The 288,358-nt window shown below is 37.1% G+C and overlaps 1 protein-coding gene, 1 long non-coding RNA gene and 1 pseudogene across 13 annotated transcripts; 1 reads left to right on the top strand and 2 right to left on the bottom strand.

The window, feature by feature from the left end:
- Positions 1 to 72,500: 72,500 nt before the first annotated feature.
- On the bottom strand, positions 72,501 to 270,820 carry KCNK2 (potassium two pore domain channel subfamily K member 2). Of its 11 annotated transcripts, none has more exons than XM_025429928.3 (7): positions 270,456 to 270,820; positions 198,362 to 198,672; positions 163,891 to 164,008; positions 130,664 to 130,824; positions 127,635 to 127,821; positions 115,331 to 115,470; positions 72,501 to 74,751 (listed from the first exon to the last, which is right to left on the bottom strand). In XM_025429928.3, the coding sequence occupies exons 1-7, from the start codon at positions 270,487 to 270,489 to the stop codon at positions 74,434 to 74,436; spliced, it is 1,269 nt and encodes a 422-aa protein (XP_025285713.1). In that variant the 5' UTR covers positions 270,490 to 270,820; the 3' UTR covers positions 72,501 to 74,433. The 11 variants fall into 11 exon arrangements, with proteins under 11 accessions (XP_025285713.1, XP_025285715.1, XP_025285716.1 ...); XM_025429930.3 differs by lacking the exon at positions 270,456 to 270,820 and adding an exon at positions 202,970 to 203,093; XM_025429931.3 differs by lacking the exon at positions 270,456 to 270,820 and adding an exon at positions 202,591 to 202,724.
- On the top strand, positions 201,279 to 233,137 carry LOC118355279 (uncharacterized). Of its 2 annotated transcripts, XR_007411846.1 has the most exons (4): positions 201,279 to 201,606; positions 201,841 to 201,950; positions 212,422 to 212,529; positions 230,854 to 233,137. It is a non-coding gene; the product is annotated as an uncharacterized LOC118355279 (long non-coding RNA). The 2 variants fall into 2 exon arrangements; XR_004817403.2 differs by lacking the exons at positions 201,279 to 201,606; positions 201,841 to 201,950 and adding an exon at positions 203,298 to 203,568.
- An 8,443-nt stretch (positions 270,821 to 279,263) lies between the features above and the next one.
- LOC112648425 (60S ribosomal protein L32-like) overlaps positions 279,264 to 288,358 on the bottom strand; it is a 20,942-nt pseudogene continuing 11,847 nt past the window's right edge.

Genomic DNA, 288,358 nt, shown 5'->3' with positions numbered 1-288,358 from the left:
GATTGTTTACAATTTTGGAAATAATTATTTCCAATATGTATATATACATATATAATGGAATATTTCTCAGTCATCAAAAAATGAAATATTGCCATTTGCAGTGACATGGATGGAACTAGAGGGTATTATGCTAAGCAAAATAAGTCATACAATTATAAGATTTCATTCATGTAGAATTTAAGAAACAAAACAGAGGATCATAGGGGAAGGGAGGGAAAAATAAAACATGACAAAATCAGAGTGGGAGACAAACCATAAGAGACTCTTTTTTTTTTTTTTTGAGATTCTTAATCAGGAAACAAACTGAGGGTCACTGGAGGGGAGGTGGGTGGGGGGATGGGATAACTGGGTGATGGACTTTAAGGAGGGCACATAATGTAAGGAGCACTGGCTGTTATATGACTGATGAATCACTGAACTCAACCTCTGAAATTAATAATACACTGTATGTTAAATGAATTTAAATAAAAAAAACCTTTTAACCAAAGAAAATTGGAAACAATCCAGATATCCATCAGCAGGTGTGTAAAAGCAAGTTGCATAGCCCTACAGGTGGAATATTACTCAGCAATCAAAAGGAATAAACTTGGGCCACAGAGGATATTTAGGACAATGAAATGACTCTGCTGTATACTATAGTGGTAGATATATGTCATTATATATTTGAACTCTTAGAATGTACAACACCAACAGTGAACCCTAATGTAAATGGATTCTAGGTAATAAAGATGTGTCAATATTGTTTTATCAGTTGTAACAAATGTACCACTCTGGTGCTGAGTGTTGATTGTAGGGGAGGTTGTGCATTTTTTGCTGTGAACCTAAAACTCTAAAAAATAATTTTTTTTAGAGTTTTGCTGTGAACCTAAAACTCTAAAAAATAATTTTTTAAAGGAAAAAATTGCATGTATTCTAGATAGATATTTAAAAAAAAACGTAATTGCACTAATCTCTTTTAGTTGATGTGTTTAATTCATTGGCAATTATTTAAATTACTGCTAAGGTAGGATTCACATTTGCCATTTTGCTGTTTAATATTCATCTTTTGTCTTTTTAATTCCTTTACTATTTCTCTTACTACATTTTTTTTTTTCAGTTATTTTCTTAGTGGTGACCCTGGAATTCAAAATTGACAATTTGTAACAATCTGTGTAGGATTAACACCAGTTTAATTTTAATTTCAATAGTATACAAAATCTCTACTCTTATATACATCCATTTTCCCCTCCTCCTTTGGATAGTTATTGTCATATTGATTACATCTTTATACATGGTGTACTTACCAACACAGATTTATAATTATTGCCTTATGAAGTGGTCTTTTAAATCATACTGGAAAACAAGAGTAACAAAAAAATACTTTTATACTCTATTTTACATTTTCCTACATTGCTACCTTTCCTATGGTCTTTATTTCTTCTTTTTTAATTTGAGTTAGTGTCTCATGTCCTTTTTCATCTGACTAAAGGACTAGTATTTCTTGAAGGGAAGGTCTACTAGTGACAAACTCCCTCAGTTTTTGTTTATCTGGGAATGCCTTAATTTCTCCATTTTTTGAGGAGAGTTTTTCTGAATATAGAGCTCATAATTGGCAGAGTTACCTCTTTTCTTTCAGCATTGTAATTATACTATCTCACTGTCTTTTGTTATGTGTTATTTCTGATGAGATATTGTCTATTAATCTTTTTGAAGCACTTTCTGTGATGAGTCATTTCTTTTTTGATGCTTTTAAGATTCTCTTTCTCTCTCTCTTTTAACAGATAATTGTGATACATCTTAGTGAGAATCTCTTTCAGTCTATCCTACTTAGAGTTTACTGAGCTGCTTAAATGTGCAGATTAATTATTTTCATCAAGTTTGTGATGAGTGAATAATTTGGCTATTATTCATTCAAATATTCTTTCTTTCCCTTTTTCTCTCTCCTCTCCTGAGAGTCACATTATTTGTATGTTGGTATGCTTTACATTGTCCCATAGGACTCTGTCTCTGTTTCTTTTTCTTCCTGTTTGCTTAGACTGAATAATATCAATTAATCTATGTCACTTTCTCTGATTCTTTCTTCCCCCGCTCAAATAAACTATTGAGCCTCTTGCAAATTTTTTCCATTTTAGTTTTTGTATATTTCAATTCTAGAATTTCTATTTGATTTCTTTTTATAATTTCTATTTTTTAATTGATATTTCATTTGGTGAGACATAGTTCTCTCACTTCCATTTAGTTCTCTGGACTAAAGTTCTCTGAAATGTTTAAGGCAGCTGATTTAAAGTCTTTGCCTATTAAATCCAAAGTCTTGGCTTCCTTAAGGACAGTTTCTATTTTCTACTCTTCCACCTTGTATGCATAATACTTCTTATTTCTTTAATTCTTTTTGTTGCTGTTGTTATTGAAAACTGAACATTTTAAATAATATAAGGTGACAACCCTGAGAATCAGTTTTTCCTTCTTCATCAAGTTTTAAATTTTTGTTATATTGTTTCTTTAGTGAATTTTCTGAATTCTGTAAAATCTGTATTTTGTCAGGTGTGGCCAATGAGGCCTCTGCTTTGTTAGCTTATTAGTTAGCTAATGACTGGACAGAGGTATTCTTAGATACTTGGAATCAACAAGTCTCCCAGATTTATTTTATTTTATTTTATTTTATTTTCAAGTCTCCCAGATTTAGTAAGAATCTCTGTGTACATGTTTGTGAGTGTTTCAGTCACTCAGGTAGTTGAGAATTCTGTATTAGCCTTTACATCCTGCTTGTGCAGAGCCTCAAGTTCAGCCAGAGTGAGAATTAAGGCTTCTAGATTCCCAGAAATATGTCAAGAGTTTTTAAAATCCCATGTGCACAGCTCATTGTGTTTTTCCTTTGAGGCTCTTTGGTTATTAGCCTTTTAAAAATTTCTCTGTTTATCTACCACCTCAGGCAGCAGTGATGTTAAACAGTTGCCACTGATTATTTTCAGCAAATGCCCCAGAGAATAGGCTGTTTGCATTAGGAAAGTTCCAAGTCTGGTCCAATAAAGACAAACCTTGTGAAACAAGAGGGTAGAGGGCTCTTTCAGCAAATGACCAGATAGATCAATTAATGACAATTCTCTGGAAATGAGGCTTTAAAGGGGATCTAACCCCATTATTCCTCATACAGTCACTGTGAGGCTGCTGATTTTCACTGTGATCTTCAGGTGTTGGTTTTCAAGTATGCCTCTGAGCTGTGGAAGTTTTCTTGGTAATAGGAAAAGCTAAAATGTAATAAAGCTCACTGGTTTGCCAATAGTTAGCCTTTTTGAAAAATAAGTACTCCCCAGGTACCTTCAACCTTTTGGTTAAGTTCTAGAGTTCTGAAAATGTTGATTTTGACAATGTTTGCCAATGATCTCATGGCTTTTATGAAAGATAAGGTTTTTGAAGAATTTTACTCTAGCAGTACCAGTGGCATCACCCCAAAGAGTTCATTTCATAAAATATCTTAACACTTGGTTTGGCCATACAATATTTTACAACTGAGTATCAGCCTGATTCATTAAAAAAATATATATCTATTTATTTTAGAGAGAGCGTGTGTATGCATAAGCAGAGGGAGGGGCAGAGGGAGAAGGGGAGAAGCAAACTGTCTGCTGAGCATGGAGCCCAAGGCAGGGCTCAATCCAGTGACCCTGAGACCTGAGCAGAAACCAAAAGTCGGGTGCTTAACTTACTGAACCATGCATACACCCCGAGTTATCAGCCTGATTCCTAAGCACAGTTGGCATAGTTTACCAGCTGTGAATTAGTCTAAGCATAAGTTTTCTCTATGTCCAGAGAAGAGATTGATAACTTTCTTTTAACTCTAGTGTTGTCTGGAGATCTTTAGCAAATGTCTGGCCCTAAGCCATGCAGATGGAAGGTGTTAATTATTTCCTTAACATTTTCCAGTTAATGTGTAAAATCCCACTGCTTTTATTTTCTCTCTACTGAGATTACTCTTGACCCACTAGTCATAGCATCCAACAGAATTTCTGTTGCTATCTCTCTAGCACACACTACTCTGGCTTCATAATATAGAGGCCCTATTCCTGGTTGAGTACTAAATCACTTGTTCAAACCTGTTTTCAAAATCTCTTCATATTAAAAAAATGAATCTTCAAAGAGGGCAGTCTGTTTGTATCACAATTTTAAAAAGTTCTCAAACCAAGAACCATATCAAACACGGCTGCACATATTTAGCTGTTGTAATTTCAGTTGGTTTTATACAAGAAAGTGAGAAACTAAGACAGAAAACAGGGAAGGTGCAAATTACTTAAAGCAGTGCATTTCAGCCCTGGTAATGCCTTAGAATATCCTGGTGGGTTTAAAAAATAGCCATATCTGGTCTATCCAGAGCAATTATATCAGAATCTCTGGGAATAGAAGCATTTGTATTTATTGAAAGCTTCCCAGGTGATTCAGAAATTCTGTCAGGAACAATAACCACTAACATAAAACATGTGCTGAAGCACACTGCTATCCCCTGTTTCCTTACAAAAATAGGGGGAAAGCCCAGCACAGGAAGATCTGACCTTGGAGACACTTGGAATATGAGGACGAAAGGGTACACTGCAGCAAATGGCCTGAAAAACAACAAGTTTGCAGGCAGAACTAGAAGCAAAAGCATACTCTGAATATCTCTGCATAATATGTATGGAAATTAGGTAGCAAGTTAGAAGATAGAGTCCTGGGTTCTATTCAACAACTAACAGTCACTGAATATCTACCTCTGCCAGTCTCTATCCTGTATTAATTAGCTTGGGTAAGTTATTTATAATTTCTGGATATGGAGTTCTTCTGTTAGCCCATGGCAAAGTTTATAACATAAGTTTTTTTTGCCAAGTTCTTCTGTGATTATGTTCTTTCTAGTTTGGAGGGGTTGAATATAATTTCCTTGATAAAAAGGCAGTGCTAGAAAAATAGTAAGGTTTATTTTTAAAACCCTTAGTTAAAAAAGTAAAGTCTAGATGCATTTTTTTCTGGTGTTCCCAGTTGGAAAAAAAGGTTAGCTGTCTATAAAATTTGGAAGTCTGGGAACCACTCACTTGGAAAATAATATCTGTATTTGATGACTAGCTTAAGGAATACTAATCCAGATTACTCCAAGACCAGTGTTTGTAAAATCTTGTTTTGAAATGTGAAATGTCAATCTTTCTTTTTCCTATTATGGCTTATAGAAGAGGTCCATTTAGGATGTCACTTGAATTTTTAAACTACAATTTTATTTTATTTTTTATCAAAGTTTGGTAGAGCTTACCGAGAGAATAATAGTCTTATCTAGCACTGCTAATAGCAAATTTAATTTGTTTCCTAAAGATTTCTGCCTCTTGGGATCAAACTAAATGAAAAAAAATTAAACATTGTCTTTGGAAAGCACTAGATTTTCAGCTGGAAATCTTATACTGTTGAGTTGTTAATCTTTATCCTGTATCATTAACAATCATTGAAAACATTATAATCATTTTGGTAATTGAGGCAGAATATTCCAGCCATGTCACTAGAGTCCCTGTATGAAGAAATCATCAAGTCTTTAAAGAATAGGTCCCCAGAGGTATGTGGGAGTGATTGAATCTGTTTTTTTTTTTTTATTCATTATCCATACTTTGTTCTCTAAGTGGACCTATGTTAGTTTCCAAGATGCAGACTCCAAAGGCCAAAGAAAGTAGGAAAGGGTAATACTGATGTCTTCCTCCACACCCCAACTCCTTTCTGTTCTGTGTGCCAGTCTTGTCTATCTAAGCAAAGAATCAAAACACTGTCCTGTCATTTTGATATATATAGGACAAAACTGGGTGAATCAGATCTCAAACTTCAATGTTTAGTCATGAAATCATTAGAATAAATGTAAGAGTTAAAAAAAAATTCTCCATAACCAGAACAGTAGCTGGTACAGAGTAAGTGCTCAAAGAATATGACTGAAAGAAAGCATGAGTAGTTGTCAGATAATTGGATAGGTACCCAATGCCTTTGTACTCTTAATTGTTGCATAACAGCTTAAAGAACATGTCTCCAGTCCAGTATTTCTCCTGCACATCTCGATAATGGTCCAATTCTATGCCAGATAAACCACTTATCAAAACATTTCTATTGAGTTTTTCATATTTATTCAGAGGAAATAATTGTATAGATTAAGATATGAAAAGGAACCACTAATTCTTACCAAAAAATAGAAGTGCTAGCCAAGTCCAGAAAAATGCCCAAATAGTCTAGTTTACCAGAGATGACAGTGTTAAAAGAAATAGTCAATATCATATCCCAGGTCTCCTGATTTCCAATACAGAGCAAATATTTGGGTCTTAAAGCCTGTCCCTCAACTTGTATATTATTATTTTGTCATTTGGGTAGCTGGATGAGCAGATCAAATCAGTTGTTTGGAGGATCAACCTGTTCAAAGTAAGAGTAATCTGTAAGCGCATGTGTATTTGGTCATGTTATTCACTGAATCTGAAATTGCAGTTTACTCATTTGGAAATAAGAATATCTCTGTTCTGTTCAGTGCTGCTAAAAGATTGATTGAGTTACTGATATAAGATATCTCTCATAGAAAACACACTCAGTTATTTTCCATTTTTTTCATCATTGATGAAAAAACTCATTGTAATAAAGTCATGACTTACTGAATGAGACAAATAACTCTGGGAGGGGATGGAACACTTGCTGTACTTAACAGTAAAATGTGAAATAACCGCTATTTTGAAAGTTGGCAGCAAATGTTTTATTTTTAAGATTTTTAAAATTTATTTGAGAGAGAGAGTGAGCATGAGAGAGAGAACACAAGCAGCAGGGAGGGGTAGAAGGAGAAGCAGATTCCCTACTTAGCAGGAAGCTTGATGTGGGACTCGATCCCAGGACCCTGGGATCATGACCTGAGCCAAAGGCAGACGCTTACCTGACTGAGCCACTTAGGCGTCCCAGCAGCAAATATTTTATAGAAATGAATTCCATATCTAATTCATTAATATGTTCTATATATTCAACTCACAAAGCCTATCTCAAATCTCTCCACTTCCCTCTGTATACTCTACTAGAGCCCTATACCAAATAACCATCACCTCTGACTTGGGACATTCTAATTGTTGCATCTACTTTGTTTCCTTGCTTCTAGTCTTGCCTATTCCTCTGAAATCTATTCTTTAATACTGTATCCTCAGTGCTTTTTGTAAGCCATAAATCAGTTATCCAACACTGAGAATTTTCATTAGAATAAAATTCCCACTCTTTGCCATGGCAATGAGTCTGCTTCATTTTCTGTCTTCATGTTTGTATTAGTTTTCTGGGGATGTCAAAGCAAATGACGATGAACTTCGTGGTTTAAAACAACAGAAATATATTCCGTCACAATTCTGGAGACTAGATGTCCAAATCAGAGTGTCTGCAAGGCCACTCTCCATCTGAAGAATGGAAGAATCCTTTCTTGCCTCTTCCAGCTTCTTGTGACCCTAGGAATTCCTTGGTTTGTGGCAGCATAACTCCAATTTCTGCCTATTTTATCTTTACAAGGCCTTTTTTGTGTGTGTATGTCTTTCTCTTTCTCTTATAAGTTCATGCTCATGGATTTAGGGACCATTCTGTTTTAGTATGTTCCCTTCTCGACCTTTACCTTAATTATATCTACAGGGACCCTATTTCTAAATAAGATACCATTATGAGACTCCAAGCAGACACGAATTGGGTGAGGGGGCACTATTCAACCCACTATAATCTTGTGGCATGTTCTCTTCCATCCTCACATCCTAGCTACCTTGAACTTACTGACCTCACTCATTCCCCAGGGCTTCTATATTTCCCCTTCCTCCTCCGGGAGCATCTGTTACCCTGAAGTTTGCATGGTTAGCTCTTTACCAGTCAGTTTAAATGTCACCCCTCCAGAGAGACTTTTCTTGCCCTTGGCTAATGAAATAACACAACTTGCTTGTTATTCCATTACTTTCTTTTATTTTCTTTGTTACAATTATGACTTTCTGAAGCTATCTTTTAAATTTTTTATTAATTTGTTCTACTTGCTTATTTTAAACCTTATACCGTTAGATTCCAATAGAATATAAAATCCATGAGAACAGAAACTATACTTATATTTTTCATTATTGTATCTCCTGTATACATCTGAGTAGTAGGAACATAGTAGTAGTACTCAATAAATGTTTGTTGAAGAAATAAATGGCCAAGTAGAAGAAAGGGTATAAACTGGGGGTTAATAGACCAAGATCCTGGCCCTTAGTTTGTCACTAACAAGCTATGTGACCTTGGATGCCAAAAATAACCTCTATATTTATCAATTTCTCCCATTTGTTAAGTGAGAAAATTTATTGGTGAGTGGTTTTCTGGTTAGAAGACTTTAATAGGTGCTCAACCAAATTTTCATCAAAAAGACAAAATTTGCAAATAGAGCTGTCCATATACTTTGAGTAAAGCTTGTACTGTGGCTAAATTAGCAAATTAATTGGAGAGCTCTAAGTTTTTTATATGATTTTTGGGAAGCAATCTTTTTCCCTTAACAGTTGTTTCTTTCTGAATGTGGTCATTGATTCTATTTTCTATTTTGTCAATTGGCTCTTGAGCATATTTCAGATCGTTTTGATCTCATTTAATAGCCTGGGTCAGAGACTATTGGTCTGGAAGTCAGGTTTTGATTTGCTTAACCACACCATGCTAAGGAGAAAATTTCTGATGGTTGCAAAGTGGTGATGACAATAAGATTACTAACACTCAAGTTCAAAAGAAGATAAAATTTGAATTTTCTTTTAATTCATTTACTATGAATAATTCAGATGAATAACTTCTTTTATACATATGACTTCTAGAAGTTTTTTGTTTTTTTGTTTGTTTGATAATACACAATTAATCCTGCCTGAGGACAGGTTCTGAAATTTCTAGAGAAGAATAGAAAAGAAGATATTTTCACCTCTAAGTTGACCTCCTCCTGGAACAAAACATCAAAAACAATAATACCTCAAAGACAAAGAAACGTCAGCTTTCTCTGGCCATTTCAGTGTCTACCATTGTGCTTATTATCTGACTAACAGAACTAATTTTGTTTCAGCTTCTGAGAGGAGATAATGTATAACCCCAAACACATAAGAACTGACCCTAAATCCAAATGTGTTCCAAATCCAGGGCAGCTGCTACCCTCTTGACTATCTCTGAGACATACATATTTGGAAAGTTTTTCTTTGAAATTTTCATCGTAACGATAGCAATTTATAAATATGATGCTTCAGATCCCTGTTATAAGATTTCACAATTACTCAAGTTACATTATAATAGTTTGACTTGCAATAAACCATTCACAGTCCTTAACCCAGTTCCTATTTGACCAATAGTAGTCAGCTGGATATTAGCCAAGATGTGATCTTGTTCTGTGATCAAGCAACCAAACCTCTCTCTTTAAGAAGTTGACTCATACTGTTTTCAGTTGTTCTCAGCAATCAAATAGCTGTTGTTACCTTTTAACATAATAGCTAGAAATGAAGGACAAAGTTGTGTACAGATCTAGTTATTTCCAAAAGGCCTATTCTATAGCAGTGAGTATGGTGAATTTATTCTGAAAAGAAACATTCATTTCCTATGTCATTCATTTAATGATAAAAAGTATTCTTCATGAAGATAGAATTACGAGAGAAAGAACATACAATTCCATATATTGAGTAAGTTAGTTGAAACAAAACATGGTAGTGTGGAAGTGGGAAAAAAATCCAGGGCATCTAAATCATAAAACTGCAAATCTGTCTGCATTGGGGTCCCTTACCTTTCAGCTCCTTTCTTCCTGTTTTCTACTTCTTGCCTTTCTTCCTTCCCTTTTTCCCTTTTTCTTCTTCTACATAGCTAAATACTTTTGCCTACCCTTTACTATTTACTTGGAATATTTTTCTAGAAGTAAAATAACTGGGTCAAAGGAAAAACATCAACTTTTAAAAATTTCTAGTAATCAATTTTTACCAGTTTGGTTCAGCATCTGTGTTTATCAGCAATTGAATTCACACAGGAATTCTTCCTATATGAAGACTATATTAATAAAAAAGCAATTATTGGGAATTGTTAGGGATCTAACATAGTCAAGATATTGTAATACAAGCAGTCTGAGATGAATTTTGATTCTGGAAAGTTCTGAATAAAAAGATGAGAGTAATACAGAAAAAATTAGGAAAGTGCAATGTTGACTTACCTAATCAGTCTTATAACTCTGAAGATATAGAGATGCTCCTATGCTTGATGGAGGTGAAGTTCTGGTTAGCCTTTCAATTATTATTATATTAAACTATAAAATTGAGCATAGCTTAGTGGGAAATCTGTGAGTATTTTCCCAGTAGTCAAAGTCATTAATGCCGATATTGACTCTATATCCTGTTTAATAGAACATCCTAGACTGGATTTATCATCTCTGCCCCACTTTTCCCCTGGAGCTTCTCTGACAGGAAGGAATACAGTTCTCAAATCTTCAATCTTAGCTTTTGTCTTAGTTTTTTCCCCCTTTCTTCCCAGTCTTCTTTGCAAGAGCATCAAATATTTCTCTTTTATAATATTGTCTCCTTTCTACCTTTCCAGCCTCTACTTCCCTATTTTTCCAATTATTGTCAACATGAAGACATTATATAATCTGGTGCCACAAATATCACATTTGCTGTAGATATGAAACTAAAAACAGGACAAATCTGCGAATGTTGGAATAATCTTCGAAAGGTTAAGGAAAATCGTGAGTCTGTCTATGTTAGGGTCTGATACAAAGACAACTCTTGAGAGCAATTAAGCAATTAAAAACAATGAGAGTGATAGTGAATTGAAGGATGGTTATTGAAGAAGTGCTGCAAACTTAGCAACTTGAGTGTACTACCTATGTTCTTCTGAAGACTGAAGAGCTGTAATTAAATGGCATGTATACTGTATCTATAGTGAAACAGTAGATATAATATATCTACAATAAAGATAAAGATATATAGGTAGGGTTGATTCATTCAAATTCATATTAAGTCCGTGCAAAATTTGATTGATTAATATATATGCAAAATGTATTAAGTAATGTAGTCAAATGTTGAAAAAGGCCTTATAGACACAATCTTAATTTCTCAAGGGTCAGAGTTCTCATTTTTTCATATAGTACATAAAATGCTTAGCATGCTTTTGAGATTCTCCTAGTACAGTAATTTCAAATAAGTATACAGAGTATATGGTTATTTTCAGCTTGGCCACTGATAGTTCAAACAGATTTTTAAATTATTTTGCTTTTATTATAATGCATTTTTTAACTACCAGCTTTAGAGAATATTTGTTTTAGAAACAACTTGCAGTTGGAATTTTTGTTTTCTTTTAACAATTTTGGTCAGTTTCTTGGGAATTTAATTTACATACAATAAAATTTGCCAATTGCAAGCCTGTAAGTTGATGATTTTTAACAACTATATACAGTTGTATAACTACCACCATAATTATGATATAAAACTTACCTATCATCTCAAAAACTTTTCTTAGGCTTTTTTTTTCGTCGATCTCCTTGAGCCTCTTAACACTTCCCAATGACCACTAATTTACTTTCTATCATTATAATAGTTTTGTGTTTTCTAGAATTCTATATAAATGGAATCATACAGTATGGGATCTTTTATGATTGAATTCCTTCACTGAGCATTATGATTTTGATATGTATTTATATTGTGTTGTGTATCAGTAGTGGTACTCCTTCTGTTGCATGAAAATGTGAAAAGTAAGACTACAGAAGAATGCAAAAAACATTTCTGATGACAATAAATATTTTATAAATATTTTACAACAACTATACTAAGGAGTCCCAAAGAGTTAACTTATAGTCCTACTCATAGCTAACTTATCGACAGAGAAATGAGCTCATTGGTATGGCAAGGAAATAACCAGAAAATTAATTGAGCCTAAACAAATTCATCTTAACTTCTATTACTCCTCCAGCATAGACATGTTTATTTTTTGGCACTGAATTAATTTGAAAAAGTCTCTAGTGCTTCCGGTATGTGTATGTTTTACTTCTAAAGTAGTTAAACAGCTTTTAAGAAATTCTTTCCTTGAACTGAATGAAAATGTTCTTCCTGGGAATAATAGCATAAGCTTCATTCACCTTTTTCATTGTTTATCCTGCTGTGCTTGTTAATTAGTGGAGACATCTGTGCTTACCTACATTGTATTTTTCCTTATAGCATAGTCTTTTTTGCTGCTAATGGCTTAACCTGCAGGGAAGATATATGCCTGGACTGTATAGAGAATGAAATTGTTAGTAAAGGTGTACAAACACTATTAAAATGAAAACAAAAAATAAGAAGTTATTACCATAGGAAAAATATATACAAGCTTCAAGTGTTTAGTATCCTTTTAGTCTCCTTTCTTAAGCTTAGCAACCAAGGCTGCTATATTTTAATTCTTACTTCATGTTATAGAGTATAAGAAGTAAATGTTTAGATTTTGTTTGTTTGTTTTTTGGATGTGTGGCATGGTTTTTATTGAGAAATATATTATACAAAGAAAGGTGCATAGATAATGTAAGTGTATTGATTAAAGGATAAGTAGTAGAACAAATACCTGTATTCTCACCACCCAGTTTCAGAAATAGAACATTATAATTCCTCTGCATCTCTCAATCCTATGACATTGCCTTGTTCTCATTAGAGATTGGAGATGCATGTATATTCCTAAAGAATACATTGACTTTTCCTCTTTTGTCTCTTTATAAAGTGTAAGTATTAACATGGATGAATCTCACAGACCAATATTGAGCACAGAATAAAAATTATATCACAAAAAGATAATCATTATGTGATTCTACCAAAAAGATTTAGTTTTGTTTCATATTACTTAGGCTATTATAAAATCCAGTTCCTCTCATTAAGAAAAAAACATGTGCTTCTAAAAAGTCAATGAATAAATTTAAAATGGAATTATATATTCAAAATCTCAAAAGAAGGCAGTAAATGGGGGAACAGAGAAAGGAGAAAAGAGGGACAAACAGATATAATTCCAAACAAATAATAAAATGGCAGACATAATTCCAAGCATATAAATTTATTACATTAAATATTAATGGACTAAACACTCAAAAGGCAGATGTAATCAGAATAGTTAAAACTGAAAAATCCCACATAGTGAAAGTAAATTTTTAGAAAAACAATGTACCATGCAAATATTAATCATAAGAAGGCTAGAATGGCTATATTAACATCTGAAAAAACTAGGTTTTAAGACAGAGTATTACCAAAGACAAATAGGAACAATTTCTAATGATAAAATTGTCAGTTCTTCAGGAAGACATAATAGTCATAAACAGTATGCACCAAATAAGAGAACTTCAAAATACATGAAGCAGAAATTGACAAAATTAAATGGAGAAGCAGATAATTTTACAGCTACAGTTGAAGAGTTTAATGTCATTGGCTTGTAACAAAGGAAACAACTAGACCAAAATGTAGTAAAGGCATAGATTTTAACACTAGTATTAAACACTTTGATCCAATTGGTATTTATAGTTCTGTAACAATAGAATACATGCTTTTTAAGGTACATATAGCGTCTTTATTAAGATAGACCATATACTGGGATTGAAATGAAATGGTAAATTCTCTATCCAAAGCATAATTTTTAAAAAAATATTTTATTTATTTATTCATGAGAGAGAGAGAGAGAGAGAGAGAGAGAGAGGCAGAGACACAGGCAGAGGGAGAAGCAGGCTCTGTGCAGGGAGCCCAATGCGGAACTCGATCCCGGGACTCCAGGATTATGCCCCGGCTGAAGGCAGGCGCAAACTGCTGAGCCACCCAGGGATGCCCCCAAAGCAGAATTAAAGTAGGATTCTATCTGCCTATCTATCCACAACACTCCCAAAATTCGACATAAACTCATTAGTGATAAAAATTCCCAGCAACTAAAGACTGAAGGAGAACTTTCTCAATCTGATGATGTGCACTTACAAAAAACCTATAGGTATAATCTTAATTAATGACAAAATATGGAATATTTCTCCCCTATGATAGAGAACACAGCAAGAATTCTCACTCTCACCAGTTCTATTCAACATTACATTAAAGGTTGACATTAATTTACCACGAGTGATTTCAATCTATCCTAGTATATCAACACTACTCACAAGTTTCTGAGCCCTAAATGTTGTCCTCCTTGATTGCTCTCTTTATTTTATCACCACCACAATATTAATTTACCTGTAAGTGATTTGAGTCTATCTGCAAAACATTACCATTCTCCTCCATCTGCAGTGCTATGTCCTAGATTAAGCCGCTGTCATCTCTTGCCTTGACTCTTACAATAGTCTTCTCACTATTCTCCTAGTTCCTACTCTTGTATCTCCTGTAATTCTCAACAAAGCACCCAGGGAGGTCCTTTAAAAACTTTGATCAGATCTCTCTTTTGGACTTATAATCCTCCAGTTTCTTACTTAGTAAACATTTCCTATGAAGGAATAGTTCATTTGCAGTGTAGAAAGGGACCATAGATCCTAGAAGATATTCAATTATACAAAATAAACCATTTAATTGAACTCAAGACATTGAAGCAACCCTCTAGAATGACCTGTTTTATGTGTATGAATAGCAGTGTGGGGTTATGTGAGGTAACCAGTAGAATAGCTTTTTCTGCTGTCTCTTTTGGGATTTTGGATTGGATGGGGGGTGGTGGGGGTGGGTGTTGTATTACTACCATTGAAAGCAGCTCCAAACTCTAAAACAATACATTTGAAAAGCCCATTTTTTTCTTGGCAGCTCCCAAGTTAGAGAGTGTGGGTGGCAGTTGATTTCCCATTTTCACTTGGTGCCAAATTCCTCTGGGTTCGATTTGATCAAAATAGCAGGTAACTAACTTCAGTTGAGTGATAAGAAGCTTAGCCGAGGAGGAAGTAGAGAAGCGAAGGATAGAGGTACCATTGACTGGGTGTGTGTTTGTTTTGTGGCAAATGTAGATGTCAAAATATTTATTTTGACTAAACATTGACTAGGCATTTTATTTTTGGTGCTCTTAGTATTGTTGGTGGTTTTATTAGATTCATTTATACCTCTGGGATCTTGTGAGAAGCCGTTGACTCCAATTTACTTCTTTTCCGCATAAGTTCAAGGGTGATGGGTAATTATTCTGCATCATAGAGCAGAAGACATTTGGTTGAATCACTTACTTTTTATATTGTTACATTGAGAAAAGTGCCATGCAGGGACATTCACTGTCCAGGAGATGCTATTATAGGAGACAGAAATAATAATTAAGGGATGCCTGGGTGGCTCAGCAGTTGAACATCTGCCTTCAGCTCAGGGCATGATCCTGAAATAATAATTAAAATTAAAAAAAAGAAATAATAATTTTAAAAAACCTATTGCTGAATTATTATGCCTTCAGCATTATTGCTGAATTGATGGCAATAATGATCTTCCTTTTTCACTACTTCTTATAAACTTGCCCTTGCTGAATTATTATGCCTTCAGCATTATTGCTGAATTGATGGCAATAATGATCTTCCTTTTTCACTACTTCTTGTAAACTTGCCCTTTGGTAGTTCCTTCCCATAATGACTCACATGACTTATTTTGATCAATGGGATAGACTCTTAACCAGAAGCTGACAGCTGACTACAAACACGTAAATGACTAATATTGGCAGAATTGCAGAGCTGACCCCAATCTAAATTGTTGATCTGTAGAATTTTGCATGATGGTAAATAGATGGTTCAGCCTCTAGTTTTGGGGGTCATTTGTTATATAGAAAACACTAGCTATTACACTAAGGTTATAATAAAAGACCCATTCTAAGTACAAGAAAATAAGATCCATAGAATATTTTATCTGCTATTGTAAGCCATCGAATTAGTAACCATTTTGTACGTTGGAAACCAAAATTAACTCTAGGAACATTGCAAGTGCTTGAGTATTATTGTACACACTTTTGTAGAAGAGTTCAGTAAACACTTCTTTACCGACTGTTTGATCCAGAGGATTCAAGGTTGTTTTGCTAAAGTGCTTTTGTTCTTTTAAAGTTTAGTGAAAGCTATTTACTATGAGGCTCTTCCTGTGATCTCATTCTTGTATGTCTTATTTTCCACAAAAGTATTAAAAAGACTCCCTAGGAGGGGCACCTGAGTGGCTCAGTTGGTTAAGCCTCTGCCTTGGGCTCAGGTTATGATCTTGGAGTTCTGGGACTGAGCCCTGCATTAAGCTCCCTGCTCAGCAGGGAGTCTGCTTCTCTCTACCTCTGCCCCTCTGCTCATGCTCCCTCTCTCTCTCAAATAAATAAAATTTTTTTTAAAAGATTTTATTTGTTTATTCATGAAAGACAGAAAGAGAGAGAGGCAGAGACACAAGCAGAGGGAGAAGCAGGCTTCACGCAAGGAGCCTGATGTGGAATGTGATCTGGGATCACAACCTGAGCTGAAGGCAGACGCTCAACTGCTGAGCCACCCAGGCATCCCTAAATGAATAAAATACTTAAAAGAAGACCCCCTAGGAAACCTCACTACAGACTACAGAGATGGCCTCTACTGAGAGGAAGAAATGTTGAATTATGGTTTACTGTAATATTTATGAAGGACCATCATATTTTTAAAATAAATTTAAGAAGCCAGTTATGAGGTTATGGAAGTGACTGGAGGCCAAAAAGAAGACTTGGAACATGCCTTCTAGCAAACGAGCAGAGCAAGAGCTGCTGAAAGAAAACCATGGCTGACAGACCAGCCTGGCACCCAATTTAAAGGAATCCCTACCAAGTGGCAATAATATTTCTGAGGACTAATTTCCATGAGCCACAAGAAGTTATTTTGTTTTTTTTTTCTGGTGGAATAAAATACAAAAAAAAAAGCTTTAAAAGTGTTTTAAAATTCATCTAATGGAGTCATACCCAAGAGAGCTGTTGTAGGTATGAGATACTGTACACAGCACATTTTATACAGTGCACAGAAGATAATCCAAAAATAACAGGTATTCTTCATTAACCCAAAACACAGAATCTAGAATATCAAAATAGCAGAAGGCACTGCCATGTAAAACACAGAACTGAATGTATGTGCGCTCATGAGACTTTTCATCCACATCTGCATACACTGACTGGATAAAAGTAAAATGTGTGAAGAAATGCATTGATTATGCAATCAGGCAACTGTCTGGATGATGACTAATATGACATGGGAAATAGTGCAACTATCTTATAGTCAACCTTTCTGTGAAAGATTCTTCACATCCAAACTTTTATGTTCAAAAGTTTCAGTTTTCAGAGATGACCCAAAATGACCCAAACCATGTCTATTCTCACATGCCACAAAAAAAATTGCTAGGACTCATTGGGTTCATACTAATTACTTAGATGCTTTTCTAAGCTTCATGTCGGAAGGAAATGATCGATGATCAGGAGCAATGCCTCTTACACTGTCCTTTAACCACTGAGCATTTCATTTTAATATCCATTACTCTCTAGATGAGTTTTGCTTTGCCAAACAATTTATCAGTTTTTTGTTTTGTTTCTTTGCTTTTTTTTTTTTTGCTCTTATTTTGTTTTAGTAATGCAGAGTAGAGAGAATGGACAAACGAGAATGGGTCACAACAGAGCTTATCCTTGCTCGCCTGCTGGATCACATCTAAAGCTTATTTAGTTTTGTATGTATGGAAAGGTTGGGAAGAAGGACAAAAGACAGAAAAGTTGTAGGTAGTCTAAAGAACTGGAGGGAATTTGGGAGCATTTTTGCCCATGTTGAAAGGATGCAGAGAACCTATTATGAGAAACTTGCTTGGCAGAGGGCTCAGAAATTGAGGGGAGAGCAAAATATTTTTTGAAAAGTGTCACTATGTTTTATAAGTTGGATATCTTTTCTTTTCTTTGGGGAATGCAAAGACATTTGGGATTCCTCTGCATTTACATTGAATTGTGCCTCCTTGAATATTATATTACACAATGACTGAGATACCCAGTGTAATAAGGGTAATTTTGACAGGTAACAAATAGGAAATGGTTTTAATTCTTCCTCCAGAATAACTATTTTTATCTCATTTCTGCTGACTTTTGTGCCAACTTCCACCTCCCATTCTATGTTCCTCTCATCTTCTACCAACCCCTCAGCTAGTGGTGCTTCATTCATTGTTAAGTGTTTGGTTGTCTTGTTTTTATTGAATTTCTGAATTTTTTTCATTGAACAGACTATTGGGTAAGGGACTAATAAGGGGAAGCCAGTTTAATTCTTTGAGGTCTAAACAGAGCCTTCCTTGCTTTCATCACACAGCAGCAAGCTGATTTCTCTCAGTTAATAAGATCAAACTCTAAATCTTAACTGTTGGTTCACCTTCATAAGGAGCCCCAAATGGCCAGGCATTCTCAGTTGCAAATATTTTGAGACTGTTTCCTGGTAACAGTCCTTTGGCTACTAGCAACTCCAAGTCTACCAAACCTCAGTGGGTTAAAATACTTCAGTTATAGCTTTCTTATAGTTCACTACAGTGATTTCACGTACTTTACCTTGACAAGTACCTTCACCAATCTGACACGTCATTATTCCCATTTAGATCAGTGAACCTAATGAATAGTAGCATCTTTCTCTGCCATTTCTAGTCTTCAGAGGACAGCTACCACAGTGTGCTTCAAAGATATGGACACTTATCTCACAAATACATTTCTTAATGCCTTATCTCTTCTCCAGGCTCACTAGGTGTTATGATTGGGAATGGCTGAACAAGTTGCACATAAAGGTTTCATTCAATGTACTCCTACTTCTTGAAGACTCTGGATATTTTCTTTCTATAGTATGCAAGGAAAATTCTGGAAATTTCACCTCAAGAACTGTAGGCCCTGAGTCCATATTTTTATTATTTAACCTAGAAAACTATTAACCTACTCCCTGGAGTTCAACATAGCAAATCAATTCTGAAACTCCGGTAGAAGGGACATATGACAGTGAATCTGCAACAGTTAAGTCTTTTGTTTGGTTTCCATTTGCTTAACACCATTGGAATCCCCCTTCACATGTTCCTCAGGTACTTGCTGACATAGATCGATAATATCTTATAGTCATATTGATGTAAAGATTGTCTCCTTCCAGCATAGGTCTGTCACTCAGTTCAAGCTATGTCCTAATAGGTTAGAGGCAATGAAAGGGAGCAGGATGTGTCCAGACAAGAATGGGCATCAACTTGAGAATCAATCATTAAATATAGTAATATTTTAATGTAGCATATGAAATATTACTTTTTGCAGAAGACAGTTGGGAGAAGATTTTTCCACTGGCTAAGGATGCTAAGAGGAATTTTGATGTTTAAATTTCCCAGTCTCAACTTCTGGTCAAGATGGGGTAACAGGGTATTAGATTTACCCTCAAGCTAGAAAACTGTACAAAATTATAAAACAATGGTTTTCAGATATTGTACTTCAAGAAGCAATTGGATTGTTGCTAGGAACACTGGGAGTGATTCCTGAGAGATAAGAAGCAAATAAAGTGACTCCTATGATTGCCAAGCTTACTGCCTAGAGAAGGTTTCCAGGCCATAGTTTATGGAGGAAGAGTATAGTGGCCTCCCAGAGATGAGAAGAAGGAGCTCAAAGCAGAGGAGAACAAGTCAGCTGAACTATTCAGAGCATAGTACCAGAGTGCTGCATGGAAAATAACTTCAGAAATCTTCATAAGTATCCTTGAATTAAATTAAAATTGATTTTGTAGTGATCAGTATATACAGATAAGGAAACTACCCAAGGTTAAGGAAGACATGCTAATAATAAAATTTTCCATCTTTTGCATGTCTCAATCTTTATTTCACCTTTTTAAAAAAGATTTTATTTATTTATTTATGATAGACATAGAGAGAGAGAGAGGCAGAGACATAGGCAGAAGGAGAAGCAATCTCCTTGTGGGGAGCCTGATGTGGGACTCGATCCCAGGACTCTGGGATCACACCCTGAGCCTAAGGTAGATGCTCAACCACTGAGCCACCCAAGTGTCCCTCACCTTTGTTTTTGAAAGATATTTTTGCTGAGTAAGGAATTCTGTATTAACAGTTTTTTTTCTTTTTGTGTCTTCTTTTAAAACATTTTTTTTCAAATGATTTTATTTATTTGAGGGACAGAGAGTGAGTGAATGAGCACCAGTGGGGAGAGGGGCCAAGGGAGATGGAGAAGCAGACTCCCCACTGAGCAGGGGACTGCTGTGGGGCTTGATCCCAGGACTCTGGGATCATGACCTGAGTCAAAGGCAGACACTTACCCGACTGAGCCACCCAGGCATCCCCCTCTTTTTGTGTCTTCTAATTTGCATTGTTTCTAATGAGGGTTCTGCTGTCATCCTTATCTCTGTTCTTGTTCACATGATGCTTCGCCTTTCTATTTGCTTTAAATTTTTTTTTCTTTTCTCTTTCTTATAGAGTACACTCATGAACAGGGAGGGGGATGGGGCAGAGGGAGAAGGAGAGAAGTAGACTTAAGTAGACTCCATGCTCAGTTCAGAGCCTGACATGGCACTTGATCTCATGACTTGAGCTGAAATCAAGAGTTAGACACTTAAGTGACTGAGCCACCAGGAGTCCCTAAAATTTTTTTCTTAATCTCCAATTTTAAGCAATTTAATTATAAAATCTTATAATAATCTTTTATTATTTATTATGTGTAATCTTTTACATCGTGTTGGTGTAATCTTTTTCTTCTTCTAATTCTTCTTGTTGTGCTTAGGGTTTGCTTGGCTTCTTGGGTCTGTGGATTTATAGTTTGCATCAAGTATAGAGATTTTTTAGTCATTATTTCTTCAAATATTGTTTCCTTTCCACCTATTCCATTGAGGACAGCTCAAACAAGTATATTTAGCTACTTGAAATTGTGCTCTTTTATGCTCTGTTCATTTTTGTCTTATTTTCTCTCTTTTAACTTTGGATAATTGCTATTACTACATCCCTTACAAGGCTTGTTCTGCAGTTGATCCCATTTTTTTCCTTTTTTTTTTTCTAGTTGATCCCATTTGGTATACTTTCATATCAGACATTTTTGTTTTCATCCTTAGAAGTTTGTTTGGACCTTTTATATCTTCCACGTTTCTGCTTAATTTGTTGAGTCTTTTTTGAACATATAGAATATAGGTATTGTTACTGTTTTTAATACCCATGTATCTCAGTTCTATTATTTGTGTTGTTCCAGGATAAATTTCATTTGATTGACTTTTCTTTTTATTGATTTTTTTTCAAGAGTTATAACTACATATTTATTAAAATGGCAAGAATTTCGGGGTCCTGATGGCGCAGTCTGTTAAGCATCTGACTCTTGGTTTCTGCTCAGGTTGTGACCTCAGGGTTGTGTGATCGAGCCCCATGTCTGGCTTCACATGGAGTCTGCTTGTGACTCTCTCTTTCTTTCTCCCTCTGCCCCTTTTCCTTGCTCTCTCCCTCAAACAAATAAATACATTTTTAAAGAATGGCAAAAAAATTTAAAATATTGATCATCCAAGTTTTGGTGAGGATATGGAGCAACTAGGACTGTTACATAATACTTGTGGTAATATATTAAACGTGTATCCACATGTAAAATGGTTTTGTGGTTTCTTAAAAAAAGTTAAACATATATCTACTGCATAACCCTGATATCCAACCCTAGTTATTTATCCCAAAGAGATAAAAGCTTACATCTACACATTGACTTGTACACAAATGCTCAGAACGGCTATATTTGTGTATGAGGCAAAAACTGGAAATAATTCTATTACCAAGTTAAAGGATAAAAAAATATGTTATATTCACATAATGGCATGCTACTACAATGGAATACTATAATGATATTACAATGGTTTACTAGAAATAAAAATGAATGTTACATGCAACAACATAATACGTCTCAAACTAGTGTAAGAAGTCCAACAAAAGTATAAGCTGAGTACATAATGAGTCTATATATGATTCTAGAAAATAAAAATTGATGTAAAATGTAACAAAAAGTTCAGGAGTCTGCAAGAGGATGGGACAGGGAAGGAAGTTGCCAGTCAGGGAGGATTATAAACTTTTGCAGATGGTGGCTATGCTAATTATCTTGATTGTGATGATAGTTTCATGTGTGCCTTTGTGTGTGTGTATATATATGTTAAATATATATAGTTGTATAACTTAAATATATAGAGTTTATTAAATCATATATCAATAAAGCTCCCTAAAATTTTAAAAAAACAGAAACAACAAAAAATTACAACAAATTTCTCTACCTCACTATTTCTACCTCCATCCAATGATGATCATTCTCAATCCTTCCTCACCAGTGGTCTTAACAGTGATATGAGAGACTTGACAAGGTTGAACATTTAATCGATGCTATAACTTTATACATTACAAAGGACCTGACTTTGTTCTCAGTCATATATGCCCTGTGACTGTCAGGGATGATGAACTCTTTTAAAGCCATCCCAAAGGCCTTCTGGTTCTACTCATATATTCTTGATTGTGTGTTAATAGTTTTTAATTTCTCCTTTTTCTTGGTAAACACACTCAGTGGGGCCTTAAGTGGAAGGTAGGTGACCCCACAATCTGCCATAGAAAGTACGTGTCACAGCCATTAGTTTTATTTACACTATTTCATTTATTTGCATTTAATTTCAGGTCACACTAGTAATAATTTGAGCAATTGGGAAGCTTATCAGGCAATCAAGACTCTTGGTTAAGTTACTGTAATAACTAATAACAGATATATCCTTAGGTGTTCACTTGAGATCAGTGACATTTTCACATATCTGGGGTGGGGGGGTTAAATTGCTAAAATCATAGTTCTATTTTTAAAGAATTTAATAAAAAACTATAAGTGAAAAGTTGACCTAATTGCAAGATCTTTTTACTTATTTACCCTTTTGCTGCAAAGGGATCAAATACTTTTAAAATTATAACATTTATCAACTACCTGGAAATTTTGAAAAGCTTGGTCCTATGAAAATAAACTAAAGTCTAATACAGAAGATAATATAATTACATCTTAAGAGCCATTCCCAGCTCACTTCCAAGGCACAATAATGCTAGACAATATGGATCACAAGATGATTCAGGCAATGTCTTAGATACTACTTCCACAGACAAATCTGGGGCTCCTTTTAAGGATTGTTACAATAAGGTCACCTGGAGGTGAACGTCAGGAGGAAGCTTACTGCTTTCCAGAGTAATGAAAACAGAAACTCAAATTCCAGATGTTTCTGGAAAGCCAGATAATGATCACAGATTTTGTGCTTCCAAAAGTGTTGCTCAGCCTCTGGTTTTGTGCTTTTCTTGTAAAAAAGACATCCATGTGTTCAAACATACAACTTTAGCAATTGGCCCCAAATCAAAAGGAAATGTTTTCATTAGCATGTGTTCTCATTGAAGGCAAAGATTTGGCCATCACCTTCATGCTATAAGAATCCTCAAGGTGCCTAGGATTTCATCAGTAATAAAATGAATTTCAATAAATAATGATAGTTGATAAAGATGACAGGCTGAGAAGAAAGATAGTTCTTGAATTTGCATTCAAGGACTCCTGGATAATCTAAGCAGCTATGTTGATTTCCTTGTGTCTTCTGTATTATGTACTCCTTTTTTTAAAAATTTTTATTTATTTATGATAGTCACACACACAGAGAGAGAGGCAGAGACATAGGCAGAGGAAGAAGCAGGCTCCATGCACCAGGAGCCCGATGTGGGTCTCCAGGATCGCTCACTGGGCCAAAGGCAGGCGCTAAACCACTGCGCCACCCAGGGATCCCTTGTATTATGTTCTCCTGATGCTAGTTTGTTGTGAGGATCACTCATCTCTGTGCTGCAAATGAACTTCAGTCACTTCTAAGTCTTTCACACCAGTTTAGTTCATAATTATGTTTAATCCCATGAAAGATGCTCACTCAATCCTCTATCTGCTTCTTTCCTATTAAATATTATTTACTTCATATACGTCTACAGTTTCTATTGCCTATTGCTAATCCTCATAGTCAAGCATTTCCATTTTCTTGCCCACTTAGCATTTCCAGTTTGATCTTATACTTCCCATTATAAATCTTCTAACCCACTAAATGGGCCATAGTGTAGGCAGTTACATTACAGTGTTGGCCTTTACAACCTGCTATCGCTCTTATTATCCATCTGATTTCATTTCAGTTTGCGTTTTCTAATTGTGCTCATTGAATTCCTTGGTCATTTCTTGACTTACCTTAGTTTTGGGTTTGTGACTCTTCACTCCTCTTCCGTATACTTTCTTTATCTTGACATTTCTCAGACTACCATTTACTAGCCATATATCTTGGGACAGCCACTGCAGACTGTATAGCCTTATCAGTAAAATGGGGACAATAAAACTATCTTATAGGGGGTTTTTTGAGGATTAAATGAGTCAATATATGTAAGAATCATAGGAAGTTGTTTGTTAGAGTGCTATATAAATATTAATTATATGCAAAATATTTTAAACTTATAAATTAACATATGCATATGTATACCATATGTACTAGTACACAAATGTATATATGTGTGTGTGTATCTGTTCTCTATTTCTTATTTAGCTCCTTGAAAATGCAATTTCTTTCCATTCTTTTTCTTCTTTGGATTTTATTTCATTTTTTAAAAAAGATTTTATTTGTTTATTTGAGAGAGAGAGTGCAGGGGTGAGGGGCAGAGAGAGAAGAAGACTCCCTGCTGAGCAGGGAGCCAGATAATGGTGCTGGACCCCATGACCTGAGCCAAAGGCAGGTGCTTAGCTGACTGAGCGACCCAGGTGCCCCTTCTCTTTGCATTTTAATTTGGGAAGTTTCTCCTAACATATCTTCAAGCTCACTGATTCTTTTCTTGTACGTAAATAGTCTAGAGATGAGCGCATTAAAGGCATTCTTCATTTTAGTTACAGTTTTTTCAATTTCCAGTATTTTCTTTTGATTCTTGTATTTTCCATCTCTCTACTTCCGTAACCTATCTGGTCTTGCATGTTGTTTACTTTTTCCATTAAAGCCTTTGACATATTATAGTCATCTTAAATTCCCTTTCTGTTTGATAACTTCAAAATTTTTGTCATATCTGAGTCTGGATCTGATGCTTCCTTTGTTTCTTCAAGCTGTGTTTTTATTTGCCTTTTAGCATGTTTTGCAAATATTTCCTGAAAGTGGGACATGATTTATCAGATAATAGAAACTGAGGTCAACAGCTCTTTAATGTGAGCTATGATGTTAATCTAGTTAGGAGTTGGGCTGTTTAATTTTGCTGCAGCTATAGATGTCCAAGACTTCAAATTGTTCTGGTGTCCTAGTTATTTACTTCCCCTTTTGTCTTTGGTCTTCTCTAATAACTCCTCCTTAAAAGGAGGTGATGTCTTGCTGCTCTTACAGCTGTAAGTCCATTGTTATCACACTGAAGCCCCAACCATGTGGTGTAAAGCATGGAGAGAGGGGAATTATTCTGGTTTTTAATTTTTTTTTAATTTTTTTAAATTTTATTTATTTATGATAGGCACACAGTGAGAGAGAGAGAGAGAGGCAGAGACACAGGCAGAGGGAGAAGCAGGCTCCATGCACCGGGAGCCCTACGTGGGACTTGATCCCGGGTCTCCAGGATCGCACCCCTGGCCAAAGGCAGGCGCTAAACCGCTGCGCCACCCAGGGATCCCCTGGTTTTTAATTTTTTGATTCAATCTTAGTCTTTCAGTGGGTCTGTGTCCCATGCTGTGACCTACAGAAGCTTTTCTTGTCTCTCCCTCTACCAAGAGACAGGAAGGCTAGTGGGGGCTAGAATTGAGTGATTGCACTTCCCTTGGGTGCTATAAGGCTCTGGTAGAGTCTTTTCCCCAGCATTGTAGGCCTTGGTTATGGAGAATGTGCTGGAGCTTTTTCAAATATGAGGTTACTTTTCCCCTCCTCCTGCCAGAAACATAGGGAGGTTTTTTTTTTTATCTTCACTATGAGACACTGGTGGGATTCTTGGATATAAAACCCTTGAAAATGTGGGATCATCCTAAGACTGTGGCCCTCAGGAGTCTCATTCTCACACTAGCTTCTCCTTCTCAGTCTCTAGTAATTTGGCAAAATTACCATTAAGATCTTTCTACCAGCTTATGGCTCCTGCAGCTTTTGCTCCAGGTAAGCAGATCTTAGTGATGATACTCTTGTATCCTCTTGTCTCTCCATATTTCAGGATGGCAGTTTGCCCTGTGACCTCAACTCCCTGATGGGTCCATTGATTTTTCAGCTTGCTAACTATTTTCTAATTGTAAGGACAGGAGTGACAACTTCCTAGCTTTTTGTGTCAGAGGTTGATAAATGAGAATACCATGTCAACAGAGTTTTGAGGGCTCATTTAATTTTCTCTTTAGCCAGAATTAATTCCTACATAATTATGTTCTTACTGACTCCTAAAGGTTAAGATCATGCCACAGAGCCAGGAAAATATATCATTTGTTCCTACCATCTCCTTCCACCATAGGATTTCCTTTCTCGTATTCTTCACATCTTATCCAGCCTTTATGGCTCAATTCAAAACCTACATTCTCCAAAGAGATATAACTTTTCTATTTATAGTGACCTTATCCTCCTTTGAATTCATACCACTTTGTGTTTATTTATACCATATCAGTGAAGGTAAGAAACAGGGATGTCTATTGAGGACTTAATAATATAAAACTTTGCTTTGGGAGTTGCCCTTTAAAAAAAAATATATATATATATATTCACATAATTTTTATTTTTTTAAAAAATTATTTATTTATTTGAGAGAGAGAAAGAGTGTGAATAGGGAGAGGGGCAGAGGGAGAGAGAGAGAGGGAATCCTAAGCAGACACCCCACTCAGTGTGGAGCCTGACTTGGGGCTCCATCCCACACCCCTGAGATCAAGGCCTGAGCTGAAACCAAGAGTCAAACCCTTAACAGATGGAGGAAACCAGGCATCCCTGGTTTTCATATAGTTTTTAAACAAGTAGGATGCAAGAACCTGGTTGTCTTGTTCATTTATCAGTTGAAGTCTTTCACATGCAGAGGTTACAATGGAGTGCCACCGAAGAATTCAGGAGTGACACATCTATTACTACAACCTGTAAAGACCAAAGGCAAAAGCAAAGACTTGATCTAATAGGTCCTATTCTGCATGCTGATGGCCATAAACAGGGTATGACCAATTTCTTAGGCATGCTTGATTTCTTCGCAAGCATGAGCCTTTCAGTTTTCTTTGAGAGCATGTATTTTTTTCAGAGATTGAAATCTATACTTATTAAATCTTTTCATACAATTCCCAGACCTTTGGCATATATAATAAGCACTTAATGGTGAAGCTATCAGATGATATCTGAGATCATGGATTGTGTTACAATCAATCATTTCATTTGTAAGACAATTTATGCATCTGCACTAAACAACTCTCTCTTGTTAAAAATAACTGCATGTTTCACAGGCATTTCTATAAATACATCCGATTTTATAATGCTTCCTGTAAATAACCAATGTGGTTTCTGCACTATCGACCATGGAGACACATATGTGTCCTGTACCATTGGCTTGAATTTGCCAAGAAATGTTCTTGATGAATGTGTGGAATGCCCTTTTTCCAGAGTCAAACATCTGGTTTTGGCACCAGTTGTCAGGCCAGCCTCATGCTCAGCACAAAAATGTAATGTACTGGATTTGCTTGGGTAGAAATTGCTCACGCAACCCACATTTCCAAATGCCAAGGCTATTGCAAAATTCATTTAAGTTGATTTTAGGTGTGACATGGAATCAAGAACAATACTTCTTGCTTGCCCTAGGTTTTTACTAGTGTCACCATCCCCTATTCATTGTATTATAAGTTTCTATGTTATAAGGGATGACCTAATTTACCAGCAGTATCAAATAAGGGGTAACCAGGAATTTCTACATCAACAATCAGGAGAATAGGGATCCCTGGGTGGCGCAGCGGTTTGGCACCTGCCTTTGGCCCAGGGCGTGATCCTGGAGACTCGGGATCGAATCCCACATCGGGCTCCCGGTGCTTGGAGCCTGCTTCTCCCTCTGCCTGTGTCTCTGCGCCTCTCTCTCTCTCCGTGTGACTATCATGAATAAATAAATTTAAAAAAAAGAAAAAAATTAAAAAAAAAACAATCAGGAGAACACCTGCAGATTTTAAAAATTACAGCAGCAATAAAGTTTTTGTTTTTATTAACCTATATTCAGATATGAAAAATGGAAAAGGCAACCATTTGGGGTATAAGCTTCACTGTACTATATGATAGACAACTGTTCAGTTAAATCCTAACATTATAAAACCTTTGGCTTTTACTGTATTACAGTGCTAAACTGTGAGTCTCTGGAGGAGACGCTTACATTTTCTAAAGCTCCTGTCATATCCATTAGTGTCATCTTTACTTTCTTCAACAAATATTTATTGAAGACTATGTGTCAGTCACTATGTAAGTGCTGAGGATAGAGCCATGGGCAGAATAAAGCCCTATGAGAATTGAGCAGGAGCAGGTACAGGTAATAAAAAATAAATGAACAGATAAATATGTAATAAATAAGTAATGTGAATTGAAATACAGTGAGAGGATAGTGACAGATGGGGTGACATCTGAGCACACACCTGCATCAAGTGAGGGAGTGAGCCAGTTGTGTAAATGATCTGGGCAACATGTGGTCTGGTTGGATAAAGGGAGAGTACAGAGCAAATGCTCCAAGGCTTGTCCAGCCTGTTCCACCAACCTGTTCCACCAGGAGAGCAGTGAGGCTGCAGCAGAGTGGGCAGGGGCAAAGGTGGTAGTAAGTGGTGGTGAGATCCTTGTAGATCAAAGTGAGGATTTGGATTGTCCCTTTGTCTGATGAGAAGATACCGGGGGCTACATCCCCAGAGCCTAGCAGCGTCAGTCTCATGGTAAATGTTAGTTGAATGATAAAAATCAGAAAAACATGGAAACACAATTACACATTGTATTTGATTCAGCAACCAATAAAGAGTTTGACAGGGCAAAGTGAATAGGATCATAATATCTCATTTTTGCCCTACATCCTCTGCATCTATTTTTGAATGTTTTTGATTTTCCCCACTTTTAGTAATATTCACTGTCTGAATAGCCACATTAAATTCTTTCATCAGCTACAACAGTGGAACAAGATTTCATCTGCATCACTCTGGCTGACTTGCTACGGAAAGGCTTGGGCTGTATTGCCATGTGTGCCTTGACAACTGGCTTGTGGTTTAAGCTCATTATTCCTTGTCATTCTCTAGGACACAGCAGAGGCTTTCTGGAATCAAAGAGGAAACAGGTTGTGTGATTTCCCCTTGCCCAAACCAGAGTGTTTGCCTGTATCATTCATGTAATTAAAAAATTTTTTTAACTTTTTAATTCCATTCTGGGTCAACACAGCAGGCAGCCAAAATATATCCTGACTTTCTACCTAACCTGGAGGGAAAAATATTGGGTTAGAATTTAGACAGATATGTCTGTAATTCTGAGTCTTGGCTGTAGCTTATGGGGTGGCAATAAGTGTGGGGCTCTGTAGTTACATATTGCCACTTACCACTTATGTGATTTTGGGAAATTTGCTTATACGTTCTGTGCTTCAGTGTCTCCATTGGTAAAACACAGACGATAAAAGTATTTTCTTTAGAGAGCTGATGTAATGATTAATGAGTTAATGGTATTCATATAATATGCTTATAGTAAGCACAAAATAATAGTTATTGCTATAATTATATTCACTGTGCCTATGGTAATTGCTTAATGTCTATGGCCCTCATCTGAAAATTAGGGATTATTGATACCTGCCTTACAGTATTGATAGCAGAAACAATTGAGATATGTGAAACACCTATTTTAAACTCATAAAAATAGAGGATCTTTTCATGAGCTCAGTTTAGAGGATAGTACATGTAGTTTTACAAGGTTTGTTGATCATTTATAGCAGACAACTATAGCAGACAACCATGTCCACCCTGCATCCTATTCTCTTTTTTTCCTTGAGAGCAGAGCCCTGATTTTGTTCTGGGGTCCACCACTTCCCTTTTTGGACTAAGTTAAAAATGACCCTATCCCAACTCCAGAGGTAAATTCTGGTTGGTATAAGTTAGTCATGGTGGGCCCTTTATTCTTGCAATTTATGAGTTTATAAGAGGGTTATGACCCTGCTCCAGCCAAAGAGTTGTAAAATGAAGCCTGTGGAGACTTCTGAGACATATTTTGAGCAACCTTTTTGCCTCTGGCCAGTGTTGGGTCTTAGACGTGGCAGGCACCTCTTCCAACCATGGGATAGCCGATTTGAGGGCAAGTCTAGCAAATACCCAGGTGGAAGGCAAAAAGATGCTGCATCCCTTACAACTTCCTTGAGTTAGAGAATCCAATAATGCTGAACCCCTCCATCCCTATGGATGACCAATTCTTGGAGGTAATACCTTTTGTTCTTATTTATTGAATCTGATATGTTTAAGTTGCAAACAAATACATTGTAACTATTTTGGGGTCTGCCATTTCAACATGTTAATGGGGGGACAATTGAGTATGGGGTGGGTTGTAGAATTTAGTATTTAATCATATTCAAAAGCATAAATCAGAAAAGCTTTACTGTTGCATATGAAGGAGCCACAACAACCTTGTCCTGAATATTAGTCTCTTAAGAATCACGTCAGAGGCAAAAAGGTTGCTTGAAATATGTCTCAGAAGTCTCCACAGGTTTCGTTTTTCGTTTTATATCTCTTTGGCTGGAGCAGGGTCATAACCCTCTTATAAACTCATAAATTGCAAGAATAAAGGGCCCACCATGACTAACTTATACCAACCAGAATTTACCTCTGGAGTTGGGATAGGGTCATTTTTAACTTAGTCCAAAAAGAGAAGTGGTGGACACCAGAACAAAATCAGGGCTCTGCTCTCAAGGAAGAAAAGAGAATAGGATGCAGGGTTGACATGGTTGTCTGCTATAGTTGTCTGCTATAAATGATCAACAAACCTTGTAAAACTACATGTACTATCCTCTAAACTGAGCTCATGAAAAGATCCTCTATTTTTATGAGTTTAAAACACTGACTGGCTGCCTGGTCAGTAGTTATACTCACATATCTCACCCCAGACTATTGAATAAGAGATGGTTTCAAAGCTTTGAAAATTTTCAAAGCAACTCTGTCTTTTTATGTACCCAAAGACAACCAGAAGTTGCAAAGGATCTCCTATAAACATTTCAAGAGTTCAAGGTTGGAGAGTTTCTTATTGCCAGTTGAGTTGGATTTTGCCTTCAAACCAAGTTTCCACATTCCAGAATGCCAATGGAATGTGGGATGGCCAATGTAGAAGGAAAAATTTGTTCTCAAGCCTGTCCTTTTTGCGTTTGTAGTAATATTATTAGTACTTTAAGAAGACAGGAAAATGCTAGCTTTGTTCCTTGTTTATTGAATACAGCCTGCCATAAACTCATTTTATTTTCCTCATAGTGTATTTGATTTTCATCTGCATTGGTGCTTCAAAGAAATGTCTGGTAGGACCAGCTGGGGAGGATTTGATAACAATAGGAATCACTTTCTAAACAAGTAGTTGAATATGAGGAACAATGAAAAAAGTTAAAAACTAAATAGCAGTGAATTCTTTTTGCTGAGTACAAGTTGTACCATCAGCATTGACCATGCACTAGCTATAAGAACGTATTTGACACGGGAGTGGCCAGGAAAAAGAGCAAGCGAGGTAGAGCACCTCTAGTTGAGATTTACATTATAGAATTTTATATAAAAATTGTTAAAATACTGAAGAAAACCTTAAATAAATGGGTTTTAATACTTAGATTCAAGTAGAGGTTATTAGTACCTAACAGTTGCTTACATGGACTTAATTTCTCTAAATGGAGAAACTCACTTTTCCTTATCTAATATAGTCTTCCTTCTGCTATCAACATTTTAGTGTCTTTAAATATCCATTATTCACTGCCAGGTACAATTATCCTTTCTCCTTTATCCCTCTCAACATTTTTATAGTATTGGATTTATTCATTCCCTTCTCCAACTTTTCTCCACCCCCTCTCCTTCAGATCTGTACTAAATATATTCAAACTTAAAATGTCAATTCTGCATTCTAAATGAGGTGATGGAACCAGTGGCCACTGGAAGTCAGTGGATGGTCAGATATAAAGGGTAAGTTCTGATTTGTATATGTGCATAGGTAATGTGAGACTACTATTATGTCTATGGTCCTAAGGTACCAGACTCTCCTAGGATCTAGGCAGCTAGACTGGAGTTTTGTTGCGCTCAGTTCAGAGAGAAACAACTGGAACAATAATGATGGATCAAGTCACCAAGGTGAAGACACAAGAAGGATGAAGAAGAAAGTAGATGAGCCAGAGGAGCTAGATAGTAATTGGTATAGTAGAGAATTCTCCCTATACAACACAAATCACAGCTAGAAAAATAGATGGGAGAGCTATGGACATAGTCCAGTTGTCAAAATAATTACTTTTAAGAATCAAAGCCAGTCTGGTATTTGGGACAAAGAAAGTATTTCATCATAGTCCAAAGGTCTTCTTTCCCTTTATAAAACTGGTAGCTCAGATGAGTAGGATGGTTGTGAAGGTTCCCATGCCTAGGAAACATAAATGGTAAAGGGAACCAGGCACAGAGAATGTGCCACGTGGCTCACATGATATTGGACCCTCTTATTTTACTGTTTCTTGAGGACTGTTCTTTTTCTATCCCCTGATTTGTCTCATATTCTCTCTTTTGTGATAGTAGTAGGACTTCCACTGTCCTTTCTCTGTGATAATTTCATTCACTTTTCTGATTTCAAATCTATATATCTGGTCTCAACCCACACATCTAAGTTTCTGTTTGGCATTCTAAAACCACTAGTCAAATATCTTCACTGAGCTGTATCTAGATGTCACCAACATCTAAAGGTGAACTCTCCTTTTCCACCAAAGCCAAACTTAGATTCTTTATTTGTTGTTGTTGTTGTTGTTGTTGTTGTTATTGTTGTTGGTATCATCTTCTTAGTCATGTCTTGGAACTTTACTAATCTTAGAATATACCTTTCTCCTCACTCTTCATGCAAGATCCTGCTGAATCTAACACATTTTAGCTTTTCCACCTCTCTCCTATGTATTTCCTATTCCATTCCCCAAGCCATTACCCTTGTTCAGACCCTTAACTTCTCACATAGTCTATTCCAGCTTCCAGTTGATTTCCTTTCCGCTTGGACCTATATAGCACTGTCATATTAAATCTCCTAAAGTATTTCTGATCCTTTCCACCATTGTGCAGAAATCTTTACTGTTTCTCCAACACTATTGTCAATTCTCTAGCCCAAGCCATCATCAGTTCCTCGCTTGAATTACTGCAAGAGAATTTTATAGGTTATTCTATCTCCAGTTACTTGGACTCTAGTCAAGCTGGTAACCTGTGACCAGAGTGATTGTTTCTAAAATCAAGTGTGAACTCATTATTCCCTGCTTATGGTTATCTATTTCCTTAACATAGTTTTAACATAGTCTTTCAAGATTTAGCCCCTTTTAAAAATCTCTGATCTCACCTCTTGCTATCAGTTGCCAACCCCTCCACCCCTCCAATCCTCTTAGGTTACAGAACAAAGCCATAACTAATAACAGATGTTTCCTCTTATCAGACAGGGCAGCTCATGTGGGTAGGCACCAGTTTACTCTTTAGCAATTGGCTTGGAGCCACTGTGTCAACAAAGCCTTATGCTTTGTTTCCATGATGCCAGAAACCGTGTTGGTTGAAAATAAAAAATTCAGTCAATCATCTGGAGGTATCCTAAATATCCAGATGTTTGGCATCATGTAGACAAAAGAGCCAGATGATTTGAAAAGAAATTTTCACTTTTCCAGTTAAAATATGTTTTGGTCTCTAGTAGTTATCTAAGGGGAAAAGCATGCCCAAGTGACTTTCTTGAGAAAATGAGTTCCAGGTGGAATTGAAAACACCAAAAAGCTAAGGAGGAGTGAGGACTGTGGTTATTGCACTTGTAAGACTCTAAGGACAGTAAAATCATCTGAAATGTTATAAACTGTTGTTAACAATAATCTGCCTTGTTATTGGTTGATGCTCCCAGCTTTAGCTGTGGTGATGGCTTCCGTGTCAAGAGCTTCCAGAGATATTCTGGCATGCATTAGGCATGAGTCCATATAATATTGTTCTAAAATGCCCCAAGTGTCTTTTGTGTACAAACCAATTTAGCTACCTGTAAGGATGAACATTACATTAAGGGCTATTGTGACTGAAGCTGACATTTCTGGATCTGTACCTCATAGTCAAGACAACCCGAAGACTTGAAGAAAGACTGAGCCAATGGCAAAATCACTGATCCTGCTTTTGAGTCATCTGAAGAAGAAAAATAAACAATGATTCAATTAACCTATCAAATTAATAGTAAAGCAGGAAGATGTGCTTCAACTACCCTGAGTACTATAGGAAAGAGGCTTAAGAATTGTAGCAAGAGCATTTATCCAGCCCCAGAAACACTACCCCAATATAAACCAATGAAAATAGTTTAGAATTTGTGTCTGAGTGTATTAGAGATGAAGTTTATTTAAAATTTAAATGTTCAGTCTATTACTGAAGCCTTTTCACATGCCACAGATACTTGTTAAGGATTTAATATTATATAGGCAAATATATAGGTTTTTAAAAAATATTTTATCTATTTGAAAGAGAGAGAGAGAGAGAACGCACAAGCAGGGGGAGGGAAAGGGACAAGCAGACTCCTCGCTGAGCGTAGAGCCCCACGGCAGACTCAGTCTCATGACTCTGAGATCGTGACTCTGAGATCATGACCTGAGCTGAAATCAAGAGTCAAATGCTTAACCTTAACTGTATGAGCCACCTGGGTGCCCTAAGTATACACTGTTAAGAGAACTTGTTGTAATCCTTTGTGGCCTGGAAATCCCTTGGTTAAAAAATGGCTACTGTCTAATATCCATGCTCTCCAGGCCATGTGTGCATAATCACTCAATGTTTATGAAAAAGATCCCATTGCAAAATTTATCACCAGTTGGTTGAAGTTCATGGAGAGAATATTGTCATCATGCAGCAAATTGATGGGACAATTTTCGAGGAAGGAGACTGGTGATATATGTAATGTAAAGGATCAGCAAACACAGAGAAGCCTCTATTATGGTCGAGCAGCAGTGAAAACAGTAACGACAATGACAAAAATTCATTGCAAAGTAGAATTTGAGCAGAAAAGTGGCAACTCATTACATTTTTTTCCCTACTGTTTAACTGCTTTATCCTGTTAGGTTGTATAGGAAGTCACATCGCTGTGTTGTTTAAATGAATGTAATGTTTATTTCCCTCATAGGAAAACTGGTTGAGTGAAAATATCTCGTGTGTTCCTTGAACCAAATTGCATTTGTAGTAACATAAGTTATATATATATTCCGGCATTCACCTGGCTAGTAACAGGGGGCCTGAATCCAAGGATCTTCTGATATCCCTTCAGCTCTGCAATGCCCGATTATGGGGAGAATTGGCAGATCTATGCTCTAAGCGTAAGAAAGAGCTAGGCCTCATGGAAACAGAACCCTTATTTTTTAAATCTTTACAGACCCTAGGTCTTGAAGGATTTTATAAATTCTAAGAAACAATATGTGGCTCTGCTTCTATGAGGCAGATGAGGGTATATTTTTATTATTTTAGAAGGAAGGCAAAAGTTGATGACTTCCTGTGGGTATAAATTATTCCTTGGGACTCAGGATGTAACTCAGAGCTGTGTTAATTTCCATAGATATATACATCCTGTCCACTCACGCACATGCATAGGAGTAATTAAGATTTTGAGTGGAAAACTCTTTACCACATGGGATGCAAATATGTTGAGACCAACTATATGGAATACACACTCCACATTTGGTTGTGATTAGCCCCCGCTGGTATACAATAAAAATATATTCAAAAGAACTAGGACGCGTGCTGAGCAGAAGGCTGATAGTTCTTTAAAGTTCTGTTCTATTATTAAATTTCTTCTGCTTTCATATTAAACTTCAATTAAATAGTCTCATTGGTTTACTGGAGTAGGTTTCCATTCAAAACGAACATTTGTCAACAGATGCATTTATAAACAGCTGTGGTTTTCTTTGGGTATATACAGTGTTATTATCCAGACCATCTGGCCATTCTCCTGATGGTGTTTCTTATTTGAGCTTTCACTCTGACATAATTTATTATCTTTAATCTGCTTGATTTCTTCAGAGGGAACTTTTCCTTCTCTCACCCCTCAAATGGGACAACAACAAAAAAGGAAAACTAACAAATTAAAAAGGTTACAGGAGGTGAATAGACCTTTCTAAAGGTCACTTTATGACCTAGTTCTTTTTTTCCCTCTTTTTGCTATAAAGCAGCCTGATTAGAAAGTTCAATTTAAAAACAGAGCAATGCTACATTAATATTTTTAAGAGAAACTGTTTCCAAATATAAATATTTTCTGGGATTTGTTTGCTTGATTTATTTTTTCTTTAACTTTAGAAATTCTGGCACTTCTCAAATGATTAAGAAACAACAGCTTTATTTTTTCCAGGGCTTATTATGCTAGCCCTTTTCTTTTCTTTCTTTATTTTTTTAATTTTTAAATTTGAGTACAGTTGAAATATAATCTTACATTAGTTTCAGGTGTACAACACAGTGATTTGACATGTTTACACATTATGCTATGCTCACCACAAGTGTAGCTGCCATCTGTCAGCATACAAAGCTATTACAATATCATTGACTATATTTATTATGCTGTGTCTTTTATTCGCATGACATATTCATTCCATAACTGGAAGCCTGTCTCTCCCTCTCCCCTTCACCCATTTTGCCCAGGCCCTGACCCACTTCCACTCAGGCAACCATCAGTTTGTTGTCTGTATTTATAGGTCTGATTCTGCATTTTATTTTTTTAACCAACATGTTTGGTCAGACTGGTATAATGATGGAAAAAAGAGAGGAGAATATATGTGTTTGCTTTAAAAGCTCCATCCATGAACAGCATAGAAACCTAAATGTATGTACCCTTTTCTTATTCAAATATAAAAAGTAAATTTTTAAAAATACAGGAAGGCATAAGGAAGAGGTATTTTACATTAATGTGAGCCAAATATATAATAGTCATATTTTTAGTCAAAGAAAAATGTGAAAAATTATAACTCACATCCTTAATAATTCTCTTATTATAGATATTTACATATTAAACTTACATATATTACTATTAAACTTTGATATTAAAGTCATATAAAATTTTAAGCAAAATTATATTGCAGAACAAAATCTTGAATAGGAAATAAAAATTCATCATTTTCAAGGTGAGGACTGTGTCTATCAATGGCCTAGAAAATACAACAAGATGGCTTGACTATTGTAGAAAAAATGCAAATAAGAACCTTTATCCTTTATAATGTCAGTGAAAAAGGTTTTGAATTAAAAAAATGGCAAAAATTTATTAAAAGGATAAATTCTTTTTTAAACTGATGGTATGGAAGAAATAGAGAAAACATTATTTAAAGGTAAATAAACTTTGTGTTTATGGTCTGTGCATTCAAATGACCATATGGGCTTTTTTCGTTACCCCTAGGTTATTCAAATATATGTATTTTTAAATTACTTGTTAAATGAATATTTTAGGAGGCAAAGATGATGTCTTAAGAAGTAAGTCAGTCGGAGAAGGACAAACATTATATGTTCTCATTCATTTGGGGAATATAAATAATAGTGAAAGGGAAAAGAAGGGAAGGGGGAAGAAATGTGTGGGAAATATCAGAAAGGGAGACAGAACGTAAAGACTGCTAACTCTGGGAAACGAACTAGGGGTGGTAGAAGGGGAGGAGGGCGGGGGGTGGGAGTGAATGGGTGACGGGCACTGGGTGTTATTCTGTATGTTAGTAAATTGAACACCAATAAAAAAATAAAAAATAAAAAAAAATAAAAATAAATAAATAAATAAATAAACTAAATTGCAAACTGAAAAAAAAAAAGAAATAAATAGGGGAGTGTTTAATTTATTGGTAGCTCTTTCAGAGCTTCCTGATAATAATTTAAATGCTAGAAAATCTGAGCACTTTCTTGTGAATAATATGTTGTATAACTTATGATGATGATCACCAATGGCTGCTAAAATCATGAAAAGAGAGACAACCAGATATTATACATGTCATAATGGAGTGTGATACCACCTATGAAGTAGACTTGCCTAGAAGGAAATTACACCTGACACTGATGAAACCACTCCATCTCTTTAACATTTTACCAGATATAGAGGAGACACATGTAAAATGACACCCATGATGATGCAATCAGCAAAATGTAGACCATAGGAAACTATAGGACAAAAATATAGTCTCTTCAATGAAAAGTCGAAAGGGTTAAATAGAGATTGAAGAGGTACCCATAGATTAAATATAATTTAGGAAGTATCTCAATCAATTGTGATGTTTGAACTTTATTTGGATTTAAAAGCAAAAAGAAACTATAATAAAATGATAAGATAACATGGGTATATGAAACTATTGGGGAATTTTAATTTTATTAAGTGCAATAATGGCATTGTGATTATATTTTTTAAAAAGAGGCCATGAATTTTAGAGATGTATACTGAACTATTTAGAGATAAAATACTATGGTGTCTACAATATTCTTTAAAATTATTTGAGGTGGGGGCTAAATGAGTAGGGAAGAGATAAAACAAGATTGGTCAGGAGTTGATAATTCTTAAAGGCAGAAAATGGGTTCAGTATATACCATTCTCTCTGTTTCTACATATGGAAGACATTTTTATTTACAATAAAATATTTTATACAAAAGAACAACTTCTCATATAAATGAAACACTGTTACATGCTTTTTGATAGCATAAAATGATGCAATAATATACAATTATCCAAATAATATTACAGTGTAATTTTAAAGACCTTTTAGGGACAAATTTGTTCCTTTCCTTAGAACACCAGTGCATACTCGCTGAATCATACTACTTTGAAATAATGACAAATTTGAAAAATGTAAGAAATAAAATTGCCTTGTTGTAATTGATATAAAAGAATCAACAATAAGCTAACAAAAGATAAAGTGATATGGAGCCAATGGTAATTTAATTATCTTCTAATCAAACAAAAGATGTTAAATGGAAAAAAAGCCTGTCACTCACTAAGGATAAAACTCCGTCTATCATTGAAGTATTTCCTTCAGGTAAGGCTCTCTCTTGATATAAAAGGAATTCATGAGCTAAAGAAAGGACCTGCAATCTTTTCCTGTCTTGGGGATGTTTCCATCTAGATTGCGATATTGTGATTTATAATAAATAGATATGTGGTCTTGCCCCTGTTGCTGGCAGAGGAGCTACTGAAAGCCTTGACATTTCCTGCATGATCAGAGTAATCAAGGTGTCTTTTGCTATGTTAAGAAGGTGGGCTTTGGAAAGATCCTCAGGATGGAGGTGAGTTGACAGGGGAAACAACCAAAGTAAGTAGACAGTTGGAAACCTCAGTCCTTCCTCAACCTGGAGGGTTGGAGGGGAGGCTGGAGGTAGAGTTCAGTCACCAACGGCAGATGATTGAATCAGGCTTACCTAGGTCATGATGCCTCCATAGAGAGCTTCTGGTTGATGAACCTGTGGAGATTGGGGGAGAGTTGGAGCATCTGGAGAGGACATGGAAGCTCCTCATCCTTTCTCTATCCTTTGACCTACTCCTCTCTTTCATCTGGCTGTTCCTGAGTTGTAGCCTCTTATAATCAATGAGCAATCTAGCGAGTCAACTGGTTTCCTGAGTTCTGCCAGTCATTGTAGCAAATAAATGACCTCAAAGAGGAACCTCTGATTTATAGCCAGTCAGTTATAGGTGCCAGTAAGAACCTCGACTCGGATTGGCATCTGAAGTGGAGGGCAGTCCTGTGGGACTATCTCCAGGCAGGTAGTGTCCGAATTGAGTTGAATTGTAGGACACCCAGCTGGTGTTGGAGAATTTCTTGGTGGTTTGGGAGATCTTTCCCCTTCTTTAGTTGGAGTTAGAATCATTACTCCTTAAATTTCTTTTCCAGCTCCTCCTCTGTTCTATCCATGGCATCACAAGTCTCTGCATACCTCACACTGGAAACAGTGCTATAATTTTGGATCCTTTCTTTCTTTCAGTTGCAATTATTTAACGAGTCCTGATGAATCTTGTGTATCAGTGTGTCATGTGTTGCCCTCTTCCAACCTTACTTTCAGAACCTCACACCTGAGTTCTGCTTAATAGCTGAATCCTCACGCTATTGACAATATAGTCTTCCTAAAATGCTAATTTCATCACATCATCCTATATTTCAGAACTTCTGCCATTCTTTGATGTCGACCTTTATTTCTTTGCCTGGAAGTCCACATTCTCCTAAATTTGAACCCCCAATAATGCATAGATATTGCTTCTTTCACCCTACAGTAAAGTTTGCCTTGTACTCCAGCTCTACCCTTGAACCCTCTTCATATAAGCCTCATTTACATAACCACTTGTCCACTAAATCTTGGTTATGGACACTAGGGGGCATTGTCAAGGGATTTATGGGTTCAATAAAACTTAAGGAACTTTAAAAGAAATTTGCCTTTAAGATAAAGTGGAAAAAATTCCAAACAAAATTGTTTTCCCTATGTACTAATCAAAATCTCAGTAAATTATATGGAACCTCAGAGTCAAAAGAGAACATGAACTGTTCCAACCCCCTTCCAAAGCCAAAGTGTTCTTTAAAGGAAGGAGTCTCCTGACTTATATTCTCTATTTTCCAAAAAATTTCTTTCAGCCTTTTGCAGCTTTTTTTTTTCTAGGAAATTTTTTCTTATATCAAATTTTCTATCTCCTTAGAGTTACATCCATTGATTCTATTTACAGCTCTGGACCTTTAAAGATAAAAAACCCAGTGTCCCTCTTTACAATAGCACTTCAAATATTGTAGGATAGTATTACTTTGTCTACTTTTTTCTGAGCTGTACATTTCCAATTTAAATAACCGTGTCTGAAAGAACATGTTTAGCCCCACAGAGGCCATTGATTAAGTCTTCCTTCTGTTGCTCACTACCTATGAGAGCTCTCATTTGGCAAGTGCCTGTGCTACTGTTAAGATGCCTACCTTTCCTGTTATATGTGAGTTCCTTAGCATCTGTGTCTGTATTATTTGCATCCTTGTATGCTCCATGCCCTGCCCCAGGAATTAGGATTATCATTTTAATTTATTTTTAAATTTATTCCTTATGTTAATGAGGGAGAAGCCTATATGGTGAAATTAGTCCCCTTATGAGAGGAGACACCAGAGAGTTTGCTCTCTCTCTTATGATCACGTGAGGATTCAGCAAGAAGGTGGCTTCCACCAGCCAAGAAGAGTACCCTCACTAGAAATCAACTATGCTGGCACCTTGATCTTGGGTTTCTAGGCTAGAACTGTGAGGAAATAAATTTCTGTTGTTTAAGCCACCCAAAGTCTATGGTATTTTTGTTATGGCAGCCTGAGATGACCAAGACACAAAGTGTTTTAAATGACATTTTTTGACGAATTAAACCATTTCTACTAATAACACTCTCAGAATTTTTCTGCAAATGAAGCAGACTCAATTTGACTTTTTAAAGACTAATTATACTGGAACTTTGGACATTATGAAAGTATAACCCGATTCTTAGGTTTTATTGTGTATCATTGCAGATATAGCTTATTAGAACATAATAGGATGCCTCTAAATGACTTTTGATGCATTGTACAAACTCATCAAAAGAGAGGAAATAGTGGAAAAAATATATCCTTTCTCCTTTGCTCTGTAAGAAAATCATTGATATTCAGAACAGTGCCAAGAATCATAACTAATTAAGTTGGACATGCCATTCTTAGAGTATATAATTTGCAATGCCACATATGCTTCCCTGAACTATGGCTGTACCTTAATAGGACATGATAGGAAGCTAAGTCTTGCAAAAGGTTCTGAGGTCTTAGGAGGTTACTGATTGGCAGAGAACCAAACAAAGCCATCCTCTGAGTCAGTCACATGTTCAGATTTCCAGTAAAGGTCCCACAAACAACTAACTCAAGTGCATTGACAATCAACTGCCAAAACAACAGCTTCTCTATTTTCCAAAGCAGTACTGTCTATAAACAAACTGTCAAAGACTTTGTACATCTGGATGACACAGTTGCAAAGTTAATTTTGGTCAGAGAAAACTACGCCCCTGGTTTTAATTTGGGTGGAATTTTGATCAGAGAAAGAATCCTGTTGTGAGCATTTCAAATGTTTCTATGGAGATGTGCAACAATGCTATGAGCTGCCAAACAGACAATTTTGATAGGTAAAATTAACATTTCAAGTGAAGTCTAGGAGAGTGTGAAGGCTTTATCTTATGGGATGTTTAGCTCTGTGGACTAGCAGCCTGGGACATTCACTATCACATCACAAGCTTGGGATTTCAAGATTCACATTATAGAAATAACTATCTTCTTTTTATGTGTTTTCCTAAAATTTAGGTAGACTGGTACCAAGTGGATGATGCTTGAATCTATGAAAACCATGGAGCAGCTTGTCCTGCCTTATAGGATTGTGCTGTTTTTCACTCTTTGAAAAGAGCAACCACCAGTGTCAAAGTAGTTGAGGGCCTCTAGTGCCTTTACTTAGAGTATTTAGAGCATTAAACCAGTCTTCTTAGTCCTTCCCTTATTTCTGATATTATTGAGGTACATTTTAACCCAGTGTCTCTAGGCAGTGATATCAAGAACTAAACATCTCTTTCCATCCCAGTCCTTTTTAAAATGAAAAAAAAAAAAAACCCACATATTTTAATGACAGGACTCACTGGAGAATGTTTGTAAATGTGGAGAAAGAAGAAAGTGAATAAATTTCATGATGTTGCATAAGTGAACCAGTACAAAGGTCAGATTCTTTCTACCATGCTCATAATCTTTTCTACTTTTCCCCTGAGTAGACTATGGTCGACTGCATAATACAGCTGCCTTCTGTTCTGTTGTTGCAGTGGACCCTTGATAATTTCCATCTGCAGTTAGGACCACCTCTGAAGCCTATTCAGTTGAGATTACCACCCACAGAAGAGTCCGAGGAGCCTTCAACACTCAACTGTCAGAGGTTCCCCTGAACACCTATCTTAGCAGCCTTCATCACCATTCTGGTAGAGGTAGCCTTCCACTTACATGTGGATATGCTAAAATGTTTTCATAATTTGGCCTCAAGATGTTAGCTTTTTAAATTTGAGTAAAGCCAACATAGAAAATTCAAAGTTATAAATAGATGCACTTGAGAAACTATTCATTTTTATAAGAGTTGAAAATTTGGCCAAAGAATTAACCACAATTGTCATATGTAATGGTAGATCTGGTATTAAATGTATGTAGAACTTATTCTTTTTTTTTTTTTTTTTTGTAGAACTTATTCAATGAAATTTTACCCACAGCTGTATGGGAACACAATAATCACCTTTTATGTCAATATTTCTTACTCAAGTGTATTAATTAATATTATCTCAATAACAATTTTATAAACAATAAGGAACAAGAATGGTGCCAATTTTGTAGTTATAGAATCTGAGAGAAAAAAAAATCTGAGAGAAATTGAATGACTAGTATGAGGTCTCATTGGAAATTAAAATTAAAGCTCAGTTTTCAATTTCAAGACCCATGTGCTTTCTTCTATACAGTGTCTACCTCTCAACCTTAACACCTGATGAAAACATTCTCGTGAGTTAATACATGGTATCCATTGCTATTTAAAGATTAAGGATCAGGAATCCTAAATATTAAGGATTATAAATATTAACTCATAAAAATAATGGCACATCTATGACACCTATTTTTTCAATGTCATCATTACTGGGTTTTGACCGCTATGTGTCTTAACTATACTATAAGCAGAAGGACTGGCTCCATATGGAGGCCTATAGATTTTAGAGTGAGTCAGAAGGCAAAATCTGCTGTTAATCTGCTGTGACTCTTTTGTAATAGCTGGATTGCTGAATAAGCTATGCTACTAAACCCATGTTTCGAATATCTTTCCTCTTTCTGCTCTTCAGTATCAGGCACTTTAGGTCCTTCTGTTTGCAGAACTTTTCTTGTCCTGATTATCCCTGTATCTTTAAACAGGATTCATCACCCATGTCCAGGCAGTTCTGTTCTTGGGGTAAGACTTCCTTGATGCCTACATTCGTCTGCCTATTGGGATCAGGAGGGCTGCCTGGTGGAGATATCATGGATTTTGGAGTTTGATCATGATGAGTTTGAATCACTTTACTTTTAACCATTAGCTTCAATCTCTTCAACTCCAGGAGGTATGTATTCAATTCCCATTTTATAAATTATAAAACCAAGGGAAGTCACTTCATTTCCCAAAGTGTCAGTTTTATAGTTTATAAATTGCAACTGTTACTATTGTTACTTAACTAGGCCCTCTCCAATGTTGACCAGAGATTGAACTGCTCTCCATCATTGCTTTTCAGGCTTTGTGGATTCTCTACAGATTCTAGAGCATGTGTCAAAGCTCCAGGCCCCTTTTTAAGGTGGCCAGTTCTGTTTTATGACAATCTGGGCTTCCAGATAACTCAGGGACAAATATAAAGTGACAAAACAAAGTATAGCTGTTTAGATGAGCATTTTCTTGGCATAAGGATAAAACAGTAAGCACATGTTATATGCTGTAAAATCTGAAACAATGATCTACTGTAGTTCAAATTTCCATATTATACCATCCCTCTTTGCACCAGGTACAGTTGCATGTGTGCTTTGTCTTTCCTTATTTTCCTTCCTAGTATTTATCAATCATTGCTGCTGGCATTATAATGTAGATCTATTTGCTTATTGTCAGGCTACTCCTCAGGAACAATGGTTCCTTCTCATGAAAGGAGAGTTACCTCTTTATCTGTGGCACACAGAGGAGTACTTGGCACTCAACAGTTCCTCAATAATATTTGTTAATGAAGAAGGAAGGAAGGAAAGAAGGAAGGAGTTTGCTTGGGGTAAGTTCAGAAAAATAAGAATTTTAACAATTTTAATAATAGTGATACCTAAACTTATCGAGTGCTTACTCTGTGTCATATTCTTCTTTTAAGAAATTGATAGGTGTTAATCTCATGATACAAATACTTATTAAGAGATAGGTAAGACTGGGAAACTGAGACACAAAGAGGTTTGGTAATCTTTCCACGGTCACACAGCTCATAATAAATCTTCAGACTGAGGCAATTTACCACCAGATTTCATGCTTTTGATCTGGATGTAGTGCCTCTTTTTAGTAGTATCTAACTGATTCATGGAATAATAAAATAAGACCTAACATTTATTGTGTTAAAGCGATGACTTAAAGAAGAGACTTAAAAAAGGCTCTCAGTAATTGTTATTGAATTCTATAAACTCAAAAAATCCTTCTTATTTGGACAAATTTATAATGAACACTTAAGATAAGAGGGCTTCAAGAGAGAGAAGGATCAGGCTGGATCACACATTTCTTGTTCTGACCCACTGTAGATTAATAAATTACAAACAATTCAGAGGACATCCTCATGCAACTCAGGGTATTTCAAGGAACCTTCCCATCTGGAATCTGTGCTGATTCTTTTCATAGTGTATTTCCCTAAGGATGACTCACAGGAAATTGAGGTTTCAGAAGTATGTTGTGTTTTTTTAATGGCATTTTTCTACCTTCACTGCAGACATTTTAAAGATAAGTGATTTTATGGTTGTGCTTTTTCCCATTAAGTTGAAGGAAAGAAACCTACTTTTTCAATTATTTTCTGCAACTTCCCTAATATTTTTTTCCCAACTTCCCTAATCTTAATAACATTTACATTATGATAATGGTGATAGTCCTGTTGACTGTGGTACAAATATTCCAGGAACTGAGGGTAAAAAGAGAGTGAAAAAAAAAAACCCTGGAAAATAGACAAAATTGCACTCAAACAAGTTGTTGAATAATCATTTTGTGCATTGAGCTATGCTACATATTGTGAGGGGCATGAAGACACATGTCATCACTCCATCCTCAAAGAGGACATGGTCTGTTGGATAAGTCAGAGGTGGACCAGATGTTTCTAGCACAGGTCTGGGGTGGGGAGAGGGGGAAGTGGTAGGTGTGAAACAGATAGAAAGTGCAATGGTCACACATCCACTGGGAAATGATTAATTCCTACTGGAGGATCACTAGTGCCTTATGGAAAGGTGATATTTGAAATAGGTCTTGAAAGATTGTATAGATTTTTAAAACTTTTAAAAACACTATGAAGCATAAAGAAGAAATTTGTAAAGATAGAGATGTGGGGGGAGGCTTAGGGGAATACAGCTACCTCAGAGGGCTAGTCCTTTTTTTCTCCCTCTTACCCTGTTTCCCTCTCTCTGTTTCTTCTCTTCCTTTCTTTTTTCCTTCCTTCCTTCCTTCCTTCCTTCCTTCCTTCCTTCCTTCCTTCCTTCCTTCCTTCCACACCTTGTATACCACTAAATGTGTAGCGGGTCAGAGTAGAAATTCACAAACCTCTTCCCAGTACCTAGGGCAATTCCCTGATGCATGTGCTTCTCAATACATGTTACTGGAAAAATAAAATTGGGTATACTCTATACAAATGGGAGCACAGATAGGCAAACAATTCTAATTTGCAGATTAAGGAAAAACTTTTGTGCTAGATCACCTCATGGAAGTCAGTTAAAAAACTCATGGGTACCTACATGAGCCATAAAAGGATGAACAAAAATTCACAGAGTAGGGTTGGTTTTCAGAGTCTCTCCCTCCTAATAGAACCTGAGAAGTCTAAAACAGGAGCCATGTCTTTATCATTCAATAGGCACTTTATTTAGTACCTATGTGTCAACCACTGTGTTAAGTGTCATGGTAGAAAAATGAAAGATAATGGCTCTTGCCAATGCTTTGCTTACAACTGATGGGGAAGAAAGATAGATAATGTAAGTGTACGCTACTGCTGATCATTAGAGAGTATCTGATGCCAGACATGAGAGCTAGGCAGTGCAAATACATTATTTATTTGGTGTACTCACCCTCTGGGGTGAGTGTTATTTCTATTTTAGAGATGAGGATTCAAAGCTTAGATACTAAGGCTGAAGCAACTTGCTCAAGGCCACATAGCTGTACTAAGTGGTAGAGTTGAGATTAAAACTTTCAGACTCAAAAGCCTCTGCTCTTAGCTGTTCATTATACAACTTTAGGGGTTGAGAATAGTCATTTCCTGTGTTGAGTCTTAAATGATGGATTAGGAATTTATAAGGAAGAGAAGGAATAGAGGAGACTATTGAGGCAGTAGAGCAAGTGGTTTATTAAGGCTCAGTGTATTGAGGCAAAGGGATGGAAGATGTGGTTATCGAGATAGAAATGCACCTTGAAGCAGCATTTCACACTTTGGCTCAAGCAGTGTTTCACCCTCCTGGCTGAACATTAGAGTCACCTATGGAATGTTTAAAGACTATAAAAGGCTGGGCACCTATCTAGACTAGTTCAAATGAAGTCCCCAGTGGTAGGGGTCAGGCATCTGTATTTTTAACTGTTCCTCTGGTGATCCTTGCCCAGGGTTAGCGGCTACTCACTGGGCTGAAGTGATAGAAACCACTGAGGGAGTTTAAGCAGGATGGTGTGGTGACAGGTTAGAGGCTGGAGTAGAGGCAGGAAGATCATTTAAAAGCAGGCTAATGAGTAATGAAGAAGGCCAAATAAAGTCAAGGGCAAAATGGAAGGAAGCAAGGAAAGATACAAGAGAGACGCTCAGGGAGCAAATAGAATGCAGGTTTTGGCCTCCATCTGGTGGGCTGGATGAGAGTGGGGAGTGACTCTTCAATATCTAGCTGGAGTGACTGTGTGAAAGTTAATGCTACTTTTTGAAATGGCAAATACAGAAGGAAGGGCAGGAATGGGGGAAAGATGGTGAAGCCCAGAGCTTGTGAATGAGACTGCGACGGCACAGTTAGAGAAGTTGTAGAAAAGCTAAGGGAAGAAGAGCCAGTTGTGAGTAGAGCCAGATGCCCCTGGAATAAGGAACAACGTGATTTATTGAATTAGTTGAAAACAGAATGTGAGATTGGTGTAGGTTTTTCTCCTTTTGTATACCTTCTAAACAGTTTCCTGCCTTGGATTTATAAAGTGAACAGGGATGAGAGCAGAATTCGAAGAAGCCTCTGCCAGTTATTAAGTCATTGTCCTGAGCCCCAGACTCACTCCTCTACCCTACCCTCTGCTTTGTGATCCAGGGCTGCCCATTGCTCCCTCTTAGGCTCTGCCAGTGCGGGTCACTAGAGGGAGCCCACGAGGCTGCAGGAGGAGCAAGCAACACTGCCTTTATTCTTCCCCAGGGCAGTCACTGTGAACATCACTGTAGAATTGTTTCTTCACTCTGCAGGTACAACTTCTTTGTCTCCCATAGCAGCAGCTGAAACCAGTTTGTAGTTCTCCCTACACTTGTAGAACCCGCTTCCTCATGACTCCCATTCTTCAGAGACCGCAACAAAACCGTCTGATGTCCCTTCTCCAAACACCTGGGTCCCAAGTCCACAGGGTCCTTTCTCTGAGCTTGGATACACCAGTACTAGCCAATTGGCATCTTTTCCTCAAATATCTATGTTTCAACTCTGCAGAGCCCCATCTCAGTTCCATTTTAATTATTCTAACCTCTTCCCTTTGTTATCTCAACCTGAGGGGTAGTAGCTATTTTCTGCAGTTAATAACTTTGATACATTCAGGTTCTTTTGTTATGCTTTCCATTACCCATTTAAGGACTTTATAATTAGTTAACAATTTATTATATTAAATGTTCATTGTTCCAATAGGTACTGTTGTTTCTGTCTCCTGAATGAGGCCTTACAGAGAAATTGGTTCCAAGGGTCATTTTAGGACACAGATCTTCTAAATTATTTGGGGGATTAGTTTAGTCATGGTCTTGAGCTTAGATGCAATATTGATCTCTTTTCCAATGGGAAATGGGATTCTAAAACCCTTAGCATGTAGCCTTATTACAATCAATCAAGTTACTGCTTGTGATTGATTTTGATGAAGTATTTACCAAAGTAAATGCCTTGGGGACTCAAGTGGCTACTGCACTTAATTGTTGGGAATAAGGATGCCTATAAGGATGGTGGGATGGCATAGATTCTGATGAGTGCATTGGAGTGCTTACAGATCAGAAATGATGAACAAGTTTTTATAATTTTAGATCAGGTCACAAAGCTTCCATGGTAACCTAAATAAATCTATTTTTTTGTAGCCACAGGACCAATATTTCAAAAATCAAAATATAATGTGTGTAGAATTACAGTATGTGTTGAATTCATAGCTTTATGAATTCATGCCAAATCTCTCATGAGAAAGTTGGGGCCTTGATTAGGAAGGAGTAAAGACTCAAATTTGAAATGGACAAATCAAGTTACAATCAGCTGAAACTAAGAATCTTAGGTCACTCTGAGACTCCCTTGTCAGTAGAAGCTGATTGCCTCTGTGTCTGAAAAGACAAGCCTTCCCTTGCTTGAAAACCTTGCAAATATTAAGTAGGGGCTGTTGCCTTGCAAGTGGATCTCATTTTACTCAAGATTAACCGCCACCATCTCTTGTTGCCACTAGACTTTGCCAATAGAGGGCGGCAGAGGTAGATTATAAAATTGGTTAAAGTGGTGGAAGAGATTTGGTCTTTCCCGTTTCCTATGGGCTGTCTGCTCATCATTCTTGAGAGTCACTCCAGCAAGACTTCATCCCAGGATGGGAATTCCTTCTTAGAGCAATAACTGAAACTCAGTTTACAGTTCTTTCAAGACTTTGCAGTTTTTTCAAGATCATACCTTCCCTCAGAAATCCTAGAACCTGCCAAGCAGCACCTCCTTGGAGGTGAGGGTTCCAGCTATGTGGGCTCCTTCTTTAAGTCTCTAAGCTTTAATAATCCCACCATCATCCATTTTCTGTGCCAGTTCTGGGAGTAGTAGTGTGACTTCTTGTGGTTACTGTCTCTATGATATTATAAAATTCTTTTTTATCTTTTCATTTTCTTAGTTATCAACTTTATTCCTAGTTAACAATTTATGTTAGATTCTCTTTCTTATTTTTCTCTCTTGATTGGACCTCTATTAATATAAAGCTGTAGAAAGTCTACATTGAATTCTATTAGGAAGGGCAGGGAACCATTGAAAGGAAAAGAAAGAAAAAAATAATAAGAGAATCAGAGAAAGGGAAAGAAATTGGGACAGTTGGAAGAGAAAGAATTGAGAGAGGGGGAGGAGTGGATGTCATATTGCAAAAAAAGGTACTTGAGGAAGTAGGTGGGTATATAGCTTTGCTGCATGGCATGATCTGAAATCCCTCCCTTTGTCCTTTCACACAAGGCTGCAGTAAAGATTTAAACTGGTTTACAATTTATTCTGGACATTTGGATATGTACTTCTGAATGCAACACCTAGCTAAGACTGAACACAGATAATACAGCTCTATAATGGTTTTATACTTGGAGCTATGAGGTGGCTGTTGGAGCCCACATCCAGTATTTGCAACATCCCAAACACAATAATGACCCAAGAACTGAGTCAGGAGGGAATTTTCACCATTACTCTTTGGCTCCTGGACTTGGGGTACAAAGGAGCAAGAACTGACTCAACATGAGATGGGATGGTGCCCTGAATGCTAGTGGCAAATTGCAAAGGCTGAATTATTGCAAGTCAGGGGTTACATGACCTGGTAATGGTGAACGGAGAATTCAACTTGTCTAGTGTAAGTTAAGTAAATTGAACATATCTCAAAAGTCTGATGTAAATTTTCTGGTTAGTTTTTCACCCAGGAGTAACAGATTTATCAGTTTCTTGAGAAATTAATCCTCTCTGGAGAGGAAGAAAAGATTTGTGGCAAGCATGTTTTGATTAGGTATTTCAAGATTTTTCCCTGTCCTACCGTCTGAAAACACATTTCCTTGATCTGTACAGGTAGCCTAGACCATGCAATGGATCAAACTTTGGATTCATGGGCAGAGGATGCTTGTTAGCAAAATCTGACAAATGTGGGAGAAATATAGCACAGGAAGTAAATAAAAGATTGACATGTTACAATGGTCATAACATGAGGTTAGAAAAATACCATGTCTTCAGTAGCACATTCTGGTGTCCAACATTAGGAATTATTTGCATCTTCAAAGCCTTAAAAAAAGCCTCTATTTCAGTGGTGGGTGTCCTGACCATCTTTGGAAGAACCTATGACTGAATGGAGAGTCCATAATTACAAATCAAATAAGACAGAAATGGTCTGCAAGTTTTTTTCTGGCATAAAGGAATTGTGGAAAGAGACATGTGACAGGAAGCTGGTCACTGTGGCCAGCACTGTGTAACATGCCACATATGTATGTACCCAGAAGGAGGATATATTTTGACTGGAGGTACCAACAGAATTACATGGAATGGGGGAGGAGTATTTATCTAAAGAAAGCTGATTACCTCTGTGTCTGAAAAGACAAGCATTCTCTTGCTTGAAAACCTTGCAAATATTAAGTAGGGGCTGTTGCCTTGCAAGTGGATCTCATTTTACTCAAGATTAACCACCACCATCATGCTGACATCAGTGGAAGAGTGGAGAATGCTCAGGACATGCAAAAGTAATGTGTAACTACTGCAAAATGGCATTAAAATAATTATGAAAATCTCCCTGTTTTCTTGCAGCTGGCTTTTACACAACCAACAAAGAGAAGTATTATATCATAAGGTTTGTAAGCTTTTTAAATTTATTTGTTTAATAATTATATTAAAGAAGAGAAATTTCAAGAATATTTAATTTAGTATTATATAGTAAGAAAATACATTTATTGTCCTATATTCTTAGTTCTGACATTTACTGAATAAATAGTATATTCCTGAAGTAATTTTAGATCAAACAGAATCTAGCCTGGAGTTAACTGTAAATAGAGTTTCAAGTGTTACCTCTGGAATAAACTAGAAATAATATAATTATTAGAACTTTATTTATACTTTGAATTAAAGTAATACTTCTGCTATCCAAAGCAATCTACAGAATCAGTGTAATCCCTATCAAAATACCAAAGCATTTTTTTCACAGAAATAGAACAAATAATACTAAAATTTGTATGGGACCACAAAAGAACCCAAAGAGCCAAAGAAACCTTGAGAAAGAAGAATAAAGCTGGAGATACCAATTTCAGATTTCAAGATATGCTACAAAGCTTTAGTAATCAGAACAGTACAGTACTGGCACAAAAATAGACACATAGATCAGTGGAACAGAAGAGAGAGCTCAGAAATAACCCATGCCATATGGTCAGTTAATCTAGGACAGAGGAGGCACGAATATGCAATGGAGGGAAAGACAGTCTCTTCAATAAATGATGCTGGGAAACCTGGAGAACTACATGCAAAATAATGAAACCAGACTAGTTTCTTATACCATACACAAAAGTAAACTCAAAATGGATCAAAGACATAAATATGAGACCTGGAACCATAAAAATCCTAGAAGATAGCAAGGCAGTAATTTCTTTGAAATTGCTTATAATAAAATTTTTCTAGATATGTCTCCTAAGGTAAGGGAAACAAAACCAAAAAAGGCCTTTGGGACTACATCAAAATAAAAAAGCTTCTGCACAGCAAAGAAGACCATTAACAACAGGGCGATGACTGGGAGAAGATATTTGCAAATGATATACCCAATAAGGGGTTAATATCCAGAATCTGTAAAGAACTTATACAACTTCAACACCAAAAAATAAACCCCAAGCAATCCAATTAAAAAATGGGCAGAAGACCTGAACAGACATTTTTCCAAAGAACACATACAGATGGCCAATAGACACATGAAAAGATGTTCAATGTCACTCATCATTAGGGAAATGCAAATCAAAACCAATGAGATATGACTTCACACTTGTCAGCAGCAATGGCTAAAATCAATGGCTCAAAAGCAATGAGATATCACTTCACACTTGTCAGAATGGCTAAAATAAAAAAGACAAGAAATGGCAAGTGTTGGCGAGGATGTGGAGAAAAAGGAACCCTTATACACTGTTGGCGGAAATGTAAACTGGTGCAGCCACTGTGGAAACCGGTATGGCGTTTCTTTGAAAAATTAAAAATAGAAATACCATATGATTCAGTAATTCCACTACTGGGTATTTACCCAAAGAAAATAGTAGTGCTAATTCAAAAAGATACATGCACCTCTATGTTTATTACAGCATTATTTATAATAGCCAAGATACAGAAGCAGCCTAAGTGTCCACTGATAGATGAATGGATAAGGAAGATGTAGTGTGTGTGTGTGTATGTGTGTGTGTATTACACAGCCATAAAAAGGGTGAAATTTTGCCATTTATGACAACACAGATGGACCCAGAGGGTATTATGGTAAGTGAAATAAGTCAGAGAGGGACAAATACTTATGATTTCATTCATATGTGGAACCTAAAAACAAAACAAATGAATACATGAACAAAAAGTAGAATCACACCTATAAATACAGAGAACAATCTTATGGTTATCAGCAAGAAAGTGACCTAGAAGTTGGGCAAAATGGGTGAAGGGGAGTAGGAGACACAGACTTCCAGTTATGGAATGAATAAGTCATAGTAATACAAGGAAAAGAATAAAAGGCACAGACGAGAAAATGTAGTTAATGGTGTTGCAATAGCGTTGTATGGTGACAAGTGGTAGCTATACTTGTGGAAAGCACAGCCTAATGTATAGAAGAAGTTGAATCACTATGTCATACACCTGAAACTAATGTAACATTGTTGCATCAACTATACTCAAATAAAAAATTTAAAAAAAAGTAAAGTAGGAAAAGTAATATTTTAAAAAATTCACACGCCTCCAGACCTTCCAAGAAAAACTCATAAACAAAGTTGTTCAAAATCCCTTAAAATCAGGCAATTTCTATGATGAGGCACTCCAATTAGATTGCGTGACACCTGGCAGGGCAGAAAATGCCCAGCAGCCAGTGACAACCCTGAAGGATTTGGACACCTTTGGAAAGAGTAAATGTGAAACAAATTAGAGAGGAAACCAAGGGAACAGTAGTTTGCTCACTTTCCAGACTCAGACCTCAAGCTAAATATAATTTGGAAAAGAGAATTTGTCTGGAAATCTGGGCTGAGAACATGCAAGCAAAGCCTGCTGAGGTCCTCCAAAATGCTGAAAATGAATGGTTATTTATAAATACAATAAGTTGACAGAAGAATGTTATACTAATATCAGAGTTTGACAGTTCACTTTTGAGTCTCTAATGTGTAATCTTGAATCATCTTAGATTAAGTTATAATCATACATTCGAATAGTTGATGCAGATATAATCAATTCACTTTCTTTTTGAAATGTTATATTACAAAAATTATAGCCAAAATTCTACTAAATTTCTAACATTGTCTACTGAGAACTTGGGTCTCTACAACATGAGGAGATCCTCCTTTGGTTCCTCAAAAACTACTTTTCTATGGAGGGATTCAGGATGAACGCCATTTATTCTTCATTCTGCTCTCTGATAAAGAGTTTGCAGTATATTCTTTTCTAACTGGATGCCTTCTGTGTAATGAGCAAAGAGAATTGTGAGAAATGGAGCTCCTATCTGCTGCCTATGTTCCTCTACCCCAAACGCACTATATATAACTTTTCTTAAAACTAGCACTTCACTGCCATCAACAGTGGTCACTAAGTATAATCCCCAGGAACAAAATGATGGTGACCCCTCATTTACATTCTCAGAAGTGGACATGCATCCCCCCAAGGAATCACATGCACTTGCCAAGGGTGGTACACAGCAACCCAAGCATGGAGCACTTGGGACTGTCTCAAGCTCTGTCTCCCAAAAATCACATTTAGGTTGGTTCACATAATATGCTTGGCCTCTGGGTTAGTCACAGTGTTTGGTTATGCAAGAATACATTATTGGCTCCAGGGTGATCAGAAGGTGGGTTTGAAGTCACAGAAATCATTGTAATAGGAGCGATTATAGAAAACTGGAAACCCTGGCATCTTAATAGAACCAGGGAAGGACCAGACCTTTAAAAAAATTCATCTCATTAATACTTCCTCTTCCATCTCTTCTTTGAGATTGTAATACTTAAAGGTCTAAATTTTAGATAAATCTAATATATATATATATACATATATATACAATTGATGAGGAATGAAAACTGAGAAATATAATTCTTATTTTTTAAAAAGATTGTATTTATTTATTCATGAGACACACACACACACAGAGGCAGAGACACAGGCAGAGGGAGAAGCAGGCTCCATGCTGGAAGCCCGACTTGAAACTCGATCCCAGGACTCCAGGATCAGGCCGGGGCCGAAGGTGGCGCCAAACCACTGAGCCACCCAGGCTGCCCGAGAAATACAATTCTTATTAGCCTATGAGGAGTTGTCCTGTATAAAATTAATTTTTATCTCAACTCTCAACCTCTATATTTTGGTTGGAAAGCAGGCAGTGGTGAAAGGAGCACATTCTATAGTTCAAGGACCCTTGGCATAGAATTTCAGTTTTCTCAGTTATTACATGTATCATCTTAAATGAACTATTTGGTGTAAGTAAGAGACGCAGTTTTCCTTGCATGTAAAAAATCCACTTTCTTGGATTCTTGGGATGGTTCAATGCCAGTATTTATAAAGCCCCTGATGATGTGTGTAGGTTTTTTTTTTTCTTAAAGGATTTTATTTTTAAGTAAACTCTACACTCAACGTGGGGCTCAAGCTCACAACCCTGAGATCAAGAGTCACAAGCTCCCCCCACTGAGCCAGCTGCACACTCCTTGCCCCCAACCCCAATGATGTCTTATACATAATAAGTGCCCAATAAAACTTACTGCTTTTCTCTGGGGACAGAAGGAAACAAATAAAAACAGCCCAATGTCTCCAGGCAGCTGATTTACAAAGCCTTACAACTGGTCAAAGGGGTAAAATTTTATATGTCTGCAATTTCATATGAAAACTCTTTTTGTGCGATTTTGAGTGTTGGTTATAATCTCATTTTTTATTTTATGTGTCTTTTGCTGCGAGCTTGCTCAGTATTTTTGGAATATAAAACAAGGAAAATGACAATCAAAATGCATTTTCTATAATGTTGTTAACCCACCTCAGTATAATTGCTAACACTGGTCTCTGCTGGAAATACAAATTTTTAAAATTCAAGCAACTTTCGTGTTACAGTCACTGTACACAAAGCAAATGCCTCACTGTAGAAATTAAATAACATGTAGCTGTACTATCTATACCGTGGGAAAAATTATATTTTATTAATGAAGGGCTAATTGGCCATTCCATCCCCTTTCAGCAATTGTTAAGATTTCTCCTCTGTTTTTGTTCTTGCTCATATATGCCCTGACAGCCAGCTGATTCCTTGGGTCTAGTAGTGACAGTAGTCTTTCTTGACTCTAAATTTGTAATCTACTTCTGAGATCTTGCATTTAGAATTGCTCTGGAGACAGATAAATAACTACTGTATGGGAAATTAGAGGAACAAGCATTCCACTTGGCAGTGTTCCGCCATGCTTTCTGGGGCTCTTCTATAGGAAAGTAACAAGTAAGACGAGCCAAACATGTTTACAGTCTCCACTGAATGAAATGACACTCAGAATAAAAAAATGTCATGACACCTTTTGTCCTAAATATTAATGACCAGAGTGGTCTGGATTTTTCTCTCATAGCCTTGAATGGAAAGACCTTGTTGGCCTGAAATGAAGTTGAGAATGAAAATAATTGAGTCCTTCTCTTTTGATACTCTTATTCCTTCCACTGGTGATCTGCGTCCCTGCAAATGTTCATGTCTAGATGGCTGAATTGGTCTCCCCTTGGTCCTTTTACATTTCCATTCCTACTTCTTGTCATGATACATAGATTTTAATGACTCAGGAGTTTACCAAAGAGGGCATTAAGAGCACCAGAACTGTTTTCTTATAGAGATTATTCAGATGCAGCCCTGTATTTGTAAGATAAGAAAAATGAGGTTCCTCTCGCTTGCTTACATAGTCAGGCAGGAGCAGGATTAGGGCTAGAACCCAGATTAGGACACCATTTCCATTCCACCATGACGAATTCTCAAATTCAATCTAAGTACCCATTTTTTGGTGTCAATATCCAATGGGACAATGTTCAGCCAAGATTACCATTTGACAAATTTCCTAGATTAAAAGAAATAGTAATTTTTTCAAAGGGCCCCTAATTTAATGCAATTTAATAAACACTATGAACACTGTTTAAAGACGGGTATTTCAGTCACAATATATGTATTCTGGTTCAGCAAATGAATATCTTGATTACTTTTTCACTAGATCCACAAAAGAGTTCATCTTTAGCCAGTTACAAGGTCTGGAAGTTGGTTTATTGTGTGCAGAGAGCCCGAACATGTTCTTACTTCCACTCTGTGTCCAAAAGTCGTGATGATGCACTCTTACATTTGAACCCCTCAAACAGTCAAAATACTTCCTAGGTAAGAAGCCTTTTCCAACCCTTTGGTGTTCAGAAATACTCATCAATCAAAAGCTGTATAAGATGTCAGCTTGCTGAGCCACTTATAAATATGCCTTTACTTGCATGAAATAGAAATCTTGGACCACACAATTGCAAAGAAGAAACTGCTGCATAATTTAGATGTTACTTCAATAGCCTTTTAATTTGCAGAAAATGCCCAGTCATTTTTTTCCCCAGAAATTCAAGGATCTATCTACTCTGGCCTCCAATATATTTGGAGTCTAGAAGAGGTTATGTCTCTTCCCCATGGACCATTGCCAGAGTGCATTTCTATGGGGTGGTGGGGGGGAGAGGAATTGGGTTGAAGGTGACAGTGAGTTTGCAGGAGGATGGAGATCACACTTAGCTGGTCCCCAAATGCATACCCTGCCTACTACTATATGTGGCTACTCTGATAGCATCATACTGATGACAGGTGATAGACATAGGGAAAAAGGAAAGGATGGTCCTAGAATTAAAGGCTGAGGTTGAAAATTGGGCTCCTTCTTGATCTAGGGAAAGATTAAGGCAGTGGCAGTTAAGCTTCTCTATGATCTGTGTTGAATATGTCTAGAAGGGATATCCTCCAACATCAGGTCTACAGTCTGGTAGAAAAATAGGAATCCTGGCTCAGGAAGGAGCTTATATTTCCCCATGGATGGTTCCTCTGAGGCATTTTTGTAGGAAAAAAGTATTGCTAACACCCAGTGTGACTGTAGTTTACTATGGGAACCCTGTGACTCTAGGCAGTAGGGCTTTCTGGGATGTAGCTTCGCATAGGGGAAACATATCTGCTGTGGAGTCTGACAGATTTAACTTTGGTATATGGTTCTCCTAGTGCATTAGGGGGGCATTAAAGAGTCATTACTTTCATAATAGTAGCTGTTAGAATGACAAGAACATAATCCTGGGTAAAGAGTGGCAAGATTCTGCACATACCCAGGCTGTGGTTTACCAAGGCTAAGCTATGGAATCTGATGCTCATTTGTATGGACCGTTGAAGAAAATATTGAACCCAAAAGGCATTTGAGGACAACCTGCCTTGGTGCAGACTCCTTCCAAAGCCTCTAAAGTATAACAAAAATTAAAAAAAAAAACTTGTGTCATAACCTTCCCTTCCACATCATTTTTAAAGTCCGCTAGATCAATTTCTCTTTCCTTGCTCTGATTCCCTCACTTGCCTGCCTCCTGCTCCTCCCCCCTGCCCAAACATACGTTCCATATGTAAACAGCTTAGGTCACTGTGCATTTTGGATAGACAAAGCAATACAAAAATAAAGTACCTGTCTTCAGAGAACTATGATTCAACCAACATCATGAGAAAAATTACATATGAATTCCCAAGTAGGGAAAAATATGTTCTGTCTGAGGAAATAAGAAGGTATTCCTATCTCAGGCCATCACAGGCCATATATCAGTAGACCAATATTGTCTAAGATCTTTTTCCTCTCATCTTTGTATACCTCAGATATAAACATCTCAGTCCCAATGATCAATGGCTTACACACAGAAAATCCAGTCAATTTTGACTCTGTTCTGTAGACAAGGTTTGAGGGGCATGAGTACATATACTCTGCTCCTAAGGGCATTCCAGAATATACCAATAGGCATAACTCCTTTCACTGTAAGATAGAGACACTAACATTTCATGACTATGCTTATTGTTAGCTTGCCAAATTTTCCATTCGGTAGCCTTGGATCAGCTTTAGGTTTCTCCCTAAGATTTCAGAAAGATTTAAGAAAGCCTTATAACCCTAGAGCTCAATGAGCAAAGATGAGTTGTTCCAGTTAACCAGGTGTACTGTTAGATTTACCGGTTGCTCTTATCTCAACATTTATTAGGGAGTGTGACCTAAGCCAGACTTTTATAGTTGCTCTAATGTTATTTATTAAATATAATTACATAATTGCAATATGCTGTACAGCTGTAACGAACATACAGATATTGAAAGGGAGAAGAATTACAGCACTGAGAAGCTCTGAGAGTTTAAATGAGTTCAGGGCAAGGACAAAAATCGATATAATTTTACGTTTGTTTTAGCTTCTGAATCAGGCCCCTGGCCATTTAGTTATGACACTCTAGGAGGAAACCAATATTAAAGTCTGGGTTAGCCCAAAGCAAAATCAAAAAGGGACTGATGAACCCTTGGCATTCTTCTTCTATGATCAAATTATTGATTTCCTGTTGTTTTCCCCCATAAGCCAAGATTCCTGCTGCCCTAGGGCCATCCCTCTGTGTGGTAGGTCTCCCACCTTGGCCAGCCCTGATTCTCTGGACCTGAATTATTTTCCAGGCTTTGACAAAATTTCTTCCTGCTTTCCTTTTCTCTTGGGATCTTAAGTGGACTCTTAAATGAACTTTTAAGGTGTTAGTAGGTTACTATATATATTTCTTTCTGCTCCACCTAATAATTTTTAGAAGTATGTAATTTATATATATATATATATGTATATTAAAAACATACAACGTATGTTTTTACATGGCTTGCTTTTTCATATATGCTTGTTACCATAATCTCTGGGTATATGAAATATTGCTAAATGATTTTTAGATGTAACATTAGAGTTCATACACCTCTATGCATTTCCAATATATTTGCAGTGTTTTAATATTTAGCATAATCACATCATACTGGACTATCTTCTGTTGTAATCTCTGAGAACTCACTATGTTTCTAGTTTTTTAAAATAGAAATGTAGCAAACATTCAACTTTCAGCCTTACCTGAAATTTAAGATAGATCCAGGTAGATAGATGTAGTCCTGCTGATGTTCTGTGTCCAACAGAAGCCTGTCTGGATGAGGGCCTAGAAAGGACGTACAGTCTGATGATTTTAGCCTAGCAATAAAATGTCAGGATCAGAAAAGAATACTGATATTGAGATCAGCATGGTGGCTGCCGCTCACAATCTATACATGGTCCGACCATGGATTCATTTCTATATATAGGAAGCAAAGGGCTGTAAGTAAAAACTAACAGAATTATTTAAAACTTCAATTTCTTGGTAAGCTATTGAAATCATGAGGCAAAATTGCTTTGGGATATACTTCTTTTTGTCACCAGTAATGGTATGGCTCCAGCAACGGAAAAACTGTGGATGAAGGATTTCATAAGAGCAGTAGTGGTGATACTGATGGGAGATGGCAGTCCCTGGTGAGAAGCACAAAGAAAGAGTGATGCCCACTGGGAGACTGGTTTGTGGCTACATGGAGACACCCCTGGACACTCCTGGAAATACCTGGAGAGAGGCCATTTTCCAGGAGGTATTGAAATTACCCCAAGAATTCAAGTTTTTAATAATGATGTGACCCCAGTAGTTGCTAGGGTCTAATGATGACTGGGGAATTTGGTTACATAATCAACAAGTCTAAAACATCTTTGTATTTACAGAATTTTTTTACTCCTCTCTGAAATTATTTCCTTGGGACAATATCCCAGAAGTAAGAAGAATTTAAAAGCACTGGGGTAATATTTACATTTCTTTTGAAAATATCTTTTATTTATAATGGGGTTTCAAGAGACAGTTCCTTTAGGAGAACATTTGGGGGGCAAATGAGACTCCTGAAACCACTAATATTCCAGGCTGTATCAATCTTCATATTTTCCATTCTCAGAGGGCTGACACTAATTAAAGTCTCCCCTCATTAGTTTTAATTGATGAAAGAAAGAAATATGGCTTCTGAATAGATGGATATGCTATAGTTATACCAACTTATTTGAGATGATTACATCTAATCTAGTTTCAGAGTCAGACATGTATGTATATAGATTCATTTAAAAGGTAAAGGAAGATTCCTTTATATATTGCATTTATGGTCAGCATCACCCATTGGGCTATTCCAGAAACTTCCCTGCCTCTGGATCAGTCCTGTCATGTTCAGTTTTTTTTTTTGTCTTATCTGATAATCCAGTCTCTTGGGATATGAATGGTAAATAATTCCTTTTTTGCAATTGGGCAATAAGATTGAGTAGAATATGTTTACCTACAGAAATGATCCTAGCAGCAGAAGCAAAACTATAACAATTCACACAGATATTTTTACTCAGATGCCTTTTAAAAACAGTAATGAAAAGACGCATATTTTCTTTTATATGTAATATTCCTTAAAAATAGGACATTATTTCTACTCTTATATCTACAGTGAGGTGCAGGTATGATTTCTTGCCTTTGCCACAGTGATTTTGTTTCACTAAAACCATAATTAATATTACATGAAAATTTGTAAATAGAATGAAATTTACTTGTGAAGAACCAATGTAACCCATACATCTAATAACCAATTTTCTTTTTTTCTGAGATTTACATTTTTTATTTTTTATTTTATTTTTTTTTATTTTATTTTATTTTTTTTTATTGGTGTTCAATTTACTAACATACAGAATAACACCCAGTGCCCGTCACCCATTCACTCCCACCCCCCGCCCTCCTCCCCTTCTACCACCCCTAGTTCGTTTCCCAGAGTTAGCAGTCTTTACGTTCTGTCTCCCTTTCTGATATTTCCCACACATTTCTTCTCCCTTCCCTTATATTCCCTTTCACTATTATTTATATTCCCCAAATGAATGAGAACATATAATGTTTGTCCTTCTCCGACTGACTTACTTCACTCAGCATAATACCCTCCAGTTCCATCCACGTTGAAGCAAATGGTGGGTATTTGTCATTTCTAATAGCTGAGTAATATTCCATTGTATACATAAACCACATCTTCTTTATCCATTCATCTTTCGTTGGACACCGAGGCTCCTTCCACAGTTTGGCTATCGTGGCCATTGCTGCTAGAAACATCGGGGTGCAGGTGTCCCGGCGTTTCATTGCATCTGTATCTTTGGGGTAAATCCCCAACAGTGCAATTGCTGGGTCGTAGGGCAGGTATATTTTTAACTGTTTGAGGAACCTCCACACAGTTTTCCAGAGTGGCTGCACCAGTTCACATTCCCACCAACAGTGTAAGAGGGTTCCCTTTTCTCCGCATCCTCTCCAACATTTGTTGTTTCCTGCCTAGATTTACATTTTTTAAAACACAGAATGGATTATAAATTATCTGAAAAGTAATGATTCATTCCCAAATTATTTTATTAGCTCACATTTTTAAAAAGCTTAAACTCCTGTCTGAAACCCCAAATGATTTAAAATTGCATTAAAAATGTGTAAAGTTCGTTTTGTTTAATTGACAGTATCACTGTCTAACTGATCTGTGCATAAATATACCTTCCCCTTCCATCTTGAAAGTTCCTATACATATAAATTCCTAACAAGTGTCCAAGGAAATGCTCCCAGAGGCCATAATCATCCTTAATCCTTCCTGCAATGGTTATCATTTTATATTGAAGCTGGGGAAATCCTTTTGTCTAGAATAAAAGTGCCTCCAATCATAACAGACTGTACATAGAATGAGCATTGTAAGGGTTATGCAATGAGTCGCATTTTTAAAAAACACTTGTATAACTTTTTTCAGGACTATTAGTTAACTCTTGTCCAAAAACGTCCAAGATACATTTGCCAACTTAGAAAAAAAGAAAGCAGAGATGATACTTTGTCAACTTAACAATTTATATACATAACCTATGTATGTTTTCATTGTCTCTATTTCCTTGAGTGAAAATCAAGACCATACCCCAGCATTTCCCCAATTATCTTCCACTCTGTAGGATTGTTACCATAGCAATAAGTATTATGATCAGAGACACTTCTGTGGTAAAATAAAGAAAATGATGGATTAGACTATACATGGTGATTCAAAGTATGTCCACATGTTGTTTGATGCTCCCTTTCAAAGTGCAGAGCCTCGTTGTCCTCTCTTTGTTAGCCTGACTTAGTGATTCACTTCTAGCAAATAGAATAAATGTGGAAGTGACTGTGTGTGACTTTGCAAGCTAGATTATAAAAAGCACTGTGGCTTCCTGCTTGCTTTCTCTTTTTCAGATCACTCATTTTGCAGGAAGCCAGCTCCCATGTTATGAGGACACTCGGGAGTGCTGTGAAGGGGTGTCTATGGTAAGGAACTGAGGTCTCCCACCAACAAGCATTTAAGTGAGCCATCTTTGACATAGATTCCCCCCTGCCCCAGTCAAGCCTTCATATGATTGCAGCTCTGGCCAGCAGCTTGAGTGTAACCTCATGAAAGACCCTGAGCCAGACCACCCAGCTAATCATTCCCAGATTCCCAATCTTTATAAACTCTGTGATAAAAACATGTGTCTGTTTCAAGTTGCTAAATTTGGGGGTAATTAACTAATACAGATTCTTTACTGTGAGACTTCCCAAAGCTTTTAGCTTGCTGGTGTTAGCTGTGGATCTGCAAATTTTTTGACCACAAAACATTCTTTTTTCCCCAAAGAATACCAATGGGTAGTGCTTAACTAAATATCTTTGAGAAAAGCTGACATAGAGCTTTGCTTATTTGCAGTCACATTAACAAGAGATCAGATCCACCTAGTTAAGTAACAATTTCAGAGCAGTCAATTTAAAGAAATTTTGAAAAAGCCCTGATATACTTGGTTAAGGTAGGGTGCAGAAGTCAAAAGCATTCCAAGCCTTTGATCTTTGGTGCATTTCCTGCAGTGTGCAGAGGGCATTGCTATGCTTATGTGGCAGAAAATGATCAAGTTCTGATTAAATATTTTTCTGCTAAGAGCTATTGCCAAAATAATTCATGAAAATTGGAATACCTCATTGTAATGTTGGTCATGTTCCATAGCTGATTGTATGAAATTACCAAACTGCAAATGTTAAACTGCCTTTAAAATTCAGCCTTGCCATGGGAACAGCATTCACAAATTAATAGGAAATGTATTTTTTAATTTCTACACTGAAACGCCAAGAGCCTTATTTTGCTGAAAGAAATTGCTACTTGGATTCAGATGAGATAAGACCTTTTCAAGGGAGACTATACCACTGCAGCAGGCTTCCTTAGAGAACTCATGTGGGGGAAAGACTCAAAGAGGATTTACATGACTCTCAGGGTAAAGGGGTTTTGAGAAAGTCTTATTCCCTAGGCCACTAGCCTCCAAAATGCAGATCTACGCAGGCATAGCAGATGGAACTTACTATCTGACCACTTACCTTGGTTGTAATGGCTGCCCACAGATGAGCAATGTAAGAATTTTAGACCACAATGTCAAAAATGGATTTATTTATTATTTTTTAAAGATTTTATTTGAGAGAGACAGTGAAAGACAAGAGAACGAGCAGAGGGGGAGGAGTAGAGGGAGAAGTAGACTCCCCACTGAGCAGGGAGTCTGACACAGGGCTAGATTCCAGGACTCCAGGACCATGACCTGTGGTGAAGGCAGATGCCCAACTGACTGAGCCACTCAGGTGCCCCTCAGAAATGGTTTTAATTGTACTTAATCTATATCTAATCACAAAAAGTCTCTGTTTAGCACTGAATCAGGTCAAGTCAACTCAGGAGAAATTGCAGGCAACTTAGCTCTTCTCATTCATTGGTTTCATTCCTTTGGTTTGAACAAGTGTTCCATCTGTACCAATTCTCTTACAGCATCCCTAGTTTATTAGAATTTCTCAACTGCATATATTTAATTAAGGTTCACCTGTTTCTTTTCTTAGAGTATGTGATTTCTTCTTGGTTGACATTACTGAACTCCTTACTATAACATATACAATGTGGATAGAGGTCACTAATGCTGCCAAACATGCCACAATGTGTAGAACAGCCCCACAACAAAGAGTTATCTGGTCCAAAATATCAGTAGCACAAAGGTTGAGAAATTGATCTAGTTAGAAGCCATATTGTTATATTTTCCCAAGTGGTATGTTGAATTTAACTGTTAATCACTCTCCGTCAAACACAGTATATGTTTGAACCTCCCTAATTCAGCTATTTTGTGACTGGATTACCCAGCTCGCTTCACTTTGCAACCTCTGTTGAAGCCAAGAAAATATTTTAAGTCTCTCTAGGGGGGACAACAGATGTATCATTTCAATGCATACAATATTTTTGGTGTGTCTTGTGTTGCCTTTTCAAATCTTGGCCTTTTCAGAATTCTACCTGAAAAAAAATATCTCCAATGGAATGCAGAAGGGTGGAACTCAAAAATGAAGGTGGAACTGTCTCTGAGGAAAAGTTTGTTTTTAATTATAAATTAACAATCAGGAAGATTCCTTAAATTCCTACATGAATTGTGAATGGACTCATTTCTCGTTCTACAGAGGATCTACCAACCTCTACAGAGGATCATCTCATGGCCAACCTCCTATGAGCCATGTCAAACTTGGCCGACCTCAGGGGTCACCCAAAATTCCATATCTATCATCTACATAGTCAATCTATAAAGTTGACCAATCCATACCCAATTTACAATACACATGCCAGTAGTTTGGTCAAATATCAGAGAATAACGCCATGAAATTTCTGCTATCCAATTCTTATTGAAAATAGTGTGGATTCAAATGAAAATTTGAGAAACCATTTCTACCTAATGTTCTGTATTAGTTTCTCAAAATGTAAATCTTGAAGAACTGGCAGATGGGGTATGCATGAAAGTGCAGTTTTCTGGGCTTTCCTCTGTACCAACTATACAGGATTCTCTAGTGATGGGATTCAGAAATTAGCCTTTTAAAATCCATTTTTTTCTGATCATTCTTAGAGATAACTGAAGTTTGTAAAACATTGCTGCTATGGAAATTTAAAACATTACCAAGGCAGATACTCAAAAGATGTGTGTATGAGTCATATTATTTTGACCTATGCACAAAAATGCTTTCACTAGACTAAAACTGGTGCTATCCCATTATCTTATATCTAGAACTAATATAAAGAATAGTCATGGAGTCCACTATAACATTTTTGTAGGGATATTGTGTTCTGTTTCTCCTGCATTTCTTTGTGTTACCTATATGGAGCCCCAAACAAAACTTATGCTTTTAGAACTCAGCCCTAGAAAGGCTTTGTTTTCATAAGACACGGATATAATATCTCATCATGGACAATGAGACCCAAGTCATTAATAAGTGTTTCACTTTTCACCTTGGCTGCCTAGACATTGGGAACCATATAAGTGGCCCAGAATCATCACATCTGTATTAAAATTTTTGTGTTTTATTTCTCCTTACCCTGGACCTGGCTTTCTATTCTAATAGATAACTTATACAGTTGTCATCAAAATAGAGTCTGAGACAGGGATGCAGGTGCATGTGATATTTAGGAATGTGCACTCAAGATAAAGGGAGTGAGGGAAGCAGGAGAGGCAGGGGAAGGTGCTAAGCAAGAATGTGGTCTCAGCTGAAGTCTAGCCTCAACGAGGTCCCACAGAGAAGGAGCTCTGGGGTATAAGCAGCATAGACTTATCCCATCTAAGGAAGGATGTCTGCATGTCAAGTATTGGCTGTGTGTTGTACACATTGTGGTGGGGTTGGTGCTGGGTAACCTCCCAGTGGTGGTTTCTGATCTGCACAAGGTTGCTCTCCAGAAAAGGTGGCAACTGTGAGCTCTCAGCATCTAACACTCAGAGCACTGGGATATGAGGCAACCAGCCCAGTAAACTGGGGATCTGGCTCAGGCACCAAAAGGGTCAGCTATAGTGGTCATGTCTATTTTCATTTGTATTTTTTCTCTTTTAATCCATGTATTAGTTTTACTTCTTTTCAAGAAAAGACGATATCCTGAGAACATATGTTAAAATTAGAACCAAATAAAGTTGTGTAGGCATGGTTAAAATAAAGTACAAACATATATATGCTTTGTTGATGAAAACTATTTACCACGAAGAAAAGGTAGAGTGATTACTGTAGTAACAACCCATGTAATGCTTGATTAATGTTTAGATTGGAAACACTCTAAGGTTGGAAATGTTCTAAATGACCTTCTTATCTAATTCATATGAGAGGGTTTTCTGACTTGCAATGAAATATACCTAACTGACATATATCATTCAAAACTGGGTTAACATTTAGAAGGGGCCTTTTACTTAACGATATTGACTATGGTACTGTAGCTTCTCACTATTAATATGCAGCACTCCTCATGTTAGTGATCCCCACAATTCATTTCTCTACCTGGGATGCCTGACCCAAGAGCATTTGAGTATTCTAATTGCCCACTGAGGGTTTTTACTTTGGTGACCCCACAGATACTCTAAATTCAAAACATCAGTTTCCCAGTCAAATCTTCTGCTTTCCCATAGGCCCATGTTCCTCATCCTAGGTAAAGGTGGTGGATGCACCAGCATCTCCCAGTGTTCCTCATATGGCTTAGATCTGAATCCCTTCCTCAGGGATCACCCCAGATTGCTTTGACTTCTTGCTATGCATCCCAGCTCTTTCTACTCAGCATCTACCCCATACCATCGCCAGAGTGATCATTCTAGAAATACAGATGGATTCACATCACTCCCTATTTTAAGGCTTGAAATGTCTTTCCAGTGCCAAATCCAAAATTCTCAGATTGGCAACACAGTTCCTTCTGAAGAGTCTGACTCCAGGCTAAAATCCTGTGTGTGACCTTTCAGGCCCAACCATGAGTAGTTTCAAGCCTTTGCTTGGCAGGCAGCATGGGGGAAGCTTCCCTAACCACAACCAGCCCACTGTCATTTTCCAGAGGGAGTAGCAGGCAAGGACTCAGAAGCAGGTACCTCTATTTGGAGGCCTCCTTACTGGGGCCTCATTGGAGAACTTTCTCCACCCTGTAGCTCTCCTCTGTTAGCCCTTCTCTCTTCTCTAGCTTCAGCCTCCCAAGTCCATAAAAAGGCAAGAGCATTTTGATCAGGGCTCCTCAGCACTGAGAGGCTTCCCTCTATCTGTACTGTACATCACTCTCTGACCCATGGACTGCTATCTCCCAGAGAGCAGACATTTACTTGGCTTAGTATTTCCAGTAATTGGCACAATAAAAGCTCTTGAAAAATGTTGACTTGGTAAACCATGAGCAGGGTAATATTTTGTTTGTACATACAATATAATCATTGAAGAGAGTCATACACTTGGCTAATCTACTTGCATATATCTAGGCATTGGTGACATTAAACTTTCTCAATGCATGTGTAAACTCTGAATTTGTGTACCTGACTGAGAAACAAGATGGGTTAATTAGGTTAATGCCAGTATCTTGATGCTTTATCTTTCCAATTCTGACATACTTGGGCAAAGATAAAACTTGAATCTGGACCAGACATTGTCACTGATGCTCATTTAATTTTTTTTTTAAAGATTTTACTTATTTATTCATGAGAGGCAGAGACTTAGGCAGAGAGAGAAACAGGCTCCCTGCCAGGGAGCCTGATGTGGGAATCCGGAACTCCGGGATCACGCCCTGAGCTGAAGGCAGACACTCAACCACTGAGCCATCCAGGCATCCTGTTCATTTAAAAGTTTTTAATAAAAATCAGGAAACATACAGTCTAATGTCAAAAATATTTAACATATAAGATATTTTAAAATAAAGTAGATAATATGATAAAAATCATCTATGAGCTACTTACTATTAATTGTATAGTTTAAGAAAAAATGCCATCTGCAAAAAAGTCAGGCATCAACTACATGAAAACCAATGTTTATTCTGTTAGTTAATTTTACAATTATACCATGTAAGTGACTAATATTCTCTATTGGATATGGTTCAAAATGTGCCCAATAATGGATTTCTTCCCAGACTGCTTATAAATTTAAGCATGAAAAAGCTAAATTTCATTTGGCAAGGAGAAATAAATGTGGATTTAGCTTTCTACTAATAAGAGGCATCCATTTACTAGTATTGGCAAACATGTTTTACAATTAATTTCTAAACAAATTTTCAAGATTAAAATTATAATTGAAAAGTTTCAATGGTATCTATTGTGAGCCAAAATTGGAAATGAAAATAATGAAACTTTTGCTTATAAGGAGTAAATGTATGACAAACTGAAAGTCTTGCTGGTTGAAGAATTGGCTTTGATTTTTTTTCTACACAATGAGTAACTACTACCAGCTTGTAAGTTAATAGTATAAATAACTACTATCTATGTCTTATTTACTACTAACCCAGTAGAAGAGGACAAATGTTTGTGGAGCTGGGAAAACTTGGGATACTTATACACAAGTGTATATCAGACTCTTACAATTAAATCCTTGTTTTTATGCTTTTGTTCGCCATGAATTTTTGGAGCACCTACTATATATGTACTTGGCTAGGATCTGGAAATAAGATAGCAATAAATTAATTCTAGTGGGAAAGACAGATAAATAAGAATAATGATGAATATCTAATCATAAATTGAGGGGAAGGAATAGGATTTTATACAGTATATTACAAAGGTATCTGAATTGGTGGCAGGGAAGACTTATCAGAGGAAATGATACTTGAACTGGGTTCTGAAAGAGGAGTAAAAGTTTATTAGGTGAAAAAGGTTGACGTGTAAAAGGAGAACAAGCATTCCATGCAAAGGGAACAACAACGGCATGATGTGATCAAAGAAATCCAGTGGCTGGGATACAGAGAAGTAGGGAGTGATACAAGATGAATCTGAAGATGATGGCATAAAGTAGACCAAAAGAAAGCCTTGTAGGCCATGTGAGGGGTTCAGGTTTTCCATAAAAGTGAAAGACAATTAGTGGATTTACATTGGAGAGTAACACAATCAGATTTGTGTTAAAAAGATCACTCTATCATCAATGTCAGGAGCAGAGAATAATGCAAAAGCAGTTAGTACAAGAGGAGATATATGGTGATGGCTTGGATAAAGGTAGTGGCTGTGTACAAATTCAAATTCATATTCAGGATTCAAGTCAGTAGGGCTTTGGTGAAAAGTGGGTATGGACCATTTGCTTCGACGTGGATGGAACTGGAGGGTATTATGCTGAGTGAAATAAGTCAATCAGAGAAGGACAAACATTATATGGTCTCATCCATTTGGGGGATATAAACAATAGTGAAAGGGAATAAAGGGGGAAGGAGAAAAAATGATTGGGAAATATCAGAAAGGGAGACAGAACATGAGAGACTCCTAACTCTGGGAAACAAACTAGGGGTGGTGGAAGGGGAGGTGGGGGTGACTGGGTGATGGGCACTGAGGGGGGCACTTGATGGGATGAGCACTGGGTGTTATTCTATATGTTGGCAAATTGAACACCAATAAAAAGAAATTAAAAAAAAAAGTGGGTGTGGAGTTGAAGGGGAAAGGACATCAAGACTAACGGCCAGGTAGATGGATGGTGGTGCCATTTGTTGAAAAAGGTGACACCAAGAAGGCCAGGTCTGAGGAAAAATCAGAGGAGGCTTAGATATGTTGAAATTCATTTGAGAAGTGGAGATAGCCAATGGGAACTGGCTAGATGGTTTGGGGCTTAGAGAGAAACCCAAGCCTAAGAGTGCAAAAGAGAAAGAATAAAGATGAGGCAGTGAGGACTACTTTGGAAAGGAATTACAGATAAAAAGAAAAAATAGTTGAAAATTGAGACAAACATGACATAGTGAAAATGTTTTATAATGCTAATACTAGGAAAATCAATGGTTTTATGAATATTAGAAACTGTAAAAACTGAAGTTTAGTGAACAAATGGTGTTGAGTCAAATAAAAGAGCAGAATCAAAACTCCTGCTCCTTGGAACTAATCCCTGTCTTTTGAGAAGGCATAGTTGAGATCTGGGTGGGGAAGTGTCATGTATGAAAAAAATGCTGGATAAACCTTTGTGGTAGGGTGGGATGAAGGAAGCACAGGGAGCTTAGGAACCTTTCCCCTTATTAAGAAAACCACAATAAGTGAGTTACCCTCAGAAGGCCCTACTAAAAGAAACCAGGTTCCATCTTGAAACTGACATATGAGCATGTGCAAGGCCAGTAAGTTTCACTATAAAAGGACATTTAAGTAAACTCATGCTGGAGTAAAATCATATATTAATTTTAATGGTATTATGAGTATTCAAATAGAGACATCCTTTACTTTATACAAAAGCAAATTTATACTTGCACTTTAGTAATAAGGAATGCAAATCACAAATAAGTTATGATTTTACTAGAACAGCAAACATTTTTTTTAAAAAAGGAAAACAAAAATGTAAGTTGATCTAAGTCTGTAGTTCCTAGGCATAAATAGCTACCTCAAGTCTTCAGAATGGCTAATTTTTTTTTTGTATTCCATCTAAAATTTCCCTTAGTCTGCTTAAAACTCTAGCCTTAAGAATCAAAGAATTCTACAGATTTTTTTATACAACGTGAGGTGGTATTTAGTCTTTGTTTTATGTCATGCGTTCCTTAGAATTTGAAAAACAAAGTCCTACACACACACTGCTCCCACTTTTTTGACGGGTAAGACACAAGTGATTCAACTCCATCTTGGCTTTAGCAGTTTCACTTCTTCCTCTATTATGAATGTGAAATATTATTGAAAAAAGGATAGGTGACATTAACTAGAGAGCAAAATATATGGATTTGTATAAGAAGTGGAAAGAACTCCAAAACAATCCTTTTACATTCAATAGCTGTAAGATAGAGGAATTCTTATCTAGAATCCATGTCTAAGATTTCATATCAAAGGGCTCCTTGTTGGTTCTAGTACTTATTATTTTTTCTTTCAGATATTCCTAAGGGTAAAACTACTTACTCTTAAACTGGTCCAGTGAAAAAAGAAATTCTCTAGAAAATTCTAGACTATGTCAAAATCTGTCTCCATGTTCTCTCCACAGTAGGTAAATACATTAAAGCTTGAGGAAATAAAACTGCTAGAATACAGTTTTTCTTAGATCTTCCCCAATTTTGAGGATAATGTCGGGAACCAGTTTTAGGATATTTACTGAGAATGAAGGTGTTTGGGGATCAATCAATAAATTTATGCAAGATACAGATAAGGTATGTTGTTCAAATATTTGGGGATATGAGGTCCAGAAGACTAGATTCAGCAACTACCAGGATGTTTGATTGTTTTTTTCCCTTGCAAAAAATATTCAGGTGCCTGTGCTTGGCATTTAGAGTACTTCAGTGTCGAGACAAGGTCTAACAATGATAAAATAAGATATTAACATGTCATAATTTAATAGAAACAATCTTGAATTTACATGCCATTTAAAATATCCTATTTCAAAAGGCAGTTTTCTGGATATTTACTCTTGGTTAACAGTCACGAGGAAGAACATTCTGCACATATTTAACAAGGGTAGTAAGACTGCATCAAAAATATTTCTTGAATATTGTGAACGAAGGAGCCACAGAAAACTCAGCATGAAAAGCAACATCCTGGAGTTCCACTCCGCTAGAATCCCATCTACATTCTCAGCAGCAAGCAGGAGACTCAGAAAAATGCTGACTTTAATTACAAACTTTATTTGTCAATACAATTCACAGTTTATACATGGTGCATTCCACCATATGGACTTTCAGAACAGTTATTGAGGAAATGGGTGTAGCTTTCTCTCTAAAAGAGCCTGACTTTCTAAAATTTTGGTTAGAATTTTTTAAGTTTATAAAAGTACCTTCAACAAGTTAAATGAATATTTACACATCTAGGTTAAATGTAAATTTCGGAAAATAAGCATCTATTTAGATGTTTGTTTTAAGATCCTCGGTTATTTTTTAAGATCCTAATTGGAATGCCTCTTATTCAGATATTTCCACCACCCTTGTTCCCAGAATAAAAGAAATGCTTTGCAATTGTATTTGGGGAAGTCATCTTTCTGCATTTGAAAAATTATATATACAATGTACAGCAGATCTAAGTATGAAAATAAAAGAGTAGCAATCTACTAGGTGCCTTTAATGAATTTCTTCTGAATCTTGGAAACATCCAAAGAGTTACAGGATATAAAATTCAACTAAAAAGGGTTATCAGCCTTTTCTATCTAAAAAAAAAAAAAAAAAAAAAAACTCTCAAGATTTAAATTGTGCTAGAACAGCTTTTTCTCTAATGTCAAAAGACGAATTATGCCTGCAATCTGTATTTTTTCCATGTGCAATATCACAATGATCCCACTTTCAACTGCTCTCATGCTCAGTCACAGCTCCAGAGGGACACCCACACAAGGCAAGGCTGTACCCAACTCTGACTACAGCATCACCTTCCTGTCTGGCAAAAGTCACCTGGGGAGAGAAAATCAGATAAGCCTTCCCATCAAAAAAAGCAAATAGGTGCTGGCAGTATAACGTTTATTAGCAAATGGTCATTAACACAGTATCATGCTATCTTCTATTCCTCAGAAGGGCAATTCACAGCAATTGTCTTAAATCGCCTCCAAAAGATCCATGTTTAACAGCTTTCTTTTGTCAGATTATATATATAATATATATAATATTATATATAAAAATAACATATGCACATATGTTATTTTTTCTTCTGCTTCCACCTTTCAAAATGTGTAGTTCTTAAAAAATGATAAATTCCAAATACTGCCAGGAAAGAAGGGACTGTTTGGAGCAGCCAATTTTACCAGGCTGGAAACCATTACGCTGTGTGTATGTACCACTGGTACCTGAGTCAAATAAATACTCAGAGGGACCATCTGCACACCTCATTTCTTTGCAGTGCCTTTAATGCTAGAATTTCTGAGTGTTGCTTCAATGTCCATCTAATTTGGCATCTATTCCTTCTTCGGGCATCATCACTTCAGTCAGTTTACACGCTGTTTCCAGCAAGGGATGGTATTCAAACGGGAGTGGTGGGATAAAGGGCTGCAGAGGTGAGCCTAGGGGTGGGGCAGGGGAGGAGAAACCACACATTAGCTAGAGAGGTTCCGTTTCTTCGTAAGATAAGGCACTGACAGAAAATTTCTTAGGTAAAAGGCTGCATAAGAATCTCTTGCCATTTACAAAAAGAAACGTTGTCATCCATAAATGGTCCGTATCTAGGCTCAGTTAGGTAGACCCTGAAAAGTTAAGGACTGATCCCTCGAAGCTACATTACTACCAGAGACACTTATAATTCATTCTGAGGCCTTATGGCACATTATGAAAAGAGGGAGGAAAACAGTCTGGGCACAAAAAGGCATCAGACATTGCTTGTGTTGTTCCACTTGTCAAAGAGAGTGGACCGCTCCACAAGCATCATCAGAAAGATGTGCTGGCTCAGAATTCCAAATTCGCCAGATGGCACATGGCCATGACGGGTGTTATCTATATTCTGTTCCCCCTTTGGAGCTCATGCACAATTTTTTTTTTTTTTTAAAAACGCTACCAGCAACAGTCATAAAGAGCATACAGAGGTCCTCACCTACGGCTAGGCCTAAGGTTCTTCAAAGAGAGGGTTATTTAATGTTCTCGATAACAGCAATCTCCTCGCCCGCACAGTGTGGCGTCAATCCGTTCAAATAGATGCTGTCCGTTTTCAGCAAGGGAGGCAGCACGTCCCTCTCGGTGGCGAGGTGGTTCACCGACAGGGTCCTCCGGCAGGGGGTCAGCTCTTGGTTGTGGCTGCCTGCGAGCTCGGCGGACAGCTTCCGCTTGATGGAGGTGGCCCGCTGGAACTTGTCGTAGATCTCCACGCTCAGGCGCCTCCGGGTCTCCTTGAACTCGGCCGTGACGTTGGCCGTCCACTCCGCCGCGTGGGCTCGGAACTCCCCCACCTGGAGCGCCACGCGGAGGAAACACAAAGGGACACCAACAGACAGTCAGCATTTGTGTGCTTGGTCTTCGAACCACCTCACTGGCCCGACCCAACGAGGCAAGACCGGAGCCTTTGAGATACGGGAGGCCCGGGAGCTGCTGTGCTCAGGCACGTGGTGCTGGGGCCGCACCCCCTCCCCCACCCCATTTCTGCAGCTAAGACTCCCGAAATGAATCTGTGAACTTCAATCTCTCTAACCCAGACTGCAGCAGAGATACCACATGTGCTTGGGTGTTGGTTTTATTTGTTTTTATCTATCTATCTATCTATCTATCTATCTATCTATCTATCTATCATCTATTTATTTTTGTGCACGATCCTGCCATCGAAACTTCTGTAGCTGTAAAATGGCAATATCTATCATCTATCTATCTATTATCTATCTATCATCTATCTATCTATCTATCTATCTATCTATCTATCTATCTATCATCTATTTATTTTTGTACATGATCCTGCCATCGAAACTTCTGTAGCTGTAAAATGGCAATATCTATCTATCTATCTATCTATCTATCTATCTATCTATCTATCATCTATCATTTATTTTTGTGCACTGATCCTGCCATCGAAACTTCTGCAGCTGTAAAATGACAACATCTATCATCTATCTATCTATCTATCTATCTATCTATCTATCTATCTATCATCTATCTACCTATCTATCATCTATCTATCATCTATCTATCTATCTATCTATCTATCTATCTATCTATCTTCTATCTATCATCTATCTATTTATTTTTGTACAAGGATCCTACCATCGAAACTTCTGCAGCTGTGAAATGGCAATATCTAACTCGTTCAAATGTCTGGAGTTATTTTTTTTTCCTCTGTAATTTTGAGAGGTATTGGAATGCAGTGAAGGCAGTGAGACCAGCAGGAGCAGCAAGCCTACAGTCCAGGAGCCTGGACTGTGAACCCAGGTGACCTACTTGGTTCTGGTAGCCAGGCCGTTCGCTCGGAGTGCAAACACAGGTCTGAGAGAGTGGAAGTGGTGTGTGCAAGAACTTTGTATCCAGCCCCACACTGGTTAGTTGGGAACTCTCTGTTTACCAAATAAGCAGGAGAGTATTCTGTTTCTGCTTTCAGGGAAAGCAAAGGAATGGGAACTGGCAAGCCCACTTGGAGGCCCATTCAGAGGGTAAGTCCAACAAATAGTTTCTGAATGAATGTCTGTGGAATCAGTGAAGTTACTCAGCCTGTCCTGGCCACCACTTCCCCGGGGGTAGAAGAGGCACCCTTACAGGACACACCTTTTCCACATACTAACCATACTTTCTTCCTCCTCCACTTTGATTATCATTAATATTTTTACAAAAACAGCCTTATATTAAACATTGCTTTGCAAAGGGCTTTCCTCCCCCTTAACCAATTTTAGTCATTTTTTCCTGATTAGTGTCCATTATCCTACCTCATAATTTTATATCAGCTGATAAAAACAGGGGAAGGGGGATGACAGCCTCCAGTTCCAGCTCTATCACTCCCGTTCTGTGTGTCCACTGGCAAGCAATATTACTTTTTTTAAAGATTTATTTATTTATTCATGAGAGACAGAGAGGGAGGCAGAGATAGAGGCAGAGACATAGGCAGAGGGAGAAGCAGGCTCCCTGCGGGGAACCTGATGCAGGACTCGATCCCGGGTCTCCATGATCAGGCCCTGGGCTGAAGCAGATGCTCAACCTCTGAGCCACCCAGGCATCCTGCAATATTACCTTTTTTGAGCTTCAGATTCCTTTTCTATAAAACAAGAATAATAATCCATTTCACAAGAGAACAAGTGGTGTGTGTGTGTGTGTGTGTGTGTGTGTGTATTCTTAAAATATAAAGGATCACACCATGACTAATTATGACAATGACACTGGTGATAATAGAGCTTGCCAAGGGTACTTTGAGAGCTTAAAGGAGAATACCAGATATAGACTAAGTGATACAGAACTGAAAAAAATGGGACATTTCCCTCTGGAATATAACTCACAGGTTCTAAGCATCCAGTGGCACCATGGTCTAAGGTCTCTTTGCAGGAATGCAGTGGATTACTTAGCTCTTGAGTTACATGGATCTTTAAAGTCATGAAGTGCTTTGGGCATGTTGAAGGCATACATAAAAGATAGAGCTGAACAGGGGCACCTGGGTGGCTCAGTTGGTTAAGTGTCTGCTTTTGGCTTGGGTTATGATCTCAGGGTCCTGGGATCAATCCCTGCCTCAGGCTCCTGGCTCAGCAGGGAGCCTGCTTATCCCTCTGCCCCTTCACCACATTCGTGGGCATGGGTGCTCTTTCTCTCAAATAAATAAAATCTTAAAAAGAAAAAAAAAGATACAGTTGAACAGTCTTCCTGGTCAGATACACTGGGTGATTTATTTCATCAAAGGAAGGCCAAAGCAAGAGAGTGTTTATGTTTACCTTCTACTCATTATTAGAACTGGAATAATATTTTTAAATATAATGATGCATTCAATGTAGAGCTCAATAAACATTTACTCATAATAAAAAGCACTCTCATTATTAACATAGGTCTGTCATGGGACTGTGTAAAATTCTGCATGTAACATATATTGTGTCTACTATGCTAGGTGTTGCTCTTTTTAAAAATGTTTTAACTTATTTAACCAACTCGAAGAGGATGACTCTATTATTTCCCCCATTTCACTGAGGCTAGAGAGGTTAAAAAACTTAAGACACACAGTAAATATGTGTTGAAACCAGAATTCAAATTTGGAGGTCAAACTCTACCCTATTATTTTGCCTTGCCAGTAAAATCTTATTGATTCTAAGGACTAAACATCTTTTGGAGATGCACAAGGCAAATTCACATTGTATGGAAATCCATCCTATAGCAGGTTATATTAGGATGCAGACTGCCATAATTTCCTAAAAGTACTGGGAGAATCAAAGTTTTTCCAATATCTGCACTAGGGCTGCTTATCTAAACCAACAGTGGTATCTGTTCCCTGTCTATTGTGCCCTGATCTTTCTACTATTCTTCATGATACTGGATTTAAGGAATGTCGCCACTCAAAACTCAAAGCTTGAAAATAAGGGAGGAAAAACAAGAGAAAAACAAAAGAGAGTCCCTCAAAAACCAAAGCAAGGCTATCAAAATAAAGAATGACTTATTCCTGGTCCTTTAAAAAAAATCTTGACCATTGTCCATAACAATATATTCATTATTGATCAAATAACAGTGTCCTAAAGTGGAGATCCCCTTCTGTTAATGAGGATAAAATTGTATATTCAAACTCTGAAGGTGCTTTTTTGTTTTCAATGAAATTAGAATGTCACATTTATATAAGCAAAACTTTCCTTGATTGAAATGTTAATGCTTGTGGAGTTCTGGAGAATTATAGCTAATCCTTATGCACTAAAACATTTTTGCTTCATTGGACTTTTATTTTAAAAAGAGAAATATTTCAATAACTTAATCAAATATCTTATCTCCCTAAGACTAAGCAATCTATACCACTTAGTAACAAAGTGGAGGGTTGAAAATGAGCAAAAATAGCTCCTAAAGGATCACAATCACTGTTCCTGCAGCTCATACACTTGACTCAGAGAAGAGGTCTTCCCCCCAGTTCCATGAATTCTTGACTTTTACACAGTGCCCATAGGCCATGTGATCTGATTGCTAAGGAAAGGAAGAAAATGGGAGTGCTAAAGTCACTCACCCCCTAAACTCGCAGGGAAACACCCTCATCCTTGTCACTAAATTCAGTGGACCATTCTCTGTCCCTGGGATGCTTGACCTTCACAAGCTGCAAAGAGTTTTGTTGGCTTCTCCCTCCCTCCCAATCAATCCTTGGTACTATCCAACTCAGCACCCTCTCAAGGTGTTGCTTTGCCACTCAGACTAATTCTTCTCAGTCATCTTGGGGGCTCACTTTCTCTTAACCCTTTCCTTGTCTAGCTCTTTTCCACAGGGTTCTATTATTCTCATTTTCTCTGGATGACCAAATCCTTCCAATGGTTTCAATTACCACCTACTTGCTGAATACCTCCAAATCCATATTTCTAGGTCTAATCTCCCTACTGAATTCTGTATCTGTATAAACTGGCTGCTTGGTGAACACCTTCATTTTAGATGACTTCCAGGCATCTCAAACCTAGCTTATCTCCAAATGAAATCATTTAACTCCTCAAACCTGTTATTACCTAATTTCTTATCACAGTGAACAGCACCATTAACCACTACGGTTCCTGAGCTGAACTTCAATATCATCCTCTGTTCTTCCTCTCATTCAATCTTTGATCAAATCAGCCCTGAGCCTTGCTAATTTACATCTTCTTTTCTCTCAATTCCTTTCACTCCTCTCCATTCCCATTGTCAAAACTGTGGTCTTGTCCTGAATTATTATTTCAGCAGCCTCCTAACTAGTCTTGACTTAAGTCCACCTCCATCCCAATGCATTATCCACCCAGTAGCCAGAGTGCCCTTTAATAAACACATATCGATCGGGCACTTTCCCTTGCATAAAACCATTCAATTGATTCCTGTTTCATTTTGGATAAAGTCCAAACTCTTTAAAGTGGCTCATATGTTCGGGGGTCTACCTATTTCAGCCTCAGTTCTAACCATGATTCTTCCAAAGTCTAAAAAAACAATAATAAAAAAATGAAAACAAAAACCACATTTATTTTCCTGAACATCCCACTCATTTTTTTTTTTTTTGCCTTTATTCACTCATTGTTCATTATTTGCTCTGTTTGGAATACTGTTCTCCACTCCTTCTCTAGTGCCTACTGCATGTCCTACTCATCCTAAACTAGACCTCTTCATGAAGCCATTCCCTGGCCCCCAGACTACATCAGGGTCATTACAGCAGTCCGTGCTTTCTTAGCATTATTGTCATCACAATGCATTACAACTACTAGTTTAATTACTCTCCTGGCTTCATGGCAAGATAGACAGGATAAGTCTGCTATATCCTATTCAGCTTTCCCAGAACTTAGAAGAGTGTCCATAGTTGGGATTCAGTATTTGCTGGACAAATGAATGAATGGCAGACAAATCAATCATGTTTTGGAAACATTTTCCAATAAGAAGAGTGTGCCTCTTGGTTAACTCTGAGGGGAGGATCCTGTCCCTTTCAGGAGAGAGAGGCAACTGGGTCTATTTATAGTAGAAATTCAAAGTATGTTTCCTCAAATTTTAAGTTTAGTCTTTGTAAAATCTCCTGATCATTCTAAAAAGTCTGTGATGCTACTAATGTCTCATCCTCAATGTGAAGAAAATCATGTCCATTGTAAGGATCATTTAAAGCAGATTGCCTTCTCCCTGCCAGCCCCCCAACCTTTATCATCATTCTCACCATTTTGCATGAAAAAAACCTGACTAGGCCACCCCAGAATCTAGGCTTCACCATCCTTATGGAATGTAACCTTTAAAGTTAAAGAAGGGTTAATGCTTTTGCTTTAAAATAATCACCAATACCTTTGTTAGCAACTATGAACACTTACTAAACATCTAATAGCTTTCCAAGGTAGCAAAGTTTCATGATTACAGAGGTCCAGTATTTGTCTCCTTGGTAGTGGTTCCAAGCTCTATAGTTCAGGTTCTCCAAAGCATCTCAAACAATACCAAGAAGGCCTCCTTGGAATAGTAGCAACACAATTTAAAACCAATTACTTGCCATATTTCAACTCTTTTAGGGCAATTTTCCTAAATCACACAAGGTTGATAGGATGGCCTAAGAAAGATAGAAGTTCACTAATATAGAAACTTGCAATTTATGAAGTTTGTAGGAAGCTCATTTGTAACTGTAAGGAGTATTTATCACCCCACTGACTCTAATCAACCAACAACATGGCAGATTTGAGGGTAAAGGTTACTGGCCAACTTCTTATCAAGCTCACTCTTTCCTTCCACTAACTCCATACTGCAGCATCGGGGACAATGCTTTGAATAGAGTGACTGAATAAAGTTTAGTTTCCCCAGCCAAGGTGGTAAATTTAATGACAGAGACTATCCATCCTATTTATTTCTTCTCATAAAAGTACCCCAACATGGTAATTTGAACCAACTAGATGCCTGCATACTTTCTAACTGATGACTGGTGAGAAATCTGTGACTGTTGACTGACACAGCTCTCTGCCTGTATACAAACAGTCTCAGATACTCTCATATAAAGCTATTTGCATAAGTTCAGTATCAGTGTGTATTGGTACACCCTGAAGAGAAAGCAATTTTATAACTCAATTTTACTAATCACTGAAATGTTCAGAGCCTTTGACAAAAGCCAATTAATTCATAGAAATTTATTCTGGGCAAGAATTTTCACCAAAGGAAAAAATATGCATGAAGATATTCTCTGAACCATATTTTTAAAGTTTTAAAATTAAGTAATCTTGACACCCAGCATGGGGCTCCAACTCATGACCTTAAGATCAAGAGTTACATGCTCTTCCGACTGAGCCTTCCCAGTGTCCCTGAACCATATATTTAATAGCATAATATTGAGATTAATAAAGGTCATTTAAAAAGTCAGTGTTTATGAGAATCCTCAGGTATAGAAACTATTTTCTCCTACTATGATGTGTTAAAGTGATAAAGAAAATAAAATTATATCTTTATTTTGATTACAACTGTGTAAAATAATGAATGTATATAGGCAAGGGTAATAAAATAATAGTATGTAAAAATGGAAACTGTATTGAATATCTATTATAGATCAGGTTCTTGAATTGCAGAAATTTTTCCTTTTAAATCCCCCCCTTACTGATGTTATAGTACTACCTGTACAGATTCAGTGTCCAGCACACTCAGCCCTGATTAAAGCTTGTGAGGGCAGAGTTCTCTCTGGAAAGCTTTCTATTTGCTTGACACATGCATCAAAATTGGACTGCAATTGCCATTGGGAGTTTTTCTTATCCATATAGCAAAGTGAAAAAAAACCAACAACACCTTGAAGGAATCTTTAATGTAACAAAGAAATAAAAAATGACAGAATAAGATGAAAAGCCAGCCTACAGAATGGGAGAAAATATTTGCCAATCCTATTATCTGATAAGAGATTGATATCCAAAATACATAAAGAACTCATGCAACTCAGTAGCAAAAAAACAAATAATCTGATTAAAATAATAGGCAGAGTATCTGAATAGACATTTTTCTTTTTTTAAAAAAGGATTTATTTATTTATTTTAGAGAGGGAGAGAGAGAGCACGTGGGGGAGGAAGGGGCAGAGAGAAAGCAGGAGAGAGAATCTCAAGCAGATTTCCCACGAGCAAGGGAGCTAATGTGGGGTTCAATCTCACAACCTTGAGATCATGACCTGAGCTAAAATCAAGAGTCAAATGCTTAACTGACTGAGCCACCTAGGTGCCCCTGAATAGACACTTTTCCAAAGAAGACATACAGAAGGCCAACATGTAAATGAGGTGTTCAACATCATTCCTTACAGGGAAAATGCAATTCAAAACCAAAATTACATACCACATCACAACTGTTAGAACCACTAGTATCCAGAAGATAAGAAATAACAGGTGTTGGCAAGGATGTGAAGAAAAGGGAATCTTTTTGCACTTTTGGTGGGAATGTAAATTGCTGCAACCACCATGGAAAACAGTATGGGGGTTCCACAAAAAGTGAAAAATAGAACTAGCATATGATGTAGCAATTCCACTTCTCAGTATTTATCCAAAGAAAATGAAACCACTTACTCAAAAAGATATATGTACTCCCATGTTCACTGCAGCATTATTTATGACAACCAGAACATGGAAATAACCTAAGTATCTTGTCAATGGATGAATGGATAGAGAAACTGTGATACACACATACACTGAAGTATTATTATTCAGCCATAAAAAATGAAATCTTGCCATTTGCAACAACATGGGCGGAACTTAAGGGCATTACACTAAATGAAATAAGTCAGAGAGAGAAAGGCAAATATCATATGATCATATGATCTCACATGTGGAATCTTAAAATACACACACAAAACGCAAGTTCACAGGTACAGAGAAGAGACTGGTGGTTGCTGGAGGCAAGGAGTGTGGGGGGAGTGGGCAAAATGGGTGAAAGGAGTTAAAAGGTACAAACTTTCAGTTATACATAAGTCGTGGGGATGTAATGTACACCATGACAACTATGATTAGTAACACTGTAATGCATATTTGAAAGTTGCTAAGAGAGTAATCTTAAAAGTTCTCCTAAGATAAAATTCTGTGACTAGGTATGGTAACGGATATCAACTAGACCTGTATATTTTGCAATATATATAAATATTGAATCATTATTTAGTACACATAACAGCAATGTTATATTGTATGCCAATTATACCTCAATAAAGAAATTTCAAAAAAATTCTAAAAAAAAGAATGAGACTGTTTGAGTCATTATTTCTGAATCTTTACCTTGTTTACTGAAGTATAATTCATTATACTTTACTATATACATTTGGGTGTGATGACTTTCATATTTGTTAATGATTTCACTTCGGAAAGCTTCCTGTCTCTACTCCAGGCCAATCTTCACCAGAGTAGTCATTTCCTAGTAGTAGAAAGTATAAGGGCCTAAAGAGAATTTTCAGTGTTCTCAGTTTGAAAAACAATTTTTTTTGTAATTGCAGGTCTTTTATTTTTCAAAGATTTTATTTATGTATTTGAGAGGGAGAGAGAGCACAAGCAGGGGGAAAGGTAGAGGGAGAAGCAGACTCCTGGCTGAACAGGATGCCCAACGCCGGGCTGGATCCCAGGACCCTGTGACCATGACCTAAGCCAAAGGCAGACACTTAACTGACTGAGCCAGCCAGGTGCCCCTAATTGCAGGTCTTTAAAAGGTTTGGTCTTTATCAACTGCACTGGTAAGGTTATTTTCCTTCAAGCAACTCTGCAAAATTCCAGCCACATATTTTTTTCCGGAAGAGCAAAGCTGATTTATGGGGAGAAGTAATTCCTTATACTTTCATTTCCCTTCTGATCTCTTTCTGAGCTATGCTTCTGTAACAGGAATCATGATTTTTGATAGAGAAAAGATTCCAGGGTGCATACATCTATATGTCCTCTGAATATGGCAAAAGTCACTGTCTCCCCACCAGCTAGAGTTACCTAAAAAATTGTTGTTGATTATTAACTAAAATGCAAGGGCTGTTGCATAAATTGTTTTTTATAAAATTCAACAATCACCAAGAGGTTAAATACTTTTTCATTTTAATATGCTGCTTAATTTATCAAATTAACTTGTGACATTCCTCAAATTTAGAATAAGTCTAACCTGAATTATTTATTTACTTTACCTCTGTATATCACTTTGACCAAACAAGTCCTTAGCCCTTCTATACATTTCCATTAAATCGGAAAACCTAGCATACTCTGCTTCAGCTTTTCGCCTAGAATCAAAACTTCCCTACTTCCCTACCTACCCCACTTCCCTACCTACCCACGAGCTTTAAAATTCTACAACTCTCTTTATAGAGATTTGGTTTTCAGATCATTAATAGATGAGTAGTAATAAAAATTCACTAATATTCAAAATTGTCCAGTTCCAAAGACCAAATAGCTCGGTAACATTTTTTCTAATTATTTGTAGGTAGATACTTTAGAGTGGAAATTTGTGGTATAATTTAGAAATCTGGCAACAGTGACTCCATTAGTCCTTTGTGGTAAAGTAGCCATTCAAATTTTCTTTCCCTCAAATCTCTCCACCAGTCATCTCCCTTGAATAACTCCCTTCAGATCATGTACACTGCCATGTTTTGCAATCCTACAATTTCTGCCAGTTAGTCTCCCTATAGACCTTACCCTACCTTATCTCTATTTTTCTATACTAATTGGCTTTTTCTTCTCATGTATACTCACTTAACTATGAATAATAATCACTCACTATTGGTAAGCCAGTCCCTTTCATAGAGTCATAACTAGACAGGAATTTCTATCTGAAACTTTAAGATTTTTTTCTAAGTTTTTTTCCAATTAACAAAAGCCAACTCAAGTACTGGATAATACTTGGAAGAGTTTCAACTTTTCTTTTCTTTTTTATTTTTTTTCCACTTTTCTTTTAAAAAACATTTTTTATGTGCAGATCTAACTGTTGTTTTATTTTAAAGTTCTTACTTAAACTCCAGTTAGCATACAGTGAGTGTAGTATTAGTTTCAGGTGTACAATATAGTGATTCATCACTTACATTTAACACCTGGTGCTCATCACAGCAAGTGCCCTCCTTAATCCCCATCACCTGTTTCACCAATCTGTTCACCCACCTCCCCTCTGGTAACCATGACTTTGTTCTCTATGGTTGAAAGTCCGTTTCTTGGTTTGCCCCTCTCTTTTTCCCCCCTTGCTTATCTGTTTTGTTTCTTAAATTCCACATATGAGTGAAATCATATGGTATTTGTCTTTCTTTGACTTATTTCATTTAGCATTATACTCTCTAGATCCATCCATGTTGTTGCAAATGGCAAGATTTCATTCTTTTTTATGGCTGAGTAATATTCCATTGTATTGTTTTTGACATAGGCAAAATAACATGGATAGAGAATCTTCTCTGTAAGGGCCTATTTTTTTAAAGATATTTTTTTGAAAAGGAGAGAGAGAGAGAGGAGAGCACGATGAGGGGAGGAGCAGAGAGACAATCCCAAGCAGACTCTACACTGAGCCTAGAGCCCTTGGGGCTCAATTTCACAACCCTGAACTGAAATCAACAGTTGGACGCTTAACCGACTGAGCCACCCAGGCACCGCTCTAAGGAATGTCTTCAAAAGGATCTAAAATAAAGCTGACCATTTAGGATTTAATGGCCATTATGTAATTTTCTTTACCAGGAATAAAACTAAAGAGGTTTTTCTTGTCTTTGTCCAATGCATTTTTCTGTCCCTTTGATAGTGGGATGTTAATTTTTCTCAGTGCTCAAATGCTTATATACCTTAGTGACTTGAGGCAAATTAAATACTAAAAGCTGAGTTGAGGTAGCTGGGTTGAAAGCATTCCTCTGGTGAAATGTATAAAAATAATGTGAAGCCTACTTTGCATTCCAATTTCAGAGGTTGCCTAGACTATAATTCCTGACAATTATTATTAATTCATTTTCCGAAGTATTGACATTGTGTTGCATTGTTGAACTGCACTGTTAAAAAGAACAATTCAAATATTCTCTTCACTCACTGGTTAAAAAAAAAAAACACACACAGCTAAAAGGATTACTAAATGTCACATTATCTTGACAGAATAGTACATGATGTTTTTCTCTGGTTTTCAGGAAAGCATATGTAATATTTATAAGGCCTCTTTAATCTAAACTACTTTTTTTAGTTAGCTATGTCTCCACTCCTTAATACCACACATATTAACATAATTGTGCAAATACTGAGTACAATAGTTTTAATAAAACAATGTCAAGGAAAATAACAAAACTAATATTAATACCATGATTTTAAAATACCTTTCTTGTAAAAATGTGAAAGTATTATATATAATGTTAACTACTTTAACGATAAGGTGGGGCTGCAAAATCAGACATTCACTTGTACAGTAGACCCAATTTCTTAGTTTTTCTTATAGGTGTTACATATTGTCAGCATATCACTGAACATTCTTGAAATTCTCCCCAGTGGTCTGATATTGGAGTTACTTTAACAATCTCTATTATGGAGCTCTCCAACTTACATAACATTTTATTGTAGTGTGAAGATAGAGATATTAAAATTCATAAAACAATATAAAATTATTCAGTTATTACTTTTGACTGGTATTTGTCACACAGCTAGATACTTTTAAGAAAAACAACAAACACACATGACCCCACCATCAGCCCCACCCCATCATAGAGTTTCCTCATTGTACTGACAAATGTAACCGATTGGGTTACAGTAGGTAGATATTTGTCAGTACAATGAGGAAACTCTATGATGGGGTGGGGCTGATGGTGGGGTCATGTGTGTTTGTTGTTTTTCTTAAAAGTATCTAGCTGTGTGACAAATACCAGTCAAAAGTAATAACTGAATAAAGGGATGATGAAACTTTATAAGCATTTTCCACAAAATATATTCATTATATATTTAATAAAATCAAAGCAGCGGTGCCTGGGCAGCTCAGCCGTTTAAGCCTCTGACTCTTGGTTTTGGCTCAGGCCATGATCTCACAGTCATGGGATCCAGCCCTGAGTCAGGAGCAGTATGGAGTTTGCTTTTCCTTCTCTCTTTCCCTCTCCCTCTGCCCCTCTCCTCTGCTTGATCTGTCTCTCTCTCTCAAATAAATTTTAAAAATCTTTAAAAAAATTAAAATCAAAACATCTGATGACGTTTCAAAACTCTTTCAAGAAACCTGGATTTAATAGTAGCTTACTTATAACAAAAGGGCATTTTATGTTCATTTATGACCATAAGACCTGTTCTCTAAAAAAAGGCTTTTGCTTCCTTTCCTCTTCTGTTTTCCTTCCTTAAGAACTCAGCCCTTAAGCAGTTAGGTGAAGCAAAACTAGGGAGACATCAAAGTGACACGTGGCATGGTTTTTTCCTCCCACCCACTCCATTCACCTCCTTCGGAGACACAAGTTGTAGCTCACTTCCTTATTCTCCACTTCACCTATTCCTCTTTATTCCACAGTTTTGCAAAGAGTAAGTAAATATTTTGGTATTCTTTAACATGATTGATTTAGGATGTGTTACCCAACCATGAGCTTCACAGATTATGTGTAACTCTTGCAACTGTATTATACACTAGGAGAATTTGTGCATTTTTTTAGTGGGGAAGGGGATCAGAGCTCTTCACAAACTCTCAAAGGGTATGTGACCCAGAAAAGGTTGTGAACTCCTGCTGTATGAAATAAATTCAACATTGATGCTAATACAAGTGAAAGACCACTCCTATGTTTTGGACTGTTCCAAACAGTATTTTGTGTATTGTTTTATCTCAACCACCTAGTCCAGTACAGGTACCTTGTAGGCACTTAATAGAGCTTGTCAAATAAGTGTCCCAGAAGCCAGAGGAATTTGGGGGTGTCACAAGGAGGCTGGCAGATAAAAGACAAGAGGATGGTAGAGAGTATTATGGGAGAATGCTGTAAATTTCAGACATTGAGCGTCATGATGCAAAGACCTGCTAGAATGTGTTAGGAGAAAAGTTATTGCCCTTTTAGTGCTTCCTGGATGAGACAGATAATTTCATAAGTAAATACATAATTACAAATCATGATTATGTGCAGTTAAGCCAAAGTAAAGAATGTCATACAGCATATAGGAGGAGGAATATTAGATTGGTGGGGTCAGATGGATGTCTGGAGAGATGTGACATTTGATCCGAAATCAGAATGATCTCTGTAGTCACCAAGGTGATGAGCCTGGAGAAGACTGCTCAAGGCCAGGGCAGAGCACATGGGGAGGGGAGGGCAGGGAGAGAAGGGGGCAGGAGGCAAGGGATACATGTGAAAAAGAGCTTGGTGTAATCAGAGAACTGAAAGAAGGCCCATGTGGCTTGATTCTAATGAATCCACAAGATGAGGCTTGAGAGGCAGGCAGGGCTCAAATTGTGCATGACCACGGAAGTCAAGTTAATTCAAAGATCTTGAATTTATTCTCAGAGCAATGCGAGACAATTGAGAAGTTTGAAGCAGAGAATAACAGTGTCAGGTTTGAGTTTTGGTTTCTGTACATGCACCACATATGTTGACAGAAAAGTCCTGAAAGTTCAGAGACAAGGATAGGACTTCAATTTTTATTTATTTTTTTAGGCTATTACTAATATTTAACATATGGAACACTAGTGCCCTTGCTTGGTGCCTGTGGACCGTGGAGGAATGAGGAGGAAAGAGTAGGATTTGCACCATGGGCAGGCTGGCAGGGGCTCCCTCACCTCTCTGATGTCCATGTATTCAGATGTCTTAGAATTTACAGGCCACAGGCTATCAGCAGTGTGGTTACTTTTAGAAAATCATCTTTATATAGTAGTATTTCTGTTATACTAAGTAAAAAGGAGGGAGGTAGCCATGAAAATCTTAGGCACTAACAGTTGCCTCCTGGTATAACACTTAAAGATCACCTATGCAATTTTTTTCTTAAAATTTGGTGAGACTCACTGTGATGACAAATGTTTTCTATAGGATGCACAGGGCAGATATTCTGAAACAAATCCATCTACTCTATCCCTTTAAGGGATAGAAGATATATATACAATATAAAAATTTAAAAATTTTTAAATATATACAATGGAAGAAGAATTAGTCTTAAAGATTTTTAAAAAATTTATTTTAGAGAGGGTGAAAGAGAGGGCACATGAGCAGGGAGAGGGGAAGAATGGGAGGAACAGGGAAGGGGAGAGAATCCCAAGCAGAGTCCACACTGAGTGTGAGCCCCACATGAGACTTCAGGCTTGGTCCCACTGCCCTGAGATCATGACCTGAACAGAAACCCAAAGTGGGATGCTTAACTGAACGAACTACCTCGATGGCCCCAGAAGAGGAATTTTTTAAAATAGGTGTTTAGAAATAAGTTTCCAGATGGACATTTCAATGTGGCTGGTTGTGATCAGAGCTGCTTTCTCCCAAACAACATCTCTGAATTCTGCAGCTAGTAGGCCTGTTTCCTACACCAGAACAAGGCCCCTCTCTCCTCCACCTGGAAGGCTATAATCTCAGAAGGGCTGGACCTGTAGTAGTAACAAGCAGATATCCTAGGGGCAGTATATCCGGCAAGTGGTGCCATGTGGTGGTCCCTGGGCTAAGGCAGGGGTCTGGCTAGACGAGTTGCATCTCTCTCCCTCTGCTTCTCCCCCTGCTTGTGTGTGCCCTCTCTCTCTCTCTCTCTCTCTCTCTCTCTCTCTGTGTCAAACAAATAAATAAAATCTTTAAAAAGATTTACTCATTTGACATGAGTAAAAATGGCTATTTCCTAGCGCAAGAAAGCCATTTGCACAATTTGTGAAATGATACTAAAAAGTGAGTACAATGTTCAACAGGCAAAATTTTAAAAAAGCATCCTTCTTACATTTGGATCTATGTGAGTTACCTTTCCCAGACATGACAGCCATTAAATCAAGAATCGAAATAAACTGCACTGTGAGGTAGAATTAGGGATGGCCATAACATGGAGCATTAAATCCAAGACCATGGGACATTCAAATCATACTGTTTTCATTATTAATAATTTTGGGGGAAAAGCAAAAAAGTTTTTTATTATCAGTGAACACAATTTAAACATTTTTCAATGACTTCATTTTCATTTTTTAACATTTCTCCCTTTGCATGTGTTTTAAGTCTATATCTAATATGTTGGTGCAGGAACATGGTAGCACATATATGTAACTTACATATATGTAACTAAACATGCATATGGTAGAGACATAGGCTCAAATATATATATATATTTTGCAAATAATTATTTATGATAAAACTTCTGGAGACCACTGCAGAAAGGAAATGGATCACTGGGAGATTGAGAGGGAAGGCAAACATCTAGGTAGGATGCTGCGGAGGGGGGTCAGGCAGGCTGTTCTGCAGCTCCTTCCACCATATTGGGGGACTTTCAACCTCTGCGTGACTGACTCATGTTGCACAATAGCTTCACCCATGTCTACCTCCATCATTCTTGGCTCTTTAACTTTTGCTGTAGATGGGCACCCATTCACAGGTCCCTATCCTGGACCTAATCTCTGACCATAATTCCAATCTCTCTAGCTGTTTGCTCTCTAGCCATCACTATTCTAAACTGCGACCCCACTGAACCTCATAGACACTTGGTCCCTTAGTGTCTTAGCCCATTAGTCCCTTCCACTCCTCCCTGTACTCTCCCACCACCCCAAAGATGCCCTCAAAGCCTGTTAGTGTACATGTTTTGATAGCCATGTATTGTACTGTGGCTACTGGTTTTTGTCTATCCTGTTTCCTATTGGACACTGGTCACTGAGCCCAAAAGTATGTCTAAATGTGTCATCTTTTTATTGCCGGATCCAATCTCTGCCTGAAGTACAGTGGCTATCCCAGAGAGCTTAAAAAAGTAAGCTGTGCAGAGAATATTAATTGCTTTTTCTTTAAGCCATTTATTCTAAATTTATGAAAATGTTTAAATTGCACATATCAATCTGGTTCAATAGGTAAACTGAGGGGGTGATTGTTTTAAAAATTAAAGCCATTAAATAACTTTTGAATGTAAGAATATTGGAAATTTTATTCCAAGCAGTGCCAGATAGGTATTTTTTCCTATGATAGTCAAAGGAAAAAGTTATTTAGGTTTCTAGGGCTAAACCCGTCTCAGGTATATTATCAGAATCACTCTCAGTGCAAGGTATAGGTGAGTGGCTGGAGAGTTGTAGGGTGTGTAAAAGAAGATGAGACCTCAGTACCATGAAAGCCATATATGAAAGATCCACAGCTAATATCATCCTCAATGGGGAAAAACTGAGAACTTACTCTCGGTCAGGAACAAGATAGGAATGTCCACTCTCACCACTGCTATTCAACATAGTACTGGAAATCCCAGCCTCAGCAATCAGACAACAAAAAGAAATAAAAGGCATCCAAACCAGCAAGGAAGAAGTCAAACTTCCATTATTTACAGATGAAATGATACTCTACATAGAAAACCTGAAAGACTCCACCAAAAAACTGCTAGAACTGATACATGAACTCAGTAAAGTTGCAGGATGGAAGATCAACATACAGAAATCTGTTGCATTTCTATAACCAATAATGAAGCAGCAGAAAGAGAAATCAAGGAATCGATCCCATTTACCATTGCACTCAAAACCATAAGATACCTAGGATTAAACCTAACCAAAGAGTAAAGGATCTGTACTGTGAAACCTATAGAATATTTATGAAAGAAACTGAAGATGACAAAAAGAAATGGAAAAACATTCCAGGCTTATAAATTGGAAGAACAAAAACTGGGCTTAGTCAGCTAAGCACCTGCCTTTGGCTCAGGTCAGGAGCTCAGGGTCCTGAGATGGAACCCTGCCTTGGGTGCCCTGCCCAGTGGGGGAGTCCACTTTTCCCTCTGCCCCTCCCCCTGCTCGTGCTCTCTCTCTCAAATAAATGAAATCTTTAAAAAAGAAGAAAGAACAAAAGCTATTAAAATGTCTATAGTACCCAAAGCAATCTACAGATTTAATGCAATCCCTATCAAAATACCAACAGCATTTTTCACAGAGCTAAAACAAACAATCCTAAAATTTGTATGGAACCCCAAAGACCCTGAATAGCCAAAGCTATCTATCTATCTATCTATCTATCTATCTATCTATCTATCTATCATCTATCTATCTATCTATCTATCTATATATATATATATATCATAGGGTAGTAGATTTTATATATATATAAAATCTAATCTTCTCTTTGACCTCATTGAGAAAATGTTGGCGTATGATCCAGCTAAAAGGATTACTCTCAAAGAAGCCTTAAAGCATCCTTTCTTTTATCCCCTAAAAAAAGCTACATAGATTTCTAAGTGTATAATTCTCTTGAAGAGATTTTACAGACTGCATCAGTCTAATTTTTAAATAATTTATTTTGTATAGCTTTTGTAAATTTCTTACGTTTCTGTATTGCCATGTTTATTTTGTTTGGATAATTTGATTTATTAAGTAAATAGCTAAAGTAATGAACAATTTTTCAAGTAATTACTGTATAAAATGATATATTCAAAATAAATTTTTTGTGCTTATGAAAAAAAAAAGTCCGTCTGTGGCTGCCCAGTGGATCTGGTGTCATGGCTGTGGGACGGATGTGGAACCAGCCTATTGGGTACTGTCAGATAAGCACAAGACCATTTGTAAGTTTTCAGATGAAATGTCCATCCTGCGAGAAGAAGGATGTCTGTTTAGAAAACTTCTACAATAAACTGAAGTGAGTATTCAGCATATTGTAGAAAGAATGTTGCACTTCATCTTTAGGCTGAGATTAGGCAGCTGTTTGTAATAAGGACTGCGGAGGAAGCTATAGAACTGTACACTGGTGCTCACTTATAAAAGAACTTTGTGTCAAATGGTGTAGTGCTTTATATCATAATATCATGTTGCTCTAATAAAACTATTTTTTGTAAAAAAATACATATATCTATATCTGAGAGAGATGCATGAGCATGAGGGAGAGGGGGAAGAAGGCTCCCCACTGAGTTGAGAACCTGACTGGGGCTTAATCCCAGCTGCTGGGATCATGACCTGAGCTGAAGGCAGACACTTAACTGACTGAGCCACCCACGCACCCCAAGCCAAAGCAATCTTGAAAATGAAAAGCAACACTGGAGACATCACAATTCTGGACTTCAAAACAATATGGTACTGGCACAAAAACAGACACATAGGTCAATGGAAGAGAATAGAAAGCCCAGAAATGGACCCACAACTATACAGTCAATTAATTTTCAACAAAGCAGGAAAGAATATCCAATGGAAACTAGATAGTCTCTTCAATAAATGGTGTTGGGAAAACCGGACAGCAACATGCAGAAGAATGAAACTGGACCACTTTCTTACACCATACACAAAAATAAATTCAAAATGGTTTAAAAACTTAAATGTGAGACAGGAAACCATCAAAAACCTAGAGGAAAACACAGGGATCAACCTCTTTGACATGAGCTGTAGCAACTTATTAGACACGTCTCTGGAAGCAAGGGAAGCAAAAGCAAAAATGAACTATTGAGACTTCAAGATAAAAAGCTTATTCACAGCAAAGGAAACAATCAACAAAACCAAAAGACAACCTACAGAATGGGAGAAGATTTTTGGAATTGTTTTATCAGATAAAGACTTAGTATCCAAAATATATAAAGAACTTATCAAACTCAACATTCAAAAAACAATCCATTTAAGAAATGGGCAGAAGACATGAACAGACATTTTCCCAAAGGAGACAGACAGATGGCCAACAGATACATGAAAAGATGCTCAACATCACTCATCATCAGGTAAATACAAATCAAAACTATGATGACATAGCACCTCATACCTGTCAGAATGGCTAAAATTAACAAGACAGGAAATAACAGATGTTGGCAAAGATGCAGAGAAAGGGGAACCCTCTTATACTGTTGGTGGGAATGTAAATTGGTACAGCTACTCTGGAAAACAGTATGAGGGTTCTGCAAAAAGTTAAAAATAGAACTACACTATGACCCAACAATTGCACTAGTAGGTATTTACCAAAAGGCTACAAAAATACTGTATAAAAGGGACACATGCATCTTGATGGTTATAGCAGCCAAATTATGGAAAGAGCCTAAATGTCCATCAACTGATGAATGAATAAAGAAAATGTAGTATACACACACACACACACAATGGACTATTACTCAGCCATCAAAAAGAATGAAATCTTGCCCTTGAGATGGATGGAGCAAGAATGTATTATGCTAAGCAAAATAAGTCAGTCAGAGAAAGACAAATACCATATATTTTCACTCATATGCAGAACTTTTAAAAAAGATTTTATTTCTTTGACAGAAAGAGAGAGAACAAGCAGGGGGAAAGGCCGAGGGAGAGGGAGAAGCAGACTCCCCACTGAGCGGGAAGCCTGATATAGAGCTCGATCCCAGGACCCTGAGATCATGACCTGAGCCGAAGGCAGACACCTAACTGACCATGCCACTCAGCTGCTCTCATATGCAGGATTTAAGAAACAAAACAGATAAACATAGAGGAAGGGAAATACAAACAGAGAGGGAGGTAAACCATAAGAGACTATTAACTATAGAGAACAAACTGAGGGTTACTGGAGGGGAGGGGATGGGCTAGAAAGGTGATGGGTATTAAGGAGGATGTTTGTTGTGATGAGCACTGAGTGTTGTATGTAAGTGATGAATCACTACATTTTACTTCTGAAACCAATATTACACTATATGGTAACTAAGTAGAATTTCAATAAAAACTTGACGCACATACACATACAAAAGAAAGATGAGACATGAGTAACAAAGAATTGAGAAAAGAACAAGTCTTCATGTTGTTGTTCTTTGCTGGTATTATTTTTAGAGGTTAACACATTTTTCTTTGAGTATATCCTCTATCAGTTAAAAAACATCTTTATTATATTTAAGCAAATGGAATGTAAGAGAAAATATTCATTATTGTCCAAGTGGAATCAGGAAAATTATATTTCCAACTTGTTTTTCAAAGGGGATATTGCTTCCAGAATTTTCTCTCATAGAGTAAACTCTCCTATGTACAACTGCATGAGTGTGGGTCATTGGCATTTATAGAAATCCTCTGATATGATTGTAGAGCTCTTCACTTTGACACATCAGACAAAAGGCCGGGGTATCAACAGAAATATAAAAAAGATATTCTCCAAGAATTCCTTCAGATAAGGGAAAGCGTAAGTAATTTACACATTTGGGTAATGTGCAATAAACATTGTGAATTTACATATTTATTTCATTGGCTTTGCAATTTGCCCTTTACTCTTCTCCATTCTAATTCCTTGAAACGATATTGTTTAGGGACACTATACGTTTAGAAGGAAAAACACAATCTATATCATTGGCACAGAAGAAGCAGCTTTGTTTTAAAACAGGTCACTGCCAGAGAATCTTAGTCTATATTCTGTAATATTGTCTATAATCCATATTCGGATCTTAGTCTGGCAGGGCTGTCCATTCCACTGACTGCTACCATTCTGACTACTGGACACTTCAAACATGGCCAATCTGATTTGAGATGTGCTGTAAGTATTAAATACATACTAGATATTGAAATTTTGTTGCAAAAAATGTAAAATATCTCATTTATAGATCAAAATGATCCAAGTTTGGATATATTGGGTCAAATAAAATATATTATTAAAAATAATTCCATCTTTTCCTTTTTACTTTTTTAGCGAGCCTATAAGAAAATTTCAAGTTACATATGTGGCTTGCATTTGTGCTTTGCATTATATTTCTATTGGACAGCCCAGTCTATAGGATGCCCTTATATTGCCATCTTTAAATTGGATTACAAAGAATCATGCTTTTGTTCTTAAATGAATGTATAAACCAAACATTTAGGAAAAAAATAAAAGTGGTCATGTAGTTTTAGAAAATAATGCAAAATTAGAATTCTTCTTCACTCTCTATTTCAACAAAAGGAGCAGAGAGGGTCTAATAATGCAGTGTTCACTACCCATGAAGCAAGTGTTCACAGCTGCCTTTCTCCAAACCCAATCTCGCATTGCCAAATTAGTTCTACAGAAATGTTGTTCACTGTGTAGGACATGATCTGTCTTACAAGCATGACACTGTATTTCAGTTAATGTGACCAAACTGTAATGAGGCTACATAAGAAACAGGAGGAAAAGATAAAAAGCAAAAGACGGGGCGATGGAAATATTGGGGGCATGACAAAGACACAGGTTAGCCTCTTGCCCCAGAAGAGTGCAGGGGCTCACCCTGAGTATTGTACATACAGATCAGAAATCTGTGAACCTGTCTCTGCAGGTGTATCTACTGATGGCTTATAAATTTAGAATTTAGGGGAAAACACCACCACTACTGAATAGAAGAATAAAATGTAGGAAGCACTCATTGTGAAAGTAAAGTCAAAGAGCTATACTTTAATATCCTTTCAACAAATGCTTTTTTTTTTTTTTTAAAGATTTTTAAAATTTATTTGACAGAGAGAAAGAGAGCACAGGGGGCAGAGCAGCAGTCAGGGAGAGGGAGAAGCAGGCTTCCTGCTCAGCAGGGAGAAGCTGGATCCCAGGATTCTGGGATCATGACCTGAGCCAAAGGCAGATGCTTAACCGACCCAGGCACCCTCAACAAATGCTTCTAAAGAGTATATGGAAAGGTAGCATGTTGGGCACAAACACCACTTGCCTGTGGCAGTCAGAAGCTGTCCAAAGCATCTACTCATACTCCATAAAAAGTAAGGAATTCTATACCAAAAAAGAGTGAAGTAGAACCCATTCTCTTCACTGCTAAATTCTCAGACAGGCTGACTTTCATGTACAGCATTCATGATCTCACCTCATGCTTTTGAGAACACAATTTGACCCATTTTTTTGTATCCATTTAACAGAGAGCTGTGTTATAATGGGTCTCTATTATACCTTGGTCTGGTTCTTTTATGAAGCCTAAATTATATCAGTCACTAAAGGGGCAAGGAATATTCAAGAAGGTTGAGAAAAGGCAGAGGAAAAGCAATGACAAATCCAAATGCTTCTCCAGGCACCTTGCCAGCATTACGTATTGCTTTTGATTTGATATTGACTAAGGAAGCCTTGCTCCATTACCACTCACATTAAACCAATGCTTAGAGAAGAGAGGAGATGGAACTTTTTACTTGGGTCTGATTTTAACATCTTGTGGATTCATAAAAGGGCTGTTAAAGGCTTCAATTATTCCCAAGTCCCCCTCTTACTAGCTTCTCTCTCTTCCTTTCCCTCAGATGTAAAGTTGGTTGCTTGTGCATTTTAAATAATGGAGGTGGAAACTTCCAGGAAAACTTTCAATTTCTTTAGTTTAAAAATCTCTTCGAATTGTCGGATTGTCCAATGGGGACAGGCCATACATATGATTCCTCTGTGAGACAAATCATCTAGCTACCTGAGACCTCAGTAAATGCAAGAATATAATGCTACTCATGGATGCCAAATGTGGACAAATGGAATGTATCTGTAATAGTAAGCAGGGCCAAACAAGCAATGATGTAGATATATACATCTCACGCTATTTCTGGGTCAGTTGGCAGTGGAATTAGAATGCATGCAAGGACCCACAAATGGACAACAGGACAAACAGGTTAAACAGAGAATGCTCATCAAATTTTCAATTCTAGAACTAACATTTCCCAAGAACCTCTGAAATGTTTTTGAGTTCTGTGCTTTCAACCTACAGAACCCACACTTTTCATCATAAGAACCTAGGGTTTATTTGTCAAGGTAGGGGCACTCGAAGCAACTTCAAATTTATATTTCTAAACTTCCTCTATTTTAAAGAAGTATTATTTTACAATACCCAGCTTTAGCATATGACTATTTAACAATAACATTTATAATAATTCCATAGCTTACACTTGTAAAATCAAGGGGACTTTTTGTAAGGTTGAATCTGCTTATTTAGATAAGATGGATGCTCTAACTTGCCATTTTTCACTAAGCTTCCTACGATAAAGAAGATGTGGTTTATGTATACAATGGAATATTACTCAGCTATTAGAAATGACAAATACCCACCATTTGCTTCAACGTGGATGGAACTGGAGGGTATTATGCTGAGTGAAGTAAGTCAGTCGGAGAAGGACAAACATTATATGTTCTCATTCATTTGGGGAATATAAATAATAGTGAAAGGGAATATAAGGGAAGGGAGAAGAAATGTGTGGGAAATATCAGAAAGGGAGACAGAACGTAAAGACTGCTAACTCTGGGAAACGAACTAGGGGTGGTAGAAGGGGAGAAGGGTGGGGGGTGGGAGTGAATGGGTGACGGGCACTGGGGGTTATTCTGTATGTTAGTAAATTGAACACCAATAAAAAATAAATTTAAAAAATCTATTAATAATGGTATCGCCCTCCCACTGCATGAAAAGACTGTGCAAAGCATGTGAGCTTTCCCACTGGTCAAACGCAGGATAACAGGACCTTTGTCTGCCTTGGATATAAAACTATGTGAAGCATTTTTGAAGGCAGCATCAATCTTGTCACATTAGTAGAAAGAATGAACATTAGAGGTCATATCACCCCTAAGCACGGCTGGACTGGCCAAGGAACAAGTCAGAATGCAACACCACTAGCTCACAAGTAGTTAACTAACACGTCCCTAAAGATATAATCACCAAATGTATGAATGAATGAAATCGCTAACATAAAGAATTAATATATCTTTTAGATTCCAAGTCTCTTGGGATGGAAAAGACCTCTGGGAGACTAGGTGAAGCGGCACCAGAACACCTGCTAACATGAGCTCATGGGCCTCCATCAATGGCATTCAGCTTCTCGGGAGACCCATGCCCAAAATTTTGCCTTTAAAAACCATCACTTGGAAGCCATCAGGGAGCTCAGGACTTTTGAGCATTACCTCCCTGTTCTCCTGGGTGGCACCACACCAATTAACAACCTAGTTTTCTTCACTGCAAAAGCTCAGTGTCAGTTTCTATGGCTTTCTGTGTATCAGGTGGACAAAGTGGTTTGGTTTGGTCACATTTTCATTTTTTTTAAAGATTTTATTTATTTCTTCATGAGAGACACAGAGAGAGAGGCAGAGACATAGGCAGAGAGAGAAGCAGGCTCCCTGTGGGGGAGCCTGATGTGGGACTTGATCCCAGGATGCCGGGATCACAACCCAAGCTCAATGCAGACGTTTAACCATTGAGCCACCCAGGCAACCCACGTTTTCATTTTTTGATTGGCTTTATACTGCATAATATTTCAAAGCCAGGAACATGTTTCTTCCAGTCAAGTAGGCATTCCCAAGTGTTTCCTTCTCAAATTATAAAAACTATAAATATTTTATTTTACATGTAGTTATTAATGAGGCACAATATATCTAATTTAGCATGCAAATGCCAGAAATGGTATCAGTGTTCTAAGGGTTTTTTGTTTTGTTTTGTTTTGTTTTGTTTTTAGAGAGGGAGAGAAAGAAAGTATAAGTGGGGATAAAGGGGTAGGGGCAGAGGGAGAAAGAGAATCTTAAGCAGGCTCCACACTGAGCATGGAGCCTGACTTGGGACTCAGTCTCACCACCCTGAGATCATGACCCAAGTACAAATGAAGAGTTGGATGCTTAACCAACTGAGCCACCCAGGCACCTCTGTTCTGAGGATCTCTTAGTGTGTAAGACTTTTGAGAGGAGGGGAAGTGGTACTACTTCTTTCCCAAAGCTCATTCATTACTATCCAGGTGAATTAAATCGAATCTCAGATATACCATTTCCAATAAAGAATATTCCTGCTAGTTCTAATGGGAGAAGAAAACCTGCGCTATTTGAAATTAAAAACTATTTTGAGGCCAGCATTTTTTGAGCCCAAATTTTTCTAATTAAAAAAACAGATTTAGCATGATGCATTAGAGGTAACTATATTTTCCAATTATAGATCTTGGAAAACATACCAATTCCTCTTTTAGAACACCGTATTAAATTAATTCCATGTTAAGAAAATAATTTCTCCAAGCACTCTCTTCATTTTATCCAGTACTATCATTATGTGTAGTGTTTTCTAGAAACAGGTCAGTTAAGTACGAATTCCCCTTCCTGTCTGCATTTTTCTTCACTCATGCATACATTTCACTTTTCAAATAAAATAAATGACCTTCAAATCAGCAAGTCTCCAATTTTACATAGCACAGAAAGTTTAAAAATATTAAAGCCTTCTGGAATAAGTTCCCGGTGCTTAAAATAAAATCAACTGCCTATAAGCAATATTTCAGATGGGTCCAGGCTGGGAGTGGAGGGTACTCTTTAAGGTAGCTGCAAAGGAATAATAAGGACCAATTATTTTAAAGTAAAGCAAAATAAACAATAAAAGTATGCAAATTGACAAGAAGCATCCTGTCATAAAACTGTTGCATCAGGAATAAAAATGAAATTTTCCTGACATTTGATCACAGCTAGAGACTAACTTTTGAACTAGCTTCCAGCTTGATGGTATCAAACTTTGTACTATATCTTAGAGTAGCTGCTCAAGTTTTTAAAATTGAAATACAAATAGTTTTAGCCCATTGAAACTTCTAAGTAGTTTATAAGTCAAGCTATTTAATCACGAAATCATCCCTTACATATTAATTATAATTTATTTATATCTGCAAACAATAATAGAATGAATAAAAGCAACCAAAATAGGTATACTTTGATTACACTGAAAATGTAAAAAATGAACTAAATTAAATTAGCATTTCTGACTTGACAGAGAGGAAAATCTAGCCCATTCCTCTTTTATCACTAAAGTAGTCCAAGATACACTAATCCTGATGGTAAGTATGAAAAAACAAAAAACTAAAAACAAAAAAAAACCAACCCTGGGTTATTTTAGATTTCTCCAAATTTTTCTGGATTTTGAATTCTACTTCCTCTGAATTCTGAACCATTTTATTTCTATCCTTTATCATTCATTCAACTAGACAGACATTCATTGAAAGTCTATTATATGCCAAGGACTGTTTTACCTGATTCTGATGTAGTAAAATTACAAAAACTCTTTCTCTTATGAACAAGACCTTCTAGGATGAGAATTAAGCAAATAAATAATGGTATCTAATAAATGAGTGCATCACATAGGATATTAGAACCTGGTAAATATGATGAAAGAAATACAGCAAGTGAAGGAGAATCAAGAGTGCTGGGGATAGAGGAGTTTCCACTTTGAATGGGATGACCAAGATGGAGGCCTCAAAATGGTATGTGGTAAAAAGGTGAATGTTCCCTCCCAGATACTGGTTACCGCAGCAGCAGTTTTAATGTGTGAAAGAGGAAAGGCCACTAAAGCCAAAGATGAAAAAAATCATTGAACAAATACTTATGTCAAATGAAATTATCAAGTATTACTGTGATACTGATTTCTCTTCGAAATGTGATGCTGTACATACAGGAACGATCCTGAATGGAGGGGCAGTATTGCAACGAACTATTTTTTGAAGAAGTAAAAAGTTCTAGTATTTGCAATTTTGATTAGCTTAATGGGGAAGATTTTTTTCTTCCCTAAAGGCAGAAAAATGAAACTAGACCACTCTCTTGCACCATATACAAAGATAAACTCAAAATGGATGAAAAATCTAAATGTGAGACAAGATTCCATCAAAATCCTAGAGAAGAACACAGGCAACACCCTTTTTGAATTTGGCCACAGTAACTTCTTGCAAGATACATCCACGAAGGCAAGAAAAACAAAAGCAAAAATGAACTATTGGGACTTCATCAAGATAAGAAGCTTTTGCACAGCAAAAGATACCGTCAACAAAACTAAAAGACAACCTACAGAATGGGAGAAGATATTTGCAAATGACATATCAGATAAAGGGCTAGTTTCCAAGATCTATAAAGAACTTATTAAACTCAACAGCAAAGAAACAAACAATCCAATCATGAAATGGGCAAAAGACATGAAGAGAAATCTCACAGAGGAAGACATAGACATGGCCAACATGCATATGAGAAAATGCTCTGCATCACTTGCCATCAGGGAAATACAAATCAAAACTACAATGAGATACCACCTCACACCAGTGAGAATGGGGAAAATTAACAAGGCAGGAAACAACAAATGTTGGAGAGGATGCGGAGAAAAGGGAACCCTCTTACACTGTTGGTGGGAATGTGAACTGGTGCAGCCACTCTGGAAAACTGTGTGGAGGTTCCTCAAACAGTTAAAAATATACCTGCCCTACGACCCAGCAATTGCACTGTTGGGGATTTACCCCAAAGATACAAATGCAATGAAACGCCGGGACACCTGCACCCCAATGTTTATAGCAGCAATGTCCACAATAGCCAAACTGTGGAAAGAGCCTTTGTGTCCATCGAAAGATGAGTGGATAAAGAGGATGTGGTCTATGTATACAATGGAATATTAGCCATTAGAAACGACAAATACCCACCATTTGCTTCGACGTGGATGGAACTGGAGGGTATTTTTTTTTAATTTTTATTTATTTATGATAGTCACAGAGAGAGAGAGAGGCAGAGACACAGGCAGAGGGAGAAGCAGGCTCCATGCACCGGGAGCCTGATGTGGGATTCGATCCCGGGTCTCCAGGATCGCGCCCTGGGCCAAAGGCAGGCGCCAAACCGCTGTGCCACCCAGGGATCCCAGGAACTGGAGGGTATTATGCTGAGTGAAATAAGTCAATCGGAGAAGGATAAACATTATATGGTCTCATTCATTTGGGGAATATAAAAAATAGTGAAAGGGAATAAAGGGGAAAGGAGAAAAAATGAGTGGGAAATATCAGAAAGGGAGACAGAACATGAGAGACTCCTAACTCTGGGAAACAAACTAGGGGTGGTAGAAGGGGAGGTGGGCGGCGGGTGGGGGTGACTGGGTGACAGGCACTGAGGGGAGCACTTGATGGGATGAGCCCTGGGTGTTATTCTATATATTGGCAAATTGAACACCAATAAAAAATAAATTTATATAAAAAAAGGTGTTTTCGGAATGGCAAACTGTTTTCATGATTAAACACTGAAGTTGTTTAACAACAACAAAAAAAGACTTGGGGCATCTTGGTGGCTCAATCGGTTAAAGCCTCCAACTTCAGCTCAGGTCATGATCTCAGGGTCCTGGGATCGAGCCCCACTTCAGGCTTCATGTTCAGGGGGAGTCTGCTTGAGGATTCTCTCTCCCTTTCTTCCTCCGTCCTTCCCCCTACTTGTGCTCACACGCTCTTTCCCAAATAAATAAAATCTTAAAAACCAAACAAAAGACTTGAAAATATTGGTAAGTGAGCCTGATAGATAATCCTGGAGAAAAGCAAAGGGCATTCCCAATAGAATGAATGGCCAGCACAAAACTTTTATGTATATGTCACCTGATAGCATAAAAGTATCCTCACTAAAATAAATGTTATAGCTTCTCACAAATAGGCACCGGGAAACCGAAAGGACCACCAACACATTATAAACCTTGGCATTTATGAGAAATTCTGTGAAGAGTACCATCATATTTATATATAAAGCTTCTAGTTTGGGGAATAAATTGCTTTGTATGGTAAGATTTCCCAATATTATTGATTTTTATTAAGTTTTCTACCAAATATTTCATACAAACATTTTCATCAAAAGATAACTAAGTGCTTGTTGGTAGAGAGAAGTTATGAAAGTAGTAAAACCAGAGTAGTAATGAACAACTATGTGTAGCAGAGATACTTAGCTACAAGATGTAAGAAGCTTTTTCTTTTCTCTCTTTTTAACTTTAAAGATGAAAAAAAACAGACACTTTAGGGAGCACAATCAGGCTGATATTCTGGAGCTAGAGTTTATCCTTGTAGCTGGATCCACCTCATTATGAAAGTGACTACTTTGGAGAGCATGTGTGAGTGTTTTGTTTAATCACAGACAATTAAGTCAAGTACCTATTCCTAGTTCTTAGACACTCTTACCTGAGGAAGCAGTCCAAATGGTGTTGCTTTAGACCAAACCTATATGATGTTTAATAATTTAAATGTGTATATTCATTCAGGAGAAATATGTTTGCATATATTGTATATTCTTTATATATTGGGTATATTATATTATCATGTCAATTGGTTTTTTGCTGGTTTGGTCCCTGCACTCAGGAGAGGGAATACCCAACAGAATAAACTTGTCTAGAGCAATAAAGAGACCCATACAATATGCCACCATGCCAGAAATTGAGAAGAAAAATGACTGAGGCAGGGCACTTTGAGAAGATGACCAAAGGACTCTAGGAGCAGTACACTTTGACCACCTAGCATTACATTGTTCACTTCTGCTCTATAATTCCTTAGGTTATCCTCAAGCCTTCCACAAACTTATAGATTGTCTCAGGCTCATATTAGCTGCATACAGTGATCTATATCCATGATTGGAGTGAAGTGGCTCCAGAGAGAGCTTCAGCAATTATGACATAGCCAGGGAAGAAAAGAAAAGAGAAATCCAGAACTACAATATGGAGTGACAATTGACAAGTGTAAGGAGGACAGATTTGTGGAACATACAAGTACAACCAATTGGGTTGTCTTCAAGTTGAGATAACCAGTCTACAGTTTATACATAATTGAATAGCATTTTGGCAAGTTTTAGCCAAGTACTAAATAAACAATGTCTAGCCAAATATGATTTTTGCCTAATGTGTGGATCATAATCCAACAGTATAATCCAATAGATTATAATACAGATTATATAGTATAGATTATAATATAAATTATAATATAATATAATGTAATATATATAAAAATTATTATATTTGTAGAAACTGGTTTGTAAATACAGTTCCTTAGAATAATAGGTTGAACCCCTGGAATTGTGATTCTTAAAGTCAAAAATGGTTGAATGTCAACAATTTGATACAGGTCAACCTAATAAATTTCAAAAATAATATAAGGATATTTGCCACTTTATATCATGATTATTCTGGTGTTATATGCATTGGTTTTATGAAATTCAACATCAGTTCAATAGTCTTTCTTCTGGAAAGTTTACATATAGAACAGACTCAATATCATTGGACCCAATCCTGATTGAATATATAATCCTAAATGAGAGCAGAGATTTCTTTGTTACAGAAACAGGAATATCTGGTCTCTGTACAATTTAAAGTCCATCTATAGTTTCCTTAAAAAGCAGGTTGCTTCAAATGTTACCTTGATGTCTCTGTTTTAACAAAACCATTAGTGAATCTCAAATAATATAAAAACAGATAACATAATATCTTAAATATTATAAATTCAGACAATATATCTAAGTCCATCAGAGAGTTAGAAACTAATACAAAATTCACCAAATATGAGCATGGGACATAAAATTTTAATCCTCCAAATTATTATTATTGTGACTCTTTTCTTGAATTAGACCAATGTTTCTGTTTTACCAGACCAGTCAAAATAGAGAAGGTTATAATCTCTACCAAACAGCCCCTTAATTTTAGTGTCTTTAAGCAACAAAGGTTAATCTCTCACTCAGGCTAATTAGCAGCGGACTCTGCTTCCTGTGGTTATTCAGGGACCCAGACTGACATTGCACCACAATCTCCTGTAGTCATTGTGCCAGAGGCAAGTAAGCTCTTGAGGGGCTCAGAGGTGCAGTTAAATCTTATTCTGCTCATATCAGTTCTGGGCACAAGTCATTGGCCAGAACTATGCATGTCTCACCAACCACAAGGAGAAGAGGAAGTGCAATCCTCATGTGTCTGGAAGGAGACACATATTTCATGAATTGCACTGGTGGACTAGGTAATCTTCCTTGTTTGGAAACAGATTTTATATCTGTATGTGCGCGCGCACACACACAGTATCTTTAATTGGAAACCATACTTTTGGTTCAAATCAAGTTTAGGCAGGAAGAACTAAATTCCTTTACCACAATTAGGGTGCCATCCAGTGAACACTAAACAAATCACCACACTTTGTTGCAAAAGATGACAAAATAATCCATGATTAAACTTTAGAGTGGGCCCCCTACTCAGCTCCAACCAACCACAAACAAATATTCTTTTACGAAGAGCCATTTATGGAGAGGAACTAGAAACAAATTTATTTTGTTGATCCATCTTTGAAAACACACTTGCTTGTGTTCTCAGCAAACACAAGTTTGATGTTTTGTAAAATGTGATTGACTTTAGCTCTGAATACATGCAAGCACAATACGTTGGTTTGGTGAAGAAAGTCCAAAAACAATTTTGAAAGCAAAGTTCATGGTGACCACTTTTCCTAACACAAATTCTCAGAACGGATGACGGTATCAAAACAGTCAAAGGAGATAACATTATATCTTGATGCATTAAATCCCCATAATATGCTCTCTAGCTAAAGAAAATAAAATTACTTATAAAGTGCTTTGAGGCAAAAACTATTAAGTTATTTTCCTATTATGTACAAATGAATAGAAAAAATTACTATGAATTTCCATTACGAGATGACATTCTGTGAAATACCTGGAGCCAAAAGAAGTTACAATTTAGAAATAGTGAGGGTTTAATCTAAAAGAGAGAGAGGGAAAAAAAAGGAATCTTCTTGCATGTGTGTTTTTTTAAAGTAACAATTGATCTACTCTTTCCTGGGTTAATAAAAGGAAAAATACAAATAGATTGTGCCTCAGTTAGTCCATGCAACAAGACATCAGAAAATCTGTAGCTCTAATTTAAGAAAAAAAATGAAGATAATAGTAATGTGGGTAGATTTAAGGAACTTTTAATGCAGAACCTAGTTTTCAAGTCCATAGAACATCCAACATACCTGAAATTCTTGCATCCATTTTTCCTAGACTTTTCAAATGGACTCTGGATTTGTGATTAAATTCTAGCAATATACATAATTGTAATGTTTTCTTGTTTACTTTTTCTTTTATGTTTACTTTTTATTTCAACCAGATGAGATATTTGGACATATAAGATTTATAGCATTTCAGAATAATATATGATGATATCTAGGTGACAGGTTTAGAGCTTTACAGGATTATTTGCTTTGGGACAGTAATTTGATACTAATTTCTTCAGAAATCCAGGAGGAAAAGAGCAAGCATCTAGTAAGCATTTAGCCACATCCCACACTCTACCCACTGAATCTTTATAACTCATAAAGAAGGTTAAATATCACTTTATAAAAACATGGAGACTCAGGCCTAAATTAGGTATTTTGGTGAAGTTTGCAAAGCTAGTAAATAGTTACGACAGTATTAAATCTCAGTTCTAAGGCCCCAAAGCCCATGCACTTTTTAGAAATCATACAAATCATTTCCATTCATTTTAAAGAATGTATAAATTTTAGGGCTTCAAGAGGTCACTGACGTGTACCATAGTACAATCAGTGACCAAAGGAAATTCACAAAGCCCTTGTCTATAGCTGCATAGTAATGGGTCAGATTTGGGTACTTACTTGTAATGGGTGAATATTGCCTACCTATAAAATAATAGTAAGAAAAAAGAACAATAACAACAACACATAACTAACTTTTTTAGGCACCGGGGAGGCAATACAGCATCTAGGCTGATGACTGATTCTACCACTTACCAGCTTTATAACCTCAAGCAAGTCACTGCTTGAGCACCTCTCTGTGCTTCAGTTTTCTTATTAGCAATTATTATTTGACAGCCGAGCACTCTGCATCATTATCTCATTTAATATTAAAAAATAAAGTATACTGTTGAAGAAAAGTATTTCCATTTTTACCACTCTCAAATCCTATTTTGTTTTTAGCATATATTTTGACTTGTAAGAACTTCTAACGTTGGATCTGCAAAGGTTCATGGTATGCAATATAATCCTGGGATGATCTAGAGACATAATTTGGGGTCTTGGTTCTATAGAAATGGCTGTCCATAAAATTCATTTGAAAATTAGACACATACTGGCTGGTGTGTAAGAGTTACTGTTGCCTCAAAGCATAATTTAAGTTTTACATTGTTATTTGTTCTTTTATTATTTTGATTCTCCTTCCCAAATTCCTATTTCCTAAAAATATCTGATTTACTAACTAGATCTCCTGTTTACTAAATGGGCTGGACCTGGAATGAGAAGGATCTTTCTCACTGGCACAACCAAGTAGAGTCAAATATAGACCAGCAGATGAACCTCAAAGTCTGACTGTTCTGAGCTTTTCCCCATAGCACAGTGACAGACACCTCCTTCCCCACAGGACAGAAAAGAGCCATTTATTTCTGCCTTGTTTTAAGTAACACATTGTGATACTGCCTGCCTCTTATTTTTTAATTTTATTTTATTTTATTTTATTTTATTTATTTTATTTTATTTTATTTTATTTTATCCCTTTAGCCAAAGAGTTATATGCACTGGAATATAAACCTGTGAAGACTTATGATCACTGTATATTGTGCCCATAGCCCAACTTAAATCATTTATAACTACTTTAGCATCTCAACAGAGAACACCACAAATATACCAAGAAAGAATCTGAACTAAATAATAATGCTCCTCCCCCCTACCATGTTGGAAATCAAAGCAACAACTACAAAGTTTGATATGCTTTTTGAAAGTTAAAGAAAGAAAGGGAAGGGAAGTAGGGTGTGGGGTGGAAAGAAAAGAAAAAAGAAAAAAGTAAAGCAGGATATTTTAGAAACTAATCCAAGACTACGCCTTTTTAGTCAAAATTCCTTTTTCCATCTCTAGAAGGAAAATAAAAGCAAACATTATAAAGATCAGTTAGGGAATGCACCACCTATGGAATCTTCCCAAGAAAGACATCAGCCTCAAACTAGCACCAATGAAGTTACTGCCAGAACCTAATGCAGCACTCATCATAGAGTACTTAGTATTTTTTAAATGAATGATTTAGGAATGAATTCGAGGTTAAATAATCTCCCAGCTGGTTTCCATGCTTCCAGTCTTTTTCCTGTCCTGCCAACCTGACACCACCGTTCCACAGCTCACCTGCCACCCCATCACCACCCATACTCACCATGTATGCATGCCTAGCAGTGCCCAGGATCAGGGCTGCCAATGCTGCTCGACCTCAGGCAGCACCATGCACACAGTTTTCTATTACTTGTGCTCCAAGGCTCCTATTTCCATAAAAAGTTTTTTATTTCCATTAAAAAATATATTGGTTTTGGGAATTGTGCTGGATGTGCCCAAAGAACCGTCTTAGAATACCCATTCCATGGCACAATTCCAGGAAGTGATGCTTACACTTTTTTCCCTACAGGGGTGGCACCCCTGGAGCATAACCTCATAGGGAATTCTAGTTACTTTACTTATCTGCCTTATGCTAGATTCCTTTTCTTCGAATCCCATTGTCTTTAGCTGATTTGATCCATCACTTCAATTACTCTCTCTTCAAAATCTCAACTCCTTTGTCCTTCCAACAGACCCTACTGTGAAGAAATGTATTTGGGTTTTTTTGTTTGTTTTTTGTTTTTTAAAGTTTTTATTTATTTATTCATGAGAAACACACGGAGAGAGGCAGAGACAGCTGAGGGAGAAGCAGGCTCCCTGCAGGGAGGCCGATGCGGGACTTGATCCTGGGACCCTGGGACCTCAACCTGAGCTGATGGCAGATGCTCAGCCACTGAGCCACCCAGGCACACATGAAGTAATGTATTTGAATATATGATTTACTAAATTGTCCTTTACAGTCTCTGTATTCCACCCCCTCCTCCTTAAATGAAGCTATTACTCCAGGTTTCATTTTTAGCTCTATTTGTTGACTTACCTTACAAATCTTAATTGGGTGAATTTATCTATACTCACAACTTACACTGTCATTTATGTAGCGATGGCCACCCCCACATCACCACCAAACTATTTCTCCGGCTCCCATCCTTCTAACTTTGTTTACACTTGCATTAGCCACCTAATATCCAACACATCCTTCCATCACAGCATCTCCAAAATGGCATCTTCATTCCTCCCTCAGAATTTCTCATTCTCCTGTGTTTTGTAATTCCATCCAAAGCCAGAACCATGGATGTCACCCCTTTTCTTTTTACTGACCAAAGCTAATGGGTTACCAAATCCTATTCCTTCTATCCTCCAAATAATTTTGAAACCCATACCTTCATCTCCATCCCACTGCCACAATAGAGCCTTCATTCAGTACCTGGATTCCTGCACTAAGCTCTCTTGAACGATTTCCTGCACCCAGCTTTGTTTCTAATCCATCTTCCTCACTGTTGACAAGCTCATTCATTCCACTTACTTAAAATCCTTCAGTGGCTCCCTGAGGTCTTCAAAATAAAGTCTAACCTATTTCAAATGGCATACAAGCCTTTCATATTAAAAGCACTTCTCCCATAAGAAATAACTGAAGGTGGTCTGCTGCTACCTTTCCAGGACTCAGGCTGCAAATGATCTTTAACTGCGGATCCTGGACAGGAAAAAAAGGGCTGCCAAGTCCCAGCTCTTTCACAGGAGGGAGACTTCACTGTCCCGAGTGAGGTTCGGAAAAGACGAAATGCTGCCACCAGCTCAGCTGCAGCAGAAAACCATCTTCCTCCATATTCTCAGGTCCCTGGGGGTAAACTAAGTTCCAGGCACAGTCTTGCAAGGCTGCTGGCACTACAGCTTCCCAACCAAAGGCAGCTGACTATGATGTAAGGTCAACCCACTAATGTGAGCTTCTCCATTACAATGAACACCTCCAGAGAGTACAAAACATGATATTGATAAAGAAGTCATGTTTGGTTGTCCACTCACTGGGGCCAGCTGCAGCGCCATGTGGTCTGACAACACTGGCATGCTGTGGTGGTGTTTGTCTCACATGTGGACGGAACACTCCAGACGCTGGAATATATACATTAATCACTACAAGAACTATATAGAAATCACAGGCTTTTCAAAGCAAGGGATGTAAACAGTAGGAAACTATGCATAATAAGGATGCACTATTCTGTGCTTGCTTAAAATTTTCCCTTCTGACTTTTGTGGTCACATCTTATTTTTATTGCACCTGCCTCAGCTAGTTGTTTTATTGTATTACCCAGAATACCTAAGTAACCTTTCTTTTCTAAATGCAAACACCATTTTCTCAGAAGAGGGTACATGGCTTAACAGGAAAAGCTAATTAGTCATACCAATTCTTGTTGACCATGTGCTTACTCTCCATTAAACTTTTTAAAAATAATGAAACAAATACTTTTACAGAAACTCATGTGTCTCCATGGAAAAATGATTGAGGTCATTATTATTTCCCTTAAGGAATGCCGATCAACTATAATTATGTGTGACATTTTGAAACAATGCACTGTTGCTTCAACTAACCATTTCTTCTGCAAACATTTCAGAATGGATTAGCTATACCAACATATTTTATATCAACATGTTCACTAAAAACAATTTCTCCTTATTTCAAACCATATTTTCAATAAAATTTGTCATCTTTGGAAACGAAATATACTTTAGGATAAAAAAAGACAGAAATAAAGCCACATATGATTAGATGTATGTATCTATACTCAACTGAGATGGTTTAAGAATATTTGTTTCTTAAAAAAATACATAACTGAGATTATCAGTCTTCTTCTGTTCTGATCATTTGAAGTGACTTTTCCTCTTTGGCCTTCCACACTCTGTTCTTTTCAGATCAGTAAGAAAAATATTGCTGTCAAGAATTACTTGAGTTTTCAAAGAGATAAATGCTTTGCTTTATAAACATTATGTCTAATTAAAGTGTGAATATCCCAATTTCAGAAAAGACATGAACTGGATATAGAAAGTTCCAAAAAGGAATAGTTATTTACATTATAAAAAAAAGTGTTTACTTTACAAAGGCTTGTGTCTCTTTAGGTGTGTGTTTTGTATATGTATTATGAACTCTTTGACTCAGTGACAGGGTGGGATGGAATGGCAGGAATACTTATATTAAATTCATGAGCTGCTGTAATTTGAAGGTTAATTAGAAATAAAGTGTATCTGAACTCATATTAAAATGATAAATGGAAAAAAAATAAAATAAAATGATAAATGGTTCAGTGATTCAAAAAAAAGCATGTGTTTTAATATTATCACTTGCAAATTTAATGCTATATGATATTTTGTATATTCTGTATTAGTTACATTTTTAATAGAGAGAATTTCAAGTTACCAAAAATACATAGCATTTTTTGTTATCAAAACTGAAAACTAGACATAGTTGTTGCTTCTGAACATGCAGGAAGTTTGTAAAGGTTACAGAATCTGGAATAGTTTAGGTACAGAAGGTAAGAATACACGGTGATCAGTCACCCAGTATGCATGGTCCATCTACGTAAAGATGACAACTAGACTGTATTTAGTTGTATTTTATTTCATTATACCCTTTCATGAGTTATTTCAAAATAAAATAACTGAATAACCCTTCTTCCATCACCATAGACATTTTTGTACTAGTTCCGTTTATAAAAACTTTGGCTCTGATCATCTATAGATAAATTATAAATTGTCTATCCCTTCTTTCTTCACATTCCTCTGTTGAATCTGTAACTCAATTTTGTCATTTCCCTAAATTGCATTATAAATAAATTAGAAAACACACATCTGCTCAAACTGAGGCTCTATTGCAATTGGCTCAATCATGCAGAGCAGGTGCAGCTGCAGCTCCAGGAGGGCTCACAGTAACTTTTGTTCATAGCCTTTACTCACATGAGCTTTCTACATGCAGTCACCAGAAACTGCAGGTAACTCAAAAGGTTAGGTGAAAGCTCAAAGACTTATAGTAAGAAAAAAAAAAAGTTTACTACTTTTCAGTGTTTAATAGCATGAAAACACTGATCCGACTCACACTTCTGTTTGAGAATCATGAAGATCACATTGAACTTGTCTTCCATGTTAAATAAACCAGATAATGTAGAAATTTAACTTTATTTCAAAAGACTGTGTTATGACCCCAAATGTGTCCTGTAAAGCCCTAAACCCCCAATGTGACTGTCTTTGGAGATAGGGCCTCTAAAGAGGTAATATGAGTTAAATGAAGTCATGAGGGTGCATCCTTGAATGGATAGGGCTGATGCCCACCAGGGCTCTCTCTCCACGCAGCTGCCCAGAGAAAAGGACATGCAAAGACACAGCAAGAAGGCAGCATCTGCAAGCTGAGGACAGAGATATGACCAGGAACTGACCCTGCTGGCACCTTGATTATGAACTTCCAGCCTCCAGAACCATGAGAAAATAAATGTCTGTAGTTTAAGTCTTGTAGTCAATGATATTCTGTTATGGCGGCCTGAGCAGACTAAGGCAGATTGTTATCTCATTCCTCTGGAGAAGTGTGTTAGTGCTTTGTACCAGCTAGTCCTATCACAAAAAAACACTGGTTTTTAGTAACACAGGTTTTAAACTTTGATCAAATAGTCTATACCAGTGTCATAAAAACAAAATTTCCCGCTGTTCTCTACATGCCTTAGTGGCTTTCAAACTTTTTGACTGTGCTCCACAATATTTTTAGTATTTACAGATGCCTGTATGTATATAGTATATAATATACATATATACTATACATGTATAGTACACTTATAATATGTGTGCATGTGTCTTTCACAGAACTTGTCCGATCTAATTGTAGAAGATATGTTCTGTTGAATTCTCTTTTACTTACAAAATAAATGCTTGGAAGAATCAGACCAATAAATACAGAGAACAAAGTGGTGGTTGACAGAGGGAAAGGGAGTTGGGGGGATGGGCAAAATGGGTGAAGGGGAGTGTGAATCTCCATACAGGCTTCCACTTATGGAATGAATAAGTCCACAGGGATAAAAGGCACAGCGTAGGAATATAGTCAATAATTTTATAATAGCAGTGTATGGTGCAAATAGTAGCCACGTTTGTATAGAGATGTTGAAACACTATGTTGTACACCTGAAACTAATGAAACATTGTGTGTCAAATTTTAAAAATTAATTAAAAAAATAAACACTTGTGGATACTTCTAAAAAATCCATTTAATAGCCAATTTATAGCTAGATGTTTGAGAAGTCTTTTTTAGTTATGTTACCCAAAACATTTCCTAGTTATAATTTCCCTTTTTCCCTTAGCATCTCAAGATCCTTAAAAGTACAGTGAAGTTAAAACTATTATAATATTCTCTCTGTCTTTCTTTCACATTCATTCTCTCTTTCTCTGTCTCTCTCACAAACACACACACACACACATACACACACACACACAAAATGAATCTAAGAAGGAGGTGAATCAATTGGGGTCTTGCTCAAAGCAAAATTTTTCTCATGATTTAAACCAGAATGTCACGCACACTGCCTTGCTTATATATTTATAGTAAAAGATTTTGGTTTTATGGTACAACTAAGACATAGATTAATGCATACAGACTATGTGAATTTCTAACTGAGGAATATGATATCCATGAAGGGAAGTGCTGGATAACGACATCTTTCTACATATTATAGGCACCTTGGGTACTGTTAAGAAATTATATGACTTGATGAATTTCAAAGAAACAATTTATTTGTAAGGAAAAACTTAATTTTATCGTTTCCTATCTTATTCTATTTCTTTTGTGTTTATGTTTAAGGAATAATGTTTGCTGTATCAAAGATTTTGACATTGGTGTCTCCTGGCATATGATCACCACCAGATAATGAAATGGAGGGATAAGTAAAGGAAGACAATAGGCACTACAGTTACAGGTGTTACAGATTTGTTCTTTAAAAAAATTGGTAAAGTTGGCTAACACCTAGAAACCAAAAATACAAAATTCATAATAAGACACAACTCTGTCACACTCAAACTGATAATACTTCTGGGCCTGTAACTATGAAATCAAAATGTAATTCCCAAAGTATAAAATTTCAAGAACAAGATTGAAATGTTAAACTTTCCAAATCTTTATGGGTCAAAATGTTAATGCTCATTTCTATAGGTATAGTTGCTATAAAATAGGTTAAAGAATGTATTTTTGAACATATGAATTCTGTATCCAGGGAACTTGGCCATAATGCATACAGCTTTGGGCACCTGTGTACCTGCACACATTTATAGAGATATTTATAAGAAAGAAGTAAATAATTCAATATAGTCAAACAATTCAATATAATGTGATACATTCACTTTTTAATGCTATTGGGATCTTGACATAAGCATTTTCTATTGTATTTCTTTTTATGGAATAACATTTAGTTTGTGCTCTTCAGGAAAAATATAAAAAGAAAATGGAAAAAATATTGAGGGAAATATTTTAAATTACATCTTTTTTCATTATAAATTAGCCTCGGCACCTCTATAGCATCTGGTACATAGAGGTGTTCAGCCAGTATTTGCTAAGTGAGTTACACTTAACATACATCAAATTCACACCAAACATATAAATATTAAAACTCTTAAATAACATTTATTTTTGAATGTCAAAAATGATGAAAAATAACTTTTACTGAATTAACTAAATAAGAGGGGTTTTGTTTTGTTTTAAAGATTTTATGTATTTGAGAGAGAGCACAAACTCTGCTGAGCAGAGAGCCCAAAGTGGGGCTCAATCCCAGAACCCTGAGATCATGACCCGAGCCTAAGGCAAACGTTTAACCGACTGAGCCACCCAGGTGCCCCTTAATTGGGAGTGTTTTTCGCACATTCCTTAACTCTTACCTCTTCCTTTGTCTTTTTTGATATCACTCGGAGCCAGTCTCCAATCATGCTTAGGACAGCAGCAAAGTAAGCAAGCCCAACGAGGATCCAAAACCACACGACGGGCTTATAGAAGTCTAGATATTCAATATCTGATCCACCTGTGTGAGAAAAATTAAGCAGAACAAAATAACTTCATATTCATGAAAGAAAACAACATGGATACTTGCTAAAGGCATCAACTGAATTTTGGCTTACACAACAGAAATCCTTATTAATTGATCCACATTATTTTCTTCATATGGGATTCTTTCCTATCCTTATCTGTTTTTCAAGAACCAGTCACTAGGTTTCTTTTTTTTCCTTTAAGTTTTTATTTTAATCCCAGTTAGTTAACATCCAAGTGTTATATTCAGTCACTAGGTTCTTCTTAATGAGATCTTTCATTTACATCTCTAGATCATAATCTTTCTTTGTTCTATGTTTCTTTTTTGTTTATTATAATCTGCCTCAACTAGTCTAGCACTTAAGTATTCCATGAGTATCTCTTTCCACCTCTACTGTAACAAGTAGAAGACAGAAATAACACTTCCCTGGGTATGCATTTAACTTAGCATATTTATGTTACTGCCAATCAATTCATGCTACCCAGTCAATACATGTTAACCGATCAATTAAAAGTCGACCTGGACAGAAACTGGTTCTTAGTCTAAAATCACCAATACAATGGATTGATAACAAATGCCTGAGACAATGCCTCGGTGGGTCTAATTGGAACAAAGAGTAATTTGGAGAGGATATACTGCCATTCATTATTTTCTGACTTTTCAGAGGAATTCCCACATACTTCACATATTTAAATCCTTGGCTTTCTAGAAAAATTTATCAAAGAATCTCTTCAGTTTTACTCTAATCTTGTTACTTCTCCATCCATTTGATACAGAAACTGCAGCTCTGAGAATCTGAATATATTTCAACACATCCCTACTTCAGCACATATTAATGGGGGACTTAGTAATTCCCAAACAGTTCCTTCTCTTCATGAGAGACAGGAACCAGTCTCTCTCTTGAGAAATTCACAATTTAACCTGAGAAAGCCTCATATAGACAATTACTCATAATGGGGTAGATCAAGTGAAGCAAAAACATGTCCCCTGCTTATAAGATGACATGGAAGAAATGATTTTTTTTTTACTTCTGGAAGGAGAAGGGGAAGAAAAAAGAAGGGGAGTCTCAGTAATGAAGATCAAAACATGAAAAATTCAGTGTAAAAATATGCAGCATATTCAAAGGACTCCTTGTAGCTAAGACTACACATGGATGGCAGCCAGGGAGTAGAAGAGAGGAATCTAGAAAAAATGAGTTGTATCAGATTGTAAAAACTTGTTCCTAATGAGATGGGGCATAGGTAAAGTTGATAGATGATAACCCTATCATTCATGTTTGACCATATGCACAGAAAGATCCAGCTGCAGAGAAGGAAGGTTGGTAGAGAAGTCCTGTAAGAAACTTTTGTTCTGAACTAGCCAAGAGTTTATTTTGCCTGAGTTAGGGCTGGAATGGAAAGAAAAGGCAGTAGAGGCATCAAAGAAGGGCTTTAGGATGATCAGAATCCCTCTGTTGGGAGATGGTACCAGCAACTGAACAGGAAACACAAAGGAAGAAACAGTGACTTAAAAAAGGTGGGCTCAGTCAGAAGAATACCAACTCTTGATCCGGGAGTTGTGAGTTTGAGCCCCAAGTTGGGTGTAGAGATTCATAAGTAAAACAAATAAATTCAAAAAATATTAATTTCAACTGGTACATGATAGGTTTGAAATGTTTGAGGTGCCAACAAGTGGAGGTACAAAGTAGGATCCTTAAATTACAGATCTAATGTTCAACAGAGCAGAGCAGGAGACAAAGACTGTAGTAAGAACAACACAGAGGTGGGATGCTCAGAGGGGTCATGGTTGTACTCAATTCACAAAAATTCAATCTATACATTGAGAAGAACAGCTAATAAATAGCAAGTATACATTAAAGTCAAATATAAAATATCAAATGTAGCGTCACTACACATAAATTAGACTTTGAGTTGCCCACGATGACATTTTCAAATATCAAAGGGTCAGAGTAAAAAGAGAACATTTTTCTATCAGGCAAGTAATATGAATAGACACAAGTTCAGTTTTCTTTTGGGACAAATAATAATTTGAAAAACACAGTTTCAAGAATAAACAATGTTATTTTCAAAATATTGTAGAAATTTTACCTTGTGTAAAATTTTTTAAATATCATTTCTGGGAAGGACTGTGGAGGCCCAAACACATCTCATGATGGTTAAGACTTGGCCCAAGGGAGAAGCAGCTCTACAAATTCACAGAAGTGACTTGAGAAGTGTGTGTGGAAACTTGTTATATGATAGGCTCACTAGCAAATTCCATTTTTCAAATGTTTCCATTTCAATGAAACCAAAATGACATTTTTTTCCAAGTACTTTCTCTTTCAAAACCAGAAAATCTTCATCCAAATAGTTGTGACTCACTTATTAACACATAAGTTCACCAACATGTTGATTTTAAAAGTTAGTTCATATTCAAGATGACTTTTATAAGCCCTCTTTCTTATAAACAGGATGTCACAGTTTGAAAAGAGTAAATTAGCTTAATCACCAAAAGGTCTATATTTGGGTAAAATGTTCATCCCACAAGTTTCAGCGTATTCTAAGCCTGAGCACAGGGATGGGGAATGTTCCCCATCCTGTACTGCCACTTTTAGGATAAAGTATCAGCCATCAAAGGATCTAGGTAAAACTAATGTACACAAGAGTGTTGTCAAATAACCCACAAGTCCTACTTACTTTCTGATAGCCAAGATTTATGAATGAATTTCTAAATTATTTCGACCACTTGATCCATAAATCCAAATTAAAATAGCTGAAATATTAAGATAACTCACTTAAAAGGAGCTGTTAGTCTTATTTTTAAATCAGAAAATGTCAACAAATAATTTTTTGGCTGTTGTAAGTGTCAATTTTAGTCTAGCATAACCCGTACCTGGGTCTCTTGCTGATTAAGAACCTACGGTAATTTCTCTGTCCTAGATTCACTGCCTATGCCCTCCACCCCCATCTCCACTCAGCCACTCTCTCATTTTTTCCTCCCTCCACAGACTCCTGAGATGCAGCCTGCAGGATGCTATGACCTGCTCTCCCCTCCTGGGTTCCTCACCTACTTGGCAGGATCAGCAGCTTGTGGCTACTGAAAATGTGGATGCACGTCTTTTCCATTTTCAGACCTTTCTAGCTAATTACTGTAGGTGAGCAGACAATGATTATAAAAATAGCAAAGAGGGGTGGAGGTACAAAGTTTTTAGGAATCTTACAAACTGTTCCAAGTAGTTAAAAATAAGTCTCTTCCTGACTCTCATCATGGTGATGGTGCCATTTTTCTCTGGATTTCTCTTAAGTTCTTAAATAAGGAAATTAGCCAGAATCTAATCTGATCTAGCAGATTAAACTTCTAAAAATATAGCTCAAGAAAGGTTTATTATTATTATTATTATCATTATTTATTATTATTACTTATGGCATTATTGCTGGAACTCATTTTAGCAATAGTGGGTTTCCTAAACATTCCGTTGGAACTATTCTCCATCTTGCATTAAGAAAGCCATTTTCTACCTGGCCCCAAAGAATCACTCATTAGGGGGCAGAAAAGCCCATCAGGCTGCAGCAGGCACATCCAGGTTTGTTTGTCTGTCTATTTGTTTGTTTGTTTGTTTGTTTAAATAAAGGCCTAGTAGTCCTATATAGCCCAGTCTCTGCTCATTTCAGCCGATTTCCAAAATATTCAAAATCTGTTTGAGAGAGAAGAGTGAAAATTAAGACTTCCTGATTGCCCACCTAAATGAAATCATTCCATCCTAAAGCCTTGGGAGGCAGGTGTTGAGGAGGTTTGTATTCCCACTCTTCACATTTCCATTGACACAGGACAGGGCTATTAGTAAGACCATTTGCCATAGATGGAAGCCACATCTCCAGCTGCCTTTATCAGTAATGACACTGATAATTCAATTGCCATCACTCTCACAGTCTGTTCAGAACTCAGGAGTAGAGGACCACTTTCATATTGGCTCCTAGAAATTCCAACAGTAAGTAGTCCCACTTACAATAGGGAAGTCACAGTCTCAGTAGGTAAAAGAACATGTGTCAGGCCACACAGGAAAGGAGGCAGGAGAGCTAAAATTCAAAGCCAGGGCTCCCTGGCTCCAAAACACAGGTTTTTATTCATTGGCCAGGTTGTCCATGTCACCTATGATCTCAGCAGCTGTTCTTCCTATCATTTATCCACCAGCCTTTTGTGTCCATACTGCATGACAGACACTTAGCTAGGGCTAGAAACACTAAGTCAGATGAGGTGTGCCTCTACCCCTTCTTCCCCTCAACAGTCTTACCTAGAAACCAGGTGGGTCTGAAGAGAAGTACTATTTTATCAGGACCCTCACTACCTTACTTCTGTCCTCATTTCAACAGTTTCTAGCAGTTGGCCCTGTTCTCCAAAGAACTTGAGCATGTGATGCCCTCTCCTACTTATATTGAATTTTCTTTCCCTGAGATACTTCTGAACCACAGAACATTTATAAAGAAAAAAAGAAGATAAATTCTGGATTTAAAGAATCATCTAGCTATTTTGAACTGAAATCATCAACTCCATGACCCCATCTTCTGGTTTATTTTATTTTATTTTTTAAAGATTTATTTATTTATTCATGAAAGACACAGACAGAGAGAGAGGCACAGACATAGGCAGAGGGAGAAGCAGGTTCCTTGCAGGGAGCCTGATGTGTGACTTGATCCCGGATTCCGGGATCACGACCTGAGCTAAAGGCAGGCACCCAACCGTTGAGCCACCCAGGTGTCCCCCATCCTCTGGTTTAAAGTAATATTTGTATTACAGAATATAGATACAAACATAGAACTTTGCTCTAAAGAAAATGGGCATCATTTCTTTGTACTGGTCTTTAAGTATTTTAATTTAGATATCAAATACTGATCTTAATTTTTTGTTTGGCTTTACTTTTTTATTAAATAAAACTATCCTGCCATATAAAGGGGGGAACTTATTTTCTGCTTTAGTACGCTTTTCTTTTTTATGTTATGCAATTAAACTGAATGAAGAATTTTCTCAGGGCTTCAAGAACTAAGAGGCTCTTTCAATAATGTAAATTCTGCTTTCTTTTTAACAAATGGAAGAATGACTTCAGTATTAAACCATAACTCACCTAACTAAGTCAACTTCTCATATGCTAATAAGTCAGAAAAACAAAAGGCAAAAACTGGTAACTAAACCTCTCCAATACCTGAACCTATATTTGGGGGTTTTTAATTTCAGCATTCAAGATGCTGTCCATTTCCTGCTAGGTACATGGTTTAAATTTAGGAAAATAGCCTTTAGAAGAGCAGTAAATTTCATGATCACAAAGAAAGATCAACACACTGTCACTCACTCATCCTTTACAAGGAAGGAAACCGATAGTATTTAAGATGTGCACAGTTGTTGTTCCTAGAAATTACCATCAGGTCTCAATATAGGGCAATTTGAAATCTTTTTCATTACACTTAGTACAATTTACCGCCTGTCTCACTAAGCCATAACTATCCATCACTGAATGTTTTCCTTTTCATTTTTTTTCTGCACATATTTTCATAATGCTTCTATATATCCATTCTGAATCTGTAAAGTTAAATAACTTCCTAGTTTGTCAGATCCTAGGACTTCTGGACCATTTGGATCAAATCCCATTTAATTAATCATGCAGATGTTAGCCATTCTCTTGTGAATTCTCTGAGAGTTGCTGGCTGAATCAGGAGGTGGCCAGACTTAGCAGTATTTTCCTATATTATAAAACAGAATGACTACCAGGAAGAAAAGTTCCCTATTGAATTTAGTTTTTGCTTTTGAATTTCAACCATTCTTTCCCAAAAGAAAAGGAACTAGAGCAGTCATTATCACTAAGTGCTAAGCATAGTATCTAATACACAATATGTGCTCACTAAATATCTGAAGAAACAGAAGAAAGATGAATACATTTCTCTGGCAGTTACATAAATCCTTTCTGGTAAAAGTGATTTTTCTGAGACATTGGGGTGGTGGTGGTGATGACAGTTCTTCAGTAGATCTCAGTCCTCATCAGCTACTTTCCCTCTTATCTACTGAATTCTTGGCAAATTTTTACTGTTATTGACCAGTTCAATAACAGGAAGTTTAAGAACTGGCCACTGACACAGTTGCAAAACCTTTAGGCAACATCAGGAACTGTTTTTTAGTGGGTCTCTCCAAAAAATCTGCTACGATTTTCGAGCAGAGATTTATTTACATGTTTTCATGATAAAATCCCCCTGCTCTAAGCACTCTACCGAATGAGTCATCTTTTCAGGCATAAGGAAAAGCAATAGTTTGGTTACTAAAAACTTCATTTCCAATAATGACTTTGAAAATATAATTCCAAGGAAACATTATTCTTAATATGAGATATACAAATATGTTCTTTCCAAGTAAAAAAAAAAAGTGATGTCAAATGACTATACGACTGTGAAAATTTGTAAAAATTTAGTAAAGGTAAAAGTACCAGAAGAATTTTAACTTGGGAGGTCCTAAATTGTTTTTTCTGTATAGAGGAGCATAAAGCCTGATTAACTCAGCAAGCTCTAGTCCAGAGGAAGACCTTCCTCTGCCCAATGGTCCTTCTAGCTGGACTTAGAATCAAATTGACAGGAGACAGATTCAACAGGGGAAAATCAAGTTTAATAGGTGTGCAAGCAGGGAATCCATGCAAATATGAAATTCCGAAGACAATAAGGCAACATGAAGCATTTGTGAGGAAGGAGAGGGTAGGGATATATCAGAAAGGTGAGAATAGATGTTTGGAGAAACAAAGGATTGTCCTATTATGCAGGTACATTTCTTAGGTAAAGGGGAGTCTCTGTTAATAGCTCTCTTTCTGATATAGGCTCTCCTTTTCAGCGTCTTTAGGCAATTTTGGGGGAGGCAGAAAGCTTTTTCTACATGTGTTGGGTTTTGATTACTTTTAAATTGAAATAATCTTTGTGCCACAGTGGTCCATCTCAGGGTAGCCTGCCCTGGGCCCCTACACTTTCAATAACTACCCGTGAGATATGGAAAATTTCACTATTCAACTAAATATACTAAATTTCATTGATCCAAATTCCAAGAAGATATATTTGGATGGCCAAATAAATTTATACTCTGATGGAAAATGTGTTTTCTTAAGATCAACTATGAAGATTTCTTAGAAGATCTAAATTTTTGGCTAAAACTTTTGGTTTTTATTAGAAGAGTAGGTAATGTGAGGTCATTGCTTTGTGAAACTATAAATTTTTATCTGGCTTTCACTCATTCAAATTATGTCTTATGAACAAATCTGGTTTATGAAAGGGATGTTTTTGAGCACTTCTTTACACAGCTTCAAAACAAGATGTGGAAATGTTTTCCTTGGCTTGCATGACACTCTTACCCTAATAGCATATATAAAGATACTGGCTTTGGAAAAGAATTTTTAAATTTGGTTAATTATTTGACTTCTCACCAAACTTGAAGAATCACCACTTAAAAACAAATCGCCGACCTTGAAGACCAGTAGAGGCAAGCCTGAATAAATAGAACTTAATCTGTCCCACATTTCCACATAATTAATATTACTGCTTAGGCTGTTTTAGCTCTCAGTCCACAAGGTAAGCATGATTTAACAACTTAGCACTTCAGACTTTTCATCAAATGAAAAATAAAATGGCAAAAGTCAAGAAATAGAACACAGGATATTAACTTAATTCTCAAACATAATTTTTGCCATTAACTTTAACTTGCCTGTGTAATTTAACTATAAATTACAGGCACTGCTAAAATCAAGTAAATGACACTTTGCTAAGTTATTGCCTTTATCTTTTTTTACTTTTTAGGTAGGGTTACTGTGTGCAAGCACTAGTCTTAGTAATAGGGGTCTGTTTATTCATGTGTAAAGTAAATGTGGGAGTACTCTGTGGCCTCCTGGGTTCTTTTGAGTTCTAGGACATTGAGAGCTAATAAAGAACACAAAAAAACCTATTGGGAAGGAGCACACACCAACCACTAATGTAACCAACCAGCAACTAAAACACCTCCCTTGCATAAATATAAGGATAAAATTAAAATTTTCCATGTCTCTTCTTGCAGAAAAATTACTAAATGATGAATTCCTATGTTCAGTCACTTACACAATGAGACCTGAACATTATGTCAATCTGTCTTTACTAGTTAGTGATCTGCAAATGCTTTTGATTCAACATTACCAACAGTGAAAAGGTTATGCACATGCAAATTTAAATGCATGTTTATTTGTCAACCAGAAATCTATCATGTTCGGGGTGCTTAGTGGGTTGGTTAAGTGTCTGACTCTCAATTTCTGTTCAGGTCATAGTCTCAGGGTCATGAGATCGAGCCCCATGTGGGGCTCTGTGCTGAGCATGGAGCTTGCTTGAGATTCTCTCTCTCCCTCTCCCTCTGTCCCTCCTCCTCACTCATGCTCTCTCTGTTTCTCAATAAAAAAAAAGAAATCTATTATGCTTTTATATATTATATCATGAACACTATGACATATTAAAAAAAAAGTAAGGAATGAGGCTTAACAATACATGAAAACAGAAGTCATCCTGTTTGCCTCCCATTGCAGAAAGTATACCTGGCATGGATTTTCTTGCTTATACCCTGAAAATGAGCACTCTGTTTCAGAGTTCTGGTCTAAAACATCACATCTTTACTTGTTGCTCTTGAAATGCTTCTAATAATTACACCAAGATTACAACTTGTATCCTAAACATTTATATATCACTTTCCAAAATTTACTTAGTTTCCCTTAATAGCATCAGTTTGAGGAATATGTTGATTGGTCTTCAAAGGAATTCAATAAAACAATGTGAATGAGCCTTCATCCTACTCAAAGCAGGGCTGGCAGGTGTAAGAAGGGCATCAGATGATGAGTGTGCATTACAGGAGGTATATCTTTGTGTTCTTTTGAGATTTATAGCCTAATCGGCGAGATGTTCAAGTTGGAGAAATACTTCCTTTTTTTCCTTGGCAAAAATACCAAAATTATGTGAGAATACTATCTGTAGTGACATGGAGCTTCAAAAGGGAAGGTTCTACAAAGTAAACACTGGTATTTCCCAGATAGGATACTTGCCTTTGCTCAATAGCTGACTTTTGCTTCACGGCCACAAAGTACCCAGAAGCAAAAGCTATTTATGTGTACTCACTCTACTGAATTAAGTGAGGCAATTCTTTTCCCAGTTCCTTAAAAAAGAACTCAAGATCTTTGTTTTTTCCAAAGAACCTTGCAAAGAGTACACATTTCCTACCAGCCTTTGCCATATCTGCCTCATCCACATGCTCCTTCCAAAACCACTCTCTCTCTGGTCACAAGGACCTGGCATGTAAGAACACTCCTCTAATGTATCTTTCTCAACATTTGTCACTTTAATCCAATCTCATTCCTTTGCTAATTTTTTGCAGGGCATATTTCTGGTGCTTTTGATTATTACCTCCTCTGCAAAATAAAAATAAAATCACAGTAATGGATTTAGCGAGGGGGTCAATACAATACAAACCTAGTACTAATAAAGATGTTTGTTAGATGATACTTAATGTCACACACATATCATTTTGTGACCATGTTCCCCAACAGTGCTGTGCCATGACTCTGAATTTGGGGTCCCCACTCATACAAACAAGATATTCTCACATGATCTAGCCAGTTTCAAAATGCTGATCTCTTAAGGTTAGTTTTTTTTTTTTTTTAAAAAAAAAGGTGGAATGCCTGAGTGGCTCAATCGGTTGAGCCTCCAACCCTTGATTTTGGCTCAGGTCATGATCTGAGGGTTATGAGGGGTTGTGAGGTCGAGCTGCTTATTGGTCTCCCTGTCCAGCCAGGAGTCTGCTTGAGATTTTCTCTCTCTCCCTCTGCTCCTCCCCCTGCTTGTGTGTGCACTCACACTCTCTAAATAAATAAAATCTTTAAAAAAAGGTATTTTTTCCCATCTTCTACAAAACCACAAAGTAAAAATATTTGTTCTTTTTTTCTAAGCCATTTTATACTGTGGTCACAAATACAACACTATTTTAAGATTCCACCCATTTTTTTTTTAATCTATAACTTTTTTTTTTTAACCAGCCCAGGACACATACTGGACTGACAGGGTCTGTAAATTTCTTAAAATAACACATGCACCGTATTATAGTACTGAAAACTATTAGGAGTAGAACTTAAATTCTCTTATTACTCCCTCAAGAGATAAATATGTTCAGGGATGCACATGTTAATGTGTTAATTAACTAGATGGTGAGAATCCCTTTATAATGTATACATATATCAAATCACCATGGTGTGCACTTTTAATATCTTATAATTTTATTTTCAATTATATCTCAAGAAAGCTGAAAAATAAATGAATAAAATGTCACATTACTGTAAAAAATTAAAATAACACATGCAGTGCAAGGCTGTTGGCCTTAGACTACTCATTAAATACCTCTATATTCCACAGCTGTTGTAAGACTTTATTCATGATATTTATAAAGTGGTGCAAGAGGCCAAGGTTAACGTATCCCAGGTCTGAATCTTGTTATCATCTCATTGTGTCTTACTTTCTTTTACATTAATGCACTTGCCACTTCTACTTAAGTCAATCATACACCTTCAATGAGAGGTAGAAAAATAGATGTTTTAGGGCAGAAGTTATAAAGAGCTAGAAATATATGATATTCTTCTTGCTACATTTTGCTAATTAGAAAACTAAAGGATTTCCAGCAAAGTGATGCATTCTCCCCTTCTGGGGCCTCCATCAGTACAGAGATGTGTGCACAGTATTTTTGACCAAAAGCAAAGCTTCCTTCATGGAAATATTTCCACCTTCAATGGGAATTTGGGCTTTGCCAGATTAAACAATAATTAACAAATCAATAGAAACAGATAAACTCTCAGCCTTCTCTGAGATTCTATAGAACTGTGCAAAATATTTTTTCTCTGTAAACATTTAAGAAGTTTGAGACAAGAAAGATCAGTGAACAGCCAGAAAGTATAAAACTCTCCTAAAATTAAATTAGGCTGGTGAGTTTATCCTGCAAAATTTAAAAGCACATTCTTACTGTAGTGTTTAGCATGTTTTTCTAATACTTGAAATTGGATTTTCTAAAAAAGAATGAATGGGCAAAACAATCCATGACAGAACACCACTGTGCTTAGTTTTACAACCATTATTATAATTCATTTAAAATTGGAATTAGAACAATAATGATAATTGGATAATATAAATGGTAAGGAGAGAGTTAAAGTAATAGGAAGTTAAGACCTAAGCGATACAACAATAAAGCAAACTGCAATTGCAATGACACGCAGAAAAGGAAATAACAAAAAACACAAATAAAAAGTGTGGACATTGGTTAACAAAAACAATACTGTCCTGAGAATTGAAAATTAAATGAGGTAAATATCTTAGAGAAAAGGTTTTAAGCAGGTTAGAACATCTTCTGAAGTTGGCAGGTGTTTTTTAAAACTGAGACATGAAAAGGCCTAAGTAAAAAGAGCAAAGATAAATTAAACTCGAATTTGTCTAACACTAAAAGAAAAAAAAAAGAGGCAGATTGTCTGGTTTCTGAAATTAGGGTGGGAATATAAGATTCTGAACAAATAGCAGCTTACATTTCTTTCCTAGAATGAAAATAAATGTTCAACTGCACGCTTCTGCTTATCTCCACTGTAACAGAACGACTTTTGTCTCTCTGTCACTGTGGCAGATCAAATGGTCTTCCCAAATCCTAATCCTGAGTACCTCAGAACATCTGAAGATGTAATCAGTTAATCTGAACTCATCCTGGAGTAGAGTGGGCTTTTCATCCAGTATGACCAGTGTCCATATGAGAAGAGGGATATCTGGACACAGCAACAGAGACACGGAGAGAATGAATGCCATGTGACATCGCAAAAGCAGAGACAGGAGTAACGGAGGAGGATGGCCAAGGTCAGATGGCCTCCTCTAGAAGAAGCCTGAAGAGACAAGGAGGGATTCCTCCTAGGGTCCCAGAGAGACCATTGTTCCTACTGTCACTTTGATGTTGAAATTCTGTGAGGCGATGAATTTCTTTTGTTTAAAGCCACCCAGTTTCAGCACTTTGTTGGCTACAGCAGGCCTGGGAAATGAAGACAGACACTATGTTGTGCTGCAAACCCAAGTGAAAAGTCTAATTGAAGGACCTGGGTTAGGTGAGTAGTGTCGGTGCCAGGAAAAACTTACCTGCAACGTAGTCACCAAATCCAATGGTTGTTAAAGTGATGACCACAAAATAAATGGCATCCAGGGCACTCCAGCCTTCTATGTGCTTGAATATGATCGCGGGCAGAGCAACAAAAAGTACACAGCCAAACAGTATAAATATGATTGTTGAGATGATGCGAATCTTGGTCTGACTAACATTCCACTTCTAAGGATGAGAATGAAGAAAGCAAGAGAGAGAAACTGATTGAGATTTATTGATTACTGGCATACCTGCAAAGCTAACCTAATACACTCTTTTCAGCAAATTAGCAAAATGAGCATGTTATTTTATTTCTTTTTATAATTCATTTTCAAATGGCTTATAAAAACTGGGTATAACACAAATAACTCAAAACAATCAAATGCTAATGATGATGCTACTTTACCCTTACATACCTTTACAACAGGTAAAATACTTTCAAAATAAATTACATTTGCTCTGAGAATACAGTTTCATATGTACATCATTCTTCATTTACTTGAATTACTTCTGAAATATTTCTATTCTATAGGTATCCTACTGATTGTGGGCCAAACATAATCTAGAAATATATGAAAATAAACAAAACTGAATGATGGGCTAAATATTTAGTATTGAGAATTGATAAAATTATTTTTATGAAAAATTTCTCCCACTCCTGATTTCCTATCATTCATTATTCAACCGATTAAACTGAAACACCTACAGACTTAAAGTCCACAGTTGATTCCCCAGATGAATTGTGTCTGTGTTCCATGACCTTAAATTGTACAACTAGATAAATCAAACATGACATAGGGCAAGGAAAAATCTTCAACACCCCTATGCTACAACTGTCTTTTCACCTTCTTCTCTTATCAAGAATCTCCACTGTCTCACATACTAGGTTTGTACATACAGTAGTTTATCTCCAGATCTTCGTTTGAAGCTAATCACTCTATATTTTTCATCTGTAACTGGATCTGTCCTATCTGCTATTAAAATTATAGGTCACATTCCCACCATGTAAAAATCACTGAGTTTTAGAACTTGAAAATTTCCTAGAGATAAAGATCTATGAAATCATAGGGTGGAAAGTGAAAAAAAAAAGTTTCTCTAGTCCACCATCCTTAAAGCACAAGTGAAGGTTAAGTGAATTCATGTTTGTAAAGTTCTCACAGCGGTGTTTATAGTACTAAGCCTGGAATCATGACCACTGGAATGTATTCACCACCAGGGCACAGGATGCATTTTATGCACTGATGTAATTACAGCATCAAAAACATTATCAGGCATCCAGTAGGCACCCCAAAATTTGTTGTCAAAATAAAATGAGTAAACAAAAACAAAAAGCAGAATCAGAACTGTAAATACATAGAACAAACTGATGGTTGCCTGAGGGGTAGGGGAAGGGCAACTGGGCAAAATGGGTGAAGGGGAGAAGGAGATACAGGCTTCCACTTACGGAATGAGTAAATCAAGGGAATGAAAGGCACAATGTAAGAAATATAGTGATTTTGTAATAGCAATGCAATGGGGCAAATGATAGCATTATGCATAAACTTGTTAAATCACTAAGTCGTACACCTGAAACTAACATAACATTATGTGTCAATGATACTCAAATAAAAAAAAAATTTTAAGCAAAAAAAGTTAATATTGATACCACTAATCTTCCCTGTCAATTAATATAAATAGGAGATAACTTTTATATCACTATAAGAAAAGTATAATACCCAAAACAGGATTAAACTCCTATTTTAGAATAATCATACCTACTCCATTCCAACTGTAGAAATACCAACTGTATTTCTCCAACTGTAGAGTGTGAACTTGGAACTTAAAAATAAAACATAACTAAAAAATCAATCAATCAATCAATCATGACTAATGCCAAAAACTGGAACTATGAATTGAAAAACCAATACTCAGTGGTCTTATTTCATCAATAGAATTAAATGTAAAATACTTTGTTGAAATGTTTGTGAAAAGATGAAAAGATCTTTGAAGAGTCAATAAAATGTATTTGTAATGCTGAGGTGGTAGTAACATGTCCTTTATAATCCCACCCTCTCATGCAACTTTTTTCTTCAAGACTGGAAACTTGTAATCATAGTGGTATTATTACTATTTTTCATTTACCATTCTAATAAAAGCATTTTCATTTCACTTATTTTTTTTCTATTGAGTATAATATAGCCATGAAAATCTTGTAGATTACTTTTGGTTGTACTGAATTACATCCCTTAGATAAGTTTCTGTTAATGATATCACTGAATTAAATTATATGATCACCTTTATTATGTTTGCTGAATAGGGTGTCCTTCACAAAGGGGCTATATAAGTTTAGAATGCCACTAGCAATGAACAAAGGTACCAAAGCAAATTTTAAAACATTGTCATTTACTAGCTGTTAAGCTTTAATTAATTTATTTTATATTTATTTATTTATTTGAGAGAGAAAGAGGGAGACAGAGAGCATGTACATAAATGGGGATAAGTTGGGGTGGGGAGGCAGAAGGGGAGGGAGAGGAAGAGGGAATCTTAAGCAGATACTGTCCTAAGCTTGGGGGAGCCCGTCTCAGGGTTCCATCTCACAACACTGAGATCATGACCTGAGGTGAAACCAAGAGTCTGACAGTCAACTGACTCAGCCATTCAAGCGCCCCAAGCTTTTATTCATTATCTCTAACTCTCAAAGTGATGCCTCCATTGCCAGTACCATTATTCACATTACACAAATAACAAAATGGAGATTTCAGGGTAAAATAACTAGGTTAAGAGAATACAGCAAGACAAGACTTCTGGAATTGGAACCAAGGATTGTCAGATTTCTATTTCATTTCTGCATATTTGGGGATTTTTCCCATGCACTAATTTACTCATTCAAATTAAGTATAAAAATAAAGTGAGTTTCATGCTAAGAGAGGTACACATAAAAGGTTACGGAAAACCCAATAACTTGATTGCCTAACATATCTGAGGTGACAGAAAAGTTTAATTGAAAAAAATTAAACAACATATGTAGTTAAAAGGCTATTATACTTACAATAAACGTATCTTCCACTTTTGCAATTCCTTTTCCAAATATGGTCCCTAGTTGATCACCAACTCCAGCCAACAAAAAACCAAAGAGAGGAATTCCCAGTAAGGCATAGATGATACAGAATATTTTTCCCCCTTCTGTGCGCGGTGAAATATTTCCAAATCCTAAATACAAAAAAAAAATTGTTTTCAGTTGTTTATAAATGAGTAATAGTTTAAAACATATGATCTTGTTAAAAAGAAAACAAGACAACTGAAAAAGGACTTGGGCTATATCCATTTTGACCTCAAACTTTCTGGTTGGTTTCTTCTTTCCAGTTTGGGGCTTGGCACAAGTGGAAGACAGAAACTACCCCCTCAAGCCATAAAGTCTGCCCTGAGCCAGCAAGACTCTGCCCATAACTGACTCCAAAACAAGGATGGATTTAACCTTCACTACCTTCCTGCATACACCCACCTACCTTTGTCCCACATTTCCCACATAAACCTGTAAGTATTAGTGGTGTTTTGGAGACAGTCTTTGAGAAGGCTAGTCCTCTGTCTTCCTGGTGTTGACCTCACTGAAATAAATTCCTTTCTGGTTTCACCACCACTCGTCTCCCTGCCTTTGGATTTTGTCAGCAGTGAGCACCTGATCCTGGTCTGTTTGGGACCCCTGGAGCCAGATGCTCTTGCACTCCCGTGCCCCAGCTACAAAATCATAGACCGAAAATGGCACCACTTAGGCTAAATCCCCAAACTGGGGATTAATAGCTCATCTAGCTGCAGTTTCAACTTCACCCATAAATGCAGTCTTAGTCTTAACCTTAACCAGTCGGTTAGGAATGATCCTATCAGAGCCACATTGGCCTTCTCCATCACCCTCTCCCCCAAAGGAAGATGAGATGGATCTGCTTCGTAAGACCCCCTGTTCTTCCCTCTCAGGGAAAGCTACCTTGCCTGGAAGACCCTTTTCTTAGATTAATAACTTTCTTGCCCCACCCTTATTTTTAAAAATGTTGCTTGCTGTATGATTCCTCGGAGCTCCCCTCTGCTCACTAGAGGGCATACTGCCTAATTGATGAATCATTTAATAAAGCCAACTAGATCTTCAAATTTACTCAGTTAACTTTTGTTTTTTAACAACCTCAAGAGTAATTCAGAAATTCCCCAATATCAAAAGATATTACTCATAGGTTTCAACTAGTTAAGAATCCCTTTTAAATATATTTTAATGTAAAATAAGCAATAAGCAAATAAGAAAATATTTCAACAATCTACAAAGTATAGCTAATGTTCCAATTAAAATAGATGATGAAAACCAGGGGGTAACACATGCAGTAAAGCCAATATTTTCATTAAATTTCTTTCTGTATCTCTATACTGAGAGATACTGTTAACTATAGAGCTTTCATTGTCATTTATTGAGAAGGAGCATTGACAAAATAGCATGGATAGAGGAAGGCAACTTTTCATATATGGCGTCTACACATTTAACTCATTTACCTCCCATCTGTTCTTATCTACTAATGCCTTGGAGTGCTGAACACCAGAGCAATATGTGCAAAGGATCCATCCAGGGCAAGTGTGAAAAGGGCCCAGAAATCCTGTATCAAGGTAATTTTAAAGGAAAAATTTTAAGCTGAACTATCTGGGACAGTGTATCATTTCTGAATGCTATCCAGGAATGGAACTCAAGAATCTAAACCCTGTCCTCTATTCTAACATCAATTAGTAGAGTAGTAAAAACAAGAAAGGTTTGCTAAATCAGCAGGGTAGGCTGTTTTGACATGAGTTCTTTGACCATTCCAGAGAGTCTTGCTAAGATCCAACCCTGTTCTTTGTTGCTTCTCCAGATGAATAACTACATGGTCTGAAGTAGGGCCAACATCTGAGTTATCCTATTCCATCCCATTTTCTCTTTTCGATTAAGAGGACAAATGTCTTCAGAGTCATATCCATAAGAAGTAACCTACCTCTAGGAAGGGTCAGAAATGAAAAATAAAGGATACTGTCAGTGAGCCCTCTTGCTCAACTGTAGACTCCAATAGTTAAAACCAGAAATAGACAAGATTGCTTAAATCATGATTTAACTAAAATACATTGTGCTTATTTCTTACTACCATTTTTAAACATTCCAACCACCAGACCAGAAAAGCACTGATAGCAATGGAATGCCTAAAGACTTCACCCCACGGGTCTCCTTTCCCTGCCCATGACCATAGGTTGAACACCTACTGACCCTCACCCATGATCATTCATCTCTGCCTGGTCTCCTGAATGTAATCCCCTACCCTTAATCATTCCTTATAAAACTCTAGGTGTCCATCTTACTGGTGGAGAAGTCAGTTGTTAAGACTTAAACCTGCCATTCCTCTGGTTGACGGCACCTGAAATAAATTTCTGCCTTTCTTTTTTCCAACCCCCCAATAACTCTTGAGTTATTGGCTTCTCTTGTGGTGAGTTTGTCTGAGTGTTTTGAGCAACAGTGTTAATAAAACAAGCCAGGAGCTATGCTTCTGATTTGTCCAGGCCCCTTGGTTCTATGGGACAGAGCAGTTGGCCGGGGCAGCATGCCAGAGCTCACCCATTTGTTTCCTGATTTAGCAGCTGTGATAGATTGATCGGTAATAATACAACTTAAAAAAAAATTCTGATTGTGGCATTGCTTTAAATAGGCTCTACTGTTTCAAAAATAAAATTCTAGCCGTCAGAGAGCTCAATTTGATCTGCTCCACTTAAGTTAAAGGGGCGTAAGAAACAAAGGCTCCAAGTTTTCATCCATCATTGACTCAGAATCAGCCTGGAGGCCACTGGAACATCTTTCAGAAAAGCTGACAGAGGATTTCTCAGAAAGCCTGTTTACATCACCAGTGCAATGACCCAAAATTCAAGGAGACTTCAGGATATAAGGAAAGCCAATCTACCTTTCATTGATCAAAAAAATGGAGACCGGTTCCTTGTGGCATCTCTGTACTTCATTTTTACTACCTCCACGTCAAAGTTAGCATACGAGAGACTGAGGGAGTAGGAATGAAGCATCATGATATGAATCTTCTCTGCATGTCTTCTGTTTTGCCTTCCAAGTATGTCTTTCATTACCATCATACTGAGCTTTATGATGAATCTGTGCCTCCTAGGTGACATCCTTTACACACTGACCACTTCGCATGGACATACAGATACAGAGACCCAGCAGTTTTCTGACATAAAGGGAATGCCTATAACTCCCCAAACATTTCCCTGGGTGAAAGAATGAAATGGCTCTTCAGAGGATGGTTCCTTGTGCTTTCTTCCCTCTCTTCTCTATGTAAAATAAGACCAGACTTCCCTCCACAGATTTACTACACATTCTAACCAATCAAAGGGCACTGGTTAAATGACTTGATACTATCAATGGATTTATCAAAGGTATCCATTGATTCTAAGCAGTATGCTAAGCTTTTAGAATATTAATCCTTGTGATTGTCTGGATTTCCTGACTCTCCCTGATGCATTAGCAGCATCTTCATTGCCTCAAGGTGAAATGGATTGTTACAGCAAGAAGAAAAGGTTAAAGAAGCAGTATTAAGTTTTGTTTTCTTTTAACTCCTAAATTAAGGTATACGCAAGAAAATGTATCCCCTGAGAAGAGCAGAGTTCAGTTTATAGCATAAAATATGCAAAATTAGAGAGGAAAAGGAGCGGCTTCCAAAGAGCTTGGGGGAATAGACAAGACTGACCAGGGATGAGACATGACTTTGGAGGAGGTGGCATTAGGCAGAAACCAGAGGATAGGACGTTAGGGGTTGAGGAGGCAGGTTCCAATAGTATATACTAGGGCTCAACCTTGAGAGATAAACTATTAAATCTTCAGGGGTTTTACAAGTCAGCTGACTTCACATTAGTAGCTTGGAATCAGCTCTAGTAGGAATATTTATACCACAGAAATTGGCAAGCACTATAATTTATGGTTCCCCTCCCATTACCTAATGTTTACCAATATACTACAGAATAAAATACAGTGAAATTTAAGAGACTATATGTTGTCTATGCCAGAGACCTGGAGGGAAGCCAAGCCAAAGCCTATAGGTCCACTCTTAATATTTAGGTGAGTATATCACTAGAACAGCTATCATTGCTGCTTCACATCATTCTAAGGGAAGGGCCTTTCCTGAAAAGCTACTTTAAGTCCATTTTAAGTGGATCATCTAGCAGGAGACCCAAACGTACCACTCTGACTTGAATAATCTCAAGTGAACAGGCCATTTTCTGGGATCATTTACTAATATTACAAATAAATAATACACTTGTTCATGCACTGTGCACATTTAGCAATCACTTAATTATTTGTAAGAGTTCATTTAATGTCTGTATTCTGTACTTGACTTTGAGTTCCATGAGTGTAGAAGTTGATTTGTTATTTTTTATATATTTTTACAACTATGATTCCAAAATCTTCCTGACTTATTAATTAGTCCAAAATTGGCAATCAATTAGTATTTCTTCACTGGTTGACTGGCACATAGACCTAAAAAACTCACAATACTTTATAAGGAGGGTAAAGAAAAAATACAGAGAAATAGAATATCTCTGTGTGGGCACTAATAAAAAAATTAAACTTCTCTCCCACTAATTAATAAATTTACTATTTTTGCAATCAAAATTCCATAGTTTTAAACATTTTACAACTTAAGAGATGACTCTAAAATTCATCTGGAATAAAATTAACAATAATAGTCAATAAATATTTTAAAAGACTAATGTGAGGCAAAGTTTACCTCCAAATTAAAAAAGATGTTAGCTATAGTTTTAACAATTAAAACTTGTGGCAAATTAAGAGTGTAAAACAATAGAAAGCATAGAAAAGGACCCCAGCATGTAAATGAATAGTTGATAAATATATTTCAAATCAATATAGAAGGAGTTGATCATCCAGTAACTAGGAACGGGATAAACTGTAGGCTTCTTGTAAATAAATGATGTCCTTACCTTACATTATACACTAAATAATTTTGAATAGATTATATCATAAAATATAAAGAGAATATGACCATAAAATACTATAAAAATATAGCAGGAGAATGACTCTTTAAGCACAACTTCTAGGACAGAATTATTAAAAAGTTAAAGATAAATATGGCTATGCAAAAAATATAATGATGCTGTATGTCAAAAGAAGAGCATAAATTCTATGTAATAAAGGCTAAATGCTTTTGCCAAGAGGCAGTGAAGAGAGACCCAAACACCTCTGTTATGAGTCTTCCTAGGGCTCCTCTTGGTCAAAGAGCCAAGCTTTCATTTTATTTTCAGGCCTTAAGTTGGACTGAATCTATCATATTTGCATTTGTGATTTGAGATATTCTAATTTAGCCTTCCATCACTATTATGTAAAACTTGGACTATTAAAGATACATCTTTTGTGGAGAAATATCAAATATTCATAATGATAAATTGATAAACCCCAAGTACATTACTGGCTTTGTGTATTTGAGATTTACTAAAAGCCGGTCAACTGGCCAACTTCAAAAAACAATTGTGTTTCCATTGGAAAATGTCAGGCTAAATGAGTAATAAGCAATATTTTGGGATAACAGTAGTCTTTCTACCCTCTCTGAGTGAGACTTACTGGTAGTAAGTAACACAGTTAAACTATTTGGACTCATCAGTTGTAGTGTATATACTCCAGATTTAAGAGTTTTACTTGACTAATACATAGTTCATGAAAATCTTTACTCTCTTAGCCAGCATTTAATGTGGAGACTGTAAAAAAAATAATAATGTGAAGACTGTAGTTTGTGATTACATTATTGAAGTAATTGTAAAAGCAATAATTTGAAATTGAATTTATGTGGATCCTTCTAGAATTAAACACATTAAAAATATCTAAGTAATTCTGATAAAAAAATTAGGATGTAGGACTCTATTACTCCAACCCCATGGAGAGAAAATTTAGGTAAGAAAAATACTGCATTCTACTATTTTACTCTGACCAATTCTATATCATTAAGCACTAAGTTACATGCAAGAAAGTAGAAATCAAATATCATCACAGCAAACAGTATGATTTAATTCTGTTCAATGACAAACTATTTAATAATAATTACATGCCATTTACTGTGCTAGATACCTAGGACAGAAAGATGAAGAAAACACTAGAATTAAAAAAACTCCAAATTCTTAATAAAATCAAATAAATATGTTATCTACCAACTTTTTAAAAAAGATTTTATCTTTAAGTAATCTTTACACCCAAGTCAGTGCTCAAACTCACAACCCTGAGATCCACCCACTGAACCAGCCAGTCACCCCTACCAACTTTTCTTTAAATATTAGTGAAGGTACATAAATGGATAAAGACTTACTACACAGAAAACTAAGAATGACAGTGTGTGTATGAGAAATATCCCATTAAAACATTGCACTTAAAAAGCAGAAGTTTAATTCCATGTTTACTTTGATCTGAAATGAAGGTAGGTCTATTCACATGCTGAATCTAGAAAGAGGCCATAACTGTTCGCTATATGCAGCATTTAAGTACTAAAACCAGAATAGACGCAAGGAAAGCCTGAAATAATTTCCTACTGGGACAATAAATGTTAATGTACTGTATCAGGAAATTCAGCAAAGACCCAAGGACAAATGAAGAGTGAGGAGATAAAGAAAAAGAGAAAGAAATACAAACCATCCTACTCAACATGAGCCTCTGAATAAGAAGTCCATAAATAAATCAAATGCTAAGAAACACAAACACAATCAACACCTGCAGCAGGAATTTACTCCAAATGAAAATAACTTCAAGGGACACTCTGAGCTAAATTTTGAAAGAGGTAGATTAAAAAAAATAATAAAATTTTTATTAATATTATGCGATAAATCGGCACAAAAATATAAATAGGTAGATAAGAAAAGGAATAAATGAGAAATCTTGGGAATGAATCATATTAACTTCTTTTAGGGAAATAAAATGGATGAAATGGACTGATATGGGTGAAGGAAGGACTGATGAATTTGAAGGTGATACTGAATAATTCACATAGAACTTAACACAAAGGAAAAGGGATTTAAAATAAAACCGTAAAGAAATATTAAGAGACCAGAGACAAGGAGGACAAAGAGACCTCAACAATTATATATGAGTTCTAGGAGGAGAAAATGGAAAGACTAGCAAGGAAACAATATTTAATATACTGTTAGCTGAGAACTCAAGAATTGAAGACCTGTGGACTCATATTGAAAGTGTACTCTTAGTGTTAAATATGCTAAATAAATATATACCCATGCCTAGACACATCACAGAAAATCAAAGAACATACAAATAAAGATAACATCTAAAAAGCTATCAGGGAAAAGATTTATAAAGGAACAATACATGAGCAAGAACAGTCACTGGAAAATAATGGAGTCTGATATCTTCAAAGTGCTAATAAAACATAACCATTATTCTGAAACTTTATATTTAGCTAAACTATCAAAGAAGAATGAAAGGTCCTATTTTAGCATTTTCCAGATATACAAAGTCCAAAGAAACCACCCCCAGAGAACTCTTTCTAAAATCACTATCTAGGTGTGCTTGGGAAATTATATACATCAGAAAGAAGAAACAGAACCCAGAAGGAAATCATAGCATAAGAGAAACAGAAGTGGGCATGAAAGTGGAAAAAAATATCAGAAAATATAGTCAACTATTAACTGCGAAATACGTGCACATACATGAAAATGCACACAAACACTGTAAGTTAACAGTACTCAATAGTAACAAGATGGATGGGAGAATGGGGAAGTTCAACAAATAAGCAGTTTAGCTAAAATGTTAGCGATATAAAGCAATAGCCAAAAATGTGTTCAAGAATAATGGTAATGGAACGCCTGGGTGGCTCAGCGGTTGAGCATCTGCCTTGGGCTCAGGGCGTGATCCTGGAGTTCTGGGATCGAGTCTCACATCGGGCTCCCTTGCAGGGAGCCTGCTTCTCCCTCTGCCTATGTGTCTGCCTATCTCTGTGTGTCTCTCATGAATAAATAAATAAAGTCGTTAAAACTTTTTTTTAGATTTTATTTATTTATTCATGAGAGACACGTAGAGAGAGAGAAAGAAAGAGGCAAAGACATAGGCAGAGGGAGAAGCAGACTCCCTGAAGGGAGTCTGATGTGGGTGGGACTCGATCCCAGGACTCCAGGATCACTCCCTGAGCCCAAGGCAGATGCTTAACTACTGAGACACCCAGGCTTCCCTTTAAAAAAAAGAAAAAAAAAAAAAAAAGAAGAAGAATGGTAACTACTAGCATTCCAACAAAAGAGTAGGAGAGTAACGAAAAAAGGACAAAGAAAGAGGGTGACATAAACAAGAAAAAATCCAAATATATAAACAATCACTATTTATATATTTAAATCCAAATATATAAACAATCACTATTTATGTAAATACATTAAACTCAGAGATTAGAATTTCTATAAATATCACAGATCAGATGAAAATAAAGGGATGAAAAAAGATTTGTCAGCAAATCCTTATCCAAAGAAAGTCAACATAACAATATTAATATCAATCACAAAATGTAAGTCTGAATGTACTCTTAAGGCTAATGAGATTAAAAAATTATAGACCTGAGGGAGCCTGAGTGTAATCTGGAAAGCTTTATAGATGTAAGGATGCAGAAAAAGCATTTGATAAAATTGAATACCCATTGATGATAGAACTTTTAGCAAATAAGAATTGGAAGGAAATTATATTAACATGATTTTAAGTTAAAAAAATAATAGCTGCCTTATACTTAAGATGAAGCTTGAAAGCACTGATTTTAAGGTAAGGATTATGACAAATACATCATCCTCATGGCTTCTCCGTTATAGTCTATTGTAGGTCAATGCTATAGGCTTAAAAGAAGATGTAAAATGAGAAAATAAAAGTTGAAGCTATTACTGTTTTTTAGATGATATACTTTTCTATATAATAAAGCCAAGAAAAAAATAAGGCCAAGAAGTTTTCTAGATTCAAAGAGAAACAACAATAATAACAATAATTTGTATGTGATTATTATGTGCTAGGCACTCTTACAAGTAATAAAGATTTTAATCCCCTTAATACTCATAATAACCACTGTGGGGTAGGTATTAATATTCTCATTTTGCTAATGAGGAAACTGAAGCATAGAGAGGTTAAGTCATTTTCCCAAAGATACACAGCTAATGAAGTGGGAGACCTGGAATTCAAACCCAGGTATTTTAGGTCCAATGTCTGGGCTCTAATCACATATACCACAATACTCCTATGCTCCCAGAAACAACCAAAAGAGCTTAGAATAAATATCATAAATAACACATAATTATTTTATGGATAAAATTACCAAAAAAGTTGCAAAATAAATGACATAAAAAGAAACCTGAAGAGATGAAGAAATATTGTATGTTAATGTTACTAAATTTATGCTAAATATAATATAATTGCAATAGATATTTTGAAAGAGTTTTCAGTGGAATTTTATGAACTTTTATAAAAATCTGTAAGAAGGTAAAGGGCCAGCAATAGCTAAGAAATATTTGAATATTTGGGGAGAGAAATGATCTGGGAAGGTTTGTCATACATGATATCGAAACCTACTGTAGGTATTAAAAAACAGTATGATTAGGACAATGGGGTACTGGACAGGGAGAGGCAGACCAAGCAAAACAGAACTGAAAGCTCAGAAATAGATTCAAACATATCTGGAAGCATGGGTATCTGCCAAAGGGGTAGAAAAGATCAAGGGGTCAATGAATGCTAATGAATGGGTGTGTGGAGTTGGCTACCTGGTGAGACTGGGAAGGGTAATAAAGGGCCTTCAACTTCCTATATTGTTTCATTCAAAAACAGTAAAAACAGGGGATCCCTGGGTGGCGCAGCGGTTTGGCGCCTGCCTTTGGCCCAGGGCGCGATCCTGGAGACCCGGGATCGAGTCCCACATTGGGCTCCTGGTGCATGGAGCCTACTTCTTCCTCTGCCTGTGTCTCTGCCTCTCTCTCTCTCTCCTCTCTCTCTCTCTGTGACTATCATAAATAAATAAAAATTAAAAAAAAAACAACAGTAAAAACAGAAACAGCATGAAACAATGTTAGATTTGATGAAAGTAGATGAATAGATGGTTGTGTACAATATAATTCTTTGTAGACATTTCTACTATTTGAAATACTGCACAATAATAAAAAAGAATTTCTATATATACATTACATTTATAAATCAAAAAGACATTGGACAATATTCTACACCATTTCTTATAGTTCTCTGAAAGCTAGAAATAGAAAATTGTCTTATCATGACACAGAAGTCTATCTCAAAACAGTTAATATCATAATATTAAAGCACAAGAGGAATTCCCTTAAAATCTAGGGGGGACAAGGACATCCATTTTACAACTATTAAGTAGTATTATTCGGAAAGTTCTAGCACGTGTAATGGCAGTAAACATATAAGAGGAATAATTATTATAAAAAGAAAGACAAATATATTAGTTGTGGGTGCAATTAAATATCCAGTAAATACAGGGGAATACTGAAAATTGTATAGAGAAAAGCTCAGCAAAATAGAGGAAGGCATGATAAATATGCAGAAATCAAGAGCATTATAGTATTTGAGCACTACCTCAAATATGCTAAATGAAATGGAAAATGATTTATTTAAAATATTAAGGGAAATATGAGAGACCTGTAAGTTATCTGATCAAGACATATACAAGAACTTTAGAGAACAGCTTGAGCTACTGTAGGAAGACTTCCTGAAGAAATTAATATCTAACCTAAGTAATGATAGATTCTCAAGGGTGAGCCAGGTAAAGAGTGGGTGAGGGGAGGGTGTGCATTCAAGGCAAAGGAAGAAACATCAGGAGGGCTCAGTAAGAAAGTGGTTCAGTTCAGTTAACCTCTTTGTGTCTTTCATCTGCATGGTATGGATTTTCATACAGGGTGAAATATTTGTCCCTCCAGAAGAGTGATCAATTTACTTAACACTTCAATTGAATAATTACTCCATTTCCAACCTACACGTGATCTTTTAAAGAAAACAGTATGTTATTCTGCTCTTTTCTGTTTTGTTCCATCCCATTCTACAGTAGCTCAGGCTGTTCTACAAAGTTTTTGTATATATATGTCTTATCCTAGGCCTTCCCCAGCCCCCACTCTCCCACATCAAATGTGTGAGAGGACCCCTGAAATCTGTCATCTGGACTACACTCCTCCCCCTGCGACATTCACAACCTCACACAACCTGTTAGGGCTTAAATCAATCACCGCACAGTCGGAGTTCTCAAATCTCCCTCGTGCCCAAATCCTAAAGCCACAGAACTTTGTAGGCAGTGAGGTGGAGCCCTTCAGCACCACTCTTGGGTTCCCTTCCCTGCTTAACAGTTCTACTGCCACTGCATCAAGGCCTCCAAACAGCCAGAAAGTGGCCTTTTCTCACCCAAATCCATCTCAAAATAGTTCGTTCTCCCCAAAGCACAGCAGCTTCAGTCTTGGTGTTCCTATTAAACGTGTATATCCCATACAAATCACCACTCCTTATTTCTCAGGATTCCTTGTTATACAATTGTCCTACCTTCCAGTAACACCAGAGTCATAATTGTTGAAGAAAATGAACAGACGTTTCTGTTCTTTATATGTTTTATGCTGTTTATTCCAATGGTGGTACCAATTTGGCCCTTCAATTATCATGTTGAAATCCTGTCTGTCCTTTCTGTTCCCTCTACTAATACCGGCCATTCCTTTACCCCTCCAACCAGGTGGGACCCTGATTTCTCTCAGCAAACATAGTTCCTTCTATTGCCTTTGGAGGAATTCTGTATCACTCTAACATGAATTCTCGCCATTTAATGACATGCTTTTACCCCTCTTCTTGCTGATAAACTCCTTTGGACTTTGTGTTAATTTTTTTTTCTTTTTTTACATGCCTCATGTTGTGCTTTGCTTAGAGCAGATTTCAAGAAAATTGGTTGGATGAAAAATAATTATCTATGGGCTTTCATTAATGCCTCATATTTTAATGAAATAGATGTACTCAGATCTAAATAATTCTACAGTACTATTTTTTTATATTGCTTTTAATTTTATTCAGGATTGACAAGGAAAAGAGAAGTTCTTGATCTGTGCAAACGGTATTTTAAAAATTACCTCTAACAATAATAATTAAAATATTATTCTAATACAAAACAATTTAAACTATCTTAGATGCAGAAAAAGCATTAATATCATAGGGCATAAGAATAAGATGTCAGAAGTAGGCGAGAAAAAGAATATAAGTTCAGGGTGCGCTCACTTAGCAACTTAAAAAAGAGCAAGTCTTTCAGAAATCGAAGTGAAATGATAATCACATCTGGTCTTTTTTAAGAAACTAGTCAAAGTCATAGCTCTGCTATACAGCAAAGAATTGAACCAAACACTAAAGAAAAAACATGGCTCCAGAAAACTATGATCCTAATTAAAAGATAATTAAATAGTGTCTTGATAAAAAGATGTATCCATTTCAGAACTTTCACAGAGTTGTGCATTGTTCTTCTAGATCATTGGGTTTAAAATAAGGGTGCACATCAGAATCACATATAAAACTTAAAAAAAAAACTACCCCAGAACAACAAAATTATTGTCTTCCACTGAGAGGGGAAGGGAATGTACACATGTATTTTTAAATATCTGCAGAAGTGATTCTGATTTATACCCCTGTGACAGGGACAGGGTTTATGGGTCTAAAGCTATATAATGTGGGGGAAGGGACTCTTTAGGAAAAAGAATAAAAAATTAGGGAGTAAACCCATGTAAGTGGGGGAAAGAAAGAAATCTTTATTAGCCTCAAAGAAATCTGCCTCTGGCCCTCTGTACTTAGGACGACCTAAATCACAGCACCTCGTCTAGACTGGCTATGGTATTACTCTTTGTTTTTATTGCCTATAATAAAAAATAATAAAATAATTTTCATTACCCACCAAAAATAATAGCCAAAACTATTATTTACTGAACATCACTCTCTCACTATGTGCTGGACATAGTGCTCATCCCTGCATATGCATATTTAATTAAACTTTCACCACCCGGTTAGATAAAACACAACTAATTGTCCCCGCTCTCTGAATGTGGAAACTATGGTTTATTGAAGTGAAACACTATGTTCAGTTTTAAAGAGATGGCTAACTGTTAAGGCTGAGATTTAAACTCTTAATTGCTTGGAGCTAATTATCTGGGATCAAGACTATAGATATTGTTTCTCAAACTTAGAGTTCTTCTCAGTTATATAACCACCAGGTATGAATTCATACCTGAACATGCCATTCTGCCAACAGTTGCTATGCTAGTTAGACTGGAAAAGAAAGTATAGATGCATCGAAATAAATGTGTCAATTAAAGTCACTAAATCAAAGGACTGTGTGACATTTTGTTTTAATTTCAACATCATCACACTTCCTCTTGGCTCAGATGCCATGGGCCTGCAGTTCAAACAGTATTTCACAAGATGGCTCCCTTGCTATCCTCAGTTGCAACTTATATAATACAATCCTACATCACATTGTAAAGTTGCAGATCTATAGGAAGTTATATACATTTCTTAAGTTGGTTTTTGAACTTTTAAAAATCATGAACATCTGATGAAGTTGCTACCAAACACTTTGTGCTAACAAGATTCTCTTATATAACCTACATCGAAAGCTCAAAGTTGAGAGGAAATTCCCTTTGCAAAGGAATTTTGCCAGAAACCAATAATAATCTACCTGCACATTGTTTCCTAACTTCCCCAGCTTTTTCTTTAGTGCTTTGGAAGTACATCCCATCCGCTTTTCACCCATGCAAAGATGTGCTTGGTGAGGGGGCAGGAGGAGGAAGAGAGAGAGCCTGCCAGGGGAGAAGTAAGAATACTTTTAGTTCTGGAGCACTGCCTGCCATCCCCTGGTGAGAAGAGCCCCAAGTGAGGATGACCAGGAGAAGGGAAACAGCTCATCTCAAGTCCTTGTCAGTTCCCACATGCCACTTAGCACACTGAACTGTTTTAGATTTGATTTTGAGTGTTTTTAAAGATTTATCTATTTTAGAGAGAGAGAGAGAATGTCACTGTGTGTGAGTGGGGGGAGGGGCAGAGGGAGAGAGAGACAGAGAGAGAATCTCAAACAGACTCCCCCTTGAGTATGAAGCCCACATCAGGGCTCAATCTCATGACTTTGAGATCTTGACCTGAGTCAAAACAAAGAGTCTGACACTCAACTGACTGAACCACCCAGGGGCCCCATAAAGACATGCATTTTTGATAAAACATGACCACTAAATGTTGGCCAACTATTTTATCTGGAGCTGAAGCCAATAAACAAGATCTATTCAAGGCGTAATGAAATATTTCTATAAATGGCTGCAAATTCGTGTGCTATTTAACTGCCTATTATCTGATTTTCCCTTTATCCCAAGAAAGGAGAAAAGTGATCCAACAACATTAAAGAAATGGGAAATTACTTTTTAGCAAAAAAAAAAAAAAGAAAGAAAATGTGAGTGACAAGTTCTCCCCCCCCTTTTTTTTTTAAGAGAAAGAGCAAGACCACAAGCATGTGAGCACACATGGGAGGGAGAGGAGGCAGGCTTGGGCAGAAGCGGGGAGAGAGAGAGAAGGAGTCTTACCCAGAGCAGAGCCCCACCATAAGATCATGATCTGAACCAAGAGCAAGAATTGGACGCTTAACCCACTGAGCCATAGATGCCCCTGGTTTTCCCATGTTTTGAGACAGATTATAAAACGATGATTTGAACTTCTATGATAATAATGCATTTCCTGGAAATCATACTTTTAATGGTTATTGTTAAAAGAATTTTTCTGTAGAAATTTCATTATAATTTGATGTCATATTCTTGATCATACATAGTGTCAAATAAGAAACTATAAAAGCAATAAATAGGGGGCCTGGTTGGCTCAGTCAGTAAAGCATGCAATTCTTGATCTTGGGGTCATGAGTTTAAGCACCATGCTAGGCATAGAGTTTACTTAAAAGGCAAAACACAAACCAAACCAAACAATAAATAAAAGTGTATCATTGACCAGGTCAGGCTCTTTGGAGCTCTTGTTTTTGACTAAATCTTGGGATTCTGTGTCCTTCTTTGTAAAGTCCATTTCTAGCACGAATCCTGCTAAGTCAGTTTAGACAGAATTCCCCATCCTAAATATCTGATCATTCTCCATATCTGATTGGGTTCTTCATTCTCCACCATTGCCAAGGTGACATCTGATCATCCAACAGGCCTTTAGCAAGAATTTCAATAGTTGTTTTAGCTCAAATTCTCCCTTACTCTTAATATTTTCTTTTAGTAATTGTCTATCCACTGACTCCTTCCCTGATCCTTGGCTGTAAATTCCCACTTTGTCCTGTATTCAGAGTTGAACCCAATCTCTCTCCTCTATACCACAAAAGTCCATGGCAGCAGTCCTTATGCCTATCATCCATGGTCCTAAGGAAAATTCGCCTTATCTTCTTTAACAAATATCATTAAACAATTTTTTAACACTATAAGCAGTAAAATGATAAAGAAAAAACTATATAATTCATCTCTCGTCAAACCACCCTAAAAGTAATATGACAAAATAAATGCAAAAATTAAATTTTTCTGCATTTTAGAAAGTTGGAATTTGGTGGACTTTAATAATCTGATTTGCCAAAAAAGCTATACTATCTTTGATTTCTAATCATTTTCCTAAAATAAGTCAAACACATGCATTCAAATTTATTTTCAAGTATATCAAGGTCAGTTATAGCACAGTGGTTAAGACTATGGGCTCTAGAGCTCAAATATCTAGGATTGAATGCTAGCTTCAACACTCTATTACTGAGAAAGCTACTAAAAAAAAACAAAAAACCCCAAACAACTCTGTGCCTTCGTTTCCCCAGATGAAAAATTGTGATGAGGATTATGTGATAAAATACTCCTAAAGGTCTTAGTATGGTGATTAGTCCATAGGGGTGAGTAGTCCATGAGTATCAACCAGCTAAAGTCACTTTCCTGATAAAAAGTCACTTTGATGGCTCAGGTACCACTCAGAATAAGTGTCAGCTATTGACTGATAAAAATAATGTGACATTGAGGATGATTTTACTTCCTCACTCAAAACATGTTTAAAGTTGGAAGGAGTTGAGTCAAGATTTTCTTTTTATGTTCCTCACTTTGCAGATTATGCAGTAGAACAAAAACAGCTACTTGAACCAATAAAGTGATCCATGAAATGAAGTGCTCTAAGTTCTTGCAGTTCACCATTCACTAACACAGCCAAGAGGCATTGGCAGCCATCAGAATATTTCCTCCCTTTTCCGAGTGGTAAACTTAATAAGTCTCACAACAAGGCTCTTGTTTTGGAGGAACTACTTTCACATCTCTCAGAGGATTACTAGGCAGGATCTTGTCTGAGATGGCCTATTACTTTTCTATATTCACAATATAAAGTGCCATAAATTGAAGGAGAAAAGGCATCTGAAAATTTTTAAGGCATCTGCATGTTTTTAAACAATGGGAAATTTAAGAGTTGCAACGGTCAACAGAATTCCAACTGCATCATTACACAAACATGGAAAACTGAGACCAGGAAAAGTCAAGTATTGGGTATTGGGTGGTCACAAGGTAGCATAGGTTGAAGACATAAAATGCAAAGTTTTCAAGTGCTGAATGTCTATACTTAATACAATTTAGTGGAAATTGGGGTGTAAGGAACTACGCTTGCTTTAGCTATTGCCTTGGGCAGTAATGCAAAACTCATCAACTGCTTGTGTCAGACAGAAGAGAGTGTGACAGTCAACCTATCTGAAAGATATATAATTATCCAGAAAGTGACCCTGAGTGATGACAGCTGAAGTCGGGTCATTTAGATGAAAGAATATATCATGAAAACCATTAAGGGGCACTTTAAATTCAACAGCCATTGCTATCTTTAAGATTCATCACTACTATGAGATTAGATTCCCATGCATTCTTTGATTTTGACAAATTATATTTCCCCATTTATTTGTGCATCTCATTTTTTAAAGATATACAATAGAAGAAACCAAGGATGTGCATTTACATGTTTAAAAACAATATTCTCAACATCAAAATAGTAAGGCCATTTACCCTAAATGTCATGCAAGGTTTTCTCACACACATGGTAAAGGTAGCTAGAGATACCTTGCTTAACTCAGAACTTATAAGTAAAAGAGTGCTGGAGGGCACATCAGAGCCCAGTGCTTTTTTAAGCCAATTTTCTGCCAATTGTAAATTTTTCAAAGGTAACAATAGCATAGTCCCTTCACCTAGAAAGGTGTAGCCTATAACTAAATCCTTAACCATTAGGAAGGAGAGATAAACAGATATCAATTCACTCAAAACCTATGGTAAAACATATATATTCTACTTTTTTTCAACATAGGATACAATATATAGGTCAGAGGTTAAAAGTACCAGGCTCTGTGGGTTTAAAACCCACTAATGCCATGTACTTGCTGCATGATTTAACCATGTTATTTAATCTCTCAATGCCTTAGTTTGCTAATCCAAAAATGGGTATCTTCTTTTCAGTTGACTCCAAAGTAACATTCTGGAAAAGGTGTTTTAAGACTTATTTATGCCAAGGCTCAGAAATGTTAAATAAAACAAATAAGGGCTAATCAAAAGTGGCACAGCCAGTGCTTACATATAGATACGTCTGATCTCAAAGTCCTGCCCTGCTGTGGAAACAAGCTGCCTGCCCTTGGATACAACCCACCACCCCCTGCCCCATCACAGACAGACAGACAGACACACACACACACACACACACACACACACAGATCTACTTATCCATTTTATATCTGTTTGAAATTCATAAGGTTTACTTTAAAGAAGATTCAGGGGGTGTGAGGTGTGGAGGGAGTATGAAAACCACTGTTCGACACCACGCAGCATTCTTATGTCTTAATTTCTTGCACACCCTCATTTGACCTTGAAGTGAAACAGGAAGACATGCAAAAAGAAGTAATTATAAGAAGGCCTGACCTTGCCCTAAACGTGGACTCTTAATACATTTTCCCCCTTTCTGTGATCTTCTCACAGCTACAAAGATGACCTGGGGTTAAGTTCCTTACCCTGAATCCAGTCTATTAGAAAAGCAGAACCCTGGAAGGCAATAGGACTGTCTCAAAGATAGCTCAGAACAATAGCTAGGAAAAGACTATCTCTTTGTTTCTATAGCAATTCAGAGCCTATAGATGGAGAATATGGGAGGATTTTCTACTCAGGAGAGGGAAGTGGACTGGAATGCTCTAATTGGTAGCAACTCTACTTCTGTTATCCTGCTACCCACATGGAATTAAGGAGAACGAACTTCTGGGCACCTCTATGTTCACTGGTTAGAAACACAGATCCAAAGTGAAAGCAAGTCATATGGAAAACTGGAGAAGAGATATCATCTTTTAGACTCCTTTAAAATTATACCTCCCACTCCTAGTCTATTTTCCTAGTCTATTTTTTCCCCACAGCTATATAATTAACATGTAACATGCCATGTAATTTAGTTCCTTGTTAAATCTCTCACTAGTTTTTTGTCTGTTTGTTTGATGTATTCCAACCATCTAGACACTACTTAATAGTTGCTCAATAAATATTTGCCAAGTGAATGAACGAATACTAGGAAGAGTGCATCTCTGAAAGTGGTATACTGCAGAACCCAGTATACGTTTGGAAATCACAATAGGAGAGAATAAAACCTTAGATCTATAAATCTGTAGCCTAAAACCAACAAAAAATGAATTCACCGGGATCTAAAGACTAAATTAAGTAAAGAAAAAGAGATGGGTAGGACAATATAATATTGAAAAGAAACTGTATAATTGTAAAATTAAAATCTGTATTTAAGATAATTAAGGAGAACTGAAATAGATATCCTAACCATTGCTGCAGTTTACAGAACACAAAGAATGTCCAGAATTACAGAAAAAATAAAGGTGGAAAGAATTTCAAAAGGCAAATTATAGACAGAGAAAAGTGAGAACAAAGAACAACGCAAAATTATCAGTGTCTCCGGAGGCGGAAAAACATAATCATTAGAATAGAATAGTCAAAAATATAATTAAACAAAGGTTAAAAAACTAACAAAATAAATGAAACCGGTGTAAGATTAAATGAAAATCTTTAATTAAAAAAGAGGCAGTTATGGAAAAGAGGTTACCAATAAAGGAAGGAAAATCAGGCCAGTATCAAACTTCTCCTAACAGCAAATGCCAAAAGACAATACCGAAATATCTTCAAGGTTGTGATGGGAAAAAGTTGTGACTCTATATCTGACAAAATTATCTTTTATGCAAGAAAGCCATTTGCAAACATGGAAATATTTATTCTACTCATGTAGCTTCCCTGAAAAAATTGTCTCTTTGGCGATTTACATAAGCTAATAATTGTGAGATAAATCCTCATAATAACAAGGTATTTATATAGCATGCTGAATTCTTTCTCTCATAGTTTGAGTGACACATGTTGGATCTTATATTGAATTATACAAGTTAGATGACTGAATCAAGTTGCTTAGAGAATAATGAACGAAATTGTTTTTTACCTTCTCCAACGGTAAAGCGGCACAATATAACAAGTAGCCATTACAAATGACACGTAGATTAAGGAATGACTTTCTGGATCTTTGAAATTCATCTTAAAAGATCTGAGACACTGTTTTAGTTTTTAATTTGAAAGATTAATAACCTATTCAATGACAGAATCTTATGCCAACCAGCTCAAGTTTATAATATCCATAAGGATCATGTTAAATATTTGTAAAAATCAGTGATTAGGGGAAGCTTGGGTGGCTCAATCAGTTAAGCATCTGCCTTTGGCTCAGGTCATGATCCCAGGGACCTGGAATCTCCTTGCATCAGGCTTCCAGCTCTGAGGGGAGTCTGCTTCTCCCTCTGCCTCTCCCTCAGCTTGTGCTCTCTCTCGTGAGCGCTCTCTCTCAAATAAATAAATTTTAAAAATCTTTAAAAAAACAAAAATCAGTGATTATGATATGATATCAACTACATCAACTATATCAAGAAAGCACACACAGGAAAATAAGGAAATGTAACCATAGCTACTTACTTTCTTTAAAAAAAAAAGATTTTATTTATTTATTCATGAAGGACACAGAGAGACAGGCAGAGACATAGGCAGAGGGAGAAGCAGGCTCCCTGTGGGAAGCCTGATATGAGACTCGATCCTGGGACCACGGGATCACAGGATCACACCCTGAGCCAAAGGCAGATGCTCAGCCACTAAGCCACCCAGGCATCCCTAGTTACTTTCCTTTTTCATACATTTCTGCATTTTTCTATTAATCATATGTTAGGATTAATCCTATAGGAGAAATGACCAATCTATAGCTGCAATTTGATCAATAAAATAGTCACGATCATGATTTTTAAAAAAATAAGCATAGCAAAAGGACTGTTAAAAGTGGTTTTGGATCAAGGAAATGTGAAATCATATATATATACACACACACATATATATATGTATATGTACACACACATATACAGATAGCAGGTATATTTTCCATATATCTATATACATAAATAGATACATCATATAACATTTAAACATTCAGGGATCCCTGGGTGGCGCAGCGGTTTGGTGCCTGCCTTTGGCCCAGGGCGCGATCCTGGAGACCTGGGATCGAATCCCACATCGGGGTCCCAGTGCATGGAGCCTGCTTCTCCCTCTGCCTATGTCTCTGCCTCTCTCTCTCTCTCTCTCTCTCTGTGACTATCATAAAATTAAAAAAAAAAAAACATTTAATGTTGCACTGTTCATAGTGACAAAAAATAATGATCACCAGAGGGGTAGAGATATGATATACTATTAAAATGGAAAACTATGCAGTTGCTAAAACAATAATGCTTTATTGTTAGGAAGTGATAAAAAATTTTCAAGACCATTATTACACAGAGATAGCAAAGTAGAGAACTGTTTTCACTTGTAAAATAAGGGATAATGTAAATGTTAATTACATACACACATACATCCACATGATGTCTAGAATAATGAGCAATAGTGGCTGATTCTGTAGAGGGTGAGATTGAGGGGTCAGCTGCAGGTGGGAATTGTCACTCTATAATTTTTATACTGTCAATCTATAATTTTTATACCGCTTATTTGTTTCTCATTTGTTTGTTTAATCATGCACATGTACTCCTTATTAAACTTTTAAATAAAGGTATGTAGCATTTAATTTTAAGCAAGCATACCATTAATTCCTCATTATTTTCATGCCCAATGTTGCCACATAAAAGAATATTCTTTTTCATACTGACATAAACAAAAGCCCTATCTTGAGTTACTTTGATTTATATCTTTCCTAGAGTTTCTATGAGTTTTGTAAGGCAATTAGCATGGTACATATTCAGACTTTCAGCATTTATAAAAGTCAATCAGGAAACAGCACAGAAAGATAAAGTTTATGAAGAGTAATTTATAATCAGGTCTGTGCGATTTTTTCCTTTTGAATATTATCCATACCAAGAATATCTTTATTATAATAACCTCCTTTCTATTATCACAGATCTACAACTTATACCCCCTAATTTGGGGGATGTATCCCCCCAAAAATGTATTGGCTCCTTTTCCTGGCACTTATATTTCATTTTCTTGAAGTTCGTTCCCAAAGTCTGAATTTTTGAAATGCAGAATGTTATAGACTGGAATTGGTGGCCCTCTAGTCTTCTAAAATGTAACATTTTTTATCATGTTTACAGAAAACAACTCAGAATATGCCAGAGTTGAGAAAAACTGAAAATATCTGACATTCTAATATCACTCAGAGCTCAGCAACAGAATGATTTTCTTATTTTGAGAAACGTAGTTTCACATGGTTTCCTTCCAAGCACGAGCCTCAGCTCTCCCAGCAATTATTTAGTGTGCTAGTGTGCTATCTACATGAGCATATTGCTGCTATGTCTCTAATATGGTGTTTCCCCTCAATTGTTGAAGTGCCACAGAAATTACATTTTATGTCCTGAGCATTAAAGTAGAATTTATCTCAGCCAATGGTTTTAAATCCTTTTGAGGATTGTGGATCCCTCTAAGAATCTGATACAATCTGTGTACCCTCTCTCCAGAAAGCATGATTATAAACCCTTGAAGCTTATCTTTCTCCCTTCCAGAGGTTCACAGAACTTGAGTCACAAGACTTATGTCATTTTTCACTGGACAATGAGGGGAAAAACCAGCATATTCTTGAAAAATGATCAATATTTTGTACATGGTTGTGAAACATTATTAAATATACTATTCTTTGAGTCTTCACCAAATCCTGTGATATGGCAAGCACATTTATTATTAATCACCTATTAGGAAGCCTTTTAGAATATTCACATGAGGAAACAACTCATAAAATTTCAATGATGTAGTCAAAATCACACAATGAATAAATATAAGAATCAAGTCTCAAATCTAGGGCTTCTCTTTACAAACTCTATCCTTTCACCTTGCTTTCCACTCCTTCCTTCAGTCAACCATTGGCAAACTTTTTCTGTAAAGGGCCAGATAGTAAATACTTTCAGTTTTGTGGGCCATATGGTTTCTGTTACAGCATAAAGCCAGCCAAAGACAATACTAAAATGAATGGGTGTGGTTGTGCTCTAATAATTGCATAGCAGGTGGCAGGCTGGATTTTGCCCACAGGCCATAGTTTGCTGACCCCTGCATTATTTTTCCTCTACATCAAAAATAACTCAGCCTTTTAATTTATTTTCCTGGTTTTAATGTTTTTATCATTATGATTTTGACCTTGTTAAATGATCATTACTAAAAAACTCTACATGCTAATGGAATCCCTAAATAATATCACCAATAACAGCAACATTTCTGCCTAAAAGCTAACACATTAGTTTTTATTTTTGTTTTGAGATAGTTTCGCTAATAAAACCATTGCACAGGGAGGTGGTTTGGGAACAAGTCTCCTTCAATAACACAACAGGAGCCAATGTTATATGCGAAAAATAAAAAATCCTGTTCTAGTAATGATGTTAAAGGAGACAAGGTTTGGGAAAGCAAATTAAAATATAAAATATATTTCTTATAATGTTTAGTTTGCTTGGATATCAAGAAACCTTTATGAAGGGGTATTCAATGAGTATATTTGTTTATGGTGTCAATTAGAGCTATTACCAAATATCTAGGTTCTTCTGAGTACTTGGTAGGACTGCATTTCCCCACTTAAGCTTTTGAAGTCAGTTTGGCCAATGTTATGTGAGTGAAAACAATGTGCACACTTACATGAAACCTGATTACTCAGTGTGTTCTGCTCCCTGGGCCATCAGGAAAGGACACTGAAAAAGGCAGAGCTCTCATCCTAAGTCTCTGAGCAAGAACAATGGGCAGGGCACTCCTGTCAATCCACATTGCTATACAGTATGAATTAAAAAAATAAACTTTTATTTTGTAAAACCACAAAACTGTCGGGATTGTTTGTTACAGAAAATAACTTAGCACATCCTAATGAATATATAGGCACACATTTTTTAAAAAATCATATAGAAAACAGATTTATTTAAATATTAATTTTTATTATACTCAGTTAATAATAACACCTCAAGGTTACATTTTATATTATTTCAATGATCACACTTTGGATTATCTATAAATCGCTTAAATAACCAGTCAACTCATTTCATTAAATCAAAATACAAGTTAACTACATGAAGAAATTAGTCAAATCTAATAACTGGCTTGAGCCAACCTTAAAAAGTTATGTGAAGGCAAATACTACATTATTATAAGAATGAAAATGTGTGCATTCAAGGTTTAAGAAAAATGTGTTTCTCTGTTAACATTAGTAATATAAATAAAGGTGCAAAAATAATATTGGCTTATTGTAATAGTAAAGTAATAAAAATTGCTCTAATAAAATCAGTTTACTCTAAATTAATATACTGTCATTCAGGATGCAAACTATTTTCACATACATAATCTCATTTAACCTTTCCAGCAACTCTGTGAGATATACTAGCCCCACTGACAAAAGAGAAAATTAAGGATAACAGAATGGTGAGTGGCTCAAGAATACAACCCTAGCTCGTGGCAAAAACAAAAACCTGTACTTAGATTTTCTGCAATGATATCTGATATTCCTTCTACTCTATCATTCCTTTAAAAAAAGAAAAATATTTTTATGCTAAGCTGTACTATGTAAGTAAAGCTAAGTGAAGTGTCTACAAAAGTATGTCTAGCACATTACTTAGTTATAGTACAATGTATATTAGGAGGCTATGCCCATATCTAATTTTTTATTTAAAGCATAGCTTCCATTAGCTATAGATGCCGCTGAAATTAACTATGAAAACACACATTCTTTGAACAAGCTACTTGAGCAGATTATGATTTATTTCATACCCCCTTCTTTCCTATTTTCGTCTCTTGCCACTTGCCCTTGGAAATTTCACCTTATTACCGTTAAAGAGAGGAACCTAAGCTTAGAAGGAAGAGGTATAACACGTCAGCTAAATTTACCTGTGCATTTGTTGTTTCTGTTTTATTTCTTTTTAATTTTTTATTGGAGTTCAATTTGCCAACATATAGCAGAACACCCAGTGCTCAACCTGTCAAGTGCCCCCCTCATTGCCCATCACCCAGTCACCCCAACCCCCTGCCCACCTCCCTTTCCACCACCCCTTGTTCATTCCCCAGAGTTAGGAGGTGTCTCTCATGTTTTGTCACCCTCACTGATATTTTCACTCATTTTCTCTCCTTTCCCTTTATTCCCTTTCACTAATTTTTATATTTCCCAAATGAATGAGACCCTATAATGTTTGTCCTTTTCCAATTGGCTAATTTCACTCAGCATAATACCCTCCAGGTCCCTCCATGTCAAAGCAAATAGTGGGTATTTGTTGTTTCTAATGGCTGAGTAATATTCTGTTTTAATAACCAAGTTGAAAGGGAAAGAAGTTTAAGATTAGTAATTAGTGTACATTTTTGGATGAACTGTGACAGTTCAATTGTTCCTATTATCAACGTTTTACCCAATGTTATGTTAGAACCAAGAGTTGGCTGCATGAAATTCCAAGTTGAAATTGAAATACATATCTGTATTGTGTATTTGTACCTCACATGCACCCAGACCACCATCCTTATGCATGAACTTCATCTGGCACAAGTACTTCTTTTGTAAATATCATGCTACATTTATAGTACCACATAAGTAATAAAGCCAATTGTCATTGACCAAGAGTAAGTTTGCACAAGTCTAAAAATTTTCAAACACACTCAAAAAGGATAGGGAAGAAAACAAATATGTAGCATAATTACTAGCTAAAAGTAGACAGGCCCAGACAAATGTTATCATGTTCCTTCTTTATCAAATGAAATATCTGAAACAGTTACAAAAAGTATTTTTCTGATAATCACCTCACTTAGTTTTAATCTCATTCAGAGCAATACTTGCATATTTGGTGGTCAGTCAGATGCTCTATAAAATCTATAATCCATGATAAACAGTGCTGCATGTCAATGGTTGAGAAGGGGGAGAAGATGAGAAAAAAAATAGATTCTGTATTCAGGGCATGAATGCCGTGACAATTGCTTGCTTCCAATTTTGGGGTAATTTCTTGATCACATTTGATAGTGACGGCTTTCCAGAAGATTAAAAATATGTTATTGCAAATTTTTCAAAAGTATGCAGAAATATATAAAACTTTTTTTTTTTCAGAATACAAGCAATTCCTGATTTGAACATAGCCAAAAAACGAATGACCACTATGCTGATACTGTAGGCAGCCCCCCTCTCACTATGCCCTGTGGTTTCTGTTAGATCTGGACTACCTTGCTGTGTTTTTCCTACTACACAGAACAAACAAAAATGCTGCCTTACTCCTGGGAAGATTGTATCCCTAATGCTGCCCAATTCCCTTCGATCAGCACAGGATTCTGAGAACTGGGGGCTCTGAATTGAACTTACTTGTGACTGATGTAGCATACATATGCAGAAAGGATGGCTATTTCATTACTGCTGTGGAGTCTTTAATATATTTATGCAATAATCCTGCTTTATTGCCTATCAAATGTAATTTTGCACTCTGCAAACTACCATTCATAAGACATATTCTCTGAGAAATGCATGTTAACTTAGAAAATAAATAAACTCATGTGAAGATTTCAAATGGCAGGAACATATGTTAATACCCTGAGATAGGCTTCATTTTCATTAATTTAGGTGGATGGGAAGAGAAATGGAATCAGATACCCAAAACAATTTCTTAATTTCAATGTCTGTATTTCAACCACACCAGAATTCAACTGTACCACTATTACTTGGAAAAAATAATCATCCACTTTAACAAACTGGCGTAAAGAAAACACAAGTAGATCGTAGGGTCAGTGCTGGAAGTCACTTTCCAAGATTCTCTGCATTTTAAGCTGCCTGAAATCAGTTCAACTTTCCTTTAAAATGGGTTTCTAGGGGCACCCGGGTGGCTCAGTCGATTAAGCAGTTGAGCGTCTGACTCTTAATTTCCTGCACAGGTTATGATCTCAGAATTGTGAAATCAAGGATTGGGAGACTGAGCCCCACATGGGGCTTTGCACTCAGCGGGGAATTTGCTTAAGATTCTTTCTCCCTTTCTCTCCGTTTGTAATCCCTCCCCCCACCCTCATTCTCTTAAAAAAAAATGGGGGTCCAAAATCCAGTCTGCAATTCTCTGAGAATAGCCAACAGACTAGTGAAATGCCACAGAATCATGAGCGTACTAAATTAATAAGATAACACCCAACATCCAAAGCTGCAATAGCATCATCCCCTTGGAGAATGCTCTCTGTCAAATTCTACACCACTGTTTCAAGTCTATTCATTTCCAAGTTCTGATAGTAGCTTCATGAAATCACAACATTGGACAGAAAATAGTCTTACAACTTTTTCCCTCACTCTTTAAATTATAGTTTCCTGCCATATCCAACAGAAATGGTAGATTCCCTGCTCAAGACATGCATAAGGTTGGGGCTCCTGGGTGGCTCAGTGGTTGAGCGTCTGCCTTGGGCTCAGGGATCTTTGAAGCAAGTCCTGCATCAAGCTCACGCGCAGGGAGCCTGCTTCTCCCTCTGCCTATCTCTCTGCCTCTTTCTCTGTGTCCCTTATGAGTAAACAAATAAAATCTTAAAAAAAAATAGACATGCATAAGGCTTCACAGTTTTCAATATATCCTCTGCCTTTCCAATATTAACTTTTCTGTTATTTGGAACTGCTTTTGACAGTTACTCTAAACTTTTCATTTTTTTTTCCTTTTCTGGTGGTGGTTGTTTAGTGTTGTTCTTTTTCTAATCAATTAAGCATTTATGTTAAACAGGCAAAATGTGGGTTTGCAGTAAATCGGTGAGCATTGCCATAACAGTTTTAGCAATTCAGTGTAGGTAAAAGCAAATCGAAGGTTCTGGTGGCTGGTTCGAAATACAGGAAAAATAAACATGGATGCTACATCATTGATTTCAATACCTACACTCAAGTGGTAGAAAACAAGAGTCCTTTGTAAATAGGAGAACCGCTACTCCAAGGAAATGTCTTCCATAATTCCCAGCATGATGCTTTGGGATCTCATGGTTGCTAGAGACTATAATGGTGCCCTTGTTATCTGCATTCTGATGCTCAGAGATCATGACTGAGTGATAAGCTTGGGCAAATCCTGGTCCTGGCATTCTACTTTACTTTCCACTGGGGAAAATTTCATTATATTTTAATGCCTTCAGGTAATAAAATCATCTGACATTTTATTCTGATCTTTAAACTGAACTCAAAATAGAATACACTTGCCCATTACATCATTTTTGCCAACAGCTTGTTCTAGAGTATAAGTGATTTCTTATTGGCTTTAAAATAATTTAAAATACAAGACACAAATAGTCCCCCTTTGGCACTATGCTCAGGGATAAGTATAGGTCTACCAGTAAAATTTCTTTTTTAAATCCTGTATCTGTCAAAGTGGCAGTGAGGAGGGTAAAAGGTGGACATGATTTACCCTCCTCATTGCCACCTCCTTAATTCAAGGCTTCGTCTTCGCTCATAGGGATTAATGGGATGACCTTCTTTGTTGTTTTTTTTTCTGAAGATTTATTTATTTTAGAGAGAGGGGGAGAAGAGGGAGGGGCAGAGGGAGAGGGAGAGAAAGAATTTTAAGCAGGCTCCCCGCTGAGCATGAAGCCAATGCAGGGCTTGATCTCAAGACCCTGAGATCATGACCTGGGCTGAAATCAAGAGTCAGATGCTCAATGGACTGAGCCACCCAGATGCCTCAACAGGATAACCTTCTCACTGGTCTTCTTGCTTTCTCTCATGCCCTACAAATGGCAGTTGAGTCACATTATCCCTCTCTTGTGCTTAAATCTTTCAGGGGCTTCCCAATAATTCAGAATGTTGCCATGACTTATCCAGTCCCACATGCCCTGCCTCCTCTTAATCTTGCTAACCTTGCTTCTTCCTCCAGGTCCTGCCACAAGGACTCATCTGTATTCTTCAAATATGCTCACATCTGTCCCACTCGGGATCTCTGCCATTGCTGTCCTCTGCCTGAATGCATCTTTACACTCTTCTCTATCTAGCTGATCTCTCCTCATGCTTCACATTTCAGCTTCGATGTCACCTGCTCAGAGAGCTCTTAAATCAGTCTTCAAACATCTCCTTCCTGCTCTGGCTCCCCTAACTACTCTCTATCACCACACATGAAATTCTTGGGTAGCATTTATTGTCATCTGTAATGGTGCTGTTTTTTTAAATGTCCTGATTGATCGCTGGTCTCTCCAGCCCTAATGAGAGCTTCAGGAGGGAGCCCATCCACCTTGCATTCCTAATCTGTCTGATTTAAAGAATAAATAAGCAAAAGTTGGGGAACGGGGCTACTAAAAGGAAGCTTCCAAAAAGGACACAAAGTAGGAAATCTTGGCCATTTGTTAATTCTTTTCTCTTCAGGAGAAAAGAGCACTGTCAATGAGTTGCAAGCCTGCTGCTTAAATATTCATTTCAATATTCAACTTGTACTAGTCACTACGGTGCTGAGTTTCACATGGAATTACTTTAGCATTTTGTCTTCCTCTCTTCTTGAAGCATCAACTTCAACCATCCCAGTCAACCTTCCTATTCCCCTTCCATGGGTGCCTGGGATGGGCTCCTAATTGCTATCTCCACCATCCATCTCCTCCTATCCTCTTCTTGACAGATGCATCTTCTAATGTCACTTTTAACCTGTCACTTCACTTTCCAACAACAGCTAGACCCCAAACCAACCCATATTCTATCTTATTACAGCAAGTCTCAAACATCACATTCTATTCAACTGTACCCTTCCCATCTGAATCACTCAATATTTCCCACTACTCTTTAAACAACCCCTGTAGTCTACTCAAATACTCACTTTTCTATCCTCAAATTAAACCAAGCTCATACCTTTGTATTGCTTAGCCATGTCACAGACTTAGAGGCCCTTTCCCCCTCCAACAATCTAAACCAAAACATTTTCTTCGAAGCATAGATCAAATCCAACTTCTCTAATTAAGCTTCCCCTCCCAGTTCCAGCCCACACGTACTTACCTTCCCTTTTCTTAATTCTTAAACCATTGTTTAAACCACGGTTCCACATAACATTTACTTACACAGACTTATTTCTTTTATTCTTCAGTTATTTCATAAGTGTACATTTAATCTCCCAAATTGGACTGTAAGCAGCGACTGTGTCCTTTATATCCTGGCAGTGGCAGAAATAGCACTGATCCAACAGGAGCCACTTATAGTGACTTACCGATTTACATGGTCCTGAGGATGAATCCCTTCAACTAAAAACAACTATTCTAGATACCTTGCAATTCCCAAACAGAACATAATGTTCCTTAGCCCTAATCTCTCCCACACAAACTCCCAATGCCTAGAATGTTCCCTTTCCGCCTTCATTCACCTGGAAACCTCTTAATTCTCTTTCAGGTCGCAACTAGGACAACATTTACCAAGAAAAGGAAAATACTGTTGCTTCCTTACCCATCCACTTATCTACCTAAATCCCATTATCTACCTAAAGTGTAGTTCATATATATATTAAATACTCTTAATGTATGTGGCACCATACATTATAAATGACTATTTGTCCATTGCCCTCTCTGACTGGTCTGTGGGCAACTTAGGCTCAAGTAATGGATCTTTCATCTTTATAGTAACAGAGTGACAGTGCTGTATTATTTGTTGAATAGATAAAGGAGCGAACTAGCAAACAAGCTGACACTAAAATCTGTTGAAAGCGCTAAGAACATAGTGTAATAGCTATCAATTTAGTGTTATGTAATTTACAACAAGCCATAGTTTATACCATTTAGAATGTGTATTTGTTATTAATTCCAATTGTTAAGCACCCACTATAGGTCAACCACCAGAGATACAGAAAAGACTCAAACCCTAACCTCATAGAATGTGCATCTTACTAGGTGAGACAGGGAGAAGTACAGTGTTTGCTCTGAGTTTGAAAGCACAGAAATGCTCTTAGCAGAAGGCTTCTTTCTGCAAGGATGCTGACACTGAGACAATGCTGCCTTGGACTAAAATGGGGATGGTTTGGATGGTGAGTAGTAGTTACATTATGGATGTACTTTAAAGTCAGAGCCAACAGAACTGATTGATGGACTGGAAGTGAGGCCTGAGGGAATGAGTACAGTCAAGATTGGATTTTAGTCTGCAGCTGTGGAATGGAATTTGTGCAGGGTTTGGAAGTATATGATTTTTGGGAAAAGTATGTAGGTATATATGAAGAGATTCTCTACAATTAGGCCTTAGGGTTTTTTTTTTAAGATTTTATTTATTTATTCATGAGAAACAGAGAGAGAGAGAGAAAGGCAGAGGCACAGGCAGAGGGAGAAGCGGGCTCCATGCAGGGAGCCCGACGTGGGACTCGATCCTGGGTCTCCAGGATCACACCCTGGGCCAAGGCAGCGCTAAACCGCTAAGCCACCCGGGCTGCCCCAGGCCTTAGGTTTTAATAATCTGTTTTGTTTGATTGAACTTCCCTCAGGCATATTTCCAATGCATAGTAAGAGTCCCTGTGGCTTCTTAGAGAAATTGAGAACACTGAATAGACGAATCTTGAACAGCTGCAGCTAACGCAGCTCTGTGAAGCACTGCCTGTACCAGGCACCCCATAAAAGCCACTACAATTTATCCTCCCAAACTGTCTCAAACCTTTTTTTAAAATGACTAATGCAATAGGGCTAGTGCTAGAGGTTACAATTTCTGTGATTGCTAAAAACCACTTCAAAGCTCACATTATTATCACTATGAAGATTAATAATTATACTTTGAGTTTTGCTGAGTGATGGTTTACTTGTCAAATGGACACGGATGAAATAGGCCAACATTTTTATCCTACCCTAGACCATAGTCTCGTCTAAGGTCAGAGGAGATAATTTTGACCTAGGAGTAAAAGACCGTGGAGGAGATGTGGGTGACCTAGAATGACTTAATCCACCTAAGACTGAAGTCTGAGAGAACAGCAGGGGATTTGGGCTGTTGGGCAGCTACCTAAACAACCGGAATAATCAGCTCCTGTGCTTAATGGCTATAATTTGGGGTAAGGCTGGTAATAATGGTTTATTTTTTTCATGTGTTGAAGTATATGTCTGCAAAACTTACTGAATTTGGGATTCAAAAAATGAGACTGTTTACAAACATATGATGCAACTGTAAGTCAGTATAATGACTAAGTCTCTTGCAGAATGATTTACTGGTGGTCATAATGAGTTAGAACTTGGACTTTTGAGTTTTCATGGGGCAGAAACAAACCATTCTCACTCAGTCTGTGAGGTTGTTTTTTTTCTCCCTCTTCTAGACTCTAAGTAGTTTACACAATAAACAGTTATTTCCATAGTAGAAATGGTCCAAGACGTCTAAGCTCCAAAGTTAACCTGTCATTATGGTTAGAAATCAAGGTTGCCATTCTTCCAGGTTTTCACAGCCACACAACTTTTGACCTAGCTGGTGGAAATGGAAGAGTAAATATAGCTCCTTGACCTCTTAACAAAGGCAAAAATCAACATGCTCAGGTATTTATTTCACTGGCAAGTGATCGGGTACAAAGAGGCATTACAGTAGTTTCGGATAATGACAGGACTCTACAAACTCAATTTTCAAAGGAAAATTTTAAGCAGGAGTTCATCTATACACTGTCCATGTCCTCTTACTTAGGAGTTCAATATAAAGTACTGAGTTGAAACCTTATCTACTCCATAATTTATCAATGGTATCACATAAGAAAATGAAAACATTTAGAATCATAATTCACAACCCGAAATCAGGCCCATGATGGGAAATCTCATCACAAGCTTATGTAGAAGGGAAGAATTCTTCTTCCACTGAAAATTCCTTCATAACTGAGATGAGTCATTTCCTTCCCTTTCTTGAAAATTATGCTTTAAACCCACCTCCTTTCATGAAATAAGACAGCTGTAACCCTTCCCAATCCCCAAAGCATGGCAAGTGTGGTTTTCACTATGGGTCTGTATTTATAGCTTCTGGATATTTCTTGGGCACTGAATGCCTAAATACCAGAAGAAAAGTCATCCATATATACCCATTCTGCTTCCTAGAAGGTGCTGAGCATATGCACAGTCAACCCAAAAAGAGACCATGTTCCATTATGTGGTCCTTTTTAACATTATAACAGACAATATAAATAGGAGGCAAACAGCAAGGGTTTTAACTTTAATTCTTTTTGTAATTTTCCTATTTCATTGTTAATTTTTATACGTTTGTGCTATTGCAAAAACAATATATATTTTAAAAGCCCTAAAGTAATCATAACAGACTAGCATATAAGAACAGAAACAGTCTGCTGAAATGTAGAGTTAAAATTTAAAAATTTTAACTGAAATTAAACTGAAAAAGGTGATATCAAATAAGAGCTTCATGAAAAGAATGTCAAAACTGTACTCAAATCTTTTTTTTTCTACACTAAAAAAATCAAAGATGCAGGGAAATTTGAAACTACTTGCCCTCCCCAAAACCATTATTTCAAGCCATTTCTTGACATTACTATCCATTAGTCAAATGACTCAAATGTGCTGCTCCCTGGGTTCATATACATCTTAAACTTAACGTAGTATTCCAGTACAATAACTAATTCATTTCCATCATTCCTTTGTTCAAACCTTTAAACCCTCTTTTCCAAATCAATTTACTAAAATCTACTTTTCTACCTTCCATAGACCAATTTGACCAACTGTAAAAGCAAAATGCAAACATGAAGTTTAGCTCACAAGCTGTACCAAAATTAAAAAACAAAATAAGTTGTCTCCTACCTATAGTTGTTATAACAGTCCCAGCAAAGAAGAAGGAACTTCCCAAATCCCAGTGACTGATTTGATTGGAGGTGTTTCCTAAAGGTATAATCCCTGCATTTATTGCTGCCACTATTTGCTGCAAGTTTAAAAAGAAATTTATCAGTACACATGAATCACATGGAGGCATCAAACAGTGTATATTTCACCCAGTTGATGAATTAGACAAAGAGAATCAATTCTAAAGCTTGCTTTCCCATTTGAAGTATACAATATAGATTAAGACTTTATTCTAAAGAATGTAATAAATTAAATGATAAGAAAATTGTATTTGATATCAAGTGAATAGATCTGTATGGAGCACATCATACTGTACCAATATGCACCCGTATCTCATCCATTAATATATTCAGTGACTTACTTGAATTAACTACTACATACAGCCATGTTTTTTAGTAAGTACCACAGAGTTAAAATATCAGATTGCAAACTTAAGATTTAAATAATACATAACAGCTTCATCAAAAAGCAACTATTTTCAAAGTGCTCATCATTTTGAATGTTAAGCATATGCAGGCAAGCCTGGGTTGTATATGACTGTACAGCGTATTTATCAATAAGGTCCAACAAAACAGGTTAAGATGAGAAGGAAAGGCAACAGCAATTCGCTATCACACTTCACTTAGTCTATGTTTATCTAGATTCTTAGAATCTCTGCAGACTTTTTATAAATTCTATTAAAATATAGCATCACCAAAATATCACCAAAGGTCCATAGATGACAATCACTCAACAACATTCATATAGGGACTGTAGGATCTGGATGCCACTTTGAGTAGTTTAGAGAGACAGACAGAAAGATAACATTATAATCCCTTTAATCATAGATCCTGAGCAAGGGATGGGGAAATGCAGAAGCACAAAACATAGAAGAGAATATAGGAGAAAATTGTGTAGTAAAAGAGAAACACACAGATTGTAGGAAAAGATGTTTCTGCGTATAGTTTTAGAAAACTTTATCATTTAATTTCCAGATTTTAAAATTGGAAGGAGCTTCTTTTGATAAGCAAGATGAGGAGAAAGGTAAAGTGACTTGTTTAAGGTTTACTGGCAGACAAACAAAAACTACACTGTGAAAATGGAAGGCACTACCCCAGGAAGTTATGGAAAAGAGCATGTAATCCAGAACTGAAATGCAATATAAAATTTCAGTTGTCTGATTTCTTTCACCCTAGAAATTAAAACTTCAATAGTTCTGTGTAAAGTTAATTGAACGGTAATGCTTTTTTTAAAAAAAAAATTAACAATAACGTATATTTATTGTAAAAAAAATTTAGGAAAATACAGAAAGGCATTAACAAAGATAATAAAAATTATTTATAATTCCAGAATCCAGAGAAAACCACTGTGAACATGTTAGGGTACCTACCCCTGGTTTTTTGCTATAATTTTTACATGGTTGGATCTATGAAATATATGATATGTATTCTCTATTTTTACTCAGTGTTTTTTTACGTATAGTTTTTCTTTGTCATTACCATTTTACTTAATCATTGCCAGATATGTAGACATATATGCTATTCTAAAATTTCTTATGTAAAGTGCTGCTGTGAACATATTTATGTATAAATGTTTTTCATTTCTGAATATTTCATTGAGATATTGCTAGAAATAAATTTGTCACAGTAAAGATTATGAATATTTTAATGAACTTGATTTACAGTATCAGGTAGTTATCCAGGAAGGTTGTTACAATTTACAGTTGCCCCCTAACAATTTACAAATGCTTAGCAATGCTATTACCTCCCTCTAATATTAATATTTTATCTTTAGTGAATTGATAAGAATTGTTTATATTTACAAACCCTTTATTGTGAGTGAAGTTAAACAATAATGCTTCCTTTATTATATATTAAATGCACACAAATATAGATATATATGCATATATGTACACAACACACAATAAAGCTACTTTTGAGATATTTGATTTTTTTCACCTTTCTATTATAATTTAAATATAGATAAGGCAGGCCTCCCTGACTTTCTTTTAAAAATAGTTTTGTAGTTACTAATCTATTATTCTTACATTAACTTTACAATCATTTAGTTAAATTTTACAGACATTTTCATTTCCACAGGTTTAACCTATTTCCATTATTTGGATACATGTGAAATTCATAAGTTAAATAAGGAAACTGAACACTATTATAATAGTGAAACTTCCTATCACAGATCATGGTATGAATCTCCATTTATTGAGTCCATTAATATCCTGAAATAGAGTACTTTTTCATGCTTCACACAGGTCTGTTAGGTCATTCTTAGGCATTTTACTTTTTCCCATTTTGAATTATAACTGGTTATTGCTGCTGTATACACAAATATATCCTGCCCATTCTCTGCACAAGCAACTCTCAAACTTTTTATCTCAAAACCACTTTACAGTCTCAAAAATTATTGAAGACATCAAAGAGCTTTTTATATGTGAGTTATAACTATTGATATTTACTATATTTACTAGAATTTCTAATTTTCAAGATGTTTTGATTAATTCATGTAAAAATAACAAGGCGGCCATTATATGTTAATATAAGCAACCTGCTTTTATGAAGATAACTGTTTTCTAAATTCAAAAAATATTTAGTGAGAAGAGAGGTACTGTTTTGTAATTTTATAAATATCTTATATTTCTGGGTTAATAGAAAACAGATTCTAATACATGCTTCTGCATTTAACCCACTGGAGAGCACATCACATAGCCTTCAAAAACTCCACTATAAACTCATGAGACAAGGGAATTGGAAAAGGCAAAATCATCTTAGCATTTTTAGTAAAACAGACCTCTGAAAGGGTCTTGAGATGACATTTTGAGAACCACTGCTGTATACTGAAAATTTTTTGTTTGATTTTGCTTTCTACCTTGAGAACCAAAGTAAGCAACTTACAGCTTACAAATAATGGCAATTTACCTCTGTATCTTCCAAAAGTTATGTTTTGTTACCTTTCATCCCTTATTACATTCATCAGTATTTCCACAGCAATGTTAAATAAAAATAATAAAAAATAAAAATTAAAAAACAAAACTTCTTTGTATTTTTGTGACATGAAATCCTCAATGTTTTTAGTGTTTTATCATTAAATATACTATTGGCATGAAAATGGCATTTAATTAAATAACTACAAGAACAAGCAAATAAAAGGACTTATAAATAAAACTTAAAAATCTAAAAATGTTTTTGGAAATATTTTCAGATAGCAATAAACAGAAGGGATGTGCATATAAACATTGAAAGCATAGGCTCATAATCTCTACCTTTGTAACTCCCAGGAAAACTAATGCTTCCAGTAAAATAATCAAGGAAAAGGATGGTGGATTTAGATACATCATAAATATATCCCAAGTATATTTTTTAAAAATGGGTGATATAGTTGTAAACAAGAGAAGATAAGGCATGTCTTTAGACTCCACCCCATTAAATACAATTAATTATTTTACTGACTAGAAGCAAGCTAATTTTTCCAGAAATTGACAAAACAGCTTACATGGTCAGCACCATTATTTTACCCAATTTCTTTGTTGCCAATGATGAGGTGCAACATTACCCAGACACTTAGATAACATCCACAAATTATTTAAATGCAAAAGAAGCAAATGTAGACCTAATGTACGGTTTGTAAATAGTTACCACAGAGCTGTGATTATTGCAACAGAGGCTTGAGATGGAACTGGGAATATGTCAGATCACTATGCGAATGAGTCTATCACAAGGCTCTTTATTTGGATTATTCTTTTGAATTTATTTTATATTTTTGTACAAGATCTCTTGGTCTATATCCACAGGAAACTGGTTGCCCAGTACTGGTATAGATCTAAAAGTCTCTGATTTCAACATCAACTCAGGCTATCAAAGCACATAACAAATGCCTTCTTTAGAACTGTTTCTGCATGTGCCATATTATGTGACTAGAGTAAAACTTCATCAGCAATAAAAATTCACTTTTCCATAAAAGGTCACTTTTGCAAACAATCAAGTCATGTTGACAACCTACAAATATGTTGAATTGTTTAGATTAAAGGAAATTTGGACCTATGAATTTAATCCTAATCTATGATTAGTTGAAGTACTGATTAAAGAGGGCTTCCAAACTTAAAATCTATAATAGAGATTGTATAAAATACTCTTGTTTGGACTCACATTTAATTTTGATCTTCAGTATATAGACAATCATAGAATGTACATCAAGAAAAATAAGTTGAATACATGCTTCTAGTCAAGAGTATAAACTGAAACTTCAGAAATAGAGCTCTAAGAGCTTTGCACACATTGAGATGATAAAGGTAATTAGTCATAAAAGTAATGATGAAAAATCTCAGTTTCCATGACAGTGATGTCTTTAGAACAGAAGTTCACAGAGTTCTACTGTGATTTTGTGCATTCTTGAGTTGTAACAGGTTGTCTCAATGTCATTTGGCATTTTGGAACTATATTAATCTCTTACACCAAACACCGATAAAACACACTTATTTGTAATTGTACGAAACTAGCCTTGGAATGCAAAGCAATCACTGACAATCATGAAAATGTTTCCATGAGTCCAATGCCTAGGAACAACTTTTTCATGTGTTAGAAAGTTCTTGACTAGTTATTTTGTCATTGAAGGAAAATGTGTCAAAAATTAAATAACCCCAGGGAAGATGTGAATACATTGTTTTAAAAATAGGCTATATCATAGATTTTAAAATACAAGTGATACCAGAAGTTCTGGTTTTGCTTTTTTCCCCCTTTACTCAGATGCTCAGATGTTCATGTTCATCAAAACAATACAGAATGTTCTGAATGCCTTCCATACATTCCTTCTCTGTTAATACCATAATCATGATTTCATTTAAAAGTATATTTTCATACCTATAATTCTAAAAGTCACATTAATAATTTGAAGGTTTTAAGTGATGTAAAAATTTTGAACTGCAGGTATTAGGTATTAGTACCTAGCTGAGTTACATCAATGATATATGTGTAACTGGCTCAATGACAACTTTTTTAGTTTTATTTACTTATTTAAGTAATCTCCATACTCAACCTGGAGCTTGAACTCATGACCTGATCAAGAATCACATGCTCTTCTGACTGGGCCTGGCAAGTTCTTATAACTGGGTATTTAAGATTGATTTCATTTTTTTCTCATTTGGAAAAGAACACTACTTCCAATAAATTGATATAATAGCCAAGTCCAGTTATAATTAAACTGACATCTGTACTATTACACACTTGCTTAAAGAGGAAGAGAAGTATTATCTTGCCAAATTTCTGTAATGAATAATTATACAACTCTCTCTCTCTCTCTCTCTTTCTCTCTCTTTTTGCCATTATTTCCTTGTGGGGGAACCCAGTTTCATCCTGAGAGGAAACTAGTCTTTAGGAAAAGAATCAAATCACATATTCACAACATCACATCTGAACACTTGAAGTATGTAAGCAAGATTATTTTGAAAGACTTGAAGAATGTGTAATGAGAAAAGCAAAATAATAAATGATGCTCTCATTGCTGAAGAACTTTGAGAAGATACAGTGGTGGATATCATTACTATTAATTGTTATACCACATAAATAATCATCATCTATCAATTATATGCAGTAACATATGAGTACTGTTGCCAAAGGCTATCGTTATTTATCTCATTCTTAACCTTCTGGTTATACATCACCACCACTATCACCTAATGTCAGATGATATGATCTGCTTTGAAAGGTCCTGCTCATAAAACCAGAGACAATCCCAAGATGGCCTTTACTCTTACAGGCTCATAATTCACATACTGCACTGGTGAAGCCTAGGCAACCTTGACTAGCATGTTTGAATCAATGAGGAGTCACATTTGTTTATCCATTTCCTAAGTAGTTTTTTAAAAGTTTATTGGCCATATCTGTTTGAAATTTTATTTACAGACATCATTTGCAAAAGAAGCTTCCCCTCTAATTCAGTGACATGTAGTAGTCTTAATTACTGGGGCTGCTTCTTAGACATAACAAATTAGGTTCAATAGAGAAGTACTATTATAGAAGCTTTACTGTAAACTTGAATACAAAGGTAGCCCATGGTACATCCTGCCTACCACTGGGGAAAATGCCCAGAAACCAAACCCATCTTCTTCCCTTTTTTGTTCTTTCATGGTATTCTGGAAACTAAAGTAATGACTGACATTGGCTTCCTTGTATGAGATAATATTTCAGTCAGAATACCTCTTGGGACCATTGACAATCCAACAAGGTATCAAACAACTTCTTGAAAATCACAATGTATTAACATATTGCTCCACAAGACTATTCAGGGCAGCTCTCAGCTAATGATGGTACTAAGTTGAACCATGTAAAACTGCCGATATCGGAGCCCTTTTTGGTCTACAAAATGACAACTTTATATTAATGTAAAAAAGAATGGTACATATGTTTTCATAAATAGTTTGTGATAACATGCTAACTCTCATTTCATTGTGACATCTATTACTTCAGCATTAAGGCTCATTCCCACAAGCAGGAAACTGTTAACATCAATCAATTTATTATGGTCTTGCTCATAGATCTACATGAAGAATATACTTCATGTAGTACGTTTTTGTTTTTGAAGAATATATACTTTTCAGATTAAGTAAAACCCTATTTGCTGAGAATTCCATTCTGAAAAAACACGGCGTACTACTGAATTATTATAGGAAATTCAAGTTGTGTCCAACTTTTGCACATACCTCATATGTCAAAGGATACTATCTAATACTTAAGATGCTTGTATTTTGCACAAGTAAATTTACATAGTCATCATTTGATATCAAATATTCCATACTAATATATATTCTAGCCTCCAATTTGATAAATGAATTTGAGATACATTACATGTAACTTTGTTTTTCCAAAATTTTACAGTTATATGGGGATGACACATGTTTTGTTTTGTTTAGGAAAAATAGAGGAATCTATATGAATTCTAAAAAGAAAAAGGAAACCTAAAATCACATTCTACAATTAAATAAACTGTTATAAGAATTGACAAAGGTTAGGTTTTTTAAACCTAACATTGATAATCTTTTTCTTTTAAAAAATATATCTTTGATTTCTGCGGAGAAAAAAGATGGAGTAGTATATTTGCATATTTTATACAGAACACAGGTGATTAAAGCGTTCTATATTTAGAGTCTGGTAAAGAAGCAAGTTTTCACTGTTTCTCCGGTGTATATCTTTTAAGTGAGAAAGGTAATATCCAATAATGTTTTTCATCTATTGTTCTTGTTGAAAACAATTTGAATCAAAATACATTTCATGTTTTCTTTAAAAGGCTTTCAAAATCCTTGAATGTGTTTCCAAGTAATCTATTACCTACGTTTAACCACACATTAATTAGAAACTTTTTATAAAGAACCATCCTTTTATTCAAAAACAAAACAAAATGTAATTCTTTTTTTTAAGTAAGCTCTACACTCAACATAGGGCTTGAACTCACGACCCCAAACTGACAGTCACAAGGTCTACCAGACTGAGCCAGCCAGGTATCCCAAAAAACTTAATTCTTATAATCTAAAAAAGAAAGTATTTCCTAAGGGAAGTGGTTTCCATGCACCAGACTTTAGAAAGCACGTCTAAAAGTAAACATCTGGCTTACCTTCCCCTGTCCTTCCTTCTATTTAGGGATTACACCATTGCATGTCAAAGCTATTTTTATACACACTAATGAAATGTACAGCTTTTTTTTCTTGCTCTTTTGAAAGTATAAATTTATTTCCTAGGAGAAACAAAGCTTAAAATCTAGAGTTAGGAAAGAACAGAGAGTTAGAGTTGGATGTCACCAATAGGGCCCAAAGCAAGAGCCAAACCACTTGGCATTAAAGTTGTCTTCCCTGATTATAATCATTTTGGAAGATATTTTGAATCATAACATGAATATACAAGTTATCAGACATTTGGAAAAATAAGAATAAAAAAGATCACTCATAGGCCCTAAAACAGTTTTTACAACATGCATATATTCAATATTTTTAAAAAGATTATTTATTTATTTATTCATGAGAGACACAGAGAGAGAGAAAGGCAGAGACCCAGGCAGAGGGAGAAGCAGGCTCCATGCAGGGAGACTGACATGGGACTCGATCCCTGGTCTCCAGGATCACACCCTGGGCTGAGGGCAGCGCTAAACTGCTGAGCCACCCGGGCTGCTCGGTTTTTGGTTTTGTTAATAGTTATAATACTTAAGTGTGCTTTCAACTATTTTCATATAACATAAACACGTTCCAAGGCCTTTTGAAGCCATTAATATCTCACTTCATAGCCATCAATACGGCACTGAGGAGCTACATGTAAAATAGTTTATATAACCAACCCTCTGTTAATGAATCAATTTGTACCACCGTATCCAAGCTCAAGTGACCATTTGCAACGTTGTTACAGAGATGATTGATACCTCAGACAAGGACTGCATGTGAAACACTAAAATTCTGTTCTTTGAGCCCTGCGTGAAATGACACCGTGGTATAGAATGAATAAAATGTGGTCAAGACCCTTGAGTGCTTGCAACTCTGGAGAGCCAGGAAAATACATGTGAAGCAAGCATACTGACATCTGCATTTCCCCAGCTGTGCATTTTTCCATGTTTTCCTGGATTCCATATTATTCTATGGTATATTAATATTCTACCAGAATATTCATCTCTGTCTATCTTTTGGGCTCCTTCCACTTCATCTCAGCATTAGGAAAAGAGATTAATAAAAGCACAGGAAGATATAGAGAAAGAAGGAGGTGGAACAAGAAGTCGGCAAGACACAAAAGAGCAAGTAGAGGGGAAAAGCTAAATGTTAGTTAGATAACGAAGAAGAGACAGTTCTAGAAGAATCAGATAGGAACTTAATTCAAGTCATAGTCACTCTATCTAGGAAGTTCTTTTAAAAGAGGTTGTCCTTAAAATAGGATTTGAGTAGGCAGAAATCTGAGATCAAAAAGACACAGCATCTAAGACAATATTTTTATAGAAGTTTTGCCTCGGGCATACCACACTAACCAGCATTTATTCATGCACTGCTTTGAAGGTCTTAAGTTCAAAACTGATGAGAAAAAAACAGCTCAAAATGGAGCAAAGGGAGTCTTCCTCTGTCAATTACATGCATCCACCGAATTCCCACATTTAGAGATTCTGATGACTTTTTCAGTAAAATGCCCCTGATCTCTATTCATTTGATTTTCCAGTACACTTAAGCCTATATTTCCATAACAGATACAAATTTAAACTAAAAAGTGCTTTATACCTTTAATATAAAAGTAATCACAGGGGAAACAGGGAAATTATTCTAGTTTCCACAGAAAGGCAACTTTTTTTTTATTATAGGTCTTAAAAACAAATGATTTTTTTTCCTGCCCTTTCTGAATTTGTAACTAAAAGATCATTGACAGGATTGAAAATCTCAGGCTCTGTACACACACACACACACACACACACACATATACACACACCCAACAAAGTGGCCAGCTAATCAAATTTGTGTTTGAATAAATCAAACTCCCATAACCCAAATCAGCCATCAGTAAAGGCAAAATATTACAATACTAAAACATTTCAATAACATTCTGATCAGCAGTTCCTCTGTTTTAGCTCCCCTCCTCCCAATTTATGTATTTCTTACTTCAACAGAGTTGACTCATTGCCATTAATAAATCTAAAAGAAATTGCTACGCTTCCAGGTTCCAGGCAAGATTTCTTAATACACTGCAGAGTAAGTTTACTAATGACTTGCTAACATTACACAGAGAAAAAGGAAGTCTGGCAAAACTGCTTAATATGTTTATATTTCTTGGCTCAATGTCACAAAATCAAGACGGCAAAAATAGTATATGAATAACTTCCCAAAACATAGTGATTCATAACCATCCTTAGCTCTTCTCCAACTTTTCCCCATATTTCTCAATTACACACCCATACACTCACCAGTCATAGCGAATACTGGATTGGTTGAAATCCATTTTCTTGAGAAACAAGAACCTGATAGAATTTTATATATTGTTCTAAGCTGACTGGAATGATAGAGCTACCCTTTGACACCTGTCCAGTAGTTACTGCACAAAAATGCAATTAAACCCTCCCCTTGGGCACTTCTCAGACTGATTTAAGAGTGTCACACCACAATCATCAGCACTGAAAATGAGCCTGGCATCTTTCCTCATGTTTTCTACATTAGTCATTCACATATGCTGTATTGTTCATCTTCATTCACACGAGGATATCAATCTTAAGGGCATTTCAGAGCACAGTAACCTATGAAACAAAAGATGCTCCAAAATCCACATGATAAGCATGAGACTGGAGGGTCTTTCCTGCTCAGAGGCTTAGAGTATGAATATACCATTACCCTCATTTAGTGGGGAATGGGTCCAATGCCTGGAGAGGTAGCAAGTTGGCCCAACATCCATAGTGATCTTTGCTTTTCTTGCCCCTGAACATTTTCCAACTAAGCATGTGTTTATGCTGGTGGAATGAGCATGATAGGTTTAAACTGGGCAGGGAGAGAAAGAGAAATGCATAATCACATTAAAGCAACATCTTGTCTCTGGAGGGTCCAGAGTGCTGGCATCAGGAGATGACTGAATACACCTGAATGTCACTCATTTTTTTAAATCACTTGCTGTGCATCTGATGGGTGTCCCTTGGTAGCTCTGTCTCAAGTAACTATCTGAAACTTGCAGTGTAAGACCTGAGGTGCTTCACAATCTCATAAAATTAACCCTGTGCCCATTATCAATACAGTATCACTTAACGGTAATCACACATGTATTATTTACCTTCCAAAGAAGTTGAGGCATAAAGAGGCTACATGGATCACTAATTCAAAATAAGTAAACCCAATAACTAACCTGGTAGACCAGTCTCTTGTCTTGGTGATACAATTTAGCTGTATTATAGCTGTGGTTGCCTAGTGTTGGACTATAGTGTTCGTTTATAGTATAATTTTTATGTGAAAACACATGGGAAGTCCCAAGCAATAAATATATTTATAAATAAATTGTTTAAAAGAATCCATTCATAAGTTTGAAGCTGGGTGAACATCTTGTTTATTTTATCCATATGTATATAATGTATCCCAAATGGTCATAAGGCCTTGTCTTCAATGTGTATGTCACATACGGCTTATGCATCTAGCATAATACTAACTGCTCAAGAATTAACTATTTGTGGCATATCTTGTGCTTACTGATTTCTAAGTACACAAATAATCACTATCATGAACTGATAGGAAAGAGCGCTAACTGCATTCTACAGGTCATGGTGAAGAGAGTAAGACTTTGAAGTAACACTTTACACAGCTAATCTCTTACACCATGCAACATGTCTTCAATGTGGCCCACAAAACACTACATTCTCTGGCTTTTCTCCAGTCTCCCTGAAGGATGTTTCATCCTCTTCACCTTTGAGCCTATAATTCTGTCCCTCATCCATCCACATTCCTAGTGATTTCATTTAAACTGAAGGCTCTAAATATTATCAATATGTGATAACTACCAAATGTATTGTTCATTCTGCACTGCTTCCCTACCTGGATGTCTGAAAGGAAATCCAAATCAATCATATGCCAAATTGAACTCTCAAGCTCCTCTCTAAAACCTGAACCACCTGAGTTTTACCTGTATCATTAATTGGCCACTTTATTTTTCCAGTTCTTAAGGTCCCAAACCTATAAATCATCCTTGACTTCTTTCTCTTACACCTCATATCAAATACCATTAAAAAAAAAAAAATACCATTAGTTTTACCTTCAAAATATCCATTTGACCATGTCTCATCCCATACATCACTTTTGTCCCCAACCCTAGACTACTAGGTCCCATGAGGGGTTCCAATTTTGCCTACCTACATCTATACCTCACAGGTAACCACAGTGATTCCTTTAAGTCATAAGTCAGATCATGTACTTGCCCTCCTCTCTACCTGGAATGCCTTTCCCCAGGTATTCACACATCTATGAACCGGTAAATATCTTTCAGGTTGTGCTAAAATATCTGAATTCCTTCATTCGCTAATTTAATTAGCCAAGGTGGCAATTCTCTATCATGTAATCTATATTACTTTTTCAAAACTCTTAAGACTTTTTGAAATTACCTTATATGTTTATTAATTCACTTATTTTTTGTTTCTATAATCATAAGAACCTTACTTGAGTTGCTCATGGCTTTAAAACCCATAACCTCAAGTGGTGTGATATCAGCAAAATGGTGAAAGAGAAGGCCTCAGATCCTCCTCCTCCAGCAGAGATACTGGTTCAACAATGTACAGGCCAATTCCCTTAATGAGAAATCCAGAAACCAGTTAAGAGGCTCCTGAACTCCAAATAAGCACAAAACCAGTCACATCAAAGCTGGTAGGAAAATTCATGGCCCTTATTCACAATAGTCCTCCCTCAGTTCAGCATGGTGTAAATGGGAGAAAACTTCCAGTCCCTAGCTTCTCCCTGGGGAGGCAAAGAGCTGAAACATGCATCAAATGTTAGGAGGCATTGCCCAAGGGATTGTTTTTTTTTTCTTTTAAAGATTTTATTTGGATCCCTGGGTGGCGCAGAGGTTTAGCGCTTGCCTTTGGCCCAGGGCACGATCCTGGAGACCCGGGATCGAGTCCCACGTCGGGCTCCCAGTGCATGGAGCCTGCTTCTCCCTCTGCCTATGTCTCTGCCTCTCTCTCTCTCTCACTGTGTGCCTATCATAAATAAATAAAAAAATTAAAAAATAATTAAAAAAAGATTTTATTTATTCATGAGAGACAGGGAGAGAGAGGCAGAGGCACAGGCAGAGGGAGAAGCAGGATTACACCCTGAGCCAAAGGCAGACACTCAACTGCTGAGCTACCCAGCAGTCCCCAAGGGATTGCTTTGTGCCTTGCCTATGTCAGAGCGCTGATGGGGCCTGGTACACTCTAGATCCCTAGGGAGAATTAGTGAGAACACAAGTGAGCTGGGCAGCTTCCATCCGCTCCAGAGGACCCATGGTACAGCAGACAGAAACCAATAGAGCTTGGCAACCTCTCCCTTAGGGGAAAAAGTCTGAGTGGAGTATATGTTCAACACTCTGATTTTTGGAATGGCTATCCAAAGGATTGCTTTTTGTTTCACCCAACTCAAAAGCACAGACTGATGGGGATACAGCCTACTCAAAAAAACCTTAGGAACACCAAGAATAACAAAAACCTGGGAGGCTTGCAGCAGCTTTGAAAAAACTGCAGTACTACAGACAGACACCAGAGGTAGCAAGAGATTACAAGCTCCTGAAAAAAAGAAACTGGCAAATCCAAGTAACTGAGATTTTACATGCACAAGTTCAGAGAAACACATCCACAGAACAGGTCTAAGAAGCTTGTAGAATTCAAGCTGGGATGATTGGAGAAAGCACTTCCCCATACATAGTTTGTAAAGAATGAGAGAGGCGGCTATTTTATCAAATGAGTAGATCACAACACAAAGTTACAAAGCATATGAAGAAACAGGGGAGGGAAGCATGGTTCAACTGTAGGAGCAAAATAAATGCCCAGAAACAAACATTAAAGAAACAAAGGTATATCAATTACCTCAAGGAATTCAAAAGAATCATCATAAAGGTGTTCAATGAGTTCAGAAAACAATGCATGAACAAAATGGGAATACCAACAAAGAGATGGAAAGAACTAAACAGAAACTTAGGAGCTGGAGAATATAATAACCCAATTAGAAAAACTCTAGAGGAATTCAACAGCAGACCTGAATGACCAGAACCAGGGAACTCCAAAGCAAGATATTTGAAATTATCCAAAGGAATGAGAGAGAGAGGGAGAGAGAGAATGAAAAAGAGTGAAGAAAGTTTAAGGAATTTATGGACTACCATCAAGCATACTAATATATACGCAAGGCCTTTGATGTGGAAGAGGGAAAGAGGCAAAGAGCTTATTTGAAGAAATAATGGCTGAAAACTTCCTAATTCTGTGGAATAAAAAGGACATCCAAATTCAAGAAGACTGAAAGACTCCAAGTAGAATGAATTACAGAAGTCCACACCAAAACACATATGATGAAATTGTCAAAAGTCAAAGACAAAAAAAAAAAAAGAGAGAGAGAACTTTAAAAGCAGCGAGAGAAAAGTGACTTATCATATGCAAGCATGCCCCCATAAGACTATAAGCATATTCTCAGCAGAATACTTGCAGGGTAGAAAAGAATGGGATGATATATGCAAAATGCTGAAAGAAAAAACTGCCACCTAAGTTTACGGTACCTGGTAAAACTATTCTTCAAAAATTAAACTCAACTACTTTCCGAAATAAACAAAAGCTACTGGAGTTCATCACCCCTTGACCTGCCTTATAAGAAGTGCTAAAGAGATTCCTTCAAGTTGAAGTAAAAGGTTATTAAAGAGCAATCAAGGAAGCACATGAAAGTATAAACTTAATTGGTACAGGTAAATAGGTTGACAACTAGAGTTCTGTTGATCCATAACGGTGATGCATAAATCATTTTTAATTCTGATATAGAAATTAAAACATAAGAGTATAAAAAATAAATATAACTAAAAATATGCTCATGGATACAAAATAAAAATGTAATTTGTGATCTCAATATCACAAAGTGTTTGGGGTGGGAAGAAAGAAGAGTTCTGTATGTAATTAAAATTAAGTTGTTATCAGCTTAAAATAGAGTGCTGTAATGACAAGATGTTTTATATAAACATCATGGAAACCAAAACAAAATACCTACAGAAAATTTTCTAAAGAAAAAAATCATTATGAAAAAGTCAACAAAAATAAGACAGCAAAAGATGAAAAGAGTGACAAAAAAGTTACAAGACAAGCAGGATACAATTAACAAAATATTAATAGTAAGTTCTTTCCTACCAGTAATTATCTTAAATGTAGATGGATTCAAAGATATAGTCAAAAGATACAGAGTGGCTGAATGGATTTTTTTAAAAAAATATTTAACAATATGCTGTCAATAAGAAACTACTTTAGATTTAAGGTGATACCTAGATGGAAAATGAAAAAGTAGAAAATAGATTTTCCATGCAAATGGTAACCAAAAACAGCATGTGTGGCCATACTTATATCAGATAATACAGACTTTAATTTAAAAACCATCACCAATGACAAAGAAGGGCATTAGATAATGATAAAAGGGTCCATTCTCTAGGAAGATGTAGCTATTATAAATATTTATGCATCCAGTATCAGTGCCCAAATATATCAAACAACCACCGACAGAACTGAGAGGAGAAATAAATGGCAACACCATTATATGAGGAGTGCTCAATGCCCCACTTTCAATAATAGATTGAATATCCAGACAAGAGATCAATAAGGAAACAGAGGACTTTAACAACACTGTAAACCGAATGAGCCTAACAGACATATATGGAAAACACCACTCAACAAAAAGTACAAAAAACAAAAAAATACGTTTTTCTCAAGCACACATAGAATCTTCTCCAGATCACATATTAGGTCACAAAAAAAGTCTTAACAAATTCAAGAAGACTGAAACCATACCATGTATCTTTTCTGACTAAAATGGAATGAAACTAGAAATCAATAGCAGAAGGAAAACTAGAAAATTCACACGTATGCAGAAATTAAACCACAGACTCCTAGACAACCAATGGGTCAAAGAAGAATCAAAAGGGAAATTAGAAAATGTCCTAAGACAAATGGAAGTTAAAACATGACATAATAAAACATATGGGTTGCAATAAAAGGGAAGTCTACAGTGGTAAACTATATTAAAAAAAGAAAGATCTCAAATAAAGAACCTAACTTTATACTTCAAAGAACCAGAGAAAGAACAAACCAAACTCAAAGTTAGCAGAAAGAAAATGATAAAGATTAGAGCAGAAATAAGTTAAATAGAAAATGAAAAAACATAGCAAAAAAGTCAGCGAAAATAAGAGTCGGTTTTTAAAAAGATAAAAGAAATGGACAAATCTTGTTAGACTAAGAAAAAAGTAAGAAATCTCAAATTAAATAAAATCAGAAATAAAAGAGTAAACATCACAACCAATGCCACAGACATACAAAGGATTAAAAGAGATTACTATGAAACTTTGAAGAAATAGATAAATTTCTAGAAACAAATAATCTACCAACACCAAATCATGAAAAAATAAAATATGTACATACCTAAACTAGTATAAAGATTGAATCAGTAATCAAAATCTCCCAAAACAAAGAAAAGCTCAGGGCCAGAAGATTCACTGAATTCTACCACATTTAAAGAACTAACAGAAATCCTCCTCAGACTCTTTCAAAAAATTGAAGAAGATGGAACATTTCCAAACTCATTTTACAGAAGCAGCATTACTCTGATACCAAAGCCAGACAAAGACACCACAAGAAAAAAATAAGGCCAATATCCCTGATGAATATAGATGCAGATACCCTCAACAAAACACTGCAAATTGAATTCAATAGCATATTAAAAGGATCATACACCATAACCAAGTGGTGTCTATTGCTGTGATGCAAAGATGTTTCAATATACGAAAACTCATTAATATGATACATTGCATTGACAGAACAAAGGATAAAAATCACTTGATCACCTCAATAGAGAAAAAGCATTTTATAAAATTCAATATCCTTTTATGATAAAAATTCTTGGCCAATTAGAAATAGAAGATTACCTCAACATAATACAGGCCACATATGAAAAGTCTACTCCTAACATTACACTCAACAATGAAAAACTCAAAGTTTTTCTTCTAAGATCAGGAACAAAGCAAAAAACTCACTCTGACTACTTCTATTTAACATACTACTGGAAGTCCTTGCTAGAGCAATTAAGCAAGAAAAAGAAATACAAGGCATTTAAATTGGAAAGGAAAAAGTAAAAGTATCTGTGTTCAAATTATATGGTCTTATATGCAGAAAACTCAAAAGATTCTACAAAAAAACTGTTAGTGTCAAGAAATTAATTCACAAAGTTACAGAATACACAATCAACAGAAGAATCAGTGTGTTTCTATACTAACAGTGAACAATCCAAAAGGAAATTAAGAAAATATTTCCATTTCCAATAACATCAAAGAGAATAAAATACTTAAGAGTAAACTTAACCAAGGAACTCAATGATTTGAATAATAAAATGATATTACCTTTTCTTAAAGAAAATAAAGAAGACAAGTAAGTGGAAAGGAATCCTATGTTCATGGATTAGAAGACCTCATATTGTTAAAACGTCCATATTGCCCCAAATGATCTACAGATTCAATGTAATTCCCATCAAAATCTAAATGGCATTTTTTTGCAGAAAAAAAATCCTAAAATTCATATGGAACTACAAAAGACCCCACATAACCAAAACAATCTTGAGAAAGAACAAAGCTGAAGGCCTCACAGTTCCTGATTTCAAAACATATTACAAAGCTACATTAATCAAGATAGTATGGTACTGGCAGAAAGACACATATAAACTAACATTACAGAACAGAGCTCAGAAATAAATCCATATATATATATATATATATATATATATATATATATATATATTCAAATGATCTTTAACAAGACTGCCAAGACTATAAGTATAGTCTCTTTAGCAAATAGTACTGGGAAAACTGAACATCCATATATAAGAGAACAAAACTGATCTTTATCTTACATCATATACAAACATCAATTCAAAACAGACTAAAGACTTAAGTGTAAGACCTGAGACTATACAACTCCTGGAAAAAAACATAGGAGACAAGCTTCATAACACTGGTCTTGGCAATGATTTCTTGAAAATGTTGCCAAAAGCACAGGCAACAAAGAAAAAATAGATAAGTGGGACTTCATCAGATTAAAAAAGCTCCTTCTTCCCGTGAAAAGGCAATCCACAGAATGGGCAAAAATATGTGCAAACCATGTATCTTTAAAAAAAGTAATATCCAAAATATCTAAGGAACTCCTACAACTCAGTGGAAAAAAAAAATCTGGTGAAAAAGAAATGAGCAAAGAATTTGATTAGACTTTATCTGAAAATGATATAAAAATGGTCAAGAGGTATGTGTATAAAGGGTCAACATCATTCATCATCAGAGAAATCCAAATCAAAACCACAATAAACTATCACCTAATACCTCTTAGGATGGCCATTATCAAAACAAACAAAAAACCAGAACAAACAAGTGTTAGCAAAAACTTGGAGAAATTGGAACACCTGAGCACTATTGGTAGAAATCTAAAGTGGAGCAGCCACTATAAGGCTGTTCCTCAGAAATCAGAAATAGAATTCGCTTCTGGTACAACAATCCTGCTTCCAATTATTTATCTACAAGAACTGAAAAGAGCATCTCAGAGAATTATTTGCATGTTCATTATAACACTATTCACAATAGTAAAGAGGCAAAAAGAATTGAAATGTCCATCCATAGACCAATGGATAAAGAAATGTGGAATATATATACAATGGAATATTATTCAGCCTTTAAAAAGAAAATCCTGCCATATGCTACAACATGGATGAAGCTTTGAGGACATTATGCTAAGTGAAATAAGTTTGTTACAACAAGACAAACACTAGTTCCATTTACATGAGGCTTCTAAAGTAGTCAAAGTCATGGATGCAGAAAGTAGAATGGTGGCTGCCAAGGACTAGGGGGAGGGGGAAATGTGGAGTCACTGATGTGTGTAGAATTTCAGTGAAGGAAGATGAAAAGCTGCTATACAACATAGTGCTTATAGTCAACAACAAAAGCTTTACTGTACACTTAAAAAATTGTTAACAGGGTAAATCTCACGTTATTTAATACAATAAAGGAATGAAATAAAAGATAAAGTCCCTGACATGGAAGAAGAGTTTTAAAAGACTATGGTACATCCATAAATGGCTTAGTACACAAAGCCTTTGAAAAGAATTCCATAACTCTATAGTCAAAGATGTAGATATATAACATATTGCAAAGTGAGACAGTATGGATATAAAATATGTATTATAAAATATAATTTTGAGGTAAAAAAAACCCTTAGTCTAATACAGTACTGGATACACAACAGTAAGAATTAAATACATAATCACTTAACAGGTGGAATTCCTGGAATTTTTATTCATTTATCAGATAAAATTTTTTTAAAATTCTACATTGTCTTGTTTCTCTTTTCCTAATGCATTTTGGTTTATCATCCTTCAATTGAAAAGCTTAAACTTGGGCAACCCGGGTGGCTCAGTGGTTTAGCACTGCCTTCAGCCCAGTGCCTGATCCTGGGGACCCAGGATCGAGTCCCACGTCAGTCTCCCTGCACGGAGCCTGCTTCTCCCTCTGCCTGTGTCTCTGCCTCTCTCTCTCTGTGTCTCTCAGGAATAAATAAATAAAATCTTAAAAAAAAAAAGAGAAAAGCTTAAACTTAAAAAAATCCATTTATACCTCCATCTGGCAACGTTGGTGGCAAGAAGCTTCATAGAGACACTATTCACTTTCATTTGCTCAAGATTCAGGATCCCCCTAATCCTAAAATTCTGAGATTTTCATTCATTCATTCATTAGCATGGGAAGCAGCAAAGCAATGGTAGCAGGAAAACTGAGATGATAAATTCAGAATAATGAGTCATACCTCTTGGTACACAGACTGTATGCAGACTGTAGCTCTGGAGGGCAATGAATAAATACCTTGTTTATTAGCTTCAACAAAATAAAAAATGTTAGAATAGCAGCTCTGATCTTAGAAACATGCTGATATTTATAAGTGCAAGGAAAAAGAGAAATTGATCAAAGAGAAAAGTTTGGTGAACTAGAAGTCACATATCTAGTAGTTGTTCTGTCACTAACCAGTAGTACGCTCTTAGGAAAATGAATAGTTTATTTTCTTATTCCTAAAATGACAGAGTTTGACTAGATAATATGCATTATAGATTCCAGTGCCTACATCCAATGAGTTTATTCCTTAAAATGTTACATGCAAATATTTCAAAATGCATCATGATAAAGTTTTTCTGATACTTTCTATAACTCCCTACGTTTTAGACAGTTACCACTTGTGCTTGTTCTTTGCATTTTTCTTTTAGACTCTAAGACACACATGCTAGTTCGGTTTATATATGAAATTAACTTATTTTTTTTTTCTTCTCCCTCAAGAAGAGAATATCTCATTTAGGTGCCTATCAAAAAAGCTACCTGAAACAATTTAATCCTGCATTAGGAAAGAATCATAGGGAATGAAACACAATGCAAACACACAAACACACACAAGCTCTCTGCAGATCAAGAAATAATAAGGTTATGAGGTGCTGAGTAATGGAAAATAAGGCAAGAGTTCCTGTTCTATCAAAAATTACTTTTTTGCCTAACAGCATAGGACAGCATCTAAGAAAAATATGCCTCAAGAATGATATAATTATTATAAAATAAGATTGACAATTTTAATTAAACCAATTCATTTAAAACTAGTCTCATGAAATAGATTTTAAGGCCAGCTCAAATCAAGAGCCAAATGTCATCATCTGATAAAACATCTTCCAGAAATGAAAACATTGTGAAGCTTTGGAACTTGTTAACTAGAGGGGGGAAAAAAGGAAAAATCTATATTTATTAGGGAAAAAGTAATTACCCAATTATTTATAGTAGCATGTACGCTGTAACATGCATCAGTAGAGTTGTGGAAGTGTTTTAATTAAAAAAAATGTTTTTAAAGATAGTAAAATAAAAAATCTCCTAACCTAAAAGAGAGAGTAGAATTTGTTTTGAGACAATTAAAATAAAATAAAGCACTTCTGCAAAACAGAGTCCATGCAAAAGATTGACTTACCAGTTATCTATGCTCATTAAAATTATCTTCTTCTCAAGGAATCTTAGACGCATTGAAGTGAATACCTGGAATCAGCTTCAGAGCTCTCAACCGGGGCAGCCCAGGTGGCTCAGCGGTTTAGCACCGCCTTCAGCCCAGGGTGTGATCCTGGGGACTGGGGATCGAGTCCCACGTCAGGCTCCCTGCATGGAGTCTGCTTCTCCCTCTGCCTGTGTCTCTGCCTCTCTCTCTCTCTCTCTCATGAATAAATAAAATCTTAAAAAAAAAAAATAACTCTCAACCTCATATTGAAGCCACCTCCCCTTCTGTCTTTATCTTCCCCTAAAGTACACACATTACCTGGATCTAATACCCTTGAGCCCCTCTTCCTGACAGTTGAGAAGAGAGAAGAGTCTTCTATTAACCCAAACACTGTCTGTCCCCTCTCAACCTACTTCCTTAAAATTCTTCCCAAAATCAACTTCCAATAAAATTTCTCCAACTAGGGGCACCTGGGTGGCTCAAAGGGGGGTAAGCATCTGCCTTTGGTTCAGGTCATGATCCCGGAGTCCTGGGATGAGGCCCCACGTGGGAGTCTGCTTCTCCCTCTCCCTCTGCCCCTCACTCCCACTTGTGCTCTCTCTCACTTGTGCGATCTCTCTCAAATAAATAAAATCTTTAAAAAAAAAAACTACACAACTTCTCCAACTAATTTTTCTATTTTTATTTGATCTCAACACCCTCACAACCAAGTCACCAGAGTATTTACCTAGCACAATTAAGACATACTCGTCTTCCTTCTAAAATTTTCTTTTTTTTGATCTCTCATTGCACGTAAAACTGAGACCCCTTATCAAGGCCTACAAAGTTTTGGCCTGCTTCCCTCCTACCATTAATGATGGCCCAACTACATCAGTGTCTGCATGGGCCCTAGAACACACCAAAATGCTCTCAGCTTTGTGTGTGCTGTCTTCTCTTCCTGGAACACCTCCCCGCCCCCCTGAAGATCTTCACATGACTGACTCTTCTTCATTCAGATTTCATCCCAAATGTCACCTCTCCAAGAGAAAGCTTGTCTGAACACAGCTCATCTAGAGGAACCCTACCCCATCATTCTGTCTCATGAGGCCAATGTTTAGTCTTCAGAACATCTGCACTTTCTGAAATTATGTTGTTCAGATGCCTCTTTGTTTGTAGCTATCACTGACTAGCATAGCAGCTTCATGAAAGCAGGACTGGTCAGTTCTGCTGTGTCATCTGTGCGGATTATGACCTCTGCTTAGAATAATTTCTTTTCTTTTCTTTTTTTAAGATTTTATTTATTTATTTGAGAGAGAGAGAGAAAGAGAGAGAAAGCATGAGTAGGGGGAGGGGCAGAGAGGGAAAAGTAGCTGCCCTATTGAGCAGGGAGCCCCAAAGGGACTCTGGCCCAGGATCCTAAGATCATGAGCCAAAGGCAGACACTTAACCGACTGAGCCACCCAGTGCCCCAGACAATTTCTTTCAAAACATATTACAGGCAGAATGAATACATGAATGAATGTGCATTTTAACTACTTCTTCCTTTAGATGAATAAACCTTCCCACCAATTGTCTTACCTCAGGTCTCTAAAAGCACTAGTATGTTATCTGAACACGATAGATGAATACAAAAATATTTCTGAGTAGGGATTCAGAAAAAGAACTCAGGATGTTCAAAGTGTGGTCAAATGTCAAAAAAAAAAAAACATGGGATTCAGAACTATGTTACAGATCAATTCTTTTTTTTTTTCTTATATGAATGATAAGCTATTTTGACCAATGATTAAATGTAACTTTGTCTCACAAATTTTTATTTTGTGACATCCAGGAATAATGATCCCTATTTTTGTCCTGCATTCAGTGAATTGTGTATGGAGCAGGACAAATGGAAAACAGCAGCAGACTACCTCACTGTCAGAGAAGCAAGAGTAACTCAAATGTGCTGAGAGACTCTCACCAACCCCTCGTGAACAGGAAGGGCAGAACAATAACCAGGGGGGCACCTGGGTGGCTCAGTTGGTGAAACACCTGCCTTGAGCTCAGGTCAGGATCTCAGGGTCCAGGGATCAAGCCCGTGTTCGGCTCTCTGCTCAGTGGGGAGTCTGCTTCTCCCTCTGCCTCTGCCTCCTCCCCTCTGCTCATGCTGTTTCTGTCTCTCTCTCAAATAAATAAATAAATAAAATCTTTTTTAAAAAAACACATCCAAGGATATTTAAATTCTTTTACGGGGCTGTTATGCAATTAACACTGTGAATATTATTTTACCTAAAAGAAGCATGATCACCAAAGCAAGCTTTGAAGTTGAGACTAAGAAGACATCTGCCATATTCACTAGCTTCTTTGCTTGAGAAACACGTAGGTCTTGATCATCTGAGATGCTGCCATATGAAAATATGCTGCCCATTAAAGATCCTAGTTTGTAAGCATCTCCATGACCATTTTAAGGAAAACGAGACCTTCACTTTACTCCCCATGCAAAATAAAAATATAAGAACTCGAAATCCATGTAATAACCCCACTTCTCCTTTCTAGTCCACCTGGACTTGCCCTGCTTGGAAATCTGTTAGTGAATTCTGACCACATGGTCACCCTGTTGGGAACACACACAGCCCCACAGATCCACAGTGTGGTGACTCTTGGGTTAACACAAAACCTCCCTGAGAACTCCCCTTCCACTCCTGAGGAGATGTGAGGTACTCTGATCTCAGGGTTAAAACCAAAATATCTAAATGAACACAAAGCAGTGTCTTTTCACCCATAAATTTCAGAATCCACTTCCCTGGTACCATTAATATCACCCTGGTGCTGAAAGCACATCATATCCAAGAAAAGAGGAATTCATTCCATTGTATCTGTCACTGAGATCAAATGTTTTTTAGCCAACCTATATAATATATGAATAATAATGACAGGAAAGGAGACTTTTTCATTTGCCCAAAAGGAACATATCCTGTTTTAGCAATTATGAGTTTCTGATGAATCCCCATATTCTCTAAGTAAGTTTTAGCAAAATAAGAACAGATGCATAACTGTAGAAAAGGAACTTTACAATAGTCCAGAAACTATGCGGGGACCCTAAAAATAGAAAATTCAAGAATTAAAGGCTCTTTTCCCTGAAATGTGCATCAATGTAAGCCATGTGATGGGGTCTACTGAGATTCTTTTCCTCTTCCACAGTCCTTTCATTGCTTTGCTTATTTCTTGAAGCTCCCTTCACTGCTTCATCACCAGAGAACACATTATACTTCACAAGCGTCTGGGAAATTCCTTAGATGCCCCTAAAAGGAATATATACTTTTTAACTTAACAGTCCACAAATATTGGCATTTTTACTCAACATTATTATAGACTGAGGGCATGCTAATTAGAGCTCTCCCACATACATATATCAATAAATTCTAAATAAACTGGAATTTCCTGAGAAAAACTAAAGGCAATACACAGTGAAAGCAATTAAGGATATTTCTGAATACATACAAGCTAACTGATGATAGGGGAAAAATATAACCATTCTGCAAAGAGAAAGTATGTTTCACCAATCACATAGCTATTTATTTAGAGTATATGTATTTTATTTTATCTGTTCATTTTTAAATTTAAATTCAAATAGCTATTGTAAGGGGGTACATAAGAATATAAGAAAATCAACTGACAAAATGTAAGTAGTCATAAAGAGATTAATCTATTAAAGACTGACTATATTAAAATTGATCCCTTATATAAAAATGCTTGGTTACAGGGGCGCCTGGGTGGCTCAACTGGTTAAATGTCTGACTTTTGCTTTCAGCTAAGGTCATGATCTTAGGGTCATAGGATCGGGCCCCATGTTGGGCTCTGCACTCAGTGTGGAATCTGCTGGAGATTCTTTTTCTCTCCCTCTTGCTCTATCCCTCTCCCTGCTCACATGTGCACACTCTTTCTCTCACTCTCTCTTTAAGTAAAATCCTCAAAAAAATGTTTGGTTACAGATCTAAAAATAAGGTTTTAAGTTTTTAAAAATGTAGATTAAATAAATATATATTTAAAGGGATCAAAGTAGGGATCCCTGGGTGGCGCAGCGGTTTGGTGCCTGCCTTTGGCCTAGGGCGCGATCCTGTAGACCCAGGATCGATTCCCACGTCGGGCTCCCGGTGCATGGAGCCTGCTTCTCTCTGCCTGTGTCTCTGCCTCTCTTTCTCTCTCTGTGACTATCATAAATAAATAAAAATTAAAAAAAAAAATAAAAAAATAAAGGGATCAAAGTAAACCTAGGTATCTGTTGTACAATTTTTAATTTAACACTAAAAAGGAAAATATAAAGGTGTGGGAATACCATGATCCTGAAGATTGTGAAATATCCAATGTTCAATTAAATTTTTTTTTTTTTTTTGTTCAATTAAATTTTTAAAACCTCCAAGCCTGGGTAAAAAGGCACACATATGAGGGTTGAGATTCATCCTCGTTAAGTGAAAACTAATGGATTTGGGCAAAAATAAACCACGCTCTCTTTTTCAAACAGTGTTTTCAATAACCTAAAAGGAGCCTCTGGAGTCACTGGGACCCTGCCTGAGGACATTATTTAACAATGCCAACATAGTAAACAGCAGACATTACCAGATATGTAATAGAAATAAAACAGGGGGAAAGAAAAGGAAAAAGAAGAAATTAAAACAGAAAGTCATCTTGTGCTAAAGTATGATCCCTCCTCTTCTGGAATACTGCCCACAGCTCAAATCGACACTTATCAAAGTTTTAACTGAGCAGAAAGCAGTTCAAAAAAAGATAAAATAATCAAGGGGCCGCTCTAAGTGCTAAGGAAGAGATTACAAAACAAGACTATTAGGAAGGCAGAGACCCAAGATGCACATCATCACAGATTATCAAAGCCTAAGGAGCTGACTGCGAATGAATTCTAGATGTGGTAGGGGATAAAAATAAGAAAGATAACGTCGCTATCTTTAGAAGGGAATTACATGACTTAGTTCACAAAATTCACCAGGCAAATGGCCTAAAACTTTATAAAGGATGTAATTTTATAAAAGATCGAATGAAAAGAAAAACTTTATTGAGTAGAATGTACGACACATATCAAGAGAAGATACATGCCGAAATGTGGTCGAATTCAAACAGTTCAGATAAATAAGTTTATGAATATTAGATCCATGCCAGATTTTTCATAACATCATGATGCTCAGGGTACAGTCATCACTTTTAAAGCTGGTTTTATAAGAGGAACTCTGGCACTGTTTTCAAATGTCCCTGGGTAACACAGTGAAGAGCAGAAATACTGAGCTAGATGAACTACTCTTTATTGTTTTTGATCCAGCCAAGATATTCAAATGTTCATAAAAATAAAAGGCAGAGAAAGAGATGAAAGAGATTTTAAAAATCATCTTGTTCTCTTATTGATAAGGATATCACTTAACCTATGAGGATAGTTAAACAATAAAGGAAGTCAAGATTTGAAATATTCACGAAGCATCCCTTACACAGCAGTGAACAAAAATGGAGTTGGTAAGATGGCATGCATACGTGATCCCATGCATGTAAAATTCTGTGTGGAAATACGTATGTGTATGTGCGTGCTTGTGTGTGGGTGTGTTTATGTACGCACACACAAGAGAGGTCTTGGCCAACTCTAGACAGAGGGATTTCAAATATTTGCTTTTTTCTTTGTACCTTCTTGTACAGGACACTTGTGTTACTTTGCGAAAGTCAAAGAGCAAGAAAGGGGTAAAAAGTCTTGTAATTCTACAAGTAGAATGTTAACTTGTTTTGTCCCTGCAACTATTTCCCTCCTCTTTCATGCTCCTCCCCTTTCCATCCCGATCCATTTCTTCCTTCTAGTAAGAATCTTCCAGCTTAAAATGGCCTTCCTTGACTTACATCACCTATTCATGCCTCAGCATGACTAGAGCCCTGCCATACAAGTTTAAGCACAGTATTTTAGTTGCTCATTTGTGGCCTCATTATTGTGCTCTAGTTTTCCACAACTAGATACTTTGCATTCACAACCACAGACCTGCTGTGTCTCCCACTGCTGATCTTTGCTAGTAGGAACAAAGAGCAGAAAGATGCACCCGCAACTCAAAAGGCAGAGAGTGTGTCCTAGGCGCACATTTTGGAAATCTGATTTGCTTGGTTAGAATAAAAGAGGAGCCCAAGGTGGGAAAACACAAAATAGTGTAGTTTCTAGAGAAGTCTCTTGGTACAGGGGAAACAGGGAAGCTCTAAAGTCACCTGAACAGCAGCTCTGTCCTTCTAATGTTTGCCACGCCACTTTGAGCATCTCAGGCTAAAAAGGCTAAGGGCACTTGGGTTACACAGTCTGTGCCTCAGTTTACTTACCTGTAAAAGGGAGATGATGAGACATAACCTGCTTCCTGACCAAATGAGAGAGAGGATATATGGCTATACTTCTAGAAAGATGCAGACTTAGACTAAAAATTTACCGGTTAGCTATTATCACTAGACTTTGTGTTGCACACATTCCCTTCTATGAGAAAGGCATTGGAGATGGAATCAACAGAAGAATCTGATCAGGATGCCATGTTGTCTTTCGCTGAACATTTTACAAATGTAAACTAAAAATATATATCATCTAGGATGTGGGAATTAAACAATATAATATGCCTTAAAGTGTAAGACAGATACAAATCTATGATTGAATATAAACATGGTCTAAGATTTTTAGAGCCATCATTATAATTGCTATTAGCAGATCTATACTGGCCAAATTTCACTCTGATACTACTGGAATGAGCTTTACATTTGAGGTCTGTTTTTAGCTTAGACTAAATAAATCCTCAGTCAAAAAAAATACTCCTCAATGTCTTCCAAAGTATATGTAGAATACTTTCTCTCATCCTCAAATAACCTTTCCAACAATCAAATAATATTCTAGCCATTGTTTTTAAGTAATAATCCTTTTTAATCACCTCAGTTTGAATAATATTTTATTAACATACAATACTCACATAGCTTTCTTTCTTTCTTCCACCAATATTAACTAGTTAATCTTCATATAGCTTTTGGAGATAAAACCATTTCCTGACAAACTACTTAAATTTTTTATCATAAAAACCCAAGTATAATTAGGAAACAGCGTATAAAAATATTTCAATTGTTATTTAATGTACTTACACATGACAAGGTATTTGCTTTAATCCTTTCATTCTGCAAGTCAAGATAGCATGAACATATGGACAGGAAGGGGAGGCAAACATAAGTTTGTTCACTAAGCAGTAGTATTGGGAGAGTCCTTGGGAAACTGGAAATTGATGAAGTTTTCTTAAGAGTTCTGTAGCTCCTTTGGTACATAAATCCGTCTTGTAATTCTCAAGATAGCATTCCTGAATAATCATCAACATTAGAGCCCAGTCCTTTAAATAGCTCCTAAGTAATCTGCTAAAATAATCCAACCTACTATGTTATTACACATCCAAGAAGTTTATCTTCACTATCTGCAGGGCTTTTTCCAGAGATTAACCCAAGGGACAAGATAAATTAAGGCACTGATAAAAAAAAGAAAGCCCTTTTAGAAGTTTTCTGAACAACAAGTTATTGGCATCTCAAATTTAACATCACTGTGCTGGCAGGAATTTGCCTAAGCTACTTTGCACAGACCTGTCCCCTGGTAAAAATGTGAGACGTGTTGACCAAGAGTGTTGTTTTATAGCCATGGCTTGAAGAGTGTCTGGGAGATTGGACCAGCTTGTCACATTACTTATCGATAACAGCATGATGAATGATTTGCACCTGGTCTTGGTGCAAAAACTCTCAGAAAGCTCTGCCACTGAGGCTGGCTACCTGGCAAGAAAATGCCTTTGTGACCAACAGGGTAGCAAAGATCTCAGCCAAGATGTCATCGTGGGCTCCCTGGTTCCAAGGTACTCCATGCACAAATTGGTGGCTCTTGATCTAGGAAAGAAGTATGTCCTGGCATGGCCTGGCAGAGGGAGGTCTCTGCTGTGATGCAACCTTGGCCTGTGGTATGCATCTTTATTGGGTGCCATTGTTATTTTTTATCATTTTCCCGCAACAGAGATCTGTAAGTCCTATTATTTTGGGTCCTGTAAATCTTTTTCAATAATCGAACCCTGTCTAGCTGACACTTATCAATGCAATCTCCAACACTAAGTGCCTGACATCATCCCCTAACCAGCTCTTCCTATATTCTTCCTCATGTCAGGAAAGTGGGAACTGTATTCTTTTAGTTCCTTAGGACAAAACTTTTGGTGTTTTCTTTGACTCCTCACCCTGGCACTGCAAGTGTTGGGCATTGGTAAGTCCCATTGGCTCTCCTAAAATATATTCAGAATCTGATCAGATCCCACAGCACCCACTGCCACCACCTTGGTTCAAGCCCCCCTCATCACCAGAATTATCACAGTGGCCAGATAACTTTCCTCTGTTTCTGTCCATGGCCATCTGCGGTCTATTTTCAACTCAGTAGCCAGAGTGATCCTGGGGAAACAAGTCAGAGCAGGACATTCATCTGCACCAGAAAGCCAACCCCATATTATAACTTACAAGGCCCTACAGGACTTGGCCCTCGTTACCTGCCTGATGTCATCTTCTATACTCCCTCCTAGCATCCTTGCTGTTCCTATACCTGCCAAGGGCACTCTCACTCCAGGGAGGGCCTTTCCACCGCTGATCCCTCTCCCTGAGTGTTACTCCTCAGACTACCACTTGACTACTTTCTTCACTCAATTTACTTAAAAGTCACCTTATTGGTGAGGCTTCCCCAGTGACCTTATGTAAAATTAATCACCAATACCACTCAACATTTCCTATCCTTTTTCACTGCTTTGTTTTTTCTTCTGAGACTTACCACTATCTAGCATACTATCTTCCCTCAGCAGCATGGAATCTCTGTAAGGGCAAGAAGTTTCATCTCTTATTCTCCATGGTATTTCTGTGCCTGAGACAATGCACACAGCAGGAATTCACTAAATGCTTTTGAGTGAATGAATGTTCATATAATTAATACAAAACAATGTTTTTGGTTTTGTTTTAAAAGTTCACTGGCTTTCTAGGAAGGCATGCAGCTCCAGGTACCCCCTGGGACACAACCAAGTGCCCCGAAGTCATGGCCACCCAGGTAGAGAATGGGCTCAGGATAAAGCCCACCTCCCTGGTATGGCACCGTAGGCCCGCTCTATTTTGTCACAGTTGCTGATGCCCCTGTTCCTCAATCCAGATAATTCGGTCACTGAAGCTCCTCATGCTCCTTCTGCCTAGAACATCTGCTGATCCCCTTTGCCTCCCTCTAATATTTTCTGATTCCACGTTTAACATCCGGTTTCCATTTTACCTCTTCTGTGTGTCTTCCTATCTCTTATTAAGTGGTTCATCTCTTCCTCAGTAGTCTAGCTCCAATCTCTAAAAAACTTCTATTGTAGCTGTGTTTATAGTGGTCTCTGCCCTTGACTTTGAAGGGAGGAGTGCTTAAGATGTTTTTTCCAATCATTTTACTTGCACTGATATTCTCCAACACATGGGAAGTGCCCAACAAATGCCCCTGAATGAAGGAGTAAAAACCAAACTAAGAAAAAGGAATAGCGCAAAGAGAACATAATCACCTCAGGAGAAAGACTCCAAAAGATCTAGTCCTGAGACCACATGACTTCACACAAATGTGGCCATTTCTTCACCCAAAACTGCAGAGAATACCTTCCCTACTTACACCTCACAGAGGTTGTGTGGATCAAGTGAGAAAATAATTATTATCAGCATAGAGATCATAGATTTTGCCCTATTTTTTAAAATATTTTTTTGCCCTATTTTTAAATCCCAGAACTGATTCAGCAAATATGGAAATAACTAGATTGAAGATCAGGTGTATCTAACATAACCATGTCTCTACTGGTTTTACCACATTCAAACAGGAGAAAACCAGGAAATGTTCTCTAAAAAGAATATTCAAAATCAGGTTATAAGGGTGCCTGGGTGGCTCAGTTGGGTAAGCGTCTGACTTGATTTCAGCTCAGATCATCATTTCACGGTCATGAGATCGAGCCCAGCACTGGGCTCTGCACTGAATGTGGAGCCTGCTTGGGATTCTCTCTTCCTGTCTCTGCCCATCCTGTCCCTCCCCTCCCCTGCCTATGAGCACTGTCTCTTTTTCAAAAAAACAAAAATGAAAATCTCAGGTTATATACTCTTCATTCTTATATGGAGGAAGAGATATGTTACATAATATACATCACTATGTACAGAGGATTGTAATTTGATATTCATTCCAGTCTAATACATGGAATAACACGAAGCTTTACAGCAAAATTAACATTTATTAGTTTTTTTTTAGAAGCAGTAAATACAGGAGCTGAGAGCACAAGTTTTGGAGTCTGTCCACTTAAGGTTTAAATAACAGTGCACTCAAGCACTTTATACTCTTAGAAAATTAAGCTCCTTCTGCCTCAATTTGCACCTAAGTTAAATGCAATTAATAAGACACCTACTTCATACGGTTGTGTGTGAATTGAGACAATACACATAAAAGGTTAGAATAGTGCCTTGCACGTAGTCAGTGTTCATTAAATTTTGGCTATTGTTAATGGTATTCATGACTCTTAAAACTTCAAAGTGTTCCCCTATGTTTTCTTGCACTGACATTACACTAACTTAAATGTAAAGGATGTTGAGAATCAAAGTGTTCAAAATACGTTGGCCCTTTAGATTCCTTTGTCTGATATCTCTGCCACCTCCTCAATCCTCAATGTTGCCTTGGAGGGCTGATGTCAAGACAGAGCTCAGAGGGGAAGTACAAATTGGGACTATGTAGCAGAAGAAGCAGTTGCTCTCAGGAGCCTTAAAGCTCTGTTTTCTTCTCTCTCCTCCCTCGCTTCCTCCACCCTGTGATGCAAGCACAGCTTGTTATGAGGTTACCATAACTCATCCAGAGGTGTAATTAATAACCTGGGGCCCCGGGGCCAAATTAGATTAACTGTACCTGACCCTGGCCTTACAGTCTGGCTACCCATTTCTTCCTCCTTCCCCACTCTTCAAAAAAGGAATCCAGAAGTCTTCTCCACCAAGACCAGGACTGAATTTCTAACTTCTTCACCTGGTTCCCTCTCTCAGCACTGAAAAATGCTGAACCCTGAAAGGGCAGAGACTCCTGGGAATAACAGCAGATCAAGGTTCTGAAGACCTAAACTCACATCCTCATAATGCTATCTTGGCGTCAGTCCCTGGGACTGCTGTGTGTTAGCTCTCTAATCCTTATGCTGTGATATCACTGTTTAATATACCTACTCATGAGGAGGTTTTAAAGGATGATTAAATGGTAAAACAAATGTGGGAAAAAAACATGTGGAAATTGACAAGAATCATATGAATGTAATGTAATTCTGATAGAAGATTACTGGATCATTTGCCTTCCTCCCTATTTAAATACTGATCTTGAGCCTTGAAGCCATGCCACTATAAACATTTCTTTTATCAGAAGAAACTTTATTCAAAGAGAATTAAATAATTTATTAAAGCCATGGAGTTATAATGATGAGTGACATGACAGTAAATAACAGACTTCTGAATAAGCACAAAAATACTTGAGATCTTTAAAAAGCAAAGATTCCCATCAGCAGAGTGAATATTAATAAAGCTAAAACAGATTCCTGTGTGGGGCGGAAAGAAAAAGGTTAGGTCATTGTTGAGCTCTGTCTGTACCCACTCCAAAAACAATAGAGCAAAAATGATCAGTCTCCACCTCCAGATTGTCTCCACCTGCCATGACCTTCAAGTTATTTTCACACTTATGAATCAATCTAGGTAGTATTGAACAGTGGGACCATTTTTCAAATTGACACAGAGCTTCCTCCAGCATTGTCCTGAAATTCCAGGCATTTTTTTTCCCCCTGCCCCAAACCCAAGACACCACTTCAGATGCTAAGAATGCAACTGCCAGAATCAGATACTTTAACCCAATAAAGGGATGGAGTGGGGGTGGGGCAAAGGGAGTGAGGGACAACAGCAAACAAACCTAACACTTTGTGACATCCTAAATGCTTTATGGGGATTATCTCTTTACTCTTCAGGGCAACCCCATCTGACAGATCTTCTTTCCGCATTCCAGATAGATCACTGAAGGCTTTGAGAGCAAAGTTACTTATTCTAGAAAGTAGAACACCTCTAGAAAAGTGCTCAACTGGAGTTTAAAACACATTCTCTCTGATTCCAATGTTTAGGCTTTTACCACTACCTGATGCTACTTCCAGGACAACTTAGAGCTCATCTTTTAAAGCCCCAGGGAAATGGGAATTCTTTAAGATTTTTTAGTACCTCTTAGAATTCTGTGGCACAGAAACGAGAGCAAAGTGAAAGTGATCTTCTGTAGGAACAGGCAATGGGGTGGCAGGTTCACTGTCAATACTAAAAATATTGCCATCATCTAAAAATAGTGGAGAATTCAGTATAAAAGTATCTGAAGAGTCTTTTCAAAATCTAAGTCAAACAGCTGAGATGCAGAAGTGTCTGACTGTAGTAGGAGCTAACTGAGATTGAGAGAATACAATCTTTGATAGCTTTCAGTAAAGCTTAAATAAGAACTTGTACGTGTGGTCTACAAACAGAGAGCCGTGTGAAGGGCAGAGGTAGCACTCAGGGCTTCCATGCCAAAAGGGAAATTAGAGAGAAAAGGTCTCTGGGTAGGAAACGGGATTAAAACCAGTAAGAATTTCCTCCTTTGATCTACTATTCCAACTCATTCAAAGGATGTAAAACCAAATATAATATGAGGAAGAACGTATTTGGATGCCTCAGGTACTTTTCAGTCCAATCTGACTTACACCAGTTAAGCAAAGTAGGCTCTATAGGAAAATGAATAGCTGTACAATTAGAAGGGTTTTCCACAACCGGTCAGATAGATCTCTCCTTGAAAGAACATTCTAAGGCTGTCTTCTGACCAGATTCTTGGTTTGATCACTGAACTGTTTCATGTAAGAGAAATCTACAACAAAAATACAGCCATCTCCAAGGAGCCTACCTGAAACTTAAATCATTCTGTGATTCACTTTCAAAGCAAAATATTTTCCATAAGAACACGGGTCAGCCCTTGTAGAGTACATGAAAATGAAATTATCGTTTCACACTCAAAAACTCTGTTTTTCTGTGTCATAGAAAATTGCTTTAAGTTGGGGTTTAGAGAAGCAAGGATTAATCATTTCTCTAGACCCTGAAAAGGCAGTTCAAGAGTTCTACATTGATTAGGTTAAAGGCGTGAGCTTCAACTTAGTGCCCAAGAGAGGGACGCATCTCAAGAGTGTCACCCCACAAACTTATCTCTTCGATCTAGTGACGCCCCCTGGCAAGATTAAAGCCACTCTTCTGCTTTAGCTCTTCCCCTCACTTGCCACAGCAATGTTTCTCAGTCGGCAATGATAATCTAACCCCAAGGGCCTCCGGCAAGGCAACCCATGTGCACGGGTGGCCCCTGGCAGGTCTGAGAGAGGGCAGAGAAGGACAAATCAGGGAGACACGGGGACAGAAGGAGCAGAAAAGGATATGAAGGAACAGAAGGAAGGAGGAACAAAGGAGAAGGAGAAAAAAAGGGAGAGAAGTAAGAGAAGAAAAGCGCAGAAAGCAAAGAGGGAACAATCTGAAACAGGCTGAAACAAGTCACTGCTAAGCAGCAAGCAGACAAGGGCCCCGCAGGCAGGCCTCTGTGCCACAGGGAGCCTCCGCTCGCTGTGACTTTCTTTCCCGTAGAGGAAGCCGGGTAACAACTCCTCTGTGCCATCATTACCTGGATGAGTTCGTCCAGCTCAGTCGAATTGACACAGGAGTGTTGGGAAATGAATGTCTGCTTCTGGATCACAATGGTGGTCCTCTGCGAAATCTCATGAGGCTGCTCCAACGCTTTGAACACGGTGGCTCCGATGATCAGATAGAGGACAACCACCAGGAAAATCGTGGAGACCGTCTTCCATTTCATAACATTAATGGCCGTGTCACTCTCCACCCGCGACGCGAGCACTGTGGGTTTCGTGGAAAACGAGAGCCTCGGTTTGGAGTTCTGAGCGGCAGATTTAGGATCCAGCAAGTCGGGTGCCGCCACTGACAACAACAGAGAATGAAGGTTAGGTTGGAGGAGCGGCCAGGGGGTCGAGGCCGGGCTTCCTGAGGGGCTGAGCAGAGGCTGAGTGAACTCCACTGCTCTCCTGGTGGAAGCTCTGGAACCAACCAGAGTGCTCCCACTGGGTCGCACCCAGGACCTCATATATAGGTTCAAGGCAAAGGGGCTGGGTCTCAGCTCTCTGCTGCTACTGGGGTTCCAGGTGGGAGGAAGAAAAAGGAGGTGGACCAAGAAACTTAAATAAATAAATAAATAAATAAATAAATAAATAAATAAATAAATAAATAAGTGCCTGAGGTCTTCCTAATTAATTGTAAAATTTACATCCGTTCACTAGGCTAGTCAACAAAGACTGCTAAGAGTTGATCGTATTCAACTATCTCATGCATTTTCATGAAGAAGGTGCACGGATTATTCCTGTCCTCAAGAACTTAACCCTCTATACCACCAGCAACCAACACAGGGAATATTCTTTATTTTTTATGGAAAAATTCATTGTCATAAAGGGATAGTATTACAGGAGAATTTGTGATCCAAACATTGTTGCTCAAAGTAAAACATTAGTCACTTTCTGGTAAAACATGATGGTAAGTAAACCACTCAATTGCCCAATCATTTCTTTTCACCTACCCTCTGAAGTGGTTCATGATTAAACGTTCTCTGTATCTTGCTATTCGATCTCTGACATCTTGAAAAAAACAAAAGTACTGCTACCTTTTCTGGCACCATCCTAGGTACAGCCAAGACATGACAAGTTCCTTCCATTTCAACAGGGAACATTATCCAGAAAAAAAAGTAAAACCTTATCTCACACCTTAGACCCTCCATGCTGTGCACAAAGCTAATTGCTCCATTAGAGTGGATTTATGTGTTCTCTTACAAATTCCCATATACTCTGAGGTGACTGTAAATCCATTTATTATTTATCTTAGCTGTTCAAAAACATCATTAATGGATTTCTTTTGAGAAAATACAAAGATCCTAGACTTCAAACTTGCTAAGGAGAAAATAAGCTATTTACTGCACAATGTTTGATTGGAAAGACAACATTGAACCAAAAAGGTTAAAAGAGTAGCAGAAAACAGCAGCAGCAGCAACAACAACAACAACAACAACAAAAACAAAAACAGAGGGACTTAAAAAAAAACCACCAACTCAACCAGAACAATCAGTTTAGAGTCCACTATTGTTAGAGACAGAAGTAAAATTCCTCTGGTAGACATAATACAGGTTTGATATAAAATAATAACCGAATCTAAAAGACACTTTTAGGTTAGTATGTGAGAACTCCCTATGGAATTGCACCCGAGTACCCTACAGCAAACCTGAAATTACTTGAGGATAAGAAGAGACTGGAGAAAGAGTTTTCACAGGGCCAGATACCGTGCCCCTCCTGACTACCTCTGAGTTGACATAGGACTACCACAGTTTGAGTTCATAAAATAAATCTTCAGCTCCCCATCCCAAAGAAGCTTTGCAAACAAAGCTACTTGAAGCACTAGACATAAGTAGCGTTGTTCAGTGGTGGCACATAACAGAGGGCTCCTCAAACCAGCAGAGCCCCGAATGGCTCTGACTTTAAAGAGAAGAAGTCAGAGCTCCAATGAAGCAACTGTACCCATGGCTCTGAGTGGAGATTCCAGAAACATACTGAATTGCTCATTTCAGCAATTTCCAGTGGTTCAACCTGCCGTATACAGGTATGTACAAGTTTCCCTCCTGATACAGTCACCTGCTCAGGATTAAGCCACAAACTAGTAGACACTTTCGTCACATAATAGTTAGACAGGCAACTTTGCTCAAGATTAGCACTGGGTATGCGTTTAGTTATCAGAAAAAACTTTTTTAATAGACATGCTGATAACATCTGATATTGCTGTCATCTTCCGGCTAGCACGCCACCCCACCGCCAAACTACCTGGAGTGTCTTGAGTGAAAAATAAAGGTCATAATCTAAGATTAAGCCACCTTTGGAATAAAAATAACAGGATATCCACATTATCTCTCTGAAGGGAGCTTTCCAAGCCTCATCCTTTCCAATTTTCTGGGTCTCATACTACTAGTTTCTCACACCAGTGTTTCTAGTCTATAGAAGTGGAAAACACCAAGACTGTTTAACTCGAACAGGCACCCAAATCCCAATCCTAAATCCCAATGCCACACTAACACTTGTGGGGGAATGGAACAGATATGTTCCAAAAAAGATTGTGTGTGTGCATTAAGCCAATACATTTGCTGATGAAGTTTAATTCTTTTAAGCTATTGCCTTATTTTTTTAATTAGCAGAAATATATATAAATGCACATTTGGCAGACAGAATGGACAGCAACTGGTCAGATACCAAAATTAAAAAAAACAAAAAACGACAACAAAAAAACAGCTCTTCCTCTCAGTCTAACACGGGTAACCTGTGTGTTTCCAGCTCCAGGTCGTCTGATGTATGATCAGGCTGAGATGCTCCTTAGAACAAGGAATCCAAGAGTCGTCCCTTGCACACACTGTCATCAACCATCACTACCTCCCCCTCTGCTTCCAGCACATCGCAGTCTCTTCTTAATCCCAGGCTCCCATCCTCACGCAGGTATGCCTTCTACGCTCCGGGGCCCGCAGCCCACGACTCAATAGGAGGAGAAACCAGCTTTTTTTTTTTTTCAGCACCACTGCCTGTCCCACCACGCAATGGGCAACAAGTGCTATCAGGGTCACCCTGCGTCCTGCCTGTCGGCTGCTCCCAAGGGCTGACCCTCCTCCGCCTTCGGAAACTCCCCCAAGGTGTCCCAAACCCACCCCCCGAGGCAGATGCAAAAGCCCCAGGCATCAGCGGGAGAGGGGGGGAGAAGCAGCCAGCAGAGGAGCCGGGCATCGGTTGCCTCCAAGCCGAGATTATGACCCAACACCTAGGACGGAAAACGAAGGTGGAGGACGTCTGCTTGCGGCAGCGGGGCATTTGCAGCCCTCCCAGTCCAGGCAGGGGCGGGAAAGCGCAGGGCGGCTGGGGGGGGGGGGGGGGGGCTGGTCCCCGGGGGTCTCACCTCCTGCTCTATAGCCGGGTCTCTCCCGCGAGGCGCTGGGAAGCATGAGGCATGCAGCATTCACAATGTTTTTTTTTTTTTTTTTTTTTTTTTTTGGTTTTTTTTTTTTTTTTAAAGACGGACTTGAAGCTTTTACAAACACGCCATTGTACTCACTTCTTATTCAGAGTCGGGCTGCGCGCTCCGAGCTGCACGGGCAGGCATTTTCCCCGGCTTTGTTTTACAAGGTGGGGAGCGCGGGGCTGGACGCGGGAGGGGGTGGGGGGAGCGTGAGAAGCAACGAAATCGCGGGAAGGAGGGGACACCGGCGGGCTGGGCAGAGGGCGAGGCCGAGGCCAAGTTGGGCGCGGGCGCCGCCGCCCCCGCACGCGCCTGCGGCCGGGCCCGGGTCACCCGGAGAGCGCGGGCGACCCGGGTCCCGCGCCGGCCGGCAGCCGCCGCCGTGCGCTCCGCCCCGGCTTCCGCGCTGGCCAGTCGGCGGCGCGGCGCGGCGCGGGGGCGGTCGGTGCAGCCCGAGCGGCCGTGCGCCCCGGCGGCGTCTTTGTGCGCGAGCCTCGCTCGGCCCCTCTTCGCATGTCTTTGTGTCTCCCCCGGCAAAGCCCTCGGGCCCCGGGGGCGGGGGTGTGGCGCGGGCCCCGCGCGCAGCTCGGCCGCCCTCCGCCGCTCTCCCTGCCGGGCTCGCCGCTCCCGTCCCTCGCCCGCTGCTCCTTTCCCTCCTTTCGGAACTCCCTCCCCCTCGCCTCCACCCCCCCTTCCGTCTCCCCGCCCGGGCTCGCCTCTCCACACCCCCTCCTAGCCCAACCCGCGCCGCCGTCGCCCCGGCCTCCCCGCCCGGGGTTGGGGGGGGGGCGCTGCCCCGGGGCTCACCTGCCGCCTCCTCTGCTCTCAGCCCCTCCCCACGGGCCGGGTCTCACTACCTGGCGCGCAGAGAGCTCCAGCCTATCCCCTTGCGGGGCGCGGGGCGGGACTAAGCTCCGGGGCGCGGGTCCCGGGACCCCTGCGCGTGGACATCCTCCGCTCGCCTTGCCCACCGCCCCATCCAGGGTTGGAGAAAGAACTGCCCCCATTGGCGTCCTGGGACCCCTGGAGTAGGGTCGGCGCATGGGGCTGCTGGCTGCTTCCAGCCTACGCCTGGGGAAGTGTGGTCGAGTCATCAGCACCCCCCACCCACCCCCAAGGGTGCTTGACCTGGGCAGCGCGCTCTGATCAACAGAAGGTTCCAAACCAGAAAGGATGGGGAACGCACCGGGAGCTGGGGTGAAGAAGGCACCTGGGGATGCGGAGGGAACGGAAGAAAAATCGGGAGGCTCTCAGGGCTAGACGCCTCTGCCGGGGACGGGGGCTGCGGGTGCTCTCCGCAGAGCAGCGGATCTGCGAGACCCGGGACGTCAGACTGAACCGGGCGCCCCAGCACACCCCCGCATCAGGCCCCCGGCCCGGCGGCTACCAGACCCCGCCCGGACTCGCAGACGGCCGCGCGGGGGCAGCTGACCTGCGGGGCTGCGGGGCTGCGGGGCTGCGGGGCTGCGGGGTCCGAACCCGCACAGGAGGGGAAGGGGGCGCGCGCAGTCCAGGCTGCGGCGGGAAGAGCCTAGTCCCCTCGCCCCACCCGAGACGCCGCGGAGCTCCCCGCGGAGCGTCAGGTGCGGGAGTCCCCCGCTGACCTGCACCCCCCACCCCCGCCGCCGCCGAGGTAGAGACTTTATCTTCCAGAAGGGCTGCTGGGCCAAGTCGGAGCATTTCGCCAGCTACAAGGAGAGCTTCCTAGTGAAAGCTGCGGATGTGAGAACCGAAGGAAAGCCACAGACCCGCAGGAGGTCAGGCGGAGCACAAACACTCTTGAGGGTAAAGCCAACGTTAGAAACCTTTTTGCAGAATTGTGGCCATCGAAGCTTTTCAAAAATGCCACGTTATTTTTTAAATTCCGGCATAGATGCAGCACCTCTTTTCTCCTATTAAAAAAAAAAAAAAAATGTCTTCCTTATTAGGAATTCCTTCCTGCCGGAACAGAAACATGTTTTTCTCGACTTCTGCTCTTGATATAATCGGATGTCCTTTCTGAAATGTGAATCTGATCCTCTCACTTAAAACCTTTTCAGACTCTCTATGTTACATATAATTTGCTTCCTGATCTGGCTAGAATCATTTCATTCCGGGCCTTTCTGGGTACTTTCATCTTCCCTCACACACCTTCCCCCAGCTTTACATGACTAAGGCACTGTATTAGTAGGGTTCTCTAGAAAAACGGAACCAATAGGGCATGTGTGTGTAAAAAAAAAAAAAAAAATTTTTTTTTTTTTTAATTAAGGAATTAGCTCACTGTCATGGGGGCTGGTAAGTCCATCTGAAATTCCTGGGGTGGTTCTCGCAGGCTAGAAACTCAGGCAAGAGTTGATGCTTCAGTCTTGAATTTCTCCTTTTCTGGGAAACCTCAGTTTTTGCTCATAAGACCTCTGACTGATTATTATGAGGCCTACCCACATCATCAAAGGTAATCTCAAAGTCAACTTTAATATTGATTGTAGATTGCAACCACATCTATAAAAAATACCTTCACAGCAACACCTAGATAAGTGTTTGACCAAATAGCCTAGTCAAGTGGACACATAAAACTAATCATCACAGATGTTATCCTTCACATCTCCCAGCAGTGTGGAAGTCTCTCCTGAATCCCAGCTACTCAGATGTCTTACTGTTTGCTTCCCAGGCAACTTATGCTTCAAGTTTTGCACTTGTCGCATTGCATTGTGTTTCTTCCGACCACACTGCAAGCTCAGTGAGGGCATAAACCGGATCTCTCTGTTCCTCCATAGTATCCAAAATAACCAGTGATTGGTCCTAAACAGATGTCTGATAAACATTGGAATGAAAGTATGGATGTGGACATCATTCACCTGGCCTCTGTTCAGGTGTTTGAAACCCAGGTATAGGACATGGGATGAATTCACTTCAGAATCATTTTTACCTATCAAGGGTTTTTATGTTCTCCAGATTAAGTAAGCCCAAACACTTTACGGTTGGTTTGCTTGTTTGGTAACTCCTAGCCTTTTGTTTGACAATTTGGTGATTCTTTCTTGTTCCATCTGGGTCTTTTGTAAATCTAACTACACCCTGCCAGGCACTGGTCTTCTGTCAAACTGGCTCATGCTTCCTGCAGTGGGGGATTAGCTCAGAGTTTACGTACACCTGCATCGTGTCCCCTTTCCCAGATTCAATGAAATGGAGGACTCACCGCCAATCCCAAATGCTGAATTGTCTTTTTCCCTGCTTCTCTCTATCTGCGCACCTGTGGTAGTTGTTTTACATCATCCCCCTCGCGTTATTCTCTCTCACACACATATGTGGGGGGAAGGGGCACAGATTTACTTTACAGAGACATTTAAATAAGATCAAAAGAAAAATTCCAAACTGTAACATCAGCAGGAATCACTCCAACAAGCCAGCCTCAGCTTCAGCCTCACAAATAACTTGAAAGAACCAAGAAACCAGTCTCCACACTGACTTGAGCCCTGTTTTCCACTGCAGCTCCCCACAGCCCCCTAGGTTAAATCCCCCTACCTCTTTGAGAGCCTTCTTGTGCTAAATACACACTTACTGTGTTTGATGTAAGAGGGAGAAAAGGAAGTAGACCAGTTTGTGTATCATTGAGGCTGGAGAAACAAGGAAATGGGATGGTTTATCTTGTTTAATTTTATGCCTGCATTTCTTAACACATATAAATCCCATCAAAGGTGTAATAGAAAGACTTGGTGGCCTTTATTTCCTTCACACTGCAGGACTATTCAGCCAGCACCCCTTGATTTGACTTCAGTGGAGAGAAAAAACCTGAAATGAGTAATAAGAAGATCGAGCTCCCCCAAAGTCTATACTCCCTTCATTTTGGTGCTTCCAGAGCTTTTGCTCTGCTCCAAGTGGCAGCATGAAATCTACAGAACTTCACTTTTATGTTTATTTTGCTTTTTGACCTTGGCCTACTCAGAGTTATGAGGAAAAAAAAAAAAAGCATGCCACTGTCTTTGCCATAATTCCAATTATAATTTTAGAGTCCAGGTGACCTCTGTGGATGTCCTAACTCTACCATTTGTGAACCATGTGAGTTCCCTTTACCAGGGAGGGAGCCATGGAGGGAACCAGGGAGTCCCTTTACCTCTCTAGCCATCACTTTCCTCATCTACAAAAAAAGGACAATATTCTGAACTCACAAGAGGTTGTCATAAGAATTAAAGTAAGACCACATATATGACTTTATCCCTGTTGAGTCTTCAAGAGAATTTTATTCTCTCCTGTGCTTGACTTAACCCCATGAACCAGGCCAAGCCAGACCACCCACGAGTTTCAACTCTATGGTAATTCTTGCCATTTACTTAATCTTCTGGATAATGTCATCACACATATCTGAGATAAGGAAGGATGAATCACAGCCATCAAGTATTTATTGAATGCCTACTAGCTGCCAAACAGGAGCTCTGTGGTTATAGCAAGATTGCTGCCTTCATTAAGCTTCTAGCCTAGAGAGGGAAGGTGCTGAACATGAATAAAACTTAAATTCTGGTAAAGGCAGTAAAGAAAGAGAAGGTGTGGGATACATGAGAGTGTCTAATGTTGAAGAGTCAGAGATGACCTGTCTAAAGAGGTGACATTACAGTTGGATCCCAAAGATGGGGGAAATTGGAGAGCAGGGGTGGAGAGAGAGAGGCACATTGTAGGGGAAGAGCTTCCTTGGGAGAAGGAAGAACACAGAGAAAGACCGGGACAGGCAGACACATGGCACTTAGAATTTGGGGAGCTCAGAGGGAGAGCATTGGTGGTAGACAGTGATCAAGCTAGAGAGGCAGGCAGAGGCAGGTCATATGGTACTTGGATTTTAATTAATGGGACTTTGACAAATTCTCAGCAGTGCGCTAACCTCATCAGATGGCATTAAAAAAAATAATAATAATCACTCTGGTGGCTACAGGGAGCACAGACAGAAAGCAAACAAAAATGTAAGCATGCAGGCAGTGAATTCAGATGTTACTACTTTTATCCCAGGTGAGAGATTCATGGGATGGGAGGGGAAGGGAGGAAATGAGAGGCAGATCAAGAGTAGATCAAGAGGACTCTATGATCCACTGGTGTAGGGAGAGGGGAGTGGATGATGAGGGAGAGGGTGGGCATTTTCCAAGAGATTCTGGTTCACTACAAACTCAGGGGAGACCATTATATAGACAGTACTTCGGTGCAATGCCTGCCTGATGTGGTCCCTCCGAGGGCACTTACGTACCCTCTCATAGCTGCCGTGTCTCCTGTGGGACTCATCCTTCTTGTGGGTACAGTGTGTTTCCTGGGTCTCAGCCAATACAGTCACGATTCCTCAGCCTCTCAACTGATTCAGGCATGAGCCTGTGATCCACCTAGCCAGTGAAATTTAGGCCAAGGTTGCGATAGAAAAAAGACTTTCATGCTATACCACTGACTTCAAACCCATGAGCCTTGGAGTTTATTAATCCTATAAGAGAGGAGAAGGTACCAGGAAATGGAGCAGAAAACAGAGCAGACAAAACCAAGATGACCAGGTCCAGGTGACAATGTTTGATGGATCCTCTACACCAAACTGCACCATAAGGCACACCCTTTTTTTTTTTTTTTTGTATAAGCCAGTTTGTATTGAGACTTCTGACACTAAAAATCAAGAGTCCTAATTTTAAAATTGCAGTGCAAAGAATTGGAGGAATTGGGAAATAATTTACCTATAGGGAAGTCTCTAAGTTGAACTCCAGTGATTCCCGCCTCTTGGTATGCATGTCCCATGTTATACCCTCCACTTGATTGTGGGCAGCTAAGGGATAGAATATATACAAGCAATGCGATGTTCCTTCCCAGATAAGGTTATAAAAAGACCATATGATCCTCCTTACTCTCTCTTGGGATCTCTCCCTCTGGTGGAAGCCAGCTGCCATGTGATAAGGCAGCTCCAAGGAGAAACCCATGTGAGCCTGAAGTGGATCTCCTGAGGTCTTCCAGCAGCCAAGTAAGTGGGTTTGGAAGTAGATCCTTCCCCAGTCAAGCCACAAGAGGTCTGTATTCCTAGACAGCATCTGGGTACAGCCTCTTAAGAAACCCTGCGCCAGAACCACTCAAGTAAGTTCCTGTGAGATTCATGAGCCTCAAAAGCTGGGGGAGCATGAATGTTTCCTATTTACACCTGCAAAGTTTTGGGGTGACTTGCTATGCGGCAACAGACAATAGTATAACTCCTAAGAGTGAAATTCCAAGTAAACGTATAAAGTGTCACTCAGACCTGAGCTCTGCAAATTACTTTAAGAAGGCGATTTCTCAAAGGCCAAAATGTATTCATCTGAAGTATTCATAACCCTAAAATTAGGATCTGTTAATTACAAGGGAAGTTGGACATCATTGGAATAATAGCAAAAGATTTCTAGAGCAGTGGGTCTTGAACCTGAGTATGCAGCAGAATCCTCTGGAGTATTTATAGGACCCAGATTGCTGAACCCTCCCTCAGAGTGTCCCATGCATTACATCCGGGATGGGGCCTGAGAACGGGCATGAATAACAGGTTGCCAGGTGATGTTGAAGCTGCTAGTTCTTGGAGCACACTTTGAGAGTCCAGGGAGGAAAGTAGGATTTGGGTTCACTCTGCATTGACAGCTCACAGTGACAGAGACCGTCTCTTGCAGTGGTGAGAAATTGGGCTAGATGACAGTTCATGATCTGGTTGACAAATCATGGCAGGCAGGGGCACGTATCACCATTCACCCTCATTCTCAAAGGTGTGCAGTTTAAAAGTTCTTTCCATCCGCAATACCACTTACATGTTTTATGCCACTTGTGGTATAAGAAATGCACTGATTCAGTCATTCAACTATTTATTTAGTTAGTACCATCTATGTACCCAAAAGGCATTTTCCCAGCATTTGGGGATATACAGAAACAAAGAAGATATACCAAATCTTTGTAATTGGGGAGTTAAAGTAAAGAAAGAATAGCACTTATGAAACCATGTCATGCCTATTCAGCAAAACATCACTGAGTTGCTGTGAGGGTTTCAGGTTAAAGTGCCTCACTCTGAAAAGTTAAAAAAAAAAAAAAGTCATTTTTTTCTCTAAACTTTTGCAAAATTCATCAAAATCAGGACGTTCATTTTTGCAAAAATGAAAGTCATTGTAAAATATCTAAACCTCAGCAATATTTTTTAGTGGATTTCTATGTGTGCTTACTTTCAAATAAATGCATACGTGCAAAAATATGAAGACAGGTATGATTTCCTTATGTACAAGAATCTCTTTTATAATAATTCTTAGTTCTGTGTGATTTCCTTTAAGTTTTGAAAATTCATGTAAGTCGATATACCCAACTTTTATTTTTTTTTTATTTTTTTTATTTTTTTTTTACAATACCCAACTTTTATATATAAACATCAGTGTTTCAATCGAATGTACCCACCAGTGTTATTAAATATAAGCTGATATTGATATATAATTTTGCTCAGCTAGGAATAAGATACTGAATAAGGACCCTGGGAAGTAAAGAAAGCCAGATAAAATGGAACTCTGTTATCATTGAATAAATTCAGAACACATTAGAATTTACTGAGTTTACAAAGAAGAAATTCTTCTCTAGATTTTCTTTCCCCTTTCCAAGCCGAGTATCATAAGCTATCAGTAGGAAATGAACATTTAACTAATATGTATCTAGACTTTAACATTCTCTACCTCTGGCATCACAGGTAAATCTTCCACCAACAATGAATTCATTAGGCATTTTTTTTTTAAGTCTGCCAATATTCGGCAAACTAATTACATCAAATGTGATGCTTTTTATTAAAATCAGCCATAAATCTGGAGAGAACTAGAGCATTTTCAATTTTTCTTGATGGCTTTCATTACCTAATGAGTTTTCAGCACATCTAGTGCTTTATTTAAAACTTATATTTGTTGTGAACATTTGCCAGCCCAGCATTTTGCCTTCGCCTGAGATCACAAAATCTGACAGCAATGAAGAACAAATCAATTTTTTTGTGTGTGAAGAACAAATCAATTCAGTTTCTCTTCTAAAATAAAGTCAAAGACATAAAAGCAATAAAAAAGCAAATAGAGAATGTATTGGGAATCTCCTAAAGATATTTTTAAATGTGTTCAATAACCAAAGATGTTAATTTCACCATATGGAGATTTCAAGAATCTAGCTTTCCTTTATACCTTTTTGTGTCTGTGATTGCTCATGGCCGTCTACTAAGTTTATGGCAGAATTGAGATTAAAAACCATGCATCACCCAGGGTGTGTTTATTCCATAAGAAAGCTGTAAAACAAAGAAGAAAGTAACTCTTGGTAGAATTTAAAAAATTGTTAGATGGTTGTGTCTATCTGTCCAAATTCCACAAAGTGATCATGGCAAGCCTGCCACCACACCGCCCCATCCCCTGGACCTTTCGCCAGTGGCCTCATCGCCACATCTCCCATCCCTTCTCTACACACTGCAGCCAGATAGATACATCTCCTAAAAATAAAATCTGGTGAAGTTGAAGTCCTGATTAACAGCATATTCTCGCTCCAATTGCTTTCAGGATAGAGACCAATGCTCGAAGGGGATGTCGGGGTCCTGAAAACCCTGTCCCGCCAATTATAATGGTAACAAGAACAGCAGGAATTTTAACAAGTAACATCTATCAAGGCACATGTGCCAGCCATTGTTTTAAAACCGTTTAATTTATTATTTCATTTAATCCTCATACTAACCATATGAAGTAGCTGCTCTTTATATCCCTGGAGAAACTAAAACAACTTCCCCCAAAGTAACATAGCTAGTGAGTCAATGCATCCTATTACAGAGAGCCCACCACCAGGCTCTACAGTTTCCTCTCTCTGTTTCAGCCACCAGCGGGGTTTCCAATTTGTGAATATCTCTTACCTTTTTTTTGCCTTAGAGCCTTCACACACATTAATGGTTCCAGCCCTGACTGTACTTGTTTCCCTCACTATTAGAAAATGATTTCCACTTGTCTTTCAGATCTCAGCTCAAACACACCTTCTGCAGAAGAGGCCCCATAAACTCCTAACAAGATCAGCCCACCCCTACATGTACACTCTCCTCATTATTCTGGTCACTATTGTTATTAAGCTACGTGCTTATGTCATTAATTAGTAACTGTCTATATTCTTGTCCTTGGGCTGCCATAACCAAATACCAAAAACCTGGGTGGCTAACATCATCAGAAATCTTGGTCTCAGTTCTGGAGGCTGGAAGTCAGAAATCAAGGTGTCAGCAGGGCCAGGCTCTGACAGTTCTAGGTGAGAATCCTTCCTTGCTGCTTCTAGCTTCTGGTATTTCCCAGCAATCTTTGATGTTCTTTGGCTTATATGTATATACATCACTCCGGTCTCATGGGCATCACTGCTTTCCCTCGCTATCTATCTCTGTCTCAATTTCCCCCTTCTGAAAGGACACCTGTCTTACTGGATTAGGGCCCACTCTATTGACCTCATTTTACCTTGACTACCTCTTGAAAGACCCTCTTTCCCGATAAAGTCACATTCTGAGGTACTGGGATTAGGACTTAAATATACCTTTTGGAGAGGCTATAGTTCAAACCATAACATTGCCCATGAAACTAAAACAAGTTCCAGGAGGGAAGGGATCTTGTCATCTTGTTCCTCAGCACATTATCTTACACATAGCAGGCACAAAAGTCAATATTTACTAAATGAATGGAAGCTCATTTTTTAAGAGGTATTGTTGAAAGAATCCTACAATTAATTAGGGCCCAGAATCTAAATGCCGGCAACACCAGGAAGTAATGTACTCATATTAAGGAGGAGAGACTCTAGTCAGCTTTAGTTGATGACTGCCCCAAAAGAACATAGATCCAGTGCACTAGACCTTCTAATTTTTCAAGAAAAATCAGATATCTAAGTGTCTTGGGACAAAATCTTTCAATTTCAAAATGAGGGCAACTAGATCAATTTTCAAAATTAACAGTGCAAAATTACCAATAAACCATGTCTGTAAGCTGCATGGAGTCCTCAGGTTTTCTGCTTTAGCCTCTGGGTTAAGGTAGCATCAGATGCCCTGTGAGGTCACATCTGTAATAAAATGCAGTGATTCTGTTTTCTTAGCACATGTTTAGATGTCCCTTTGGCTCTGGCCCCAACATTTTGGACTTTTGCTATCTGAACTCTCTTTAATTGTGTTGACTTTATATGGGCTACAGTGAGCATTGAAACATCTTATTTCTACCTCAGTCATGCAAGGCTGGCAGGGTGAAACTAGTGAGGCACTCTCCCTGGGTACAACATTTAAAGGAGTGTCACAAACAGTAATCAAGATAAATACTGTTTTAAGCAATAATTTTTTAAAAACTGGTAGTAATATTAAAATCCATGATGATCGAAATTTTAAATCAAGACTGCATCCAACTCCACATTTGAATGAGTTGGCCTCACTCACCTCACTCTATTCCTAGCCTGGTGTTCTCTTTCACCAACACTCACCTCCCTGCCACACTAGATCACATATGGGAACTCTCATCTACTACATAAATTCCCCTTTCCTGGAGCTCCAACTACTGTGCTAGGCTAGAGAAGAAGCAACCCCTCACCTACCCCAAATTCTGTACCCCAATATGCATTGCACTACAAATCTGATGAAGTAACTTAAACCTCCTTCTGATGGAATTGCCTTTAATTATGTTTTTCTCCCAGGTTTCAGCTTAATACCTGCTTACTTCCGTAAGCACTGCCAGATACTTCAGATGGGGATCTGACTCTAGCCCTGCAACAGGAGTTGCTGCTGGATCCTAGACGCTGCAGGTTAGTTACCATGGAATGCTCTTATGTTGGTTCCGCTTTCAGCTTGGAAATCACATCTGATGTGTTTTAAGGCTAGATATTACAGAGAGCACTTTTGACCTTCCCCAAGCAGCCACTCAAAATACAGACCTTCTCATCCATCATCACCACAAACCCTTCCATGAGATAATTAATGTGCACGGTTAGGTAATAACTGAGGGCAAATGTTAATTCAGGGTTGTCACAATCTCCATAAGCTTCTTTCAGATCCTAAGAGTCACAAGACATGTCAGCATCACACCAGGACTAACATAGCCAATTATGTAAATATATTTAGGTACTGCCAAAGCACCCATTGAGAAAGCAATTGGAACCAGTCTAGAAACTTCAATACCGCATAATTCCTATAACTATACTTTGAATAAGAACAAGATATGAAAAAAAAAGAACAAGATATGATGCAGTAAGTTGAACGTGGCCCCAAGTTGCTGTGAAATCTCCTTCTTCAGACATTAGAAGATCAAAAATATAATTACACAATTAATTTAATTTGTGCAAGACAGTCGCCTGATCATATATCTGACTATTCTCCTCTGAGCAATCTCCCCTGTTTTTCACCTGTGATAAATTTGATCACAATTGCCCATGTGTCCTGATACACTCTCATAGTACCTTTTACACTTGTGTGTATTTGTCTTTATGTCTGGCTTCCTCTAACTGACTAAAAGTTCTCTGAGGTCAGGTATCTTATCTGATTCTTTTCAATATCTTAGAACACAGAGTAGGTATTCCAACATTTGTTGAATTGGTGTGACCAGACTACCCCATCCCAACACATGAAAAATTATCAGCTCTTATGACCTACGAACAAGGATTGTGTGGTAACTGTGACATTCATGATCAAAATGCATTTAATTCTCATCAAGGTATCTTTGGTACATGGAAAATATTTCTTCTATGCCTTTCATTATCTCATGTAATTCTATTATCACACAGATTTATATGAACGTCAGCATAGCCCACTGGTGCAGATTATGAGCTACCTAGATTTAAGTCCAGCCCCAGTTACGTATGAGCTGTGCTTTGTTTTTTTAATCCGTGAAATGGCGATGAAAAGTGTATCAACCTCAATCTTTTAATGAGACCTAAATGAGCTGATGTTTAGAACAAAGTCTGAAATATAATAAGAACTCAACAAACATTAGTCACTATTAATACAGTTACTTCCACTGATAGCACTGAACCATGGAGAGAGGAAAGAATACACGGATCTGAAATAAGAATTGAAGCAAACAAACAAAAAGGAGTCAGTTATCTAGTGGGGCTTGGTCCAGCAAACAGCTGGAAGGTGACTTTTAGGAGCCAAATGAGCAAAATCGGGATTCTGGAAGGAATCAGGTAATCCAGACTGCAAAAGACAGAGTCCGATTCCAGACCTTCTGTTTTAGGAAGAAATCAGGCAGCTCCTTCCTAGGGCAGAGAGACTTTCCCATCTATCTGATGGGGGTGAAGTCCTTACCAAGATATGGCTCATAAAGGACAGGGAAGTGGGTCCAATTAGGTTAGGAAGGGAGATAGCAGGTGGGTCCGTGGGGCCATTCCGGGAGTCCAGTAACAGAACTAAAGGTCCATTCTAATCATTACAGATCTGGTGGTACCATTTCTTTACCAGGCACATGCTCAGACGTCCCTTTGGCTCTGGCCCCAGCATTTTGGACTTTTGCTATCTGGAACCGTCTCTTTAATTGTGTTGACTTTGTATCTCCTTAGCAACCATGATTACTTTAAATGCTTCTGGGTTTGCTTGATTTTTTTCCCCTTTCATTATTATTGATGTTATTTTCTGGACACAGATAAAACTCTTCTTTTCCACAGACAGGTTTTTGGTTGAAGTAAAACTTTTATATCCTCAAGTTATTGGTTGCTAAGGGGACCGATAAATAACCTACAAACACAACAAAGGCCCCAGGAATGGAGTTTGCTATTGGGCCAGCAGGTGCAAGGTGTATTTACTACTGTGACATGATATAGTACCTGTTCCCTCTTTGCTGATTTATTAGGGATTTCTATTATTCCTCTCACATTTTGCTCACATATTAATATACACATACCCAATATTAACGTATCACGTTATGCTCAGCTTTATTAAAACTAGGATGTCGAGTATTTACTGTTCTATTTTTAACAATTGTTGATGAAAATCTGTTGGCCATCAAGTACAGCTGTGAACAAAATAAACTGCCTTTTTTCACTTTGATATCTACCCCAACAGTGGAATGCTAAGTTTTGTGGCAGTTTTTCTTTGGAAGAAAGTTGGGTGGAAAAAAACTTTAGTGTTTTCCATTAATATTTTCTGAAGAAGGGGAGCCAATGGTGCATTGTTGAGATTCCAAAATGCCTTGCCAACCTTCTTGGTAATTAACTCTAGTGTTTCCTTTGCCTAAAGTGATGGATATCTTTTGCACGATTTTTATATGTGGCATTATATTCTTCATATTCTAAATCTGCATATTTGGGACAGTATAGATTTTAACCTCTGGTGTCTTCCCTGCTGCCCTTGGCCCTGAATTCTGAGTTCGGAGTCAAATACCCCCTTACTGTAATCTTATAACATATAGTATGCATTCAACAAAAATCAAACCAACATTATTGTTTATAAAGGACTATACTAAAACTCCAGAGACTGGGTGATAAAAATATGAAAGCTGGACAGTCCTCCTTGTAAAGATCTGATTATCTAGCTGGGGAGACAACAGTTCCATGAAAAAAAAAATTAATTATAAAGATGCATTGGAATGGACCACAAAGGAAACATCTGCTAAGGTACATAATAAATATTTATTTAAATAAATTATGATGGGAGCATCTCCAGTCATATCTTGAGGACTTCTCTTTGAGAACACTTTGTTAGCAATTTGTTTACAATTATGTATGAATATAAGTTTTTTAAAATTCAATTCATGATGATTTTTTGTCATTAATTTGGTCTAGTTTTCCTCAACATTTTCCTAGTAAAGTTATCATAGAGCCAATCATTCTATTAGAAACCATGATGCATAACATGATCATGATAAGTGCATGTGATTGTATTTGTACATCTCTCTTCCCCCCTTGATGATGAGTCTCTTAAGGTAGGGACCCCGTCGCCCTCATGTTTGCGTCCCTAATGCCTAATACATAGCAGATTCTCAACAAAGGTTTGTTGAAATGAACTCCATTATTTCAGCAACCTCAGAGACTTTTATTTACATAAATTGTATACATTTTTAATTATTAATAATTCCAAAAGAACAGGAAATAGCATAAACCTGGATTTTAAGAGTACTAACATTTTGCCATATTTGCTTTAGGTATATATTTTTTTCTTTTTTGAGGAATAACAGATTACAGCCAAAGTCCCAGTAGACCTTAGCCCACCTCCCCACCCCCTGTCCCTGTTCCTTTCTTTTTTCCTCCCTCAAATAACCACTCTTCTGAAGTTGGTGTTCATGCTTCCTGTGACTCTAATTATGTCTTTCCAATATATATATGTAGCTGTAAAAATACAAAGTTTTAAAATTTTTATGCAATAGTGTAATAATAATAAATATATTATTTATAATAATAAATATTACATGTTATATAATCATATATTCTATATTATATATAATAAAATTATTGTATATGAATTCTTTTCAACTGGTTATTTTTTAATTCAGAATTTATGTTGTCAAGATTTATCAATATTGAGATATGCAGTTTTTCAGAATGACCCATCTTCCTTGATCAAATTTAGGATAAAAATCTCTATTATCTAAAATCTGAGAGTTGGCCTAACTTATATAATAATGAAAGAATGCCCTATGAATATGAGGCAAAGAGAAAGGGGCCAAAAGTCTCTTCCATGCCTTTCTACCTTGTTAGACTACCTTGGCTAGCCCTCTCAACTGACTATTATATCAAAGCAAAAACTCCTAAATGAAGAGCCAGGGATTAGAAAGGAAAGCTGAGGCATGAACTGTGCACTCCTCCCCACAGATCCACATCACAAACAGTCCAGCAGTCACCAAATTTGCACCATTTAGAGCACTGGCAGGGAAAGAAGGTCGGAACTTCTCTTTTGAAATTTCAGAAGAGACATCTTTCCTTCCCTTCATCTCAACTTTTCTTCCAAAGACATATGACTTGTTAATGGCCAGGCCCACTACATGGGTTGCTAACGCAAGTTATCCAAATTTTCCCATCAAATACAATGTATATAGTATTTGTGAAAAACAAAGCAGTTGCTTAGAAAAAGAGGCTTGCTAGTGAATTACATGCATAATTTCCTAAAAGCATTTGCCAAGACAAAGTCCCTTTTATCATATGGCTCCTGGGTAACTAATTCTCATTTAATGTGAAACTGAAAGATTAAGAAGTCATAATTTACCACTAGTCAGTTGCCAGATGACTGCTGCTGAGGACTTTGTTTCTGAGATCTTAAATGTTCCAATACATATATATTTCATATATATCAATTCATGAATTTGATGTCAAAGTCCATTTCTTGTCTTTTATTCATTTTTCTTCCCTGAAAATCTGGCTAATACTAAGGATCAATAAAAAATCTTTTGAAAAAAATTAAAGAACATGTAAGTTTCTCTGCAACTTCTGGTTCACAGGTATGGCTCATTGAAGATACCCATGTACAAAATCCAAACTGAAAATAGATAAAATGGATAGTAGGTTCTGGGTTCGTAGTATTTATCTTAGGGCTTCTCTAAAAATCTTGTCTCCTGGGGTGCCTGGTTGGCTCAGTTGGTTAAACTTCCAACTCTTAATTTTGGTTCAGGTCATGATCTCAGGGTTGTGAGATTGACCCTGCACAGGGCTCTGTGCTCAGTGGGGAGTCTGCTTGAGATTGTCTCTCTCCTTCACCCACTATCCTTCCCCCTATGTGCATACATGTGCATGCACTCTCTCAAATAAATAAATCTTTTTTAAAAATCTGGTTCTGAAAAAATAATCTTGTTCTGTTTTCAAAGTTTTGTTTATACAACATTTTAAAACATTTGCTTCAAGTATTGAGATACATCTCTGTGTAAGAAAGCATGGCCTTCATAATAGAATGTTTAATTCCTTCAATTAAAACTACTTTAAGTGTCATGTTGCAATACATGTAAATTTGTAATCCCTTGTCGCTTTTCACCTCTAGAGTTTTCCCGAATCAAATAATAACCTAATCTAATAAAACAGGGCTAATATGTAAACATTGCTCCACAAAACTATACAACCTACAAACACAAGAATTGAAGAAAGTATATGGCAGTAAAGCATTAACAGGAAGAAGAAGTTAGGTCTTTTCTATTTGAAACTGCAAAGGAATTTAAGTATAAGTAATACAATTACCAGAGAGGGACTTCAGCCTGACCGTTGGAATATTAAACAACACAGCTCCTAATGAAGTTTGGCCTCAATGTTTAAGAAAAAATAGAGTGGCCTCTGTTTCTTGGCTCCTGGGGAGCCAGACTCAGCAATAGTTTTGTTGTCTTTTTCCCTGACCCAGGTTCCAGCTGTACCTACAACAAGCCAAGGCTTCCCCAGTTACTTTCATCCCTTTATGGAGCAACTCAGTATCAGAGCAGTGAGCTCCCAAGAAAATACTGAGCAAGTCCAAGCCTGTTGGAATCACCCAGGGAAGCAAACACTGTTCTAGACACTGGATTCTGCAGCCTCATCACCAAGGTGGTGTGGCCGAATGTCCTGTGTCTAGCATTGGGGTAGTTTCCAAATTTTCTAAACTCTGTGATCTGGTTATTTATTTTCTTTGATTGGATCCATATTACACACACACACACAACTGAGGCAATTACCTGCAGCACAAAAGCTTTTAAAAATGCAAAACTGATGCACTTTTGTCTCTGTTATCAGGATATTTCAGATATTTCAGGTAAAGATGATATTTTAGCTTGAATGCCTCATATAGAATCTCATTTCTCTAATTCTCTTTGTATGAGCACATGTGAACCTGCATAGCTTACTTGATTACAATAAAATGCTAGTAATCTGATAGATAACAATACATTTTTTCTCTGTCACGTCATCCCCCACATCATGTTACTCTTCACACTTTAGAACTCTACTCAAGTGGATTCATTCATAAGACCTTCCTAGATACATTCCATAGTCTACTTACCATTCTGTTCACCTTTAAGCCCTCACCTTTACAGATCTAACCAGCTGTTAATTTGGGTTTTCCTTTGAAAATACTGCGAAGGGAGAATTTTTCTAGCGGCTCTGTTTCTTCGTGTTCTTTTTTCTATTTCCACTTGGCATTCTGTGCCCCAGGTTACTAATGCATCCTAGGACCCTCTGTTATGATACTCCATTAGGGAAATGAGGTTAGTCTATCATACTTTGTATGTTTTTTCTATTCTCCTCTCAATTAGAAGTAACCTATTCTGCATGCCATTTTTTTCAGAGGATCCTGAGTAAGAGCTACTAGGTAACATGATATGTTAATCGATGATGGATATTTCTTTCAGGCAGCATAGGTGCATTTAAAGGAAGCTTTCTTCACAGAGGTTAATGGTAAAAATTTCAGTCATCATAACAAGTCAATAAAATAATCTAATTATATGCAAAGATGATTTTTAAAGTCTTAGAAATCTTAAAGTATATGGTGAGAATCATAGTTTATAGAACTGGTTCAAATACCTAGTAATTGTTCATGAAGAAAAGTATCACTAATTTTAACAAATTGGGAAGAAATACAGATCCAATTAAAAAAAAATCAGTCCTATTTTTAAGGTAGTTTAAAGAAATACTCCTTTCCCTTTCTTGGCTTCCAGAATGCTGACAGCAGGCTTAAATCACCTCCCTAGGCCAAGTATTAGGTAATTTATGGAGAAGCAGACAAGCTCAAGAAGACAGGTCTATTGCTCACTGTATGTCTGATCCCTACAGTGAGTCTGCCACTCAGAAACTTACCACTCCACAAGATGTCCTCAACATGCCCGCACATTGTTATTAGTTCTCAGAAATATAAATGGACTGCCAGGGATCTTCAAATATAAGAGGAAATTCTTTAACACAGATGAGATCAAAACAATAGAAAAACAAAAATCTCAGAGAAACAGAGACAATCCAGAGACCAAAAGAAATTTTCAGAGAAAACATGACTATTATTCTGAGAGCTCAGAGAAGTAACAGATGAGATGGTGGACATATTAATTAGCTTAATGGTGGTAATCATTTTACAATGTATACATTCACAAAACCATTACATTGTGTACCTCGAATATACACAATTTTTGTCAATTATAGTTCAATAAAACCAGAATATAGAAGTATATATTTTAAGTGAAAATGCAATAAATTAATTAATAATCAAAAATAGAAGATATTGCATCCACAAAATAAAAACAGGAGAGCATAAAAAAGGAACATTCAGAGAACAAAAAGATACTCTTGGAAATAAAAATTTTGGTAGCAGAAATTTAAAAATTGCAAAAAAGGTTTAAGCAGATACATTCAAGGATATTGCCCCCCAAATATAATACAAAACATGAAAAACAGAAAATAGGAAAGAAAATATAAGATAGAGGATTAGCTCAAGAGCTCCCCTGTTAGAATAATAGTGGTTCCACAAAAAGAAAATAGATAAAATTTTACCAGAGAAAATTATCAAAGAAATGACACAAGAAAAATGTCCAGAATTGAAGACCAAAAGTCACCAAACTGAAAAAGCTCACAGAGCATACAGCTCAATAAATGAAAAGGCTAGAACCTACCAGAACATTGGAGGTAAAAAGAAGACCCATAAAACCTCAAAAAAGAAAAACAATCATATACCACAAATCAGGATTCAGTGATATTAGACTTATGGATGTTAATACCAGAATTTGAAGATAATTTAGCAATAACTTCAAATTTCTGAGTGAAAGTTCTCAAAATGAAAATTCTGTATCTAGCCAAACTAAATGATATGCCAATATAAAATACAGTTATTTTCAGACATGAAAATTCTCAAAATATTTAAGTCCTATGCTGAGATGACATTTGAAATTTAAAAACTGGCATGACATGGCACTTCCAATTAGGTCAGAAGACCTACACCAGGATGCAGTCCATTGTTAACAGGCGGTCATAATGTGGACTCTGCTCAGTTTCCATGAACTCTTTCTCAGCAGCTGTGGGATGATATGCTCCAACCAAGCTAAGAAATAGAATAAGAAATTGGAAAACATGGAGTACAGAGTATAGAAGTGAAGCAAAATCAATTCATAGTAACATGGTAAAGGAAAGCCTTGCAACTTCAGACATCAGATAGGAGAAAATAATCTGAGTTGGACCTAAGTGAAGTAAGGCTGGAGAAATGTCTGCAAGTGAAAAAATGATTCTGACAGATTTCCTCGCAGGTGACGCACTGAGAAAAGGTTTATACTTCTGTCAGAGACTTGAGGACCAATATAATGATAGATGCAGGGGAACTAAGCAAATAAAAAAGTAAGATAATTACTAATTCCAGAGAAAAGGCAAGTAGTACTGGAAAAGAAATACACTAGCATTTTCCTATATGGGTCCAAGTAAATAATACTTTTTAATCATAATGATGGACATTATTGAATGTGAACATTCAATTCAAACATTGAATATGGACTTAACCAATAATTGTGGCATAACATCCTTGTGTCTGTTCTTTCCCTAACCCAATATATGCATTTAGTCAACAAATCTCACAAATTCTAAGTCATAAGTGGTTTTAAAAGTTCCCCTTTTGGGCACCTGGGTGACTTACTTGGTTAAGCGTCTGACTCTTGATTTTGGCTCATGTCATGATCTCAGGGCTGTGAGATTGAGCCTCAGGTCAGGCTCTGTGCTGGGTGTGGATCCTGCTTGGGATTCTCGCTCTCCCTTTCTCTCTGACCCTCCTCTCTCTCTCCTCCTGCTCTTCATGAAATTAAAAAAAGTCCTCCTTTTTTCTCCATCCCACTACTTAGGTTCTCAAGTCTTAACTGGAGGCAGGCAACTCCAGCTGGAGGATCAACCCAGTGTCCTGACAAGGTCAAGTCCAGGGGGGAAGAAACTGGAATGCTGAAAGCTCATTATCATTATTGTATTATCAAAATAATACAATATAATAATATATATTATATGTAATATATAATAATAATATATTAATACCAATAGAATAATACTTTCCTCCCAAGGCTATATATGAGCACTGCATAATTTGTGACATGTAAAGGTTTAGGATTGTGTCTGGCATATGGTGAAAGCTCAATTATCTCAGATATTACTTATTTTTGGCACACTCTCCAAAGAGGCAGGGGAAGTAGCTTTCAAGTGCTCACAACATGTGGAGACGTGGATGGGAACTGGTTAAGCAAGATGGATGTGTTACCTTGTCACTTTAACCTGGATTACTACAAGACCTCCTAAGATGGTGTCCTTGCATCTGCCCTCTTTCTAATCTTTAGAATACAACCCTGCTGAAAGCTGTCTAGTGGCTTCCCATAGCTCTCAGGATAAAATTCAAGCTACTGGCAAGAAATAGAAGACTCTTCAATCACATATTTCTTCAGTTTCATGTTCTACCTTGTTGCCATGTGTTATCACCCTAATTTCCAGTTTTAGTACTACTGTGTTCCCCCAAAGAAGCCAAGCTCTCCAAAGCTTGGACCTATTTGCATAAAATCTCAGTCCTTGATCCAAATCCATCTGGCTAACTTCCACTCATCATTCAGGATTCCTTCTAAGATTTAGCATGACTTTCTCTCCCTTCTCTCACAGAACCTTGTTGGACTCCTCCTTCTAGCACCAAGTTCATCTTTTTAATTGTTGGGAGGTTTTTGATTACTAATTCAGTCTCCTTCCTAGTCATCAGTCTGTTCAGATTTTCTGTTTCTTCATGATTCAGTATTGGAACATTGTATGTTTCTGGGAATTTTTGCATTTCTTCTAGGGTGTCCTATTTGTTGGCAAACCTTTTGTAGTTCTTATGTCGCTGTGCTGTATTCATTGGTTTTTTGATGTGTTCATCTGTCTTTTAAGTCAGGGGCTATCTCTTTTACTTCCTATATCCCTAAATTTTTGACCAGTGCCCAACACATATTAAATGCTGTAATAAATGTTTGAAGAGCAAAAAAGACTTTGGGATCAGTAAAACTTGCTTAAAAAATACCAAAAGATTTTAAAAGCAGGCCTTTGGTTTAAACAAGTCTTCTGTGATCTTATCGGCACAATTGTCTAACCAATTATTACTTGATAGTGCTGAATTAGCCCACCCCATGTCTAATTGTAAATATTAGCTTAATGATTTTATTAAGTATTTCTAACTTAGGGTGCTTACAGATTCTATGTATGTCTTACCTTCCCCCTTAGAATTGCCCTTTTCAAAGCTTGACACCATATTCATTTTCCCTGTGTGTTCCATCTATGTGTAAATATTCAATGTTGTAGAATCACTAAGGTATTAGCCACATGATTCAATAAGTTTGGCTTATGAGTGGATCACGTGTCTTATTTATAACTCAAGCATTTAAACTAATTTGAACTGGTACTTAAAAAAAAAAAAAAAAAAGATGGTAGCTATTCAAACCAATACTGCCTGCCTTTGTTTATTGCCCAGGACTTACTTCTTCTCTTTAATTTAAAGTCCACACTCTTATCTGTGTCTCTGGTTTCCAGAGTAATTTTTGGCCTTTTGAACAAGCTTACGCAATTAACTCTGACACCTGTGTGCTATTTAATGAAAGCCACGCATTGGCTAGAGCATATGGTAAGAAAGAGAATGTTACCATGAAAATTATAATATTGTGTTGAAGATTGTTAGCATCTATTATTACACTGTAAAATTACTTCAAACAGTCCTGTAATTTATCAATAAATTTTAGAACTTAAAGTCCATGTTTAATGAAATCTTCTAAAACTTCAAGGTTATTTCCCTTTAAAAATAAAACAAATACTAATGATTCCTTTTTGATTTAACCTACCCCTTAGCTATTTCCTAAATAATCTGTTCCCAAGGAAACAGCCTGAGCCACAGTGTCTCTGGTTTAACCTCAGAAGGTAAAACTAATTATAAGGACTATCATTTTTTTCATAGAGAAAAATAGTACTTCTGGAATATTTTTAAAGAAATTCACTTTCCTTTAAATCCATTCAGTCAGTTATCCAAACTAACTCTTAGAGTAGTTTTAGACAAGGCCCTAAGAGTTAGTGCTAGTGAATTAATTTTTTTGAATTGATTAATTTTTAATCCACAAGACTACTTGCATATTTGACAGACAAGCCTAAGTTGTTTGTTATGCTTTTTTTTAAAGCAGCATCCATAATTTTTGAATCACAGAATCTTCCACCAACAAAACAAAGAAAAACAAACTCGGGATCCCTGGGTGGCTCAGCGGTTTAGCCCCTGCCTTTGGCCCAGGCGCGATCCTGGAGTCCCGGGATCGAGTCCCATGTCAGGCTCCCGGTATGGAGCTTGCTTCTCCCTCTGCCTGTGTCTGTCTGTCTGTCTCTCTCTCTGTCTATCATAAATTAATAAATAAATAAATAAATCTTAAAAAAAAAAGAAAAGAAAAACAAACTCATTCGTTGGTGTTTTAACTTGTAAGCATAGCAGCATGTGATGTTATATTTCTGAAAAAAAAAAAACTTTTATCAAGAACATTGAAGCTTAATTTGAAACAAACTGTATAAATAATGGAGATACATTTATAACTAATTTTGAAATTTAAAGTATGTTAAATCTCATTCCTTTTACATAGAAGCTTAAGCAGATGCTTCAAAACATTTTGGAAATAAGCAAAGGCCATATTGTTTGAAGGTGACAATAGGTGGTAACAGATGAATCCATTAGCATTAAACTTTGAGTTTCAGGTAAGTTAGTCAACATGTTACCATATTTTGACTGGGTAATAGACACAAAGTTTTATGTATAAACAGAAGATTTCCAAGAGAAAAAATGTTCTAAGTTAATTGTCCATCTTAGAGCTATGGTTAAATAAATAATAATATATATGCATTGTTGGATATTGCCTATACCTCAAAACTGTTTTTGAAGATGTTTCAGTGGCATGGGAAAATGTAATTAATATGATTAAATGAATATATAAAACGCTTGGAAATTAGGGCACCTGAGTGGTTCAGTCAGTTAAGCATTCAACTCTTGTTTTCAACTCAGGTAGTGATCTTATGGTTCATGAGATTGAGCCCCACATCAAGCCCCATGTTGGACTCTATGTTCAGTCAGTAGTCTGTTTGAAGATTCTCTCCCTCTGCCCCTCCCTCCACCATCTCTCTCTCTTTCTAAAATAAATAAATAAATCTTCAAAAAAAAATAAGTGCTTGGAAATTGAACATAATACATAGCATGATATACAAATTATCTACTATAATGCCAAATTTTAAAAAGAGGTAAAAAACAATATACAACATACTAACGGTTTTGTACTAGATCTTTTCTATTAACACGTTTGTATGACCCAAGTTTTTCTAATATTCATGTCTTCCGTAATCAGAAAACATATTTAGAAATTAATATGTTAAAAAAAGGAAGTTAATATGTATATAGTCTTCTAGTTTCATAAATCATATATTCTGAAACTGAATAGTTAGCTCAAATAGCTAAGTCTCCTCCTAGGTTTATTTATATATCTTTTTTATCCACACAAATGGTAATAAATTTAAGAAATCAGATTTTGTGCTAATATTGTTGGTCATGTTTTCTAGAGAAGACAATTTGTATTCAGTGAACACCCAAAACATTAGGATGAGAAAGAAGTTTCAATTCAACATTATAGAATAGGTTACAAAAGTAAGTCATACTCTATAGTAAGGAATGCACAGAAAATATAGATTCCTAATTTTGTCTAAAACCACTCATTTTCCTCAAATCTGTCCCCCACTACATGGCAAAGGAAAAAGAAAGAGGGGAGGGAGGAAAAGAAAGAAGGAGCAAAGAAAGCAAAAGAAAGAGAGAGAGAGACTGAAAGAGAGAAAGTAGGAGGGAAGGAGGGGGTTAAAAATTGAATCCAAGTCAGTGTAAAAGTCCATCTGAGCCAATAATTTATACCAGGCATCTAGGTTTTACCTGGTCTTCTGAGGATACTTGCTCTGCCCTTCAGAGTCTTCTCTTCTCCTTTTTCCTTTTAGAGTTAGTTAGTGCCTAGGGCCAGGAAAATGTTCACATCACCTCTTGGTATTGAAAGAAAGGAGGCCACTGAGGACATGCTACTCCTTTGTTGTAGATTCACTGATTCTCCTGAAGTATCATCAGGCTGGTCTGTCCCAGAGCATTCTGCTGGTATCAAGTCTTAACCTGTCTAGTCAATACACCTAGAGTATTCTTCTCTCTGTTCACCTGGGGCTCAGGCCCTGCCTACTTACTCTATCTTGCTGTCTGGCATTGCAGACCCTGTGGACCCCTTAGACCATGGTAAAGCCTAGGGGACCCCAGGTAGGCCTGTCTGTTCTCACCTCAGATCCCATGCCACAGGAAAGCTGAAACTAGGCTGTATAGAGCAATTTAGGCTTCCTATATGTGTCTAGATTGCAGTATCCTAAGGCATGTTGACCATGCTTGCTGTCCTGTCAACCGTGTTAGAGGCCCAAAGCCCATCTTTGCATTCCCTCAGCACCTCCTTGAGTGAGAATTTCATCACAAAAAGGGAGCAGAACCAGAGAATGTCTGCCACGGGTGTTCCCTAGGCTTCTATAGCTCTGGGATTTAGACTAAGGGGAGAGAAAAGGATGTATGTCTGACTTTCTACCCCCCACATCTTTCTTTCTTCCTTCCTCTTCTCTAGGGCTAGATTATATGGACTTTTCTTTTACTTCTCCCTTTTGTCTAGCACAGATTGCCCATATCCAAAATTCTGTGATCTAGTTGGCCAGGCCTGGCATTTGAACAATTAAATGGAAGCTATAGTTATTTAGAAAATCCTTTTTCTTTCAACAGTGTCTGTCTTTTAAAGCCACTGATATGTGGGGAGATTTTGTCTTGAAAGTCATCTGGGGGTTATTCTGTATGTTAGTAAATTGAACACCAATAAAAAATTAAAAAAAAAAAAGAAAGTCATAACATGACTTTTTTTTTTTTTTCCCTAACACTCGAATCCCCACTTCAGCATAAGGTAGGTGGATGTCTTGAGATACTTGTATGTTGAGAGTTTTAAAAAATAAAATCATATTAATTTTTTTCTAAATAGCCTTTATTTTTTAAAAAATATTTTATTTGTTTATTCATGAGAGACACACAGAGAGAGGCAGAGACACAGACAGAGGAAGAAGCAGGCTCCCTGCAGGGAGCCCCATGTGGGACTCAATTCCAGGACCCAGGAATCACGACCTGACCTCAAGGTAGACACTCAACCACTGAGCCATCCAGGCGCCCCTCTAAATAGCCTTCATGTCATTTTTTATCACTGTTGACTTAGTAAATTTTACTCATTTCCAAATTAGGAGAGGGATGGGAAGGTTTTCTGAATTAATGGCTTGAATGGAATGCAGATTACCCATGAGGAATTTTAAGTACTGGCAAGGTATCTGTATTCACAGGTTGAATCATTAATTTAACAGATTATTTATTGAATTCTATTATAAACTGGACACAACTCTTGGTCCTGGGGAAAGATTTGTGAACAAGACAGGTAAGGCCTCTGCTATCTTGGAGTTGAGCTGAAATTCTGGGAACAGAATGTATATACATATATATATGATATGTATGTATATATCCCCACATACACCAGAAAGACTGAAGTGAGAACATACATGCTTGAAGAAAAAAAAATAGGTAACATGATCAAGGAGATTGGGTGACTTTTACGTGGAGTGGCAATCTGAAGCTGCTGGGAGAATGAGTTTTAAGCTAAAATCAGAATGACAAGAAGGAGTCTGGCATATGAAGATAAGAAAGAAAAGAAATAACCATTCAAAAGGCCCTAGAGGGGAACAAACAAAACTTGGCAAGCTCAAGAATCAGGGAGGAAAACATCTTCAGTGTGGCTTAAGGGCAAATGGCAAGGAGAAAAGTAGAATGAAATTAGAAAGGTCAGTGGGGGCAATTATGTAGGGCTTTGTAAACAAGGAGAAAGGATTTGGATTTTCTACATAGTGCAAAGGGAAGCCATCGGCTAGTTTTAATGGAAAGAATGATTTTATCTTTGGAGAAACACTGACTGAGGCAAAAGCAGAACGAAAGGTTAGGAGGGAAATCTTGATGATCGCCAATGGTGGCTTAAACTAAGGAGTAGTGGTACAAAGAAAGTGGATTTTGATGCATGATTTGGAGGTAAAATTAACAGGATTTATTGATGCGTGAAAGAAAGGAATCAAGAATTATTACTTTGCTTTTGGCATTTTCTGAAAAGATACATAGAATTCAGGTGAGCATATATGTGTTTCCAACCATGCACAACCAATGGTCCTGGGTTCTGTCTTCAATTAAGTGTCAGTCTTGGTACTGAAAGGCACAGTGTAAGGTGCAATTCTGTTTCTTCTAGAAGGGAAAGAAGGGAGCAAATATCACAACTGTCAGTGAGTGCTCTGCCAGCCACTGAGTGGTACATGAAAATTATTCATCTGGTGGAGGCTCATAACCGTGGGTAAGAGAAAGAGATGATATTCCTTGAAGAGGGTGGGGGCGCAAATCTTCCATTAGGTCCTCCTGGTATTTGAAAACATCAATCTCATGTTCATTTTTTTTCCTGTTTATTCCTCATATTCTACTGTCCCATCCCCCAAGCTTCTTTTCCATCTCTATTTTTCTTCTTAAACTTTATTAATTTTGCCCTTTCATCATCATCACCATCATGGCTACCAGTTTTTTATTGAATATTAAATAAATAAATATACACATATGGTCTGAATTACTTCTTGCAACAACTTGGGGAGATATGATTAGCTCTCTTGAAAGGTACCCTTAGGCTTGGTGAGATAAAGCAGCCAGCCCAAGGTTACCAGGCCAGGAAGTGGCAGAGCCAAGTGTGAAAACAGGTTTGTCTGACTCTGAAGCTTGTGTCCTCAGCCTGTGCTCTCTCGTCTGTGGCTTCTCTCCTTCCTTCAACTCACTGCTCTTTCTCTCTGCCCCTCCTTTCTCTCTGTCTCTCTGTCCCCTCTCCTGGTCTGTTTCCCTTTCTTCCTTCTCTCCTCCTTTTTCCTTCTTCTGCTTTTGTCTGATGGCCCTGCCTGGTCCCTCACTACAGTCTTGCTATTACAAATCTGAAATTTGGTGTTATTACAAATAGAAAATACAAGTCCTAGACTATCAGGGCTCAAAGAACTTCAGTGGCAGAGCCAAGACTTCAAGGCAGGTTGATGGAGTCTCTACTCCACAAAATCATTGTTCCAAACATATAAATACAGACCGAGGCAGGAGCCATCTTTTTCCATTGTCATCAGTGTGGCTCCTGCTTTGGCTCTCCTGCTCTGAAGTGTGCCATTTGTGGAGATTACTCTCAGTCTTGGCTTTCCAGAACAGAGGGACTACCCTCTGCACTTGTAGGACATTTGTCACATGCCCAGCTAGGATTATAACTACTTGAAAGATCATTTTTCTTCTCTCCATATTACTCACCATGTATAATTCAAAATGAAAATAAAACAGCCGAAAAGTAAGAGCAGAAATGTTTGAAAAAAATCACAATTATTCTATACTATTTCTATGCTTAAATATGTAAAGCTTAACTTCATTCCAAAAAAGTATTTGTACCTCCGATTTGCTATTGTCCCAAGCACAGTCTTCAACGGAGTATCGGGTAACCCAACTACATAATGCAGGTAGCAGGAGAATGGTTAAGGACAGGTTAGGAAATGAGCAGCAGAATATAAATCTAAAAAGGGGCGATAGAGATAATAAATTTACATATCACTTGCCCTGAGCTAGGGAAGTAGCAAATGTAAACTATATACATTTGTTCTTACCACAAACATTTTTGATCATTGTTAATATTATTCCAATTCTACTGATGAGTCTCCAGGATAGTAAAAAAGTTTCCAGGAGTTGGATCTGGTTCTGTGGTCTCTACAACCCAAGTGAGCTTTTAAAGGACATTCTGTCTTACAAATGTAGTTTGGATACCACTTCTTAAAATAAATGTTTTATACTTTAAAACATTTAGATAGCTATGGTATTATTGTCTTAACCTGTTTCTCTTTTTCTAAACAAACTTTCAGAAAGTCGTTATGTAAGAACTTCATATTTAATTAGCACTTTTGATAAATACTAGTAATAGATAATGTTTCTATGAAACAAGCTATTCTCAATATCCTTATGCTCTTAGCTGTCCATATTTTTTAGTATTTTTGTAAGCCATACCATTAGGTAATATGACACATTTTAAGATATTAAACATGGAGTAACTTATATTTGAGGTGGGCTTTGGAATTTGTAACCCATTAGCCATGGTATAGAAAAGAGAAATTTCCAGCATTTGCTGTCATCAGACTGGAATCCGTCAAGAACAGTGCAATGTGTTATTACTGAATACAGATTTCCATGTGAATGGGTTGTAGCCATTTCTTAGGATATCAGAAGCTCAATGGCAGGTGATGAGAGTTCCTATTACAGGACCAATGAGGATACAGATACAGAAATTCAATCATTAAGTGAAAAGTTTAAACTGCAATGAATGGAGGAAAGGAAGAAAGTTTAGAAAGAAGAAAGACTAGAAATATTGTCCTTCTTCATTCAAGTGGGGAAAAATGAGACCCAAGAGAAGATAGGAAACTGCAAAGGGCATTCTGGGAGCCTACCTCATAATAAAATCAAAATTCTTCAAATGGTAGTTGGAAGAGCATATCCCTTTTCTCTGCCAAACCACCCAAGCTCCTAAGAATATACCTGTGACTATAATGGCAGCTCTTCAGGAATGTCTTATTGTATCTTGTTTGTATCATATTATATCTTGTTTAAAACCAATGAGCAGTGCAATATTCATTTGTTAGACTTTATCAATAGCTTGAGGAACTGATAGGTGTCTTATTCTCTCTGAAATGAAAAGACATTCTGAGTATGTAGCGAGGATTTCTAATCACATACTGTGATTGGGGAATATAAAACACTTGTCTGAAGGTGGTATAAAAACACCCAGATATTGATTGATAAATCATAAGGGTTGCTCTACTGTTTGCTCAGGAATAATAGTAATCTACTTTAGGAGACAAAGTGTCATTGACATTTCTTAACACACTATTAACTAATTATCCAAGGTCAAACTTTCTGTCATATTTTAGATTTAATGATAAATTATGATAGTCATGTAATATGATTAAATAAGCAGTTCATCCAATCCAATCATCACAGAATTTTAATTCTACGTTCATTTTTCAAATTATAGGCCTGCCTCATTTTATCATACTTTGCTTTATTGTGCTTCACAGATATTGTGCTTTTTACAGACTGAAGTTTTGTGACAACCCTACATCAAGCAAGTCTATCAGCATCATTTTTCCAACCGCATTTGCTCACTTCATGTCTTTGTGTCACATTCTGGTACTTGTAATATTTCAAACTTTTCATTATTATTTTGTTATGGTGATCTGTGATTGGTGATCTTTGATGTTACTATTGTAATTGTTTTTGGGATGCTATGAATCAGGCACATATAACTTAATCAAGTAAATATTGTGTGTGTCCTGTGTGTGTTCCACTTACCGGCCGTTTCCAGTCTCTTTCCCTCTCCTCAGAACTCTCTATTCTCTGAGACACAACAGTATTTAAATTAGACCAGTAAATAGCCCTACAATGGCCTTTAAATGTTCAAGCAAAAGGAAGAGTCACCCGCACGCACCTGTCTCACTTCAAATCAGAAGCTAGAAATGATGCAGCTTAGTGGAAAAAGCATGTCGAAAGCCAAGATAGGATGAAAGCAAGGCCTTTTGCACCAGTTAGCCAAATTGTGAATGCAAAGGGAAAGTTCTTGAAGGAAGTTAAAAGTGCTACTCTGGTGAACATACGAATGATAAGAGAGTGAAACAGCCTACTGCTGATATGGAGAAAGTTTGAATGTCCTGGATAGAAGATCAAACCAACTACAATATTCCCCTAGGCCAAAGCCCAATTCAGGAAAAGCCCTAAGTCTTCAATTCTATGCAGGCTGAGAGAGGTAAGGAAGATGCAGAAGAAAATTTTGAAGTTAGCAGAGGTTGGTTCATGAGGCTTAAGGAAAAAAGCCATCTCTATAACATCAAAGTGCAAGGGGAAGCAGCAAGTGCTGAATATAGAAGCTGCAGCAAGTTATCCAGAAGATCTAGCTAAGAGAATTCATGAAGATAGCTACATTAAACAGCAGATTTTCAATGGAGACAAAACTGTTCTTTTTCCATTATATATTCTTGGTTCCTTTGTAAGCAAATTAATTGACCATATATGTGTTATATGGGTTATTTCTGGACTTACTATTCTGTTCCATTGATCTATGTGTCTGTGTTTATGCCAGTATCATACAGTTTTGATTACTATACCTTTGTAATATAGATTGAAATTGGGGAGCATGATGCCTTCAATTATGTTCATCTTTTTCAAGATTGCTTTGACTATTCAGGATCTATTGTGGTTCTACACAAATTTCAGGATTGTTTTAGATCTGTGAAAAATGTGGGACACCTGGGCAGCTCAGCAGTTGAGCACCTCCCTTTGCCCAGGGCGTGATGCTGGAATCCCAGGATGGAGTCCCACATCGGGCTCTTTGCATAGAGCCTGCTTCTCTCTCTGCCTGTGTCTCTGCCTCTCTCTTTCTGTCTCTCATGAATAAATAAAAAAAATATTTTTAAAAATCTGTGAAAAATGCCATTGGAATTTGATTGGGATTGCATCGAATCTGTAGATTTCTTTGGGTAGTATGGACATGTTAACAATATTATTTCTTCTAGTCTATGAGCACTGAATATCTTTTCATTTATTTGCATTTTCTTCAACTTCTTTCATCAATGTCTTATTTAGAGTATAGGTCTTTCACTTGATTGAATTTATTCCCGGGTATTTTATACTTTTTGATGTAATTGTAAATAAGATTGTTCTCTTAATTTCTCCTTATGCTAGTTTGTTATTAGTATCTAGAAATGCGAGACATTTCTGTATATTGATTTCGTATCCTGCAACTTTACTGAACTCAGCCAGTAGTTCTAATGGGTTTTTGGTGGAATCTTTAGAGTTTCTTATATACAGTATGTACTCTACAGATAGTGACAGCTTTACTTCTTCCTTTCCTATTTTGTTTCTTTTTCTTGCCTTTCCTCTGGCTAGGACTTCTAGTACTATGTTGAGTAATAGTGGCAAGAGTAAGAATCCTTTTCTTGTGCCTGATCTTACAGGAAAAGCTTTTAGCTTTTCACCATTGAGTATGATATTAGCTGTGGGTTTGTTATTTATGACTTTTATTATGTTGAGGTACATTCCCTCTATACCCACTTTGTTGAGAATTTTATCATAAACTAATGTTGAATTTTGTCAAATACTTTTTCTGCATCTATTGAGATGATCATATGGTTTTTATCCTTCATTTTCTTAATGTGCTGTATCATGTTAATTAATTGTGGATATTGAACCTTCTTTGCATCAATAGAATAACACCTGATCATGATGTATGGTCCTTTTAATGTAATGTTGAATTTGCCCGTTTGCTAATATTTTGTTGAGGATTTTTACATACATTTTCATCAAAGATATTGGCTTATAATTTTCTTTTCTTGTGGCATGTTTGTCTGGTTTTGGTATCAGGGTAATTCTGGCTTTATAAAATGAGTTTGGAAGTGTTATCCTTCTATTTTTTGGAAGAATTTGAGGAGGATTAGTATTAATTCTTTAAATGTTTGGTTATATTAGTGATTTAAAGATATGGTTTCATAAGCATTCCTAGTATTTGGTAAAGACAAGTAAAAGCAAACTGAGTGGGAAGAACATACTAGAAATATTGAAAAGTGGTTTAAAGCACACATGCACTGAGAATAGTCTTTCTAAACAAGCCTTGATTGGTTTGTATGGAAAAGGCCAAAATGCCCTCCTTTGTAACTCAAAAAACATTCTGGTCAGGTAATGGTTTTCTTGTCTCCACATATTTCCTATGGTTTGCTATATCACTTGCTATTTATAGAAAGACACACTGGCAACCTGGAAACAGAACTTGCAGACTTTTTTTCATGTACATTAACTCATGGTTGGTGCACTCCTGTTCCCAGCAAATCTCAACCCTGGAAGGTATGCAATGCAACCTATAGAAGAATCAACCATTTCAAACATGCATTTGGTATATGTCTGGGTTTTAAGTTACACTGAACAGAATATAGTACCATTTATACTCATGTGATGAATTATGTGTCTGGATTATGTGGTGGAGGGATGGTGCTGAAAACAAAGCAACCTTTGAGACCTCTCAAATGTTTTTTTTTTTTTTTTTTCTTCAATTTGGCCTGGGGGCTTCAGGCATCAGAGCTAACATTTAAAAGGAGCCTTTCTGACTTGGAGGAGAAAGACTCAGAACTCCTTTTTACAGTCTCTTACTATCCAATTCCTTTCCACCAAAGAATGTAACATTGACAACTCCGAATAGAGGGAAATCTTAGCAATCATAGATTTCTTTTTTTTTTGATAGATTTCTTTAATCATGGAATTAATACTAACAGAAATGGCAAAGCTCAAAAAGTATAGCTCCAGCTCAAAGATTAGAGACTTTGTGCTGTTTATGCCATCACTTATTTAGGTGGAGGGACATTGTGATTTACTAAGGCAGCATTGAAAGTCTTGATAAAAAATAGTCACAATACATGAAAGCAGAACACAATAGCCAGGGCTCTACATAGTTCACAAATCTTTCTCTAACTCTTTCTACCTTTGTAAGCTAGAAACAAAGTACAGAACAGAGAAAGTATTCAGTTATTTTTCCATTTTCCATTTTCTAGAATTTCCTGGTTAAAGTGATTTGAGTTCAAGTGTGGAAAGGTAACTTTTTCAGGTGAATTTTCTATTAAAAAAAAAAAACCAACATACATTTAACATCTTGCACAGCTGTTATAATTTGCCTTGTCTATTTTTTTAAGTTCTTATTTATTTATTCATGAGACACACCCCCCCCCCCCCCCCCACACACACACACAGAGGCAGAGACACAGGCAGAGGGAGAAACAGGATCCATGCAGGGAGCCCGACATGGGTCTCCAGGATCAGGCCCTGGGCTGAACGCAGCACTAAACCACTGAGCCATCTGGGCTACCCTGCCTTGTCTATTTTATATCTTCCCACCTATTTGTTTGTTTTTCCATTTATTCACTGCTAATTCAACACATTTTCCAATGTCTAACCTCGTGCCCTCATATATACGAGGACTTTAGACACTTGTCAATTAACTTATTTTTAATACCTCCTTATCCATCACCCAGAATATCTAGAACAGACACCAGTCACAGTCACTGCTCTCCCAGGATAATTTCCAGGAAATAGGTAGCATCCTCCTGCCTGAGAGTTTAGTTTTCCGTGTCTCTCCACTTGTTCAACTTGTTTCCATTTTATGATGAGAGCCTCAAGGTCACCATTAAATGGCCTAACCCAGAAATACAAAAACCAAAAAATCCTGCAAGGGAAGACATGGGAAGCTCTCATCCCTCTGGGTTTGGGGGAAGCAAGTAACCTATTGCTTATCTCCTACATCTAGCCAGTTGAGTTTGACATAACTACCATTTGCAGAGAAGAAGGAGAGGAATCTAGCCATGGATTCTAGACCATGGCAAGAACTTAGAGACCTATGTATAATTACTCTCATCCATAGAATGCTACTTAATTCTATGTGATAGTCATGGTGGAAAATCGTTCTCCCCCCACTTCCTTTTCATCACAGAACACCATTCATTGCTGATGCCGAAAACCTAGGGCACTATCCATTATCATGGATTCCTCTCCCACAACATCTAATCCAGGAAATCTCAACCTCAACACCATTGACATTTCAGGTTGGATAATTTTTGTTGTGAGAGGCTGTCCTGTTCACTGTAGGATGATTAGTAGCATTGCTGGCCTCTGTATACCACTAGGACTTCCCAGTCAGTCACGGCAACTAAAAATGTCCTCAAACAATTTCAAATATCCCCTGGAGGGTAAAAAAACATTTCCAGTTGAAAACCACTGAATCTAACAGTAAGCCCTGAAATTCCAAAATTTGTCCTGAATTCAAATATCTCCCACAAAATCCACATCTGGTCCAGGGCTCAGCCCTCAGCACTCACTTGGGCCACAGCAATGACTTCTCACTGCATTCCCTTCAGTACCTTTTCTGTTCCACAGTCAGTGTGATCTTTGAAAAAACTCAAGCAGATTCTATCATCTCTCTCTCTCTCTCTCTCTCTCTTAAAGATTCATCCATTTATTCATGAGAAACACAGAAAGAGAGAGAGGCAGAGACATGGGCAGAGGGAGAAGCAGGCTCCTTGCAGGGAGCCTGATGTGGGACTCGATCCCGAATCCCGAGATCACACCTGAGCTGAAGGCAGACGCTCAACCTCTGAGGCACCCAGGCATCCCTATCATATCTCTTTTAAAAAACTTCCAGTGGCTTCTCAAGACACTGGAACTATTCTCCATATCATCTCCTAACACTCTCCCTTCATTCATAGATCTCTAGTTTCACTGGCTGTATACCATTTTCCGAACATTGCCAGGTTCATTTACACACACTCTCCTTCGAATGATTTTTTTTGTCCTATTCAAAGGTTTGTTCCCATATCATTTTTTAGTGAGTTCCTCTCAGACCATCCTGTGTAAATAATTCTCCACTTCCCCAAATGCTGTATGCCATTACCTTGAGTTAATTTTCATTGTAGTTACGTCTCTCATCTCTGTTTGAAATGATACTACTCTTCATTGTCTTATCTACCATAATGCAAGCTCTAGAACATGAGGTATCTTGTTCTTGTTTACAGCTATATCTCCCGTGGCCCAGAGCAGTAACCTGGAATGTAATTGGTACTTAATAAATATTTGTTGAATAAATAAATTACTGAATGTCATAAATAATAATAAGTGCTTTCTGTTTGAAGAACATATTCTTGATTTTAAAATAACATGTAATATTTATATTATTAAATCTACTCAAAGAAATCCAAAGCTTTCTTATCTCACCCAGAGTTAGAGCAAAAGCACTTCCAATGACCTGCAAGATCCCGCGTGATCTAGACCACTACTATCTTCCCAACGTGATTTCCAAAGTGTTGCATCTCAACACTTTAGCCATATGCTGACATTCCTTCTATTCCTATAAATACCAAGTACATGCCCATTTCAGAACTTTTGCACCCACTGCTTTCCCAGCCTGAGTGCTTATACCAGATGTCCTAGGACTCACTGTCTCACATCCTTCGGGTTTTTGGTCAAGTGTCCTCTTGTCAGAAGGGCTAGTTCTGACTACTTTATATAGAATAGAAAGAAAGAAAACACTCTTGTCTACCATCAGCTTGGAGCTGTCCTAACTCTAGCAAAAGCATTCTCTTTTGTATATGAACAATTTTATAGAACACCAACATTAGACAAGGCTACTCTGTGATATGATAGATCAAGATATAAACAAGGCTACTCAGTAATTGTGTGTGAGCAGAGAGAGAATAAACATTGTCAAATATTCTCCTTGTCGCTGTTAATTATAAGTGGCTGCTCTCTATTCATCCTCAGCCCCACTTACACTTAAAATTAAGATTATTAAGGCAGTCATAGAATTGCTTTAACTTTCTGACAGTAGTCAGTCAAAAGCAAAACCACATTTCCTTGAACCTTCCTTAAAACCACCTAACACAAGCTCAAATCCAGTAATAAGCCCCTCTTAATTAATAACCTTTTATTGAGATATTCCACAGTTCTCTATGGTGTTGTTTCCCTTGTTGCACAGTTAATAAACCAAACTTTGTACAACTACAGGTGTGTTTATGGTGGATTTTGCCTGGAGGACATCAATAAAGCAACCTCTGACCTCAAAGAGCAATCTGTAAGACTAAGTAAAATGACCATATAACCCAGTTTTCTGGGAAAATCCAAGTTAATAAAGCCTTTCGTTTAATGTGTGCCATTAGGTCAATGCAATCTTTCATTCTCAAAAGTGTTTCAATTTGGAGGATAAATTATATAGTCATGATTCCTTTAATCTGCAATTTTTCACAAAAGTGTTTATCATCATCTGGAACATTATACATTTATTTGTCATGTTCTTTCTCTCTTCCTAGCCCCTTATTAGATTGTAAGTGGCATAGTACAAGAACTACCTATTTTCTTTATTGTTCTACCCCCATCACCTAAGAACAGTTCTTGACACACAGATGCTCCCAGTAAATATCTGTTTAATGAATTAACTAATGAAAAGTTATTATACTACAAGAAACCTCTGAATTATACACAACTTTAAAAAATTAGCCCAACACACAAAATTCAGTCATTTCTAAATATTACTGTGTAGAAATTGAAATTAAAATATGGTACCATTTATCTTTACTTAAAAGACAATGAAAACTTAGATTTACACTTGACAATATATGTACAGGATGTGCATGTTGAAGATTACAAATACTGATGGAAGAAATCAAAGAGGATTTAGAAAGCAGAAGTTCATGAATTGGAAGATTCAATGTAGTAAAGATGTCAGTTTTCCCCAGATTGAGCTATAGGCTTAATTAAAATTTCTATCAAAATCTCAGCAAGGCTTTTGTAGACATAAACAAGCTTATTCTAAAATTTATGTAGAAAGGTACAGGCTTTGGAATAGCAAAAACAATCTTGACATGTAAGAATAAAATAGAGGGAATCACTCTGATCTTTAGGCCTACTGTGAAGCTGTAGTAATAAAAACAGTGAAGGTTCATTGAACAGAATAGAAAATCAAGAAATAAACTCACATAAATATGCCCAACTGATTTTGCACAGAAATCTAAAAGCAATTTAATGGAAGAAGGATAGATAGCCTTTCCATCAAATGGGGCTAGATCAATTGTACTTCTGAGGGGGGATAAAAAAAAAAAAAAAACAACCAAAACCCTTGAATTAAACCTCACACCTTATTCAAAAAGTAACTCAAAGTTAAACATGGATTTTCAAGTAAAATCTAAAACTGCACAACTTTTGGGGAAAAAAAATCTTTGGGGTCTTGGGCCATGCAAATAGTTCTTAGACTTGACGTCATGAAGTACAGACTATAAATGAAAAAATTAGTAACTCAGATGCCGTCAAAATTTTAGAAATGTTTGTTTTGTGAAAGATCCTGTTAAGGGATGAAAAGACAAGCTACAAAGTGGGAGAAAAAATTTGTAAATCGCATATCTGACCATGGGCTGTTATTTAAATACATAAAATTCTCTCAAAATCACAGTTTAAAAAATCCAATGTGAACATGGTCAAGGAGTTGCCTGGGTGGCTTAGTTGTTTAAGTGACCGACTCTTGATTTCAGCTCAGGTCATGATCACAGGGTTGTGAGATGGAGCCCCGAGTCAGGCTCTGCACTCACCTGGAGCCTGCTTAAGATTCTCCCTCTCCACAGCCCAGGTGGCTCAGCGGTTTAGCACCGCCTTCGGCCTAGGGCCTGATCCTGGAGACCTGGAATCGAGTCCCAAGTCCTGGAGACCTAGAATCGAGTCCCAAGTCGGGCTCCCTGTGTGGAGCCTGCTTTTCCCTCTGCCTGTCTCTCTCTCTCTCTCTGTGTGTGTCTCTCATGAATAAATAAATAAAATCTTAAAAAAAAAAAGAAGATGCTCTCTCTCTCTCTCTCCCTCTGCCTCTCCTCTGCTCTTTCTCTCTCTCTCTTAAAAAAGAGAGAGAGAGAGAAAATGGTCAAAAGACATGAAGAGTCTTTCACTGAAGAGGATATACAGATGGCAAATAAGTACATGAAAATACAATTATCCTTGTTAAAGGTTATTTAGGAAATCCATTATGAAAATGCAAATTAAAAACACAATAATATAACGAGATATCACTATATACCTATCAGAGCAGCTAAAATAACACTTAGTGACAACATCAAATGTGGGCAAGGATGCGGAGAAACTGGATCGTTCATATATTGTTGATGGGAATGTAAAATGTTACACTGATTCTGGAAAACAGTTTGGCAGTTTCTTATGAAATAAAACATATAATTATCATATGACTCAGCAGTTATTCTCTTCAGTCTCAGAGAAATAATAAATATGTGTACACAAAAATCTATACATAATGTTCAGAGCAGTCCTACCCATAATAGCCAAACGGTGGAAACAATCCAAATGCTCTAAATGGGTGTAATCGTATAAACCGTGGTACATTATGTATGAGAGTACTACTCAGCAATGAAAGGTAAAAACTATTGATAAACACAAAACTTGGATGTATCTGCAGGTCTAGAGAAATTCTAGGTTTGGTGGACCAGCGAGGTAGATTTCAGTGATTGGGTGCTCAGCAGTCACAGCCCTAGCAAAGAAGGGAATACAATATACTCTGGGTGAAATACTAGTGGCCCATTTGAGCTGACTAGAATTTGAATCCAAAATCCTGCAAGATTAAAAATCCAAGAATGCAAGGGACTTTTTTGTTTTACTTGTTATTGTTTGTTTTGTTGCAAAGCATGCTTCTGTGCAGCATATAAGATCAGTCGGTGTTAGAAATATATTCAGGGGGACGCCTGGGTGGCTCAGCGGTTGAGCACCTGCCCTTGGCTCAGGGCGTGATCCACGGTCTCAGGATCGAGTCCCACATCAGGCTCCCTACCTGGAGCCTGCTTCTCCCTCTGCCTACGTCTCTGCCTTTCTCTCTCTATGTCTTTCATGAATAAGTAAATAAAATCTTTTAAAAATATATATATTCAGGAAACGACAAGGGCTATGGAAATTTCATGTGAAACTTCCCTTTGAATCACTAAGCATGTCAAAGAGCAATAACAAAACCTCTTACTGCTGGAGACTCTCAGGAAGGCTGTAGAGTGAATGTTACCCATACTTTGCTTGGAGTGGAAACACAAGAGACTTTTTAGAATATTTTTCTTTCATTTTTAGGTTAAGTGCTACACTGATGACTTAGAGTCGATGCCAAGTTCGTGATTTACAAAAAGGAAAAAGCAAATCACTCCTTTTTGCAACTAGTAGTGATGTATCTGTTGAAGAATAATTATGCTCAGTTCTGTGTTCATTCCTGGTATGGAAGAGAAGTCATATTGTCACAATCCAGGGACATCACTATATAAAAAACCCAGGAGTATATTTGAAGGTTTGTCAAAATTAAAGTGAATAAACTGAATTGGAAAATATATTATTGGAATGTTCACTGACATTATTCCAAAAATGCTGGGTTTGTGATTGATATTCTTAGTAAAATTAAATGAAGAAAACTTAATGTTTTGGGAGATTCCCGGCATTTTCATGTGCAAACACTGGCCTCCAAACCACAGTGTTTATTTGCCTCATTTCATACAGATCCGGCCATGTTCACAAAATTCTTCTGTCAACATACAGAAAACATATCTGTATTGTGATATTTAACTCTGTGGAGTGATTGCTATAGGAAAATACGTTTAATCAGATCTGTGACCAAAAAAAAAAAAAATCTATAGTTTCTGCATTGTTAAAGCAAGGAGAAAAGTTTAAGTAAGCCCAAATGTAAAAAGCAATTTTTAAAAGAGCTTGGCAAATTTTCCAGAGATATTTGAAGTTCTAGTGCATTAATAGAGAACACAAACACCATATCATTGCTTAATATGTATCTATTGCTTAACCATGTGTATTGTGAAATTATGATCAAGATCAGGGACTCAGGAATCAAAGAGCTCCAGGTTCAAATCTAGATTCTGTCGTTTGCCCAGATGTGTGATTTGGGTCAAGTTAGTTAATCTCTCAAGGTCTCAGTTCCTATATCTTGTTAAACCTCATTCTAAAATAAAGATTCAGTTGTTTTGAAAATTAAGTCAGCAAATTCAAAGAAGCCAAAGTTCTCTGTCTTTCAAAATTAATGCAAAATGCTTAGCATAATAGCCACATGATAGGTGTTCAATGAAGTACTATTTTTATCACTATGGTGCAAACCAACTGTTACTATAGGAATTAATGCTAATGTATCCCATATTCTGTGAAAAAAATCTTCTCAAGTAAAACATTAAATTATATTTAATTTTTGTGTAAATTGAACTCAGGTAATATTTTCCTATCATGATGCTGAAATTTCTCATTTCAAATTTTATAAGAAGCCATATTTTTAGTTATTTTCAATCTTTTCCAGGCTCTATCTAAAAAATTTTGAAATTAAGTTTGACTTGTTCATCTTAGATAATTGCTAGAAAACCACTATAAAGACAGATATTAGTTTCTTTTTTGCCACCAAACACTGAAATTGATGTACACTCTGCTCAAACTTCATTCTTCCTTGGATAGAAAAGCTTGTGACAAGCAAGCAAGATCAAGGCTCAAATTTATATCACATGGTAAGGTCGACAAAAATATATCTTTTGATGTAAAATTTATTCTACCATTACCTTAATTTTTAAGTCATGTTACTTACGTATTTTTAAATTTCATATAATATAAAAGGAGGAGATAAAATTTTGTTTATATAGAAGATTACAGGTTTTAAAAGGCTGAGAAAACTGATCTGAGCCTATGAATTTGGTAATAATTCAACAAAACCTATATCTTTTTTTTATAAGGTCAGCTTTCTTCTAACATTGCTATATGTAATTATTTGCCTATGATTTTTCAAAGTTGAAAGATACAGAACTAGTATTCTCTACAGAAAATGCAGTCTCCATAAGTTCCATATTCTTATGTAAGATCAAATTTGACCTTAGCCAAATATAGTTCACCTGGAAATCATTAAATTGATATAACATTGAAAATTAAGTGCATGAATATTTATATATTTAATCTTTGAAGATTTTTCTTAGATACCTATATATACATACATATGTGTGTGTGTGTGTGTATATATATATATATATATATATATAAAATGCCAAAGGCTATCTCTATAAAATGTAGAGCTGTTGTATTTCTCAAACAGTATTTTCCTAATCAAAACCATTTGTTAGCAGAGATTTTTATTCACCCCAGGGGACAATTCCATTAGGCTCTATTTTCCTGGCTATGACCTAGAATTTACAGTCTGAGTATAGCTTAAGATCTAAATATTTGCGAATCACTCCTGTATTGTAACTAATTTTTGTTATAATAGATTTTTCCATGATTACTTGAACTATTAATATGAATAATCAATCATACAGAAAGCTGTAGAATTCCACTTGTTACATTCTAGAGTTGTTTTTACAACATAATGGATGTGTGTGTTTTGCCAATAGTGAGTCCTTCAACAGGGCAATTACTACAAATTGACTGTACCAATATTAGCATCAAGGGACATATTCATAGAACACACATCAACACCCTTATGGAAGTCATACATTTGCTAGCATGGCAAAATGAGGACCAAGAGAATCGAGAATTTTATTTATAGGTGAGTGCCCAGGAAAACCTATCAAGAACACATAGACCACCTTGGAAAACTATTCAAGGGCATTTTTTTATTTTAAAAATTATTCAAGGCCAAACTATACATAGATGGAAGAACAGGACTTTGAGATAATAATTCAAGGACAGATTTTCAGATGCTATCTATCAAATGAAGCCAAGGTTATATGCATATTTTGAGTTATTTCATATGCAATTTAGGAAAAAACCCAAGATATGCATAATCCTTAAACATTTTTATCTCAAGTATTACTCACAAGGTCATCCTTTGATGAACAGCAACAAGCAAGATTACAGTTCTCTTTGAATTTTAGTTTGCAAAGGAAAATTGTCACATTCAGAAAAGAGATTATATCTCTCTGGCAGCTTATACAGGGACATAATTAATGTCACAGACAAATTACTTCACCCAGCCATATTGAGTTTCATGTGAGACCACTAAGGTTTATTTTATTTATTTGAATAGTCACGACCTCATAGGTTAGCTAATCCCAAATTTGTGTTTAATGCTTCATCTTTTTTTTTTTTTTTTCAAGTGGGCTCCAGCGCAAGGCTTGAACTCAGGGCCCTGAGATCAAGACCTGAGCTGAGATCAAGAGTCAGATGCTGGGGGATCCCTGGGTGGCTCAGCGGTTTGGCACCTGTCCTTGGCCCAGGGCGCGATACTGGACTCCCAAAATCGAGTCCCATGTCGGGCTCCCAGAATGGAGCCTGCTTCTCCCTCCTCCTGTGTCTCTGCCTCTATCTCTCTTTCTCTCTCTCTCTCATGAATTAAAAAAAAAAAAAAAAGAGTCAGATGCTTAAGAGACTGAGTCATCCAGGTGCCCCTTATGCTTCATCTTTTCAGAAGTTCTTGCCAACTCACAATCAACACATACACACACACTCCCAGGTGTCTGGTTAGAGAACACCACTATGGCCAATCAGGATCTCCTGTTATGGCCCAATTGTCATATCTTCCCATCAAATTGTGTCCTTTTGTTGTCCCTTTTCAGGGTATTACTTTTTACTGCATGGGTGTGACAGTAGGATATAACTGGTTATCAATTAAGTACGTAGATTAATAGGTTAGTTTGCCAAGCAACCATAGATATTACTATGCTCACTTTTCTAACTGAGAAAATTGGGACTCAGAAAACTGGCTTCAAACCCAGGTCTCCCAGGTAAAAAATCTTATCCACTTTCAATTATATCACCCTTTCCAAAGTGTGTTTTAGGATATTAATAGGTATTTTGTTCAAATAAAACTGGGAACTGCTGGGGTTTTATTAAAATTGACAGTTTCTTCATTATCAGAATTCCCAGAGCAAATAAGGTTTACAAATTACTAAGAGAAGGTAAAAATTACTTATTGTTTATACTAATTCCTAAGTATTAATATGTAGTCAACCTTTCTCCTGACTCAGACTGCATTTTCCTGAATGTACTTTGGGAAAAATAGCACTGAAATATATGTGTTCTTCTGTGTTCATTGATTTATTGTATTCAAAGAGCCTATACAATTTGCAAACTTGTGTTCTTCTTCAATTTAACAAAGTTTTATTCTATTATTTCTTAATCATTATCTTGACTTATCCTCCTATCCTCTACATATTTTGGGAATCCTTATACATCTAACTTTCTCTTGTCTTTTCCATAATGTTAATATTTTTTGGCATCATGTATGGATATCTTGAATTTGTCATCTACCTTTCTAACTCAACTTTGGGGTACTAACTTGCTGTTTACTACCCAAGGTGTGTTTTATTTTATTTTTTATTGTGGTAAAATATATATAACATAAAATTTACATTTTAACTGTTTTTAAGTGTGCAATTCTGTGGCATTAAGTATATACACATTGTTATACAACAAGGCCATACTTCTCCAGAACCTTCTTATCTTCCCAAATTGAAAGTCTATACTCATTGAATATTAACTCCCCATTCCTTCTCCTCCCCTGACCCCACCCCTGGAAACCACCTGTCTACTCTGTAAATTTGACTAATCTAGGTACCTCATATAACTAGAATCATATAGTATTTCTCCTTTTGTTACTGGTTATTTCACTGAGCGTAGGCCTACAGGGCTCATCTATATTGTGGCATGTGTAACAACACATCCTTTTCAATGCTAAATAATATTCCATTGTCTGTAGGTGCTACATTTTGTTTATCATGCGTGTGTTGATGGACATTCTTGTTGCCTTCCTTTTGGCTATTATGGATAATGCAACTATGGACACTGGTGCACAAGTATCTGTTTGATTACCTGCCTTCAATTCTTTGGGGTATATACCAGTCATGGAATTGCTGGATCATGTGGTAATTCTATATTTAATTTTTGAAGAACTGCCATGCAATTTTTTATAGCAGCTGCAACATTTATATTCCTACTGAAAGTGCTCAAGGATTCAAATTTTTTCACATCCTCTGTGACACTTGTTATTTTATTTTTTGTTTGTTTGTTTATAATAGTCACTTAGTGGCTATGAAGTGATATGTGTTTTAAGGATCAATTCAAATACCAGTTGTGTTAGCCCCTGAAGACATGCACCTGTTTACCATGATCATAGGTACCTACCAAAGGATTTGGTACATACTAGATGATTTGTAAACATTTATTATATAGTTAGAGATAAGATTAGATTCAAGGAGAAAGTCTAGAATGGAAAGATGAGTTTGTACTTTGTCCATTGGTTAAGCGGGAGCCACTGTGAATTTAGAAAAAGTAAATGAGGTAAAAAATGGGTATTTGTTTTGGGAAAAGTTTTCTGGAGGTGAGACCATGTAGGAAACGGCAAGACCAGTCATGAATTCATGAGAGAATGAATTAGAGTGAAATCAACCCAAGAGGGTTTGTAAAATAAGATCAAGAATCTGACAAAAAAGAAGTAAAAGATGACTCTAAGCTTAGCATCTTGGGTGATTATCAAGCAAGATGGCTGCTGACAGAAAATTTTAAACCGAATGTAAAGACAATGTGTTTGTACTTTCTATCCTTCTGCTATTACTCTTAGGCAAATCAGCTCAGGATTCTCTGGGTCCCTCCATTCTACTTCTGCTGATGCCCTTTCTCAAGGTTATATTTTGGACAAGAATATGCTCTTCTTCATGTCTGCTAACCATTGGCCTTTTGTCTCCATCACTGACACATCTTACAAAACTCTAGCTTCTATAGGAGCTTTCCCAAATTTCTATTCCTATCCTTTGTTTCCTAAAACAATGTCTGCAATAAAACAGCCTCTCTGGACAAGCCATGCCCCCAAGTGAAATTAAATGATTTCTTCAGCACTTGTTCTTTGTCCTTATGTCTTCTCTATGACTTTATTCATAAATACTGTTTGTGAAACTGTGAACTTCCACAGAAAAAAAGACATTTTTTTCAGTATGCTTCTGAAAAGCCCCAAACCTGATACTCTAGACAAAATCACGTTGTACAGGTTATGCTCCTTCCTGATTAAATTACATATCTCAGAATAAACTTGTAAACTTCTTGATTCATCTGAAATTCATCAACAGTAGAAATGATGCTTTAATTCTCTCTATCTCCCCAGGCACATCTAAACTAATCAGAACACAGTTTTGAAAACAAATAACTGAGTTTAAAAACCAACATTTTTGGTAAAATATATTAAAATTTGACTATATGATTTTCTTGAGCGTCCATATTAATGATAGATAGGGACAGCCTGAAGCACAGAAAATTGCCAAATTCCATTTTAGGGGGAAAAAAGAGTTGCCCTTGGGCAGCCCTGGTGGCTCAGTGGTTTAGCGCCACCTTCAGCCCAGGGCTGATCCTGGAGACCCTGGATCAAGTCCCACGTCAGGCTGCCTGCATGGAGCCTGCTTCTCCCTCTGCCTGTGTCTGTGTCTCTCTCTCTGTGTGTGTGTCTCTCATGAATGAAAAAATCAATCAATCAATCAATCAATCTTAAAAAAAAAGTTGCCCTTTCCTATCACCTTGAATCAGTTGCTCGCAAGAAACAAAATTTATGTCTGAGTTTCACATCATCTCATATTCTCTGAGCTCTTCTCACCAGCTAACTACAAGCTAGCACACATGATAATCCAGGCACTCTGTTAAGCACTGTATATGTACTATCATATTTAATTCTACTATCATATTTAACTTTTGGAAGTGGCTTTTATTATCCTCCATTTACAGATAAGAAAAATGAGGTTTTGTGAGGAAAATAATTTACTCAAAGTAAATCCCTAAGAAGTGGCAGAGCTACTTACTTAAGCTCCCCAAATATAACAAAATGGAAAAATGGAATGAGGCATAATCTTCTCACTGAGCATTTGGCTTCTGAAACATTGACCACTGATGCTGAACTTCTAATGGTTTTTCTTAATCCAGCTAGAAATAAGCTAGGCAATAAGGATAGGGGAGAGAAACATAAAATAAATAAATAAATAAATAAATAAATAAATAAATAAATAAATGTTGAAAAGGAAGGCAAGCCTTGGGTCAAAGGTCTTAGCCTTGCACAAGTCTGTTTTGCTTGGCTGGCTCTGAGTCAGGGAAGGATTGCGGAGCGTCCACACAGGACATAGTCCCTTCTTGTCTGCAGAGCACAGATGCTGTGCAATCAACGGTTTCATGTCAAATGTCTTATTTGATCCTTCAACAGCCGTTAGAGCTGACATGTCTGGTGGATATTATTCTCACCTGGTGTAGTGCTGGCGGGCACTGAAAATTGATAGCTGGCTGAATCCCAGTTGGACATGAACAAACTGGTTTGCCTGAGACCTCACAGCGAGGAAGTAGCCACACTGTCTAAAATCCCAAACAGCCTCCTCCTATATCATTCCACTTCACTTCTAGTGACACTGACTTCCTCACTTCATAAGCAAAGACTTCCACTAAGTGGCTCAGTCTTTCTGTTTATGTGATGTCCCAGGATCCCAGGGCTCATAGAGTTGTGTAAATGGCTACTCTGAAGGGTTAACTATCTTTACCAGTATCGCATAGTTACTTAGAAGCCCATCCTATATAAAGAATGTTGACTTTGTTTATTTTTTTCTAAAGATTGTATTTATTTATTTGAGAGAGAGAGAGAGAGAGCACAAGCAAGGGGAAGGGCAGATGGAGAAGCAGCAGCAGACTCCTGGTTGAGCAGGGAGCCCAAAGTGGGACTTGATCCTAGGCCCCTAAGATCATGACCTGAGATGAATGTAGGGGCTTAACCAATTGAGCCACTCACGTACCCCAAGAATTATGTCCTTAAAGAGAATCAGATCTAGGCTCAGATTCTGATCTTGTTATTAACTGAAGATTAAGAACTTGAGCAAGCCATTAACCTCCCTTTGTCACCCATAAAATGGAAGTAATAATAGTATTGTCGTATTAGGTTTATTTTTAAGAATTAAAGGTAATTGCAGATATTATGCAGCACTGGTTATGTGCCTTGCAACAAGTTCTAAGGTGGATAAAGTACTATTTTCTTAACAGTAGGAGCGAAAGGCAGAGATAGGTTAAATAACTTGCCCAACATTCCAAGACACTAAGTATGGGGAGTACAGATTCAAACCCAGACTATCTGGCTCAAAAGCCTATGACTCCTACATTACTGAAACATAATGTATAGTACATGGTACAGGGACCAGAATATATTAAACACTCAACTCAGAGCTGCTTCTAACACACCATGCCCAAAGAATGACATTCCATAATGTTTCTGCAAAGTGGCACAGTCAGGTTCCTCAGTCCCTGGTTTATATTACAATGTGTTGCACAAAATCAACTCTCCTGAGAGGCAGTAAATGATAATAAAGAAAACCTTCATTCATGCCTTCTTTGTCCAAAACACTCCAAACACAGGAGGCGCAGAGTAGATGAGTTCACCAGAGGATAAAGAAAAAAATTATTAGAAAGCAAATTGCATGTGATGGCAATAATCCAAGTAATGAACTATCCATAGTGTCTAAAAGGAGAGAACACTTATAGAACGAGGACTTGTAGAAAAAAATTCCAAAATATTCCATTAAATAAAATTGTGTTTGGTTTCTGACAATCATTTAAAAAATGTCTTGGAAGTCATAGGTTTTCCCTACTCTGCTCAACTCCTGGTTAGGTGGTGTGATTTTCCTTTCCATTTAAATTGAGTCCCTCTATCAATTCACAAAATAATTTACCTTCTTTTCAATATCCAGTATTACATTATCTGACAATTATTTATTTCTAGTTTAGAACGTCATAGAATAAACAATCATGGATGGTTTTATTGGAAAACTGGCAGGAAACAAGATCTTCCAGAAGGAAACTTTAAGAAAAGTGCTGTATAAGTCAGTGGCCACTGTGGTAAATGGCTGGTTAATCTACCCTTTATCTTTCAATGCTAATTCTGTTTTTAAGTGAGAAGTTTTGTAAACAGGTAACAGCACTGTCTCTGTCTTACTGGAAGAACCCCAGTGAAAGTAATGGGTTAGTTTGTTAAAACAGGAATGTATTCAGGGGAGAGTAATTTTTGTGCATGACTCAATGCAGTTGACAATAATTAAAGACCAATCAGGGCACATAATGATACACTTTTTAGCTTTATTATGTGGGCAAAACTCACACAAATGGCTCCAAATTTGATTTTACATTCTTACAGATAGTCTTAAAACAAAATGACGGATTGCTATCTAATTTGTATCTTGTTTTTCTTCAGGTACACACTGTAGGCACCTTTTCATTTCTTCAACATTATCTGTCCAACTTAATTTCTACCCTAACTGAAATCTTAATTCTCTTCTTTTGATAGTATAATTGTTTCCATGGTAACAACAAAAGCCGTGAGAGTATTCTCGGCTGCAGTGAAAATAATCATAACATATTGATAAACCATCTTAAGATACCATTTTCATGTAAATGACCTTATAGGAGGAGAGAAGGAAATAAAATAGAAGCAAACAAAGTGGCATTCAGCAAGCAGAAGCAGAAGTGCTTGGAATAAACCATTTTTTGGTGGTTTCAGTGATGTTAAAGAAGGAGCATATTGAAAGAGAATGTCAAAAGATAGCCATACCTCTTGATTAGATATTGTAAATAAAGAATATTTCTTTAAAATTTACTGAGAAACAAAGGAAAACACTTACCTGCTCCAGGAGTACAATCAACTGATTCAGTGTGTATGTCTTTTTGTAAATTCTTTGGGGACAACATGGGATTGATATATGGAGATAAAAATGAGAAGTGACTCTGGAGCTTGTCTACAGTACCAGAAATGCTGAGTGAATCTTTAGATAGACCTTTCTAGACAATGCTCACAAACTTAAATTTAAAGCATACAGTTTGGACTCCGAAACGGAAGTACACCTTGACATGTACTAATTCCATCACTTTCCACTCTTAAGCAACCATACCTCTCCTGAGGTACCAGCAGCTGTTGGGACCAGCAAGCAAAATATGCCTGGAGGGCATGAATCAGTGCGTTGTGAACCTGATCCACTAGGTCCTGATTTAAACTGAGAGGACAGTACCCTAGGGCAGGGAATTGAAGGAAATAAATCCTGGAGAAGGTTGGCCTTTGAGAGACCCTTAGAATCCTGAAAGGGATGGGTGGGACTGGTGAGTTGCTGGGTCTCTCTCATCTCTAAGATTTGAAGAAGAGATAAACAGAAGATTGAGTTTTTTCTATCCCCAAGATGAGAACACAAGGAGAATGGGCAGCTAGCATGTTTTGAACACCTTCTCATGTCTTAGAAAAGGATTAGCAATCTACCTGTCTCTGTACCACTGAACACACATGGCTACTTTCTACCACTTTGGGTACCTCTCAAGAAAAAGAGAGAAAATACAAATGACCAATATTCTAAATGAAAGCAATTACTATAGATTCTATAAACCTCAAGAAGATTTTAAGGGAAAAAAAAAAAGAAGACTTTAAGGGCATGCTTAAAAAATTACAATGCCAATGAATTTAATAACTTAGATGAAACTGACAGATACATTGAATGACACAAATTACCAAACCTGACATAGGGAAAAACAGACTATCATAATAACAACATCTATATATTATATGTTAACTGTTGAATAATTGCACTAGTAATTAAAGACCTTCCCACAAAGAAAACTCTAGGCTTGTACAATTTCCCAGGTGAAGTCTATTAAACACGTAAAGAAGAAATAATAGAGTATTACACAATTCTTTGAAAAAATAGTTGAGAGGGCAATACTTATGATACATTTTACAAGGTCAGTATAAACTCATATCAAAACCTGGCAATGACATTACAGAAAAGTTTACAGAACTGCACTATGCATGCACCCTCATGCAGCGAGACTGGAAATCCCTAACAAAATCAATGTTAAACTCGTCAATATGTAAATAGTCAACCCATCACAAGCAATTAGAGTTTACCTTATGAATGTGAGATTGACATAAATTTGAAAATTTATCAGCACAATTCACCATATTAAAATAATACAAGATAAAATAAGATTCATAGAGTCATCACAGTAGATATTGAGAAATCATGTAACATAATTCTATACACATTCATAATAAAAAGAAAAAGCCGTTGGCAACTTAGGAATAATAGGTGACTTTCTCAACTGGATAAAAATTCTCTGTGAAACTAACAAACAAGCCAACCCAACATCTAATAGTGTATTTAATGATGAAGCAACAAATGTTTTGCCCTTCCAAGATCAGGAACAAAGTAAGGATGTCCATTTTCACCATTTAATTCAATATTGAACTGGAGTCCTACCATGTGTAACATGGCAAGAAGAATAAATGGCATAAAGAATTGATGGAAGAAGTGAAATAATGTCTATACACAGATGACATCATTACCAGCTTAGCAAATCTTAAGGCATCTAAAAAGCAAAAATATTAGAACAAATAAGTGAATTTATCAAGGTTGTAGAATATAAGGTCAATATACAAAATCAGTTGCATTCTTATATATTAGTGAAGAGTAATTGGAAAGTAAAATTAAGGAAATACTACCATGGATAATAACATGCAAAAAACTCTGGCATACTAAGGGATAAATTTAATGAAAGATTTGCAAGGACTATGCACTAAATACTACAAAATATTGTTGACAGAAATTAAAGACAAAGCAAACTGTGATTTACAGCATGTTCAAGGATTAGAAGATTTAACTTTGCTGACATGCAAATTCTCCTCCAAATCATGTGTACATTCAAGACAAACCAATTCAGAATCTAAGCAGACATTTTGAAGCAATTGACAAGCTAAGGCTAAAAATTTGAAAATACAAAATGGGTTTAAAAGTTGAAAAAAACAATTTTGGAGGACTTAAATGTTTCAAGACTTTTTATAAGGGCTATTGTTATTAAGACAGTGTTATATTGATGTAGATATAACAAAATAGATCAATGGAACAGAATGAAAGTTCAGATATGGATCCATACACATGTACAGAACTGGTTTTCAACAAAGATATTAAAGCATTTCAATGGGGAAAGGGATAGTCTTTTCCAAAAATGGAGCTGGAACATGTGGATATCCATTTATTTATTTATCCAATAAATAAACCATAATGCTTATCTTACCACATACAAAAATTAATTTTATGTGGATTACAGACATAATAGTATAAAATTTAAAATTTTATAAATTTTTATAAATTAATTTTATAAAATTATAAAATTTCTGGGAAAAAAAACACAGGAGAGTCTTCACAAATTTGAAGTAGGCAAAAATTCCCTACACAGTTCACAAAGAGCACTAACCATAAAAAAATGAACAAATAGAAATTCATGAAAATTAAAATTTACCTATCAAAAGATATTGTTACAAAAATGAATAGATGAGCAGTGGAGTAGGAAAAAACATATTTATTTTTGCATGTATCTAAAAAGAACTAGTGTCTAGAATATATAAAGAATTTTTATCAGCAAATCAAAAGCCAGACAATACCAAATGCTAAGGATGCAGAGCAATAGGAACTCTCATTCACTGCTTCTGAGAATGTAAAATGTGCAAGCCATTTTAAAAGGTAGTTTGGCATTTTCATGTAAAGTTAAATAAGCATACACTTATCACAGAAACCAGCAATTCTACTCCTAAGTATTTCTCCAAGTGAACTGAAATCATACAAAAACCTATACACTAATATGTGTCATACTTTTTTAACATCACTAAAGGGGGTATGGAAAAAAGTTGTTGACCTAACTTTGGAAAACAGTGTCTTTACTAGACACTGTAGGTACAAAGACAAGATGAGTTGTCTGAAAATATTAAGTCAAACTGGCAAATTTATTTCTCACAAGGGTATAGTTTAGCAATTCTGAAACTAAGTGTATGCTAGAAGTTGGAAAAATAAGTAAATAAATTGTGATAACAGGAACCAGGTTTCTATGTGTCAGAGAAGTCACAAATAAGCGGGAGGTTGGGGAGGTTTAGAATGAACTCCATGATGCTAGATTATAATCACCAATACCAGTATGAATTCATGTACATTTTAAAGTATATATATATATATACACACACACACACACATATGTAAAGTATACATATATACCTTTTAAAGTATATATGTGTGAAGCATACTTTATATAAAATGTATATATGTATATTTGTGTGCTTATATATTTATAATCCTATCTCATGTCATATGCAAAAAAATGGATAAAGTGTTAGATATAAAAATAATTTTAATATTTTATTAGGACTTCTGGTGAACAGTTGGAAGCTAGTAAAGTAGTATTGTGTGCAGAAGATACCATAAATAAAGACAATAAACAAATTTAGAAAACATATTTGCAATGCAGATGCCAGATAAAGGTTTAAAAGCTATGATTATATGAAGAGAGTTTTAATAATTGACAATAAACAGGCAACAGTCTAAGAAAAATGAGAACAGATATAAATAGGCAGTTCACAGATGAGCAAACCCAAATGGCCAGCAAATACATGTAATTAAAAAAAATTGTCTAATAGGGAAATGGAAAGTGAGCTAACAATAAACTATGACTTTAAACTTACTGGACTGACAAAAATTTTAAATAGTGGTAACGTTGTCAGTGGGGATATGTGGAAAAAGTATTTTCTGCACTGCTGGTGGAGAGGTAAATGGGTACAGCTCCATTAGAAAGTAATCTGGGAACATTGATTAAAATAAAAAATGCATAAGCCTTCTGACCCAGCAATCTCTCTCTGGGGTATATATCCCATAGAAATATAACCCCCCCAAAAAGTAAAGATACGTGAGCCCAGTTGATTTTTTACAGCACTCTTTGGAGTGGCAAAAATGTATACACAAAGAAGTGAATTATGGTAATCCATAAAACACAATATTATTGTTCATATCTGCTAACCCACAGGGATTTCCAAAAGCAATTACTCCATGAAAAAAGGGCCAAGAAAACTTGTATATAATATGATTTCACTTTTGTAGAGTAAACCACAACAAAAATATACACACATGTGTAAACATGTACACGTGTATTTTATACACATATACACATATATTATTCCATGTACATATGTGACAGCAGGTTTGACAGTCACTAGAAGCATTACAGAAGACTACATATAAGACTACACTTGTTAAGAGTAGGTTTATGCTTGCTAATGTTTATATTAATTCAAGTGGTTGGAGTAGGAGAGTCAAATATGAGAGGAAGGAGAAAGAGAAGTAGGGACCAAAAGAAGAAACAAAAAAGCAAATACACACTGAAATGCAATCATTATGATAAACTGATTTACATTAAATTATGTTTGTGTGGATATGCATATTTTCTAACCTATGCGGGCAAGGTACTGTGTATGCTTTTCTGAGCACTTCATATGTACTAATTTACCTAACCCTCAGAACCACCCCAGCTTCAAATTATTATTATCCTCATTTAACAAATGAGGAAACTAAGGCATTAAATAATGTTCCCAAAGTGACATGATTATTTAGCTTCTGGGCTTGGACTTGAACCTAGGTAATGTCACCATAAAGTCTTAGGCTCTCAACCACTAGATGCATTGGCTTGTATGTCTGGGACACATCATTAAGCTAGATAGACAATTGCAATGTAATGTGGATAATATGATTTCACTTTGGTAAAGAATAAACTCCTATAGATATCTGTTTGTTGGAGCAAGAAGAAAGTTGTAGGAGTCTAATCTGTGTGTAAGCTGTTAGTTTATTAGTTCTGATGGGGGTGGGGATGGATACAAGGACGATGATGGGGCAATTCACTCTGCTTTTAGATTATCACTGGAACATACATGATAAGCAGTCAGTCTCTTGGTGAAAAAAATTAATGAATCACTGAGGGTTTTTTTTTCTCATGTAGGGCTCTTTGATATTTAAGTAACATTTGTTCAGTGGGCGTTTTCAGACACGAAAAGCTTTATGAAGGAGGTGGTATCTAGCGCATAGGTAAGATTTTGAGAGGTCAGAGGAATAATATGAGAAAAAGCTTCGGGCAGAAAACCACAAGTCATCTTTAGAACATATATTGATTGCCTCAGGAGCATGAGCTAGCACAAGAATTTTGGTATGGAAACATGCTAATAAACCTGGAAGTCTGCGTAGGTGTATAAAGCCTTGAATGCCAGGACTGGGAGCATATTATTCTCTGTGCAAGTGGACTGGGCACCTGCAACCCTAGGCCTCTTAGCACTATGAACAAGTGCTGTGAGAAGCTGACATGGATGCCATGTGGACGCCTGACACAGCCTCAGCCTGGGCTCCAGCCAGGGGGCCCTTGCCCAAATACTGGCCCCATCCAGGAACTGTTTTATTCCATGCCACTTGTCGCCTCTGATCCACAGAATGCATGGGGTGTCCAGATGAGGCTGTGCCTGAGAAAAGCCCTCACCTCATCAGGCCCCTTGACCTTCCTCAGGTACCTTGCCTCACTGCTACTTTGGCAAAAGCAAAATAAATGTCTCCATCTACAAAGGAGCCACCCCTCCTTTCTCCAGGCCCCTTCCTGGCAACAACTTTACTTCTACCCCAGCTGGATTTTCCTGGCACTGGAGGACTATCCCAGCCGGGGATGCAGATTTGACACTTCTTTTCTGTGTCTTACTGGCAAAAGCATCAAAGGCAGTAGGGTGGAGTGGATGGGAGACAAAACAAAGCAAAACAGAGCATGAGGTAAGACATCAGGTTAACTACCCAGGATCAAGCATGACTGCCCCAACAGCTCAACCTAGCTTTGAGTGACTTCTCTAAATTTTATCAACAGGATAAAAATTGCAGACCAAAAATTGTCTTTAGAAATTTGTTTTGCGCCACTCCCATTGTTAGTGAAAATAGATGTCAAGACAAATCTAGGAATTTGGTGCTCATTAAAAGACATTTGCTGGCTGATGGACTTTAGCTATAATATATGTACACTTAAACATCAAACCTGTTTATAACATGTCCAGGCTCTCTAATGAGGGCACTCAACTATTGTGTACAGTTGCTGTAGAGTTATTTAAAGTAAAATACTGTCATGCCTTTCCATTCTCAAAATGCTTCAATGTTAAAAGAAAATTGTTTTTAATGCTTCAATGTAACTCAATTCAAACTATAAAATAATATTGAAGTGACATACTTATGGCTAGGGGGCAGATATTAAAAGGTGATTCATTAAGGGTCACTGAACTGACAGGTTCAGTTACGCACAGCTGGGTAATATAGCAGGAATTCTCTTTGTCAAAGAGGGGTGCACAGAAGATGTCTTTGTAATAGAGGGCTGGCTGGAGCCCAAAGAGTCCATGCATTTCTAAGAATAAATTTCTTTCCTAACCTAACTGTACCAGGAAAAAAAAAATGCAACAACAGAAAACAAACTAAGCCTTAGAGAAAGCTCCTGGAATGCAAGACTGGTAATGTGAAAGAGATTTACACAGCTGTTTCACAGTAGCCAGAGCTCCATTAAAATGGACTACTCACATTTTAGGGTCACTTCCTTCAGTTTAAAAATCTGTAGGCTGTGGAAAGCCATGTGTACACAACCATACTGTTCATACTTGATATTATGTAACTGGGCTCTTTTTTCTTCATTCTTAGTAATTCTTTTATACTCATGTGACTTTACCCCCATTGATGAAGCCACTTCTAGACTTACAGCCTCTGGGAAGGAAAGAAGAACAAAGAAATAAATCACTGACATTTGAGTTGCCAAAGCCAAAGTCCTTATGTAAACATTAAAGTTGGAAAACTTGCGAGGTATGAAACGCAGGTTTTTTTTGTTTTTTGTTTTTGTTTTTTGTTTTTTTTTTTTCTATTTCAGAGAACATAAAGATTATCTGGGCTGGATAAAGAGAAAAATTGGAGAGAAGATGAGGGATTAAATACTCCTGAATCCTGGGGAAGGGGGCCCTGTATATTCCCTTGATTTTATGCCAAGTCAGGTGGCAGAGATGAAGCACGGCCCCAGACAGGTTTGGGGATCCAAGAGGAACCTGGAACCCTCTTCAGCAGATCTGAGTCTGGTTGTATGTGTTTTTAAAATGCACTATGCTCTGCTGGCCATGGTAGCATTTGAGTAGCAGTGGCTATATAAGATGTCCAGCCAAAAGGGGACTGAGATAGCATGAGAGTCCGCTGTGGACCCAGAATCATAGAAGAGAAAGCCACACACTCCTTGCATCTCCTGAGAGGAGACAGGAGATGCCAGACAGGTCTACCAGACAGACCTGATGAGGCCTGACGTTTAGGACAAGGCAGACACAAGTTGTGAGGACTCAGTAACCACATTCAGCATAGCAAATGCTATCAACGCAGATGTCAAAACATCCAAATCAAAGACTTGGACCCACTGAGAGCACCAAAACCTAGAGGAGAATGTGGGATTTGGGAAGTTCCTGAATTGACAAAAAAGGCAAAATTGACTAAAACATGGAAGAAACCCCAAATTCACCCCAGATTAGATTCCTATCAAGGAATATGTAGAACTGGAACAAAAGTTAAATTCATTTTATAGAAAAATTAAATTATATTTCTTAAGCATTCAGATTGAGAATAGGCTGAGAATCATACACGCTTCATATGACTCTCTCAAGCATAATTTTTTCACTGTCCAGAGACGGTTGGCAATTACTGTAAAGTTAAAAAATATGTTCTTAATATCCCAAATCCAACTATCATCTATCAATGAAAATATATATCCAGTGATTTAAAACCACTTGGATCATTTAAAACTGTTAAAATGATTCAGTCTTCTCATCACTATTGAAATATGTTTGTTTATGCTGGAAAGTTAGAGTCAGGCAGACCATGAGAATTATAAAGGAAATTAAGCAGTAATAGCCTATGTATGACATTTTAAATGGAGGTTCCTTTTTTTTTTTCTTTTTTTAGGTAAGCCCTACACCCAACATGGGGCTCAAACTCACAACCCCTAGATCAAGAATCACATGCTCTACCAACTGAGCTAGCCAGGAACCCCTAATTGGAGAGTCTTTAATCCCAATTCTTTGTCTGAGTGTATGTGGTAAGATCAAAGAATAAAGTATAAAGAAAATTTTTAGAATTCACACATCCAAATGAGTACCTTCCTGAAATAATTACGCTAGAAGACCATTGTGATCTAAAGGTATTGATGCCGAAAATAATTTTGGGAGCCCTCTTCTGAAGTTGGCTTCTAAGACAGTATATGAGCCCTGACAAGAAAATAAGTGCTATCTCTCAATTTGAAGCCATTCAAGAAAAGCAGCCTGAAAGTCTGTGTAAATCACACTTTACCTTTGATTATTAACAATATTTCAAGTTTGATACACTTATTCAATAAATTTGGTCCCAAACATTATTAACAGAGTTCATAGCACAAAACATCCTTAAAGAATGCCACCATTGAAAATATGCCAAACATCACACTTCTGAAAGGCACCAAACGAACTATCAAAGGTGGAAATGGTAGAAAATGCACACTCATTCAACAGGGGAGAAAAAGTTAATACTGTGAACTTTGACCAATAGATCTTCGATGCCTCATATTAAGCAAAATTCTCCCAGATTTTTTTTTCTTAATAAAATGTGTTAGGACCTTGTGGTCTCCTTTTTAAAACAAAACAATAATGTAGTGTCAAAGAAGAAAAGCGTAAGAGAGGCAAACTAGCTGGAGTATTCCCCACACAGAATATCCAAACATACCAAGAAATAGAGAAATGAGAAGAGATGACCCATAACGTCTCTAAAATAAATCTCTTTAACAATCTTCCTGCCCCGTTCCTCAAAAGGATTGTATGTGGCATGTCTGAATGTTGCCTATCTTCGACCTCTGATCCCAACCATCTAGAAGATGAATTGAAGTGTTCCAAATGACAATTGGAAATGTTATTTTACTACCCATGAGCAGACTGAGTTTTTAATATTTAACAAACATGAATTTTTCAGCACTGACCAATCAGAACAGATGCGGCAACAAATGAGCACTATTAACAACTGATATTGCCATCCTGGGCATCTCAACCGAGTCTCCGCCCTGCTCATGGGTATTTCGCAAGCGGAGAGATAGCTCCTTTGTACAAAGAAAGCTTTTTGTTTGTTTGTTTTTTATTTTTTGTTTTTATATGAACTCAGTAAGGAACACAATCTCTACTTGCAACCCATCTTTTGGAAGGTCTGTACTTTGTTGCAAAAAAGGTAAAAACAAACTGAAAGCAGTTTTATGGGTTCGGAAGATTTTAAAAGCAAAGTGATATCACTTCACTAGACAAAATAAGGGCCTCCTAATTTTCTATTATAAATTAAAAACTTACATGGAGTCTAGATTCTGTAGGAGAAAAGTAGGCTACATCCTGTTACTGATGTAGTGGAATGAGGATAAAAGGGCTGGTTTTATCTGATCCTGAGGACATAGGAGATTATAAAGTTACTCCAGAGAGCAACAGATCTTTCTTAGATTCCTTTTCTCATGTTGAAAGAGAATTGAATTCCAGATGCTTCCCAGAGCTAGCCAGCTTCATCTCTTGCTTGCAGCGACCCCTAACTCTCCCTGTCTCTCTCTGATTTTGCTCTGGACTCTTCCAATCCCTGGGCCCCATAGCAGCAACTTCAATCATGTCGCTTCTCTGCATAAAACTTTTCAAGAACTTTCAATCACATTTCTAAGGAAAGCTCAACCCTTAACATGACTACATGTCCCTGAGTGATCAGCCCTGCCTATTTCTCCAACCTCAGCTCTTTCCTACTTAGCCTTCAGTTTCAGCTTACCTATCACTTTTAAAGAGGCCCTCCCTGAAACTCATTAGTTATTTTCTTATCATGATGACCTCAAGGATTTAAACATTTGATGGGTTTCAATTATTACCCTGCTCAAATCATCCATGTTTAGTTAATAAGTAGCCTTTTAAGATTGAGTGTATGTCATGAACCAATGACATAGCCCTATTAGTCCTGAGAGCTTTTTCACTCCATAACAGGACAAAATGTTCCATGTTCATCTTCTACATTTCTTGGCTCACACTTGGAGTCACATTTCTCAAAAATGTCTTGACTTCTTTTACTAGGAAAACGGTATAGGAAGACCACAATATTGGTGCTAAAGATTTTCATTGCTACTGGGTGCTTGGTAATGTTTTTCTGGGTTTTTCCAGTGGAGGTGGTTGGGAAATATACATCTACCTATATCTTACATCATACATAATGTATTACATACCTCTCCTAGTACATATGTTCTTAATCATATAAATACACTTTATATACTATATGTGTTGTATATATGTATGTATTTTAAATACTTTCTGAGTTAATAATGATACTTCCAGTTCAAATTCAGCACTAAAATGTTTTACTTAAAGTATATTTCATCTGTATCTCTTTTTTTTCCATATCAAGAGAATCCTGATTCCCAAGGTCACAGGGAATGATAGAATCAGAATATATTATAATTTTTCATTTGTTTTTCTCATATTGTATGCAGAATCTCAAAATAGCAATATAAATATTACCAATAATATGATTACTGAATACATTGAACAATTTGTTTAACATATACTATCCCCAATATCCATTTATCTTTTGAAAGATTTCTTTATCTTAAAGAGAGAGACTGTGACAGAAAAAGAGCACAAGCAGGAGGGGGCAGAGGGAAAGGGAGAGAGAATCTCAAGCAGACTCTGTGCTGATATGGGGCTCAATCTCACAACCCTGAAATCATGACCTGAGCCAAAATCAAGAGTAGAGGCTCAACTGACTTCGCCATGCAGGTGCTCCCACATATTTTTAATAATTACATTATACATACATTATCAGAGCATGTACTCATTACATATTGTATTCTCTACTCTTCAATCCTTATGTAATTGTGATTCTACAAGTTAACAATACATTTGAGGCTTTCCACAGGTATTCATTGAACAAATAGATAAAGTGCTTTATTTTTTAAAAGAAATGTTTCCAAGTGTGAACTTACAAGACAATCAGTTCTGTAAGGGAGCCCCAGTTTACTGATTTTAAGAATTCACCACTGGATCTAAACCTCTGCCCTATACCCTTTAGATCTTTTCATGAGTTGCTTATATTTGACTAGTTTGGGCAAAACCCCTCCAGTTTCATCTGACATTCTCAAATAGGCCTGCCATGCTTTTCAGGAATTATTGTCTACTATTTTGAATTTCTTTTGTTTGCAAAACCATCAGATGACTTATTGCTCTTCTCTGCTTCTTCTTGCGCAGACTTTTAAAAAAGATTTTATTTATTTAATTGTGTGAGAGAGAGGGAAAGGGAGAGGAGGAGGGAGAGGGAGAGAGAGAGAGAGAGAGAGAGCGAGCACAATGTGGGAGGGGAAAGGGGCAGAGGGAGAGGGACAAGCAGACTCCACACTGAGCAGGGAGACCAATGTGGGGCTCAATTCCATTACCCTGAGATGATGACTTGAGCTGAAATCAAGAGTGGGATGATTAAACAACTGAGCCACCAAGGCGTTCCCACAGATCTCTTTAAAAAAAAAACCTTTATATATCTGGTACCTACCAGAAACATTAAACAAACAAGAATGATCCCATAAGTAAACTTATATAATTATCATGTGTGCTATAAAGGAAAAGTACATTATGCTGTGAAATAAGTACTTTTAATATTTTGTTTTTTCTTGCACTTTTTCCTGTCTGGAAGGGCTTTTCTTCTTGTTCCATCTACTCAAAAGTTTAGAGTTCCATAGCAATAACAAACCCATTTCCTCCTCTTCCTGGGATCCTAGGCACATTACCTAAGAAGGAGTAGGTTGTTCTGTTTGTTCCCTCAAGAACAAGGAGGATTAGCCTCCTTGAATATTTCTAAAAAGACTATGGAATATGAAAATCAAATTTCTATTATAACTGTGTCCCATGAGTCCTAAGTATACATTATTCCCAGGCTTGGAGCACCACACCCCATATACACAAAAGTCTTATTCTACCTTGGGCAAACAGCTTCATTTCTAGTACTCACTATTGGCCAATGCTTTTATCAAACTATTTATTTCAGAAAGCTAGACTGTATTGTCTTTGTGCCTCTAGAACCTCAGCCCATCCATCATTTTATTAAATTGATCTCTCTTTCTGGCTCCCTACTATGAACATAAAAATTGAGCTAAATTTTCTGGCAATTAAAACATAAATTTTTCTATCAGATAATTCATCTGTCTTTCTCTTTCCTTTCTATGATGGCTGAACATCTGAAACACTAGTATAACTTTCAGTGTTTCACTTTGCTTTTACTTCACCACCTCAATATCCTTACCACTACTCACTTTCTCAGTCCCTCAATCAGCCTTCTGGCTGCCAGCACACCACTGAAGTTACTCTCCTAATTACCAAATCCAAAGAACATATTTTAACTTTTTTTGGGGGGGAGGGGGTGTCTTTATATTTACATCACCTATGGCATTTGATATAGTTGACCATTCTCTTAAAAGTCCCTCTTTTGGCTCCACACACCATTTTTTCCTAGATTACCACCTATAGTGTGGCTCATTCTCAGCTTCCTTTCTGGCTCTACTTTCTCCATCTGCCCATTACAAATTGATGCCACCCACTTAGAAATGGCCAGCCCCTTCTCAACACATTTACCTCTCCACATCTTTCTCAGCTTCATCTATGGTTTTAGCTGACAATTGTGAATTTTTATCTCCAACTCAAGAGTCAAATTTCAAATGACCTAATTGACATCTTCCACCTCTTGGACTTCTGACACCTCAAACTCAAGATAGTCTGCATTTTGCTTTCTTTTTCTTAGTATATCCATTTAGTTCATTTAATAAGTATTTATTAAGCTCTATTACGTACCAAGATTGTTCTAGGCACAACAATGTATTAAAGGGCAAAAAAATCTGCACCTGTGGAGCATTCAGTTTAGTTACGAAGATTATATTCTAATGAGGAATTTCCATTACAGTCTTGTTGAGACATTCTACATAAGTACATATTCTATTGCTTTATTCTTTTTTTCACAACTATACAACAATGTGCCCACACAACAATTTCCTTCACCACATCCATAATAATGGACATTTACATTATTTCCAATGTTTTGATATTAAGAAATGTTGCAGTAAATCCCCTTGGATGTCTGACATCATCCATCTACGTATCTATAGAATGAACTAGAAGCAGAATTTTTAGGTCTGGGATTATGTACATCAATAATATTCATATGCATTCAAAAATGTTTTCTGTAGAGTTTGAATCAGTTTTAACTGCCACCAGTAATTTATAAAAACATCTGTTTTCCCACACCTTTGATAATATAGATATCAAATATTTCCCATATGATCTCCCAAATGTTTTTCCCTTCTTTTCCTACATGTGAAATTGAACTTCATTTTATGTTTGGAAATCATTTATATTTACTTTATACTTTCTTTCCTGTGTATGTGTTTGGCCGTTTTCTACTTGGTTGTTAGGCATATTCATGTTGGTTTTGTAGGCTTTCTATACACATATCTGTATATGCATATACAATCTCTTTGTCCATGAGATAACATATATCTATATACTAGCAATGAAAAGTAGAAACAAAAAAAAAGAAAAGTAGAAACAGAAATTTTTAAAAGTATCATTTATAAGAACTCCAAAAAAATGAAATATGCAAGTATAAATCTAACAAAAAATATGCAGAGTCTATATGAGGAAAACTATAAAACTGAGGATAAATATGAAGTGGAACTAAACAAATGGATTGGATGGCTCAAATATTAGAAAGATGTCAACTATTCCCAAATTTAGATTTAACACTTATCCCAATCAAAATCCCAGCAGGATTTTTATAGATATTATCCCCCTGATTTTAAATTTTATATAGAAAAGCAAAGGATGTAGAAAAATAACTTCAAGGAAGAACATTTTTAAAGAAACTCACACTACATGATTTCATGACCTACTATGAAATTATACTAATCAAGACAGTATGGCATTAGTGAAAGTATACTTACATAAACTAACGGAAACAAATAGAGAGTCCAGAAATTAACTTACAAAAATGTAGGGAACTGACTGTTAATACAAGTACAAATGCAATTCTATGGATAAAAGATAGTCTTTTCCATGAATGGTGCTGAAACAATTGGACATTCACATGCAAAATATACATACTTCCACACATATCTCTTACTTTGTAAAAAATATTAAAGTGAGTCATGGGCCTAAATGTATAACATAAAATTACAATCTTCTGAAAAAAGCAAACACAAAAGAAAATGTTCATGAGTTGGGTTAGAAAAAGCATCATTAGATACAACACTAAAAACTTGATACATAAGAGGAAAAAAATGGATCAGTTGTATTTCGTCATAACTCAAACCTTTTGCTCTAGAATACATGGTTAAAACAATGAAAAGCAGAGTATGGAAAATATCTTCAAATCATGAATCTACCAAAGGATTCATACCCATAATTTTAAAAACTCTCAAAACCAAAAATAAGAAAACAAATGTCCAGTTAAAACCGGACAAAAGATTTGAACACGTCTCACCATACAGGATACTCAGATCACAAACAAGCACATGAAAAGATGTTCAACGTCTCAAGCCATAATGAGATGCCATCGCCCACTTATTAGAATGGTTAAGAGATGAAAGCAGATGAACAAATAAATGGACAGCACCAAATGCCGACAGGGAGACAGAGTAATCTCATACGTTGCTGGTAGGAGTGCAAAATGGTAAAGTCACTCTGAAGATTCACATTTACCATATGATCTGCAATCCCACACTTAGGTATTCACTCACCCTCGAGAAATGAAAACTTATATTCACACAAAAACCTATGTTTAAAGCAAATTGTACACGAGAGAAACATTGTTCAGAATCACCCAAAACTGGAAATGGCCTGAGTGTTCTTCACTGATTGAATCAATCAGCAAACTCTGGTACAATAAAACATTGCTCAGCAATATAGGAAAAGCAAAGTCCTGCTAGGCATGACAACAGGGATGAATCATAAATGCATTCTGCTAAGTGAAAGAAACCAGACTCAAAAGGTTGCAAGCTGTTTGGTTTTACTTATATGACATTCTAGAAGAAGCCGAACTATGAAAACAAAAAACAGATACGTAGTCCCAGGACCTAGACGTGGCAGGAGAGAATGTTTCAGGGGTGAAAGAACTGTTCTTTATCTTGATTATGGTGGTGGTGGTTAAAAGACTATACATTTGTCAAAACTCACAGAACTACGCACACAAAAAATAGTGACTTTTACTTTATGTGGGTTTTTAAATGACTTAAAGAGTATATACAAAACAAAAATCTGTTTTCAGTGAGCAGATGATCTCACCCTGAAGGAGTAAGAATCCTACACCTTTCTCAAAATAAAACAAAGCTTAAGAACATGAAGGAAAAGAAGCAAGAACTTTTTCAGGACTGCACTACTCAGAACTCTAAGTTACCAAGGTGTGAAAAGAAATTGGTGGCTTTTGCACACGATCGTTCTACTCATCTTGGCCTCTCACCTCAGGTTTCAAAAGGAGGAAAACAGCATGAGAGAAACAAAACACTTTGGCATCATACTATGTAATGACCTGTAATCACACTTCTGTTAGCTCTGCTGGACTTACTCGAGCTCAGAGGCCATTTCTCTCGCAGGGGGAAGGAGCAGTCAGGATAATACTGGCCGAGCAATGCTCATGCAGAACAAGGGCTTCTCGAAGCTTCATTCTATTCAGTTCGAATGCATCAAAGCCCTCTATTCCACTATTTCTTCTTTAAGCCTACATTTTCATGAAATAACCGCCAACCAAAACTATTGCACAGCACAACGTAGCAATGTTAACCTTTCCAATGAAAAGAAAAGGAGGAACTGGGCTAAAAGAATCTCGCACAGACAGAGCTACTAATATGAAAAAAAAGCAACATGTTGCATTTCAAAATCACCTAGTGGTTAACTGTGTGAGATAGCTGGACTCTGCTGCTGTATAGTTTTCGGTTTTTCTCTTGCACCTATAAATTGTGGCTCCTGCTGGCTAAAATCTTCAGTCATACCAAGGAAGACTTCTGATTACTAGACTCAAGTCAACAGATATAACTATGCCCTAAGTCTCAGAATCTATGCCTATAAGATGTAGTTTACCAGCCTTTGAGGAGCTATGGAGCAGAGTTTTACCTGACATTGTCACCTCATTAACCGGTATATATATTTTTTATTTAGATAACATATTTAATAGATATGTTTATTAAATAAAAAATATTTAACTTATAATATCTGTAATATAAATCAAATCATATAAAATGTATAAAATCCAACTGTCCCAATCCGTATCATTTCAGCCAAGGAAGGTTGCCAAGATCACAACTGTGGCCTTGCCTCCTTTGTAAAATAAAAAATTTACATGAGTAAATATGAATACTTCTGCTTTCTTGAAGTGCCTGGGATATACTGGTAGTGGAGAGGACAGAACTGAAGATGCTCCGGTTTTTCTGCACACCTGACTGAGGTTGAACCTAGTTGCACTAGGTCTGCTCAGTGTGCGTACCTGGTTGATTGGGTCTCTGCGGAAGGCGCAATTCAAGGTAAGTGATAATTACTGCCTAAGCTTAAGGCTCCCATTAAAGCATCAAAGAAGCAGATGAATCATATATTTCTGGATAAAAATCAGAGATTGCCATAAAACCATTAGACAAATTATACTAGATGCAAAGTCTCATTTCTCCGTATTGAACCTTCTCCTTAGACTATTCCACTTCATTCTGCTTTATTATTCATATTATACATCAAATGAAGTAAGTGTAGCATCCCTCTCTACTTTAAGGGTGAGAACAAATGAAATAATATATGTGGAAATGTTTTGAAAAGAAAATGACAGGACATAGACGCAGGATAGTATTTTCTTTAATAGCCATTACTGACGCTCTCCCAAATACATAGCAACTTTCCACATAGTGAATCTGACAGCTAGATTGTTATTTCCTATCTATGATGTGGAAACATTGCTTAAGCCCCTTTTAAAAAAAAGATTTTATTTATTCATGAGAGACACACACACAAACACAGAGAAAGAGAGAGAGAGAGAGGCAGAGACACAGGTTGAGGGAGAAGCAGGCTCCATGCAGGGAACCTGATGTGGGACTCGATCCTAGGACCATGGGATCAAGCCCTGGGCTGAAGGCAGGCGCTAAATCACTGAGTCACCCAGGGATTCCCCCATGCTTAAGCCCTTTTAAGCAGTAGTATAAGAATGATGGTTCTGCCAAGTGCTTTGCACCTGTGACAAATGAACACAATAAACCAAATCATCAAAATCCACTGTCCATATAAAACTTTGATTTTTGTAGGCACTGTAGAAAGATGTCATAGAAAATATATTGAAGATGAACATTGCCAGTCCTTAAACTCTCAAAAAACCATTTCTGCTGAGAATAATTTTGCTGATTACAGTGGGTTTCCTAAGAATGATTAGACACAGGATGGAAGGGAAAATTAGTGATAGCCAATCCAGTGTATCCACTGTCTTAGTCCTTGAGGACTCTAGACAGTCAACCAAATTGATTTTACCGCCTAAAACATCTAAATCATCTAAAAAAAACTTCATTATTTTCAATTCATACATTCTGATTGTCTTACTCATTCTTTCAATGCACTTGTAGTGGCTTTGCTTAACAATTTTCTTATATTAGTAGCCCCCTAAGTGAAAAATAGATATTTCTATTGGGTCATATCTTTGAGTAGCATCTAGCACAACCAAGGGATTTAGATTGTTTTAAACAACTAGAATGACTAGACCCACCAAATCAGAAAGGCCCCTAAAGCTCATGCAGTTTAGCCATCCTATTGTATTCTTACTATAGGCCAAGCCATGGCACAAATTGTCTCATTTAATCTTTAGAGTAGTAATTTTAAGGAGGAAGAATTGTTAACTTCAAATTATATATGAAGAATCAGAAACTTAAAGTTTAAGTATTTTCTCAAGGTCACATAGTTTATATATACAGGGTCTGGAATTCTAAGAAACATTTGTCTGACTCCAAATAACTTGCTCTGCCCTCTGTTTTGAATCCCCTTGTCTATATCATATCACCAGTGGCAGGGAGCTCGTTCCTCTTGGTACCGCAAACTTTGAACAGTTCTGGCTATAGATCTTTCTGATGTCCAACAACTAACTAGAAAAAAATTATAACACGTCATAAAAATTCAGGTTATCGTTTGTCATCAGTAACTACATCCTGATCCTTCTGGAGGGTGGAGGGGTTCTAAGCTGACATTTTCCCTTTGAAGATAATCCTCAAAATCCTAATCATTCTACCATACATTACTGACTTGGCTTTCTTTAAATAATCCAATGCTTTAGGACTTCTCTAATGTCACATCATTTCTTGATTGAGGTCCCAGAATTCTACATAATAAATCCAGATGATTTTACCCTGAAAAAGTGTTTATGCAGATGATATCAACAAATCTTCTAATTCTTAAGAGAACTTCCAAATGATTCCTGTAAAATATCTTATTCTAATTAGAATTATATCCTGACAGATCTGCCTGTATAAATTATATGTAAAATATACCTCTAAGTAGGAGACAGAACTAAACTATTAATGGGATAATTTAAGCTCATCCAAATGTTATATATGATTACCCCAAAGTATTTTACCTTGATGATAATTGTTGCTTAGTTACAGTTCCTGTCAGCTCCTACCCAAACGATCCGACCACCACTTCTGCTAAGATGTGATAAAATCACCTGTATGGCATTCTTGCTACTTGTTATAGCAGAGGGACACGTGTTCAGTTTAACAAGTATCTATGGCAAGTGATCTAGAACAAAATTAGAGACCTAGAACAGTGTTATCTGGCATCCTAGGAGATAGAAATGGCAGCTCTAATAAATCTTCCTTACCTCTCTAGCTCTTTTCCATTCAGTGCCTTTCTCTGTGTTTTCTGCTTCTCTTCTGTCACTCAGGAACTTGGTTTGACTCCAAGAGTCTCTTCATCCACTTGCCTTTCAGCTTATTTTCATGCTCTTTACACCTAAAAACTGATCTTCCCCATTCGAGGGTTTGGCCAATGTCTTGGCTTACCCAACAGTCTTCAGCAGAGGGGCCTCCAAAATAGCTAATTGCAATTTCCAATGCTACAAATTAACACCTGGAAATTACACTCTAATTGGAAATCGGCTGATATTTTATATACTGAAGTAAGTGCTCCAAAAACTTTATATCCCTTCAAATAAACAATGAGTAGAACAAATACGTATATTTAAAAAGAAAAATAGCCAGGAATAGAAATCGGTTAGAAATCTGATTTTTAAAGAAATTCCTTATTGAAAACAGTAAGGCAATGTAACCTCATTATTGTGCAGTTCCTATTAAACAGAATTCAATCACATTCATGGATAAGTTAATAAAATAGAATCCTGATATGAAATGATTACTGTACAATCAAGCCATTTGTCCTATTACCCAACACCAGCATATATATTCCACATTAAAAAACTATCTATTAAGTATGTACTTTGCCAGGCACTAAAGATGGACTCAGCTATATTTAATATATGCATAGGGTTATGCTGTTGATGAACTTGATCCACACTTTCAAGATCACAACCCTATTCCTATGAAGTGAGAAATCTTACATAGAGACATCTAAACAATTTTTCAAACAAAGCAACTAATCAAATAAATAAGGAAATGTAAAAGATAAAGAAGTGTCTGAGTTCCCAAGTTTTAGTGTAAACTGTCATAGCTTTTCTTCCCCATTTCCAAGATTCTGAGCCATCTCTTCCCTAGTTAATAAATAAGATTCACTGAGGAAACAACTAAAATTCTAAGTAAATTGCAAATAATATGTATCAATCTATATATGGAAAAACTGATTACAAGATTAACCATAACATTGAAACCAAAGCAAAGATAGTTTAAATGACCAGAGTCCAAACGTAATGGAATGTGTAGATACTTCTGTTCATCAACTTTGCATTGCCAGAATTAATACATCACACAATAAAAGCCTGCTATAACATGTCTATTATATAAAACATGCCCACATGAACGTGCAATTTATTTCAGTGTTGCAAGGTCATGGAAAAAATTCCAGTAACTAACCCTCTGTTGGAACCACCCAATGAGTTTAATTATAGACTTGTCTATGAAGACTCCCTATATCAAATACTTGCTTGGAAAATCTACTCTACATACTCCAGAAATTTTGAAAACAAATGAGATACTTGATTATTGCTAAGATACTTACAGTAGAAGTTCCTTTTTGCTTGTGGGTTCATCATTTGGGGATGTTTTCATCAGGAGTCATCATGCTTTTGATCTTTAATGCCGTTCTTCCACCAAGGTTTCTTGTCCGTAATTTCCAAAACAGAGTCACTTGTACTAACAAGCCATCGTCCCATACTGTTTCCTTTCTTGTGTGAATGTTACCCTGTAGATCAATTTCCTGTCCAAAAACACTCAAAAATGAACAAACGCTGCTGTACGCAAGTGAAATGTGCTACTCAGATACTCTGTTTTAGCAGTTTGGTTCAGAAATTCCCTGATTGAAATGAGGAACTATATCCCAGTTGTTCCAGGGAGCTTAAAAGACAGACGTTTCTTCCTCATGAAGGAGCATATTAAAATTGCCAGCGTCATTCATTCTCACTAGTTTGTGGCTTGAGTACTATTGCACATGAAGCATCCATGTACTGTGTGCCTCCTGAAGACCCTCCCAATTGCCACGGTAACAATATCCCAACTAAATTTTAAAATCAGGCTTAGTATGCTTTGAAGTACATAATGTTTTCCATTCCTGAAAGGACAAAGAGATCTACATTGTCAAAGTTTATTTTTAAGCTCATGTGCTTGCTAAGTGCAGTGGCAAACAGGCTTTCCGTGCCTGTAGGACCATTGCTGGAACCTATTAATGCGAACAGATGAATCGTTGGCTTGCTTCCACATAAGCTTTTCTTTCTTTCTTTCTTTTTAACCTTATCTAAGTAGCATTGATTATAATTTTTTTTTAAATCGAGAATGCTATCAGTTTTCTGAGCTTGCTTGTTTTAATTTTGTCGGTACAGAAGCCATGGAAGAAAGGCAAATAAGAGGGAGGAAGGTTTCAAATAGCTTTTTCTGAGATAAGAAAGTTAGTAATTGGAGGTAGATTCTGTTTCCGGAAGAAGTCTGAGGGACATTTGGAGACAGTAAAAATGACATTTTTTTTTTTAAATAAAGGAACCAAAGATAAAGAATGAAAGCGGTAAATAATGAAAAGGTGATAGAAAGAAGAGAGGATGTAAGGAGGAGGAGAAAGAGAAAGAGAGAGAGTGATGCCTTGACTATTAGCAACAATTCTTCATGTATTTTCTTATTGTTGGGAAAGCAAATTGCTCTGGTTTGTATAACCCCCTACCAGTCTGCTCAACCCACCAAAATTAGCCCACATGTCATCTAATACCAGACTAAGACTTGTGGAAACACATTATTGCTCTATTAAAGCCATAACAAAATACAGCTGAGCAGTGAACATTAGGTGGTAGGGTGACCCTGAGGTAATACAATCCGTATTATGGAATTTCTAGCCCAAATTTTAACCATCTGGTTTTGATATGATAACAAATGTGATAATGTACATTAAATACCAGTATTCAAGTAACATAATCCTTCCCTCTGACTAAAACAATGAATGCTTTTCAAATCGTTTGAGAGGGAGAGAGTAGAGACACAGACACTTATCCTTGTGCACAGGCCAACAACGACCCTCCCGTGCACAAACACACATGTGCATGCGTGCAATAAGCATAAGCTGTCAGTTGGCTTTCCAGAAATAAGAGTGAGTTTTTGCCCCTCCTATCCTCTTTTCAGGAACCCCTTTGCACAACTGCTCTAAATTGCAGGAGACTTGGCTGAGATTGAGAGGAAGGGAAGGGAAATGCGAAAAATAATAATGCTAATTGAACCAGACAGAGATGGGAAACTTGACCTTTGCTTCATCAGTACCATTTCATGCCATCATCAGATCAAGTACCCAGCCAGCCACTAGCAACTTGAACATCAGATTATCCTTATCCTGTTTTAACTTCATGAGAAAGTGTTTCTGTATTTCAAATCCAGATTTTACCATATTATTAGATGTCCAATAATTTGTGTTTTAAATGTTGCAGGAGTCCAGAAGTTAGGATCCCTTTAAATGAGCACCTTAGAATTAGACCAGTTGGTGGAAAAGTACTAATGCATGAGTGTTTGCTGACCTTTTATGTTTGCATGTGAGAGATTGACAGAGTGACTTGGAGAATGAAGAAGGTGTGTGGAAGCTGCAGGCCTGAAAGTTAAGTCGGGAATAATGAGTGGTTGATTAGCATGGCGTTAGGAGATAAGGAAAAGGCTAATGTTGATGGAGAGCTCTTGTATTTTGGAAAAGAGAGCTTGTATAGTGGTGTATTGTGCAATCCAGCTCCGTTTATCAAACATCTACCATGCCCCCAGGCACTGTGCTAAGAACACAATTTTGTATGTTAAATGCATTAATATGAATTTGTACAAAGGAGAGAGATAGCAAAGATGAGGGAGATGTTAATTAAGTTTGGCAAGATAAAGGTTGATGTCTGAGCTGCATGTGGGAGATGATTGGAATTTGCTAGGCAGACAACAGGTGGTAGGGCATTCCAGACAAGTGGAATCAGCATCTGCAATGGTAAAATGGCAAAATTATTCTCAAAAACACAAATGATGTGCATTGGTGGATCTTAAAATTCCAGTGAGATTTCAGAATGGGCAAGATAACTTGGTCCAGGTTTGTCCCCGTTGCTTGACCATGTGAGCTAAGGGGAGAAACTAAGTCTGATGCACCGTGGTATCACCTACATTCCTGGCACATCATGAATTGACTGATAAATGGACTGCATTGCCACTCCACCCCTCAGCAAATTCGGGATGGTATGAGTACATCTTGCTCCAGGAGTATCCTGTTTCCTGTGTCTCCTCCCAGTAAGAAGAAGTCTCATTCAGAGGATGTCTGAACATGAGGAATATTGAAAATTTATTCACTCCCTTGTTTCCTCCTGATGTTCAAAGCCCCATGAGTCAGGTGAATGGTATTTGACGGAACTGGCAGAAAATAAAAACCCCAAGTGCTCTTCCTTGGTTTGAGCCAAACCCGAACCTTTTCAAAGGCGTGAAAACATGCAGCCACATTGGTTTGGTTTTCCTTTCCTGGGCCGCTCTTTTTCCTGGTGCTGGCCAGCACCACACAGAAGTCTTGCGACATGAGCCATTTCCACGGAATTTAAAATTCTGCCAAAAACAAGAGGGATTGGAAATTTCGTGAGAATGGTTATTCTTAGGAGCTTTCCATCCCAGATTCCTAACTCGTGTGGCTCAGATAAGCATCTAAAATGCAGTGCCAAACCTTCTGAGGTCCCCAATGCACTTATTTCTACTCACATTTCTGCACAGAGACCTCAAAGTTACAGTGAATGCAATGGTTTGTTGGGAAATTTCTTCTGTATGTCAGCCCAAGGTCCCCTACCTATGTGGGAATGGGTTTGGAATGCCATTTACAACACAAACATTGGGTTTGAATGTCTCCAGAACATGATCGATTTTTGAGATGAGACATGTTTACATTCTTCCAAATCAAACAACCTACCCCAAAGCAACCCTTCAACTATTTTCTGGTTGTTTTTTGTTTTATTTTGTTTTGTTTCTGAGCCATTTCATAATATAATAAGAATATTTTTTCTTAGCATACTGTTAAGTGTGTAACTACTCAAGCTCTTCCCATAGGCTCATTTTTCATGGGAAGACTATATCATAAATTCAACCAAAATCTCACTGTGACACTGTATCCATTAGGCATTGCTATGTAACACCCCTACTCCAAAATTCGGTAGTTTAAGCTACCAAATTATTATTGTTAATTTTCGTACGGGTCAGTATGACAATTCTGGTCTCATCTGAGCTCATGTATGCATCAGCTGCCAAGTCAGGTAAATGACTCTGTGATCTTGGGTGGGATCTTTAATGTGTTTGAAGGTCAGCTGACTGTAGGCTGATATGGGATAGCCTCAGCTGGGACTACTGAGCTCTTCTCGTGTTCTCATTTGTACGTATCTTTCATGTCCCTCTAAGAGACTAGCCTTGGTCTGTTCTCTGGCCAGCTTGAGTATGTTTTCAAGGCAATTAGAGATCAAGAGGAAGTGGAAATGTGCAAGTACGTTTTAGAGCCTGTTTGGGTCAACTTGCTAGGGTCACATTGGCCAAAGCAACATAGAAGGCAAGCCTGGACATCTACTCCCACAGAGTGTGGATACAGGGAAGCATAGAAAATTGAGGCCATTCATGCAATCTATCTACTGCAAGCACACTGAAAGTAAAAAGTCAGCCATACTCAATCCCTTGGATGTATATCAGGGAGCCTCAACCATAAGAGTTGTAGAGTATGCTTTCAGTACCAAGGAAGGAGAGGGAAATCAAATCCCTGTTGGACTAACTGGAGAGTGTCCAAAGAAAGAAAAGGCAACACATGACACCTGTGCCAAAGGCAGAATTGGAGATATGGCCAGAGACAGCAATGAAGGGCACAAAAAAGCCAAATAAAGTCACCAAGCATGATGAAACCAAAGTTAGCAAACACTAATAACAAGTTAAAGATGAATACTTGGGTGACATCTCTCCAGAGTAATTTTCTTGAAGATAGTTGTTTGAGTAGGAGAGCAGTTTCAAATGCATCTGCCCACAGAAGACAAGAATGATTGTCATGGACATGAATGGGAGTGAGAAAATGAGAGAGCACCAGTATCAAAGGTATGCTTACATCAAGGTGAGGACCCTTCTAGCCAATACACACTTCCAGCCAACTCTTTCAGCCTCAAAAGACTGAACACCTAGTATGGCCATATATTAAAATCTTATGCAATATTTCCTGATTTAAAAATATCCGCAGTCGTGATTTACCCCCACACGCCACTAGTCTGTAATTCCAGATGTGGAGGTGTCACTCCCCTGGGGCAATCTCTATCTTAAACAGATTCTCCACATTCATTTATTCAGGGCCTACATTAACAAATGAGAACAAATGATTTGCAATTAGAATATAAATAGCTAATGCAGAAATGCTTGAATCATTCTAGAGCACCAAACACAGTTAAAGGGCTCCCAAAGATATTTTTATCTCCTGCAAGCTCTTGTGCTTCAAGAGTTTGCATTCTTCCATTCTCTATATGGGAATCTAATAGATACTTCCAGAATCTCACCCCTAAGTTAATTGCCCCTTATGTTTAGGACCAACTTACCTGTGAAACTTTATTACATAATAATTTTCTGTTGTAAGTATACTTTATTTTGAGCCCTCACATTGTTGACTTCTAGAACGCACTTTTTCATATACAGGTCTCTTCCTATAGCATCTAGAAAATATACTTACAATTAAGCACTTATAATTCTCAGTCTTGTTCATTTGAAAGAGTATTACTGCAGTTTTCTGCATTTCAAGTTTATTGATTTAGCTTCTCCACTTGCATTGCTGGCTTTTTTTTTTTTTTTTTTTTTTTTTTTTTTGCTTACTTCTATAGGCAGCCTGCAGGGAAGATATTTGAAACCCAAAGTCCTAACCACTTCTTTTGCTCTGGGAAGACATCTCTTCCTAGCCATATGATTTTTCACATCTTTTGGAGAACTGTCTTGTCTATTTCCAGATAAACATGATTTCGTTGCAAGTGAAATCCCAAGGGCAAAAGAGAGGAGTGCAAGTAGAGGTGGCTTTCTTTAGCTTCCTGAGCCAAGTCTCCTAATACATCTTCATTACTCTGTTTTCAGACTTTTACTTGGGTCTCAGCAAACACACACACCCACTCCAAAGCTCAGCATATTTTTAAATTCTATTCCATAGTAGCTTCTACTACCTCTCTTTCCTCCTTCAGTGCAGAAATCTGAGAATGCATTATACTGTACATTATGTTGATACTATCGCTGTGTCTCAATACATTTATTCCTGTTGCATCATACACATCGTATGCTCCTGTCTATATTCTCTTGGCGCTACCTGTTTCCCAGGCCCTCAGCAACTTCCTCCATCTCAGCTGCCGAGAGATCTTGGAGTCTGGAGCCAAACAAGCAACATGTCTGGAGTCTTGGTTCCTCCCACTATTTCCAGACTTAGAAACCAGAAGCACATATCACATGGAGTTGGATCTGGCTTCCCCGAGGCTGCCAAAGGGACCAGGTGATAGAACTTCTTAAGTATTGATGAGTCAACTCCTATTAAGCAAACTGTGACCAATTGGAAGCAGAAGATGAAGGAGAGCTGTCAGATAAATATCTCACTTCTTCCCCCAGATGGGCTTTTAGATGCAGGACTTTGCCATGCTGTCTGTCCAAACAATGCCACACATGGTCAAGCAGGTGCACAGCTGATGGAATGGCTGTCTCTTTGTGGCTCTTTGTGAAGCAGTGGTCAGAATGCTAACACAGCATCTTGCATTTGCTTCCCACTGTTCTCTGCCACACTTCTTTTTTTCTCACTCTAATTACTCTGGGATTATCTTTCCAATAAAGGAATAGCACTTAAACTTTGTGTCAAGCTTAATTTTCAAGGGAATCCAGGGTAAGACATCTGTGTATGTGTATGTGTATGTGTATATGTGTGTGTGTATGCTTATATATAGTTCCATAGACATATATATGGTTTATCACATGTATAATCATTTATTTCCCTTTACTACTCTGTATAAAATGCCATGCCACATAAAATCCTTAAGTACTGTACAGTGACATTACTGTCACTGAGCTGAGCTTTGGAGTGGGTGTGTGTGTTTGCTGAGACCCAAGTAGAAGTCAACATAAGGTATTAATATAAAGAATTTACGAATCCCACAGGTTTTCTTATGGTTTTGTTCTGATTTTTTCCTAATGGATAAAAGCTTTACATAGAGTAATAAATACAAACTTTGTAACACACCAGCATAAACTTTGGGAAATGATCAGTTACACTGATCTTTAGGAAAGTAGGGTTTGAGACTCTCAAAAATTATATATGAGATGAGCACCTTGAAGACTTTCATCTTAAAATATTTTTTCTCTGAAATGTTGTGAGTTCTGAAGCCAATGCTCTGCTTTAGTTGCTCAATTAATAGCAGAAACATATTTTAAAATAAATGTCCACTTGGTGGCTCTTTACATGTGTGCTGTTTTATGACATTGGGTGGATGATAAGGTAAACTCACAATGCCATTTGTAGTATATTTTCACAACATAGCAAAACAATACAACCTTTTAAAATGAGTTTACTTTCACTTTCTTCTCACTCAATTCTAAATAAAAGCATGAAACATAGGAAATAGTGCAAGGGACCATAAGGGAAGCAGGGGAAACTGAGCGGGGGAAAATTAGAGAGGAAGACAAACCTTCTCAGAGAGACTCTTAACTCTGGGAAACAAATAAAGGGTTGCAGAAGGGGAGGTGCATGGGGTGATAGAGTAACAAGGTGACGGGCATTGAGGAGGGCACATGATGAGATGAGCACTGGGTGTTATACTATCTATTGGCAAATTGAATATAAATTTTAAAACATTTTAAGGATGCAAATGCTGTATAAAGACAATTCCCCCAGAGGCAACCCCCTCACTGCTTGTAGGTACAAACAAGAGTTTGATAAGAGCAGGCTTCCACCAGTGGCTGTAGAAAGAAATGTGCACTCAGAAGATGCTCTTGTCATGAGATCAGCCCACATGGAGGTGAGGCGAGAGAACATGCACACAGCTATCAGAGACACCAGGTACCATTTTAGTAGTTAAAAAGCAGGGCCAATTTTCTCTTCAGCATTCTTCTATTTAATATGGCAAGTCATTGAAATTGTAGTATACCTCCAATGCCTGCTGGGCCCACTTTCCCCACAGAAATCGTATTAAAGTTAACCTTCAATCCCATGCCATACCTTTGTGAACCCAAAGACTCCCAGTCTTGCCTTCTGTGGATTCCTGGCAGTTGACATCCTTAAGTATTTCTGTTTCTTGGCCTGCTGCCGAGAATTATAGAGTCCAACCTCTACATCAGTTTCCACTGAAGCACTATGTGAGTTGAGTAGATTTAAAGCTTAAGGTATCAGGAGAGGGGCACAGGTCACAGTGCCTCACAATCCTCCATCTTGCCCACTAGATACCACATGCTCACTCTCATTCCATGCCTTGAAGCCAGCTCACACATGCAGCCCATTTTCTCTCTCACACAAAAGAGATCCATCCGTTCTTCATTCTTAGAAGTTTCCTTTTTCCTAACAAAATTGGTTTTGTACCTGTAAAGAGTTTTCAAAAAGCTACTAAATTTTTATCATTAAATAAGAATATGAAATTTTCTCTGTAACTCAATAAAACTATTTTTGAAAAAAATGTGGTCATAAATCTTTTATTTTTCCTGAACTATCCCTTGCACAAAATATAATCCCCATGGGAGACTAGCTCAATTCTCCCTTTTAAATGCTTACCTAGTTCAAAGCATTTTTCCCTTAGCATTTTCCCTTTCCCTTCACTATACTTGTATTTATATTTTCCCTTTATTTTCATGATTTTTGATTAATTTATGCCTCTTCCCACTAGGATGTAAACTCTAAGAATATAGCAACCAAATCTATTTTTCTTGGTACTGAATCATTAGTACCTTGTAATTAGCCTGGCACAAATGTAGATGATCAAAGCATTTGTTCAATGAATGAATGAATAAAATCATGTCTGCAAACTTATTAATTTCATCTTGCATATGCAGAAGAAAAAATTATAGAGAAAAACAAAACCAAAGGTCTAGAAAAGTGAAATATCTTGCCCAAGTTCATACACCTGATAGCAGAGTGTTTTAATAAGTTTGCCATGTTTGTCCCTCAGCCTTCTTGGGATTTTAGGCTATAAATTCATTGTCATATTACCTAATGGAAGCACTCTTATAAAGAGTGCTTTGAGTAGGAGAGCAGTTCTCATCTTCCCTCAAACCCATATGCTTGACTAAAGAAATATCAAAGAAGTCTGGTCATAGGATTCCCTGATTCTTTTTTTTTTTTTTTGTAGTTTTATGAACAAATACGATGTGCATGTAAGTTGTCTATTTATTTTCTTTGCTGCACAGCCTGGCACTGGAATTGGTGACTCTGATGGCCAGCTGGGCTGCTCTTTCCACAATAGTTTTGCAGTTCTTGGAGGAGTCATAGTGAGCAATCTCTGCATGGTGAGATTTGTTGCACATCAGCAGCACTTCAAGCTCCTTGATGTTGTGGATGAGGAACTTCTGAAAGCCACTGGGGACCATGTGCTTTGTTTTCTGGTTGTTCCCATAACCAATGTTCGGCATCAAGATCTGGCCCTTGAATCTCCTTCTGTTGATCATGCTTAATTATGATGTATCAGTCTAACTGGTGCCAGATGAACTTCTTGGTCCTCTTTTTAATGACCTTGGGCTTCACCAGAGGTCTGAGGGTGGCCATGATGCCAAGTAGGAGATGCTGCTGCTATCTCTGCCAGCAGCACTGAGGAAGGAGGATTACTTGACTCCTATTTTCCTGTTGAGAGATATCAAATTAGTTTATATAATACACTGAAACATGATATTTTGTGGCTATCCCTTCTTCCACCACCACTCTTGGAAATCAGTACTTTAAAATGCCTCTGTTATTTCCACTAGAGCTTTTAGTGATTTAGAATCATTCCTCAGATACACCAAAATGCACCAAGAGTTGAGTTGCCACTTCTCAAGAACACATAGAACAAAATGGTGCAGGTGGACAAGCACTCATGAAGTCTTATAAAAACAACTACATAGGGCTGCTAGTCCCCTCTCGGACTTCAAAGAGCCCCAGAAATTCAGGTAAAAGTAGAAGGAGAGTATAAAACATCTTACTTTATTTCAACACATCTTAAAAGTAGTTGGATTGAAATATAAATTTCTCCTTGGAGCCCAAGGATAGATACCTTTATTTTCTTATTGTTTTCTTGTCAAAATGTACTGGTGGAGCTGCCAGGGTGGATAGATTAGGAGCTCAAGAGAGAAAGCTTGTGGCTCCAGGGTCCATGTGGAGTTTGCTTCTGCAAGCAAGGTTTGAGAAGAAGAGAAGAAAATCAGAAGTTGTCGTCTGAGAAGTTGTGATTCAAATCTGTGTCACTCCCCAAGTATTACACAATTTGTTTTAAGATACAGACTGCAAATATGAAAGCCTCTCACATTTTTTCACCCTTGACATATTTCCCAAATACTTTTATATATGTCATTGCCAACATTCACAACATGCAATAAAACTTCATTATTTTGCACAAAATAAAGGACGATCATGCTCCTATAAAGGATATAGACATTATACTTGATTAAATGTGTTAGTTATTCTCTGAAAACTTGCTTACACATTTTAAATGGCAAATCTTCTTTTTGAGGATAAACCTCAACAGAGCCCTTGCACCATAAATTTCAAGTTAGTGTGGCTAACGTCAATGGCATTTGCTATGAATAGACTTGCAAATAATCTCTAGCAAGTGATCCCCACCTGTGAGCCTATCCTTTCTATACAAAACCATTTAGAACTTACTGGATTGCTTGCACTCCCATAAGAATAGTATGAATTATTTCTCATTGGAAAAGATCATTTTTTAAAGGTTTGTAATGATGAGAAAATTATCGGAGCAACTTGTGTCTGCTACTGTGGAGGTTAGGATAATTTCTCTCTTTCCCTCACTTTCTTCTATACTTACACTCTGGTTTCCAAAACCAATGGTACTTTAAAAAAAAAAACTATAATGGCCCTGCTTTCTAACTTGTTCCATATGTTTGACATGCTTCATAAAATAATTCCACATTAGTTTCCCTAGCCTGGTGTTTGGATCATGACATCTGTTTTTTTCCTATGTTTTCATGATTTATTTTGGTGTCCATGTGAACTTGCTCTATAACAGTAAAAGGAATTTGCTTAGATTCCCCCTTCCTAGAATGTCTCCTGGTGTCTTGCAGACTCATCAGATTTCCTATCCAGGGAGATGTCACACAGCCACTATCAAGCTAACTTTGCCACTTCCTCATGTATGAACTCACATAAGTCACTTCATCTTTCCAGACCTCAATTTCCACATCTGCAAAATGGGGATGATAACAGTAATAACTATTTATGAGGTTTGAGGGGAGGCTTAAGTAAGATGTTATAGGTACATATTTATAAAGCACTCAGTTAGTGCCTGGCACATAGTTAAGCATTTGTTTCTTTGGTAATTAAAGCCAAGGCACAAAGAAAGGCCTCCACGAGACAGATTCCTCTTGCTATATGACCCCTTGCTGGCCCTCATTTATTCATTCACTCAGCAAATGGTTGTCATGTACCACAAGTTAAAATCATCACCAAAGTGGAGTCGTATTGATAACCGAGGCTAAAGGAAGTCCATAATATGAATTGTCTTCATTTAAAATTTTGATGTGCTAAAATAAAATAAAATAAAATAAAATTTTGATGTGCTGTTCATTGTAGATTTTTACACTAATTTTGACTTTAAAAAATATTGCATTACAATATTACCTTGACTACTGATCAAATATTGCCTATCTTGATTACTTGATGTACCCTTCCCCAACTACATTTATGCCCAAAGCACAATGCCTCACTTACATCACCTAGTCCTGGCCCCGGACAGTTGTGAGCAAAAGTCCAATCCTCATGGGGCTAATAATCAAATGGAAAGAAGGATAGACCTTAACAAAGTTATCACAAAAATATGTAAATTCTTTCCATGAATAATGCAAGAGTTTTATATTACCCCTTAGGCCTGTGGCAGAGTGTAAATACATTTTTGAAAGTAAGAGCTCAAGTTTTCATTCATTTTTCAATAGATAGGTGTGAACTGCCTACCATGTGCCAGGCACAGCTCTGGAAACTAGGGCAGAGAAAAAGAGACACATGTTTCTACTTTTAAAGAGTTTATATTTGACTGTGGAAGAGAGACAATGAACAACAAATACATAAAATAAACTATATGTTCTATAATTCTAAGTCGTAAAGAGAGGAAAAAATACATGAAAAGTGAGAGGGAATGGAAAGAAAATTTAAATGTTAGATAAGGACCACCAGAATTGTGATCTTTGAGTCATGGTGTGGGGAAGGGAGAGAGAGGGGTGTGTGGCAGATACGTGGATGAAGACAGTCCAGACAAAGAGAGTGGCTAATGCAGGGCAGGACCCTAAAGTGGAAATGTGCCCAAAGTGTTTAATAGTAAAGAGGATGGTGTGGTAAAGAAAGACTGAGCAGGAATTTAGACTAGAAAGGTAATGGAGGGCTAATCACAGAGGACCTTTTACATCATTCTAAACACTTTGTTTTGCTCTTTAAGTGACAGGACAAATCACTAAAGCATTGGCGTATAGGAGTGATGAGGTCTGACTTAGTTTTAGCAGGATCAATCCAGGGCTGTGCTGAGGATGGACTGGTGGGGAACAAGTGAGGAAATGGGACCAGTTAGGAACCCACTACACAATCCAGACGAGATATGATCGCGGTTTGGAGCAGGATGGCAGCAGCAAAGGGGATGTGAAGCAGTCAAATTCTGTATGGATTTTGAAAGTAGAGCTGATTGGGTTTGCTGTTGACCTGGATGAGGCACAAGAGAGAAAGAAGGGCTAGGGATAACTCAAGGTTTTGAGCCTATGTAACTGAAAGAAGGGGTTTACCATTCACTGAAAAAATAAAGATTGTAAAGAAGTAGACCCAGAAAAGAACAAAAAGGGGCTCAGGGTTGGACATGCTTTTTTCATGATGCCAATAATCAACAAAATGGAGATGGTGCATAGACATTGGCGTGTAAGATTGAACTCTGGAATTCAGGGAATCAGTCTAATACTCAGGTACAGGAGAAGGTTCTAGCAAAGGAGACTGAGCTGGAGAAAATCAAGAGAGTGTGGTGGCTTGATGTCAAGGGAAAAAAAGTATTCTGAGGAAGCAAGTATGACAAACCATCACCCCTGAAGCTGCTGACAAGTCAACAAGGAGAGGCCTAAATCTTGCTCTTTGGAGTTAGCAAAGCAAAGTGACCTTGATATGAGCAATTTTAGCAGGGCACTGCCAATCAAAGCCTGATTTAGTGAATTCAAAAGAAAAACATAGAATTTTTAGAGAATTATTTTGAGTTTTGCTGTAAAAGGAAGGTGCGAGGTGGGGCAATGACCAGAAGGGAGAAGTTGTTCAAGGGTAGATTGTTAAATTTTTGTTTTGTGTTTTAAAATGGGGGAAATATTATGTTGTTTGCACGTGAGGCAGAAGACAAAGGTTAATGACATATAAGAAAGTGTAATGGTAATAAGTCTGGTCTGATGAGTAAGCCTGGTCCTCTGGAGAGCCAGATTGGATCAGATCCATCGTTCACAAACCTTAGCACAAATCAGCATCATCCGGAGGACTTGTTAAAGCACAAATTTCAGAGCCCCACCCCTGGAGTTTCTGATTTGGCAGAGTGGGTTGGGGTCTGAGAATTGGCATGTCTAACAGGTTCCAGGTGATGCTGACCCCACTCTTCTTGAGTCTATTCAATCCATTTTGAAAATATTTGACTTGGAGACTTCTTATTTATTCATGCATTTATTCAACAGGTATTTACTGAGCATGTACTAAGTATCAGGCATCACTGTAGTACTTGGAATTTGGCAATGAGCAGAAGACCCTGACCTTTGGAAGCTACATTCCAGTTCAAAGAGAAGGAGGCAATGAACAAATAAATACATATAATAATTGAGGTGGTGATAACTTTTACAAAGATCAAAAATAAAGCAGGAAAGGGGGATTGGGGTGCAATGAAAAACGGGGCAGGTAGTGAGGGAAGTCCTCACCTAGAAGGTGCTATTTCAGTAAGACATGAAGGAGGCAGGGAAGTGAGATACCAGGGGAGGAGTATTCCAGACAGGAAGTGAAAAGACTCCAAGACTAGCGCAGACCCGGCAAGTCTAAAGAAAAGCAAGGACTGGCAGTCTATGTTGGAGGGGCATGGACAGGGGAGAGGGTGAGGAGCAGAGGGGCCCAGAGGGGCAATGTGGAAACTGGGCCACAGGCTCACAGGAAGGCCTGTAGGCCAGTGAGAGAGCTTTGACTTTTCTCTGGGTGAAGTGGGAAGCCAGGGGAGAGTTTAAAGCCGTGACAAGGCATGACCTGGCTTGCATTTTAATTTATTTATTTATTTTTTCCTGGCCTGCATTTTAAACAGATCCCTCTGGCAGTTGTCTTGTGAATAGTGTACAGGGAGCAGGGTGACCATGAGGAGGAGATATTCGTGATGACTCAGGCAGGGGAGGACAGGGGCCTGGTACAAAACTAATAGAACTGAGGAAATCCCTGATCATTAAGAGGCATTCACTTCCTCACTCCTCTTCCCCACAACAGAAAAGAAATACCCCCTGCCCAGATTTCTTTCAGTGGGGATCCCTGAGTCCATCTCCAATCTCATTATCATGGAGTTATACTTTATTTTCACTGGATCCCAGGGTTAGTTCCACTAATTCACCTTCCTACTTTTTTAGTTCTTTCTTTAGTTTATCTGTTTGCTTTTTCTGGAGAACTTTCTAGGAGAGTTTTTTCTGGGTAGTTGCTCACATGTTTGAAAAGAACACCTGATTATTCATTTGGCATACCTAATGTATCATTTTTATAGATAATCAAGTCCTGAAGTTCAAATCCTTCTTCAGGACCTGGAGGCCTACTGTTACCAGTGAGAAAGGCGATGTGATTTTTTGTTTTAATTTGCATTGCATATTCCCCTCTGACAGCTTTCTGTCACTTATTTCATCTTTACTGACGTGTCTAGGTGTCTTCTCCATTCTACACACTCATCAGTGGTCCCCTTTCAATGTAAAAATTCATGTAATTATTTTTTATTGTTATTGAAGTATTCTTGGTATACAATCTAATTTTGGTTTTAGGTGTGCAAGGTGTTAAAAACTCATGTAATTCTTGAGTCCTGACAAAATTGTCTTCTATTATTTCTTTGATAATTTTATCCCTTTGTTTTTCTCTGTTCCATTTTTCTGGAATTTCCATAAATCGGGTATTGAAGCTCAAAACTGATCCTCTGCAACTCATTTTTCCTTTTAACTGTATCTTCCATGCTTCTATACTTTTTACTTCAGAGTGATTTTTGACAGACCTATCTACCAACACTGATTTTAAATTTTGTGTAAGTTACATGCTTAATTTTTAATTTATCTTTCTTGCTTTTAGATTTTCCCTTATTATAGCATTCTGCTTTTATTTTGTGGAGACATTATTCTTGGATCTCTTTTATGATACAGATTAGTTTTTTTGTTCAGTTGTTTTTGCTTGTTTTTACTTTATCTCTTGTGCATGATTATCTATATACTCCCAGACTAGGTTTCATACATCTTTATCTTGGTATCTTGTATTCATTTTGCAAGTTTTTAAAAAGTGATTGGTAATCTTTGGCTGTTGATTCACATTTAAGAATGGGACAACAAGTTAGCTGACTTGAAGTTCAGTGACTATGGGCAGAAAAATGGCAGAGCTGGTTCTTAGGCTGGGCACTCTAGCTCCATATGGTAGAACGAGGAAAGATTTGCTCCAGAGCACTAATACACACAGCAGCTGCTCCAATTCTTCCTAAAATAGTTTTGCTTCTTTTCTAAGGGGGAATTAAAGACGTGAAACCATAAAATTCCTAGAAGAAAATATGGAAGCTCCTTAACATCTGTCCTGGTAATGATTTTTTTGGATTTGACACCAAACACATAGGCAATAAAAACAAAAATAAACAAGTGGGGCTACATTAAATTAAAAAGCTTCTGCACAGCAAGGGAAGCCATCTAAAAAAATGAAAAGGCAATCCATTGAATGGAGAAAATATTTGCAAATCATATTTCTGATAAGGAGTTAATATGCAAAATATATTAAGAACTCGTACAAATCAATAGCATAAAACCAAACAGTCCAGTTAAAAAGTGGGCAGAGGAACTGAATAGACATTTTTCTGAAGAAGACATACGAATGACCAGCAGGTACATGGAAAGGTGCTCAACATCACTAATCTTCAGAGAAGTGCAAATCAAAGCCACAATGAGATACCATCTCATGCCTATTAAAACGTCTATCATCAAAAGGCAAGAGATAATGAGTACTGATGAGGATGTAGAGAAAAGGAAAACTTGTGCTCCATTGGTGGAGATGTAAATTGGTACAGCCACCATGGAAAACAGTATGAAGCTTCCTCAAAAAACTAACACTAGAAAAAAAAAACTAACACTAGAACTACCATATAATAATATAATCTGGGTACATATCCAAAGGAAATGAAAGCAGGATATCAAGATATCTGCACTCTCATGTTCACTGCAGCATTATTCACAATAGCTAAGATATGGATACAATGTAAGTGTCCATCGATGGATGAATGCATAGAGAACATGTTTATATGCATGTGTGTATGTATATAAATGTGTATATATGTATATGTGTGTGTATATATATATATATGTACATGGAGGTATACATACATACATACACTCACAAGGAAATATTATCCAGCCATGAGAAAGAAGTTCAGTGAAATAAGTCAGACAAAGAAAAACAAATATGACATGGTATTATTCATACTTGGAACCTAAAACAACGTCAAATTCATTCAAACAGTAGTAAAGTGTTTGCCAGAACCTAGGTAGGGGCACAGGAGACAGGGAGAGGTTGGTAAAAGGGTATAAACTTTCAGCTAGAAGATGAACAAAGTCTGAAATTCACTAAGGGAATAGAAGTTCTATGTTCTCACCAAACACCACCAACAACAACAAAGGCACAAATGTGAACTGAAGGATATGTTAATTAACTAGATGTTGGAAATCCCTTCACAACGTATGTATACACATATACAGGCTTCCTCTGCTATCCCGAAGTTTGCTTTACAGGACTTCACTTTATAAAAGACCTAAATTAGTAACTGGTTTCCCTCAGCAAAAGAGGATTTCCACTTTTACGAAACAGTAACTGCTTTTCCACCTTACACTATCTCGGCTTATGCAAGTTTTCATGGGAATGCTCTACTTGCGGATAGCAGGGGAAACCTGTATCAAAATCCTTTCACTGTGTATATGTGTATCAAATTACCATGATGTACACATTAAATATCTTATGATTTTATTTGTCAATGATACCTCAATAAAGGAGAGAGAGAGAGAGAGAGAGAGAGAGAGAGAGAAAATAAGCCAAGAAAATAAGCCAAGAAAGACGAGAAACCCAGTTTCTGACTTGAGTGAAGACATCTACATGTTGTAATGGGCCTGGGGGGACAGGTTGACTGCCCTACACAGATTATCAAATACATCCTTCATTTTCAGTCCTCTGCCTCCTCCCACCCTCCATTTACCAACAAACCCAGAGACTCTGTAGCTTCACCGGGGTTCTGTTAGTTCAACCTGAGAATATTTCATTCATTCATTCATTCATTCATTCATTCATTCATTCACTCATACAGCACAGTAGGGAGCAGCAGAGAGTCTTAAGTAGACTCTGTGCTGAGCACAGAGCTGAATGTGGGGCTTGATCTCTCAACCCTGAGATGATGACCTGAGCCGAAACCAAAGTCACATGCTTAACTGACTGCACCACCTAGGTGCCCCTTTGAGTGTTTTAAGTTATGACTTCTAAAACAAAACTTTCTATTTACTTTCAGTCTTCCAGAATATGTTGAAATTTCACATTCATTGATGCTCTCTCCCACTCCCTTTGCTGTTACAGAATTTTTTAAATAAGGAATTATAAAAACAAATGACCACCAGGGCCAAGAAGATAAAACAACTCCGTGTAGCAGGCTGTTGAAGACTTGTCATTCGTTTGAAATGGTGACCATTATCTATCCACCAGCCTGTTGTGAGAAAAAAATATGTGTCGTAAAATCTATGATTTTTCAGACTTGACAGAAGTATTAACTTTTATGAGAAATAGTTTTTAAATGTCAGGAAATAATATTTTTCCAAATATTCTAAAGGCCAATCAAAATATGTCCACTGGCAAGATCCAGTTCTTGGTTTGCCAGTTTTCAATCTCTGATTTATATCTTTTTAAAAATTTATTTATTTTTATTTTTTAATTTTTTAAAATTTAAATTCAATTAATTAACATATAGTATATTGTTAGTTTCAGAGGTAAAGGTCAGGGATTCATCAGTCTTATGT

Source organism: Canis lupus, chromosome 7 (genome assembly GCF_003254725.2).
Source record: "Canis lupus dingo isolate Sandy chromosome 7, ASM325472v2, whole genome shotgun sequence".
Taxonomy (NCBI): Eukaryota; Metazoa; Chordata; class Mammalia; order Carnivora; family Canidae; genus Canis; species Canis lupus.
The sequence above is the reverse complement of the archived record's forward strand: the minus strand, read 5'-3'. Positions and strand labels throughout refer to the sequence as shown.

Coding starts and splice junctions, on each gene's coding strand:
- KCNK2 (XM_035719199.2), bottom strand. CDS start 198,835: ATGAGGTCCTGGGTGCGACCCAGTGGGAGCACTCTGGTTGGTTCCAGA. Junction 127,822..130,663: donor AAGTGGAAGATACGTTTATT/GTAAGTATAATA, acceptor TCTCATCCTTAG/AAGTGGAATGTTAGTCAGAC. Junction 74,752..115,330: donor CAAAAAAGACAAAGGAAGAG/GTAAGAGTTAAG, acceptor GTGGCGCTCCAG/GTGGGGGAGTTCCGAGCCCA.